At 46.5% G+C, this 288,358-nt stretch overlaps 2 protein-coding genes across 2 annotated transcripts in view; one reads left to right on the forward strand and one right to left on the reverse strand.

Moving 5' to 3' along the window:
• Positions 1 to 7,505: 7,505 nt before the first annotated feature.
• Positions 7,506 to 231,874, forward strand: ZNRF3 (zinc and ring finger 3). Its single transcript, XM_075898926.1, has 9 exons — positions 7,506 to 7,885; positions 139,990 to 140,115; positions 196,502 to 196,576; positions 212,528 to 212,659; positions 214,083 to 214,193; positions 223,197 to 223,364; positions 224,431 to 224,533; positions 226,240 to 227,982; positions 228,848 to 231,874. The coding sequence occupies exons 1-9, from the start codon at positions 7,664 to 7,666 to the stop codon at positions 228,889 to 228,891; spliced, it is 2,724 nt and encodes a 907-aa protein (XP_075755041.1). The 5' UTR covers positions 7,506 to 7,663; the 3' UTR covers positions 228,892 to 231,874.
• A 17,138-nt stretch (positions 231,875 to 249,012) lies between these two features.
• The window catches only part of KREMEN1 (kringle containing transmembrane protein 1), a 39,819-nt gene continuing 473 nt past the window's right edge, over positions 249,013 to 288,358 (reverse strand). Inside the window, exons 2-7 of the mRNA XM_075898927.1 lie at positions 277,768 to 277,889; positions 277,210 to 277,363; positions 261,814 to 262,146; positions 256,771 to 256,929; positions 255,107 to 255,191; positions 249,013 to 250,003 (exon numbers count right to left, since the gene is read on the reverse strand). Coding sequence (XP_075755042.1) covers positions 249,841 to 250,003; positions 255,107 to 255,191; positions 256,771 to 256,929; positions 261,814 to 262,146; positions 277,210 to 277,363; positions 277,768 to 277,889 — 1,016 coding nt within the window. The 3' untranslated portion in view covers positions 249,013 to 249,840. The remainder of the gene's footprint in view (positions 250,004 to 255,106; positions 255,192 to 256,770; positions 256,930 to 261,813; positions 262,147 to 277,209; positions 277,364 to 277,767; positions 277,890 to 288,358) is intronic.

The following is a 288,358-nucleotide window of genomic DNA, read 5'->3' on the forward strand; positions in this document are numbered from 1 at the left end:
GCCAGTCACTTCTCTATCTGCTGTAGTCAGAGCAAGCAGCTCAAGCCAGCTGCTTGCACCAGTCCTTGGGAACCTGGTAATTCACCTCTCTATCCTTAGCTGGTGCCAGCTCTAATCCTGGGGAAGCTGGAGGCAGCAACCTGGCTTTCCTAGGGCAGGACTCAAACCCACAACCCCAGATTCTGGGAGCTAACACCTTATCCATTAGGACACTGGAGGACCCAACCCAGACACACATGCCCCCGTCCCCTGCCTTCTTGTTTCCAGTGTATTCTCATATGTTCTCTGTGACAGACACCTCTTCTTTTATAATAGTATAGATTGATAAAAAATTATAGTCATCTCATTTTTTTAGTTACCTTTAGCTGAGGCTCAAATTCTCCTCCTAGCATTGTCATTGGGTGCTACAGCACAAACGCGACAGGATGTAAACTCCTGGACACCACGTCACCGACAGTGTTTGTTTTAATTAAAAATGTTCTGGCCTGATACACAGGCAATGCTGTGGGTAAACTTCTAAAGCGTGCGGGAGCTTAGCCTATTAAAATCAATGGTAGCTGCTTCTACTTGGTGCTTAAGTGATGCAAACTGAAGTGCTTCTTATCTAACTCAACTGGCTCTCTGTGTTTCCAACCCTCTGAAATGGGAGCAGGTGTGATGAGCCCCATTCTACAGGTTTCGGTCTGGGACACAGAGAATCAGGTAAAAAATATCCACTAACTTTGGATGCCCAACTGGAAACCCTCAGGATTTGTTTAGCTGAGCGCTTGGTATTATATAGCACTTCACAGCAGAGCTTTTGTTGACTTCAGGTGCAGCCGTAACTGCTCAGCACTTCTGAAAATCAAGCCTCAGCATATCAAGTTATGAACCCAGAAAAAGAAGCACACACAAAGAGTTCTTTGCTTTAAGTGCCTCGGCCAGCATCACACAGGAACTTTTTTTTTGGCAGAGCCATGGATCTAATCCAATTATCCAGGCAACATTAAATTACCTTAATCTTGAGACTATCTTTTCTCTTCCTGCAAACCTCTGCTTCATTCATTACTCACCTTCTACCTTAGTCAACAGAAGTACCGGGGATACTACAGTTAACTTTCCTTCACTAAACAGTGTAATTAATCCCTAAAGTGAATCCATCTTGAGCATGGAACAAGCCTGAGGCTCTATGTGTGGGAACCGTATGCATCATGACACTCCACACATGGGGACTAAATTAGGTTTGCACAGGGTCGTTAATCTCTACATTTCCTAACTTTTAAGGATTTTAACTGTGCATGTGCCTATGCATGCACTCATTTTTTCACTGGTTCCCCCATGCTTTCTGTAAAATCTAATTCCATCATTGTCACTTATATGGGTCATTGGTAGGGTTGGAACCTCGAGAGCAGTGATTCCCAACTTGTGGTCTGCTGACCCCTGCTGATCCGCAATGGTACTTCAGGGGGTCAATGGAAAGTTTAAAAATAAGGATCAGGCCCATTATAGTGGGCCTGATCCTTTCTTTTCTTTTTCTTTCTCCTCCAGGGGGGTGTTCCGCTAAATTTTAATAGATTAAAAAGGAGTCCATATGCTCGAAAAGGTTGGGAATCACTGCTGTAGATCCATCCCACAGAACTTTGCCACTTGTGCTAATGGAATAACTGAGGGTATGTCTACACTACCACCCTAGTTCGAACTAGGGTGGTTAATGTAGGCAACTGGAGTTGCAAATGAAGCCCAGGATTTGAATTTCCCGGGCTTCATTTGCATCTCGCCAGGCGCCGCCATTTTTAAATGTCCGCTAGTGCGGATTCTGTGCTGTGCGGCTACACGCGGAAGCCTAGTCTGAACTACCTAGTCCGTGCCGCGAGTAGCCGCGCGGCACGGAGTCTGCACTAGCGGACATTTAAAAATGGCGGCGCCCGGCGAGATGCAAATGAAGCCCGGGAAATTCAAATCCTGGGCTTCATTTGCAACTCCGGTTGCCTACATTAACCACCCTAGTTCAAACTAGGGTGGTAGTGTAGACATACCCTGATACCTGTAGTGGGGTATTCCCCCTGCTCTAATGGGTGCAGGACATATTGCCAAGGGGGTTTCACCAATACTTGCTGAAAGCAGAGGAAATCAGGAATCTTAAATTCTGTTCTAAACTGTGGAGGGAAATGTGCTCTAGGAATAGACCTTGCTGCCTCATCTCCCCAATCCATCTCACCCTGTTTCTTTATTCCTTGCCTTAGCCAGTCCCAGAGTTTCAGATTCCTCATCCCAATCAGTCTCTTTATCCAGTAAAGCCTTATCTTATCTCTGTGGGCTCTTGTCCTAGTCGGTCTGTATTTTTAACTGTTGTGTTGATGACTCTTCACTTAGAATCCAGCTCACTCCAGAGTCAGGTATCTCTGACCATGTATTTAAAGGCATCGTACAAATACCTAATTGCCATAAGCTTGGCTACCACAGTGATGGGCACAGTACAGTGCCCCTAGCTGTGCCAGTGTGAGTAAATCCCATTCAAATCTGTAGTTAAGTAAATGGGTAAGACTTATCACAACAAAGACACTCCTTGAGAGAGTGCCCATGTCAGTTCACTAGGAGTGTGACTCATGTAGTTACTGGAGAATGTTTCTCCTGAGTGGTACCTGTGGGAGGCAGATGAAGAGCTCACTACAGCTGTGTGCCATTTTGTGTCCCTATAAGATGGCAGTGCAGCCGAACCCCTCAGTCCATAACCACAATGGTGGCTAGCGCTTTTCCATCCTGCATTGTGATGGCAAGCTTATTTCCCTCACTCTCTTGTACAGAGTTTGTTTCTCTTTTAGTACTTCTAGTCATTCATTAGATAGTGTAGCATTACGTTTTAGTTGTGTGGGTCCCTTTTGGGTCAAATTTGATTTCACCTGGGGCCTGGCATCATGTCTCACTTGGTGAGGCTCAAGTCCTGCTGGTCTGTGAACCACATGCCGCCTAAGATGTCAGGGGAGTCCCACATCAGTGATGAGCATCACATTTGCAGGTGATGTAAGCCTTGCTCAAGAAGAGACAGAGCAGTGAGATCAGTCTTCTTAGCGAGATGGCAGAACACACTGGCAGATCATCTGAGCAGTTTTCTCACCCCACCATGAATGGTCACTAGGTCCAGATATGGCCAGGCTCATCTTCCAGCTCTAGGGAAATTCCACACGTGGACCTGTTTGGTACTGGGGAGGTTCTGCTCTGTGTCTGCAACAGTTGCTTCCCAGCGACCACGGATGAATTCTGTGCTTTGTGCCTTTCCTCCAGTTCCATTACTGCCCAGTGCTGCTCACGGCCATGCAGCAGTAAGTCTGCTTCATTCTAAGAGCCCCAGAAGCACCCTGACAACATTAATTTTTGAACCAATTAGTGAGGCCTCCTGCCTCTCCCATTAGCTTCAGATAAGATTTCTCAGGCCCATGGCAGTCTACTCAATCCTAACCTACAAAACTTCCACTTAAGTGTGGATACTTCTCAGCTAACACAACAAGAAAGGACTTGCTCAAAAGATGTTCAGGAGATGCTTCTGAACACCAGAAAGCCTTCAGGTAGCTGTATTACCTGGCTTCCTGGAAACATTTTTTGTGTCTGGTCATAGCAAAGTTGTCTTTCTCCAGTGCAGCCATCCATTAATCAGTTTGGAATACTGTTACATCTAAAACAGCAAAGCCTGACCAACAGTTCTACTGAAGTTCACATGGCAACCATTTCAATGGTATTACCCACCGCAGAGTAGTAGATCACGTTTTCTCCCAAACCCATAACTGTCAGATTTCTAAAAGAGTTAGACAGATGATACCCTCTGGTACAAAAATCTGTTTCCCCATGGGATTTAAATCTTATGGTAACACAATTAGCATGGCCTTCATCAAACAAGGGTTGATGGCAAAAAGCCCCCATGGGCCGGATCTAGCCTGCCAAGTGGGTTAATCTGGCCCACGGAGGCCCTGCTGTATCCCCCATCCCCAAGCCAATTAGGGCCTGAGGGAGGGGTGAGAAGCGTGCAAAGTCTCCTCCCATCTTGCCCCCGCCCTGCAAGCAATGCGTGGTGTGCACATGCTCCTGGCAGGGCAGGAGGAAACTTCGCATGGTCTCTCCCACCCCCAAGCCCTGATTGGCTTGGGTGGAGCATGCGAAGTCCCCTCCCAGCCTGAGAGGGGTACGGTGCTTCTGAGCACTGCAGGCTTCTTGCAGGATAGGGGCAGGGTGGGAGGAGATTCCGTGCTCTTCTCTCACCCCCAGGCCAGTCAGGGCTTGGGGGGCAGGGGAGAGCACATGAAGTCTCCTCCAGCTCTGAAAGTGGCTCAGCATTTAAAGTCAGCTGCCAGTTGCAGCTCAGCTGGTGGTTGACTTGCAGGGCAGGGATAGGAAGCAAGAGACTTCACATGCTCCTCCTCCCCAGTTGACCTGGGGGCAGCAGAGGGGAGCATGCAAAGTCTCCTCCCACCGCCAGGGGCCTCAGTATCTAGAGAGACCCACTAGGTGTTCAGAACAGCTGTTGGTTCTCTCTGGGGAGGGGGTGGAGTGGAGCAAAGACTTGCAGCTCCTCCACCCCCAGACCAATCTGAAGCGGCCCCTGGTCAAAAATTATTGCCCACCCTCCCATAGAATCATAGAAGGCTAGAACTGAAAGGACCCTTGAAAGGTCATTGAGTCCAGTCCTGTGTTCTCATGGCAGGACCAAGCACTGTCAGATCATCCCTGAGAGGTGTCTGTCCAGCCTGCTCTTAAATATCTCCAGAGATGAAGATTCCACAACATCCCTAGACAATTTATCCCAGTGTTTAAATGTATTCTAGTGTTTATTTCAGTGTTTGTTCTAGTGTAGGAACTTTTTCCTAATGTCCAACCTAAACCTCCCTTGCTGCAGTTTAAGTCCCTTGCTTCTTGTCCTGTCATCAGTGGCCAAGGAGAACAATTCTTCTCTTTTAGACACTTGAAAACTGCCAGCATCTCCCCTCTCCATCCTCTCTTTTCCAAACTAAACAATCCCCAATTCTTTCAGTCTCTCCTTTAACCACCCGTATAGCACATGTTTTCTAGGCCTTTAATCATTTTTGTTGCCCAGCTTTCCCTGTGTGGGGTTGGTACATCCTGTCACAGAGACTCCCCCTTAAGTGGAGTTGTTGGGAGGGTGCCCATTCATTGTCCTCCCTGGCCCGTGAAAAGAAGCTAGTGTTAACATGGACATTACCTGGCTACTGTCCTGGGTTTGTCCCAAGCAGGTACATTTCCTGGCACAAACGTCAGCAGCATGTCTCTGGGCTCATCCTAGGCTGGTCCAATATGTGTGCCTTCCGTTTGGAGTATTCCAGTATCTCTTGTGGAGTGTAAAGTTTCAAAAGACCTTTTGGGCTGTGTCTGTCAAATATGGGGCAAGGATTGAATCTCAATGGTCAGCTGGCCACCAGCCAGCAGCTGTGATCCTCTCCAAGATAACCAGATACGCCTCTGGGTCATCACTGGGACTCATCTTGGTCAGGGTTATGGGCACCCTCAACAGACTGCTGCTGGCTCCCTTCTCTGCCAGGTGAGGGCCAGGGGCTGGTGCAGACCTCCACAGAACAGCCATTTGCTGGACTAATTGCTTCTGTTGGGCTTGTTGCTCAGTGGCCAACTCCTAGAGCAGCAGCTGCTGTTCCTGCTATTGGGCTGCCTGTAGCTGTTGTTGAGCGACCAACTGTGGGAGCAGCTGTGTCTGTTGTTGCTGCTGTTGAGTGGCCTGTTTCTGCTGGTTCTCAATGAACCATTCAAAGAACTTGCTGGGATCCATTCTCTCTCTCTCTCTTTTTCCTAGTTCCTTCCCTCAGTCTTTCTGTTGCTCACTCTTCCCCTTACGTCAAGGGTTGGATAGTGTTAAAATGCCCACTTTCTCTACCACATGTACTGGGCTGATAGGCTTGTTCCTCTCCCAAGGGGAGCTGCCATGGCCCTGGTCTCTTTGGGACCATGACAAACCTTACGTATCATCAACACAACTGTGGTTATACACTTGCGCCCCTCCCACCAGGGCCATGTGTCAGAGCAGCTGGAGTATATAGTAAACACCCCTCTCAGCAGGGTAATGCTTCCCAATGGCTGGAGTCTCTAGTCAACGCCCCTCTCTCCACTAACAGATGGTGTCTCTAGTCAGCACCCCTCTCCCCAGAGCAGGCGCCCCTCGTCTGCACAGTGTGGCCTAACAGCTGGAGTCTCCAGTCAATGCCCTCTCACTAGGGCAGAGCTGTCTAACAGCCAGAGTCAGTAATCAATGGGTGTTGACCCCTCCCCCAGCTCAGGGATTGAGGAGGTGGTAGGGAGACTGAACCTCTTTCCCAGCTTTTCCCAGTGTAGGGCTGGTACACCCTGTCATAGACTCCTAGATCTCTTTCAGTGGTACTCCTTCCCAGACAGTCGCTTCCCACTCTGTGTGTATGACACAGATTGTTCCTTCCTAAGAGGAGCACTTTGCATTTGTCCTTATTAAACTTCATCCTATTGACCTCAGACCATTTCTCCAGTTTGTCCAGACCATTTAGAATTATGACCCTGTCCTTCAAAGCACTTGCAACCCCTCCCAGCTTTGTATCATCTGCAAACTTAGTAAGTGTATGCTCTAGACCACAAAGTACTCTCCTTTTTCCACCTTACACCATGCTCCTGCCTCCATCTGCCTATAGCATGCTGGTTTCAATAACCATAGTAAGGAAAGTGGGTGACCTAAAAGACTGGGTTTCAAAATTTCCTTTTTACAGTTTTACATGGGCAGTTTCCATGTTGATCAGTTTCAGAGAGGTAGTTGTGTTATTCTGTATCTGCAGAAACAAGGAATCCTGAGGCACATTGCAGACTAACAGATTTATTTGGACATAAGGTTTCATGGGGGAAACCCCCCCACTTTTCACTTATGGTGGCAAACCCCCAGAGTGTTGGCTTGTTTGACTAGGTGTCTTTCCTAGTTCAAGTGGAGACCTCTGCAAAGCACCAGCTGGGTCATGGCTATACACTTTTGCTGCGCATCTTATCATTTCCCATCAGCTCAAGGCTAAAGCCAGTTTTGGATAGGTTGTTCTGCAAGTGTTCAGGCGCACTCCCAGCCTACCTCCATGTGAATCTGCTGGTGAGTCATCCCTACAGGTCATCCCTTAAAGGAAAAATGGTTACCAACCTTCCCAAAAGAAAAACGTGTTGCCCCTGTGTACTGCACAGGCTGCCTCCTTCCCCCCCAGGCGAGGCGGTCGGGAGAGGGCGAGTGCCAGGCTCTGAGGCAGGCAGGCGATGGCTGGGATGCCCCTGCCCCGCAGGCAGTGCTCCGGCCAAGGGTGCTCTGACAAGCAGGCCCCTGCCCACAGCGACAGGACCCAGCCCGCAGGCCCCTTCCTGCGGCGCCCGCCCCAGGCCCCAGGCCGCAGCCTGCGCATGGCGGGGCCGCGGCCCGCAGCCCCTCTCGCCGGCTCGCTGCCCCCGGAGCCCGAGAGCCGGCCCGCGGCGCCGCGGGGCCCCCGCCCGGCCAGGTGCGGCTGAGGCGGGGCGGGCGGGCCGGGGCGGGGCCAGGCCCGGGCCCGTCACGTGGAGCAGATGAAAGGGACGCGGCTTGGCAGCAGGCGCGGAGCCGGAGCGCGGGGCCGGGCTGGGCGCCGCGGGGCAGAGGAGCCTCCCCGCGCCCCGGAGCTGGAGCCGCCGCCGCGCGATGCCCCGTCCCGGTCCCGGAGCCGGGCCGGCCGCGCCGCTGCCGCTGCTGCTGCTGGCGCTGCTGGCGGGGCCGCGCGCGCTGGCGCGGGACACGGCGTTCGTGGAGGTGGTGCTCTTCGAGCCCAGCGCCGCCGGCCACTACAGCACCTTCAGCACCGGCCTGCAGGGCCGCTTCGCGCGCGCCGGCGCCACGCTCAGCGCCGAGGGCGAGATCGTGCAGGTGAGCGCCGCGCGCCGCCGGCCGGGCCCAAGATGGCTCCGCTGGGCCGGGCGAGGCCGGGGGCTCCGCGCCGCCCTGGGCCCGCGTCCCGCACCTGGCGCCCCGCGGCGGCTCGGCCTGGTCGCCGCTGCAGCCCCAGCCCCGCCGGCTGCTCCGGGCCTGGCCCTGGGGCCGCACGTGGGGCGCGGCGGGCGCGGCTGCGGCGCCGTCCTGCGGGCTCAGAGGGCCTGGCGGCGGGGCAGGCTCCCCTCTCACCTGGCGAGGCGCCTGCCCCGGCACGGGAGCGCAGCAGCCTGGGGACTTCTCCCTCTCTGAGGGGAGAGGGCTGCCTTCCAAAGGGAGCTTGGTGTGGAGGCATTGCCAGCGCTCTGCTGGTGCGGGGCTTATTTTGTCTGAGATGTGAAGGAAGGCCGTGGGGCTAACTGACTGCTTATAACTGATGCTGTTCATCTGCCTTTGCAAAGGCATTGGAGAAACTCCAGGAGGTCTCTGGATGTAAACTACATAGTGCCAAGGCTTGGTAGCTCTTTAAACCTGCTTAAGTGGTGTGCACGTCTGGGTCGTGTTGGCGTTCAGTGTTTGTTGGTACCCTGCTCATCCCCTGAGAATTACAGTGCTTTGGGTTCGCTTGGAGCTCTGACGTATGTGCTAGAATCTTGCTGTAAAGAAATCCCATTGACAGTTCCTTTCCTCAGCTTCTGAGTGAACCTGGCTTGTTGTCAATTACTGTAGCTAGGATTTCCCTGCATTCTTGGAATATACAGTGTTTCTACTCTAACAGATTTTGCACTTGCAGTAATGAACACAGTTCTAGGTAGACTGGGAACAACAGTTTGACACAGCACAGTAGTAAAAACCAGCTCTTAGCCAGGTTAGACGAGGTGGTGAAAGTGCCTGTGCCCAGCTTACATGTACGCTACCCCTGGGAAACTGCAATGCTGGGGAACTTCGCAAAACATGCAAAGCTTGCATGAAAACAGATTAATTACTCTTGTGCCTCATGGTAAAATACTACATCTCTGGCTAGGTGGTTTTTGCATGAGTAGAAATGGTTGACCATTCCAGCTTGCAAAACAAAGCATTAAAACTCCAGTATGCTGTGTGAGAGCCCATATGACTCCCCCATCAACTCTTGTAGCAAGTGGAAGAGGGAAGTATTCAAGTGTATTGTGTTTAAGTTTGTTGGAGAAAGCAATCAAGAAGCTGTGGTTCTGGATTTTTTTTGCCCATTTATCGGTTTTTGTGATTTTTTTTTTTCCCCTTATGTGCTGAAAAGTCTCTGCAGAATTATGTAGCTTTTTCTACAGTTTGGCTTTCTGTGGAATGGTCTTGCTTACCCTGGTTGGTTGGGCACTGGTTATATATTAAAAATGTTTGAAAGTTGATTTGAGGCTTATTCCAGGGAGCTGTGGAAGTTGCTGTTTTAAAACTTTTGAAAACAGAATATATATATATTTCTAGCCATTTATGCAATTTCTGATGCTGAAATACTTGATTGATCTACCTTGTTCTTTCTCTGTATTCAGCTTTCTTGGGTCACTCTGTTTGATGTATTCACTAGTCCTTCACTCAATCCTAACTTCTGGTTAGCCATTTAATACAAAATTTAAACATCTCTTAAAACTAGCTTTATTCTTCTGTGCAGGTAGCCAATGTTAGTATAGCAGAAATATTCTATTCCCTATTCTGTATGGAGCTTTTGAAGTACTTATCTAATTCCTTTGCAATTATTAGCAATTATTGACTTAATTTTTCTTTTGGGTAGGCTAAGTAAAGAAAATTAACAAACTTATTAAAATACCATTTAAGTAATCACGAATAGTTCTTATTTCACTTACAGCATCCATGGAATTGGTTTGTTGAGCACGAATTCTGTATACAAATACTAAATTTTCTTTTTGTAGTTTTAGAGAGTGTTCTTGTTCCCTTCTTGGCTTTCTTATGAAAGTTTACCGTGAAACTTTAAATCTTCTAAATGACACAATTTTGTTACAAGAATTGTGAAATCAGATTGCTGATGGAGGAATGAAGCAATTGACTTTACCTTTTAACTTTTTAAAATGATTGTATGGGCCAAAACATATACATTCCTGGAAAAATCAAGTTGTCCCATTTTGATTTACAATACTAAAATTTGTTTTTTTAGCATGAAAATTTGGCATGAGATGAAACTCTGAATATGTGGTGTTGAGAGGCTTTATGAGAGAACTTGAGAGACTGTCTTGCTTTTAAAATATACATGTACAGACATAAATAGATTTTAAAGATTTGAAGTGACATAACAGAAGCAAATATGTTAAGTGAATCTTCCTTGACCTTTTATTATGATATGGACCAGCTGCTTTGCCTTGTACTAAAAAATGCAAAACCAAAAACTTTGTGGGTTTTTTTGGGGGGGAGGAAGGGAAGATTTAATGAAGAAAACTACTTTGCTTTTTTTACTGTGCATAATTTTTTGGTAATGGTTTTATGTGCATGCATACACAGCCATGACTTTACCTTCCAAGCTGTACTGTGTTAGAAATCAAACGAGATTTTAATGTATTCATGTAAATAACTCATACTGGGGTATTTCAGCCACTAGAGGGTGAACTGTATGCCAGATGTCATTCCAAAGCAGGTAAAACTAGCACTATCAAAATCACTTCCTCTGTGTGCTCCGGCACTTAGATATGTAGCTCGTCACTTTTTGCTCTCTGTCTCTTCGGGTGAGTGAGTTGTATGGTGTCTAATCTTGTTTGTATAATTTCTGAAGGGCTTGCATTTTTAACAGATTTCATAGATATATATATTAGAGCTTGGGATCATTAGCTGAAATTCACCAGAGCTTGGAAATGCACATCACTTGGCTGGTTATGTTAAAGATCTGTCTAACTATAGCTAATATTATATCCGTTCATTTAAACAAATGAGAAAATTCTCATTCAAGAGATGACTTTAAAAAAATGTGGAAATGTATATTTTGAATTGAAATATTTAGAAATGGGGGAGGGGTAGCTCAGTGGTTTGAGCCTGCTAAACCCAGGGTTGTGAGTTCAGTCCTTCCAGAGGCCATTTAGGGATATTAATAGTTCCTGTTGCTGGCTTGTCTCGAAAGCATTAGAATTAAACTGTCAGAAATAAAAGCTAAAAGTGCATAATTTCTCTAATATAAGGCTTATCAAATGATTACTTATCAGTTTTCTGTCTAAAGGTGATACAGTTTTTCATGTTACTTGAACTGAGTCTGGCTGGAGGGAGGTATTTCTCAGAGGTGAATTAACACTTCAGTGTGACTAGAGTGAAGAGGGTGGTTTTTTTTGGTAAAGCATGTCCTTTGGGGTTTTTGTACATCTGGTAGCCCTTAAATTGACTAACAGTCTGATCCAGTAGTTATGTATTAGCAACAAATGTTCAGAATATTCAATATGTTTCTTCCCAAAACCACACAGGATGTTTCTCTAGAGTTGGGTAGGGTATGGATGGTAAGAATGGAATATTGTGCAGTCTTTTGTGGGGAGGAAGGACTTGTGCACTTCGAGTGGCCTTCACCTCAGAAGAGGGGATCAGTTTTCGTAAGGGTAGACTGGCTAGATAGGAGGGTGTTAAACTAATAACAAAAGGGGAGCATAAAAAGAAGGAAGGTATGAGCCCTCCATACAACAGAAATGAGAAGGAAAATCAAGGAACCAAAGGATAAGCAGGTAAAAAATGTCTGAGGAACCTTGGTAACCAATAAGGAATTGGAATTCCTTGGTATTACTGAAATCTGGTGGGATGATAACTAGGGCTGTCAAGTGACTTTTTTTTTTTTAAAGCTCCATTAAACACTAGAATACCACTTTTATTTTTGGATATTTTGTACGCTTGAATATATTCAGTTGCAACACAGAACAGTGTATTTTCTCTTGAAAAATAACAAGTGTTTATGCTGTAAAATACAAAAGAGTATTCTTCAGTTGACCTCTTAAAAGTACTATAGTGCAGTCTTTTTATCATAAACTCAATTTACAACTGTAGCAATATATAAAAAAATGTAAAACTTTAGAACCTGCAAGTCCACTCAGTCCTATTTATTGTATCCAGTCAGGCACACAAGTCTGTTTGCAGGAGATAAGAAGCCAGCATCATTATTGACAATGTTAGTTGAAAGTGAGAACACGTGTTTGCATGGCACTGTAGTAGCTGGTGTTACAAGATGTGTACAAGCCAGGTCCCTTCATGCTTCAGTCAACACCACAGAGAACATACGTCCATGCTAATAAGGAGTTTTGATTAATAATGATTCCAAAGACCAATGTATATTCAGTTTCCTAATTTGAGTCAGATGTTTAGCATGTGTGGCGCACAAATACATTGCAGTGCTGGCTACGGAAGTGCCATGTGAATGCCTGCTGTCACTTTCAGGTAACGCTGCAAATATGAAGTGTGTATCCACATTTCCTGAAAATGTAAACTTGCTGTCTGAGTGAGTGGCTGAACAATAAGGAGGATTGCAGGCAGTGAAGTTTTTTATGGGTTTTTCCCAGTGTAGTTATACAACACAAATCTACACTTGTAAGATGCACTTTAATGATAGAGCTTGCATTTTGGTACAGGCAGTCCCTGGGTTATGTACAAGATAGGGACTGTAGGTTTGTTCTTAAGTTGAATTTGTATGTAAGTCGGAACTGGTACATATTGTACCCCAGGTGTCCCCGATTCAGCCGCTGCTGAAACTGACCAGCAGCTGACTACAGGAAGCCCGAGGAAGAGCTGCTTTGCCCTGAGCTTCCTGGAATCAGCCGCTGATCAGTTTCAGCAGCAGCTGACTTGGGGACACCTGGGATAGAGCAGCTGGGGTGCTGCAAGGTTGGTCCCACAGTGCTGCTCCTTGGCGCTACTGGACCAACCCGGCAGCACCCCAGCTGCTCTGCCCCAGGTGTCCCCAAGTCAGCCGCTGCTGAAACTGACCAGCGGCAAGAAAAGCCTGGTCTGCTGGGGGAGGGGGGGTGGCACTAGCTGCGCCCCCTCCCCTCAGCAGACCAGGCTTTTCTTGCTGCGGAGGATGGGGGTTGCGGGACCGCGGCGCATCTCGGCGGTCCCGCCGCCCGCGTCCTCTGCGGCTTTGCAGCAGACCAGGGAGACGCGGAGCGGCTTTTCTCGCTGTGGATGACGCGGGCGGCGGGACCACCGAGACGCGCTGCGGTCCCTCCACCCGCGTCCTCCGCGGCTTTGCTCCACGTCTCCCTGGTCTGCTGGGGCTCCCCTCTTCCCAGCAGACCAGGGAGATGTGGGGAGCAGCTTTTCTCGCCGCGGAGGATGCGGGCGGCGGGACCACTGCGGCGCGTCTCGGTGGTCTGCTGGGGGGGGGGCCGCAGCTAGTTCGGGGTTCCCTCACCCCGTTCTTAAGTAGGGATCCGACATAAGTTGGATCCACGTAACCCGGGGACTGCCTGTACTTGTATGAGGAATTAAAGTGTCATTTTTACAGTGTAAATGTAATCTAAAGTGAGCAGTGTACACTTTGTGTTCTGACTGAAATCAGTGTACTTGTAAATGTAGAAAAACATCCAAAATATGTAATATACTGTTAAATACCAATTGAATTCGGATTAAAACTGCAATTAATCAGACTAATATTTTTGCATTAATCATGTGGATTAACTGATAGCCCTAATTATAACCTATTTAGGAAGAATAAAGTGGGCAAAAGGGGAAAGGTGTAGGGGAGGGAACCCACTCAGTATTTTAGTCATCAATAAATTGGAAGGAAATGATCTTGAATGATAAATGTCCTAACACAAGTGTATGTATAATGGGGTCTTAGTTGGTGTCTTCTACAGAGCACCAAACCAGAGTATTAAACAGGCTGTTAAATGAGTAGGGTGCCAGTCTAGGTGTATGAAAAGAAGCTGTTTGGTAATCTTCGCATTCCTGATCTAGAATTAGTTACCCATTCACTCTTAATGAGAGAGGCTTACTGATTATGGTTAACCACTAGGGGCTGTAGCAACACCCTTCCCATGGTGGGCAGGGGGTTGCTCCAGCCTGCCTAGAGCATTCCCCCTCCTGCTCTGTTTAATTGGTTAACTGGTTAACCAAAGTTCTTAACTAAATGGGATTTTACATCCCTAATCTAAAATATAGATGACTTTCTAACTTGAAATGTGTTGTAACTAAAACTGAGGAATTCTGTACTAGACTTCATCTTGAGAGAGTAACTTCTCACAGAAGTAAAGGAGCATCATATGATTCCATTTATAATGTGCAAACAGAATAAAAAGCAGACCAATGGTGCATCTAGTCAGCCTTTAAAAGGGCCAGTTCAACAAAAGTTGAAAACTACTCTGAGCCAAGTCAGCTGTGCGGAGGAATTGAATCCGAAAAATGTGAATAATTTTGGAGCTGTTTACATTTGATGCCCCAAAAGCCACTGTCCAGGAAGAAGATTCTCTTGGTTAAAAAGTAACCTGATTTTCTATGGGAAGTGAGATATAAAGACAAATGGAAGGGGAAGATGAAAGTAATAAATACAAATCAGAAGTTGTCAATTTCCCCTGGAGTTTTTGTACATTTCCGAGGAATGTGTAACTCTGCATACAGCCCAGAGTCAGTGGGAAGTCCCGCTGACTCTGGGCTGCATGCAGGTGCCTTGTTTAAAATGCACAAGAATCCCCAGCAGGGGCTCTTGTGAATTTCAATACCATGGAGCCTGGAATTAGAAGGGGACTCCCCAGCGGATCCTGGGCTCCCTGCTTCATTTCCCTTTGCTGCTCCCCTGGAGCTCCCCACAGCTGCCCCTTTGAATTGTGCAAATGTGTGGTTCAAAGGGACAGCTGCCACACAGCTGACCCGTGGAAAAAAATTGCAACTCCTGATGAAACTGCTCAGGTCAGTTGCTCTCATGGCCAGGCCGCTGTCAGCCGCATGCATGCTCACGGCCTGCGCTGTTCCGCTCACTGCCCCCAGCGCACTGCATCATATCCTGTACGTGCTAGCAGCCAGCTGCTGAGCACAGGTGGTGGCTTTAGTAGTGGTGGCAGCGGATCCGGGCATAAGGTTGGGGAAGAGGGGGGTAAGGGAATTGGGTTAGAGTGAGGAGATGCCTGGCTCTGGAGAAGGGATGGGGAGGAGGATTGGGGAGGGAGGGTGCACGTGGCGTCCCTGATGTGGCGCAGCGGCTCTGTCTCTGGGACCTGGGCATAAGGTTGGGGGGAGGGGGATGGGATTACAGCAGGGAGGGGAGGTGTCTGGCTCTGGGGAAGGGGAGAGGAGGAGGATTGGGTTGTGCATGGCGTTCCAGCCAGCTCCTGTTCAAAGCTGGCCGCTCAGCACATGCCCCAGCACCTGGAGGGAGACATGCGGCTGTAGTGGCGGCTCCGGGGCCTGAGAATTCGGTTAGAGCAGGGGGATGGGGTTAGAGCGGGGTGTGTACGTGCTTGGCTTTGGGGAAGAGGAAGAGAGGGGGATTGGGTGGGGGGTGTCTGTGCCTGGTTTTGGGGAAGGGGAGAAGAGGAGGATTGAGGTAGAGCATGGGGAGGGGGGAGGAGGAGGCGCAGAGGCTGGCCCTGGGGAAGGGGAGGGGGCCTGGGTTAGAGCAGGCTGCTCTTCCCCTCCCCTAAACAGCTGGCACGCTTCCTGAAATGCTGGGTCTGTCGCACCATCAGAGACTTCCCCCTGCTGCCTGCCTGCGCAGGGGTGGAAGGAGTAGGAATCCTGGTACTGCATGCCAGTTCCAACTTCTCAGGAAGCACGCGGCTGCTGTGGGGAGCAGAGGAAGAGTGCACGCTTCCTGAAAAGTTGGAGCTGGCATGCAGTACCAGGATTCCTACTCACTCACTCTGCAGACAGGCGGGGGGGGGGGGGGGGGAGGAAGTCCCCGGCGGAGTGACAGACTGGGCATTTCAGGAAGCACGTCAGCTGTTTAGGGGAGGGGAAGAGCAGCCCATGCGCTTCCTGGGATCCCCAGTTACTGGCCCCAGGGCCTTCTGGCCAGACCACCCTCCTCCATGAGTACTCTGCCCCAGCACACTGTCTGCTGACCCCACTAGCACAGTTGGGGCCACATTAGTGAGGTTTGAGGGAGGTGGGGAGGTTGGTTTTTTGCATCTCACTTATGTGGCCCCCAACTGACTTTTCTGTGGGTCAGTGACCCCGACTCAAAACAGGTTCCCCGCCCCTCTCAGAAATAAAGACAATGCTGAAACACATTGTGTTTGACATGATATTTTATTTAAAAATGAAGCCTGAGCAACAAGCCCCCAGTTGGGGCCAAGCCCCATCTAACAGCAGCATCATAACACTCCTGCACCCCCCAGACTCCAAACCTGAGCCCATCATACACTGGAACCCCCCCGGCAGACCCCAAATCTAAGCCTATCATACACCAGAACCCCCTGCCCTGAGCCTCTCACATCCCCAAACTCCTGCCCCCCCATCCGCAGCCTTCTGCCACAACACTCCTGCACCATCCACACACTGCAGATCTGTGTCCCGAGTCCCTCATGCTCCCAGCCTCGCTGCCCTGAGCCCCTCACACACCCCAGCCCAAACTCCTGCACCCTCACAGCCACAAACCTGCGGCTTGCACAGCACCCCAACCCTCCACCTGACCCCAACACTCTCCAGCCTGGAGCCCCCTCCCTGAGCCAGACTCCCCTTCTCCATCACCCCCTGCACCCAGATTCCCTCCTAGAGCTTGCACCTCTCACCCTTTCCCAATGTTTTTTTTGTGAGCCACAATAGCAGTGGAGATGGTGTGAAAAGCCAAGGCAAAGTTGTTGAGCACCTCCGCCCCCCCCCCAAAGGCAAGGCTGCAAAGATATGGGGAAAAGTTAACCCCTCCCCCCCAAAAAAGCAGCCGTGCCCTGGGACAGTGTACCAGCACCTATTTCCCCCCAGTGCTGTGGTGGTTTTTTGTTTGTTTTTGGCTCAACAAAACTTTGCCCTAGCTCTTCATGCTGTGTGCACTGCTATTGTGGCTCTTTGTCTGGAATGGGTTGGCCACCGCTGGGATAAGCAAATATTGATCAGATAGTTGACTAGCCTTTAACATCCTTACAAGGTACTCCAGTAGAAATCCATTGCCACCTGAGTTAAGGACACTGAGAAGCAGTTTTAAGTATATTATAATAAAGAATCCTGATTGTGCATTTCGAAGAAACTAATAGAATTATGTATCAGAGGCAGAATTTGTCAAGTAAATATTTCAGTTCTCTTGTTGGGGGAGGGGAATAGATATTGTCATCACATGAATGCACTCATTCCATTCCAATAGTATTGCAGTAGGATGTTAAACAGTAGCTACTAACATTGGACATGCTTAAATCAGGTGGCCCAGATAACTTACATCTAAGAATGTAAAAAGACTTAGCCGAGGAGCCTGCTGGACTGTTAGTGTGTGTGTGTGTGTGTGGGGGGGGGGGGGGAGAGGGGGTTTCAGTAAATTAGAAAAGAAACTTAATGTAGACAAAGACCAGGGATGTGGACTTCAGTCTTCCTGGTTTCTTTTTTGCTCATTTTTGCCCTAGTAACAGAGATTGTGCTTTAGTCACCCTTTAAGTGACAGTAGAAGGGTAGAGCATCCAGGGACATTGACACTGCTGCAATTGATCTTCCTGAAGTTTGATTTAGAGTCTAGTTAAGACTTGCTAAATCAAACCCAGAGGGTGTGCCCATCAGTGGCCAGTTCTTAACTCCTGCAAGGTGTAAAGGGAAACTGGTGGGGTGGTGGGTATCCTCAAATCAAGGTATGTTGACTCCAACTACATAATTAGCATATCCGGAATTGTATATCTTGATTGGATGTTCTCTTAGTATAGACATGTCACAAGAAATAATTGATATTGGAGTATAATAGCATAGAAACAAAATCCAGAGTCTTAAGCAGGCTCAGTAAAAACAACTCAATTGCTTGGGTCTCACTTCTTGGATCATGTAGGGTCAGAGTCCACTTACTTGTCAAGTTGCCTGTCATCTTTCAGGGGAAAAAAGATGAAGGTCATCTATAAATACTGAAGCATAATGGGGGTCGGGCTTGGACTCTTGACAAGCAGGTAGCTGGAATAAAAGCTGCAACTAGAAGAGAAGGGTGCCAGTGATTAGAGGGTATGGGCTTAAGCAAAGTTTGTATCTGTTAGTGGAAAGTTTCATTTCTTGTCTCTTCGTTCATCCATAGTTAGGGATTGGTGTGTGTGTGTGGGGGTGTGTGTGTGTGTGTGTGTGTGTGTGTTTTTTTTGCTTTGTTTTCTCTCTCAAATTGAGAGCCTATGGGCTAATCTGAACGAGGAAATGGAATTATTTATGGTTTAGGCTTATAAATGCTTTGGATTTTTTGGGCAGTTATCTTTTTTTAATGTGAAGACAACTGATTAGTTTCATCTCTTCTGGATGCATTGTCATTAAGGTGGTGATAAGGTACTGCTGTAGTGTCCTATTATGCACGACTCCAGACATCTGCTGAAGTATAGTTCTCTGAAATTGCTTGTGACCCTAAGCTCAGAGAGCAACATATTCATCAGCGGTGATCAGTACTCAGAATTCCTCCCCTCCTCCTGTTTTTGGAATTTGGTTTCTTGGCAATGAATGCAGGAGTTTCATACTACTAATCTTAGTAGAGCTGGGATAGAACCTCTAATAAGCCCTTGTGTGTAAACTCAGGGGATGGAGATGAGCCTGCTTATTTCCCTGTTGAATCCAAAGCCAGAAGTATATCTGGACTAATCTTGCCTTTAAACTTGGTTTTTATGGCTACTTTCTGAGCAGAGCAATCCAGATTCACATCTTTATTCCCTCAGCAGGGGAATGCCATAGTACTAGTGCCTTATGAGTTTCTTGGTACCTGGTGAGCCAAAATTCAAGTGCGGCGTTCCTGACGGTGTCTTCAAAGCAACCAGGAATTGTTCACACCTTGACTCCTCTCCTTTGCTAACCTAACTATGGTGCAGTATTTCCTCTAATTTCAACCTCCTTGTTTCTACCCTGTTCTAGAGGTTTTGTCACTGACTTGCCTGAGGGTATCTGCCCTGGGTTAAGCAAACAATCTTTACATTACTGCACCACTCATGTATGCAATAGCCTAGCATGCACACCTGTAAGTTTCAACCAGGTATTTTCTTATAATTATGTCTTTAGTTAGGGTACATGCTAAGTGCTGAGACATGAATCTGGTTTTAAAAACACCTTGTGAGCTGGCAGGACCTATCAGTGATGTCTGTTTAAGCAGGAGGTTGGGTATGTCAGCATTATATTAATAAAAACTTAAACAACAAATAGACTAACAAATCATGTAGATGGGATCATGAGCTTTGATGGGCACAGCCCACTTCTTCAGATGACCGGAGTGTTAGAAGTCCAAATCCAAGAATATTTATTTATTTATTCTTGGATCTGGACTTCTAACACTCCGGTCATCTGAAGAAGTGGGCTGTGCCCATGAAAGCTCATGATCCCATCTACATGATTTGTTAGTCTTTAAGGTGCTACTAGTCTATTGTTTCTTGTGTTTTTCCTGTTGTAGACTAACTCAGCTACCTCTCTGAAGCATTTGAATTGTATAATTACTTTGCTAGTCCTTCCCCCAGGCTTCTGGGATTCTTACCGAGGGGCAGTGCTGATAACTTGTTCTGGGGCCACGCAGAGGACTATGATGAGAGGTTACCAAAATATATAAGGGCCCAAAATTTCTTCAATTCCAAGACACAAACGAATAGTGAGTACACACTAGTAACTTAAGGATGAAAGTTGCAGGCGTGTTATAACTATCCTACAACTAAGCATTACAAACCAAGGGAATTCAGGTGACTCTGGAGATCCAGAGATCATAAGGTAGGGCAATGTACAGTGAAGGCACCGAGCAATCTAGTTTGTTCTATATACTTGCAGTTATGATGCCCAGGAAGTTGTGGGAGTGCTTCATAGAGTTCAATGGATGTGTGGTGGAACCCACTTAAGAACCCCATATTACCCATGGGTAAATGCTTTTCACAAAGTGATAGCTGAGGTCTCCGTCCTTAGAGAACCTGCACAACACCTTCAGAAGACAAGATTTGGGAGCTTCAATTCATAAGTCTGCTGGACACTCAATCATGGATTTAAGAGACCCAGGATTTATGGTTTATTACAGCAGTCTGTAACCTATTAACACCTTTTGTCGAATTACGGCAGATGTGTTAACTGTGCACTTCACCTTATAAGAGACCATTCATGCTAAACAATCTCTTCCTTCATTTAGCTTTGATACTGAGTAGCTTTCCCGGACCTGAAGGGCCCTGTGTATACTTGAAGTGTCTCTTGCTCAACAGAAGTTGGTCCAATAAAACACATTACCTCATCCGCTTTCTCTCTCTCATCCTGGGACTTACACAGCTACAAACAACTATGATTAAAGCATTTAGCATCAATGTTTTCTGATCTTAATAATAAAAGAGAAAAAGTCAGTTTAAAAGATACCTAACTTCCTTGCCTGGTGTAATGTGCTAACATTACCCTGGTGCAGAGCCCTGGAGAGAGTGTTCTAAATCAGCTCACTGTAGGGAATGTTTTGAACTGTGCATAGATGCACGGCACTGGGAAGAGTGAAAAATCTTTGTGCTGGGCAACTTGAGCTATAGCCTAACCACATAACTAGTCCTTTCTCGTTCACAAGCGAGAAGTAACAAGCATTATTGAAAGCAGAATGTTTGTGCAAAACAATGCAACCAGTGATGTGAAATGAGTTCCTCACACAGTAGCCTGGCAGCATTTGATCTTGTGATCTCAGCCTTTTTACTTGTTCCAGCTTAAATATAGCTAGAAGCTTTATCTGGTGTTGCTTGGGTCCTTAACTCAATTGCGTGTGTGTTTTTTGTTTTTGTTTTTTTTCCTTCCTTTAAATCATTGCTCTGGGGTGGGGATAAAGGGTTCAGTGTGCAGGATGCTGCAGGGAGAGAAGACAAACCCAGCTCTCTGACACTGCAGCAGCTTGGGGCCAGGTGAGAGGCACCTCTCAAGCATGTTCCCCACCTGGGGCAGGTCCAGGTTTGGCTGCCTCTGCATGCCCTTGCCAGAGTGAGGGATGCAGTAAACTGCATTCTCCTTGCTCTCTGATGAAGAGGAACAGCTAGCAGTGTTCCTTTTTAAATCCCTGATGATGCCTGGGAGGTGGGGGCTTAGGCCATGCCCCAGCCAACCCCTTTCACCTGTCCGGTGACTCTCTCTTTTGGAAGCTTTATGAAAAGCAGTCCTATTCCAAGCACATCCCCGTTGTCCTGGCACAACCAAACCCTGACCTTGCTTTAAGTTATGACAAGAGGGAATCATGTACTGAATTTGGTAGTCCTAGCTCTTGAATAAACAGTCAGGTAGACAAACTTGTATAGTGGATACATGACAGACAGCTGCTGTTCTTGAAATATAACCTGCCTTGGCAGTGTTAAGGGTGGAAAAGAGATTGCTAAGTTAGTTCTACCTGCATATAGTTCAGTGTGTGTGCGTGTGTGTGTGTGTCTCTCTCTCTGAATGGAGGCACTTAACATACTTTTGAGGTTACTCATACCAGTTACCTTGAGTATTGTAATGGTGGTATCCCATAGCTTGTATTGGGTCCCTATTCTGCTAGGTCTATGATGGCACAGAAGCTTGGTTCCCTGTCTTGTTACATCTTAGGTTAGATGGTAAACAAGTGCAAGAAACACTGGGTAGGAAGATGAGAAGGAGGAAGAACCTGGTTATGTAGGGCATTTGTGACCCATAGTTGTCAGGGTTTCTGTTTCTCTCTCCTAGTCTCTTGTTTTGATCATGGCTTTGAGAGAACAATAACTATATAAGTGAGTCTTTTTTTTTTTTTTTTAAAGAATAAAAATTGTCAGGGGACTTAAAAGGTAGATGTTGCAACCTGAACCACTTCTACTACCTCTTTTTAAAAAGACTAGATTTGAGTTGGTGTCACTCTTAAAAAAAATTTGAGCATGTTAGTTTGTGTGAAGACCAAGAAATTCCACTTCTGTAGAATCTAAACTTTGATGTAAAGTTTTTAGCTCTTGTGATTTATTGAGAACCTTCAAAATGTGAGCAGCTGTAAAATGTGAGCAGCTGTAGAGGTAGAGCCAGAGACAACACCTGGTATATGGGGCCTGGTGTAAAGCCTAAGGTGGCCTGGACTCAAGCGAGGCTCTGCTACTGTAAAGCAAAGTTAACAAGAGCCAAGCTATGAGCAAAAGTCAGGCATGGGTTTTTTTGTTTGTTTAAAAACAATGCCTATTTGCAATACCAGCTCTGTTTCTGCCAGGTTCTGTGAACTTTCAAATAGGCAGTTAGAGGCTAAAACATAAAACTTCTTCAACTGGTTGCATGTTCTGTTGTCTCACTTGTGCTAAGTCTGGATCCGTATGAGTAGGATGGATTAAATGTAATTACAGCCCTTGTGTTGCCAACAGTTGTGGCCAATAGTGCCCCATAGACAGAATTGGCACATGGCCTCATTGTGCCAAGTACTGGCAGATGTGATTCTGGGACAGGGTGACTACACTAGGCTGAGTAATTTGTGCCTTGAGTGGTCCCAGGTGAAGCATGGAGAAGAGACATGATTTGATGTTGCTTTGCTTGCTGGCAGACACACAGGCAGCTGCACTAAGAGAACCCTCAAGCAGCTGTATAAAACCATTGATTAGACTACATAGTAATTGTCCTTCTGTTTAGACCATTTTGCTGCCTAGCATATATTTTAAAGTGCTCCCTTTTTTATTACAGTTATCTAGACCCTTTGTTCTGAGATTTCAAAGTGAGGCCCGTCTTTTACTCCTGTGTAGACTACTTTGATCTAAACTACTAAAAGTATGTAGTCTGAGTTGTACATCTTGTAGATGAGAAAAGGTGGAGACAGCGATCCCTTGCATGGTTTTGGTTAGATAAGTGTACACTCTTCTGAGAGAACCATATATAGTCTGTATTTAAAGTACAGTGAAAGATGACCAACTGAAAGCCCTGAGTTGAGGAAATATGGAGGTCTAATTGTATGTGTTCTGACCTGGTGTCACATTACCGAATTGGAGGGAAGCAGCCAGATCCCTGCTGCACCCCTAGGTGGGGGTGTTGGCCCTGGAAATTGGCATAAAAGGGAGCCATGTGGGGTATTGAATGGGAGCTTATCGTTTGCTGATCTTATGTACGCTATTTATGTGAGTGTATAATGTCTGTGTGTGTAGGTAGGAATCTGTAATCTGTGTGGAAGCTGAATATTTCTGTGAATGTGGTTAAGCATTGCTATGGACAGGCTGAGTAGTGAAGCCCTGTGGAACAATGGCACTTGATGGCCCAAGGACACACCTAAAGCAGGAGGGCGGAGACCCAAGAGCTGCCAGCAGAGAGAGGCTGAGGACCAGGTGACCGGCTGAGACCAGAAGAGGCCAGGAAGGGGGTATAAAGAGGCCATGTGGTCGATGCCATTTTGTTCTCAGCTCAGCACTTCATCCCAGAGGCAGCATTGCAGGGATCGAAGAGCCCGGAAGACCTGTGAACCCATCCTGATGATAGGATGTGCAACAAGAACTTTTAAACCAGCAGCTGTAACATCTCTGCTAGAGCCTGCATCGAGGACTGGGAGATTCGGTGCATGTAACGTACTGTACTTTAATAACCTTACTCTCAGGCTTTTCTTTCTTGTAATAATAAACCTTTAGATATAGATTCTAAAGGATTGACCCAGCGTGATTTGTGGGTAAGATCCAAAGGGTAAATTGACCAGGGATCTGTGGCTGGTTTCTTGGAACTGAACAGAACTTGTTCGGGGTAGGTGGGATTGGGTGCTAGGACCCCCCACCTGTGTATAGGCCCGGGGCCATCTGAGGCACGGATATTGATGGGGTGTCGGAGGGGTTTTGCTCGGGAGGCTTCAGGCAGGCTGCTGAAGTGCTCTGTGTGACTGGTTTGTGGCCTGTTTGGAGAGGTCACCAGTCTGGGGGCTGTAAGGAGCCCCGGATTCAAGCAATATTTCCTGAGCGGACGCCCTCAGCTGTGCCTGAACACAGCCCGGTCTGTCACACCTGGTATGTATGCATTATTGTCTAATAGTCCTGATTTGACCCTATCAATGCTCACAGATCATTCTATTCTGATTTGCTTAAACAAGTACCCTTCTTTGCAAAGGAGAAAAAAAATAGCTCTAGCTGCTGTCTTATGATGTACGAGAGAGCTTTATTTAAATTTAAAAAAAAAGCATTAAGAAATTCAGGCCCTTTTTAATTTGAAACTCTGGTCTTGTCTGTACTGAAGAATTTGATCTCATTCCTTTTCCTACTGCTCCAATTGCCTGCAACGCATGAGTATAGTAACTGCTCTAGTGTAGACTAAGGCAGAGGTTGGCAACCTACCACAAACGTGCTACAAGTGGCATGCAAGCCAACTTTCATTGGCACATGAGGCAGGAACTCAGTCCTGCCTCTCCTCCCCCGTGCAGCTGAGAGCCTGTGCCAGTCTTCCCTTAAGGTGTGTGGCAACGCACAAAAAATGCTAATCTAAGCCCACTCCCCTCCGCAGCAGCACTTGCTTTCCTCCTGTGCTTGGAAGGCGAGTGTCATGGCTGCTCCTGCTGGCAGGGACGGGGATGGAGATGGCCTGGGGCTGTGTTGGGGGGTGGCTGCTTGGATGGCTGCTGTAGTGGCCAGGGACACATTGAGGGCCAGCTACCATTGGGTCTGGGTCTGAGGCTGTGTTGTGTGGGCTTGCCACCGGCGTTTCAGGCCTAGAATAGGTGGTGGGTGGGAGGATTGCTGCGGGGGGAGAACGAGTGGGGATGGGCCTGTGGTTGCTCTGGCTTGCTGTAGGTTGCTGAACCCTGACTCAGAAGCTTGTGTGCTGCTTAAAGTATCGAACTACAGTCCTGAGATTGAGAACTCAGCAAGGCCAAGGATCACACCACTCAGTAAGATCTGCATCTTTCTTTATTAATGAAGCTGCTGTAAGTAGGGCTGTTTACTTTAAGAAGCATCACTGGCATGCTGTCCTGTAAACAGAAGTGAATAAGTCAATCTTGGCACACCACTTCTGAAAGGTTGGTGACCCCTTTAAGGGCTTGTCTTCACTTACCCAGAGATCATTGCTCCAGACTCTGATCTCCTGGGGTTCAATGACTCTCTCTTTCTCTCTTTTAAAAAGCTGGTCTATTAAGGACCTGCTAAATTGACCGCTGATGGCACCCCCATTGAGCCTGGTACTTCACAGGGTTGTAAAGATTAAGGGACGGCACTGGACCAATCTGTCCCATCGGACATCCTACAGTGGGGATGCTGTGGAAATTCAGCTTTCGGTACATTGACTCCTTCTATGCTGTTCTCCTAACTGGAGCTAAGTATCTTAGGTTGGCTTTCTCAGGTAGTGTAGATCTGTCCGAGGGCTGTGGGGGAGGAGGGATAAGCAATGACAACTAAGTCAGTTTGCATTCAGGTTTTAATATCTGTTATGTTTTTTCTGTTGCCCTGAAGGTTTAACTGACAAACTTTGGTTTTATGGTGCTTCAGGTACAGTACAGCCTTGTATCATTTTGAGGAGCAAAACAATTTGCAGGGTCAAAGAGGCTGGAGGGCTTTTCAGGGAGTGCTAGGGGCCGCATTTCAAATGCAACAGCCATTCTTTGTGTACTACTGTCTTGCCCATGCTGCACAGGTGTGCACATTGCAAGTACACGCCTCCTCCTGTGAACTCATTGCATGTGCTTGGTAAGCAAACTTTGAATGCTTCCGATTTTAGGTGTTTGCTGAATTAGGAGGAATTTTTTTTTCAAAGGCACTAGTACTGATGGCACTCTGGGTCAGATTTCAACATTCAAACTCAAACCTTTTAAATGTGAGCCTGTTCAAAAATGTAACAAATTTGTGTGTGGGAGGGGAAACATTTTTTTCTTTATCCGCAAAAATGAAATGTTTAAGACTTCCCCCCTCAATTTTCCTATAAATTGACCTTTGGGAAAACATTAAGGATGGAAACTCTCAGTTCCAAAATGAAATGTTTAAGAAAAGTAGAGACATGTAGACATGCCAGATTTTTAAGAGTTGTGGGACTTTGCTAGTATTCTGAGAACTGCTATGTTCTTGTTTGTGCGTTAGTTTAGTACCAGAAGAATCTGCAGTGTTCCAGGGGAATTTGCCTTCCGGGCTGTGAATTCCTTTAATGGCACTTTCCTGAAGATGTTTAATAGATTCTCTCCCATTATAGCTTGGGCTTATCTGAATGTATAGTTTAAATGGCTGAAACCTGGGACATCTTATCTAAAACTAAACATTTTACCAGCTTACAGACGGTACTTAAAAAGCCCAAGGCAGCTGTTGCACAGACTAATTTTGCGGACTTGTTCTTCCTGTCTTAGTGTTGCCCATCCCTACTGAAATGTGGGTGTGGACATGGGAATAACAGCCAGCCTCCCTCATGGAGTAACGGCTTCCTTTCCTCTGAACCAGATCTGAGCTTCTCCTTTCTGATCTTTATTTGCCCTATTCCATTGGTGGCTTAGTCCACTTCATCTCCAGCCTTCCATGAGTGTAGCCCTTCAGCTACCCAGTCTCATTCCCACACCTTGTTGCTGTTCTACTTCCCACTTCCTTCAACTCCTTGTTCAGCGGTCTTTGCCTCTCGTTCGCTTCATCCCCATGCATTCCCCAGGCCCCCAAATGAACCCGGTGGTAGCATATATTAAAGGGCATGTCTCCTAGTGGTAGTGTAGCTTCCATCACTTTGATCACTTGGCTTGTGTGCTGTCTTGTTTCCCACACTTGTTTCCTAAGCTCTTTGAGGAAGGAATGGCCTCCCTGTGCTAGTACCCCACCTAGTACCGTGGGGCCCTGACTTCAGTTTTGCACTGTTGTAACCGATTTAACTTTGAAGAAATGTGTCTTCAAACCATCTAGTCCCAGAAATAAGCTGTACAGATCCATAGTTCCTGGTACTGAGTGTGTGTTTTGTCGGTGCTATCCTTCTCAATTTCTTAAGTAATGCTTTTTAAAAATAAGGCGTTTGGTCATGAGGTAAGGAAACCGCATTGCTGTAACGGTTGCAAACAATCTGGTCTTCAAAAGATTACTCCTTGTTGTTAACATTGGTGCATTTTGCAGTTAAATATGAGTTAATGTGGCTATGAAATTTAGCTTTTGCATTACATTACCTGACTCTTGCACTTCAAATATTTGCATATCATACTAGTTCCTGAATTTCTGTCTTCCAGTAGTATTGCGTCAGAGGGGTAGCCAAGATAGTCTGTAACTAGAAAAACTTAAACAACGAATAGTCTTGCAGCATCTTAAAGACTAACAAAGCATGTAGATGGCATCATGAGCTTTTGTGGGCACAACCCAAATCAGGTGTCACTGAAGAATTGGGTTGTGCCCGTGAAAGCTCATGATACCAGCTACGTGTTTTGTTAATCTCTAAGGTGCTACTAGACTATTCATTGCTTTTAAGCATTATTGCAGTCACCTTTAATTGGAGAGTTACTACAAAATACTTATCTTATCATTACTGAATTTCCTCAGGCTCCCCCCTCCCCCATGTTAGTACACTTTTTTTTTTTTTTTTAGGTCGGGGCCACTGACCCACAGAAAAATCAGTCAGATGTGCACACAAGTGAGAGGGGAAAAACTCCTCACTAATGTGGCCCCTGACTGAGGAGGAGAGAAATTCCCCTCGCACACCAGAGCCTTGGGGACGGGGAGCAGCCTTGTAGATTTTGTGCTCCAGCCCTATGGTGAAGCAGGGGCGGGAAGGCTGGAGCACCAACCTGGGCTTTCCAATGTTAGGGGGGCCCCTAAGCCTCAGGGACCAGATCAGGCAAGCCAGGGGCTGCATCCACCCTGCCAGCCTGAGGCTCCCCTCCGCTGTACTCTAACAGATTGCAATAGTTTGCCTAATAGTATTGTTTTAAGTGTCCAATGGGAGACATTCAGCTTCCAGTGGCTGAACTATGAGATCAAAAGTACTTCCTACTGTTACTCTGTTAATGTGATCTGTCCCCTGAATTTCCCCTTGAAATATTTGACCAAACAGCCTCAATAGTGTTGAATATTGAATCCGAGAACATACCCAGAACTTTCCTGAAATATCTGTTCTGTGTGATGATCAGATTAAATCAAACTTATACTAAGGCGAACATAGGAATGGCCATCCTGGGTTAGAGGAGCTATTCTATTTCTTCTGAAGACTGCAACATTTGTGTGGTGTGTGTTCTAGGATCTGGAACAATTCCCATTGAAAATGTTAAGGTGTCCTTGTCAGTTAAAGCTCTGAAGTGCTTTGACAATATCTTGAAAGAGTTAAGCTTTAATTAACTCACTCATCAGGTATTTAATGTACTTTATTAAATCTCAACTGCTTCTTTCTTACAGTGAATAAAATTTCTTGAGGAACTGAGCCTTTGCCTCTCAGATCAGAGGCTCACATGTTGAAGCTGGCAGTGCTAGAGGCTAGTTCCTATGTGTGACAGTATTTTTAATTTAAAAGGACTGTCTTTGATGTTCTCAAATATTTATAGGCAGCTACAATCACTTCAGTGTGCACGTTTTTAACTCAAGTAAAAGTGCCCCCTTAAGCAACTAGCTTTTTCCCCTTTTATCTGTTGTGGATTTGCAGGCTATGAATGTAACAGAAAATGCAAAACAAAAAATACTATGAAGAAACACTGGCTCTCTTCTAGGCCCTGTAGTGTGGTGGGTCATCAAATGAAATGAATAGGCAGCATATTTAAAATCAACAAAAGGGAGCGTTCGGCGCGTAGTCAACCTGTGATGCTCTTTGGCAGAGGATGCTGTGAAGTCCAAGACAAGAACAGGGCTCAAAGTTCACATAAGACAGGACCGTCAATGGCTATTGGCCAGGATGGGCAGGAATGGTTCCCCTAGCCTCTGTCAGAAGCTGGGGATGGGTACCTGGGATGGGTCATTTCGTTACTTGTTCAGTTTATTCCCTCTGGGGCACCTGGCATGGACACTCATCTAAGTGGACCATTGGTCTAATGCAGCTTGGTCATTCTTCTATTAAGAGCATTGTTTTTGCCAGACTGCATCAGACCTGAGTCCAACTAGTTCAGTGCCCTCCCTCTGACAGTGGCCAACAGCAGATGCTTCAGGGGCCAATAGAAGAGCCCTGCAGTCAGCAAACTTGGAGTAGTTTGCTCCCTTTTTAAGTCTCACACTCCTCTTTAGCTACTGCAGACCAGGAGAAGTCCTGAGCATGAGTTTCCAGTAGAGCCGGTTAGAAAAATTCTGACAATTTGTTTTAAATTGTAATTTTCTGATTCTTGAAGATTGGAATGTTCCACAGATGGGGTGGCTCTGTCAGAAGTTCTGTTAGGACCCAGGTTGGACTAGGCCTTCTCGGCAGCTTCCCTTCTGGACTACCTTGGAGTAAGGAACTCCAGAGCTGCTGAGTCTGCAGCACCACACTTGGTGCACTGGCTAAGAGCCCAGGGCTCCAGTCCCCTTTGTGGAACTTCAGCAGTTTGTGTTTTTTTTTTCCTCTTGATTCCGAACAAAATCAAATAGAAATATTGAAACCCTCTGTGAAATGGAATTGCCTCATTAGCACAGCTCTGGTTTCAATACGCCTTCCACACAAAGTTCTTCATTAGCTGCTGTTCAGATAAATGTCTAGCCATGGTTTGAGTGTCATGTTAAATTCTATCTGCACAGCAAGGAAACCTAGAGCTGGCTTGTATAGATGCTCAGGCTGGAAGCTGGCCTCTGGGACCTTTCTACCCTGCAGTATCTTGGAGCCAGGGCTGTAGTCCGAGTGAGCCTGGAAGTTTACACAGCAATGAAACAGCTCCTCAGACTGTGAGCCTGACCTGGCCAGCAGTAGGTGTTTAGTTGCTGTGTAGGCATAGACAGTGACTTCCCATGGTAGTGAGTCCCAGAAATTAATTACATATAATGTGAAAAAGTATTTTCTTGTCAGTTCTGACAGTCTGGTTTTCTTTGGTCTGCAGAGTTGCTGAAGTTCCAATATTCCCTCTGCAGCAAAATTCAAAGAATAAAGCAGAGTGACTTATCACTTAGACTCAGTTCCTCATAGAACCATCTCTCCTAGCCAGCAGAATAGTATTGTCCATGTGAACATCAAATATTTCAGCTTATCTTTTGCACGCCTATCTCTTTTGTACTATAGAGCTGAGGGATTCACTTTCAGTAAAGACTTTTTCTTGCATAATATTAACCTGTCTTTTTCTTTAGCTTGTATTCTTCCCCTGGTGCCTAGTCAAAAAGGGTTGAATAAGTTGATTGCTAAGTAAGGCATATAATGCACTAGTTTGACTTCTCAAAGTTATTAGCCTGCCTTCTCAGCCTTGATCCACCCATGCACAGCATTTTTATGGAGATTCTCCCCCTTCTTCTCCCCCAGCAAATTGTCAAGTGGAAATATCACATGGTGATAATGTTTGAGAGGCGGTTTGCTCACTACTTTAGTATAAACTGGGCCTCAAGGTTTGCCGGTTTTGCTATACAGGCAGTCCCCGACTTCCGCGGATCGACTTCCGCACTTACGAATGGGGCTTTTCTCGCCCCGGAGCGCACAGGCGGCGGGTCGCCACCCGTGTCCTCCGGGGCGAGAAAAGCTTCTCACAGTCTCCCTGGTCTGCTGGGGGATGGGAAGGTGTCCAGCAAAGCCGCTGGACCCCCCCCCCAGCAGACCAGGGACACCCGAGCAAAGCCACCCAGGCGGCGGGAGTCCCGCCGCCTGGGCAGCTTTGTCGTTTGCCCCGGAGCAAAGCCGCCCAGGCAGCGGGACTCCCGCCGCCTGGGCGGCTTTGCTCCTGTCCCCATGGTCTTCTGGGGGGTCCAGCGGCTTTGCTGGACCCCCCCAGCAGACCAGGGGGACAGGAGCAAAGCCTTGGAGCACGCCTGGGCTGTCCCGCTGCGGGCGTGCTCCGCGGCTTTGCTCCCAGTCTCCCTGGTCTGCTGGGGGGGGAGCAGCTAGTGCCCCCCCCCCAGCAGACCAGGCTTTTCTTGTCTACCCCTGGGGTACAGCAGCTGGGGCTGCCGGGTTGGTCCCGCAGTGCAGCTCCGGACCAACCCGGCAGCACCCCAGCTGCTCTGCCCCAGGCATCCTGATTCAGCCGCTGCTGGTCAGTTTCAGCAGCGGCTGAGTCAGGACGCCTGGGGCAGAGCAGCTGGGGTGCTGCTGGGTTGCTCCAGTAGCGCCAAGGAGCCACGCTACTGGAGCACCCCAGCAGCACCCCAGCTGCTCTGCCCCAGGCGTCCCCAAGTCAGCCGCTGCTGAAACTGACCAGCGGCTGACTACAGGAAGCCCGAGGCAGAGTTGCTCTGCCCCAGGCTTCCTGGAATCAGCCGCTGATCAGTTTCAGCAGCGGCTGACTTGGGGACGCCTGGGTTTCTTAAGTTGAATCTGTATGTAAGTCAGAACTGGCATCCAGATTCAGCCGCGGTTGAAACTGATCAGTTTCAGCAGCAGCTGACGCCAATTCCGACTTATATACAGATTCAACTTAAGAACAAACCTACAGTCCCTATCTTGTACGTAACCCGGGGACTGCCTGTACTGGCAAACTCTCCCCAGTGTACAAGTACTACTATTTTATAGAGTTTTGGCAAATAAAAAAACTGTACTGGCAAAAGCACTGTCAAGATGGTAAAGCCAAATCTCTACAATGGGACTTTTGGTATTGAAATTTTACCCCCCCCCCCCCCCCCAAAAAAAAATTCACACCCCTAAATACCCTTACACTGGAAGGCTTCTAAATGTTCTCTGCTTTAGTTTTACATGTACTGACTGGTCAAGCTGAAGCCGTGACACCCTTTTTAGGCTTCAGCCTGGCCAGCTAGCACTGATTAAAGCTGCTGCTTTCTTGTCTGTACTAGAGTTTAAGAACATTAAACTAATGTGCTAATGCCACATCTTTTAATGGAAGGCCTTGTTCTCACTACAAAAGAGTTCTTTACACAAGTCCTCTAACTGCACCTCAGTCCTAGTGAGGATAAGGCACTGTGTTGTGTGGGGAGAGGGGGATGGAGCAGAGGGGAGGAGGGAAATGCACAAGATAGCAGTGGTATGGAATTTGATTTGTATGGAAACTGCAGGTTGCCTTGTCTTCACTCTGATTTTTACCTTGCGATAGCTAACTGAGTTAATGCTGTGTAGCTACACAATACCCTTGACAAGACATGGTTCAATCACCCTTTTCTGTGATGTGGGGAGATGGCAGAGGTCTTACATAGAATCATAGTACACTAGAACTGGAAGGGATCATCAGGGATGGTCTAGACAGTACTGGGTCCTGCCATGAGGGTAAGGTTCTGGACTCGATCTCTCGAGGTGCCTTTCAGTTCTAGTCTTCTGTGATAGAAAGTCTTGTTACTCTTTATGTCTGTAGCTAGTTTGAGCTCGTTTTGTGTCTTTGCCTTTCTGGTCTTGCCCCTGCATACCTGTGATGTTTGCTTATATTAATAGTTTGTAATTTGTCCTAGTTTCCACATTATATGACTCCTTTTTTATTTTTAGATCCTGTGAGACCACCTGGTTGATCCAAGGTGGTCTCTTGCCATACTTTTTATCTTTCCTACACAGTGGAATAGCTTGCTTTTGGGCCTTGTAATAATGTCTCTTTAAAAAAAAACTAAAAAAAAAAAAAACTACCCACTCTCCTCAGTTTTTTTTTTTTTTTTCCTCTGTCTTGTCTCCCAGCTCTCTGGGTTTACCAAATTCTGCCTTCCTGAAATCCATCGTCTCTATTTTTCTGTTCTCCTTTGTACCATTCCTTAGAACTGTGGTCACCAACAGGTCAATTGGGATCAACTGGTTGATCGCAAGGCCTTCACCAGTTGATTGTGAGGTGTACGACCCCCACCCCCGAGAAGCCCCACTATCTACCTCCAGCGAAAAAGGAGGTAGTGCCAGCTTCCGGTGGACGGAAGTCCTGCAGCTTAGCGCCACTTCCGTAGGTTCCAGAAGTGCGCTGGCTGTTCTGCTGGGCACGCTGTGGGAGGGGGCATCTGCCCTAGAGGAGGAGCACAGCAACTTCCCTGCACTGGCACAGGAGGGGTGAGTTGGCCCCGGGGCAGGCGTGCGCGGGGTTTCCCTGTGCCGCAGAGCAGGCATGCATGGGGTTTCCCTGCACCCCGTGGGGAGGGGGACAGGGGCAGGCGTGTGCGGGGGTTTTGGACCCGAGGTAGGCACGCATGCGGGGGGGGGGGGGGAGGGAGTTGGGCCTGGAGGAGGCACATGCTGGCTTCCCTCTTAGGGGGAGGGGGGTAATCCTGGGAGGAGGCAGATGCAGGAGACTCTGCCTCCACTGGCACCCTGTCCTGAGCCACAGAACCCTGCTCCCAGCTGCAGAACCCTGTCCTCTGCCCTCCCAGCACCCTGTTCCCTCTCCCCTGCTCCCAGCTGCAGAACCCTGTCCTCTGCCCTCCCAGCACCCTGTTCCCTCTCCCCTGGCCCCAGCCACAGAACCCTGTCCCCTGCCCCAGCACCCACTAGGGCCCTTCCCCAGTACTATGTCCCCCCTGCTCCTACCAACACACTTGGGGCCACATTAGTGAAGGTTGGGGGGGAGGGGTTGGAGGTTTTTTGCATCTCACGTGTATGGCCCCAACTGATTTTTTTTTTTCTGTGGGTCAGTGACCCTGACTCAAAACAGGTTCCCCGCCCCTCTCAGAAATAAAGACAACGCAGAAACTTTTTGTGTTTGACATAGTATTTTATTTAAAAATGAAACTTGGCCAACAAACCCCAACCTGGGGCCAAGCCCCATCTGCCCACAGCATCGGAACACTCCTGCACTCCCCCTTCCCCAGACTCTACATCTGAGCCTATCATAAACTGGAACCCCCTGCCCTGAGCCCCTCACATACCCCAACCCAAATTCCTGAACCCTCACATGCAGAAGTCTGTGGCTTGCTTAGTACCCTAACCCTACATCTGACCCCAACATTGCCCAGCCTGGCACCTTCTCCCTGAGCCAGCGTCCCCTTATCCACTTCCTCCTGCATCCAGATTTCCTCCCAGAGCTTGCACCTCTCACCCCTTCCCACACCCAAATCCCTCATTCCCACCCCAGAACCTACACATCCTGTCTCAACCCAGCGAGGGTAAGGCTAGACTGCAGGAGTTTTCCAGGATTCCAGAGATATCCCAGAAAAACATTGCTGCATCCAGGGATGCGTTTGTTCTTCCGCTTCTTTTAGTGAAAGAGCAAACATGATCTTTCAGTCACCCCTATATTCCTCTTCCCAGGAGGAATAAGGGGGCTTCCGAAAGAAGGGATTTTTCTGACATTTGGTCCACTCTAGACAGGCCAAATGTTGGAAAAACCTCTTCCTAGAGAAGAATTGGGGGGGGGGGGGAGGGAGAAAGCCGCACTATAAGGATTGGGGATAGCAGATAAGGGTTGGGGATAGCAAGTGATGGAGAGGAAGAGAACAGAAAGGATGGGGGCTTCAAGCCAAGATCTATTGCCCCGCCCCTTCCTTGTTTTGTCATTTAAAAAGTGATCTTGGGTGTAAAAAGGTTGGAGACCACTGCCTTAGAATCATGAACTCTATGATTTCGTGGTCACTTTCTCCCAAGCTGCCTTCCACTGTCAAATGCTCAACCAGTCCCTCCCTATTTGTTAATTTCAAATCTAGAACAGCTTCCCCCACAGTAGTCTTCTCAACTTTCTGAGGTAACAAATTATCTCCAATGCAGCCCAAGAACTTATTGGATAGTCTGTGCCCTGCTGTGTTAGTTTCCCAACACGTCTGGATAGTTGAAGTCACCCATCACCACCAAATCCTGCGCTTTGGATGATTTTGTTAGTTGTTTTAAAAAAAGACTCATCCACCTCTTCTGCCTGGGTAGGTGGCCTGTAGTAGCCCCCTAGCATGACATCACTCTTGTGTGTTTTACCCCTTTTAGCCTAACCCAGAGATTCTCAATACATCTGTCTCCTACATCCATCTCCACCTCGGTCTAAGTGTATTAATTTTTAATGCAACTCAACACCACCTCCTCTTTCCCTGGCCTAACCTTCCTGAGCAAGCTGTCCCCTTCTATACCAATATTCCAATCGTGTGTATTATCTTACCAATATTCCAATCGTGTGTATTATCTTACCAACTCTCTGATACCAACTGTCATAGTTCTGTTTATTTACTAGCACATGAGCATTTAATGCTTGTTGTGCATTCAGTTTTTGTACTTTGCTGTGCAAAACAAGGTCCGTAACTTTAGTTTTTAGCCACAAAACAGAAGATTAAGATGTCTTGTGGTAACACACAAATTCCATTTATTGTACTGGATGTAGCCACGTGTGCTCTTTCAAACATTCTTCTGTGGAGCACACCTTTCAATGTAGTTTGGCAAATACATTCGGTCATTCCTGGCAGTGTTCAGAACTTCTGTATCTCAGCACTGTCTAAGGAAGCTAGGTTTGCAGGCTTCTACCAAATACCATTTCACAATGGTAGTGGCTCTTTGGAGGACCTGTGTAGCAAACCCATTCTGTTTTTTTTTTTTTTTTTTTTTTTTAACATTGAACCAGTGTCTGATCTCTGGTGTTGGGGATTTGGTTCCCCTCTCCTGTGCACATACCCTTGTACTGGCCCAATGAGAGCTAGGGGACATTTAAATAGCCATGTAGCTGGCGGGGCACAAGTCATGACAGTGCAAGCACAGCTTAGCCGTTGCCCCAGTTCCAGGTACATTTGTCTTCCATCCAGCTGAGCTGTGCCTCTGCTGACAGGGCTGGTCAACTGCAGCTATTCTTGTGCTCTAGTTAGCTTGGTGAGAGCACAGGTGGGTCTGTTTGTATGTCAGCAGGTGCATCAGACCCCTAGTTTGTAGTGTAGCCATTGGGTGTGTCTGCTGCAAATGAAGTATGACCTGTAGCATGGGTAAGCAGAGTAGTGTGAGCTTGGGGGCACAGGCTTCAGCCCTGGCTAGCCTCCAGAGACATAGTCAGGCTCTGGCAAGCTTCTACCCGGATGGCAAGTCTGTACCAACACTTCGAAACCCTTTTTGATGCCAAAACCGAGAGAACACTAACATTGTGATGCGACAAATGCCCATTTTTGGTGACAGACTTCCACCTCTGCACAAGGCTTTTGTGTCTCTCTCCCCTAGCTTTGCCGACAGTTACATGTGTACTACTGTAAGTGTGGTGTCGTGTTCACATGTTTCCCCTGGTGCTCAATTATCCGCTCTGGCCAGCGCTTTGAACTCTGCTGCTCTTCAGCCACGTAAATAGATGTGCCCCTCTAACACACAAACCCAGGAACTTTAAAAATCCATTTCCTTGTGTCTGGCTTGTTGTGTAGTGATCCTCCCGGCAACTTCTCAGGGAACCAGCCGTGGGCATCACTCAAAAGGCTCACTTGCTTGGAGCAGTGCAGAATGATTGGCTCTTATCAGTGTGTGGGGTGAAGAATCTGTGCAATCACAGCTGTGAGCGACTAGTAGGAACTGGGATACTTACGGTCACATTTTGAGCCCTGTGTGAGAAGGGGTGAGAGTGAGTCCCTACAATGCAGAGCTAAGCTGAAGGAACTCTGGCAAGCAAACCTGAAGGTAAAGGAGGCAAACAGCCAGTCTGGTGTTGCACCCCCAATGTGCTCTTTTTATAAAGAACTGGACACAATCCTAGGTGGGGACCCTACAGCCACAGCCAAGGAGGGTGTGGATACTTGCCATACTTCATCCCCCTTTCAGTCTGCCAAAGGCATAGTTAACAGCCGTTTTGCAGTGGCTTACCCTATTGTTGAGCCACTCCTTGCTGCTGCCCCCGGGCCCTGTGTAAAGCTTCACAAGCCAGGGCTGTAAAGGGGAAAATGGATCACCTAGGGTCACTATGGACACTTCCACATCCCCCACTGTAATTTTCTGGTCTAGCAAGAAAGTCCCAGCCTGCAGTCTCCTGTGCTGGCCATTGCTACTGAGGAGATGTGCATCATGCACCTTTCCAGACCATCCAGTGTCTGTGAAATGTCCATGGTGATCCTGAAGCACCATGGAGAAGTACCCCTTACAACTGATGTATTCTGAGCCACAGAGGGGTGATGCTACTAGAGATGCAAGAGTATCAGTTAAACTGTAGCATTTATTGGTAACTCTGACCAGCAGTTAAATTCTTCATGGGGCTGCCAGTGGCAGCAGCAGCTCTGAGTTGAGTGCCATGGATGCGGGGAGAGGTGTGTCCCTCCTGCCTTAGCACAGAGGTGCCATGGATGAGGGAGCGGTGCCCGTCCCCTCCCCAGCAGGGAGCTGCCGTGGCAGTTCTGGAGTAGGGATGTTAAAGACTAGTCAACTATCCGATAAGCAAATGCTTCTTGGATAGTCAGTCTAATAGTCGATTTCTGCCCCTCCCCTCGCCCCGCCCCCCTGCTGCCTCCTATCAGATAAGAGGCAACAAAGGGGAGGAAGTGGGAGCACTTGAAAGTGGGAGCCCTGGCTCTGCTGTGCAGCACTGCATGCGTGGAGCCCCTGGGGCCAGCTACCCAACGGGGCTCTTGTATATTTCAAACGAGGAATGCTGGAGTGCCTATCGACTAGTCAATGGCATTTCCATCGACTACTTGACTAGTCAACATCCTTATTCTGGACCAACAGCTCCGTGCTGGAGGCTGTGCTTTGTGCTAGAGCAAAGGCTGTGCTTTTGGCACTAGCCTTAATGAAGCTTGCACAGGACTTATTAGGCAGCTATATGGTCAGGCAGTTTTGACGGGATCTTAGGCCAATCCTGACTCTGCCATGCTTTTTGTATGCCTTGGGTAAGTTGCTCTTTTCTCTGAGCCTCATTTTCTGAAGATCTATAGTACTTCCGAATCTCACGTGTGCAGTGAGGCTAAATTGAGTCATGTGCTTAAAACACTGAGTGTCAAAGGTGTGAACAGAAAACCTAATTATGAGAAGACACTTATCAGCATCAAATCCCTGCCTGCACTAGCTCCAGATCACTGCTGTTAAGGTGGAGCACTAGCAACACCATAGTCTTTGTTTAAACTCCCTGGTAATCTTAAATGTAACTTTCAAACCTCTCTAAAGCCAGCATATGTAATTAGTAGGGATGTAAAAGTTTAATTGGGTGACCAATAGGCTGATGCTTACTGGTGTTGGATTAATAGTTAAACTCAGCTGCCAGGACCCTGCTGGTGACTGGGAGAGGGGGAGGATCCTTCCCTCCCCACCCTTACATCCCTGGTAAAACGTTAACTGTATAACCAATAGCATGTTGATTGGTTACATGGTTAATGTGATGTGTGTTTTTTTTTTTTTTTTTTTTTTTTAATTTTAATCATCCCTACTGGCTAGGTCAATCTGAAAACTGGCATGCCAATTCATGTCCCCAGTATAGTTAAAAATCTGGGTTCCTTTTGGTACATGTATCCCCGTGACCTGTTTTGTCTGATCTTTGTGTAGTGATGGAGGGTGAAGAGGAGGAGAGAGGATGGATCCATGTTACTTCTTAATATAGGCATCCAGTGAGATTGAGTGAACAGCATGAAGATCTGACTCTTAAATGGACCAATTCAGCAGTTACGAATTTGTGTTTGACTCTCAGTGAGCTGTCCAACTGCTGCAAGCTCTTTGCTCACTGTTGCAGGGGAGATATGGTCAGCTACTAGTATGTTAAAATGTAGGGGAAGGTGCACTGAGTTAATCTCTTGTCCTCTCCTGCTGATTGCAGTTACTATACTGGTGCACTCCACAAACCTGATAGTTTTTTGCCCCTAAGCAATTTTAGTAAGTTATCATGTCCTTTATTTCTCAGGTAAGATAGGGAATGGGGTGTGGGTGCAGGATATTCCTTTTATAAAGCTGAGAATAAATGTGCACCTATATTATGGCACACCCAAGCCTCATCTGCTTACGCTGCCCATTTTGCATAATTGTGTCATACTCACGTTTGCTCAAATGGTAGAGCTCTGTGCAGGGCCCCTTACTACCTGCCCATTTGGGCGAAGGAACTATAAGGTGGCACTCTAGCCTCCTTGATTTAGAGTTGAAGCTAATCTGCATAAAGGCAAATTCTGCATGCCCTCTAAAATCTGTCAGATTGGTCCGGAAATTACTACATTGGGCCTGACAAATTCTACAGGGTAACTTGTAGTGGAGCAAGGGATAGAAAGCAATTCTTACTCAATCATGCTGACTATTGAAAGGAGCAGGCTAAATATATATTCATGGCTGTTTACCCAGTGGGATTACACCTGCATATCGGTCTCTGCCCAGCACTTGAGGAACATTAACTTCCATAGCATGTACTAACACACGTAGGGAATGAGGAAGGCAGCTCCTGGAACAAAATGGACTGACCTGTGCCAGGAACTAGTGATCACTAGTTTCTGGCTCAGAGGCTATGTGTTTACTGCAAGTTCTTCTGGAAGAAAATATGCTAATGAGGGACTCATTAGCATAAGTCAGTCTCATTTTGGGCCCAAAAAAGCCCATCCACCTGCTTCTTTTTGCACACAGGGTTTTTGCACAAAGAAATGGCAGAAAAAATGCTAATGAGATTGTGACTTATCCCTCATTAGCATATTTTCTGCTGGAAGAACTCAGTGAAGATGAAGCCTGAGAGAGTCTGTGATTTTATTTTACAGTGGTAGGGGTCGGGGGAAAGGTGCAAGTAATTTTACAAGAGGGGACAGCTGCAAAATGCTTACCTTGTGCCTCTCTTTAATAATAAAAAAAAGTAGGGGTCAGACCTCTGCCTCACAAGGACAAACTCTGCAATACTTGTGGGGTGAAATAAAGTTAGATGTTATGTAGGGAGAAGTGTAGGGGAGGAGCGTTCTCATCTGTAGAAGTTCAGCAGTGATGGGAATGTTGAACTTGAGCTGGGATGCAGGTAATTGTGGCAGTCCTTGTATTTCTGCTGTGCAGGGGAGAAAAGGCTGGGATTAAGAGACGGGTCTGGAGAGTTGAGGGATGATGCTAGGTCTGACATTTGTGTAGGCCCTCCTTGGTGAACTTTAAGAAGCAGCATAGTCTTGTGGCTAAAACAGTAGACTTGAATTCTGCAAGCCCAGGATTCAGTTCTTTGCTCTCTCTTACTTTGTCATCTTGTCCAAGTGCATTAGTTTCTCTGCCTCTGTTTTCCCCTATGTGTTAGAGATGTAAGCAACTAGTTGACTATCGGACAAGCACAGGTTTATCAGATAGCCAAGTAGTGTAGTGACTCAAGTAGTCGCTCTTTTACCCTGCTGCCTCTATCAGAGGAGCTGGTGCTGGGGGAGGTGGCAGGGGTGCAGTAGGGAAATGGCATGAGTGAGCACTGAAGTAGTTCCTGCCTGCGGGGGGCTCTTTTACATTTCAAAGGCTAAAGCACCACAGCGGGAACACGGGGCCAGTGGGGACTGCCTGAGTTCTTGCTGGTCCCATGGTCCTTGTGCCCCCCTCACCCTTGCGGCCTCTGTTTTGCCTCTGGCAGTAGCCCCTGTCCGCTGCAACAGGGACTGCTGGACTCAGTGTGAGCTGGGATCGAGCAGTCCCTGCTCATGCTGGTCTCTGCGCCTCTGCATTTTCAATGTAGTAAGAGCCCGGCAGCTCTTGCTACACTTAAGATGCAAAGCTGTAGTGCAGGTTGCTCCCAGAGATGGCACGAGCCAGGACTGCTCAGTTCCAGCTCAGGCCAGCTCCTGGAGCAACCCCTGCTGTGGCTCTACAGAGTGGTCCTACCGAATAATTGTACAAATTATATTGACTATACCAGTGGTCCCCAACCTTTTGGGGCTGCCGGGGGCAGGGGCCTCGCATGCACTGGGCCAGCCCTGGTCACTAGGCGGGCGCCATGGTGCACTGTGTTGGGGACCGCCGGACCATACGATTAGCCTGATAACCACTTTTTTATATCTTTAATCTATGTGGGAGCATTATTCCATTTTATAAACATGCTATATACATTAAGGACTTGTAAACCGTTAGATCAGTGCTCCCTTGAGAGCTGCAGTTGTGTTTCCAGCATTAGAAGGATGGGTAAACCATAATGAGTCTCAGCTTAAGGAGGGACATAAGGACCACCAGTAAGCTCTATCAGACTACTTTTTTTTCCTCTGTAGAGACCTGTCTTATTTAGGGAGTGCTGAGATTTAAGGTTTTGAGGGGTTTGGTATATATTATAAGAAGCCCATCAGAGGGGGACAAGTTTGGATCTGGGGGCAAGTGTTATATATAGGGACACTTTAAATTTTTTTTTCTAGAATTGTCAATAGTCATACAATCACAGAAATGATAAAGGTATGGTGTACACCTCAAGAGGTCATGAAGTCCAACCCTTTGCTCTGAGGCCAGACCATATAAACTCAGACATTCCCTGGTAGATGTTTGTCCAGCAATAGGAATTCAACAGCCTCCACATTCTACAACTTAACTATTGGTACAGTTAATTTTTTTTCCTAATACCAACTTAAATCTCTCTTCTGGCAGATCAAGCCCGTTATTTCCTTTTCTACCTTCCGTGCACATGGAGAGCAATTGGTTGCTGTTCACTTTGTAACAGTCCTTAATGTATTTGAAGGCTATTATCTTGGTCCCTTCTCCAACTTATTTTCTCAGGACTAAACATGCCCAGGCTTTTTCAGTCTTTTCTCATAGGTCAGATTTTCTAAATATGTTTATTCTCTTTTTGGGGGGCTCTCCAATTTATCGATTTCTTCTGAAGCATGTCCCTCTGAATTAACTACCATACTCCACCTGCGGCCTCTTTGCTGCTGAGTAGAGCAGGACAGTTGCCCCTCACTTCTTGTAAGATATTCACATTAATACATATCACAATATTAGCTTCTTTTTGCAACTGCACCACTGGTTGATTGTTTCAGCCTGTGATTCGTTATAACCCCCAGATCCTCTTCAGCGGCACTGCCATCTAGCTCAGGGGTGGACACTTTTAATGGGGGGCCAACTTCAAGATTGTGGCAAGTGGTTAAGGGCCACATTTCTACCTAGGAGGTTTGGGGTCTGGTTCAGAGGTTGGGTGCAGAAGGGAGCTTGGGGTAGGAGACTAGGGTCCAGGAGGGGGTGTGGAGTCTGGGAGGGAGTTTGGGTGAAGGAGGGGCTTGTGATCTGCAGCAGAAGCTTGGGGTGTAGAGTCCGTGAGGGGGTGTGGATGCAGGAGAGGATTCTGGCCTGAGGGATGGGCTCTAGGAGGGGGTGCAGAGTCTGGGAGGGAGTTGTGATCTGATGAAGGGGATGTAGAGGGTTTGGGTGATGGCCTGGGGCAGGTGGTTGCGGGGTTGGGCAGTTAAGGAATCAATGTTGGCGGTGCCAGAGGCAGGCTCTGGCTGGGAAGTGCTTATCTAGGCAGCTCCCAGTCAGAAGCCCTGCGGGAACATGAAGGCTGCAGTCTCCAGCTGCTCCAAGTGGCTCTGTTCCAGGCAGGGTGAAGAAGGGAGGGAGGAGGCTTTGTTGGCTGCCCCTGCTACTAGCAAAATCTCACCTGCTATTGGTTGGAAACTGGCCAGTGGGAGCAGAGAGATTTTGCTGAGGGCTGGGATAGAGCACAAAGCCTCCCCCCTCGCTCCTAGAACAGAGCAGCCACATTCAAAGCAGCTGCCGCTGTGCATGAGGGTCCCAGTGAGGCAGCCATGGGTTGGATCCAGTGCTTGTCAGGCTGAATCTGGCCCACTAGCGGCAGCTTGCCCACCTTGATCTTAGACAACTATTCCCAATTATGTACATTGTGCACTTCATTTTTTTTGCTAGTGAAATTCAGTAGAGAGCATAGTATTTCATTTTATTGCTCTCAGACCACTTCTCCATTTTTATCAAGGTTGTTTTGAATTCTAATCCTATCTTCCAAAGTTCTTGCAGGTTAGTGCCATCTGAATTTTTTTATAAGCATATTTTCACTCCATTATCCAAGTCATTAATGAAAATACTTAGTGGTGTGTTTAGATCTGCTGCTACTGTGTGATGCATTTTTGCACTGCTAACTACTCTCTGAGAATGCTATTTTAACAAGTTGTGTGCTGATCATATGTTGATTTTAATCTGGACCACATTTCCCAAGGCCATTTATGAAACTGTCATGTGGACAATGTCAAAAGCCTTTCTAAAATCAAGTGATAGAGATGTAGCCGTGTTAGTCTGGTGTAGCTGAAACAAAATACAGGACTATGCAGCACTTTAAAGACTAACAAGATGGTTTACTAGGTGATGAGCTTTCGAGGGCCAGACCCACTTCCTCAGATCAATTTGTGGAAGAAAATTGGCATGACCTTATACCAAAGGGATACAATTAAAAAAAAAAAAAGAACACATAAAATTGACAAATCAGTTTTTAAAACAGAGGGAAGGTGAGGGGGGAAGGTTCATGTCTGTGAGTTAATGATGTTAGGGGTGATAACTGGGGAAGCTATCTTTGTAATGAGTGAAGATTGCTTCAAAAACATGCATATTGGAGAAGCTATATGCATATTTTAAGGTCATTGAGAGAATGGTCAGTCTGGTTAAAATGGCAAGCTCTCATGTTTAAAATGAGAGAAAATTAAGCATTCATGCTTAAATTTTACACTTTACGTATGGGCCTTAACAAATATGCTAATTATCTCACCCATTACAAAGTTAGCTTGCCCAATTATCACCCCTAACATCATTACCTCACAGACATGAACCTTCCCTCTGTTCTAAAATCTAATTTGTCAATTTTGTGTTCACTTTTTTGATTTTTTTTTTCTAAAATCAAGATACAACACATCTACTTCCCTCCATCCACTGGGCCAGTAATCATGTGGAAGAAAATTTGGCTGGTGTGATGTAATTTGATCTTGACAGATCCGTGCGGTCTTACTTTTCATCTTGCCATGTGTATCCTCTGGGTGCTTACAAGCTGTTTCATTTTTTCTAGCAATTTTCAGCAGTTATACAGTTACTTAAGCACATTTTAACATCCCTAGGTGTAACTTATTTTGTGCCCTAGCCTTTCGTATTGTGTCTTTGCTTGCTTGTACCTTTTTTTATACTCTTTCTTGCCAATTTGTCCATGTTTCCACTGCTTGTAGGATTCCTTTATTTTCAGACCAGGACAGCAAACAAAAACCACAAAACCATCAGAAGGAAGAAGCCTGCAAAACAATTAGTTGGGGCTGTTGGATCAAGGTGCTGCTGGAGCACTACAAGAAGACAAGTCATTTATGGAGGAGTTAAATGAACTCTTGGCATCTGTCTTCCATCCTCAGGATGGGGGAGAGATTCTCATCTCTGAATTAGTCTCTTTAGGTGCCAAATCTGTGGTCATGTCCCAGATTGATGTCAGTAGAGGAGGTTTTGGAACGAATCAATAAATTGAAGAGTAGTGAGTCACCAGGACCAGATGCATTCACTCAAGAATTCTAAAGGAAATGAAATGCACTGCAAGTGGCATGTATCTGCTAACTTGGCTCATAATATTGGCCTTTGTATGAGATGCCTGGAGGACAGTTCCTGTAATACTGATCTTTAAAAAGTCTGCAGAGGCAATCCTAGCTGTAACAAGTTGGTAAGCCTAACTCTGGCACCAGGCAAATTGACTGAAACAATAGTACAGAACAGAATTATCACACCTGGAGGAATATGATACGTTGGAAGAATCCACAAGCTCTGTAAAGGGAAATCATGCCTCCTTAATCTACTAGAACTCTTTAAGGAAGTCAGTACAGATGTGGGTGCTGTCAACTCAGTATTCTGTATTGGATATTAAAAAAACCTAGGAAGGTCCCACACCAAAGGCTCTAAAGGAAGCTAACAGTCAGGGACAGGAGGGAATAGGACCTGGTTGAATGTAGGGATGTCAATGTGTAGTCATTGACATTAACTGATAAGCAGCAGTGTGCAGGGTGGGGGGGCAGGTGGGAGATGGGGCAGGTGGGAAGCTGGCTTCCAAGGAAGCTCCTCATGTGTATGGGCTCCTGCTGAGCTACCTGACCTCTGCCTCCCACAGAGGCAGCAGAGGAGGCATGCAGGAGCTATGCTTGTGGGAAGCTGGATTTAAAAAAACTGCTTCTAGCGACCACTGACTCCTGCCATTCTCCCCTCTGTGTAAGTGTGTAACAGCTAAAACTCCCAGCAGTTACATGTGAGTTAACATCCCTAGTTAAAAGACAGAAAACAAAAGGTAGGAACAAATGGTCATTTTTGTAGTGGAGAGAGGTGAACAGCAGGCACCTAGTTGAAATCCTTTGGGGATGCTATGTTGTTCAACATACAGTCATAAATCATCTGGAAAAAGGTGAACAGGGAAGTGGGTGCTAGAGATTATAAGAACAGGCTACTCTATACCCTTCCTCTCCATCCCACCCTCAATCTCCCCCCCCCCCCTTCCCCCTTCCCAGCCTGTCCCTTTTCAGAAATCCCTGTCACGACGATCTGCTCAGGTCAGAGATACATCATCTACTGCGAATTGGCATGGTGGAAGTAGTACCGCAAGAATTCAGAGGGAAAAGGTTCTATTCCTGCTACTTCTTAGTCCCGAAAAAGATGGGTTGGAGGCCAATCTTGGATCTCAGGCAGCTAAACAAATTCCTTCGGAAACAGCGTTTCAAGGTGGTAACCCTCATATCAATAATCCCAGCTCTAGATCACAATGACTGATTTGTTGCTCTCGACCTGCAAGACACTTACTTTCATATTACAATTCACCCTGCACACAGACAATTCCTCAGGTTTGTGGTGGGCAACTAACACTATCAGTACAGGGTCCTTCCATTTGGGCTCTCAGCGGCTCCATGAGTGTTTACAAAGGTGATTTCAGTGGTTGCAGCATACCTCCGACGCAACCGGGTCACCATATTTCCCTACTTCGACAGCTGTCTCATAAAGGGTCAATCACCCTCAAAGGAAGACAGAATGCTGGCCATTACAACATGAACTTACCACTCTCTAGGACTGCTAGTAAAAAAGGACAAATCAACTTTATGCCCCACCCAAGACACAGAGTTCATTGGGGCGAGGCTGGATTCAAGGGCAGCAAGAGCATTCCTTCCCCTGGCCAGATTCCAGGCCATACAATCCCAAATAGATATCTGAAGATGTAATCACAGGATGCAGGTGCTCTTAGCTCTCAAGCTTCTGGGACATGTGGTTGTGAATGCCAGGCTTCACTTTCAGAGGGGTAGCTGTGTTAGTCTGAATCTGCAAAAGCGGCGAGGAGTCCTGTGGCACCTTATAGACTAACTGAAGTGTTGGAGCATAAGCTTTTGTGGGCAAAGACCCACTTTGTCAGATGCATGTGAGGCTTCACTTTTGTGCCCTCCAACATTGGCTAGCGACCGTGCACAATCATACCATCCCCGATGTGCGCATGAGTCATGATGCCAACCAATGTCGTCATTTCTCTTAATTGCTGGACCGTGGACAAACATTTGCTGTCCAGAGTGCCTTTCCAACAGCCGTTACCTGCCACCAAATCACTACTGACTCGTCCCTCCTCTGATGGGGTGCACACATGAGCGGAATCTCGGTGCAAGGCCGATGGACATCCCAAGAGACTTTACTCCATATAAATCTCTTGGAGCTCAGGGCAGACATTTTGTGTGCAGACAGTTGTGTGCAGACATTTTCACGACCACATTCACAAGTCCGTGGTGAAGATTCTCACAGACAGCATCACCACAATGTTCTACATCCGCTGACAAGGGGGAGTTCGATCATGATCCCTATGTGCAGAGGTGGTCCGACTCTGGAATTGGTGCATCACCAATGGCGGCATTCTTGTGGCATCATACTTACCTGGCATAAACAATGTGACATCAGATTCCCTCAGAAGGAATTTTGTGCCGGATCACGAATGGGAGCATCACCATGGACCCCTTCGCTCCCTCTTCTGCGAATGGGGCACACCATCAATAGACCTATTTGCCATATGTAACAACAGAAGGTGCCCTCAATATTGCTCCAGGGCAGGTCTCGGTCGCCACTCCCTGGGAGATACATTCCTCATCAATTGGAACGGCCCACTGATGTATGCCTTCCCACCTATACCACTAATTCCCAGAGTTACAAAAGATCAAGACAGACCGAGCCACAGTGATACTGATCGCTCCCGCATGGGTCAGGCGACACTGGTTCCCACAACTATTACATCTTTCCTGTTACCCGTCCTATCAGCTGCCGCTATTTCCATTACCGACTCAGGACCACGGTCGCCTGCTCCACCCACAACTTCACACGTTGCATCTCACAGCGTGGTACCTAGTTGGCTAAACAACACTGAGGCCCTATGCTCTGAGGGTGTCAAACGTTCTCATACATAGCAGATGAAGTAGCACAAGAACCACGTTCCTAACAAAGTGGTCACGATTTACAGCCTGGTGCTCAGAGTGCCACATGGACCCCATATTGACTCCTATCCATATTATACTTGATTACATAATAGAGCTACAACAGATGGGTCTCACTTTAGCATCACAGAGTACATTTTGCAGCAGTAGTGGCCTTCCACCAACAGATTGAAGGATTTTCAGTATTTGCACATCCTCTCCTGAAGAGGTTCATCAAGGGCTGAACAAATTTGAACCCACCCTTGCACACGCCACCTCCGCTTTGGGAGTTGGACTTGGTTCCGCGAGCCCTCACGGCCCCACCATTCGAACCGTTGGCCACAATACCTTTGCAAGTCCTCACCCAGAAGTTGGTATTCCTACTCGCGATCACCTCCACACTCAGTGAGCTCTCCGTGCTGATGGCTGTACCTCCGTATACTGTCTTCCAAAGAGACTGTCATCCTTAGACACCACCCAGCTTTTATACCTAAGGTCTGTTCAGACTTCCATGTCAACGAACCTGTACTGTTACCTGCTTATTTCCCTAAGCCACATTCCTCACCTAAGGAAGCCACTCTCCACACTTTAGATGTCTGTAGAGCCTTATCCTTTTATATTGACCACATCAAACCCTTTAGAAAGACAGACAGGCTCCTTCTGTCCCTAGCAGAATGTTCTAAAGGTGAACCCATTTCTGCACAGAGGGGGGCTAATTTAATTGTGACATGTATATCACACTGTTACATGGTTCAGGGAATTCCCCTTCCTGTATGTCCTAGAGCACACTCCACTAAGGCCATTGCAGCTTCCACTACCTTTCTCAGAGAGGTTCCCCTTGCAGACATCTGTAGGTCAGCCCATGGGCGTCCTATCGGACATTTGTGGAGCATTACGCTGTACAGCAAAGTTGGCTGTCAGATAAATCCATAACAGCTGCAGTCCTTCCTTAGGATTCGGGACCTCTATCGATTAGCCAATCTCCTCTATGCTTGGGGGAAGGGGATACTGCTGTACAGACACTTCCAGTGGAGCACCCACAGGGACTCTCTAAGAAGAAAGCGAAGTTACTCACCTTGGTGCAGTAACTATTGTTTTTCGAGATGGTCCCCGTGAGTGTTCCATTACGCACCCACCTCCCCGCTTCGGAGTCTGTTTCTGTTTCCTTATATATTACAGGTACTGAGGCGGGTACGAGGAACTGGCTCAGACTGGACCGAGCAGCACGAAAGGGTGCGAAAGCCGCGAGATGCTCCCGTGCTTGCTCAGCTTGACCAGACTACTGCTGCAATAAGTCTCTGTCCTGCGGCACCAGGGCAAGCCCAGCACCTACAGTGGAGCACCCATGGGGACCATCTCGAAGAACGACAGTTACTGCACCTAGGTGAGTAACTTCGCTTGTCACAGATTCTGCTCTCAGGCAGGACTAGGCAAGAGGTTGGAAGGGGATGCTTTCACCATCACCTGGACAGCTCCTCTTCTTTGTGTCTTCCCACCATTTCCACTCATCTCCAGAGTGATCAACAAGATTCAATCCCATTGGGCCATGGTAATCCTGATAGTCCCATCATGCCCGAGACAGCCCTGGTTTCCTTACCTGTCCATAGGGCAACTGATCCCTCTCCCGGCGTTGCTGAATCTCCTCACACAACGCTGCTATACTACACACCACCTCAATATCAAGACCATGATACTTTACAGCTTGGCTCCTCAATGGTTCCTGAATGAAGAACTTACCTGCTCAGACAGGGTCAAACAAGCTCTTCTAACCAGCCATCATCCCTCCACGAGGAACACTTACCAGGACAAGTGGACGTGTTTCCAACATTGGTACACGAGATGCAATCTGCATCCCACCACAGTTCCCATATCTACCTTACTTGACTACCTTATGGACCTCAGCGACGCTGGTCTCTCCCTCAGCACCAGTCTATCTGTCTGCGATCACAGCCTTCCATGACTCAGTAGAGGCTTCTCCCTTTTCACATACCCATTGGTGAAGCATTTTCTCACAGGCCTGTAGAAAATGCGGCCAAACATCCACCCTCCAGTACCACTGTGGGACCTGAACCTGGTCCTCGTTATTCTTACTAGGTCTCCATTTGAGCCACTAGCCACTATATCCTCACAATACCTATCTATGAAGGTTGCATTTATAGTGGCAATAACGTCAGCTAGATGGGTGGGAGAGATCGCAGCCCTCATGGGAGACCCGCCCTTCACTGCATTCACCAGGGATAAAGTCATACTTAGACCCCATCCCAGGTTTCTCCCTAAGGTTATAGCTAACTTTCTTGTAAATAGGCTGGTAAGTAAATGGGCTCATTTCCCTAAACCTCATGCCTCCCTTAAGGAGTCTGTATTACACCCCTTGGATGCGAGGAGGGCAATCACGTTCTACCTTGATAGAATCAGACCGACCAGGAAGTCAGACTCTTTGTTGCATGGTCAGGACCATGCATAGGAACAGCAGTTTCTACTCAGTGCCTATCCAGATGGATTTCAGGCTGCATACGCATTGCCTATGAACTTAAGGGCAGACAGCCACCGCAACCCATTAGGGCGCACTCCACATGAGCGATGGCCACCACAATGGCCTTCCTCAATAATGTGCCTCTGACAGACATTTGTAGAGCAGCCACATAGTCTTCACACCGTACTATTGCGCATCACTATGCCTTACACAGCGGGCTGATACCTTCCACATTTCTAGCAGAGGCGGTTCTTCCCTCTTCCACCTAGAGAGACTCCAATGCCCACCTCCATTAGACGGATACTGCTATGGAGTCACCTGAGTGGAACACCCACAGGGACGCCACTCAAAGAACCACCGTTACTGCACAGGGTGAGTAACTTCTTAATTGACTTGGTGTTGCTTGGGTTCTTACCTCAATTTTTGTGGGGGTGCTTTTGTTTTTGAAAATAAAATGAAAATGTTCAGGCTTCCTGTAAGTCATTGCTCTGAAGTGGGGCTGGAGATGGGGTTTCAGTATGGAGGTTGTCCACCACCAGCAGCAGCAAGTCTGGGGCAGCTCCAGGCTGAATGCCATGGCTCAGGGGGGGAAGCACCCCTTCCTCTGGCTACAGCTAGAGGGGAGGTGCAGCCCTCCCGCCAGCCCAGAATGGAGCTGCTGTGGCAGTTCTATGCTGGAGCTGGCAGGCAGAGGGGGCACTCTGTGTGCCCGCCCTGAGACCTTCCAGCACTCGCTCAGTGATGTCCGTTTTGTGGACTGTACTTGGTGATTCTGTCTCCTTTTTGTCTGGCTTTAAGAGAAGCAATCTCTTTCCTGGCACAGCCAAGTACGTACCTTGCTTTATCTTGTGATAAGAGGAATTTGGTGGTCCTAGCTCTTATATTTAGGAGGCGTTTTTGAACACACAGACAAACTCTCTCAAATATACAGTTTGTGCCACAGGTTGAACCTCCCAGATCCAGGACTTTGGTCCAGCAGCAGCAGGACCATGGATATTGCCAGACCAGAGAAAGTCCTGGGGGCTGGCCAGCCAGAGGTCCTGCAGTAGTTGGGTCAGCGGGCGCTGGAGGGCCCAACCCTGAGGAGCTCCCACTCTAGAATCTGTGGTGACAGCTGGGGGAAGCTCTGGCAGGGGCAGATCTGGCAAAGGCTGGGGGGGAGTCCCCAGGTAGAAACCCTTGGCAAGAGCAGGCAAGCAGCATCCAGGAGTGCCAGTGATGGCCTAGGCTAGAGAGCCTCAGCCTAAAGAGCCCTGGTAGCACGGGGCCAGGAACCCAGGCTCCAAGGACCCTCACAGCCCAGAGATGAACCTAGGAGCAGGTCAGCAACTACCAGAGGACCATTGACCTACTCTTGGTTGGGCAAATGCCCTGATGCAACATGCTCACGTCCTGAGGGAGCTGGACCACGGAGGTCCAACCTGCAGTAGATACCATAATGAGTAAGGAAGAAGTCTGCTCTTGTAAGTCAAGAGGCGTATGATGCTAGGTATAGTGGAAATGCAAAAGACGATTGAGAGGTCGAGGAAATTAGGTGGTGTACCACCATCATTCTTTTTGTGCCTGCATTTTCTTAAAGGCCTGGATGCTCTAGGCAGCCATTTGTGCTTTTTGCTTCTTATTCTTTTGTGATTCTCACAGAGTGAGCTGTTTGCTCAAGATGGTACAGTGTAGGAATGCACTGTTGACTCTCAACAAGTTCTGGGACAGATCCCAAGGCCATGCACCTGGTATGGAAGTGCAGGAGGACTTGGGAAGATCACATAGCTATCTGTGCTGAATGTTTCCCACCTGAGGATTGCTAATTATTTGGCCTGGGAAAATATGCAAAGTATCAACAAGCTAATTACTGGATGTAGGAAAATATGCAATGTATCAGCGATCTTCTTAGGTTCTCAAAACAACAGGGATGATTACTCTAGATCTAACAGTATATAAGTGCTGGGGATATTCCTAACATTGGAACCTTGGCGTAGACCAAAGCCGCAGAAGGTGCTACACATTGGCCACAAGGGTCTGTCCGCTGTCCTTCTTCATGGGATTCCCGGCAGCAGAAGGGACATAGGCATTGCATTTTATTTTGAGGTTTGCTTAGTCTTAAGTATTGTATTTTTTATTCTAAGATTTGCTTCATTGTATTTTACTCTAATATTAAGCTTTGTATTTTACCCTAATATTTGCTTAGTAAAATCTGTAATCCTTCACCCAATTAGTGTGCTTATTCCCTCTGAATCCCTTAAGGGAAGAACCATTGCCCCTTGGGAATACACTAGGTGCCTGGTTTTGTGAAGAAAAATCAGTCCTGCAAAGCACTTTGGCATGTGAATGGCCATATTGGGTCAGACCAAAGGTCTGTCTAGCCCAGAAGAGAAATAGGCACTTGGGGGAAAGAGCCTTATATGCTTAAGTGTTTTCTCCGTCAAGCATAATCCTGTAGTGGGCCGAGGACCTAATAGAGAGAAGTCAGATTTTCATCGTTCTCGAGCATGGTGGGAGCCAACTTTTTTTTCTTTGGGGGACAGTGAAACAGAAATCAGATTTTTAGTTAGTTCTGAACTTATCTGCACATAATCAAGCTCGCTTGCTTGTGATCAGAAGGACTGTCCCTTTTGTACTGAACCACAGCTGCTTTGTCTTGTGTTCACATGGTGGCAGGAAGTACTTCTGTCATGAGCTGGTACAGTTCTGTTCTACTTCATTATGCTCTCCGTCTGGGAAAACTGCCTTCATACAGAAGTCTTGTACAAGAGTGACCTTAAATGGTGTTATTTAGTGAGCTGTCACATGATCTGTGTACGTTTCTTTAATGGTGCTGAGAGAAACATAGCAGGGCTTTGAACTTATGGGGCTCTCAAGCCAATCCTTTTGTGCCTTGGCACGGCTGCTCGCAGAGCCCTTTTGTGTCTGACTCGTAGTGTATATTCTATTGTTATGGCTTTATAGAACATAAAAGATTGGCGCACAATGCGTATCTGTAGGTTTGGTGTAATTTACAGCAAGAGAGGTCATGACCCCTGCATTGGGGTTGCCTGAAGTTTTCTATTAAACGACTCTTGACTCTTTATGGAAATGACTGTTAGGCTTTCATGGTGCACAGAGCCTTCTGAAATGGGACAAGAAGAGGAGGCTCAGCTGTCCTTTTTGAGCTGTGGGACCATTAACCAGCAGACCTAAAAGTCTGCAACCCTATAGGAAGAAACAGAATTCAGTGTAATACTAAAACCATGGTTTACTTGTGTCCGAGGTAGTCCATTCTACAGACATCACAAACTTATGGCCAATTCTTTGAGAGCCTGTTTAGCTAAAAAGCTGAGACTTAGTCTGCTTTAGAGATCTGAGGTCTAGTACCACATGTAACACCACCAATGAGTTAACTCTGTACTTTTCCCAACTTATCAGCAGAAGAGAGTTTAGAACTCATGGTCTCTTGGTCCCCCCCCCCCCCAGTGTATGTTCCCTTAGACCAAAAAGCGATTTTATGTTAAACGGTGGCCAAAGGGAGTCACCCCCCCCCTTTTCTGTTGGGTGAACTCTGTGTGAAACACTGAAGCTGGACACATGGCTGGTGTACACTGCTACAGAATCTTGAGAGCATACCAAGGACAAGCTGTACTATGCATCCACAAATGGGGATTTTCAAGTAGGTGAAATATGAATGGATTTTCATGGGGTCAGTAAAAAAGCATTGCAGTGGAATATTGCCAGTTATTACTATTTTATTGCAGTGTGTGTGTGTGTGTGTGTGTGTGTGTGTGTGTGTGTGAAGCCCTACCTTCTAGAGTCATATTATAGGAGAACCTCATTTAAATAAAAAGTGAAAGTTGTGGTTGAGAGAAACCTTTACAATATGAACTCTAAAGTTTCCAAAACCAAAAGTCAAATAAAAAAACCCAACCAACCTTAGATTTCTAAAATCTGTTTCTGTTATTTGTAAACCAGGCTCAGGCTATTTTGAGGCCTGATCCTTGGTTTTGGGGTTGGCACTACTGATGAAGGTTCACGATTCAAGCTGTGTGTGGTCAAGTGGCAGCTTTTATTTTGCCATATCTCATTTATGTACAAAAGTAGGTAGAAGGCTTTGAAAAACTATAAGAAATGGATAAAAGAGTGCTTGATTTATCATTAATTTTAAGAATGTCAGAACTAAGGTAGTCTGAGCATACAAGTTTGTCCCTTGTGCATATGTTACAAAAATACTAATTTTTTTCTGCTGATATCATTTGGTCTCTGAAACAGGTAACCCTAGTCCTGTTTACAGCACTCTTTCAGGGAGGTTGGAATTACTAATTTATACATTGGCTTTTTTGGCTATTAACTGCTGGGGCTCTTGTACATTTCCAGGGTGGCCCACCCTGTGGCACTTCTGCTTTGAAATGTAACAGCCCAGCGGGCTCTTGCTACATTTCAAAGTGGAAGCGCCCTTATCAGCTAGTCGATGGAAATTCCATCGACTATTCGATTAGTTGACCTAATTTTAACATCACTATTGTGATAATGAGTGTTTGACACTTTAGGAACTCCAGCTCCAACATGTGTGTTCAAAATTCAGTTTCTAGAACATGAAAGACAAACAGTTAGTGGGCACTGGCTAAAATCTTGTTTTGTGATGCACATGGCATTATCTGAGACCTCTTATAGACCAGGGGTCTCCAGCCTTTTTAAGCACAAGATCACTCTTTGAATTTAAGTGCAATCCAAGATCTACCTGAAACCCAAATACTCTTGTCCTGCCTCCTTTGTGCCCCTTCTCTGAGGCCCCGCCTCTGCTCACTCCATCCTCCCTCACTTTCACCAGGCTGGTGCAGGGGATTGGGGTGCAAGCTCTGGTCTTGGATTAAGGAATTGGGAGTGTGGGGGGGGGGGGCTCTGAGTTGAGCTTGGGTCAGGTAGTTGGGGTGCCGGAGGGGTTCTAGGTGCAGGCTCTGGGAGGGTTTTTGATACAGGGGTGATCAGGACTCAGGTAGGGGCTTGGAGATCTGGAGGGGGTTCATGACTGTGGCAGGGTTTCAGGATGTGGGCTCCAGCTGGGTCCTGTTACCTCAGGTGGCTCCTGGGTGGGGGTGCAGTGGGGCTAAGGCAGAGTCACCCCTGCCCTGGCCCTGCACCGCTCCCAAAAGCAGCCAGCAAACTCCATCCCAAGTCCTGTTGTGCCCCCCTCTCTGCTCTGTGGAGATAGGATGCAGAGTAGGAGAGGGGGCACCTTGACGTGGACACCGCTCTTCTCCCTGCCCTGCCCTGCACAGAAAGCAGGAGGCTCCTGAGGAGACAGCTCCAAAGCAAAGGGCAGGAGAGACGCAGCAGAGGGGGAGGGGCAGCTGAAGGGCTGGCTCTTGGTAGCCTCTTGGCCAAACCAGTCAGGATCCCCTGTCAGAGGCTCCAAGATCTACCAGTAGATCCCGATCGACTGGTTGGTGACCACTGCCATAGACATTAAGGCCAGAAGGGGTCATCATGCTCCTCTGGTTTGATGACCTGCACACTGCTGGCCACAGGACCGTGTCCACCCATTGCTGTAATAGATGCCTACACTTGGGCTGAGTGACTGATGTCCTCACATCATGATTGAGAGACTTCAAGTTTCAGAGAATCTACTATTTAAACTACAGATTGTACCTCTCTAGTCCGGCACACTCTGGTCTGGCCACATCCACAGTGCAGAATGATTTTCCTCTTTCTTTCCAGGATCATTCACCCATCTTCAACATGAAACTTAGTGGAATAGAAATTGCTGTTTGTATATCTTTTGAGTCTTCAAGAAGCACCTTTGCCTTGTGACTTAGTGAGTCTAGTTGATTTGTGTTAAGCTAGTCGGTTTTTCACCCTTTTCCTTTATATTTTTTAGATTGTGAGCTTTCTGGAGCAGAGACCTAAATATCAGGAAAGCAGCCATACACTAATAATTATTTGTTTCCATTACTTATGTTGGGAGGTGATTGGTATAATAGATCGGGCAAGGAAAGTGGCTAGAGTGGGAATTTCCTCAAAATAAATAAAAACCTCATTGAACTTCTTCCAACAAGCAGGGGCAAGCCAGGGTTCATACTGCAGCCTGGGGAGAGGGATGCTGAGTCTCAGACTTGCCATGGGATGTGGCCACTGGGTTACTTGGAAACATCTGGCCCACGGGCCATAAAGATCCCATCTCTAGAAGACTTCAAGTTACAGCGAATTCACCATTTACAGTATTTCACACCTGCAAGTGGCCTGTGCATCAGTCTGCAGTGGGAAGCAAAGCTAGAGTAACCTCTTGCTCACATGAAGGTGATCTCCCAGGACCACAGTTACCTCCTTTATCCCAACTTTTAGGCCCTCCATCTGAGAATGTGGATGCTTCATGGGTGACCAACCTAAACGATTTTCTCCAACAGGATGCGAGAAGTTCTGAGTTATAGTACAGCTCCTTCACCTGGGTCTGCTCACCTGGCTAAGTGAAAGAGAGTCACTATTTTGGCTCAGAGCTGCCCCCTCCGCTCCAAGTTGACTGGATTCTTTTATTTCTGAAATAGCAATGGTTAGCACTTACTTCCATCAGAATCCGTTTGGTGGCTGCCTGAAACTTCCACCCTCCTGTGGATTATGGATGTGAAAGGTTAACTGGGAAGAATCACCCTAAATGGATGCTTACTGGTTCTGGTTAATCAGTAATTGGTGGGGGCTGGAGCAGCTCCTTGGCTGCCACATGCAGGGAGCGTCTCAAGTCCTGTAGGGCAGTGTTTCTCAACCTTTATTAAAAAAAAATACCCCTCTTTCAAAAAAGTACCCCCAATACCTATAGTTTCAGACGCACACAGTTTTTTCCTATCATTGTGGCACATTTGTTTAAACAACTGAATTGTAGCCAGGCGGGCAATGAAATTTTTGGATGTAAAAAGTACAAAAAACCAAAGCGCTGTAAAACTTAAAACAAACATTCATTTTTCTCCAAATTTCAGTTGCGTTGATATGCTCATACCACTGGTTGAGAAACACTACTGTAGGGGGCCCACTGTGGATGGGCTGTTCTTGTCTAGGGTAGTCCATATCCATTGCAGGCCTGGGTGACCTGTTGATTGGGACTGCTCTGGCAGGGGCTGGATCCTGCTTAGTTGGTTAACCACTTAAATATTAGGTTGACCTAATGTTTTACTAATTAATTGCTTAACTAGGACTTTACATCTTTTGTGGATAAATGATTCACTTTTCAAACCTTATGCCCATCAGATTTCTGTAGGGGTTGCTCAGACTATCTCCCTAGTGAAGTTAATGTGTTTCCCCTCCTCTCCTTGGAGCTGCTAGTGACATGTTCTGTTACACTAGTCTGTGCATGTGAGTTTCTTGCTTACAATGACGACTTCAGCTGGGAGAGGAGGGGAGTTGTGAACTGTTGGAGCAGTGTCCTTATACAGTTTTTTCAGTTTTTTTTTTCCCATCCTCATCCAAAATACTCATCCTAGGTGGCTTCAGGTTTTCACATTAATCAATTAATTCATTCAAAACTTCCTTTTTCCAAAGCCTCATTCCAGTAAATGGGGGATGTTCGAGTTTTAAGCTTTTTACCTGGATTGAAGTAGACCTGAAAGGCCTGCATCTGAGCTGTTCTTGTATGCCTTTTCAGACAGAGGAAAGGGACACCATGAAGCACTTTTCCTGGATTTATGGCTGAATTGATTTGTGCTACCAATTGGCTGATATTGCAGTTCCAAGTAAAGGGATACTTCACTCAGTTTGGTCATTTGTGGCCTTTCATGCTCCTGTATCTATACGGGACATTTGTAGGGAGGAAACCTGGCCATCGGGCCACACATTCACTTCTCATCACTCTCCTCAGTGTAGCAGTGACGTGATGAGACTTGGATTGGAGGTTCAGCAATGGCTGTTTAAATAGACTCTGAGCTCCCTCCAGCTCAAACTGCTAGTGACCTGCAGTGGAATGGACATGTGCAATTTCTTGATGGAAAAAGGTATCCAATTTCCTGTAGCTTCTCTATGAGATGTTGCACGTGACCCTTCTCTGTTGGATTCTTTGCAGTAAAAAGGACCTAAGGTCAGTGCTGTCCTTCATACCTGCTTGCAGTGGCATGTTGATATTTGGCTGGTGGGGGAAGTCGAGGTGTGTGGTGTGTGTGAGAGCATGAGCAATAAATACCACTGAGTCTGTGCGCCTAAGGAATGAGGGGTAACAAAGTGTCTCAGCACTGCATGTGCATCTGCTATTGAGTGACATGTGTGGACTAGAATGTCGATTCCTAAAAATAAACCATTAAAAAAAAATCCTCCTACTTGTCTATTCTCCTGCCAAACTTACTTTTTTTTTTATGAAATTAAAATGATGTATCTCTCCATATGTGGCTACCATGGATATAAGGTCTTCTTGCAGCTAGAGCCTTCTGGAGTCAAACAGCAATTATGCAATAACAAAGGATGCTGAGATTCAAAATGTTAAAGCTTCAAAACTGTGGAAAAACATCCCTACAAACTACATCCAAAATCAAAATATATAACACAAACATACTTAACTGAAGCTGTCAGCTCCCAAGCAGCATTTTTATTTGTTGGTCAATTTTGATGGTAATTGGTGGAGATAAGTCCTATTAAGGTTTTGTGTTTAGGGGGAAGTTGTGTACCACTTAGCTTTTGAGGTGCTCCCAGCTGAAATAACCAGTGTCAGCTTATCATTGCTGCCATGTTGAGAGGCAAAAGGCTCACTTTGGCCTAGGGGTGGTAATTTGGCTGGGGCTGGGACTGGAGTAGTCTCCCACCTGTGGCTGGTGGTGAAATGGTTAAACAAATTGTGTATCTATAGAGTTAACCACGTTAGTCAATTTTTACATCTCTAGTCTGAGCTCATGGGGCTACTTTTGTGTGTTGTTGAACTGATGCCTTGAGGTCTGTTAGCTGGATAGACCCATCTGCCCTAGTGTTTTGTGGGTACAGGGAGTTAAGTTCTGCATTAATGTTTTTGATGCACATGCTCCTGCCTTGGGGCTAGCCTTGTGAAACTCTTTGGGCTGTGGTGGAGAATGGTCTGTGTTTTGGACCTTAAAGCTTCCCATGCTGGGCCCTCAGTTGAAGGGACCCATGGCATTCACAAAGAAGTAGCCTTGGTTTTGTTAAATGACAGGCTGGCAGTGGAAGTACCTTCAGGGTGTCTTGGGCCTGGCTTTCCAAGGGTAGTTGTTTCGGACAGTTCATGCTAAAGGGCATCAGTTTTCTGAGTATGTTTAGTCCATAGGAAATAGTAGCCACTCCCTGAGAATAGTCTGCTCAGCAGCATTCTCCAGAGTGCCTGGATGGGAAGAAGGAACTGGGCTGCTTGCATCGTGCTGTTGTAGCCCAGCTCTTTCTCCTCCAGATCCGTTTATTTATACATACCTCTCTCTAGTCTTGGCCTGAAACTAAATCGGTGCAAACAGAACGTGCCAGTCTTGCTTACGTCAGACTATGGATGTTAAAATCCCGTGTAACTGGGGCACAAGAATCTTCCCTCCGCCCCCCCTCCCCGAATCAGACCCAGTGGTCTGCCCTAGGAATGTAAATCTTGGGTAGATTGGAATCCCCAACAGAGCAGCAAGGGTGAGGGGGAATGTGCTTAGTTGAGGGACAAAGCTGGCACTGGGTGATACTTTACTTCCATTGCTTCTCCCTCTCCTGCTGGCAGGGACAAGGGTGTTGGCGCCAGAGATCTGTATTTGAAGGCTCTCCGCAGAGGCGCCTTTTGGTGATGGACGGGCATAGCCCCTGGCTGTTGGCACCAGGTGAGAGCTAGTCTGCGGGGAAGGTCCAGCTGCAGTGGTTGCTGTCGCACTCTGGGAAGAACCGAACCATGTGGAAGGTTGGGATGTGCTGATGGTCGAACAACCTGTGTGTCTTGGGGTAGGAAATCAAGCATGGATGTTGAATACTTCACTGTATGACACTAAGCTAGAGGGAGAGGTAGATACACTAGAGGGCAGGGATAGGGTCCGGGGTGACTCAGATAAATTGGAGGATTGGGCCACAAGAAATCTGATTAAGTTCAACAAGGACAAGTGTAGAGTCCTGCACTTGGGAGGGAAGAATCCCAAGCATTGTTACAGGCTGGGGACCAAATGACTAAGTAGCAGTTCTGCAGAAAAGGACCTGGGGATTCCAGTGGATGAGAAGCTGGAGATGAGTCAACAGTGTGCCTTTGTAGCCAAGAAGGCTAATGGCATATTTGGTTGTCTTCAGAGGAGCACTGCCAGCAGATCCAGAGATGTGATTATTCCCCTTTCTTTGGCTCTGGTGAGGCCACATCTGGAGTATTGTGTCCAGTTCTGGGCCCCCAATTACAGGAAGGATGTGGACGCATTGGAGAGGGTCCAGCGGAGGGCAACCAAAATGATGAGGGGGCTGGAGCACATGACCTTTGAGGAGAGGCTGAGGGAGTTGGGTCTGTTTAGTCTACAGAAGAGAAGAGTGAGGGGGGATTTGAGAGCAGCCTTCAACTTCCTGAAGGGAGGTACCAAAGAGGCTGGAGAGAGGCTGTTCTCAGTAGTGACAGATGGCAGAACAAGGAGCAATGGTCTCAAGTTGTGGTGGGAGAGGTCCAGGTTGGATATTAGGAAAAACTATTTCACTAGGAGGGTAGTGAAGCACTGGAATGGGTTACCTAGGGAAGTAGTGGAGTCTCCATCCCTAGAGGTGTTTAATTCTCGGCTTGACAAAGCCCTGGCCGGGTTGATTGAGTTGGGATTGGTCCTGCCTAGAGCAGGGGGCTGGACTTGATGGCTCCTGAGGTCTCTTCCAGCTCTATGATTCTATGACACGAATAGACTGGAATTATTTGAATTGCTTTTTGTGCTGAAGCCAGATCACCTGCCCTTCTGTGTGTGCGTGCGTGTGTGAGCACTGGAGGAGGGGATTTTGTTAGCTGGAGTTTCCACTGAAGTGCTGAATTGCTGGGATCCTTTTGAACTGCCAGCCTGGGAGGATATTTATAGTCTACTCACCGGGTGCATTGCTGGAGGAACTGACAATTTGCCTCTTAGACATTCTGAAGCACCGCCTAAAGTGTCCTTTCTAAGGTGTGTGGGGCTTTTGTTTGTAGTAGAAACTCTCCTCCTGAAAAAGGGGGAGGAGACGGTTTCAAAGGGGTCTCCTGCAGCAGCTAACGTGTTGCAATGAACTTGATTTCTGGTTCCTGTGATCTTCTCTCTGCCATCCCCCTGCAGAAGGGGAGCAGGCTGGTTGTGCAAGAGTTAAGTAATCTTGCTTTGGAAGCAGCTGGCCAGTTTACACTCCTTGCTGGGCTGTCTGAAAATACTTCTCCTTTGAAGTGGTGGGAGGAGCAGCTAAGAGTAAAACCTGGAGCCAGGCTGTGGTGGAGTGGTTTCCAGTCCTCTTGCCTAGCCATCAGCCTGCAGCCTGCACTCAGGCTGTGAGGTGGGAGAAGGGCCCAGCATCTGTTATCACCTCACCTGTTTGGCTCCGGCTGTCTCTTGACTTTGAAAATGATGGCTAATTTCCGGCCTTCTCTTGATTTGGGATAGGCCCCAGTGTTGCCATGTTTAAGTGAATAAGTGCTCAAAAAGATACCTGGATACAGCACAAAGAAACATCCTCTCTGCTTTAAAAATCACTCCTTCTGCAGACCCCACTCTCCTTTCTTTGTGCAGAAGAGTGACACTGAATAAAGTAAAAACTTAAACAACGAAAAGTCCTGCAGCACCTTAGAGACTAACAAAACATGTAGCTGGTGTCATGAGCTTTTGTGGGTACAACCCACTTCTTCAGATGAATGGAGTATTAAAAGTCCAGTTCCAAAATAAATAGGGAGTGTGAGGGGTGGGGTATAAAGTGACCTCAGAAGGGAAGAAGTTTGGATTTCTGAAAATAGCTGGTCTGGTCTTTGAAGAGGAAATGATCCAGCAAATGCCCATCTCTTCATTGCTCCAAGGTTTAGCTGGACTGGGGCTGATGTAGGCATGACCCCTGGGTCACAGGAGGAGGGGGAGGGAAGGTAAATTTAGTACACTGTCCCACTACATTAAATAGGTGCAAGCGGTGGCCTTTTTAGAAGGGATTTCTAGTCTGTTTAAAACTCCAGCTAGGAAGGCTTGCTGCTGGAAGTCAAGTAAGATGAGACTGGGTATCCTGCTGGGGTCTTGAGTAGTACAGGGGAGGAAGGGGAAGCAGAGAGAAAAATCTCCTCTGGGGAAGGCTACAGTATTGTGCTGCCAACCCTGACTTCCTTTGTGAAGATTGAACTGGAACCCGTGATAAAGGGGTCCTGCCTGCTGTGTGAAGCTCAGCATTGGAGTGGTGCGCTTATGTGGAGTGTAAACAGAAAGGCGAGGACTGGCATGTTTCATGAAAGTACCAAGCCTAGCAAAATGGAGTTGGGCTTGTTAGGCATTAATATAGTACAGATTAGTGAAAAAGTGGAGCTCTCTGTCCTTCCTTCCCCCGCCACACTGCATTGTTAGAACACCCCTACGCTACTCCTCTCTGCTACACACCGATAGCTTGGAAAGACTGCTTGTTTGCTAGGGAAACCTAAATACATGAATGCACTGAAAGCCCTAATTGAAACACAACCAGCCTGCCACTTATGATACTTAATGATCATATTGAGTCTTCTCTCTTCATATGTTTATAACCCTTCTGAAAAAGACTTAGAACTCAAAAGTGGATGACGGCATTTCTGTAGACATTTTAAACAATGGTCAAAAGCGTGATGGCAAACCTATTGTAGAATTCTGTAGGTTGATCTAAACATTCTATAGAGCCGTGGTGTCCAACACGCTAGCCACATGTTGGCTATTTGAGTTGAGTGTGGCTAGTTTGCTATAGCAGAACTGGTTGGACACAGCTATGGCATTTCATTGTTAAAGGTACATATTTTTCTATAGAATTTAGTAGGCTTTATTCCTATTTAAATTGTTTTCCCCAAAATGAGTAATTCTTTAAGAATAAGTACAGGTGTGGAGTTATTTCTTTAAATAAATGGAAGGGTGGGAAACAGTGCTAAGGTATTTGTAAAGGGAAAGGTGGCTTTTGTATGTGTGTTGAACCTTTCATAGATGTCTTCAAATGCTAATGGGGGTGGTCGTGGCATATAGAGTAGGCCATATTTAGGGCCATCAACTGTGAGGATAAAATTTTCAGGATCAGTTCTGTCTAGAACAAGTAAGATTTCTCCACAATGAAGGTGGAGAGAAGGGAAGAAAGTGGAATCCCAAGCTGCAAGCCCTTTTCCAGCTGGTAAAATTCATTTTTAGAGCTTCAAAAACATGTTTATAGAACTTGGAGAACTTAAGGAAATTGTATGCATTGGGTCAGCCAACAGTCAGACCAACATCAGGTGGCTTACACAGTAGGGATGCTTATCGGTTAACACTTAACCCTTTTACATCAGCTGATTGGGTTTCTGTTACATTTACACGCTAGACGCTACCTACCAGGAGTGGGGCCAGCAGGGACTGGCCATCCTGCTCCCATGGAGGCTTCTCTGAGGTTTGCAATATAACTTTTATAGTGCAGAGCTTGCTGCATGGGGTGACAGCTGGCTCCCCTAGAGGGGAGGCCAGCAGCACTCTCCAGCTTTGCTATGGGCTCATGTAGTATAAAAATTATACTTGAATAAACATCTTGAATGCATAATTGAAATAGGGATCTAGTGGCAGTGCTGTTTCCTGTCATGAAGAGCAGCTGCACCGCACTAGTTGAAACTTCAGAGTGGCCTTCAAGTGCAGCCTTGTGCATTTTGTTAATTGTCTAGAAGTCACAGACGTGTGGTGATGGAGGCAAGGTCTGAATCTGTTTTCTGGCACTCTTAGGTGCCAGTACCACTGAAGATTCCAGAAGCAGTCTGATAGCGAGCCTCCTTAGCAAATCGTTCACAAGTGTCCTCACTAGTTGGATAAAACTGAGTGCATTAGTGCTACATATATTTTTGAGCCTCCCTCCCCTCTCACTAGCATTTCTTTAGCCTTTCTTGGATTAAGTGCCAACCACCTCACTCTCCAGGGCCTACCCTGGGCATGCATTTGGAGCCAGGGTTTAATCTAATGTATTACAACTCTGTGTCATACTAATTTACACCTCTCAAATAACCCTTAATTCTCTCCTCTTGTATGGTGCCTCACAGCCCTGAAAAGGTTTGTAGGTGGCCATTGGATCTTCCCAGTGGCTGAACTCCAGGTATTTCCTCACTTCAGTATTTTCCACACAACTGGAACCTTCTGCAAGAGAGGCACATACAGTCTTTCTTTCTCTTCCCAGCCTTCTCTTGCATTGTGTCTTGCAAGTGAAATGATCACCAAGAGGTATGTGAAATTCTGTGCTTTCCCTTTGAACATATGTAATTCTGTAGTTCTAAGAGAGACCGCTTCATAACAGACTATTTGGCTCCATTGTAGCATTACTATCCCCCTATTAGAATACTACTTCTTCATCCTACCTCAGTAGATGGATCACTTCATGTTGAAGTAGAGAGAGTAGGCAAGAGAGGTACTAAAAAGGCTCCAAGGATTGGTCTGAAGTACTGAGTTTTGTTGAGGAAACTAATGTTTGACACACACAAGTTGCCAAAGTTGACACACACAAGTTGCCAAAGTCGCCTCAGTGCGTTTACACTTTGCTCCCTCTGACAGACTGCGTCCACTTCTTTAGTGCTCCTGCTGACAGTGGGAGCAGTGCATGGTGGATATGCATTCCACAGTGTTCGGTGACATCCTCTGTCATTGGGGTTGTGGGCCCTCTGAACAAAGTGCGGGACATCATGGGCCTGTGTAAAATATCCCATCCGGCACCACTTTGTCCAGGGGCTCCTGGCATCCTTAGTGTCTTTCCAGCTGCCATTCTCTGCTGTGCAATCCAGCACTTGCAGTGAGGGAACAGGTCCTGCATGTGTCTTGCACTCTGTTAATGGACGAGGGCTGCGTGTGGCACGGATATCCTCTGTCAGTAACTTCAAGAGGAAGAAGATTCAGGGAGCTTGACAGGGCACATGGTATGGCCAGCAGCAAAGTGGCACTACATTGGGCTGTCTCAGAGCAGCTGTACAGGTGCTTCTGGGCGAGGGGAGCCAGTGCTGAATGGTGGGATTGTGCAGGGGTGGGGGAAGGAGCAGTGGCTGCAGAATTTTCGGACGCGTAAAGCGACCTTCCTGGAGCAGTGCTCTGAGCTGGCCCCTGCACTGCAGCTCAAGGACCCCTGGATGAGAGCTGCCCTCAGTGCTTTGCTCCCACTCTTGATGGGCGAGCTAATGCCCTATGGACACAACCTGTGGACAGAGGGAGCAAGTGTGAACATACTTTGACGTGCAGAAGTCGCCAACATTAATTTCCTTGACAAAACTTGGTAGTGTAGAAAAATGCCAAGTGCAGCAATTGATAGGCTGCATGTTTCCTCTTCTTAGATTGTCCATGTAAATGTTACAGCAGAGTGCACAAATGCAGCACGTGTTCATGGGCTTGCACCACCACTTCGTGTCCTTAGCAAAGTTTCCCTTGGGCAGGGATGGGTGCTGCTGCATTGCCTAAAACTGTGCAGGCAAAGCTGATATTATCAGTGTTGGCTTGGGGGTGATGAAATGTAAAGATCAAAGCCTGCAGCAGCAGCTCCACTGGAGAGGTTCTTCAAAGCCCGGGCAAGGCAGGGTTGCTACAGAGAACAAGAAGCCTCTTGCTGATGTAATCGTAGCTTGTGAGACAGGTGTTTGTTTAAATTTAAAAAAAATACAAAGCTGTCCCTTGTTTGTTTTTAGGAAGGGGAAGCGTGTGCCATGGAGAGGAAGATTACCTGAATGTTTGGAGGGGTTCAGCAGTTGTGCTGAGGCCCCATGCTTTGAAATGTTGCAGGCTTGTTAGTTTAGTTTTTTCTTACTTTAGACCACACAGTTGCTGTGGATGGAAGTTATTCCTCTTTTATTTAAATGTTTGAGGGGGTTGAGTTAGACGGAATAGATACTGATGGAAGCAGGAACATCTAGTGGCTCTCCTCCTGCTGTTCTTTCCTACCCTCTGACCCTGGATCCTGGATTTCAAGGGACCATATGGAGCAAGTTCAGGATGCATGAATACAGAGCAGTGGTTTTCAAAGTTGGGTCACAGGTCTGCTTGGGTAAGCTGTCAGCGGGCCTCCGATGGTGTATCTAACGGTCCATAGCTCCAGCGCCTCGCAGCTCCCATCAGCTATGGTTTGCCATAGCCACGGGGAGCTGCAGGAAGCAGCATGGCCCAGGCGGGCCCACGACCCAGCTTTGGAAACCACTGGTATAGGAAAAGGAGAATAGGGTCAGTCCATTTCTTTTGAGGAGCCCCTATCACTAGTCCACACTGTCCAGAGGATGTGGTGGGTTTTTTCGTTAAAGAGCAGTAGAGAAATTGTTTCATACTTAATTTCCCCATAATTATTGAAGGCAGAAGAGTAAATTGGGGAGGAAGGTGACATTTCTGGGAGTTGTAGATGGGTAGGCATTTCAGTTGGCTAAATCAAGCCTCTCTTTGTGCTCTGCAGCTACTGTGTATGAGGGTGGGTGGTGACTGCATCTGAATTATGCTCCAGTTTTTTGGGTTTAATTTTAAAAAAATTTTTTAGCCTTCCCCATTATGAAGAACTTTAAAAAATGTGCCAACAATTCCCCTTTACCATGTACATTGCCCAAGCCAGACAGGAGTTGGTGACCTTTTCAAACCAAAGAGCCAAACTACATCAAAATTCAGAACAAGTGGTCAACAAAGAGTCCTATAAGAATGCCAATTTGCACGACTGAAAATATACAAAACTTCATATTATTAGGAATGGACATGCTGATTAATAATAGCAGAAATAAAGCACTGTATTAGGGTTGTTAAATTTTGATTGATCAAATAGTTGATGGGATTTCCTAGGCTCCATGTGGTGCTTCCACTTGGAAATGTACAAGAGCCCCAGTGGAGAAATAAAGTAGGTGGTGGGACCCTGGGCCTGGATTATCTTATCTAGCTGGGGCTGAGCTGTTGCACTGGCTAGCTCTGTCTGGACAAGGGTCTAGGGCCAGGATCATTGCAGCCAGATCATAGCTTCCCCTCCTACCCTTGCTGCAGCAGGAGGGGGGCTGTCACCTGCCCTTCCTGTGGCCAGATGGGGGGGGGGGGAGGGCCAGACTTCAGGTCCTGCTTCAGGATCAGGGCTGGGGACAGGACACTTCAGCCATATGGGGGCTGGGCCCTAGTTGGGGGCTTATTGGCCAGGCTTCATTTTAAATAAAGTAAAATATATCCAACAGAAAAGGTTTCAAAATTGTGTCTGTCTTTATGGTGGGGTGAGGAACTTTTTTTGGGTGGGGAGGAGGGGGTCACTGACCCACAGAAAAATCAGTTGAGGACCACACAAGTGAGAAGCGCAACAAAAACAAAAAAACCCTCCAACCCTCACTTACGTGGCCCTGAACGGAAATGCCCTGATCCTTTGGTGCTCCAGCCCCAGGAGGACTGAGGTTCAAGGCCTCAGGTCAGATTAACTCTTCTGGGATTCCAGAGTTAGTGGACTTTGGGGGGAACCCCAAAGGCTCTGGGGTAGAGCCAAACATGAGGGGTTGTGTGTGAGACAGGGCTGCCAGTGAGTAGGATAGGGATGGGGATGCCAAATCTGGGCAGGAGGGGGTAAGGTTGTGAGGTCTGGGTGGGAGTTAGGGTTCAGGAGCAGGCTGGAAGGAGGGTGCAGGAGCAAGAAAGGGTGGAGGAGTGGACTGGAGGCAGGATGTCTGCCCAGGAGGGAGGGGACGGGCAGGCTGGGCGCAGGAGTGGGCTGTCTGGACACGAGGGGAAAGGTGGGCCATTTGCTTTCTCATGGCTCCCAGCACCGTAGCTGAGGCACCACCTGCTGCTCTTGTTGACTGGATTTGGGCCAAGTGGATCAGCATGTCTCTGCGCTGCTGTTCTCCCCTCCCTCCCCCCAGTCAAGGGAGTGGGAAGGGAAGTGGCAGTTCTCGCAGCCACTTCTTCCCTGCAAGCTGGCTCCAGTGGGCAGCCTCAGGGCTTTCTCCCCGCACACAGGAAGCCGGCAGTAGTGTTCCAGTCTTGTAGGGAGCCATGAGGCTGGAGCACCAGCGCGGGCTCCCTGCTGCAGGGAGAGCGAGGGGTGGGGGTTGAGCTGGAGCTGCAGAAGAGCCATATTTGGGTTGGGAGCCATAGGTTGCGGACTCCTCCTACACCAAAGGATAAACAAACACAAATCCAGAATGGTGACACACACAATCCTCTAGGGCAGGGCTGCTCAACTTTGGAAGCCCTGGGGGCCACGATGATACTCACAGCACATGTTGAGGGCTGCAATTTTAAGTGTGGTTGCATAGATATGCAAACTTATATGCAGATGACTTTTCACACTGACGAGCATGAATACAAAGCACTTCCCACAATGCCCAGGTGCTCCCGGCACCCCTTCCCTGCGGGCTGGAAACACTGACAACCTGTACCCATAACACCGACAACCTGTACCCATCTGTTCCAGCCATCCTGTCTGCTTGTGTCTTTCAGTGCTCACCTTGCCTGGGAGGTGCCTTGCCGTTTGTGGAGTGTGTTCCCAGTGGAGGCATGTTCAAAGGATCCCACCCACAGGCTGCATGTTAAGCCCCATGTAAACCCAAATTGCCCTGTGGGCCACAAACAAATGGCCACAAACTGTGTGAGTAGCCTTGCTCTAGGGGAGCACTTTAACCTACCTGGACATTGATTACTGAATTTAAAAGTAGCCATTCTCCTGCAATGGAATTTCCAAACCTGATTACAAAGGGAGACAGCTGAACTGGAGTTTATTTGCAATTCAGTACAGTCAATTTAGGATTGAGGATATCAACTGGTTAACACACTACAAATACAGTTTCCCCTCCCTTAATATTTACATCCCCACACAAAATGCTGTGAATGAGACACTTCCACCCTGACTTCATTAGCCTCATTAAAAGTATATGTATATTTGTGCCTCTAGCTTCTACTCCAGCTCATCAGTTTTGCCATAAAGCTTCTGCCCTAAAAAACTGTTAGGCTACATTTAGATTGCAAGCCTCTTTCAAAAAAGAGCGTCTAGACTACAACCAGTACTTTGGAAAAAGCAAGCCACTTTTTTGAAAGAGAGCACCCAGGCAATCTGGATGCTCTCTTTTGAAAAAGCACAGTTTGCATTACATGGCGCCTTTTTTCGAAAGAGCACTTTTGAAAAAAAGCGTTATTCCTCGGAAAATGAGGCTTTCTGCTGTCGAAAAAATGGCCGCATTCTATTTACTTTCAAAAGAACATGGCAGCAGTCTAGACATGGGAACTTTTTTCGAAAAAAACCCTGTAGTCTAGACACATTCTTAGTTTCTAAGGTACCACAGAACCCCACCCCCCCTTTTTAAATGTGAACCAGATAGAACAATAGAGTTGTCTGTCTGAGTCTTCAGACAACCTGAAGCAATTCTGAAGGTTGGTGAGCTGCTCCTATTAACTTACAGTGGGCTGTTAACAACACTAGAGCTTGATGGGGTCCAGAGACTCAGGTAAACCAATTATGCTGTAGCCAATTATGCTATCAAGGATGTCTCTGCACAGAAGCCAGATCTGACCTGGTGTTGCGTATCTCTATCACCATTGGATTGATAATCACAATCAATCAAGACGCAAGGTTTAGGGCCAAACCATGTATTTTAGAATGGTAGAGCACAACAATAAACACATTGAATAACAATCCCACCCTATCCCTAGAAGAAATAGAAGATAGACAGACCCAGAAACAGAAGGGAATACTTTACAATAGGAAGCGGTGATTGATGACTGCAACCTACTACCTCAAAGCTAATTTTAAGCTGTGAGGGAGGAACTCAGGGAGGTTGGAACACTCGGAACGGATGCCTGGAACTGATGGATCCTTGTGGAATGGTTCCGCTGGATTCGGCCCCTGGTAGTCCTTCGACCCTGCGTACCAATCCAATAGATCCGTTAGTATGTGAGCTCTTAAGAGTCCAAATCCAATTGGTATCCGCCAGTAATCCAATGTGTGGAGCGTTCTCTCATACATGGTGGTCACTGCACCAAGGTTTGACCTTGCCAACTCACTTCCAAGTCCATGGGTAGTTAGATAATGGAACGTCACAAGGGAAAGAAACAGATGGACAGGTAGACAGACCAACCTGAGTGAACGAACCCAAGTCCTTCACAGAACAAAGCTTTTACACCCTTCAAGGCAGGAAAACAGGGATAGCAAATGGGTGCAAACATATGGGGCCGTGCACAAAGATTCATGGCTGAGTGAACAGCAAAAGGATTGAGTGCAACGGGTGAGTGCTGTGAGTACTGGATATGGAGAAGGGTGCAAAAGCATCTGTGATAGTGTGCACTGACTGTTTTTGGCGGGAAACCCAGGATTCCTGAGGTAAAATATAAAATGGAACCCTGGTAAATTCCATTTTACATTATACTACTCTGACCAGGGTATCATTGAAGATAACCACTTATAAGTTAACATTTCATTGCTGATCATTTTATTAGATGTATCCAACTAATTGATTTATTTCCACAATCCCAGTCTGGTTTCCAGGGTGTCAGGAACAGCTGTGCTTTTTATCTGGCTGGCAGACCCTTGGGGACTTCTTTTCTCTGTCCTCGGTGACCCCTTTTTGTAGCTGTGTTGTCAGTATAAACAAGCTGTTGCACTTTGAAAATGGGAACTGAAGGACCAGCATAAACTATGTTGTGCAAGGGAAGGAAGGCTACACTGACTGCTACTCGTTTTCATATTGAATTCAATTAAAAAAACTCCCATTGTTGCACTCAGACTAAACTGTCCTCCAATTTCCTGTTTGCTGCTTCAGTAATGTTGCCAAAATAGGAGGCCTTGACCTGGAGTTTGAGGGCTACTTTTCCACAGCACAGAAGGGGGCTTGGGCGGGGTTTTTAAATTGCATGTTCTTTCTGGGAGGCGCTCTCTCTAATTCTTCCACTGACACCGCACCTGCTTTTTTGTTCTTTTGAGTCTCTTTTGCCTTCTTGGTCCCCCCCTCTCCAGTGTTCCCCCTCCACAGTGTATCTTGATTTTGAATACAACTGGAATATGCTGATTAGGTTTTAACTCACTTGACCTGCAGGCACTAAGGAATGTACAGATCTGAGATGGGCCATGTATTGTTTACTGCAACAGACATTTCCCCTCCACCCTCTTCTTCTGTAAATTACTACAAAGTAAACAGGCTGGATTTCTGAAGTGTGATCCCAGGAGAGGGGAAGGGTGGTTATAAGCATTTTTGGGAATTGGCTCCCCTTCCAAATATCTCCTTTTGGAATGTACATCTTGAGTCTTATAGGACCGGGTATCCCAAATAGGGATGTAAAATCCTGCTTGTTTAGTTAACTGTGTATGTGCATGTGCGTGCATGCGGGGGGAGGGAGAGCTACTCTGGAGAGGCCCCTGCACCATGGGCAGGGGCTGCTTCACCCTGGATGCTTCTAGCCCCATGCAAGGCTGCCGGCTCCCAGTGCACACAGGCTGGGAGTGGGCAGCCCAGTGCAGGGCTAGGAGCAGCTGACATAGCAGCCAAGAGAGGAGGGAAGGGCACTGGAGCAGCCTTTTGCCTGCAGTGGGCTGATCCCGGGTAACTGTCAATCATTACCCAGTAAATATCCCCACTCCATTACCAGTATCACCAGTAACTGGTTACCGATTTTACATCCCTAATCCCATACTATCCTAGTGAATGTCTTGTAAACATTCCCACTGTAGGGAGGGGAGAAGTGACGAAGTGTTTGGGGTTTCCTTTGGGCTGGAGGAAAAATGAGTTTTTGAGATGACAAATAGAAACTCTTGTCAGTAGAACATCTGTGGCATTCTCTGTGGTCAACGTGATGCAAAGCAAATACTTTTACTCATTTCCCCATGACTTGTTTCACCTTCTGTTGAGGAGGGAAAACAATGTGTAGGAGTACCATTTCTAGTAGCATAACCTCCCTGGGCAGCCCCAAGTGGGGGAAACAGCAGCTCTCACCCCCCCCTTGCATCTGTGTTAGGGTAGAGACGTTTGTGCTCATGCTTGTCAAAGAGGGAAGAAGCTGCTTGATGGCTTCCCTGTAAGCACTGCCTGCTGTTTGGTAAAGGCTTGTAGGTTTATGACAGAGAGGAGACAGGAACTGAATAAAGGAGTAATTCACCACAGACCATTGGTTTATGTGGCCTGTCTCTTAGGTGTTTTTTCCATCTCCTTCATCAACTTTGAGCCATAAGCTGAGGTGGCCCAGATGAGAGGTCTGTGCTAGGGATGTTAACTAGCGATTAATTTACTATTCCATCGACTACTCAACCAGTTGATAGGCTCTTCCACATTCTGCCTTTGAAATGTACAAGAACTCCAGTGGGGGCTCCTGCCCATTTAAATGCAGAAGCTCCTGTTTGGAGCCTGGTATCAGTGGGAGACTCAGTCCTGCTGGGGGCTCCTGTACATTTCAAAGCTGGCATGCTGCTCAGAGCCTGGGGTCAGTGGGAGAGTCCTCATGGATCCCTGGCTCCGAGCAGTGCTGCCGCTTTGAAGTACTCCTCTCTTTCCCCACCTCTTGCTGCCTCTATTTGATAAGTGGGGGGCGGAGGGGGAGTGACTAATCAACTATCCATCAAGCATTTGCTTATTGGGTAGCCGACTAGTCCTTCACATCCCTAGTCTGTGCTCCTGAGGAAAAGGGGGCAGTGTTAGGCGGTTGTTTGCTGCCTTTCTGCCCTTACCATTCTAATCCAGGCCACTTTGACTTCCAGGATAATTAGAAGCAGTGTCAAGGCTGTTCTTCCATAGCAAAGGCCCTTGCTTGCTGATGCATATATGTGCTAATCACTCCCCTTTTTATTTGAGGAATGCCCCTGTGTTGGTAAGGTGGCTTGGAGATGCCAATTCTAGCTGTAGTACCCCCCACCAATTCCTCTCTCTGGGAGAGCCCACAGCTAGTTGGTCACTTACTGTTCCTTTTCAGCCAGTGTGTGGGACTCAGGATATGACCCCATAACACTTGGTTTTGATGGCTGCTGCTTTGGGTTGAATCGCAGGCCTTTGGTAAACTGTCTGTCACCCCAGATTTTTTTTCCTGTCTTTTCAGTCTTTGGCTTCAACACTGTAGCTCACTAGCTGAAATTACTCTGTGCATTTGTCAATACTGAATTTGATCTGCCAGTATGTTGCTGTAGCCAGACACAAAATCCCCATCTTGTTTTTCCACGAGCCCCATCTTGGTTTCCCCCCCCCCCCCCCCCCAGAGAGCAAGAGAAAGGCAGTCAGCCTTTGATGCCCTGGGAACACAGGTTTGCTGCCTGTCCCTGACTCTACCATAAACAGAAACCAGACAGTAAATGGGCTAGCTGATGACCCGGGGCCTCCCGTCGCCCTGATGGCTAGTACCAGTAATTGACACGCCTGCACTGTCCCAGGAGAGGAATCTTCGCCCATCACATACCAGAGGTGCCCATTGTCTGCATTTTCCCAGGTGTAAATTATGCTTTGCACCCTTCGTGGGAAACTTGGCATTCAAAGCCATTTTTCCTAATTGGCCACTTGAAACCAGGAAGAAGCCTACATGACCCAAGGGGTATAAAAAGAGGTTCAGCAGCCCACCTCATTTGAGCTCCAATCATCTATACCTGCTGGCAGGTATTGATTGTCTCCCGAGGTCTGTGGGACGCCCAACCTCGCCCTACTTCTTCCCGAGGGATTGAGAGAAAGACGCTGGCCACGCCAAGTCTGGAACGCAGGGGTGAGAATATATACCTGCTATGTGTCTATTTTGCATGCATTTAATAAGAGCTCAGAGAACCAAAGGGTTTCATGGTACCTGTAAGTGACTTATTAGTGTAATTTCTGTCCTGTCCTTTGTAGTGTCTGTGTTATCTGTAACACAGTAGTAGCATTTAACAACTAAGTTTACCCTGTAACAATAAAATAGTAACTCTTTAAGCTTTAACCTGACTCCTTCAGTTGCTGTAACAGAACCAAGCACAATTTAAAGGAACTTCAGCCGGTCATAAGGGACTCACTGCCCTGGCCGTCGGCTGACAGAATTGGCGTAGTCGGCAGGATTGTGCTACTGGTTCACATACAGCAACATGAAGCCTGTCATGATAAACATGGATTTTAGTGGTATAGAGAAAGGGTTTGCCCAGGAAGGTTGGGGCAACCCAAAAATTGGATAGAGAAATGTTAGAAGAGGATTGGGGAAATCCTGAGGAGTTGTGGGTGCACTTCTGTAAGTATAGAACTGCCTGCAAGCTAAAGAATGGGACAAAGCCTGAGTCTGTGGAAAGGAGCCACTTTCCATTTAGCAAGAAAAACAGGATCAGGCCCAGACAAGCAGGCAGAAATGGAAAACAGGATCAGGCCCAGGCAAGCAGGCAGAAAAGGAAAACAGGATCAGGCCCAGACAAGCAGGCAGGTAACAGATAAGATTGAAAGCCTTGTGGTAGAACTGAGAAAAAGGCAGTAAGTACTGGAAATCTAAATCCTTAAAGCATACTTACAAGAGTAATATCTGAAACAAGGCCAGTTTTATTTTAGAGATAAGAAAGTGTTTTAAGAAAAGAGAATCAGAGAATTTAAACTCTGCAGAGAATGGAGAGCAAATGCAGTTGTGCAAATGCTAAAATGGTGTAGATAGAAAACTGTGGTTTCTTTACAGTCATTCTGAAGGAAAAATGGGCCCTTTTTCCAAAGGAATATCTGTAAATAATCCAGGCAAATTTGATTCAAATCTGAACATTTGATTAGAGAGACTGCTAAAAGAACTCTAAAGGGAGGGGTTCTATTGGAACTGAACTACCCCATTGAATAAAAAGGGAATGTAACTGTTGTACAGCTATGTAGAAATAGTGTAAGAAAGGTTCAGAGAGAATGTATGTGTATCTGTGTGTAGATATATATATATATATATATAGTGTAAATAATATGAAGTTTTCAAGGTCCAGTAATCTTGTTTGTTTGTAGGTTTAAAACAAATTGGTTTGGTTTACTTTTAGTCCAAGTTGTTTAATGAAAGTACAGGAAAACTGTAAGCATAAAGAAAGAGTTACACTCTATGCAAAGTTTAATGTGGCTAAGTAGTGTTGTAAACAAAGATTGCACATTTTCCTGTAAACTATAGAATGAGTAAAAACTGCAAACAAACTAAAATGCTGTGAAAGCTCCAGGAGCCACACCAGGTTGTGATTTCCTTTGTGGTGCAAATGCCCTAGCTGGCAGCACAAAGAAGCTTTGCAGGTAATAGCTAAGTTTGATTAGCAAACTAGCTGAGATCAGAAAGTTCAAATTGTAACCCTCCAGAAAGAAAGAAAAAGGAGGTATTGGTATTGCTGTTTTAGTCCCAATAGGAGGTTGGGTATACTAGAAAAGGTTTAAATGTAAGCAGTCTTTTAAGAAGGCAGAGAGAAGACTGAGACAATTGGCATTTGTAAAAGATGTTACCCCTTTTAAACAAAATCTTGCAAAGGTTTGGGCATAGCCCTTGGTCTGATCAAGTGTTAATTGCTATCCATACAATTTCAGACCTAGAAGACAAATTGACTAACTTTGTGGATATGTAAACCCTCAACTTCAAAGGAGAGGGAAACAGCTGCAGCTTTTGTATTCTATGGAAAACCTGTAAAGAGGTGTTCTTCAAAATTGTCTGAATATAAGAATACAAATATGAAACTGGAAAAATGTAAAAGCCTCTGCTGCAGAAGTGGAGAGGTAGAAATGCATGTCCCTCAGTACCCAGACAGAGCTAGATTCCCTTAAGGATGGGTGCTGAGAGTTAAAGCAACTCTCAGATTTATTTTTTGTTTTCCTTCCCTCAGGAATATGTTTAAGAAAAGGACCAGGAGGTATAAGGCTTAGTAAACAAGCTCACCCTCCTTACCAAATTAATAGTAGACAAACCTGTCTCATTGGGAAAAGTCATTTAGCATGTGAAAAAAAGGGAAGGCAAAAAGTTTGGAGCCCTATATGGGCATGGTTGAAGGAATAAGGAAAGTAAAGCAGACATTGGAAAGTTACTAGGAATGAGACATTTTCTTTGAAAGAACAAAGCAAGTGATTTGAGGGAATGTGAAGATAAAAGGTGGACTCCATGGGAGTGTGGAAGGGATTAAGCAATGGTAGTAATATGTGAAGGGAAATCTTGTTTTAAAAATGATACCTTGTTTCTTTGCAGCCTCTTCATTAAGCACTGTGCAAATCATGTAGGCAAAGAAACAATCAAATGTAAACATTTTGTCTATGGACACCTTTGTTAAATCTGCAAAGGAAAATTAAGGATTCTACTGAAACTTAATTGGTTAACTGCATAAAGGAATGAGCTATATATATTGTAACTCTATTTTGTGAATTTCAAATTAAATAGTTTTATTTTGTTTTGGATAATGTCCTCTTGCTTAAAATTGCAAATAGACAAGGCACAAATTGGTTAGTGCTTCTGTTGGGCATTCAACTTTTAAGGACATTTAACTTTCTAGAAACCAAATTATTAGTTTAGAAATTCAAGCTTTGAAACTTAACTGTTTTTTTTCAAGGCTCACTTGATAACACTTTTGGCTTCAAAGGAAAGTGGACAGAGAAGGCTGCTGCTGTCTCAGCAGACTTACACTAACTCCTGTGTTATATGGGCTGGAGCCACCCAGTGGATAACTAACTGGGAAATAGAAGGAAAACCTGTTTGGAGATTGGAATATTGGAAATGGATATACCAGTATTCAACCCAAAATGCCTTAAGCATAGGTCATGTGGCAGCTCACCAAAAGAATAACACCCTGACTGCACAGCTAAATAACCTAGCAGATGCAGCAGTACAAATTTTTGCTGTCCAGGTGGATTGGGAACGCCTGTACATTTGGCTACATGAAACCTTGGGACACACAGAGAGCGATAAGCTGGTGCGGCAGGCACATGCCAGGGGGTGGCCTATCACCCACAAACAAGCCAGAAATCTGGTACAAGCTTGCACCCTATGTGCTGAACTCAGAAACATATAACAGAAAGGCAATGATTTGCCAGGCTAAGAGATGGAAAAATGCTATGGGCAACCTGGCAAGTAGAGTATATTGGTCCACCGCCCAGCAGTAAGCAAGGGTGGGAGTATGTTTTAACTGGAGTAAAAATTGTTTCAGGAATTGGTTTTGCTTATTCAACCCCAGTGGCAACAGGGTTGTTTACAGTCATGGGACTAAACCACTTAATAGCCCTGGTCCCAACACCCCAGTTTGGGAACACAAACCCATTTACTGCACTCCTACAAGGGAAAAGGAGTCTGGACCACTGCAGATGCTGGGCTAACACCAATAACCATTACTGAGGCTTGGATTGTATCCAAGACCGGCGAACCTTATGTTTTATCACAGGAAACTGAGGCAATGACCCTGAACAGTGCTCCAGTGGGATGGATCCCTCCCAATGCTGGTGTGGATCCGGGAAACCACCATGAACTTTTGTATATATATATACACCGCTTGCTGTTGTAGCGCTTGCAACCACTGTTGTTAGTTACAGACTATTGAAATGAGACATGGCACTCCAACTCGCCATGGTCTTCTTCCTCATCCCAACTGCTACTGCTGTACCAGAACACCTTACTTGACTCCTCTACTGGACTGGGAATCGAGTTTGTCCCTCTCAGCCCAAATGACTGGTGAAACAAAGTGACATCTTCCGATGGGGACCGGTATGGTTCGATGACAGCGACTACCGCAATCCTCTAAATAACTCTGGGGGGAGGTTAAGGGGGGAGGCAAGGGAAGTGGCAACAAACGGTATGGGATAAGACATGCTGTAACTAAAAATGTAAAGCCTCATGGCTAGATTGTCTAGCCCAACACCTAGGACTATGTATTGTTAGGCATTTTGTGTACACTGCTACCTCCTCTGCACAAATCTGGTATATGGCGTTGGGAAGCGATCCTAATCAATCCCTTGATCCAAATTATCTGATCAGACCCTGCTGATAGGGCGATTTTAGCTTCCTCCAAGGAGGGCAAAGGGTGCTGGCATCACCGCCATCTTGCGTTCTGGGACATAGTGAGGCGTGTCAAGGGGGTGGAATGTAGCCAGACACAAAATCCCCATCTTGTTTTTCCACGAGCCCCATCTTGGTTTCCCCCCCCCCCCCCCCAGAGAGCAAGAGAAAGGCAGTCAGCCTTTGATGCCCTGGGAACACAGGTTTGCTGCCTGTCCCTGACTCTACCATAAACAGAAACCAGACAGTAAATGGGCTAGCTGATGACCCGGGGCCTCCCGTCGCCCTGATGGCTAGTACCAGTAATTGACACGCCTGCACTGTCCCAGGAGAGGAATCTTCGCCCATCACATACCAGAGGTGCCCATTGTCTGCATTTTCCCAGGTGTAAATTATGCTTTGCACCCTTCGTGGGAAACTTGGCATTCAAAGCCATTTTTCCTAATTGGCCACTTGAAACCAGGAAGAAGCCTACATGACCCAAGGGGTATAAAAAGAGGTTCAGCAGCCCACCTCATTTGAGCTCCAATCATCTATACCTGCTGGCAGGTATTGATTGTCTCCCGAGGTCTGTGGGACGCCCAACCTCGCCCTACTTCTTCCCGAGGGATTGAGAGAAAGACGCTGGCCACGCCAAGTCTGGAACGCAGGGGTGAGAATATATACCTGCTAGGTGTCTATTTTGCATGCATTTAATAAGAGCTCAGAGAACCAAAGGGTTTCATGGTACCTGTAAGTGACTTATTAGTGTAATTTCTGTCCTGTCCTTTGTAGTGTCTGTGTTATCTGTAACACAGTAGTAGCATTTAACAACTAAGTTTACCCTGTAACAATAAAATAGTAACTCTTTAAGCTTTAACCTGACTCCTTCAGTTGCTGTAACAGAACCAAGCACAATTTAAAGGAACTTCAGCCGGTCATAAGGGACTCACTGCCCTGGCCGTCGGCTGACAGTTGCCCATTCCCATAGAGCTGCTGGGTCCCTTTGAAAATCCTTCGGCTGCTTCTGACTGTGGTTGGAGGCAGCACATACATGTGCTGTGCATATTTCCTTTGCTTCTGCTCCCACACATTGCACTGCAAAACCACCCCAGCACTGGCACTACTGTTTTCTAGGGAACTCCCCAGCTCTTGATGCGTCTGTGCTGCCTTGCAGCATGCCCTGCTGTCAATCCATATCCTGAACACCTCTGCCAAGGCACCTCATTCTTGGTGCTAGATTTTCCTATTGCATGCTTTCCTGCCAGGGACTGACTTTTAGTTCTAAGTTGAATTTTGCTGAGGATTTTGTATTTGTTTTTCCCTAATAGTGTTGGGGGTTGTGAGCTGCTTCACATCTGGGAAATAGGGTTTTTTTGGCTACTAAGCTGGGGGCATTATAAGGGGGTGTGAGAAGCAAGATTAGTGCTTGTCCTCCTGTAGTTGGGTGTTGAAATAGGATTCCTACATAAGCAGTTCACGTCTTCCCCTTGTGAGCAGTACAGTTATTCTGTGGGTGCACCTTTGGCTGCTTTGCCTTTGGTTGGGAATTGCATCCAGCTCTCTGGCAAGAAGAATGCAACACCATAAAGAAATCATGTATTTGTGGGCTGAAGGGGACAAATGAGGAGCTGGTAGTGTACAAATCTGAGCTGAGCTGTTGGGAGAAGACAATCAGGCATGAGTAAACAGTGTTTGGTACGATCTGTTCTTAGTTAGTCTCTCAGGTGCTATAGGACCATGCGTTGTTTTCTTTTAAATATTAGCAATTGACTTTTCACTGCCATTGTTTGTGAGGGAGTGAAAAGTTCATGATGTCTGGATCCTCCCTATTAGTCAAGTTCCCAATCTCGGTTTATCTTTTGCTTCTCACCGTCTCTTTCTGCAGCCTTTCCCACCATCCCATTTAAAATCTGCCATTCCTCTCTGTTGCTCCTGCAAAATGTTCACAGTGTGATTCTCTCATGTGGACTCCTGAAAATGCCTCGCCTATTCTCTTTTCACACTCTCTAGCACACTGCAGCTAATGTCGTCTTCACTCCTCACGTGTCCGCTCCCTTCAGGGCTTTCTATATGAAGACTTAACTTCTGGGATGTGTTGCAAAGACTCTGCTCCGCCCTGTTTTTGGTACTTTCATCTCCTCCCGTCATGCTTATTGATGGCCATTTCCCTCCTTCTGGGACTTGTGTACTTCTGTCTTCCTTCAAATTCTTCATCAGTGCTTTGCACCTTCAGTGGCCTCCACTCCTGGCATGACTTCTCCTTCTGCCTTGCGCTCCTCTAAGAACATAAGAACGGCCGTAGTGGGTCAGACCAAAGGTCCTTCTAGCCCAGTATCCTGTCTACCGACAGTGGCCAGCACCAGGTGCCCCAGAGAGGGTGGACCGAAGACAGTGATCAAGTGATTTGTCTCCTGCCATCCCTCTCCAGCCTCTGACAAACAGAGGCCAAGGACACCATTTTATCCCCTGGCTAATAGCCTTTTATGGACCTAACCTTCAGGAAATTATCTAGCTTCTCTTTAAACTCTATTATAGTCCTAGCCTTCACAGCCTCCTCTGGCAAGGAGTTCCACAGGTTGACTACACACTGTGTGAAGAAGAACTTTCTTTTATTCGTTTTAAACCTGCTACCCATTAATTTCATTTGGTGTCCTAGTTCTTCTATTATGGGAACTAATAAATAACTTTTCTTTATTGGCCCTCTCCACACAACTCATGATTTTATAGACCTCTATCTTATCCCCCCTCAGTCTCCTCTTTTCTAAACTGAAAAGTCCCAGTCGCTTTAACCTCTCCTCATATGGGACCCGTTCCAAACCCTTAATCATTTTAGTTTCCCTTTTCTGAACCCTTTTCAAGGCCAAAATATCTTTTTTGAGGTGAGGAGACCACATCTGTACACAGTATTCCAGATGTGGGCGTACCATAGTTTTATACAGGGGCAGTAAGATATTCTGGGTCTTATTTTCTATCCCTTTCCTAATAATTCCTAGCATCCTATTTGCCTTTTTGACCGCCGCTGCACGCTGCGTGGAAGTTTTCAGAGAACTGTCCACGATAACTCCCAAGATCCCTTTCCTGATTTGTTGTAGCCAAATTAGCCCCCATCATACTGTATAGTTGGGGTTATTTTTCCCGAAGTGCATTACTTTACACTTATCCACATTAAATTTAATTTGCCATTTTGTTGCCCAATCACTCAGTTTGGTGAGATCTTCTTGGAGTCCCTCACAGTCTGCTTCTGTCTTGACTATCCTAAACAGTTTTGTATCATCTGCAAACTTTACTACCTCACTGCTTACCCCTTTCTCCAGATCACTTATGAATAAGTTGAAAAGGATTGGTCCCAGGACTGACCCTTGGGGGACACCACTAGTTACCCCTCTCCAATCTGAAAATTTACCATTTATTCCTACCCTTTGTTTCCTGTTTTTTAACCAGTTCTCAGTCCAAGAAAGGACCTTCCCTCTTATCCCATGGCCATGTAATTTTCACAAGAACCTTTGGTGAGGGACCTTGTCAAAGGTTTTCTGAAAATCCAAGTATACTATATCTACTGGATCCCCCTTGTCCGCATGTTTGTTAACCACTTCAAAGAACTCTAAGGGTATGTCTACACTACCCTCCTAGTTCGAACTAGGAGGGTAATGTAGGCATACCGCACTTGCAAATGAAGCCCGGGATTTGAATTTCCTGGGCTTCATTTCCATAAGCCGGGCGCCGCCATTTTTATATCCCAGCTCGTTCGAACCCCGTGCCGCGCGGCTACATGCAGCACGGACTAGGTAGTTTGGACTAGGCTTCCTAGTCCGAACTACCGTTACTCCTTATTCCATGAGGAGTAACGGTAGTTTGGACTAGGAAGCCTTGTCCGTGCCGCGTGTAGCTGCGCGGCATGGGGTTCAAACGAGCCAGCATTTAAAAATGGTGGCGCCCGACTTATGCAAATGAAGCCCGGGAAATTCAAATCCCGGGCTTCATTTGCAAGTGCGGTATGCCTACATTACCCTCCTAGTTCGAACTAGGAGGGTAGTGTAGACATACACTAATAGATTAGTAAGACAGGATTTCCCTTTACAGAAACCATGTTGACTTTTGTCCAACAAATTATGTTCTTCTACGTGCTTCACAATTTTATTCTTTACTATTGTTTCGACTAATTTGCCCGGTACTGAAGTTAGACTTACCAGTCTGTAATTGCCAGGATCGCCTCTAGAGCCCTTTTTAAATACTGGTGTCACGTTGGCTACCTTCCAGTCATTAGGTACGGAAGCCGATTAGACTGAAGGGTGGATCTGAACAAGAGGGATGCTACCTTGTAACTGGAGACCAGAATTAGGATTTCCAGATAGTTTCCCAAAAAAATACCGAACATGGCGGGGGAAAAAAATTGGTTGGGGCGTGGGGGGGGGGGGGGGAAGGTGGGAAGGGGGAGAGCAAAGTTGTTGAGCACCATGGCCAGGGAGGCTGGAGTCGCGCAGGGTCCACCCTCCCTGTCTGTGGGGGGGGGTGTGTGGGGAGGTGGCTTGATTCCAGTGAGTGGTTGGGCCATAGAAGATGGGGTAGGGCTAGGGGCTTGCTTCACCCACCATTCATGGCTACGTTTAAAGATTTTAGGAACAATGCACATTTTCTCATTAAGTCAACGGGAGCTGAAAAATGTTTAACTCTTGAGAACACCACAAAGGACTGACCTTTTTCAAAATGGCTTCTGATTTAACATTTGTAACAATGGTAGTGAAGTTGACTGTCAGGTGGACATTTTGAGAAGGGCATCTCTCTTCTCTTGTGGTCACTGAGATTGAATGTTACCGTCCCTCCTTGCAGCCCGGAAGCCACCATCTTATTTAGAATCCTAGGACTGAATGACCTTGAGAAGTCCTCAAATGTTTGTACTTGTGGCAGGACTAAGTATTGTCTGGATCAGAGTTTCCCAATTTTATTAGGTCACGGAACCCTTTTAAACTTGAAATAATTTTGCAGAACCCCTAATAAGTCTTATATGGAGCTGAAAAATTAGACCACAAATAAGGAAGGATGATAATAAACAAAGAGTACACAAGGTCATGAGATGAACATTTTAGTTTAATTGCACATATTTAAAAACATATCACAATATTCATAATTATCATTATTTTTTAATCATAAAATGTGATTGTACTGGATTTTTCTTGAGGAACCTTAATTTTCACTTCGTGGAACTCTAGAGTTCTCCGGAACACCATTTGGGAAACACTGATCTAGATCATCCCTGGCAGATGTCTGTCCAACCTGCTCTTAAATATCTCCAGAGATGGAAGTTCCACAATCTCCCTAAATAATTTATCCCAGTGTTTAACTGCTCTGTCAATTAGGAAGATTTTCCTAATGTCCAACCTAAACCTCCCTTGCTGCAGATTAAGTCCATTGCTTCTTGTCCTGTTCTCAACGATTAAGAACAGTTCTTTCCCCTTTGTCGCGAGAATCACAGGTCCAATGATGCATGCCTAAGGGGGGAAGGACAGAACTAGGTGGACCGTTTTATCAAATAAAAAATATTTATAACAGCGATAAATTTATAGTATTTATTCTGAGTTTTTTAATAAACCATGTTAATAATGAATTTACCCTATTTATTTTATTATATTCTATGATTTCTAGTTAAACATGTCAGAGATATAAGGATGGGAATGTTGAGGGGAATAGTCTCTATTCTAAAAATATCCAGCTACACTAATTAACAGTGATAATTACAAACTCTATGTACAACTACAACACTAAGCTTATACAACAAGAAAAATCAAATCATACATACCAACTTACGCAGCACACAGAACGTTTCAAAGATACTGATTCGGTTGCGAAGGCCTTGGTTATGCCCGAGAGTCAGGGGAGGTGGCTGGTCAGTTGATCAGGCCGGCAGCGCTTTGAAGTATATGGGAAGGCACATGCACAGTGGTATGTGTGTTGTGAAGACCTCTTCGAGTGAACTGTGCGATGGGTATTTATCCCCAAATCTGCACATTGCTTTCTTGTGCTTGCATATTACCATAGATGGCCCAATGGTCACCAAGTGGGGGGTCTGTGTCCCAGGGGTTGGGCCAAAACTGAGCAGGTTTCATGCAACCAGGTAAGCCCCCAAAGTTCTTACGCCAAAGTGACGGGTAGGAGAGTCCTGAGGCTATTTTTCCTCTTTTCACACCTTCCCTTTTTCTAAAGGCAATGGTATGCAGGAAGGGTGTGGCCAGTTTCTCCCAAGGAGTGCTGCAGCCCACTACAGCAAGAGCGGCCTGGCCAAACTTTTTACGGGGTGGGCAGTTTTTTTTCTCATGGACTCATAGACTTTAAGGTCAGAAGGGGCCATTATGATCATCTAGTCTGACCCCCTGCACAATGCAGGCCACAGAATCTCACCCACCCCTCCTAGAATAATCCTCTCACCTATGTCTCAGATATTGAAGCCTTCAAATACTTTGAAGGCCCCAAGATGCAGAGAATCCTCCAGCTGTGATCTGTGCCCCATGCTACAGAGGAAGGCGAAAAACCTCCAGGGCCTCTGCCAATCTACCCTGGAGAAAAATTCCTTCCCGACCCCAAATATGGCGATCAGCTAAACCCTGAGCATGTGGGCAAGACTTACCAGCTAGACACCTAGAAAGTTCTCTATAGTAACTCCTATCATCCCTCCCTTGACCTATTTCCCACTGATAATGAATGGTCAATTAGTTACCAAGATCATGTTATCTCATCAAACCATCTCCTTCATAAACCCATCTAGTTTAATCTTGAAGCCAGATAGATCTTTTGCCCCCACTACTTCCCTTGGAAGGCCGTTCCAGAACCTCCCTCCTCTAATGGTTAGAAACCTTCGTCTAATCTCAAGTCTAAACTTCCTACTAGCTAGCTTATATCCATTTGTTCTTGTGTCCACATTGGTATTAAGCTTAAATAATTCCTCTCTCTCCCTGGTATTTATCCCTCCTAATATATTTAAAGAGTGCAATCATGTCCCTCCTCAGCTTTCATTTGGTTAAGGTAAACAAGCCAAGCTCCTTGAGTCTCCTTTCATAAGACAGGTTTTCCATTCCTCAGATCATCCTAGTGGCCCTTCTTTGTACCTGTTCCAGTTTGAATTCATCCGGGTTGATTTAGTTGGAATTGGTCCTGCGTAGAGCAGGAGGCTGGACTTGATGACCTTCTGAGGTCTCTTCCAGTTCTATGATCCTTCTTAAACATGGGAGACCAGAACTGCACACAGTATTCCAACTGGGATCTCACCAGTGCCTTGTATAATGGCACTAATACCTCCTTATTCCTACTGGAAATACCTCGCCTAATACATCCCAAGACCGTATTAGCCTTTTTTACGGCCATGTCACAATGGCGGCTCATAGTCATCCTATAATCAACCAGGACTCCGAGGTCCTTCTTCTCCCCCGTCACTTCCAACTGATGTGTCCCCAGCTTATAACTAAAATTCTTGTTATTAATCCCTAAATGCATAACCTTACACTTCTCACTATTAAATTTCATCCTGTTGCTATCACTCCAATTTACAAGGTCATCCAGATCTTCCTGTATGATATCCCGATCCTTTTCTGAATTGGCAATACCTCCCAACTTTGTCATCCGCAAATTTTATCAGGACACTTCTACTTTTGGTGCCAAGGTCAGCAATAAAAAGACTAAATAAAATTGGCCCCAAAACTGATCCCTGAGGAACTCTGCTAGTAACCTTCCTCCAACCTGACAGTTCACCTTTCAATATGACCCGCTGTAGTCTCCCCTTTTACCAGTTGCTTATCCACCTCTCAACTTTCATATTAATCCCTATCTTTTCCAATTGAACCAATAATTCCCCATGTGGCACTGTATCAAATGCCTTACTAAAGTCGAGGTAGATTATATCCACTGCATTTCCTTTATCTAAAAAATCTGTTAGTTTCTCAAAAAAGGAGATCAGGTTGGTTTGGCACGATCTACCTTCAGTAAAACCATGTTGTAATTTGTCCAAATTGCCATTAGCGTCAATGTCTCTAACTACTTTCTCCTTCAAAATTTTTTCCAAGTACTTGCATACAACAGATGTCAAACTAACAGGCCTATAGTTACCCAGGTCGCTTTTTTTCCCTTTCTTAAAAATAGGAACTATATTAGCAATTCTCCAGTCAAATGGTACTGCCCCTGAGTTTAGAGATTTATTAAAAAAAATTGCTAATGAACTTGCAATTTCATGTGCCAGTTCCTTTAATATTCTTTGAAGATTATCTGGGCCCCCCGATTTACTCCCATTAAGCTGTTCAAGTTTGGCTTTTACCTCGGATATGGTAATATCTACCTCCACATCCTTAGTCCCATTTGTTATGTTACCATTATCCCTAAGCTCTTCATTAGCCTCATTAAAGACTGATGCAAAGTATTTGTTTAGATATTGGGCCATTCCTAGATTATCCTTAACCTCCACTCCATCCTTAGTAATTAGCGGTCCTACTTCTTCTTTTTTTGTTTTTTTCCTATTTATATGGCTATAAAACCTTTTACTATTGGTTTTAATTCCCTTTGCAAGGTCCAACTGTACCTGACTTTTAGTCTCTCTCACTTTGTCCCTACATGCTCTAACCTCAATAAGATATCTTTCTTTACTGATCCCTCCCATTTTCCACTCCTTATATGCTTTCTGCTTTTTCTTAATCACCTCTCTGAGATGCTTGCTCATCCAGCTTGGTCTAACACACCTGCCTATAATTTTTTTCCCTTTTCTTGGGATACAGGCTTCTGACAGCTTCTGCAACTTTAACTTAAAATAATTCCAGGCCTCCTCCACCTCAAGATCCATAATTTCTTTAGTCCAATCAACTTCCCTAACTAATTTCCTTAATTTATTAAAGTTAGCCCTTTTGAAATCAAAAAGCCTAGTCTCAGATTTAGTTTTGTTTATCCTTCCATTTAATTTCAACTGAATTAACTCATGATCACTCGAGCCAAGGTTGTCCCCTACAACCATTTCATCTGAGGTCCTCGCTACTCACCAAAACCAGATCTAAAATAGCATCCCCCCCCTTGTTGGTTCAGCAACTACTTAATGAAGGAATTCATCAGCTATCACATCTAGGAAAATCTGAGCCCTATTATTATTACTAGCACTTGTTCTCCAATCTATATCTGGAAAGTTGAAATCTCCCATGATTACGCAGTTTCCATGAGTATTTACTTCATTAAAAACATTAAAGAGGTCTCTATCCATATCCAAATTGGATCCTGGTGGCTCTGTAACACACCCCAAGCACTATCCCAAGGGAGGATCAGATAGTTTTCTTTCCCAATGTGATTTTTGCCCAAATAGACTGTCTTCTCCATTCCATCACTTTTTATTTCTTTACAATCTACCTCATCTTTGATATACAATACGACTCCACCACCTTTACCCTTATTTCTGTCTTTCCGAAACAGCACATACTCTTCAATACCTGTACTCCAGTCATGCCTAGTATTCCACCATGTTTTTGTTATTCCTATAATATCTGGTTTCACTTCCTGGACCAGTAGCTCTAGTTACTCCATTTTGTTACCTAGGCTCCTCGCATTGGTGTACAAACATCTTAATTTTTGCTGTTTGGCCTCACTCACATTCTTTACCCAATTTGGCACGGACGTTGTACCTCCAATATGACCTATTAGACTAGTATCCACCCTACCCTTCCTCATGTACATTCTCTTACCCCCAGCTATATCCTTTCTTACTTCGTTTTCCTCCCTCTCAGTGTTAAAATCCGACTTAGAGATTACCTGGTCATCTCCCAGCTGTCTCCCCCAAATTCCTAGTTTAAAGCTCTGTTAATCAGTTGAGCCAGCCTCCATCCTAGAAGTCTATTTCCCTCCCTACTTAAGTGAAGTCCATCCTGAGAGAACAGTCCTCTGTTCGTAATCACGCTCCTCCTTGTAACAACCTTTTATGTACTCTGAAACTGGTATGTCCCCTTTTCATCTTTTCTCTAGATTCATTCTCACTTGGAGCAATGGAAGATGGAGGGGCTATTTTGAACGAAGGTGCTGATAACAGTTGCCAAAAGAGGGACTTTGTGTAGTTTGACTGGAATGTGTAAAAGTGAAAAAACTGTGTCCTTCTTTGTCTTGTGCTGCTTGTCTGGTTTCTGCTTCAGATGTCTCTGTCTCTTCATCTGTGCTTCACTTCACATTTGTCGCTCCATGACCTCTACTTCCTAGTCCAGCCACCACCCCCCTTTCCTGGCTCGTTTCTAGTTCACCAATCCCCTCCTAACTAAAGCCACTACAATCCATATTGTGGGACAAACGCATGAAGTTTGACACCCTCACATGACTCTAAGTGTTGTGCTCCCTCTCCCACCCTGTTTGTCTTGCCTTGTTAGATGGTTAGCTCTTTGGGGCAAAGGCATCTACTGAAAAAGCCAGCTGTGGGTTTTGATTGACTAACAGGTACCAGACCCCACAGCTGGAATTGGGGAGACCTCTAGTAAGCATTTTGGCATGTGTGTAGGTTCTTCCTTTTTTAACTGTCTTTTGTGTAATGCTTTCACTGCAAAAATTTGCTTCCATACAAAGAGCTGTGTGGTAACGTACAACTGTAACCCATGATTCTAATCAGAGCCTCTGGAGGGAAAACCAAGTACAAATGCTGGCCTGTGTAGACAGTCTGGATTGCTGGAAATATCACTGCAGCCTGGAAAACCCCGAGTTAGGGAGGAGTGAGTTGTGGGTCTGTATCCAAGAGATATGCTGTCCAAGGAGCCAAGAAAGGCTAGCCTGGATGGATTAGGGATGTAAGTGACTAAATGACTAGTCCAGGGTGGCCAACCTGTTCCGGATGAAGAGCCACAATAGCAGTAGAGACAGTATGAAGAGCCGGGGTACAGTTGTTGAGCCAAAAAAGAAAAAATCATGCTGGGGGAAATAGGTGGTGGTACATCTGTCTCAGGGCACTCTTTTTTTTTTTTTTTTCTTCTTTTGGGGCTCAACAACTTTGCCCTGGCTCTTCACACTGTCTCCACTGCTATTGTAACTCTCAAAAAAAGCACTGGGAAGGGGTTAGAGGTGCAAGCTCTCGGAGGGAATTTGGGTGCAGGGGGTGATGGAGAGGGGGATGCTGGCTCAGGGAGGGGGCTCCAGGCTGGAGAGTGTTGGGGTCAGGTGGAGGGTTGGAGGTTTGTGGCTGCAGGAGTTTGGGCTGGGGTGTGTGAGGGGCTCAGGGCAGCGAGGCTGGGAGTATGAGGGACACAGGACACAGATCTGCAGTGTGTGGATGGTGCAGGAGTGTTGTGGCAGAAGGCTGGGGACGGGGTGGGGGCAGGAGTTTGGGGATGTGAGAGGCTCAGGACGGGGTTCCAGTGTATGATGGGCTCAGGTTTGGGGTCTGGGGAGTGCAGGAGTGTTATGATGCTGCGGTCAGATGGGGCTTGTTCCCAACCGAATCCTCCCCCCCCCCTTTCTCCAAAACTAGAGCCAGGCGTCCTCCACCCCTGCTCCAACCCCACCCTAACCTAATTCTCCGGTCCCAGAGCCGCTGCTACAGATGTGCATCTTCCTCCAGGTGATGCGCGTGCTCTGAGTGGTTGGCACGCCATGTGCATCCTCCCCCAACTATATGCTTGGGTCCCGGAGCCAGAGCCGTGCCCCCGCCACTACCACCATGGGACTCCATGTGCACCTCCCCTCCCACCTGATTTCTCTCCTCTCCTCTTGTCCAGAGCCAGGCATTTCCCCTCCCCCACTAACCTTATGCCCGGGTCCTGGCACCGCACCTGGAGCTGCTGCCGCTGCGTGCGCTCAGCAGCTGGCTGCTAGCACATGTAGGCTGGGACGGTGCGTGCGACCCAGCCTGCATGTGCAGGAGATGATGCAGTGTGCTGGGGGCCATAAGCGGAATGGCGTGTGCTGTGAGCACGCATGTGGCTCACAGCAGCCCAGCCATGACAGTGGCTGACTTGAGTGGTTCCGGGATCTGTCCCGGTTCTGTCAGGAACCACAATTTTTTTCTTTGCGAACCACATGTGGCTCATGAGCTGTGGGTTGGCCACCCCTGGACTAGTCACTTCTCTCTCCCTCCCCCGCCCTCCTTGTTGTTTCTATCACAGAGGCAGCGGGGGATGGGGGGTGGGGGAGAAAGAGACAGAGATGCTGGGAGTGGGCAGGGGTCAAGCTGCAGTGTTCCAATTTTTAAATGTACAAGAGTCCCTGCTGGGGAGTACATTTCAAGGCGGAAGCACTGCAGGGTGAGACAATTTAAGAGCTTCCTTTCACAGAGTTATGAACTGTTTGCTTTGCCATGTGGAAGGGACAAAGTGAGGTTGGAGAAGCTACATAAAGAAGGCTTTTTGGTTTTTCACCCCAAAAAATAAACGTACATGACACTAGAGATTGGTTTATTCGCTCCAGCGATCAGAGCTTGCAGGATTAGAGTTCTGAGAATAAACTCCCTCTCTACTCAATTCCTGATTTTAGTGCCAACAACCCAAAACTTTCATACATTGAGATTTTTAACATGTTCATTTAAGGCTTTTTACTTTTTGCAGGGTGCACGTGGGTCACATTTTGTCTGCTCTCTTTAAGGCTAGAGGATTACTTTTATTTTTAAATGAAAACTGAAATTCTCATTCACGTAGTCACATCTTTTTCGAGAAGAGGAGGTTAAAAATCCAACCAAATGTTTAGAAAGACACAGTAAAATCATGTGAATTGGCAACAGATTGGTTTTGAAGTTAATGAGGATTTCTAATAAGGTCCCATTTATGTTGCAATTAGTGACACAACATCTTTACATTATATTAGGCAAATCCTGTCATCTGAAGAAGTGGGTTGTGGCCATGAAAGTTTGGGATGCCATCTACATGTTTTGTTAGTCTCTAGGGTGCTACTAGACTGTTTGTTGTTTTTCAAGTTTTTCCTGTTACAGACTAACTCGGCTATTCCTCTGATGCTTATTTATACCTGTTTTTGATTTGATACATACAGAATCATGTAAACCAACTATATGGGTTCTGACCTCTCATCTGCTAATTTTCATAGCAGGCTTACAATGAATAAGGTTACAGAAGCATAACTTTACAGAAATATGTTATTCTGTGCATCAAGGAGCAACCCTTGAGAACCAGTAATCAATCAATTTGAAACAAGCAGTGAGAGTAGATAAGAGTCTGATCTTAGTAGTTGTGTGTCTTGTATTTGGGGTTTTTTTTATAAGGGGGTTGCTGTGTTAGTCTGTTTGAGCAAAAAACAAGTAGGAGTCCTGTGGCACATTAAGAACTAATACGTTTATTTGGGCATAACTCTGTTGGGCTGGAGATGAATATAATGAAGTGGGATCCAGCCCATGGCTGCTTATGCCCCAATTAATATTTTCACTTTTAATCTGCCACCGGACTCCTGGCTGGCTTTTTGTAACCCTCCCCTCCCCCCCCAAAGATGTAAGCTTCTTTCCAGGCGGAGAATGTTTTGAGTTTTGCTCTGGAATTTTCCTAATGTAAATACCTAATAGCCCCCTTCCCCCTTCACCATCCTTCTCTGCCCACTTACCCTGGGATGTGAGTTGTAATTTGAAAATTGCCATTTAAATGCAGGAAAGGGCCATCTTTATGCCTCTCCTAGTTGTGGGAGGGGCACAGTGGGGCACTTTCTGGGTGGTGTATCTAGGTAATGGCTTAGGTATTCACTAGGCAAAAGTTGGTGGAGGGAAATATTTTTAGGCATTTTTCTGTCTTGCCCTCTCCCTGCTGGGCAGCACAAAACCACCAATTTTTATATTCCAGGAGCCATCTGCTCCCCCAATCCCCAGGGAAGCTGTACCTTTGGTTCTTTGGCAGCTGCTGGACTTGGATAGGAACATGCCTAGCCTTTGCACTCACTTCCCTTGGCAGCCAGCCTTTTGAAGATGACCTCTTGCTGTGTGCTTGTTGTCTCTCTGGTGTTGGTTTATAGATGAGAGGTGGGGGTTGGGTGGAGGGTTGATTTTTAGCTAATTTCCTTTGAGATTCCCAGCTCCCCTCCTCCCTGGTTTCACCTCTCTGACTGTAGCTAAAACATCCTTGTGCGGAAATGGGCACATGGAAAATGGTGACAGTGTACGTTTCTTCCTCTGCTTGATGCTTGTGCCATAGGCCTAGGAGTCAGCTCAATTTGCAGTGAACGTGTTGCTGTTCGGCCTGTAGGAACCCATTTAATTTATTCCTCTTTCCTAGGACAGTGCTCTTAGCTGTCAGGGAACCCCTTCCCCATTTAAGACTCTTTCCTCCACCCCGACCTTGGCCTCTCCTGGGCAACACAGCTGCTCTTGATGATTAGCAGAGGTGCTAAGGAGCCCTGCAGAGAGACTCAGTTTGTATAGAAACGAAGGCCTGAAGACCCCACTGAATCTGGTGTGTAACTCAAGACATAATACTTGCCAAAATGAGAAGAGCAGATTTTATAGAAAACCATCCTATCTTGATTTTAAAAATTCAGTGATGACAACTCTACCACAAGCCTTGGTAAATTGCTCTAAGGCTAATTTACTCTGTCACATGTATGCCTTATTTCCTATTTGTAAAGTGTCAGTTTCCAGTGATTGAACTATTAGCCCTCTCTCCGATAGCTTGTAGAGTCCATGATGAAATATTTGTTCCCTGCATGGTTACTTACAGACTGTAATCAAATCACCCCATAACCTTTTTGGTAAATTAAATAGATACTCGAAGAGGTCAGTCACTTGTATGGCTCTTAACCCTTTCATTACTCTTCTTTCAGCCCTCTCCAATTTATAAACTTCCTGCTTGACTCATGGGCACCAGAACTGGACACACTATTCTACTGGTGGTAATCTCAGTATTTGCACAGGCCAAGAAAACCAGTCCACTCATCCTTGAAATTCCCTTATTTATGCATCCCAGGATTGCATTAGCTCTTTTGGCCACCAGTTCCTGTAGAGAGTTTATATTCAGCTGATTATCCCCAACAGCCCTCAAGTCTTTTTCAAAATCCCTGCTTCCCAGACAGTCCCCCATCTTGTAAGTATTCTTTAATCCTGTGTGTGCTAACATGCAGTTGTGTCCAGTTCACCAATTGATCAAGAGTACCCTGAATTCAGTCACCTGTTCTCTTCATAATCTGATAGCTTTCTTTGATAAGATAACGAGCCTTGTGGATAAGGGAGAAGCGGTGGATGTCATATACCTAGACTTTAGTAAGGCATTTGATACGGTCTCACATGATATTCTTATTGATAAACTAGGCAAATATAACTTAGATAGGGCCACGATAAGGTGGGTGCATAATTGGCTGGATAACCATAGTCAGAGAGCTGTTGTTAACGGTTCTAAATCCTGCTGGAAAGGGATAACAAGTGGAGTTCCTCAAGGGTCTGTTTTGGGACCCGTACTGTTCAATATCTTCATCAATGATGTAGATATTGGGATAGAGAGTACGCTTATTAAGTTTGCAGATGATACCAAACTGGGTGGGGTTGCAACTTCTTTGGAGGATAGGGACATAATTCAAAATGACCTTAGCAAGTTAGAGAAATGGTCAGAGGTAAACAGGATGAGGTTTAATAAAGAGAAATGCAAAGTGCTCCACTTAGGAAGGAACAATCAGTTCCATACATACAAGATGGGAAGCGACTGTCTAGGAAGGAGCATGGCGGAAAGGGATCTAGGGGTCATAGTGGACCACAAGTTGAATATGAGTCAACAGTGTGATGCTGTTGCAAAAAAAAGCAAATATGATTCTAGGTTGTATCAACAGGTGTGTTGTAAGCAAAACTCGTGAAGTCATTCTGCCACTCTACTCTGCACTAGTTAGGCCTCAGCTGGAGTACTGTGTCCAGTTCTGGGCGCCACATTTCAAGAAAGATGTGGAGAAATTGGAAAGGGTACAGAGAAGAGCGACAAGAATGATTAAAGGTTTAGAGAACATGACCTATGAAGCCAGGCTTCATGAACTGGGCTTGTTTAGTTTGGAAAAAAGAAGATTAAGGGGGGACATGATAGCGGTTTTCAAATATCTAAAAGGGTGTCACAAGGAGGAAGGAGAAAATTTGTTCCTCTTGGTTTCTGAGGACAGGACAAGGAGTAATGGGCTTAAAGTGCAGCAGGGGAGGTTTAGATTGGACATTAGGAAAAAATTCCTAACTGTCAGGGTGGTCAAATATTGGAATAAATTGCCAAGGGAGGTGGTGGAATTTCCCTCTCTGGAGATATTTAAGAACAGGTTGGATAGACATCTGTCAGGGATGGTGTAGATGGAGCTTGGTCCTGCCTTGAGGGTGGGGGGCTGGACTCGATGACCTCTTGAGGTCCCTTCCAGTCCTATTTTTCTATGATTCTATGATTCATTATTTGCCATTTCCCCAATTTTCACATCTGTAAACTCTCTGTGATGATTGTGTCTTCTTCCAGGTCATTGATAAAAATTTGAAATAGCACAGGACCAAGAACAAGTTCTGGAGAGGCCCCCTTCTCCTCCCAAGCCCCTCATCTGACCATTCTATGTTTACAATTGCATTTTGAGACTTGCTAGCTGGTTTAAAGTTCATTTAATGTGTGCTATGTTAATTTTATACATTTTAGGTTTTTTTAATCAATGTCATGTGATACCAAGTTAGACACCTTGCAGAAATCTACATATATTATGTAGCCTCAGAAGACACTGTTGTTACCTTTATCGACTGAGCTTATAACCCTATTTGTGTAGCCATGGACTCTTTTGATTGAAGCCTGCAGCCCAAACTTTCAAAAATCTGACATATCTCTCAAGAGGCTTCTTTGGAAACCAGGTAGCCATAGGGTTAGACATAAATGTCTGACATGGGTCAGAAACTAGCAGAGACAAGAAAACAGTAAGAATAAATGGCCAATTTTCAACCCTTTCCTGTGATAAGAGGCTGTGTGAAGTTCTGCATTAGGACAAGTGGTGTTTAGCTTGCTTAACAATATTCTGTAAAAGGGAAAGAACAATTAGCTGGCAAAATCTGTAAATTTACAAAATTATTTAGGTGAATAAAGAGTCAAAGTCAGAGGAACTTCAGAGGAATCTAACACACTTAAGTGAATGCACAGCACCATGCAGATTACATTTATTAACAATGCAAGGTAGTGTGCGTTGGCAGGTATGATTTTGGTTCTGTAATAATTGTGCATCTTTATGGACAGCTCAGTGAAAATGTCTCATTAGTTGGCAATGGTCAAAATCCCAAAAGCATGTGAATCTATTGGCTACAACTTCAGTATTTTCCATATTGCTCATTAGATAACTTCCAGAATACACATTTCTGGGAGAAGTGATACTGAATGATATCCTCAGAATGCACAGAGAGATTTCTTCTAGCACCTAGATTTCAGTCTGTTAGCACCTTTTAATAAGCCTGAAGATGGGGCTGTTGAGTGATGTTAAGTTTAGGTCATGTTTGCGCAACATTTTGATGACCTAAATTCTATCAGCACACAGCTGCTGTGGTAATTACACTGCTTTTGTAGGTCTACACTTTGTTAGGAGTGCGCATCCTCCAACTGGAAGTAGCATAGGTAATTATCCCACTGTGCAGTTCACCACTAGTCAGGGCAGGCTGCTTTGGGAAGTCTTTGCAATGCCTGCTGGGGCCTAAGCAAGTCATCCAGGGGCGACTGGGAGTATGGGGTCAATTTTCAATCCTGCATCCCATAATATTCCACACTTTTTATTCTAAATCCACATGTCCCTCCTGACACTGCCACGATCTGTGATAGAAGCATGGCTAGGCATGGCAACTTTATTTGTGCAAAACCAAATACCTTTTTCCTGCCTCTTCTCAGAGGCTCTGCTCCTGTTCACTCCACCCCCTTTCTGCTACTAGCTTTCCTCCACCCTCACTCACTTGCTTATTTTCACCAGGCTGAGGCAGGATATTGGGGTGCAGGAGGGGTCTTTGGGCTGGGGTGGTGGGGCCAAGGGATTTGGAGGGTGGGAGGGGATATGAGCCCTGGGCTGGGGCATGGGCTCCTGCTAGGGTTGCCAGGTGTTGGGTTTTTGCCCGTTTTGTCCGGTAAAACCCCCCCAGAAAATACCGGATATGTAAAATATTTTTCTTGGATGGAAAGCTGGTGGGGACATTCTTCTCCTGCTGTGTCTGGCAGGGGCAAGAGGAGTGGGGAAATTTAAAGGCACAGTGATCTTTTTCTTTTTCTTTTTTTTTTCTTCACCCAACAAGTTTGGACCCCCATTTTTTTTTCCCCTCTCAACCCATTTTTCCCCTACCATGTCTGGTATTTTTTTGAAAGTATCTGGCAACCTTAGCTTCTGCATGGGGCAAGGAATGAAGGGTTCATGGTGTAGGAGGGAGCTCAGGGCTGGGGCAAAGGGGTGGTGTGAGGGTGGGGTTTCCGGATGTAGCCTTCTGATGCCTCTCACCTTGGTCAGTTCCCAGCAAGCAGCAACATCTCCCTTGGCTCCTAGGCAGAGGTGCAACCAAGTGGCTCAGCATGCTGCCTCCCAACTGCAGATGCTATCCCTGCAGCTCTCTTTGGCTGCAGTTCTGGGCAGACCATGCTCGGGGCAGGGGCAGTGCACTGACTCCAAGTGGCCACTCTTCCACCTACAAGGTGAGGGATGTGTCACTACTTCCAGGGAGCTGCAGGAAGCCAGGTATGGCGACTGCCAGCCCTGTGGCAAGTGGATTTTTGGCTGTCTGGTCAGCAGTGCTGACCAGAGCCGCTAGGATGCCTCTTTGACTGAGGGTTCCAGTCAAAAATTAGGGTTATGGCAACCTAAGCATGGAGCTCACAGCTTTTCATTATTGTCATAAGTGGGGCGAACATAGGATGTAGGAACCTCCAGTATCTGCAGAGCTGCCTGAGCGGGGTGTGGGGAACTGGATGATTCTTCGGAGTCTACATTGCCATAAGATGTTAAAAAAACACTCAGGATTATTGGAGCCATTCATGGAATTGTTGGAGATGGTGAAAGCTCTGTTGCATCCCAACCTGGAGTCCCTTCCCCTCACAGCTTGGAACCCCTTGGCACTAGCATGTTTGAACTTGGGTAGAGAGGTTCTCCTTAGCAGCAGAAAACCTTCCATCTGCCCCACTTACCTGACCAAGTAGAAGAGTTTTTTCCATTTGGCCTCTTCAGAAGGGATCCTTCCAATGGCGGCCTCAGTCCCCATCATCCGGAATTATTTGCTTCATCTAAAGCAGCAGGGCATAGCAGTGGCATCAGTAAAGTTCACCTGGCAGCTATCTCAGCTTTCCACCCTGACTCAGCCCATAATGGGATTAGCAAGCAGCCCTCTGTTTTCTCAAAGGTCTGGACAGACCCTGCCCACGTATAAAACAGCCAGTTCCCTTCTGGAATCTTAGTGTTCTCTCCCTTTTGAGCAACTGGCAACATGCTCCCTCCTTTACGTTTTGTGGAAGGGCAGCCAGAAGGGAGTTTAGAATTTAACATCTGAGCCTCTGTTTGGAAGGAGAAGGTGCAGCTCCATCCACACCCAGTATTTCTTCCTACAGTGGTTTTGTTGTTTCATGCAATCAGGACCTTTTTATACAAGGAATGTTCACTCCGCTCCTGGGGCGTTAGACATGTGCTCGTCTTCTATTTCAATGGCACAAAACTGGTTAGGAAATGCATTCAGTTGCTTATTGCTATGACTGATAGGATGAAAGGCCTTCCTGTCTCTTCTCAAAGGATTTCTTCTTGGAGCACGACCTGCATCAGGACCGGCTATGACGTGGCCAAAGTTCCTGCTCCTCTGTTAACTATGCACTCCACAAGAACACAATCTTCGTCTGCTGCATTCCTGGCTCATGATCCCATCCAGGACATCTGCAGAGGCAACTTGGTCATCTGTTCACATGTTTGTATCCCATTATGCTAGAGATGCTACTGTGTTCAGCAGAGCCATGCTCCAGGCTGTAACTCAGTGATTTCCAACCCTCCCCTCCAGGGAAGTGCTTGGGAGTCGCGTCACTTGGAATTGACATGAGCAAGCAAGCACTCAAGAGAAAAAACGGTGACCTACCTCTCCTAACTGTGAAAGATGTATTGCTTATGTCCATTCCAAGACCCACCTGCCTCTCCTTTGTCATCCTGGTAAGAAGGAACTGAGGGAGCGAGGACCTATAGAGACTGCTATAAAGGTGCCATCCCAAAGGGCTCCCCAACCAACCCAGCAGATACGGTTAGGGAGAAAAACTTTGTGATAACTATGCACGCTCGTGCATGCACACACACACACACACACACACACACGGAAAGGATGTGAGCAACACTCATAGAACAACAGCTACAAGAGGCAGGTGACTTTTTTTTAAGCTGTACTGTGACTGGCAATACACTTCTGCTGAAACAGTATGAATGACTTCTTTCACACCTAATTTTCCCTACCCTCTATCAGTGGCCTTATGCCCAAATCCATCTCCAGCTCTTTTCCACCTAGGCTATGTGTACACTGGCACTTTACCGTGCTGTTAACTTTCTGGCGCGGGGCATGAAGGCCCCAGTGCGCTGCAAGTGACAATGCTGTAAAGTGCCAGTGTGAAGCAGGCTGCAGCACTGCCACCCGTGCTCACAGCGCTATTGGCTGCTCCCCTCGTGCAGGTGTCTGTCTTGGAGCTCTCTCCCGGCACTCATGCTGTGATCACGCTTTCAGTGAAAGTGTGGCTGGGTGCTGCACTTGAAACTGTTGTGTAGACAAAGCCACAGCAAGTGCTTCCGCCCCACAAATCCAACCTGGGGCTCTGTCCCTGCGTTGTTCTCTTAGGGGCACTTGCATTTTGTTGCTGTAATTAAAGCACTTTAATTCTTTGAGGTCAAAATTTAGCGTGGATATTGACATCTTTGTGGGGCTGTGTCTTTAATGAAACACTGTGAGGAAATGCAAAGGTTAACGTCTGACGCAGAACTTCACATCCAAGCGAGTCTCTGCCCTCTGCAAGGAATACCTGGGATTGGAGCGTGCCCCATTGGCGTGCACATTGGATCTGTGTAACATGCTCTGCTTCAGTGTGAAGGAGACACAGGGTGGGTGAGATAATATTGCTCAATTAGCCAAGCTCTGTTGGGGAGAGATGAGCTTTCCTGTGACTCGGACCTCTTTGGGTTTAGTAAAGGAATGCTGAGCATCACAGTGAAATGTACAGTGGAGCTGACTGTTCAGTGTAACACACATCCTAAGAGACCATTCAATACGGTGTGGCCTGTTAACACCTCTGCAGTCACAGGACAAAAAAGGGGATTTAGACATTCCAGACTTGTTGTAGTAAAACTTGGATTAATGTCTTACTACCAGAATGTGATTATTAGTGTTTAGCAAAGTTTGCATGAATTGTAGTGGAGGGTCAGTTTGGAGAAGCCTGCTTGTGTCATTTCACTGATAGCAATGCCAAGTGCTCAATGAAAGCTCATCATCTAATAAACTATCTTGTTAGTCTTTAAAGTGCTACATAGTTTTTCCTTCTGTTTTACCAAGATCAGACTAACATGGCTACCTCTCTATTACTATTCAACATGCAAGGCACTACATTTAGCTGTTTGGAATGGAAATCCATCAACCATATGAAAAAACTTGCACAGATCCAGACAGACATCATCTTTCAATCCAAGTGCAGAAAGACGGACATTGTAGCCAAAGGACTGAAAGTGAACAACCCATTACGATCATAATGTACTGATTATAGATAGAAATGTAGCCATGTTAATCTGGTGTAGCTGAAACAAAAAACAGGACTATGTAGCACTTTAAAGACTAACAAGATGGTTTATTATTCTTTAAAGTGCTACATAGTCCTGTATTTTGTTTGTACTGTTATAGTGAGAGACTGTGCCACACACTATCCAAGAAATTAAGGAGCCACTTACTGAGTATCCTATACAAGAAACAGAAGAATGACATTTCTAAGCTTGAAACTCTCATCTCTAGACAAACTTCCACACTGTTTTACACCTTACAGGACTTTTATTCTACCAGACAAGAAATCTACAATACATACTTCTACCCCTTACATAAAAAGAAAAGACAATAAACGTTCTAAACTACTCCACGCCACAGGATACTACAACAGTGTCTACCTCAGCCCACCAGATAATATTGTCAACCTTTCTAGCTACAGACTCAACCCAGCAGAAGAGTCTGTCTTATCCCGAGGTCTTTATTTCTGCCTCACCTCCCCCACGAACTGGATTCAATTTTGTGGTGACTTTGAAGCTTTCTTTCGCCACCTCTGTCTATGGTAATACTTCCAAGTTACCAATGAACATCAATCTGACCAACTAGATCCCCCCCATCAACACCAAGCGAAAAAAAATTCTATGTGGACTCCCCCTGATGGTTGTAACTACAGTCTGGATTTCTATATTCAGTGCTTCCACAACAATGCACAGACTGACATTATGCGCAAACAACAAGTGACATACAATCTCAGCCGCACTGAACTCTATGCTATCCAGAGTCTCAAAAAGAACTGACATTACAATCAAACCAGCTGACAAAGGGGGTGCCGTGGTCATTATGAATGTCAGACTATGAACAGGAGGCAGCTAGACAACTCTCCAACGCCACATTTTACAGACCTCTCTCCTCTTATCCCACTTCAGAATACCAAAAGAAACTACACTGTCTTCTTAAGAAACTTCCTGCCTCTACTAGGGACCAAATTCACACAGAAACGCCTTCTGAACCCCGACCAGGATTATTCTATTTGCTTCCCAAAATCCATTAACCTAGACGCCCCGGACGTCCCATCATTTTCAGGTATTGGCACACTCACTACTGGATTATCCAGCTATGTAGATTCCCTCCTCAAACCCTATGTTACCAATACTCCCAGCTATCTCTGAAATACCACTGACTTCCTGAGAAAATTACAAAACATCGATAACCTCCTTAATAACACCATCCTTGCCACCATGGATGTAGAATTTCTTTACACCAATATTGCACATGAAGATGGATTACAAGTGATTAGAAACACTATCCCAGAGGTTACCACAGCTAATCTGGTAGCAGATCTATGTAACTTTCTCTCTCTCAGTTATTTCCAATTTGGGGACAACTTATTCCTCCAGATCAGCGGCACAACCATGGGTATCTGCATGGCCCCCTAGTATGCTAACATTTTTATGGCTGACTTAGAACGTTTCCCCAAATCCCATCCCCTATTATCCCTCCTTTACTTATGCTACATCGATGACATCTTTATGATCTGGACCCTTAGTCAAGAAACATTGGACGCATTTCACAGAGATCTTAACAACCTACACCCCACCATCAATCTCAGCCTGAACCATTCCACACGAGAGATCCATTTCCTGGATACCGCAATAGAAATCACTGATGGCAAAATCAATACCGCTCTCTACAGAAAACCCACTGACTGCTACACTTATTTTCATGCCTCCAGCTTCCATCCAGGATGCCTCATACTATCCATCATCTATACTCAAGCCCTTAGATTCAACCGCATCTGCTCCAATACCACCTGACAGAGACCAAAAACTTCAAGATCTCCACCAAACATTTGTAAAACTCAGTTACCCACTGGGGGAAATTCAATTTGTTTTTTTTAAGGGCCAGACAAATACCCAGAAACCAGCTACTTCAAGGTAGGCCCAAGAAAACCAACAATAGAACATCACTTGTCATCATTTATAGCCCCCAACTTAAACCCCTCCAACGCATTATCAATAACCTACAACCTATACTGGAACAAGATACTACACTCCGAGAGGCCCTAGGTGACAGACCTATACTCTCCTATAGACAACCACCTAACCTCAGGAAGATATTTACTAACAACCACAGGGCATACCACATCAATACTAACCGTGGAACTTTCCCTTGCAACAAACCCCATTGCCAACTTTGTCCACATATCTACTATGGTGACACCATCACTGGACCTAACCATGTCAGTTATGTGATCAAGGATTCATATTCTTGTTCATCCAGCAATGTGATTTATGCCATCATGTGCCAGCAATGTCCCTCTGCAATGTATATAGGACAGACTGCTCAGTCACTTCGCTAAAGGATTAATGCCCACAAATCCGACATCTTCATAAAGAAAAACCTGTTAGTCTACATTTTAATCTACCTGGGCATTCCCTTGAAGACCTGACAACGTGCGTCTTACTTCAAAGAGACTTTAACACCAGATTACAGAGAGAAACTTCAGAACTTTCATTCATGCTTAAATTCGACATGTTGCGAATGGGCCTTAATAAAGATGCTAATTACCTTACATATTACAAAGACAGCTTCCCCACCTATTGATAGTCCTAGTAACTCCAGATTAGCCACTCATTGACTTACTATAAGGTATTTCCTCCTTCTCTCTCCCTTGTCCCACCTTCTGTTCTAAAATCTGATTTGTTAGTTTATAATGTGTTCACTTTCTTCATTGTATTCCTTTGTTATATATAGTCATGCCAGTCCTCTTTCAGATTATGATCTGAAGAAGTGGGCCTGGACCATGAAAGCTCATCAAGTTGTTAAACTATTTTGTTAGTCTTTAAAGTGCTACATATTTTTTTCCTTTTGTTTTACCAAGATCAGACTAACATGGCTACCTCTCTATTACTACTTAATCCAAGTTAACCTTGGCTGAAATGTAACCTAATGGCCATTAATTTGTAGTTCTAGCCTGTGTAGCCTCCCTGCTGGGTTTCTCTGTTTGCTAGGTGTGTTCAGCTGCCATGCCCTGGTTTCACATAAAATCAGAACTCCAGCCCATGCTGTAATCCTCAGATCTTCCATGTTCTTGGGGAATGAGGAAAGGAAGTGCACTCGTAGATTTCTTGAAGCTTCTGGTTCTGAGATTAATTTTCAGCAGGACTCTGTTGTAAGGTGGAGGTGGTGTCCCTGGCCTTGACTGGTGGGATCATTTGAGAATTCCCTGTTCTGTTCCCTCCCTCTGGGGCACCTGGCATTGGCTACTGTTGGCAGACAGGCCACTGGGTTGGATGGATCGTTGGTCTGAGCCAGCATAGCCATTCTTATTTTGTAAATTCACTGCTAGTTTGAACTACACAATCCCAACTGATGGCCAAGAAAAGCAGACTTATTGGATTCTTCAAGCCCTGTAATGTTACAGGTTCCTAGCAAGATATCCTTGCAAAAAAGCTCTATTGTGGGGCTTTTGTTGTGCTTGCATATGAGAGTGTGCTGTTGCTGCTCACCTGGGTGCGTTCCCTGTCCAAAGAGTGCAGAATGTTGAGGAAAAGCTTCTGGCTTTCACCTTTAGAATATCTGCTCTACTCTAGCTCCTGCTAGCATGGAAAGTTCATCCACTTCATTGGACTTAAGGGACACAGGCAATAATTCTTTAAAATGGCTTTGTTACTCTATTTCATAGAGCGATTTTCTCTGATTTATTTTTTTTCTCCTTTTGAAAAACACTACCTCACCCTTTTCCACATGTTTGTTTGGCCCCCTTAAAGAATGATAATAGAGGCGGTGAGGCATTGTTTTCCTCTACAGAAGCTGTTGACTCTCCCTCAATATATCACAGGGCTGTCAGGGATTAAGAGAAACAATCTAGTCTAGTCCCCTGCGCTCGTGGCAGGACAAAGTAACATCATTTAGAACACTCCAGACAGGTGTTTGTCTAAGTTGCCCTTAATCTCCAGTGTTGGAGATTCCACAGCCTCCCTAGACAATTGATTCCAGTGCTTAACCACTCTGGCAGGAAGTCTTCTAATTTTCAACTGTGGTGGGGCAGTAGAGAGCGCCTCTGAGCTGCATAGAAGGGCTGCTTCCCACTCAGCCAGTCAGGAGTCAGCAGGTCATGTGACGGTCAGTATAAGAAGAGGTGTATGGCATTTCCTTGCTTGAGTTTGTGGAGGGCAGATGGTGCTCCAGGCTGGCTTCTGGACTCCTCTGGGACCAGTCCTGAGGTGAGGGTGAAGGATGTATTGGAGCTGGGGGCAGTGGCCCAGGGGATTAGGTCTGCAACTCCATTATTGAAAGGGACATTGCAGACAGCTGCTAGTTATGGGGTCCCTGGGCTGACACCTGGAGAAAAGGGTGGGCTCAGGTCCCCCACTGAGAGAAGTGGCCCTGACAGCAAGGCACTGTGGGGGGAGGGAACCGAACTATCGTGACCAAGCTGATGAGGTAGGGCAGAAGGGCCCTGATTGGGCAAAAATATTGCCTTCGGGGAAGGAGAGACGAGGCTCTGCTCTGTCCCCCTCTGGGATAGGGACATTGCAGAGGGCTTATTTTAGGAGATGGTGTGTGATTTGGCCAGCAGGGCTGCCTTCTCCCTGCCCCCGTCCCTATGCTTCTGTTGGCCAGCCGGGCACTGAGCTGAAGGGCTCCCTCCTGTCACACTGGGTGTGGAGAGAAGCCCTGCGCCCTTGTAGGAGCCACTCCAGGAGAGGGGGAGGCACATGCATGAGGGAAGCTCTGAGCACAGGAAGGGGAAAGGTGGTGATTGGGTGATCTCTGGTAACTTGTGCAGGCCTCTGACATTGTAGGGATGTGCCTGGGCTGATTTAGTGTTTCAGCAGCTTTGGGGGAACTCTCCTTAGGAGTAGCTGAAGGGTGAGGTTTAGGCCTGGAGACATCAGCAACAATGTGAGACCATCTGTAACTGTATGGCTAGGGGACGCTAACCTGGGAAGGATGGATGATGAGTGGCTTTTCCTCTGTTAGCGGCTTACTGGGCAGGAGATTTCTTGCTTCCCTTTCTGAGGACAAGCCATGATTTGGACCAGATTTTCCTTTGGAATAAGTATCCTTCAGGAAGGGAAGTGTTCATTAATCACAGGAGTATGTTACTGTATTGTACTCATTTGCTGTCGCCTAATCTCCTCTGAACTATGGCATGTTGTTGTAGGCATGACTCAAACCTTTGGAAAAAGCAGTGGGTTTGGGGAAATCGATGGAGAGCTCATAAGTAACTGACTTGCTTGCCAAGAAAAGCCAAAAGGCTGGGCAGCAGGAGCTCTCCACAGTGCACTCCGCACTGAGTAACCAAACTCAGCCTCAGACTACATCCAGCAGTTTGGGGAAAGTGGGAGAGCTTGCATTTCCTCTGTGATGCAAGCTTCCCTTTCAGATAGATAGCTTTGCTCTGGGAAAATCATCCGTTTACTTTCAAACCTTGTCTGGTAAGGCAGCGTGAATTCATGTTAAGGGAGCCAAATCAATGTCAAACACCATCTGGGGAGGGAAGTTATGGTGTGTCTGTCAGGTCCCAGTGCTGATAAAGAATTCAAGTCCTCACAAAAGAGACTGAGTCTCTTCTGATTGCTTTTGAAGACTCATCTTGAGTGTAAATTTTTTGTTTCGCCTTTTAACTATGACGTTTTGGAAACAATTAGATTTAGAATAATTGTTCAAATTATTCTGCTGTCAGGGCGGTGTGCTTCCTTTTCACTCTAGTTCAGTGCATCAGAGTTCCATGGGGATGGCAAAAAAATAGAGTAAATGGGTAAGCAACAGAATTTGCTGTCCTATGCTATGAAATTTAGCTGGGTTAACACCCAGTATGTTTGTGTATATATTCCACTGTATAATCAGAAATGGACCCCTGAATCTCTCCAGAGGTGAGGTAGAATTTGTTTTATATTGCTGTTGCTTATCTCTTCATGCACCCCCTCTTTCATATGCTGCAGGCCTCTGTCCTTCCATGTTAAAAATGGAGTATGATTCCTAAGATCACATCTCAGATCCCTCAACATAACTCTGAGTGGTTGCTGTCTGTGAGAGGCACAGAGTAGAGATGTTTGAGTGCTGCAGGAGAATATTTGGGTTTCTCATTCAAGCTCTATGGGGAGGCCCGAATTGGAATCGTAGAGGGATTACAGTCAGGATTGAGGAGCTTTTTGAACTGTATTGGGAACCTATTGGCAGGCCTGCACAAAGCCTCTCACTTCTTAATGAGCAGATTTACTTGAAACTTGGAAGCTTCACTGTAATTTTTAATTGCTCTCCCTTCTGTGGGAGAGCTGAGAAGATGCTGCTCCCTTTCCCCAATGCACGGACTGTGGCTGTGATGAGAGGTTTTTGTTCATGCTATTTCTCTGGTTTCAGTGGCAAGCTGGATTGTGTGGGGAGAGAAGGGCAGAAGGCTTTTTACTTGTAGAGCAAGGGAGGTGTAGATAATTGCCAAGAGGAGCTTAAAGTGATCTTGTCATAAAAATTGGCACTTAGATCTGGCACCAGGGTTGTCACTGGCAGGGCTATGCCTTCTAGCTGCCTAACACAACCTAAGGGGGTGTATCAGAAGCAGCAGTGTGAGGCGGCAAGCAGCTCCCTGGGAGCAGTGCCATTCAGCTCGTAGGGAGCCAGAAACTGTGTAGCTGCTGAGTGTTTCAGCAGTTACACATTTACCTTCATTTTAACATCCTTACTAGAGGTAGAACCTTAAAGACTAATTCTACAAGGCTGAGCTTGATGGAGAAGATGAGAGGAAAGCACAAACAGGAGTTGGAGAGCTGAGAAGCCTAGTCCAAGGAGTAAGAAAGACAGGAAGATGATTTTGTCTATAGGCTTTTATATAAACTGAGAGGAGGGCGCAGGTTGGGATGTGTGAAAAGCAGAGAAGATAAGACAATATAGCAGAAACTTAAAGTGATGCAGGTTGTGGAAGAGAATTTGAGCATTTGGGGTGGAGAAGAAGGGAGAAATTGCAGGAATGGTGAGGGAATATTGGACCGAAATAAGACAAGGGCCTGAGGCATGGTGAAAGTAATGGTGGGGAAGAGAGGAGATTTGGGAGGAGAGGTCAGAAATTGAGTTGGTTTGAAGTGGAGAAGGGGCATGCCGGAGACAATAAGTGAGAGACTGAGGAGCAGGGTTCCCTGTAAGGTGTGCACTCCTATGTGGGCGCACACCTCATATTTCAGTCCCGCCCACACCGCGGCGGTCACAGCAGCTCCTGGGGCAGGGCTGCATGTTGGGTGGCTACACCACCCCAAGAACAGTTGGGCAGCCATCACACAGCCGGGATAGCAACTGCAGTAGCTAGAGCCTGGGCCTTGATACTAAAACTAGCACCACGGCTTGGTTCACAGGGCAGTCGCCTGCCATGTGGCCCCGCCCAGGGGAGCGGCTGCGGCTGCGGCTGCGGCTGCGGCTGCTGGGGCCAGGACTACAGTACTAAAAATAGCACTGTAGCCCTTGTGCCAGTCCTAGCACATGGAGCTGGCAGCTACCCTCCACACAGCTTAGCCCCGGAACCAGGGAACTAGAGGGGGTTGAGGGAACAGGTGTCAGGAAGACGGAAGGAAGGGGTAGGGGAAGAACTAAGGGGAAAGTGGTGAGGAGAGGCAGGAACTTGTGCTGAGGGGAGGGGGCAGGGCAGGAGAAGAAAGGGGAAGGCAACAAAGGGCAGAGTGGAGGAGAAACAAATGCCAGGGGGCCAAGAGGAGACAATGAGGAAAAGGGCAGGAGGGAACGGAAGGGAAGGTGTCAGTGGGGCTGGGAGGGGGAGGGGGACAGTGGGGGCAAGAGGAAGGAAGAGGACAGGGAAGCAGTGGGTACATGGAGAAGAGGGGTTGAAAGAAGGTGGGCATGAGGAAGGCAGGGGATGGAGCAAGTCATGTGAGGGCTCAGAGGCATGAAGAGAACTGGGGCAGAGAGTGAAGGGTCACCAGGGAGGAAGAGAGCAAGGAGTGCAGGGGTATGGTAAGGTGCAGGTGCCAGGGCATTGTGGGGGTGAAGCAGAAGGGCAGACATCGGGAGGGGAGGGAAAAACACCAGAGGGCAGAAGAGAGAGGCAGGGCAGGTATGTAGAGGCCGGTATTGGGAGAGGGGATGGGGCTAGAGGAGGGGTGGACACAAGGGAAGGGTGGGTGTCGGGGTCAGAGAGGATGGGGAGAGGGGCAGGTCCCCAATGGGCTGAGGGCAGTGAGAAGGGCAGGATCCAGGACAGCAGACGAGGGTGAAGGGTGGGGGCAGAAGGCACCAATGGAGCAGATGGGTTGAGGGGAGGGCAGGAGACATGTCAGCAGAGGGAAAACGGAAAGGTTTATAAGATATTTATGAATAACTTGGGTGCCTCGGGGGCACCCTCCGAACAAGCGCACATGAACTCAGTCTGGTACACAAGACAAAACTCACTCTGCTCATGGATGGAAATCTCAGAGGGAATGCTGCTGGGGAGGACAGGTTGAGGGCTACTCTTGACATTGTAGCCTGTGTTTGTGCTGGAGTTAGATGATGTTGCAGACCACCTGAAGATAGTTTTATCATACTGTTTGCCCTGCTGCTACCACCAGAATTGCTCCACCTATTTGGAATGACAGGTCCTGACTTTTTCTAGTATAGGCCAGGTAGGTATAAATAGCAAAGATTGAGTGGTACAACCTTAGAGGCATGACACTTATTCTGAACATTGTGGAAAATACCTGGAGATGGATTTGCACAGCTTCCCTACACATGATATGCCAGGTACTGCTAAACGGGGCTTTTCATAGCCACTGTCTCTTCTGTTGTGTGGGGCCTCTCCTCTTTCTTTAGACCACCTCCTACTGCCACAATTATGGGCCATTAGTGCAGGAGTAGTGTGGTTGCCACAGCTCCATGACTAGACTCTGCTTTTGAGCTCAAGTCACTAGATCTGCTGCTGCTGTCAGTGAAACAAGGACCCTGATAAATCTGACCACATTAAGGTTTTAAACCTTAGTGTCTCATCCAGGGCCGGATTAAGGGGGTGGGGGGGCTAGCCAGGCAGCTACCCAGGGCGCCAACCTATGGGGGCACCTGATGGCAGCTCTTGGGGGGGGCGGGGGACTATGCATGTGTCGTGTGCCCACTTCCTGGGGCGCAGGAATGGCTTGAGCTGCTCCTGGTCTCATGTTCGTCTTTCTTTTGATGAGGAAAACAACAGAGTGGTCATTTCAACCTCTAGCATCCCTGCTGTGGACCTCCCTGCCAGGCTCCTCTGCCCCCTTCAGGCATTGCAGAACTGCCCTGAAAATCCCACGCGTCCATCTAATCAGTGCTCCCCAGGTGTGATGCTGGAAGAGGAAAGGGGAAATTATGCCTTGCCTGTGGCCAGCCAACCAACCCTAGCATTGCCAGTATACAGGGCTCTGAATCATTCTGGCATATCCGGTCCCCCCTTGAAATGAAGAAAGCCCTGTTAGGTGCTTTTGATCTTTGGAGGGAGAGTCTAAGAATGAAGGAGGAAGCACCTGGCTAGCTCAGAGGTAAGCCCTGCAACAGACATGGGGTCGAGGGGCAAAACACTGGAAAGGATCCAGAGGCCCAAACTCCTAAAGATTCTTAGGGCATCTCTGCTCCTTGGGAGGTGGTGGTGGGGGGCGGGCGGAGCAGGGCTTCTGCACAGCTCTCCTCCTCACACTTGGAATCTGAGATTCTTAGGGGCTCAGGAGCAGATTTGCAAACCCCAGAGACACTCCAGGTCCTGAGAGGCAAAAAGAAGTGGTGTCTTCCCAGGGCAGTAATTCATATTGTTAGTGAGGAGAAGATCAGGGGTTAACCCCCTTCTGCCCCAAGTGTCTGCTGTGCTATTTCTCTTACACAGAGGCTTTTGCAGTGCTCCGTGCCATGGTCTCCACCCCTCCCTACCTTGCAGCACATCTGGGCATGCAGAGAAACCTAATCCCCCTGTGCAGCCCAATGCTGGCTGTGCATGTCTGGGTTTCAGGTAGCAGCCAAGGTGCCTCAGTTTGCTCAGGGAAGGGCTATGAAGTCAGGCAGCCGTGGCTGAGAGATGTGGCTTCCCATCACCAGCCATAACCTATTGCTCTGCAGGGAGTGCCTGAAGCCATGCTATGTGGCATCCTACACAACTCCAGCCTCAAGTTCTCCGGGACCGTTGTCAGGGAGAAGAGTGCCAAATGTACACGGGCTTGAGGCCCAGACCAGAAAAGAAGAGACTTGTTTGAAGCTCCCCATCAGTCAGCACTTTGGCTGCAGCTGTTTCCTGCAGCCTTCGTGCGCAGTGCAGCAGTGTCCATGCGCCATCCCTTGGTACTGAGGAAGGACTCCGGTTAGGGTTGCCAATGGTTTAACCAAAAATACTGAACACCTCCCCCCTCCTCCACCTGCAAAAACAACCAAACCAAACCAAAACCATACCTGGGGAAAAAATTCTGTTGGAGGGAGCAGGGAGGAGACCAAAGTTGTTGAGCAAAAAAACCCTAGTAGCATAGCCCCTTTAAGAAATGCTTTTGAGGCTTTTTGGCCCTAACAGGCTTCCAGCAGCTGTCTATCTGGTCTCCCTGCTCCGGGCCAGACAGCTCCACTGCGGAACCCGGTAAGCACCTGGGATTTTTGCCTTCTAGCCAGGAAAAAAATCAGAAAATACCGGACATTTTAGGTGTGTGGTATTTTCTCAGTTTTTTTTACTGGACAGGAGGCAAAAATACCAGACTGAGGGATGAGGGATTTGGGTGCGGGAAGGGGTGAGAGGTGCAAGCTCTAGGAGGGAATTTGGGTGCAGGGGGTGATGGAGAAGGGGAGTCTGGCTCAGGGAGAGGGCTCCAGGCTGGAGAGTGTTGGGGTCAGGTGGAGTGTTGGGGTGCTGTGCAAGCCGCAGGTTTGTGGCTGTGAGGGTGCAGGAGTTTGGGCTGGGGTATGTGAGGGGCTCAGGGCAGCGAGGCTGGGGGTATGATGGGCTCAGGACACAGATCTGCAGTGTGTGGATGGTGCAGGAGTCTTCTGGCAGAAGGCTGGGGATGGGGGGGCAGGAGTTTGGGGATGTGAGAGGCTCAGGACAGGGGGTTCCAGTGTATGATGGGCTCAGGTTTGGGATCTGGGGGGTGCAGGAGTGTTATGATGCTGCTGTCAGATGGGGCTTGGCCCCCATTGGGGGCTTGTTGGCCAGGCTTCATTTTTAAATACAATACTATGTCAAACACAATGTGTTTCAGCATTGTCTTTATTTATGGGAGGGGCAGGGAATCTGTTTTGAGTCAGGGGGTCACTGACCCACAGAAAAGTCAGTCGGGGCCACACAAGTGAGATACAAAAAAACAACCCCTCCAGCCTCACTGATGTGGCCCCAACTGAGACACCTCCCTCCCCTGGCACCCGAGCCCAATGAGGGGAGGGTAGGTAGGACTGGGGTTCAAGGCCTTAGGCCAAATTAACTCTTCTGTGTTTCCTGGGTAAGTGGAATTTGTGGGCTCCTACACTCTGAGGTGGGGCCAAAAGAGAATTCCAGTGTGCAGGACAGGGGATCCAGTGTGCCAATGAGTAGTATAGGAATTGGGGTGCAAAATCTGGGTGTAAAATAGGGTACAGGAGCAAGCTGGGGTAGGTGTCTGGCCAGGAGGGAGGGGGAAGGAGCAGAATGCTAGTAGGTGTTTGGCCCTAAGACAGAGGCAGGGTGCTGGTGGTCTCTGGGCAGGGTGCAAGATGAGGTCTGGCCATGGGGCAGGGTGCTGGTGGGGCCCTGGGCAGGGTGGAGGCAGGAGTCTGGCCAGGGGTCAGGGTACTGGTGGAGTCTTAGGAAGATGAAGGTGGGAATCTGGCCAGGGGGCAGGGTGTTGGTGGGGCCTGGGGCAGATTACTGATGAGGCCCTGGGCAGAGTACTCATGGTGTCCTGGGCAAGGGGGGCAGGGTACTCTTAGGGGTCTGGGCAGGGGGAGGGGACAGTGACAGCTTGGCTGGTACCTGGGGGTCCCATAGCTGCGCGCCAGGTCTGGGTCTCAGGAAGTATGTGAGCTGCTTTTCCCCCTCCCCAAACAGCTGGCACGTTTCCTGACTTCCTTCCGCCTGCTGCATGCACTGGTGGGGGGAGTGGGTGGGGAGGAGGAGTCCCGGGACTGTGCCAGCTCCAACCGCTCAGGTAGCGTGCACCCTGCTCCTCCGCTCCCCACGGCAGCACGTGCTTCCTGAGACCTAGACCTTCCTCCTCTTATCCCCCTTCCTCCCCCCCCGCATGCTGCAGGTACAGGCACTACATCCATTTTTGCAGGAGGGGGTGCCAGCGCAGGCTCTTTCTTAGGGTGGGGGGGAATGACAGGGCTGGGTCACCTCGTGCACCTCTCCCTGGAATTTCTTCATGCCCCCCCAGGGAACCAGTACCAGTTTGGGAACCATTGTCTTAGAATAACCTGTCTCCGCAAGGGGAGACTGTGTGCGCATGCCAACAGATAGGTCTTGGAAAGATGTGACTGGTGAAGATAGAGGAAGTCAGAAGGGCCATGATGATGTCAACACGCTACCGTAATCCCCAGTGGAGATGAAGTTTGAGTCTCTGAGGCAGATTAGAAAGAGTACAGGGTTTGAATGAAGAGATGGGGCTTGGAGCCAAAGTTAGAGTTTGAGATAGTGGAGAGATGAAGGGGGAGATGGCTTGAAAGAGGTGTTTGGAATGGAGAGTAAGAATTCAGCATAAGTGACAATCCATGTCACAGAGTGATGTTGGGTGTGGGACAGTGAAGGTCAGACTGGAGAAAGAGGTGCATGCATGTGAGTGTCTTTTAAAGGAATTAAAATGGAAGTAGGGTGGGAATGCAGCAATTAAAATTGTTATATAATGAACAGAGAGTTATAGTTGTGAAATTGAGATTTATACTCCATTATGGATTCCAAAATCCACTTAATTAACCAAGTCTCCTTGAGTAAAGGCAGTAAACCAGGTGTGTAAATATATTTGGAGTTTGGAACCAGCCCAGCTTCATAATCCTGAAGAAAGGTTTCTTTGGCTCAAACCCATCCTAGTTAAGAAGGGAGAAGGCGGCTTGTACTCTTCCCCTTTTCCCTCTCCTACAGGAAATCATACAATCACACTCGCATTTCACTAGCACATGCTCTCTTAAAAACTAACTCAGAAATATTTATTCGTATTGAACTGGTCTGTTCTGCATTTAGAAGGAAACAAGATGATGTGTTTATATTTTACAGAGGTACCTGAGTAGCTTTCACTAGGGAAGATAGTAAACAGTAACAAGTAAAGTTTGAGACTTGTGTATCTTCACACCTGGATAACTTGCCCCCAAGAGCAGTGTTCTCTCTAATTTTTTCCACACTTGTGTGGAATGAATTATGTGCGTTGTCATATGGAAGTGATTTGTCACACACCTTCATATTAGTGCACATAACAAATCTTTGTGCTGGGTGTAAGGCCAAAGGGTTTGGAGTGTGGGAGGGGGCTCTGGGCTTGGTCAGAAGATTGGGGTGCAGAGGAGTGAGAGCTAGGGTTGCCAGATGGTTGAAACAAAAATACTGAACCCCCCCCCCCCACATACACAAAAGGGGAAAAAATTTTGTTGAAGGAGGGAAAAAAAGAGGGGAGACCAAAGTTGTTGAGCAAAACAAAAAAGGACTCCAAGTAAGCCAAAAAAAAAAAAATTTTGAAATAAAACAGCATGTCCCCTTTAAGAGTGAGTGCAGGGATAGGAACAGGGGAGCAGTTGAGCATTAAGACCCAGGGGAAAGCATTGCTTCCCCATGTCTTTTGGCTGGCAGCTTTGGGGAACCAGGTAAGCAGGGGGGCTGGGGTGTTGGGAGTCAGGGGAGGGCTTATGGGGGGGGGGGAAGGGGGACGGCCGGGCGCTGAGTGTTTGTAGGGTTGCCAGGTGCCCGACATTTTCGCCTCCTGGCTGGGGAAAAATTCAGAAAATACCGGACAGCTCAGGTGAATAGCAGACACCTGGCAACCCTAGTGAGAGCTCTGGCTAGGGATGCAAGTTCTAGGGTGGGGCCAGCGATGAGGGATTCAGTGCTGGGGAGGGGGTTTGGGTGCAGGATGGGTGAGGGTTTTGGCTGGAGGTGTAAGCTCTCGGGTGGCGCTGGGACTGGAATGCAGAGAGGAGAGAGCTGTGGCTGGGGGTGTGATGGGATGGAGCCAGGGAGGAGGATTTTGGGGCACAGGATTCCCCAGGGCTGTGAGGGGGGAGAGGACTCCCTAAAGCTCTTTCTGGGGTGGGGCCATGGCGGAGGTGGGGCGGGGATAGACTAATCTCTCCTGATGGCAGTCTTGAGCACTTGCACGGTGCTTAATTGGCTGCTGTGCAGCCCTGCAGCTTATGCTAAGAGTAGTAAAGAACTGGTTATGAGGGTCTCTGAACTCTGAATGTAAATCCTACAATATTGGGCAAGTTCCAGAGGACTGAACAAAAGCTAAGTTGTGCCAATTTAAAACTGGGTAAATTGAATGACTTAAGTTAATTATAGGATGGCTAACTTTTGACATTGATCCTTTGCAGAATTACTGAAAGACTAATATGGGATGCACTCTGTAAAGACTTAAGGTCTGGTAGAATGAATAATGCCACTCACTGTAGTTTTATGGAACACTCATTAAAACACTGTCCAGTTTGGATAGTTGGGCAAGATCGCAAGGCTATTTGAGAGAGGTAACTATGCTGAGAAATAAAGACTTGTTTAAGACCAGAGTAAGTAAACATCAATCATTTTTGGAAAAAAATCAATTTGGATTTTTTATTTTGTTTTTTTAATGAACCTGTTTAAAATGAAATCTGAATTTAATACAAAATAAGTCCTGAACTTATAGTTTCTTAAACTTTAATGTATAAAAGAGGGGCTCACAGCATCTTTGATAAATAAGATGCAGCTTATTTATCAAAACTATAGAGTTAGATTACTTTTCTCTATAAAGATGTTTTCCCTGGTTCTAATTTTTGAAGCCATCCTGTTTACATATGGCATTGTCCTAAGTAATTTAGAAGTCAGTCTTATTTTCAAGGGACATATGTGAATAGAACCTTAAACTTCAGTCTTTCTCTTAGGCACATTTGAAAAAGTTTCTAGTCTGGTTTAATTCAGAGTCATTATTCTTACTGTTAAATCATTTAATTTTAAGCGTGAAACATGCTTTGAAATTATTTTGTGTAAAAATAAATAAATAAATAAAAATAATTTATATGATGTTCAAATAAATTCCATTTAGTGTCCTAATGCCATTTAACACATCATGGACAAAAAGTTTAATTATATGGTAAATAAGCAATACGTTCACCTCTTTTTAATACAGTGAAGTAGTGAAGTTAATAAGAATATTAAAATATTAAGCTATATAGAGGCTTAAATTTATATTGTAATGGTGTTCCCTCCTAATGAGCCAAAAAGTCCACCAAATCTTCTTCAGTTGTAAATCAATGTTTGAATGATATCAATCAATAAGAATACACCTTTCTTTAGAAGTTAACAAAGAACAGATGGAAAAGATTAAAAGGGATGATTTACCATAAATCCTTTTATATAGCCTTACTTTAAATTTAAGACACATGATAGAGATCCATGTGACATTGAGGACGTTATCTGAGCCATTATCTATCATCTTTGAAAAGTCATGGAAGATGAGAGAAATTCCTGAAGATTGGAAAAAGGGCAAATATAATGCACATCTGGAAAAAGGGAAATTAGGACAACCCATGTATAAAAGAGGGGTCCAGTCAGCCTAATTTCTGTTCCAGGAAAGATAACGGAGCAAATGATAAAAGAACAAATCATGTCAGACCAACCTGATAGCTTTCTTGGACAGGGTAACAATCCTTGTGGAAAAGGGGAAGTGGTAGATGTGATATATCTCGACTTTAGTAAAGCATTTGAAACAGTCTCACATGATATTATGAAAAAACTAGGGAAATACAATCTAGATGGGTTACAATCTAGCATAACTGGTAGATACAGATCTGGTTGGATAACCATTCTCAGAGTCATTATCGATGGTTCAGCCATGCTTGAAGGGCATGAGTGGGATTCTGCCGAGGTCAGTTTGGTGACTAGTTCTGTTCAATATCTTTATCAGTTATTCAGAGAATGGCTTAGAAAGTATGCTTATAAAGTTTGCAGATTATACTGAATTCTTTCGGTCTTCCCATATAGGTAATTTTTGTGCTGTTCTCTGCACTGTCTTCAATTTCTCCATCTTTCCTGAAACGTAGTGCTCAGAACTGGACACAATACTCCAGTTGGGGCCTAATCAGCGCAGAGTAGAGTGGAAGAATTACTACTTGTATCATGTTCACAACATGCCACTTAATGCATCTCAGAATCTTTTTTTTCATAGAATCATAGAATCATAGGACTGGAAGGGACCTCGAGAGGTCATCGAGTCCAGCCCCCCGCCCTCAAGGCAGGATCAAGCTCCGTCTACACCATCCCTGACAGATGTCTATCTAACCTGTTCTTAAATATCTCCAGAGAGGGAGATTCCACCACCTCCCTTGGCAATTTATTCCAATATTTGACCACCCTGACAGTTAGGAATTTTTTCCTAATGTCCAATCTAAACCTCCCCTGCTGCACTTTAAGCCCATTACTCCTTGTCCTGTCCTCAGAAACCAAGAGGAACAAATTTTCTCCTTCCTCCTTGTGACACCCTTTTAGATATTTGAAAGCCGCTATCATGTCCCCCCTTAATCTTCTTTTTTCCAAACTAAACAAGCCCAGTTCATGAAGCCTGGCTTCATAGGTCATGTTCTCTAAACCTTTAATCATTCTTGTCGCTCTTCTCTGTACCCTTTCCAATTTCTCCACATCTTTCTTGAAATGTGGCGCCCAGAACTGGACACAGTACTCCAGCTGAGGCCTAACTAGTGCAGAGTAGAGCGGCAGAATGACTTCACGAGTTTTGCTTACAACACACCTGTTGATACAACCTAGAATCATATTTGCTTTTTTTGCAACAGCATCACACTGTTGACTCATATTCAACTTGTGGTCCACTATGACCCCTAGATCCCTTTCCGCCATGCTCCTTCCTAGACAGTCGCTTCCCATCTTGTATGTATGGAACTGATTGTTCCTTCCTAAGTGGAGCACTTTGCATTTCTCTTTATTAAACCTCATCCTGTTTACCTCCGACCATTTCTCTAACTTGCTAAGGTCATTCTGAATTATGTCCCTATCCTCCAAAGAAGTCGCAACCCCACCCAGTTTGGTATCATCTGCAAACTTAATAAGCGTACTCTCTATCCCAATATCTACATCATTGATGAAGATATTGAACAGTACGGGTCCCAAAACAGACCCTTGAGGAACTCCACTTGTTATCCCTTTCCAGCAGGATTTAGAACCGTTAACAACCACTCTCTGACTACGGTTATCCAGCCAATTATGCACCCACCTTATTGTGGCCCTATCTAAGTTATATTTGCCTAGTTTATCAATAAGAATATCATGCGAGACCGTATCAAATGCCTTACTAAAGTCTAGGTATATGACATCCACCGCTTCTCCCTTATCCACAAGGCTCGTTATCTTATCAAAGAAAGCTATCAGATTAGTTTGGCATGACTTGTTCTTCACAAACCCATGCTGGCTATTCCCTATCACTTTATTACCTTCCAAGTGTTTGCATATGATTTCCTTAATTACCTGCTCCATTATCTTCCCTGGGACAGACGTTAAACTGACCGGTCTATAGTTTCCTGGGTTGTTCTTATTCCCCTTTTTATAGATGGGCACAATATTTTGCAACAGTGTCTGTGTGCATGTGTTTTTGCAACAGTGCGTGTTTGTGAGCTTGATTTTTCCGCCCATGTATTCCCATCTTTGCTTTGTACTGTTGGGTAGAAATATGCGTAGGTTTTTAGATTTTGTCTCCTGGATGAGATTTACAGTTTTCCCTTCTCATCTTCATCCTTGTTCGTTGTTGGATTTTTATTTTTCATTTGGTTTCATAGTGCACATGTTTTTAATTGGGCACCGGAATGTTTTCATCCGTTGTCCCTCTGTGGGGCGTGTGGACTGTGAGAACGTTACTAGGATTATCTAATTTGTTTGGAATCTCACCAGGCAATTAACCAATGTGATGCAACAAAATCTTGTGAATGTGTAGCCTACAGGTGTAGCTAATGAGTCCTCTACATCTGCTAGCATGGAGGCTGGGGCATCTTTTTTATTCACTTGTTGCTTACAATGGGTTTCACGTTTGGGGGTTTTCAATGTGTGGGATTTTTTTGCTTGTGGATGGCAGATTATTGACATTCATAATTTCTAAGGCCAGAAGGACCATTTTAGCCTGATTTCATGTGTAAGACAGGCCAGAAAATGTCCCCAGAATGATTCCTAGAGCAGAGCTGTTGGAAAAACATCCAATCTTGTTTTAAAAATTGTTTTCATTGGAGAATCTACTGCAACCCCGATACATTTTTCCAGTGATGATGATCTCCCTGCTATAAATGTAGGCATTATTTCTAGTCTGTGTTTGTCTAGCTCCATCTTCTAGCCATTGGATTGTGTCTTTCTCTGCAAAATTGAAGAGCTCATTATTAAATATTTGTTCCCTTTGTAGGTACTTCATCTTTTCTCATTCTAATAGCTCTTCTGTAGACTGAACTCCTTTGCTGGAGGCCCCTGTGGCTTGTATGAGGTTTAGGACATCCCCTGTGCTATTGGACTGCAGTGTGAAGCTTTCATTTACCACTTGTGACACTGATCTAGCAGCACTGCTTGTCAGCAAGGGCTCCTGCCATGTTAGGGAGAAGCTTCCCTTTCTGCCAGCTGCTTAATTCAACCTCAGCCATGCTGTGTCTGACGGAAGTTGTCACATGAGAGTGTCTGCAGAACCATGCTGTTGCCTGTACAGTGAGGATCTAAAATGTGAACATTTGTGCATCGGGAGAGTCGCATTTCTTTGAGAAGCCCCTCTCGGAACACATGCCTGACTCTGAGGCAATTTCCTTGCATCCTTCTAGGAGACCTCTTGCATTAGTGTGTGTGCTCCCAGCAAGTCTGATGACTGTTGTTGCTGGGAGCAGGGCTGTCCCAAGGGAAGCGTGAGGTATGGTGCCTCTTGATAATGTCCCCCAAGCAATGTGGCTCAGAAGCAGCAGGGGTTGTGCCACCCTCTATGGAGTGAACCTGTTGTTTCCCAGGTCCCTGCCTCTTTCACGTATCACATATCTGTTGCTTCATCGTACTGTGTACAGGTGCATAGTGCGTTCTTCTGTGTAGCTAGATCAGGGGTCTTTTTGCACAGTTTTCTTTTTTTTGCCCTTGTATCCACATCTTGCAGATGTGGTTGATAGATCCCTGCTGCAGGCACTCCGTGCTTCAGCTAGTGTTAGGGGAGGAATGATGATGCACGCTATCAGAGACAGCTACAAGGTCTGTGCTATGGAGGAGTGCACCATGCATACCACATGCACAGTCCTGCTTCTCAACATGCCTGTTCTCCATTCATCTCCCCTGTGAGATGTCTATTTTGACTGAGCTGACAGGAGCCAGTGAGAGAACCATGCATGAGGGCTTTCTGGCAGTCTCTTTAGGTAGCATATGTGATGCTGTATGGAATTTGGAGGATACTGTAGGATACAATGCATATCAGTATAGTAGAATGGCAAAGTTATGCCAGATATGTCACATAAGATATCTGCAAAAATGTCACCATCTGCCAAATACAATAATCATAGACCCATGAGAGGCAACATGATAGCAGCTTTCAAGTACCTAAAAAAGTGTCACGAGGAGGTCAGAGAAAAATTGTTCTCCTTGGCCTCTGAGGATAGGACAAGAAGCAATGGGCTTAAACTGCAGCAAGGGAGGTTCAGGTTGGACATCAGGAAAAGCTTCCTTCCTGTCAGGGTGGTTAAACACTGGGATAAATTGCCCAGGGAGGTTGCAGAATCTCCATCCCTGGAGATATTTAAGAGCAGGTTAGACAGACACCTGTCAGGGATGGTCTAGATGGTGCTGGATCCTGCCATGAGGGCAGGGGACTGGACTCAGTGACTCTCGAGGTCCCTTCCAGTCCTAGTGTTCTAGGATTCTATAGCACTGTTTCTCAAACTATGCTTCGCGGAGCCCAGGTCTCCACGAGGCATCTCCAGGGACTCCGCGAGGTTGACAAACTGGAAACATCGATAGGTACAACACATACAATCAGTGGACCACTGGGGCTCTGCATAAATTTTTATGCATGTAAAGGGTTCCGGAGCCCCAAAAGTTTGAGAACTGATGTTCTATAGAGTACTAGAATGGGAAAGGACCTCGAGAGATTGAGTCCAGGCCCCTGCCCTCATGGCAGGACCAAGCACCATCTAGATCAGGGGTGGGCAATGATTTCTGAACGGGGGCCACTTCAAAAAGTTTTGAAGTGGTTGCAGGCCACTCCGGAAGGGGTGGGGCCTTGCACAGAAGAGGCAGAGCCTTGGGCAAAGGGGGCAGAGCCTTCATATAGCATGAGTTGAAAAGGCTTGTGGCTCCCAGGCATCACGTTAGTGGGGCACAAGAGCTGCAAGCCCTTTCAATTCCAGCGATTTAAAAGGGCTCGCTGCTTCCAGGGGCACTAGAGCCTTGTTCCTGCTAAGATTTTTTTTATCCTTGGGCTGGCTGAATTTTCTTTTGGGTGGGCTGAAATTTCTTATGTGCAACACCAGTAGTGAGGTAGTATGTGGATGTGCACCCACCAGTACAAACACAAACCCTAGATATAAATATGTATTTTAAGTAGTCCATAGGTGTGGAAGAAAATATATTAAAACAAGTGATAATTAACAAGGAGCAATGTTTATGATTATTTAATATGAAATCAAATGTAAAGAAAATCATGGCTGAAGAAGTGGACTGTGCCCAGGAAAGCTCATGATACTATTTATAAGTTTTTGTTAGTCTCTAAGGTGCTACAGGACCATTGTTTAAGTTGTTTTAGTTAGACTAACAGCTACCCCTCTCAGAGCTTGCAGTGCATGTATCATTACCCTTTCTAAGGGTACGTCTAGACTACATGCCTCTGTCGCCAGAGGCATGTAGATTAGGCTACCAGACATAGGAAAATCCTCATCCCAGGAGGCTTACCTGGGTGGTCGACAAATACCTTTGATGTCGACACCCGCGCGTCCAGACTATCGCGCTGAGCCGACAAACAGCTGATCAGCTGTTTGTCGGCTCAGCGTGGCAGCCATGTAAATTTAAATGAAGCGGCGATTATTTAAATCGCCACTTCATTTTACTGTGTCGGGTAGCCTAATCTACATGCCTCTGGCGACAGAGGCATGTAGTCTAGACGTACCCTAACAGACAGATGCATGTTTCAAAGAGCTTGCAAGTAAAGTTTCAACCAGAAAACAACATCACTTGCTACTTCTAACTCCTAAGAGCCAGAACTCTACCAGATAGCAAAGATTTGGCTTTAATGCAATACAATTTACCATGTGCTAATTAGTAACACAGGATTGAAAAACAAATCAGTAAGATCAGAATTTTAGATATCTGCAACAGACAAAAAAATTCTCTTAATCTTTTTCTTTCTTATCTTAAGCTATCAACATCTCTTTAAACTTTGCTTAAAATGTCATCATGAAAATGTGGGGCGTGCGCGCGCACACACACACACTCACGTGCGTGTGTAACACAGGGGATCCCAGTCCAGACAATTCCCCAAGGGAGGACTAGGGGAGACACACGAAGCGGGGAGGCTGCAACATTGCTTGCAGTTCACAGGGCATGGCAGGATTTGCAGAAGAAGCAGAGCAGTCGAGCCTATCTGGCAGGCCTGTAACTTACCCAGCTTTTTATACCTGGCTGGTTGCAGGCAATGATGCAAAGTTCCCTCCTCCCCTTCATCAGCATCTTCAGCATGATCTGGGTCACATGATCGCCTTGCGAGTACAGGCCCTTAGAGGGGTGGAGAAGGGAGAAGGGTAGTAGAGGCTGGAGCCAGTACAGCAGGCAGCTGCTGCTGCTCCTGCTCCTCTACCACCAGGAAGTGAGTGTCTCTCCCCTTCACTCCCCAGCCTGAGCTCCCTGCCTGCTGGGGGCTCTGAACCTCTGCACTGCTCAGAAAAGGGCTGGGTGGCCGTGGGATGCACAGCTCACGGGGTCCTAGAGCCCTTTCAACTGCTTCTGTTTAGAGGGCTCATGCCTGTCCTTTATGCAAGCAGCTAAAAGCACTCACCGGGCTCTGGCTCCTAGGGGGTGGAGCCGGGAACAGCTGCTCAGGCCAGGTCCAGCCCTCTGAGAGACTTTGGCTCACCCCTGATCTAGACCATCCCTGACAGGTGTCTGTCCAACCTGCTCTTAAATGTCTCCAGGGATGGAGATTCCACAACCCCCCAGGCAACTTATCCCAGTGTTTAACCACCCTGACAGGCAGGAAGTTTTTCCCACTGTTCAACCTAAACCTCCCTTGCTGCAGTTTAAGCCCATTGCTTCTTGTCCTGTCCTCGGAGGCCAAGGAGAACAATTTTTCTCTGTCCTCCTCATGACATTCTTTTAGGTACTTGAAAGCCACTCTCATGTCCCCTCTCAGTCTTCTCCTTTCCAAACTAAACAAGCCCAGTTCTTTCAGCCTTCTTTCATAGCTCATGTTGTCTAGACAAATTATATGTTTGTATTCCTCAGTGTTTTGGGTTATGGATAGGTGTGTATGTCTGTATTACAGAACTTGTGCTATGCCTCTGGGTGACATGCACAGACAGTCTGTAATGCACTGCCTAGCATGCTTGATGGCCATCAAGACCCTTCAGCTAAATTGGCCCATTGGAAGAAGGGAAGGGTAATGACTTGTGACTCAACAAAGCGTGCAGGGGCACACTTATGGACAAAGCTCTCAGGCTTTCTGTCCATCTGTAGATAGCTTGGTTTGGGACAAAGGAAGTGAAAACCACGTGGCAAAAGGAATAAAATGGAGAAGATGCAGCTGTCTTATGTCATTAGCACAGTTTCTTACCTCTGGAGTAACCTTTCTACAAACAAAAGTCTGAACAAAGGATTGAATGATCTGCCCAAGTTGTGGATTTGTTCCAGTGGGACTTTCAAGTCAGCAAACTCACTGGTACGGCTAGGAATTTGATGGACTTTGAAGTCTTTGTACTGTATATGTAACTGCTTTACCATTCAGCCTCTCTTTTTGTTATTTTTTTCCCCTCTTTATAATAAACTTTTAGTTTTAGACACTAAAGGATTGGCTGGCAGCGTGGTATTTTGGGTAAGATCCAAACGTAAAGCAGCCTGGTAATGTGGGCAGCCCTTTGGAATCAGAAGAACATTTTGTACATGTGAGCAGAATTGTAAAATAACTTCTCATGGCACTGGACCTAGGTACTGACTGGAAACCAGAAAACTGGAAAGCAATAACAGGGGCTCTGTAATTTTGGCTTCTGGATAACCAGTGTGGGAGATCAGAGGCAGTTTGTGAGTGGTTGGGGAATCTGTCTTCACTGTGCTTTGGGGAGGGGTATCACCTGTGCCAAGTCCTGTGGGTGGGAGGGCTGGCCCACAGCTGGCAGAGGGCTGGAGGAATAGGAAGGGGGCCTGGTGTCTGCAGCAGGGACCAGCCCCCACCACTCACTGGCAGTGGTACGGGAAGCGCAGCAATGTGACTTACTCGTGCTGTTCTCCAGTTATGTTTCTCAGGGGTAAGGGGTGGGACCTGATCTCTGGTGGGAAGTGGAGTGGCTGGATATACAACGCAAGCTGGGGCTGCCTTGCTCTGCTTCCTCTGTTGCTGCCAGCCCCCCAACCCTGTTAGTCTCCTGGGCCACCTTGGTTGGGGGAAGTGGTGGGGAGAGGGCAGAAGATGGCTGGGGAGTAGTGAGGCCTGGGACAGATGGGTGTTGTCCTAGGCCTCCCTCAGTCTGGGGTTGGGGTGTCATGTGGCTGGTGGCCCCGGGCCTCCCTTCATCATTCACCTCTGACTGTACCAGCCAGTGTTGAGAGTGTCTCCTCTCCCTTTTGCAGCCTGCCCTAAGCAGAAGCTGGGAATGGATGCCAGGAGAGGGATCACTTGACAGTTCCCTGTTCTGTTCATTCTCTCTGGGGTACCTGGCATTGGCCACTGTGGGCAGACAGGACACTGGGCTAGATGGACCTTTGGTCTGACCCAGTCTGGCCGTTCTTATGTTATGCCTCCTAAGACTATGACTATCCAGGCTACTGCCAAGACGGTCTGGTAGCTCCCACCTCTGTCTCTCTGGTGGCTAAAGATGTACTTTGTTTCTGCCAAGGGGTTTGAGTATCTCAAACCTTTCTCCTTCATGGTGAAGGCAGATGAGAAGGAGACCGAGGCATCAAGCGATGGTTCTAAAGTTCAGGGATACTAAGCTTTTGATTTGTTTGGCCACCTGGTGTACTCCACCATGGGCTTCTGCCCAGGATAGCCAATTAACAGGCTATTTTGAACAGATGTGACTAATTCCTGGAACTCTCCCCAGAAGTTTCAAAGGCTCCTGCCTTGGGACTCTTGTGACTATTTTGAGGTGCTCATCCAGGAGGGCAAGACGATAGCCAGGACCTCCCTGCAGTCATTCTTGGATGTGGCAGACTCAGCAGCCCAGATCTTCTTATTGGGCATCTCTGTGCACTTTAGTGCATGGCTCCAGCCATTGCGTCTTCCCCTGCAGGTCCTGCAGACCATCCAAGGCTTCCTATTTGACAGCATGGGCCTCTGTGGAACAGCCTAAATCCCATGTGCATGGCCTCAAGGAGTCCAGGAATACCATGAAGTCCTTGAGCATGCATACCCTAGCCACTCAGCGAAAGGCTTTCAAGCCCCAACCAGCCATAAGACTTTCCATGCCCAGAGCTTAGCGAGACAGTTCTCGGAGGAAGTCGTCCTGTCCCTAATCTGGACAAACCTGAGGACAGTAAGCAGACCTCTCTAGGAAGGTGTCAGAGGACAGAACTCTGACTGACTGCCATGGATTCTTATCCACCTTCTTTAACCATCTGTTCCCCTTCCTCCAGCTGTGGGCTTGTATTGCTTTGTACTGCTGCACATGGAGGTGGGGTTTTCTATCCCTTTCTGGGCCTGCCTTCCTGCCGTCCCTGCCCGTTCCTCTTCAGGGATCCCTCTTGCAAGCAAACTGTATAGGAGGTGCAAATGCTCCTGGAATTGTGGTCCGTGGAGGAACCTCTTCAAGGATTCAGAGGCAGGGCCTTCTACTCCCACTGTTTCCTTGTTCCCAAAGTAAAAGGGGGGGGGGGCCCTTCAGCCCATTCTGGACCTGAGAGCACTCAGCAGGTTTGTTTCCAACCACAAGTTCCATACAGCCTCCCTCATCCGTCTCCTGGAGCTGGTGGATTGGTGCGTTGCCCTTGGTCTCACACAGCCATTCAGCTGTTGTGTCGGAAGTATCTTTGGTTTACACTGAAGGGTGCCCATTGCCAATTCACGGCTCTCTTTGGGCTGCCTTCGGCGCCTGGTGTCTTCACAACATGTATTGCTTTATCCTGTTGCCAAGGAGTTCAGGTTTACCCAGATTTGGATGATCAGCTCCTCGGGAGTCAATCTGTCCACGCAGCTGCAACTGACCCAAAAGACTCTCATGTGCCTGGAGCCCATGCTCAACACGCAGAATCACAGAACACTAGAGCTGGAGGGGTCCTGGAGAAATCGAGCAGGACCCAGCTCCATGCAAATGGGAAAATCCTTCAGTAGATTATAACTTGCCTTAGGTAACACGTCATTGGAATTTCTCACAAAGCATATTCCGGGTATGTCCTATTAATGTTCATAATCTTATGCATACAGAGTGCAATGACACAGGGAGTGACTGGGAGGGAGGGGGCTTGAAACTGCATTTATGCAGCTTATTTTTGATGCAGTAGCAAGAGGGCACCAGCCGATGGGGCAACATTGTCAAAACAGCATGCTAAGAAAACTCTCTTTACAGCACCACTTTGGAAAGGTGTGGGTGGGACAAGACTGTGTTTGTCAAGGATCGAGAGAAGGATGTTGTAGTGATTGGGGTGAGATCTTGGATGAGAATTTTAGACCTTCTGTAGGGAAAACCAGCAAGATTTAGATCAAGGCTCATATGAGGACCCAAAGAGAAGTCAGAGTCAAAGGTGACAAAAGGGTTGTAGGCCTGAATGACAGGCGGGATGGTGGTGGTGGTAGCAGTGATGGAGAATGGAGGTTGCCCTTTCCTACTTACCAGAGCACAGATTTGTTACAGAGCCTTAGGGAAGGTGTTGCACAAAATGATCAAGCAGGGAAGAAACAGATTACATGAGAGTTTGAAGTGAGCAGGAAGTGTGGAATTTCAAAGGATAAACTTTAGGTGGTGCTACCCTCACCCTGACAGTAAGGTGCAGCAAAGTGTTTTGCTTCTGTGCTTTGATTGCTAAAGACAGACCTAGAGCCTCTAGGAAAATAAAATGGTTGGTTGGTTAAGCACTTTGATTCCAGTGGTTTGTCACCTGCCAGGGATTATTAGCACTGAAGGGTCTTAGTTTGCCAGTCTGTGCCTGTGGCCTCTTGGGAAAGCTTTTAAGTTTGGTTGGTTGAGAGGAAGAAACACTATGCCAAAGGGACATAATGGTATTTAGAACAAAGTGACTTAGAAAATTTTTCCCATGTATGTACTATTCTTCTTCTCAGCCCCACTCCAAGAATCTTTTTCTGGCCTATGAAAAGTAGGTGGAGACAGTTTGGGTGGAGACAGTTTTCTATGGGTTGATAGAGTATACAAGCCTTTAATCTAGTAACAATGTCTTTAAGAGGAGGTCCTGGGCTGTTCATTTGGAAGCTAGTAATACCATGACATCCTACCCTGGCAGACGGGAAAAAGACAAAAGGACGGAAGTTTTCCCTTTTAATCTCCAGGACTTTTTGGAGGAGATAAAGTTACACAGTAAAATGTCCCTCCCTCCTTCCCATTTCACTGTTTGTCTGCTCTGTAACAGTAACCCACTTAAAACTCACGGCTCCTTTGAAGTTAATTTAAACCCTTAACAGAGTATACTGATATTGTAACCTTGGATAAAAGCACCGCCCAGCTGTGGTTTCATTTTTGCCCTTTTAAATGTGTGGAAAGAGCCCCAGTAAATTTCAAGGATTTTATGCTGGATACTTCTTAAAGAGATGTGCTATGGTTTCAAAGCTCGATTGATAGTGTGCACCAGGGGACTGTTTCTCTATTTCTCTAGATGTTTAACATTGTCTGTACTTTCTACTGGCTTAGACGTTCCCATAGATTCTTCTCCACTAACCAGAGAAAGCAGCTATTATAGCCAAGCTTGGTGGATTTGGAGGAGTTTGCAAACCCTGTTTTTATTCATATTGGAAAGACAAAACTTTGTAAGCTGAACCCTTTGGAATTGGTGAGTTTTGAGAATGTTAAGGTAGCTGTTTTTTTTCCGAGGCTTTTTGGCCAGAAGGGGTGTGTTTCCTTTCCCTGCTCCTCCCAGCTCCATTTCCTTGTTTATATAGCTGAACCGAACAACATTCTGTGTGTCAGATGCTGAATTTAAGGCTTGGTTTCTCCTGCAGAAATCAATATCTCACCCCCTTAAAGCAGAGGTTCTCAAACTTTGTGATACCACGACCCCCTTCTAAGTTGCTTGAGACCCCCCCCCCCCGGAGGGTTGGGACCCACAGTTTGAGAAATGTGGCTTTAAAGGGAGTAATTTGGCTTGTTCATCCACATTGCACATGGTGTTCTTTGAGCTGTCCACATCTGACTGTTCAGTGATAAGCTAACAAATAAACAATGATAAAATGCGCAAAATAGGATAGGATTTAGTACATGACTGTCCAATGTTTAGAAGACTGTCTCAAAAATAGAGCGATTCAGTGATGGGCCATTGAAAATAGAGCACTGGGAAAACTACTGTCTTGGAGATTATTATTGTTTAACACTTTATACTGCAGGAGGGACCTCCAATAAGCCACGGCCCTACTGTGTTAGGACACTATAAATGATCATCCCTGCTTCAAAACATTTGTAAATTAAATGACAAGACAGAACACATGGCTGAGATAAACAAGGGGATGAGCAGGAGGGGTGGGGTATCCAAAATAATAGGATGTTACTTTTAGTTAGTAAGACTCTTGTGTGCAATTCTTAGCTTACTGTGCAATTTAACTGTAAACACGACTTGCCACCTGTCCTGTTATCATATTGCAGTTTCTGTGTGCTGGCAGAGATTAACTTTGGCACCCCCAGCCGCAGTGACACTGTGGCAGACTAGCAGTAGCACTCTAGGCCAATGCTCAAGATGTGCCTTCTAGCAACTGTCAGTGTTATCTACTGTAGCGGGCCAGGTGGGTAATGAAACTCGACTGCATCACTAGAGCCGTACTGCGTTATGCCGACCAGGAATGATGCACATTCTCTGCAAGAAGCGAGACCTGTGTGCACCATAACACTGTAACCAGGGTGCACAAGTGAGGTAGTTGCCAGGATGCAAAGCCTGGAGGACAGAAAATGATGGAGGAGAAAACTGTAGGGGGTGCAGATATGCTTGATAAGGGTTCAGGTTTTGTAAGGGTGTGTGACATCGGTCCTTAGAAACTGCTCACTCTCCTCATGTTCTCATCGCTTTCAAGGTGCGGTGCTCTAATGCCTTGTCACTGGGAACACTGTTGGTAGAGTCAAGGCTCTGGTTTCCATGAGATCAGAGTGGCTCTGAGGCCAGGCCCATACCTCTGTGCCAAAGATCAGCGTACTCCTCAGAAGTAATTAGAACATCTCTGGTAGAATCTGAATTACCCATTGTGTGGGGGTGGTACCCTAAACATGTCAGAACAACCACTAGAAAAGTGAACTGCACTCCTTGTGCTTCACCAACCAGCAGCCAAGCACTAATGCCTCCTCACCTCCACAGCAAGATGGCTCCCTACACCTGTAGTGGAAGCCTGTGCAGTGACCCAGGCCTTGGCTAGACTCCCTCCTATGAGGAGAGACAGCGGTAAGCAAAGCCAACCTTCAGCTTACATTTTAAAAGTTATATTTTGCCCACCTGGGTTTTTCCTTTATTAAGTAATATCAAATACTTGTCTAGGAAAATAATAAACTGCAAATTACTGTCACAATGAAAGATGTGTTTGAGTAACCCTGGATCTCGTGATGGGAATCTATTTCTCTTCTCCCTAGCTCCAAAGCCCTGTTATACCAATGCGCCTCTGCTTTTGTGTCCCTTCAGCTTGGGATATTCCTTTGCTTCAACATGTCAGTGACTGCACTTCTTTTCTGGAGGGCCACGCCTGCGCCCATCTGCCCCAACTGTGTTCCCTCTGTCCATGACCCAGTGTCATTAGGGATGTGAAAGTTTAATTGTGTACATTGTCAACAGAGGAGCCTGGGCTTATTGGTTAACTGTCATGATTACACACAGGCTCCTGGTATGCATGAGAAACTGGCTTAAAAGCCAGCTCCAGGCACCCACCAGCTCCTGGGAATCCGCCTCCCCAACCCCACCTGGGATGAGGCATACCTGGGAGGTCGACAAATGCCTTTGATGTCAACCGCGGAGCGTCCAGACTACCGTGCTGAGCCGACAAACAGCTGATCGGCTCAGCGCAGCAGCCATGTAAATTTAAATGAAGCGGCAATTATTTAAATCGCTGCTTCATTTTCATATGCCGGGTAGTCTAATCGACATGCCTCTGTCGCCAGAGGCTTGTAGTCTAGATGTACCCTTAGTGAGCCAATAGACTGCGCTGACTGATGTTTGATTGAGAACCTGTAGTTCTTATTGGCTTTTGTCAGTATTTTGAGTGTAGTGCCCCTCTGAAATCAGGCTACTGTGTATCGGATCCTCTTGCACCACAGCAGCTTTGGGCCAGGTGAGAAGCGCCTCTCCATGGACACAATGTCCAGTGGACATGTCCAGGGAGGGGCACATGTTCCCTGGCTGTGGCTGGTCCAGGTTTATCTGTGCCCCCCAGCCACAGTGAGGAATGCAGCAAACTGTGCACTTTGCTCTGGCTCCCTGGCCGAGGGGAACAGCCAGCAATGTTCCTGGGGCACAGCTAATGTGTTTAGGTGAGGCAAGTACTCGCTACCAACTTCAGTCCTCCCCAACAGAAACACTAACCCAGGAATCGATCCCTGCAACACCCTATTGCCAGCTCTGTCCACACCTCTATCACAGTGACACAGGACCTACCCTCATCTACCACCCCATCAAAGGCTCATTCGCCTGCACATCTATTCATGTGCCAGCAGTGTCCCTCTGCCATGTCTGTCCGACAAACCCGACTATCTCTAAAGAATAAATGGACACAAATCAGACATTAAGAATGGCAACATCCAAAAGCCGGGCTGGGGGGGAGGAGATGATTTTAACCTCTGGGCACAGTTTCAAACTTGCAAGTTGCCATTCTCCGACAGAAAAAACTGACTGCAGAGAAACTGCTGAGCTGTAATTCATATGCAAATTTGATACCCTGAACCAAGGTCTAAATACAGTGTGTAGTCCTGTGGCACCTTCGAGACTAACAAATAGATAGTATCATGAGCTTTCCTGGGACCCTAACCTTAATTATAACCCTAACCCAAGGTCTAAATAAACACATGGAGTGGTTCTTGTAATACAGTAGGTTATTTCCCATTCAGGTAGTCTCACTTTCTCACCACTGTTGGAGATGAGCCACCTCCGCTCTGATTTAATTAGCACGGATGTCACACTCCCATCTCTGTATTCCCTTTTTTTCCTTTTTGTCTTTCTTTTTCTCTTCTGCCCCTGAGGAAGTAAGTTGTAGCTCATGAATGCTTATGCCATGCTACCCTAATCAATGTGTTAGTCTTTAAAGTGCCACTGGACTGTTTGTTGGTTTTGGTGAAACAGACTAACACAGCCACCTCTGATAACTAGTGAAATTGGCAGATGATCCTAAAGAATGGAGGAATAAATAATTATTAGGATTAGGTCGATGCAGAGTGATCTGGATTGTTTGGAAAACTGGGTGCAAGCAAACAGTATGGGTTTCAGTGTTGCAGAAAATAATCAGGGGCAGCCATGTTAGTCTGGAGCCACAAAAACAAGGAGTGCCACAGGACTTCTACTTGTTAATATGGCTGAATGTAAATGTGTGAATCTAGGAACAAGAATGTAGGCTATACTTGCAGGATGGAGGGACTGTATCCTGGAAATCAGTGACTGGCAAACAGGGTTGTCATGGTGGATAGTCAGCTGAATGTGAGCTCCCAATGAGGTGATATGGCTAAAAGGGCTAATACAATTTTGGATGCATAAATGTTAACCTTCAGTAAGACAGACAGAGGGATTATATTCCCTCTGTATTTGACAGTGATGTGACCACTGCTGGAATAGTGTGTCTACTCCTGGTGAAGGATGTTGAAAGATTTCTGAAAAGGTCCAAAAGAGCAATTGAAGTATTAGAAAATCTGCCTTTTATGGTGAGATTCTAAGAGCTCAATCTATTTAACAAAGGATGGTTAGGGGATGACTTGATGAGTCTATAAGTACCTATATGGGGAACAAATATTTAATAAAGTGCTCTTTGAACTATCAAAGAAAAGCATAACATGATCCATTGGCTGAAAATTTTTTACAGGATGGGTAATCATTGGGACAATTTTACCTCTAATCATGATGGGGATTCTTCATCAGACTGTGTTAAATCAAGATGAAATGTTTTTCTGTAAGATCTACTCTAGTTCAAACAGGAATTAAATAAAAAATGTCTTATGGCAGGGGTTCTCAAACTTTGTGATACCGTGACCCCCCCTCTCAGTTGCTCGCGACCTCTTGGAGGAGAGAGGGCGAGGGTTTCGGGATCCACAGTTTGAGAAATGCAGTTGTATGGTGAGAGTCATACAGGAGGCCTGACATGATGATCAGCAGTCCCATGTGTCTATAATCTATTAAGCTAGTTTCTTTGTAGTACAATTAAATATTTTGGCTAATAACATTTAACCTGACACGTCTTTTGTAGGTAACACATCTGAGGACTTGTCCCAGACTGAGGTGTCATTAGAGGAGGTTTTGGAACAAATTGATAAATTTGACAGTAACAAGTCACCGGGACCAGATGGCATCACCCAAGAGTTCTGAAAGAACTCAAATGGGAAATTGTGGCACTATTAACTGTGGTTTGTAACCTATCCTTTAAATCAGCTTCTGTACCCAATGACTGGAGGATAGCTAATGTAACAACAATATTTAAAAAGGGCTCTAGAGGCGATCCTGGTAATTACAGACCGGTAAGTCTAATATCAGTACTGGGCAAATTAGTTGAAACAATAGTAAAGAATAAAATTGTCAGACACATAGAAGAACATAATTTGTTGGGCAAAAGTCAACATAGTTTCTATAAAGGAAAATCATGTCTCACTAATCTATTAAAGTTCTTTGAAGGGGTCAACAAACATATGGTCAAGGAGGATTCAGTAGATATAGTGTACTTGGATTTCCAGAAAGCCTTTCACAAGGTCCCTCACCAAAGGTTCTTGTGTAAATTACATGGCCATGGGATAAGAGGGAAGGTCCTTTCTTGGACTGAGAACTGGTTAAAAAACAGGAAACAAAGGGTAGGAATAAATGGTAAATTTTCAGATTGGAGAGGAGTAACTAGTGGTGTCCCCCAAGGGTCAGTCCTGGGACCAATCCTGTTCAACTTATTCATAAATGATCTGGAGAAAGGGGTAAGCAGTGAGGTAGTAAAGTTTGCAGACAATACTAAACTGCTCAATGTAGTTAAGACCAAAGCAGACGTGAAGAGCTTCAAAAAGATCTCACCGAACTAAGTGATTGAGCAACAAACTGGCAAATGAAATTTAATGTGGATAAATGTAAAGAAATGCACATTGGTAAAAATAACCCCAACTGTACATATAATACGATGGGGGATAATTTAGTAAAAACTAATCAAGAAAGAGATCTTGGAGTCGTTGTGGATAGTTCTCTGAAGACATCCACGCAGTGTGCAGCGGCAGTCAAAAAAGCAAACAGGATATTAAGAAACATTAAAAAAGGGATAGGGAATAAGATGAAGAATATCTTATTACCCCTGTATAAAACTATGGTACGCCCACATCTTGAATAGTATGTACAGATGTGGTTTCCTCATCTCAAAAAAGATATACTGGCATTAGAAAAGGTTCAGAGAAGGGCAACTAAAATGATTAAGGGTTTGGAACGGGTCCCATATGAAGAGAGGTTAAAGCAACTGGGACTTTTCAGTTTAGAAAAGAGGAAAGTGAGGGAGGATATGATAGAGGTTTATAAAATCATGAGTGGTGTGGAGAGGGCCGATAAAGAAAAGTTATTTATTAGTTCCTTAAATAGAAGGAACACCAAATGAAATTAATGGGAAGCAGGTTTAAAACAAATAAAAGGAAGTTCTTTTTCACACAGTACATTGTCAATCTGTGGAACTCCTTGCCAGAGGAGGCTGTGAAGGCTAGGACTATAATAGAGTTTAAAGAAAAGCTAGATAATTTCATGGAGGTTAGGTCCATAAAAGGCTATTAGCCAGGGGATTGAAATGGTGTTCCTGGCCTCTGTCTGTCAGAGGCTGGAGTTGGATGGCACGAGACCAATCACTTGATCATGGTCTTCGGTCCACCCTCTCTGGGGCACCTGGTGCTGGACTGGATGGACCTTTGGTCTGACCCAGTACGGCCGTTCTTATGTTGTTATAGTTCTAGAAGCTCACTGTCAGGGGAGAGCTCGGAGTATGTTGTTGTGCTTCTAGTCAGCTGAGAGATCAGAGGTGGGAAAGGGTTATTTATAGGACATAGAATCATAGACTACTAGGACTGGAAGGGACCTCGAGAGGTCATCGAGTCCAGTCCCCTGCCCTTATGGCAGGACCAAATACTGTCTAGACCATCCCTGATAGACATTCATCTAACCTACTCTTAAATATCTCTACAGATGGGGATTCCACAACCTCCCTGGGCAATTTATTCCAGTGTTTAACTTCCTTGAGGGTTAGGAACTTTTCCTAATGTCCAACCTAAACCTCCCTTGCTGCAGTTTAAGCCCTTTCCTTCTTGTTCTATCCTCAGAGGCCAAGATGGACACGTTTTCTCCCTCCTCCTTATGACACCCTTTTAGATACCTGAAAACTGCTATTATGTTCCCCCTCAATCTTCTTTTTTCTAAACTAAACAAACCCAATTCCTTCAGCCTTCCTTCATCGCTCATGTTCTCTAGACCTTGAATCATTCTTGTTGCTCTTCTCTGGACCCTCTCCAATTTCTCCACATCTTTCTTGAAATGGGTGCCCAGAACTGAACACAATACTCCAACTGAGGCCTGACCAGTGCAGAGTAGAGCGGAAGAATGACTTCTCGTGTCTTGCTCACCACACACCTGTTAATGCAGCCCAGAATCATGTTTGCTTTCTTTGCAACAACATGACTCTGCTGACTCATATTCAGCTTGTGGTCCACTATAACCCCTAGATCCCTTTCTGCCATACTCCTTCCCAGACAGTCACTTCCCATTCTGTATGTATGAAACTGATTGTTCCTTCCTAAGTGGAGCACTTTGTATTTGTCTTTATTAAACCTCATCCTGTTTACCTCAGACCATTTCTCCAATTTGTCCAGGTCATTTTGAATTATTACCCTATCCTCCAGATTAGTCACAACCCCTCCTACCAAGGGGTATCATGAAGTATACAAGAAGGAAAGTTTCTAATCTAAGATTAAACTTCCCTCCTTTACAAATAAATAAAAGTAGAAAAGTGTCATGTCTGCACATATAGGCTGCGTCTAGACTGGCAAGTTTTCCTGCAAAAGCAACTGCTTTTTCGGAAAAACTTGCCAGCTGTCTACACTGGCTGCTTGAATTTGCGCAAGAACACTGACAATCTAATGTAAGATTGTCAGTGTTCTTGCGCAAATACTATGCTGCTCCCTCTCGGGGGAAAAAGCCTTCTTGCGCAAATGCTTTTGCACAAGAGGGCCAGTGTAGAGAGCTAAAAACTGTTTTGCGCAAAAAAGCCCCCATGGAGAAAATGGCGATCGGGGCTTTCTTCTGCAAAACCGCGTCTAGATTGTCATGGACGCTTTTCCGCAAAAAGTGCTTTTGTGCAAAAGCGTCCGTGCCAATCTAGACGCTCTTTTCCGCAAATGCTTTTAATGGAAAAACTTTTCTGTTAAAAGCATTTGTGGAAAATCATGCCAGTATGCCAACCATACTGTTTATGATTTCGGCTATTTCCTGGTGTTGAATGGCTTTTGTAAAAATAGTAAAAACCCTGTGAATATCTTTTTGAGAGTGAGATCTGCCTGCAGCCAGGAAGTTAAAATACTTTAAACATTTGCCTCAGTCAGATTAGGTTTGATGTCAAACTTAAATGGGTCGTTAACCTCATTTACTTTGCTGGGTTGCTATACCTTTGTAGGATAATGGCTGGTAACCGGTGAGGGGTTTTAAATGTGTGTGTGAGCCAGTAGCATGTTGTGATTAAATGCCAGAGCAATGTTTGTACCTTGGGAAGATCTGTACTCATGCTGTTTGTAAGAACACTGTTGGTAGCCAAAAATAAACAAACTAAATGCAACCAGATGAATTATCAAAGATCCAGAAGAGAGACTAAGCCAATGTTGAATTATGAAGCTTTAAAGGAGCAGTACTATGAGCTGATACTAGAAGACAGGTTCAATTGATTATCCATGTAAAACAAATGGCTGTGTAACATTTTGCACATTGGTAGCATGTTCCATCGAGGCTCTCGATGCTTTTCTAGTAACCTTAATCTGTCACTTATAGCTCCTATGGCAGGTATATCAGTACTACTCAAATTCTTCTGGTAAGGAAATTGACACAGATAATGGAAATGATTCGCCCAAGTTAATTCTGTGCCAGAGCCAAGAGCAGAAACCAGATCTCTGCCAATGATTTTGAAGATTTCTATCACCTTAGGAGTTACTATGTGCTGGTCTTGCACTCTATTCTTCTTTGCACTAAAGTGGGAATGCTATTTTAAATCCAAACCATATTGGTGGAGGGATGTTGACTTTGTTGTAATGTAAGGAGCAATTACTCTGGCAGAAATTGACTTCCCGACTTGTGGAAAAGAGCAAAGCAGCTTGATTATGAAATATTTGCAGGCAGATTCTGAAGTGGGCCAGTGAAACACACAGCATGCTGTAGAATGATGGGGTCTTGGCATGTGGGACTATGTGTGAGCTTCTTTGACAGAGCTGTCTAGTGGTCTTATGACTGATTAGCAGTGGGTGCTGCTGTTTGGAGATGGTTTTAATGAATGAAGGGCTGGGTTAAGATTGCTGTAGAGCAGCGATGGGCAACCATGAATATTGGGTGGGTGACATGAATGGCCCTTCACTGCAGTGTGCTACAGCAGCCCATGGGCCACTGGGGTTCCACCTACCACCTTGGAACCCCTGTCTGTCCTCCCCCCATGTACCCTCCTTTCAGCACTGGGGCACTGGAGCCCCTCACTTCCTACTCCCTTTCCCTGCCAGCACATTTGGAGCACCACTGATTGTGCTCTATCCCGGCTCCTCCTCTTTCCTCCCAGAGCTGGAACAGCTGCAGATTCACAGAGGAGTGGGACTTGCCTGCTGCTGTAGTGGTTTCATTGTACAGGTTGGTCGCCTTTCTGTGTATCCCTTTCACAAGAACGCTGATATTCTGTGTTCTACGTAGTGTTCCTTCACGTAGCCACTACTGTCATCTCAGCAAAAGCAATGAGGAGTCCAATGGCATCTTAAAGACTAACCCATTTATTAGAGTGTAAACGTTCATGCTCCGGAGCCCACTTCACCAGTTGCATCGGATGAAGGGAGCTACAGCCCTTGAAAGCTTGTGCCCACATAAAGAGTCTTTAAGATGCCACTGGCCACCATGTTGTTTTTGCTGAAGCAGACTAACAGGGCCACCCTTCTTGTAATAATCCCAGTTGTATGTAGGTATATGAGTGTTCTTCAGAAAAAACAATGCAGACTGACTTGGTCCCACACTTAGAAGTGAGTCTGTTTCAGTGAGAGAGAAGCTCCTGCACTAAATACCCTTCTAGGTTAAGGGAGATGGGCCAGAGCTGGCAGCTCGAGGGCACTGAGTTCAGATGTCACTTCTACCAACTAGTGTTTATATCATTCCCCTTTTGCTACCTCATTATCGACTGTGCCCCCCAGCTGTAGATGGCAGTCAAGGATGAGTTACAATTCCCGTTGTGAAAAATGGCGGTTACACAAGATCATTGTATGCACAGTTAGGAATAGAGGCCAGGTCTCTAACAGGGTAAACGTACAACGGGATTATTGTTCCAGTTTTGGCTGCCCTGTCTCTAGTCACTGAACCACACTTCCCACTCAGGGACAGATTCTAGGATTTCTCATCTCATCTAGCCTCTTGGGAAAGTGTGCACCAACTCCTGCACCTGGGGGCAAGGCCTTGGGAAGGCTAGCAATCACTTCTGATATTGAAGTGGGTAGGGTCTGAGCTAGAGAATAGAAGACCCAGGCTAAAATCCTGCTGCTGCTGTACGTGGTAGATGCTGTGTCTGTATCTCTTTCAGTTTAAAAGAAGATTTGTTCTTACTGTACAGATCATGGCTACCTCTTCAGCACAGAGGCTGCCAGATGCATAATGCACCTCCATAAGGTTCTGTCATGAGCTAAACCCGGTGTGGGACAGGATGCCTGTGCATGTCTGGCCCTAGAGCTCAGGAAACTCGGCATTCTCCCGGGGTGCTGTAGCCAGGGGAGGTCTCAAGGGGCTTGGGCTTCCCCTCACTGGCTGCAGCCTGGTCTCAACACCATGTGACAACACCATGGGATAGCTTGCCTGCTCCATCCTGAGCAAGATGGGAGAACCCTCTCCTCTGCCACTGCCCCTGTAGTGTCCCAGTCTCCTAATCCAGCCTCCGCGCTCCACTCACAGGAGAACAGCGCTTTCCCCTCCCCTACCCCAGTCCTCAGTCCCTCTTTCCATGGGTCACCTGGCCAGCCAATGGAAGGTGAATGTGGTATCTCAACCAGCCAATGGGAGCTGGAAGTCGCTGGCCTCTTCCAGGTTGTGAGGGGAAGGAAAGAACCTGAGAACTCACTGCAGGGCACAGAAGAGATCAGCAAGTCTTTTTGTGCCCACAGCTCTCAGGGAACCTCTCCCTGTGTCTTCCCAGTTCCCCGTGCTTCCCGCTCCTAGGGGACCCGCCTGTGGCTGGCTGCGAGCAGTAACAATGCCAGTCACTTCATGCAGCCAAGTCAGTTTCCCAGTGTGGGTGCAGGAGGGGAAGTACAGTGGTTAGGGAGGAAGAGGGCATAGGGCAGGGGTTTGGGCAAAGGCAGCTCTGTGCAGAGGTCATGGGTGAAGGGAGCACAGTGCAGGGATTAGGGTGCTGCAGGGAAGCGAGAGTTTGTGGAGGTAGGCTGCAGGGATTGGGGAACCTAAGGGGCCAGGGGTTGTAGGAGGCAACATGACCACTGGGCCAGAGGCACAAAAATATGTTTGCCTAGATGCCATTGTCTCTAAGGCTGGGCCTGTGCCAGAGAGAGAGAGTTGTCTGAGGGTGGCCAGACATTGTTTTAGAGCAGGGCTACTCAACATGTGGCCTGCAGCCTGTTTGTCTGTGGCCCATGGTGCTGTTTGGGTTTATGCAGGGCTCAATACACGGCCTCCGGGTGGGACCCTTTGAACATGGCCTCCACTGGGCACACGCGCCACAATGGCCATTCAGTAGAATGGTCTTCTGTTGATAATGTGCTTTCGTCGCTAAATTCTTGCGCTGTCTTTGCTCACTAAAAGTGCTATCATACGGGTGGAAATCGGGTAACTATTGCATTGTGTTAATATCGGCAGAACTGACTTAAATGGGGCCTGCATGTTGTGTAGTCTTGCCTTAATCTTTGTATTCATGCCTGTCAGTGTGAAAGAGGCTATTTGCATATATAATGCATGTATATTCAACCACACTTAAGTTGTGTCTCTCAGCATGTGTGCTGTATCATTGTGGCATTGGAGGCTTCCAAAGTTTAGTAGCCCTGTTTTAGACTGAGGTCTCTTCCCATGTACATACTCTGAGGGGAATTGCATCAGGCCATGCCAATTTACATCTAACTAAAGCAAAGTAAAAAGCACGCTGTCCTAACAGAATCTGGCATGAACAGGGTTGATGATGTAAACCCCTTGGCTGTGTCTACATTGGCCCCTATTCCATAGTAGGGATGCTAATGTAGCACTTTGGAATAGGCAAATCCGCGGGGGATTTAAATATCCCCCGCGGCATTTGCATTTTCATGGCTGCCGCTTTTTTCCGGCTTGTAGATAAGCCGGAGAAAAGCGCCAGTCTGGACGCGATCCTCCGGAAAATAAGCTCTTTTCCGGAGGATCTCTTATTCCTACTTGAAATAAAAACAGCCCAACACACATGATGGATAGTGATGTATGAGGTAATGGGTGGTAACTAGGTAACACTAGAGGGTGGCAATTTCACATGTTGGGAGCGATGTGTAACTTGTTTGTACCTGTGTATACAAATGTACCCCAAGGGCATAAAGACAAATTGCCTATGTCTGACCAAGGGGGCAATGGAATTAAGAATGCATTAGCCCTGATGCATAGGAGGACACAAACAGAAGTGTAAAAATTGGGGACACGCCAGTGTTTGCACCTTTGGTTGATGGAATGTCTGTTTGCCATGGGGGTTCCTTTGAATTCCTGCTGTATGAAAACACTGACTGCTGTATTCATCTTCTGAGCTAAACTCTACTCTTTCTTCTGTGTAATCTTCCTCCCCCCCTCCACCTCCGTCAACTCCCCAGGACACTCCCTCATATGAGTATTAACTGATCTCGGAACATAAGAATGTCCAGACTGGATCAGACCAAAGGTCAGGGATAAGATACTTCGTTCTAGCCCAGTATTCTGTCTGCCAACAGTGGCCAGTGCCAGGTGCTTCAGAGGGAGTGAACAGAACAGGGAATCATTAAATGACCCCTTCCCTGTCACCCATTCCCAGCCTCTGACAAACAGAGGCTAGGGACACCATTCCTGCCTTTCCTGGCTAATAGCTATTAATGGACCTGTTCTCTGTGAATCTATCTAGCTCTTTTTAAAACCCTGTTAGAGTCTTAGTCTTCACAGCTTCCTCTGGCAAAGGTGTTCCGCAGGTTGATTGTGTGAAGAAAAACTTCCTTTTGTTTGTTTTAAACCTGCTACCTAGTAATTTCATTTGGTGACTCCTAGTTCTTTTGTGTTATGGGAAGGAGTAAATATCTTTTCCCTGTTCACTTTCTCCAAACCAGTCATGATTTCATAGACCTCTATTATCGCCCATTTAGTCATCTCTTTGCCAAGCTGAGAAGTCCCAGTCTTATGTATTTCTTTTCATATAGCAGCCGTTCCATACCTCTAACCACCTCTGTTGGGGCTTTGTAACTCCTAGACACACTGTAGTTATGGGATTCAGAAGTTCTCATGTCTTCTGCTGAAAAATCTCCTGTTGGCTAGGAGTCCAAATTCCATGCCCCATTCATCATAAATGCAATGTGCTGTTGTTTTTGCATGTGTGTAGGTTTGAGATGTTGTTATGGTTCTGGATCTCACTTGGGAATCAGAATCTGCCCCTTCTAGAACACATGATTTTTGTACATTATGCTAACAGTTTCATATTGGAGTTGTAGTTAATTTGTCAGTGTGCTTACCTTTTACATACAAAAACTGAGTCTTTTTCTATTGCTTGTACTTGGCAGATGCCAAATTCTCTTTCATATGGAAAAATATGAGGAGCCTAACTCTAGAAACCTTCAAAAGATGCTTTACCTTCTATCAATGATGAAGGGACTGCTCCCTTTATTTATACCAGCGGTTACACCTCTTTTTGAAGTGATGGAACATCAATGAGCATTAGAACTTCTCTCAACTTCTGACATGCCGCTGTCTGAACAGCAAGCAGATATTTCTCTCTTTACTGTGTGTTTCACAGATAAATGTACTGTGCTTTGTATTAAGGCTACCAGTGGAATATTTTGGTACTTGCATATCAGTGTCCACTGTTTTGTTTTGATGTTAATGTTTTGGTGAAGGCATTTACCAGCTTCTCTTCTCTCCCCTTGTTCTGTTTCAGATGCACCCACTGGGACTGTGTAATAGCAATGATGAAGAGGACTTGTATGAGTATGGTTGGGTAGGAGTGGTGAAGCTGGAACAGCCTGAGCTGGAGCCAAAGCCATGCCTCACTGTCCTAGGCAAGGTAAGGGAAGAATGACTAGCAATAATTGGGATAAATGGAGCCCACAACTCTGCTTCTAGAAGGGGACAAATGAGGAAAACTGGGGGAAATGTTTTTTCCAAGAAAATTCTTGTTAAGGTCTCCTGCTGGATATGCTGATTGTATCAAGGGCATCTCCAGTATGGACCATGGTTGGAGGAGAGGAAGGGGCACAGCAGGCCATTTTGTTCATGGAGAAGTTCTGCTGGTAGTGCCCTCATTGCAGTCATGCAGCGGTGCATAGAATGGGATAGAATCAGAGACTCCAAAGCCCGCAGGAACTATTGTGATCACTTGGGATGTGTCTACACTAGGAAATTATGTCAAAATAATAACTCCCGAAGTAACAGTTTTGGAATAGCATGTCCACACTACTGGAAAGCCTCAATATTAGTGCAAAAGGCAGGCTCTGTTATTGTGGACGCGCTACCTTGACTTAGAGCCCCAGGAAGCACTAGGGAGTAATTTGAAATACTGTAGCAGCATTGGAGCATCCACAGACTTCTGTTTTGAAATAATTATTTCAAAATAAGCATTATGCCTTGTGAGGAGCAGGAGTTATTATTTTGAAATAACCAGCCTATTATTTCAAAATAACAGGCTTGGCAGTGTGGGTATCTGCTTGTTGTTTTGAAATAAGGGCTAAGAGTAGACCAGGGCTTATGGATCTGTATAACGCTGATCATAAGAACTTACCAAATTCCAATTCCTGGAGCAGATCTTTTAGAAAAATATCCCATCTTCTTTCAAAAATGGCCAGTTTGGAGAATCCACCACAACCCTTGGTACATTGCTCCAGTTACACTTGCTGTTAAGAATTTATGCCTTATTTCCAGTCTGAATTTGCCTAGCTTCACATTCCAGCTACTAGATCGCATGGAATCTTTCTCTGCTATTCTGACAAGCTTATTAAATATTTGTTCCTCTTGTAGGAGCTTACAGGCCATAATCAAGTCACCCTTTCACCTTCTCTTTGTTAAACTAAATATATTGAACTCTTTTCTGGGAGTTTTGTAGACACATAAGGCATGAAAATTTACCAGATACCTACTAGCTGGGGGTTAATATGAAAGATGTAGGGAAGAGTGAGGGACCTGAAAAGATGTGGGGCAGTGTCCTGGTGAAAAGTCCAACACTCTACTGCTGAGCAGTGCATAGGGTAAAGGAATAGTAATAGAGAGGTAGCCATGTTAGTCTGATCTTGCTAAAACAAAAGGAAAAACTAGGCAGCACTTTAAAGACTAACAAGATGGTTTAATAGGTGATGAGCTTTCCTGTGCCAGACCCAGATCTAATAAACCATCTTGTTAGTCTTTAAAGTGCCACCTAGTTTTTCCTTTTGTTTTAGGGTAAAGGAAGGTGTTCCTGGGCCCTCTTCACGGACTCAGTCTCTTGTACCAGTTTTTGGCAGTGAGCTCCTTTCCCAGCCTCTCCCGGCAGCTGGAAAGTGCCCCTCCCTCCAGCCCAGTGCCAGGGCCTTTGGTTTATCGAAAGAGGATTTCTCCCTGACTTTCACCAGAATGAGGAGTTTATTTGGCTGCTTCTCCACCATCTTGGCTACTAGAAGAACAGGAGAGTATTCTGCTGTTCCATCCATTCCCAGTGAAGGGTGTCTGAGCTTCTATACCTTGCCCCATCCCCTTTTTGTGTATTCTCCTCTCTAGTGTGTAACTCGTGCCTCTGCTTTAGCTCTGGGCTATAACAATTCAGTAGCAGCAGTACTATAGAACTAACTCAATTCTTGGCAGTTTCACTAGATACAGCCCACAGAGATTCTGAATAGGAGCCATAAAAATTGACCAGTTCTGTTAATGTCATGTTGCTACTGAGCAATGCTCTGATACTAGCATTACTCTGAAGGTAAGTTTTTAGATGACTCAAAACTCAGTGTCTGCAGTTCTGTTATTCTGGTTCAATATCCAGTTCTCTTGATCTTCCAGCTAAAGTCCTGCTTGATCACTTATCATTTTAGGTTAGTGTTTTTCAAAGACTCAAGATTAAGGAAGAGATTGTTACAGATGTAGTTGGAAATGACACCTCATTGTGGTTGCTGAGTGCTTTCCATTATATGACCTTGTTTTACAGCATTTGGACTCTAATTCTCCAGTCTGGCTGTTTTCAAGCTTGCTTTTTTTACTTTTTTAAAGCTTTACATTTAGCTGTGTTGTTATGCTTCAGAAAATCACCATTTCTACAGGTTCTGTCTGGGTTTTCTAGAGGTTCGGAGCAAACTTCTCTGGACATTGTGTCTTAAGCATACTACTGGATTGTGGTAGCAGAGTAGGACTTGTGTTGCATTGGTTGTGTCCAGCAGCACTGGGATCATGTGCAAGGCACCAGAAGTAAGAGCAATGAAACTAACCTTTTTGTGCATTCAGGGCTCCCTATGCAGGTGCCCAGAGAGAAAGGAGGAGAAAGGGAAAGCCCCCTGACTCAAATGCAGATTGTTGAGGAGTAAGTTTGGTTGGGGATAAACTGTGAGGGATGGGAGCACAAGGAGCTGAAGAATACTCTTCTCCAGAACTTGAAATGAAAAAGAGGATTTCAGAGCCCTCAACTTCCTTTGTTGTCTAGCAAGTAGCTTTGAAAACTAGTGACAAAATGTGACTTGCATCCTCCTCCGGTGTCAGGGCCTCAAAGATGATAACAGCCTCTTGCTGCTGCAGCTCATTATTGGCTTAAGTGATAGAAGTCCGTACTATGGATTAAAAGTTCCTACTCTGCTGATGAGCCATGTGGAAGTCTGTAGTGCTCCATGTGAAGAGGTTTTGATTTTTATAAATCTTTAGGAAGTTTTGTATAATGAAACTGTGAGATTGAAAAGTCAAGCATTCAGACTTTTTTAAAAAAAATGCCAATATCAAGGTTGCCAATATTACTTCAGTCCTTTGTTTGTATAAATTGTGATTTTTATATGTGATCAAAAACTGTTTTTGGCCATAGCACCCCTCTTTCCCTCTCTGTAGGAGAGCTGGTGCTAGGAATAAATCTGTCTTGTGCAGTGAAGGAAGCTATAGGTAATAGAACCTCCACCTCATGTGTTGAACATTTGAGAGGTGTACAGGGAAGGAGACGGTGTTGTAGAAAGAGGAAAGATGATCTTGTGGTAGAGATAAATGAAATACCCCTCTAGAGCGCCAAATTCTATCCCTGTCTGTGCCACAGAGTTTCTGTGTGATGCTTAGCAAGTTATTTAAACCAAACTTTCCATTTCTGGGGTCTGATTTTTGGATGTGCAGGGCACTTGTAAATACAACTGTGCTTTGGCAGAATAAAGTACAATAAAATACTCTTGCTAGTTTAGTTTTCATTTTTTAATCTGACCTCTAAGCATCTCAGGTTGGGAACCTAAACTAATGGACATTTTAGGCAGTTTGGGCTTTAATATCTTCGTCTCCATTCCTCATCTATATTGGAAATGAAAACACTGTACTTTACAGGAATCTTGTGAAGATAAATTCATTGTGTGTGAAGACACTGGTGTGATGGGCACTACAGAAAAGCCCATCAGGATATTATTAATTCTGTATTCAGTTCAGAGGCTGGCTTGCATGCAGTATATAAGGCTTGAAGCCACATAATGAATAAGGATTTTAAACAAATTGAATGAGTGAACACCATCCAAATTGTACGCTAAATGAAATTGGTGCCCTCTCAGGGGGGGAAAGAGTAGCATATAACTGAACGTGTAATGCATATACATGCAGGGGCTGAATGAAGTTAATTTTATGCATGAAAACCTTAATTCTGGCACTTTCTAAGTGTTGAGGCCTTAACTTCACAACCTCAGTGCTCTCATTTGTGCATTTATGTATGTAATTAAACTATAGAATGACATTGGTTTGCAGCATCAGTCATTTATCCATTCGACATCCTGATCGCCTGTAACATTTTTTACGATTTATAGTGAGTTGTTTCTCATTTTTCTGAGGATCTGATGCTAGAATTGGGCAGATTCAATGACTGAACATACTTAACATTCCTGTGACAGAAATAATATCAGGAGCATTGCTCCAACCTGCTATCCTGGTCTTTCCCCTGTCTAATTGTTTTAGTGTGGGAGATAACCCTATTAAAGCTACCAGTCTTTCAGGGTGTGGAGAAAAGTGTGAATATCCTTCCAAGCTTCCGATACCTTTGATACCAGCTGCGCCAAAGGAACTTGTTCCCTGTGTTTTGTTAAGCCACTTCAGGATCCTCTGCAACCTCATCTCTGACAACCGATGTCACTTTCTCCCAGAGATCTTGCAGGTGGCAGGCACTAAAGATAACTGTCCACCCACCCCCCTGCTATCCGAGCTTGGTTTTCACTGGACCTGAGACACCAAGGAGGAAGCATTAAAAGGCTTTGTATTTTGGCTGTGAAGTCAGTCACAAAGTCATTTCCACAGCAGGTTTTCTGAAATGCAGTGGATCCCTCATAAACCAGGATTGAAAGGACTCCTGCTTTTTTACTGAGTGCTGGAAGATGTCCTCTCTTATTTCTCATTTTACACACACTTCTCACAATACAGTTTCCAATGTAGTTTCAAAGGTTAGATGTGTGCAAAGGGCAGACAGAAACCTGAGAGTTCTGCTGCAAACTCAGGGGTTCTGCATTGCAGGATTTGAAACAAGGCTTTTGCTGACTAATTTGTGTAGCGGTTTTCATGATTTCTACAGTGCTGTACAGGGCATGAAAGGTAGTACAAACCATAATGCAGCAGAGTAAAAGATACAAAGTTCTGATTTAAACCAAACTAAGTCCTGAGTGGCCAGTTTCCTGGAAAGGATAAAAAATTTAGATTCTGTAGGCTTGTGTATGGTACACTATGAATATCTGTAAGTGTCAAGAGACAAATTTTCAACTTTACAGGTGTGTGTATTGGCTGATGTCTGAAAAAAGGAGCAAGGAAAAATCAAATGACCCATGGAATTTGGACAGAATGTAAGCCAAAAAGGGATGAGGCAAGAAGGCCAGAAGGAGATCATTAGTGATTGAGGCCAGAGAAAAGCAAAGCATGGAACAGCATGTGGAAATAGTTACCAGACAGCATCTACATAAATAGTGAGGGAGAATCTGAATGAAGTGATGTTCATAAAGCTCAGCTTAAAGGATTGGTAGTGATCTAGGAGAAGTGAATCTGAACATACTTATGTATGTGCAGAGTAGTTCTGCTGTGTCAGTCCCAGGATATTATTAGAAAGGGAAGTTGGGTGAATACCTTTTTTTATTGAACCGATTTCTGTTGGTGAGAGACAAACTATTGAGCCATGCTGATTGCAATAACTAGACCTGAAGAATAGCTCTGTGTGGCTCAAAAACTTGTCTTTCACCCAAAAAAAGTTGGTTTAATAAAAGATGCTATTTCATCCACCTTGTCTCTAACACTTGTATGTTGGAAGAGGCGATAGATCCTAAAAACATAAACTTCTGGGTTTTTCACTTGTGTTAAATGCTAAAAAGTTCTTGAATGTCTAACTAATGATCTCAGCCAGAGAGCATGAAATTAGAAGACAAACCTCCTCAGGATAAACCAAAAAGAACCTGTCTCTACATCTTCTGCATGCAGAAAGTAATTAAGCTCTTGACAATTAAATCATCAAATGTCTGCAGATATGAAGTGAGGAAAAAGCAGTAGTGTACGAAGAGAGGTTGGTGGAACATTCCATAAGAAGATCAAAAGATGCATGTTAGTTTTTGCCACCGGCTACAGAAAAGAACAATCTTTGAGCAGTTGAAGGGCTCAAGCCAGGAGTGGAAAACTCTGGTGCAGTGTGACTGGCAACCCTTGCATAACTTGTTGGTGGCCAGGATTGGAACTGGTGGGCGATATTGGGCGTGACAGACAATAACCCTTTGGCAGTGCTTCGGCTTGGATGGAATGAGGGTGGGCTCAGTCCAGTTCCCTGTAGAAAGATGAACCCACCACAAACCTATCACTGTAATTGTCGTTAATTGCTTCCTGCTGCAGGTAGTCTTAAACAAGATGCTAACCAAGAGATATGGGAGCTAATTTTTTTTCATCCTTACTGCTAATCCCTCCACATCAGGAATTCAGCATGTTGGCAGATGGTATATGGTGGAAGCTTGAATTGCCACTAGGGGTATAAACATTTGTTTAAATGAGTAATGGCTAAAAATCCTAGCAGTTACATGGTTACCTGCAGTGTGGGCTCTGCAGTTACAGAGCTTAAGTAAGCTTTATACTGCAGAGCCCTCAGCCAAGCCTCTCTGGAAACAGCCGTCAGCCCCTCCCAGCCCTGCTTCTGGAGAGGCAAGATATAACCTAGGGGGGTGGGCAGAAGGGGAAAGGAGCTGGACCAGGCCTGCCATAGACAGGAGCTGCTGTGGTGGGCCCCGCGGGCCTGGAGCACCACTTGCCTGGGGCGGGCGGGGAGCTGCTCCAGCCCCTACTAGTTAACCAGAACTAATAAGCCTGTTAGTCTTATTGATTAACCATTTACGTCTCTAATTGCCACTGCCTGGCCTGTTGTGCTTCTGGGTATAAATAGAGAATTCTGACCTTCAGGGCTTTCAAAACAGTACTTTTCATGAGCACTGAACACATGGGTAGATGTGGGGACACACACTGAGCTCCTGAAAAACAAGTCTGTGTGGGAAAAATGTTTTAAGCATCTAATCAACATAACTGTAGAAAGCCATGTGACCTATACAGTATCAGTCAAGGCTAAGAAAACAAATATATTGCAGCAGGAGGTGACAGGGATGCATTTGACTTCTAGTTGCTTTGTTAAGATTTCTTTTAGCAATTTGGACACCAGGATTCCTGGCAAACAAGAATAGAAAACATGGATCAGCTGTAAATACAGTGCAACCAGTGTCGCCCTAACCTTCCCCCCTCCCAACTGCAAGGTCTAGTTATAAAGAGTAGCAGTAACGTTTGTATTCTCTTGGCAGTTGCTTAAGAAAATGCCCAGTGTGGCAGAGTCCTGGCAGATTGGTACAGGCTGTGGTGGAGAAAGGAAGGCCTGAAGGCACATGTTGGGAAAAGGAGTTCATAGCAGCACAAGGACTTCAAGTGAAACAGATGTTGGAGTTGCCAAAAGTTCCTTTAAAGCAAAGTCTTAGTTCATTTTTCACTTCCTCTGCTACTGCTGTTAGAGAAGCCTAAACATCTCTCACATATGCTCTTGCCCTCCCTATCCCCAAGTGCCAAATAATAGTATTAAGGTGTGACTTAGATACTTTGTATATAGTCCACTGGGAGAGTCTGGCTGAACATCCCCAATAGAGTGTCCGTGGCTGAAATGATAAACTTCATAGAATCATAGAATAATAGGACTGGAAGGGACCTCGAGAGGTCATCGAGTCCAGCCCCCCGCCCTCAAGGCAGGACCAAGCTCCGTCTACACCATCCCTGACAGATGTCTATCCAACCTGTTCTTAAATATCTCCAGAGAGGGAGATTCCACCACCTCCCTTGGCAATTTATTCCAATATTTGACCACCCTGACAGTTAGGAATTTTTTCCTAATGTCCAATCTAAACCTCCCCTGCTGCACTTTAAGCCCATTACTCCTTGTCCTGTCCTCAGAAACCAAGAGGAACACATTTTCTCCTTCCTCCTTGTGACACCCTTTTAGATATTTGAAAACCGCTATCATGTCCCCCCTTAATCTTCTTTTTTCCAAACTAAACAAGCCCAGTTCATGAAGCCTGGCTTCATAGGTCATGTTCTCTTAACCTTTAATCATTCTTGTCGCTCTTCTCTGTACCCTTTCCAATTTCTCCACATCTTTCTTGAAATGTGGCGCCCAGAACTGGACACAGTACTCCAGCTGAGGCCTAACTAGTGCAGAGTAGAGCGGCAGAATGACTTCACGAGTTTTGCTTACAACACACCTGTTGATACAACCTAGAATCATATTTGCTTTTTTTGCAACAGCATCACACTGTTGACTCATATTCAACTTGTGGTCCACTATGACCCCTAGATCCCTTTCCACCATGCTCCTTCCTAGACAGTCGCTTCCCATCTTGTATGTATGGAACTGATTGTTCCTTCCTAAGTGGAGCACTTTGCATTTCTCTTTATTAAACCTCATCCTGTTTACCTCTGACCATTTCTCTAACTTGCTAAGGTCATTTTGAATTATGTCCCTATCCTCCAAAGAAGTTGCAACCCCACCCAGTTTGGTATCATCTGCAAACTTAATAAGCGTACTCTCTATCCCAATATCTACATAATTGATGAAGATATTGAACAGTACGGGTCCCAAAACAGACCCTTGCGGAACTCCACTTGTTATCCCTTTCCAGCAGGATTTAGAACGGTTAACAACAACTCTCTGACTACGGTTATCCAGCCAATTATGCACCCACCTTATCGTGGCCCTATCTAAGTTATATTTGCCTCGTTTATCAATAAGAATATCCTGCGAGACCGTATCAAATGCCTTACTAAAGTCGAGGTATATGACATCCACCGCTTCTCCCTTATCCACAAGGCTCGTTATCCTATCAAAGAAAGCTATCAGATTAGTTTGGCATGACTTGTTCTTCACAAACCCATGCTGGCTATTCCCTATCACTGTATTACCTTCCAAGTGTTTGCATACGATTTCCTTAATTACCTGCTCCATTATCTTCCCTGGGACAGACGTTAAACTGACCGGTCTGTAGTTTCCTGGGTTGTTCTTATTCCCCTTTTTATAGATGGGCACAATATTTGCCCTTTTCCAGTCTTCTGGAATCTCCCGTCTGCCATGATTTTTCAAAGATCATAGTTAAAGGCTCAGATACCTCCTCTATCAGCTCCTTGAGTATCCTGGGATGCATTTCATCAGGACCTGGTGACTTGCTGACATCTAAGTTTCCTAAGTGATTTTTAACTTGTTCTTTGTGTATCCTATCTTCTAAACTTACCCTCTCTCTGCTTGTATTCACTACGTTAGGCACACCTCCAGACTTCTCGGTGAAGACCGAAACAAAGAAGTCATTGAGCATCTCCGCCATTTCCAAGTTCCCTGTTACTGCTTCTCCCTCCTCACTAAGCAGTGGGCCTACCCTGTCCTTGGTCTTCCTCTTGCTTTTAATGTATTTATAAAAGGTCTTCTTGTTTCCCTTTATGCCTGTAGCTAGTTTGATCTCATTTTGTGCCTTTGCCTTTCTAATCTTGCCCCTGCATTCCCGTGTTGCTTGCCTATATTCATCCTTTGTTAGTTGTCCTAGTTTCCATTTTTTATATGACTCCTTTTTTTATTTTGAGATCATGCAAGATCTCCTTGTTAAGCCAAGCTGGTCTTTTGCCATATTTTCTATCTTTCCTACACAGCGGAATTGTTTGCTTTTGGGCCCTTAACAACGTCCCTTTGAAATACTTCCAACTCTCCTCAGTTGTTTTTCCCTTCAGTCTTGCTTCCCATGGGACCTTACCTACAAGTTCTCTGAGCTTATCAAAATCTGCCTTCCTGAAATCCATTACCTCAATTGTGCTGGTCTCCCTTCTACCTTTCCTTAAGATCATGAACTCTATTATTTCGTGATCACTGTCCCCTATACTGTCTTCCACTTTCAAGTTCTCAACTAGTTCCTCCCTATTTGTTAAAACCAAATCCAGAACAGCTTCTCCTCTGGTAGCTTTTTCAACCTTCTGAAACAGAAAGTTGTCTCCAATGCAGTCCAGAAACTTATTGAATAGCCTGTGCCTCGCTGTGTTAGTTTCCCAACATATGTCTGGATAGTTGAAGTCCCCCATCACCACCAAATCTTGGGCTTTGGATAGTTTTGTTAATTGTTTAAAAAAGGCCTCATCCATCTCTTCCACCTGGCTAGGTGGCCTGTAGTAGACTCCTAGCATGATATCACCCTCGTTTTTTACTCCTTTTAGCTTAGCTGTGTAGAGAGTCTCTAGGTTATCTCCTATGTTCATCTCCACTTCAGTCCAAGTGTGTACATTTTTAATATACAAGGCAACCCCTCCTCCCTTTTTTCCCTGTCTGTCCTTCCTGAGCAAGCCGTACCCTTCCATACCAACATTCCAGTCATGCGTCCCATCCCACCAGGTTTCTGTAATACCAATGATATCATAGTTGTATTTATTGGTTAGCAATTCCAGTTCTTCCTGCTTATTACCCATACTTCTTGCATTTGTATATAGGCATCTAAGATACTGATTTGATCTTGCCTCCCTGTTGTGCCCTGACCCTCCTTTCTCCTTGCCATTATAGGCCGTAGTCCCCCCCATTTCCAACCCATCTCCCAGTCCCGCATATTCAGCACTTACCTGTGGGCTTTGCTCACCTGCCCCCGTCAAACCTAGTTTAAAGCCCTCCTCACAAGGTTAGCCAGTCTGTGTCCAAACAAGGCCTTCCCGCTCCTGGAAAGGTGAACCCCATCTCCGCCAAGCAGTCCTTCCTGGAAGAGCACCCCGTGATCAAGGAAGCCGAATCCCTCCTGGTGACACCATCGTTGCAGCCAGGCATTCACCTCCAGGATGCACCTCTCTCTGCCCGGGCCCCTACCTTTGACAGGAAGGATAGAAGAGAATACCACCTGCGCTCCAAACTCCTTCACCCGTACTCCCAAAGCCCTGTAGTCACACTTGATCCACTCAGTGTCACACCTGGCAGTATCATTTGTGCCCACGTGGATGAGTAGCATGGGGTAGTAGTCAGAGTGCCGGATAATCCTCGACAACGCCTCCGTAACATCTTGGATACGGGCCCCTGGCAGACAGCATACCTCTCGAGATGAACTGTCAGGGCGACAGATGGGTGCCTCCGTTCCCCTCAGAAGAGAGTCTCCAACCACCACTACCCTACGTTTCCTCCTCGCAGTGGTGGCAGGAGACTGCTCGACCTTGGTGGTGCAAGGCCTGGTCTCCTCCACTGTGGGTGGTGACTCCTTGTCTCCTGCAGAAAGTAAAGTGTAACGGTTATGTAACAACACAGTGGGAGGGTTAGGAGCAGGGGTGGAACACTGCCTGCTGCCGGAAGTAACCAGCTGCCAGTGCTCACCCTGCACCACCGCCTCCTCCATAAGTGGCTGGTCAACAGTCCCACATCCTAGGACAGTGACCTCCGTGGACTCCACAGGAATACTGTCCAGGAATTCCTCATGGCTTCGAATGCTCCTCAGCCTGGCCACCTCCTCCTGTAGCTCTCCCACCTGCTGCCTGAGAGATTCCACCAGCAGGCACCTTTCACAACGGTTGTCTCCCCCAGCCTGGAGATCACTCAGTGGGAATTGCAAGCCACAACTACAGCAAGACCACACCAGGACCTGGGTAGAGGCATCCATGCTCAGGTTCTCTGTCTGGATACAGGCACAGGTGGAGGAGACAGGAGAAGTACTGGCACAAGCGCTACAGGTCTTCATCACCATCAGTCACTCCCTCTGCTCAACTCCCTCTTCAACTCCCCTGTCTGCAATCCCCTGGTCGCACTGCTCTGGCTTTTTAAAGCCTGCTTGCCTAGGTCAGGCCTGCCCCCTTCTGAGTCACACAGGGGAAGGCTGAGCCTGAGGCTAATCAGAGGCAATCAAGGGAACAATGGCAGGCTCTCAGTCCCAACTGCCACAGAAGCTGAAACTGAAACTGCTAGCACTCCCTGGAATCAGACTCAATTCACACTTCAAACTGTAAAATTCAAACAGTCAGGCACAGGCACACACTCACACCACAGCTTGTACTCTCACCGGGTAGCCTCTTCGGCGGTGGGGTCACTTTGCTCTCCCTCTTCAACTCCCCTGTCTGCAGTCCCCTTTTCTTTGTGAGCATGTTCTTTATCTGGGTTGTATCCATAGAAAGGAGGAAAATAGAAAAGTTCCGTATTTTTCCAGTAGGTCCAGGTATAGTGGAAACAATTTGAGTTAACAAGTCAGGGAAATATTTTGAAATCTCAGCAAAGATATGGAAGTTAAAATCTGTCTACCACATATATATTTTCTACTTGCAGTCCCTCTTTTTGGAAAGACAGTTTTTCATGAGACATGGGCTAGTCTGTGTAAAAATCCAGCATTTAAGGCTGCTGGACTTTAATTCCATAAAGAGCAGTAGTCCACTGGGAGGGATTTTATCTTGTTTATCTTCATTCTGACCAAGGAAACAACATTGTTGCCATTGGAATTTCTGCTCCTTTCCCAGATCACATGGACTTCCTAACTCTGAAGTCAGGTGGGAATCTGCCAATATTTGTCCTTAAATCTTAATTCTATTGGAAGCCATTCTATTAACAGAACTAAGGTTGTTTTAATGTGGAAAGTAGTTTATAAAGAGTTGGATTATTTAATCTGGCAATTTGATGCTGTAAGAAATTGGTAGTGTTGAAAAAAAGAAAAGGACTTGTCTACACAAATTTAACTAGATCGATTTAAAAATAACTTAAATATGTGCAATTTTCTGTATGAATGTTATCATTTAAAACTCTGTAATATTCTTTGTCCGTTTACCTTGCATCTATAATTTACAGGTTGCAAACTGAACCAATATAAACAGCATTTAAACATATGTAAAAATGTCTGTATACAGAACTGCTATAGTATAACTAAATTGGTTTACAATCACACCTTCAGATAGACTGATGCAACTTTTATGTGAACCAGGACTATAGATGACTCAGAAGATCTAGGAAAATCAAGAGCTGCAAAGAAAATACCATTGGGAGTAACAGGGAAAGAGTTTCAGAATGATAGTGTCAGCTGGGTGAAGAACGTTAAGTTATCTCAAATTAGAAGCAAGAGGGAGAGACCTGAAGGTGAATTTCAAGTTAACCTGAAATACAGGAAAGCAGGTCTGGAGATTTATTAAAAATGTAAAAATCTGCTTCACTTTAAGGCTGGATAACACTGGTACCTGCTTTGGTAGGGGCAGAACCGTAGTCTGTTTCTTCAGTGGTTTACACCGGTTCTTTCTCTGTCCATTAAATAGGCCAAGTAGGTATATAGAATTTGAGAGAGATCTTTGCATTACCAGAAATGAGCTTTATATAATATAGTGAAGGACAAGCCAAGCCCAAGAGTGTCATCCTCTTTGCTCCTCCCTAAAAATAGCTCCCATTTGAATCGCAGTGAAACCTGGGTATTGGTGGGCAAGGGATGTGTGGCAGCCTTGATTTAACATCTCCTTTGATCACAGAGCAGCCCCGTGTAAGGTACTGCTGCATACAGGCGAAGCAAAGGCTTGGGCTTCACTGATCTGATGAGCTCCTGAATAGGGCTGCAAGGGGACCAAAGAAAGAAGAAAGCTAGCTTTGAAAATGAAAAGGAAACCCCATGAACCCAATTGGCATTATTGGCTGGATTTGCCTACCAGGGAGCCACTCCATTTCTGCCAGGCTAATTCTGCTTCATTCCACCCCCCCATTCTCCCCCTTTCCTCTTTCAGATGTGGGGGGTGTTTTGGTTTTGTTTTGTTTGAATCATGGCTGTTGCTACTTGGTTCTCAGGCTGGGAACCCACTGAGCCTGTTGCCATGGTCACTGGGAAGCTCATCATGCCATGTGCTTCAAAGGGAACCCTTTCCCCTTCTAGAATTCCTGCCTTCCCAGTGCAGCCCACACAATGAGACTCATTTTCCTTGTTTGACCAGGCCTCTCCCTCACTCTGCAGCAACACAACCTGGACTTTCCCTGGCTTCCAGAGTGACACTGCCTGTCTGTTACAAAGGGAGTGCCTGCCCATGCAGCATGCCTGCAGGCAGGGAGTACACGCCTGTGCTGCATCCAGAGGCGGGAGGGGAGAGAAGGGGTTCTTTCACTGGCACATTTCCAATCCTAACTGGCTGTTGGATTTTAAAGATGTTAAACTGGTGGAACCTAGAATTGTTGGTGCCTGGCCTTTTCCCCAGTGATCCTGGGGGAGGGCCATTCTCAGAATGGCTAGCAAGAGACTGTATTGAAGACTAGCTTTAAACCACCAAACCTGCCCTCTCTTACAAGCCTCAAAGTCCTCAAGAAGGGATTTATTTTCCTGTGCCCCTCCTGAGGCCCACTGAAGAGAGATGTACTTTCTGTGGCTCGCAGGAGGTAAGAAATATCACAGCTTAACTCCCGTTGATTTTAGTATGAGGGAGAAAGCACCCACTTCTGAAGTGGCAACCTTTCCTCAGTCCAGTGTTAGGACTCCTTAATGTTAAGTGTACTTCCATCTCCTCTCCCTCTCCTCCCATGAACCCATTTTTTGCTGTATTTATTGCCCTTGAACTTTAGTCAGAGCATCTCCACATTCAGACTGACCAGAAGAACCCGTGCAGTGTCTTTATGATCGTATTTCATTGCTTTTGGCATGGGTCAGAGTTAAGGTTGAGATTGCCGTCTGAGTGGGAGGCCGTATCTAGTCATAGAGAGCTAAAGAGTGTGAAGCCATGGCTACACTTCTAACACTCTTTGTAACTCAGACATTCTTACCAAGGAATCAACATTTAAACTCCAGATCTATAGGTGCAGCCCTAAAGCCAATGTATGGAGTGGGCTGTTCTAACAGGAGAGGCTTTTAATTCTATTTTAAGAATCAGAGGAGGGAGGGAGAATTAAACAATAATTATAAATCTGGTTTACTGTTCATTATCCAGTCCTTTATATTAGAGCAGGGTGTCTTAAACTTCATTGCACTGTGCACACAAGGAAAATTACTACATGCCTGCAGAAGGAGTGAGTGTAGGGTTGCCAGGTGTCCAGTATCTGTGGCCTTTGTCTGGTTAAAAAAAAAAATAGAAAATATCGGACATGTAAAATGTCCGGTATTTTCTGTTTGTCTCGGACAGAAGGCTGCTTGGGACACTCCTCCTTTGCCGCATAGGGCAGGGGGGAGCAAGGAGTGTATAGCGCTGGGATTTAAAGGCCCAGTGAGCCTTATTTTGTGCATTTTTTTTTTTCTTCTCAACAACTTTGGTTCCCCGGTTCCTCATCCCCCCCCCCCCCCCCCATCAAGTTTAGTTTCACCCCCGCCCAACCAATTTTTCCCCCACCATGTTTGGTATTTTTTGTATAAGTATCTGGCAACCTTAGGTGAGTGTGATCGGTACAATCACGGAAGTCCCTTGGGATTGTTCATGCTGCCTTGCTCTTCAGGGCTCCCCACCATCCTGTCCTGTAGGGCCAGATCATCAGGGCTCCATTCAAAGGCAGAGCCATGGAGCCACTGAGCCACTTCAGCTCTGGGAGGATGGAGTTCTATGGGCTCAGCACCCAAGAAACCAAACCTCAAAATATATCAAAACCCTAAACAAATCAGTCTCTTTTTTTTGTGTGTAAAAGTTGTACACATGGAAAGCTCATGAGTATGTTCTCTGCCTTTACCGATGAAAGTAGGGTTGCCAGGTGTCCGGTTTTGAACCTGACAGTCCAGTATTTGAGCTTTCTGCTCGGGAAACAAATTGAGAAAATAGAAATGTCGGGTATTTTCTAGCTAAGATGTAATGTAGATTGTGAGGTAATGTCAAGGGTGTCCAGTATTTTTTGCTGAAACCATCTGGCAACCGTAGATGAAAGAGAGATGCACACAGGGGTTGCTCCCTGCAGATAACTGTTATTTACACTGGGCCTGATAGTAAATAAGTGTTTTTATTAAGTACAAAAAAGTAGGATTTACGTAGTTGCAAGTGAAAACAGACAGATTAGAGTAAGTTACTAAACTAAAGTGAATAGAAAATGCATAGCTAGTTCTAATCCACTAGGAAACTTGTTACATGCAAGTTCTTATCCTAAAAAGCTGTTCTTATTTCAGGTATAAGCTTCAAGTCAGAGCTTGTTTCTTACTCTGACTTGGGTCTCCAGCCCTTCAGAGTCCTTTTTAGTCTCTGAGGGTGTGCCATGCAGTTTCAAAAACCAGCTGAAGACCAAGGGCTGATAGCATCCCATTACTTAAATAGACTTTCCCCCAGGGCACCAAGCTTCGCATGCCCCCTCCTTTCCATGAAAAACAGGTTCCAGGTTAAAAATGGATTCCAGTAAGTGGTAAGGTCACATGTCTCTCCCGATCATTTGCTGTTTGGGCTCACAGGACAGACAGACTGTTTGCAGGCATTCAGTTGATCACTGAGTCATTAATTTTCTGGGGCACGAGTAATGGCTCTCATTAGCGTATTTAAAACTATAAACAGACTCACACTTTGTATTTCTAACTTCACATACAAAAGTGATTCATGCACAAAAAATGGATATACACATTCATCAGATTGTAGCATTAATATCAGTAGGTTACATGTGGTATCTAAGCATCTTTGAATGATGCATATTCCTATTCACAAGCCAATTTGTGTAAAGTGTGTGGGGGGGGGGGAGGGGAGGATCACAACTTCATTGCACCGTACACACAACAGAAATTACTACATGCCTGCAGGAAGGGGGACCGAAGACTGAGCCTTGCTGCCATGGGCAGAGGGGCATTGGGAAGCCTGTAATCTGAGTCTTGCCACCCAGGGCTAAAGCTGTCAGTCTTCAGCTCCAACCCTGGGCTTTGGCTTTGGCCTAGGCCCAGTCAGTTGAAAGCCAACTCTGGCAACCACATTAAAATGGCATTCTGAGCCACTTTGGGGTCCCACCCACGGTATGAGAACCGCTCTATTAGTTATGTCCCAGAATGTTATGTGACCCTAAGATGAACTGCTTTCCTTTGTGAGAGTGGCTGCTTTTCTTGTTTAGTGCTAGGTTTTATTCAGAGTCTGTGCCCAAATGGTACCTATGGAAATTATAGCCATAAATCTTGGTGGGCAGAGCTGGAGCCGGAGCTTTTCAAATTCTTTACCAAGCCCTTGGTAAAGATAAATTTAAGGCCAGAAGTGCAGTTGCAAGACCGTATTTAATATCAGAATTTCAAAGTGTGCCCTGGCAAGCTGCAGCAAATAAGAGGGTGAAGCTCTGTCCCGAAGAGCTTGTTCTACAATTCTACTGAACGCACCTGTTCATAAAAGAAGAGTCTATGAAACTATTGTCTACAAACTGCCTCTCAACAAACCAGCTCCTGGAAACTCAGCTGAGATGTTGATGCTCTATTAGTTCTGCTGGCAGAAGTTTCTGGAACATCTGAGATGGGCTCATGCCACAGAGAAGACAGTTTCAGGACTTCTCCATCTCAGATTTTATTACCAGTTCATTTGCAAGGAAGGAGGCTTATATTTTGCAGGAATCATACATAGTAGGGGCCCTTTCAAGGGTGGCAGTGTGGTGCCGGGGGACTGTAGTGTTACAGTTCTCTTGCCATGTACTGGTTACGACTTGTACAGGTCTTTGAAGGCAGCTGTACAAGTTGTTTCTCTCCTACTGGCTAATTTGTGGCTTATAAGAGAATGCAACCTAATTTGCAGCAAGAAAATTAGACTATCAAAGACACCAGTGAGTTAAATGCCTAACACCTCATTGACGTTGAAAGCTAGGCTTGGGACACAGCCCACTCAGCCTCATTAGCACCAGTCCTACAACTGACAGGGGTTTGTTTTTTCCTCACCTTCTTTTTCTGTTATAAATTCTGGGTTCTTGCCACTTTCCATTCCGTGTTCCATCTCCTCTGATGAAGTAGGTTGTTCCCATGAAAGCTCATCTCTCCCTATATCTAAAACCTGTTTTCCTTGTGGGATGACAGGGATGTCCTCTGCGACCTCCCTGCTCCAGAACTTGTCAGGGACTGCAAAGCCTCCGGGCAGCCCAGCCTGTGCAGATTCCATCTCCTGAAAGGCTGTGGCCAGAGCTGAGTGGGCAGGACCCTTGGGAGCTGGAATCTGCCCTGGCCGGGCTGCCAGGCAGCTTTGCACATCACTGAACAGTGCCTGGGACGGGAGCAATCCCATTCAGCCTGCCGTGTTGCTGCCATTGCTCCCAGGGGAGACCTCAGGGCAGCTGGACCTGGGGATGTTGGGGCCCGTCCTGAGCCAGAGGTGCCGTGCAGGAGCAGGCCCACAGGGGAAGTAGCCCAGGGCCAGGTGGCTGAGGGGAGACACTGGCTGCTCCCTGCTTGGAGGAAGGAACCACTGCCATGTCCCCTTCTGACAGCTGCCTTTGGTGCACGACCTTGTGTGTGGGGTGAGCTGAGCTTTGGCTCTCTGCCCAGGGATGGGAGCCACAAGGGGCTTTCAGCCTCCCCATGAGGGGAGTTACTTGCACGAGGAGGAACAGTTAATTTGGGGGAAGGGTTTTGAATTGGTCTACCGCGTCTCATGCGGCGAGTTAATTCAGGCTACCGGCATTTTAAAATGGCAACCAGCCGAGAATATGCTAATCAAGCGTGGGATATTGCACTTCATTAGCAGCTTCAGTATGCTTCATTTGCCTCCCTAGTCTGAACTAGGGGGCAAGTGTAGAAATACTCTTATAGACTAACACAGCTCCCCTTCTGAGACTAGCTCATTGTAAATGAGATTTTAGCAAATTAATCTTCATCATGTCCCGGAGATGGGAAGGGGGTGAGCAGGTGTTATGGGATAGACGTATGTTGAAGCAGAGAGGGAAGATGGTTTGCCTATAGACAGCTGGTGAGTCCTCAGCAAAGGCATGGCGAGAACTGTGTGCCTACTGCTTTCTCGCTCCCTGCTCAAGCCTCAAGACCACATAACCTGACAGCTGCAAGCCTCTGGCAGATTCAGGGGTGGCTTGAACAGGGAGCAGGGAGTGACTTGGCAAACAATGGATTCAGATAGGCATTCCTAGAAACATCATGGAAAGTGTGTGGAAACAGGAATGGTGATGAGTTGTCATTGGAGGGCTGCAGAGCATGTGTGGAAACTGTCTGAGAGGTAGAGTCAGCTGACATTGTGCAGGACTGCAAAGGTGAGAATGCGTCTTTTTCCTCCTGAGCTTCTCTCTGGGTTGCAACTATTTCCTGTCTCAATTTTAGTGGTCTCCTTAAGGCACAGCAAGTAGAAGGGTGTGAGAAGGGGAAGGACAATGTTCTGTTGACAGGGGAGGAAGTTAATGGTGGGTTGCAATCCAGGAGCGTGTCAAGAGACGAGGATGTAAGATGAGGAGTTTGATCTCAGCCGCATTAAGTGCCATACAGAAAGAAATATGGAGAGGCTGACATGGGGCTGGACAGCGAGGCTATGGAGAAGTAGATATTGGCCTTGTCAGAGTAAAGATGCCAACCTGATATAAGTGGTGTGAGGAGAATTGGAGCCTACAGAAGAACAGTGAGTATGAGAAGTCAGAGTTACTAGGCCTTCACTATTACACTGGCATCTTCAGATTTTGGTCATGTTTTTTATGACATGGAAAGAGCAGCAGCATGCAAAGAAAGACGTATCTTATGCTTCTCCCTTTGGCCTCTCTGCATTTGCTAACAGTGAGTCAGCTTTGCATAAATGTTCCTTTTGGGAATGAATGTTCCTTCGTAGTCCCCACAAGTGTGAAGCTAAATAAACTACTGTTATTTTCCGACACTTGTTGCTGGCTCTTTGTTCAGACAGAACTTCCACTGAAGTCACAGGAAGTTCTGGCTGAGTTAAAAGGACTTCAGGATTTGGCCTGTTTTTCGTTTGGGTAAGGTTTTTAGATCTCTATAATTGTACATGGTTTGTGAATCATTTGCAAGTGCATGAGCGGAGCTTCATGCCACAAAGAGCTTTCAGACCAAATCACGACATGTGAGAGCCTTCCAGCTGCTGCTCTTTCAGTTATAGGAAAGAATAGATTTGGAGGTGACAAGTAGTGGGGCAAAAAATGAGATTGCAGGAAGTCCAGGAAAGCTAGCAACCAGAGTGAGAAAAAGGAGCTGTGAGATGGAGGGAGCAGATGTAGAGGCAGAAAATGGGATTGTTCAGGGCATGGTAGAGGAGAGTAAAGAGCATGGATTTAATATTCTAAAACTGAAAAGGGGGTGGTAGAAGTGCCATGGAGTTTTGAATAGAATAGCAGGGCACTAAAGAGAAAGGGGCTTCAGGATTCAGTCAGACTTAGCTATAGGATGGTCACTCTAGCTAAGGGGTGCGTTTATGAGTGATGAGCTCTGGGCCTCTTTACACAGCTACTGCATGAGTTGTGCTAAGTCCCCAGCACTAGATTCATAGTGAAACAATCAAAGTAAAAAATGTGTACACAGTTCTGATGCATCAGACAGCATCTGGGTATGGGTACGCAGGTTTTCTTGTGAACAGGGTTGTATCTGGAAGTTTGATTCCCAACAAATCTTTAAAAGCACCCCAGAGGTTTCCTAGCTTCCCAGTCTGATTAGCTTGAAGAGGGTAGCAAAAAGCTTTCAGAGCAATGGTTTTACTTCTCAGGCATCCAAAAGACTGAGACAGTTCGTTATCTTTTTTTCTTACTGCTTTTGGGGAGGGATGTGTTGGTTCCTCAGCTCTCCAAAAGACAGGCTCTCAAGCCCATGAACAGTGTTGAAATTCGCAAAAAGTCGTTTGGGCTGACTCTAAGGGTGTAATGAGCCAACCTGGCTGTTTATGGGTTGTGGTTAACCTCTTGCAAGTTAGGATTTCCTATCACCAGCAATGGACTGCAACCGCCAGCACCACAGTGTTAATGGTGAGGTAGGGGCTGATTGAATGGCTTGACTCCAGCCAGCAGTCTTCGCTGGCAGAGAATCAAGTGGCTAAGGGGAAAACACTTCTGTCTACTAGAGAAATAACACAAACTCCAAACCTATAATTCCCAAGTTTAAAAAAAGAAATAGAGACAGAAAGTGGGGTGAATATCAAACCAAACGAAGCTTTTATCTCTGTGTTCAGAATAGAAAACTGCTCCTCAGCAAAACCCGCTGCAAAACCCAGGCCAGTTAAAACAATATACAGGCAGCTTGCCTCCAAGTAACCAGAAATTGTTGGCTCAGAGGAGCCTGCTCTGAGAAGCCAACCTGCTGGGAGACGTTACCCAAGCCGTGGCCTGAATGTAATTCTTCCTGCTGTGGAATGGCTCTTTGGCAAATGAAGACCCTAATTAGAGCAGGAAAGGTTTCTATTTTGTTTGTCTTTAATTCTTACCCTGAGGCCTTTGCAATGCAGCCATGTCTCTGCTTGTGTGGAAATAAGTTTCCAGTTTCCCTTTGTAACAAGAACCCTTTTTCTGGGAAAAAAGCAACAAACGAACAACATAGGCACACCACATTTTGGGTCCCTGACACTGGCCTAATCCAAAACCATTTTGTTGAGAAAAGGTGATCATGTCATCTTTCATTAGCCACTAATGCCAAGCTGCTGGTGAAATCAGAGTTCCTCCTGGAGCTAGTGTGGACATGCATCCTTATCCTTAGCATAGCCACAGAAATGACCACTCAGGCAGGCGTCTCCGGTAAATGGTATGGGAGGGAGAGAAAGCATAAAACAGACATCAAGTGGGAGTCTGAATTCAGGCACTGCTGGTGTACCCCAGACAGGGCCGGATTAAGACCTTTAGAGGCCCTAAGCACTGAAAAGATTATGGTGCCCCCCATATGTAATTCAAAATGAAAACAATACTGTACCGTAAACTCTCTTCTTTTTTTTTTTTGGTGCCCCTGCTTTGCTGATGCCCTAAGCATGTGCTTAGTCTGCCTATTGGGTAATCCAGCCCTGAGCCCCTGGACACCATCACTTTCTTTTCCTATGAGGAAGGGCATCTCATCTCAGATATGTATTCTCATCCTTCTAGATTGCACCGCTGCATTCAGTGCTGTCAACGATGAGATACTGCTCTCCCACCTGAGAGGTGGCAGAGTGCCAAGCGAATGCACTAAAGTAGATTAATCCAAAGATTAATCATGGAGAAGTTGCACAGAATCGGTGAGATGTCATCAGTTCGAGTGCCAGCAATATGCAGGTGACGCACAGTTCTGTCTAGCCTTCCCCTGATAAGACCATACCAATCCATGCAGGTGTGTCTGTGCTTGAATGAAGAGCATCTGATTGAACCTAAACCCTAGTAATATGGAAGCTGTGGTGGTAATCTGAGGAGTTTGAAGTTGGGAATGAGCTTCCTTGTGTTCATGGTCCACATCCAGAATTGGTTAGATCAGTCTGTAGTTCCCTGTGCTCCTCCTTTGTGCCCAGCTCTTTCATGTTCCTGGTTGCTGCTTGTGCTGCTTCCCTCCTAGACAGAGACTCCTTTCCGTCCTGTGAGATGTTGACCCGGCCTCAGTTGAATGTGATTGGTTACTGTGTAGTTAGTGCTAGTCATCCTGGTTATGAAGCCATCCATCTGCTCATGGGATACTTGAGCTAGGTCAGAATGCAGCAGCATGGTTTTGCTGCCACTTGGGCTATAGTAAATGAATCAGACCTGTCTTCTACTATGCATACCATAGAATATTGAGCCTGGCTCAAGCTTTCCCTTTTCTATTGATGGCACTACGTTTTCTAGACCATAATATCAGCAAGTCACCAGGGCCTGATGAAATGCATCCCAGGATACTCAAGGAGCTGATAGAGGAGGTATCTGAGCCTTTAGCTATGATCTTTGAAAAATCATGGCAGACGGGAGATTCCAGAAGACTGGAAAAGGGCAAATATTGTGCCCATCTATAAAAAGGGGAATAAGAACAACCCAGGAAACTACAGACCAGTCAGTTTAACGTCTGTCCCAGGGAAGATAATGGAGCAGGTAATTAAGGAAATCATATGCAAACACTTGGAAGGTAATAAAGTGATAGGGAATAGCCAGCATGGGTTTGTGAAGAACAAGTCATGCCAAACTAATCTGATAGCTTTCTTTGATAAGATAACGAGCCTTGTGGATAAGGGAGAAGCGGTGGATGTCATATACCTAGACTTTAGTAAGGCATTTGATACGGTCTCGCATGATATTCTTATTGATAAACGAGGCAAATATAACTTAGATAGGGCCACGATAAGGTGGGTGCATAATTGGCTGGATAACTGTAGTCAGAGAGTTGTTGTTAACGGTTCTAAATCCTGCTGGAAAGGGATAACAAGTGGAGTTCCTCAAGGGTCAGTTTTGGGACCTGTACTGTTCAATATCTTCATCAATGATGTAGATACTGGGATAGAGCGTACACTTATTAAGTTACCAAACTGGGTGGGGTTGCAACTTCTTTGGAGGATAGGGACATAATTCAAAATGACCGTAGCAAGTTAGAGAAATGGTCAGAGGTAAACAGGATGAGGTTTAATAAAGAGAAATGCAAAGTGCTCCACTTAGGAAGGAACAATCAGTTCCATACATACAAGATGGGAAGCGACTGTCTAGGAAGGAGCATGGCGGAAAGGGATCTAGGGGTCATAGTGGACCACAAGTTGAATATAAGTGAACAGTGTGATGCTGTTGCAAAAAAAGCAAATATGATTCTAGGTTGTATCAACAGGTGTGTTGTAAGCAAAACTCGTGAAGTCATTCTGCCGCTCTACTCTGCACTAGTTAGGCCTCAGCTGGAGTACTGTGTCCAGTTCTGGGCGCCACATTTCAAGAAAGATGTGGAGAAATTGGAAAGGGTACAGAGAAGAGCGACAAGAATGATTAAAGGTTTAGAGAACATGACCTATGAAGCCAGGCTTCATGAACTGGGCTTGTTTAGTTTGGAAAAAAGAAGATTAAGGGGGGACATGATAGCGGTTTTCAAATATCTAAAAGGGTGTCACAAGGAGAAAGGCGAAAATGTGTTCCTCTTGGTTACTGAGGACAGGACAAGGAGTAATGGGCTTAAAGTGCAGCAGGGGAGGTTTAGATTGGACATTAGGAAAAAATTCCTAACTGTCAGGGTGGTCAAATATTGGAATAAATTGCCAAGGGAGGTGGTGGAATTTCCCTCTCTGGAGATATTTAAGAACAGGTTGGATAGACATCTGTCAGGGATGGTGTAGACGGAGCTTGGTCCTGCCTTGAGGGCGGGGGGCTGGACTCGATGACCTCTCGAGGTCCCTTCCAGTCCTATTATTCTATGATTCTATGATATCAAAAGAACTCCTAGAACTCTGTGGTGGTGTGCCAGGGTTCACATGTGCTTCTTGGAGAGTACCCACCACAAGGGTAAAGTTAGTCTGTGCAGGAAACAATTTTCTAAGGGGGCTGGTCTCTGTCTGTCGTGTAAACTCTGTCTCGGGAGTTAAGGACTGTAATAAACCTCATCACCTTTCAGTCCCAGGAGAAAGCAGACTTCTCTCTCTTGCTTTTCTCTAATATAAACACAGATCATCCCGTGTAATGTTTTGTAGGGTTTTTTAATATATGCTGTGCACATTCCCACGTGCCATGACACGACAGATATTAATTACATAGCTGAAGGTATTTGTATTTCAAAACTGGACTGCAATGTTGCTTTTAATTCAGTGTCCATATAGAAAGGTGATATGCATTTGTCACAGAATCAGAGAAATGTAGGGCTGGAATGGACCTCAGGAAGCCATGCAATCTAGCTGCCCGTGCTGAGCCAGAATCATGTATACCGACATCCTTAATCTGTTCTGAAAACCCTCCAGTGCCACGATCTAGCCACAGCAGATAAGCATGATCCAGATGATGCATTTGTACTTGGCTCTCAATCTCTGGAACAAGGGTTACTTGTGGCTTTTAAGCAAGCTGTGTGGTCCTGTGATAAGAGGGAAACTCTACTCTTGGATCTTTAAAGGAAACAAAGGGTAGGAATTAAGGATGTAAGCGAATACTCAAATAATCGATAAACCTAAGTTTATCAGTTAATCTAGTCAACTACTCACTTCGTCTCCCACCCTTGCTGCTTCTGATACAGAGGCAGCAGTGTGTGTGTGGGGGGGGGGGAGAGGGGGGGCGGGAGGGAGCAGAAGCTGATGTTGTTAGGAGCCAACTTAAAAGCTAGTTTCCCCCCCAACACCATTTCTGTGGTGCCCCCTTCTTCCCCTGTGCTGCTTCTGCTATCAGAGGCAAAAGCATGGGGAGGGGGCAGGGAAGGCTGCCATGTAGCAGCCTCTCCCTGCAGCAGGCCTACGCTTGCTGCGGGCAGAGGCTGCTCTGGCCGGGCATGTAGCCCGGCTTGCACCAGATCCAGGACCTACCCCTGGTGCAGCTGTTCAGTTTAAATGTACTAAAAGATGGGTGGGCAGGTGGCCTGTCTCTTAGTACATTTCAACTGCAGAGCCACAGATGGGACTAGCTCCCGGACCTGACACGAGCCAGGACTGAGCTGAGCTGCCTTCCCTTATTGACTGTTGAGTAGTCAATAAAAATTCTGTCAAGTACTTGATTAGCCAATTAACCATATCTTAACATCCCTAGTAGGAATAAATTGTAAGTTTATTGTTTACAGAGGAGTAAACAACTGAGTCTGGAGCACATATTTCTATGTATTTGGAGATGGCAAAGTCAAAGAAATACATCCTGTGCTTAGAGTGAAAGGTGGTGAGGTTTGTGATCCTTAGATCCTTGGCGGGTTCATACCACAGCCTTCAACTTGCCCCTCATAAATGTGTATCCTACACATCTGAACTTTACCCTTTTTATGGACTGAGCAGTGTCTGGGATGGAGCAGTGTCATTTTTACCATGGACTTCATCCGGAATCTTTAGGAGGGGTCTTTTAAATTTCCCAGGACTGGGCCCTGGAGGCCATGAAGATATTGGACTAGATTGTAAACTAACTTGAAATACAGTGTAAGGAGCTTTGTTTGCTTACAGGAGTTCACATTGCTGAGTAAGTGCACTGGAGCGTTCTATACTAGTTGAAATTCCTGAGGGCTGAAGGCTCTAGGCCAAGTTATTCACGTTGCTGTAGTCGAGATGATATGAATAGTTGAGGCCATGTCATTGTCTGCCAGGCTAGGATACGGTCTCCTAGATGGCCAGAGTTGATAGGAAGCATGTATAGATTCTGTTGCATGAGCAGAATTTCATGATTACTCCTAAGCTATGGACTAAATTGACTAATTGTTGTGAACCTTCAACCAAAGGAGACAGCAGCATGACAGCAACCTCTTCGGAATGCTTTCCTGTGCCCAGCAACATCACATCTGACTTGCTCGGGTTCAGCTTCAGCCAGCTATTCCCCATCCATGAGTCGATCTGATCCAAGAACTGGACTGCCCTGGTGGTAGTTGTGTGGTAGAAAGGTTGGTAGAACTGAGCTTCCCTGCATATTGCTTACGTTTATATTGTTTGACCAGTTTGCCTAGTGGCTCTATGTAAATGTTGACAAGCACCAGAAACAGAATTGGTGGTTATGGAGCCCCACAAGAGAAAGGTTTAGTAATAGCGGTGCTGTGTCTTGGTACCACTCATTGCATGAGTCTATCCGGGAAGGACCCACATCATTTTGGCACTGTGTTTCTTAAGCTTTTTAAGATAGAGGAACACCAAACAATATATTTTTTTATGAGGAACATCAAGGATTTTTTGTTTGGGGGGAGAGGGGAAGCCCGGGGAACAGATACAAAATGTTGCCTGCCCCTTTTAGGGCAACCAATTTGAACTCTGTTGTTCTCCTCAGAACACAGTTTAAGAAGCACTGTTTTAGCCCATTCCCTAGAACCATTGTCTTCCCTCTTAGTAAGGCAAGACAGCTGTATTTCATGGTCAGCAGTGTTGGTGGTGCCTAGAGATCCAGGAGGATGAGAATCTTAGAATACTAGAACTGGAAGGGACCTCGAGAGGTTATCAAGTCCAGTCCCCTGCCCTCCTGGCAGGACACAACACCATCTAGACCATCCCTGATAGATATTTATCTAACCTTCTCTTAAATATCTCCAGTGATGGAGATTCCACAACCTCCCTGGGCAATTTATTCCAGTGTTTAACCACCCTGACAGTCAGGAAGTTTTTCCTAGTGTCCAACCTAAACCTCCCTTGCTGCAGTTTAAGCCCATTGCTGCTTGTTCTATCCTCAGAGGCTCAGGAAAACAATTTTTCTCCCTCCTCCTTGTGATACCCTTTTAGATACGTGAAAACCACTATCATGTCCCCTCTCGGTCTTCTCTTTTCCAAACTAAACAAGCCCAATTCTTTGTCTTCCTTCATAGGTCATCTTCCCATGACTTAAATCATTCTTGTTGCTCTTCTCTGGACCATCTCCAATTTCTCCAAATCTTTCTTGAAATGAGGTGCCCAGAACTGGACACAATACTCCAATTGAAGCCTAATCAGCTTTGAGTAAAGCGGAAGAATGACTTCTCGTGTCTTGCTCACAACAGTCCTGTTAATGCATCCCAGAATCATGTTTGCTTTTTTGGCAACAGTGTCACATTGGTGACTCATATTTAGCTTGTGATCCACTCTGACTCCTAGATCCCTTTCTGCAGGACTCCTTCCTAGACAGTTGCTTCCTGTTCTGTACGTGTGAAACTGATTGTTCCTTCCTAAGTGGAGCACTTTGCATTTGTCCTTATTAAACTTCATCCTGTTCACCTCAGACCATTTCTCCAATTTGTCCAGATCATTTTTGATTATGACTCTATCCTCATAGAATCATAGAGTTGGAAAAGACCTGAGAAAGTCATCAAATCCAGCCCCCTGCTCTAGGTAGGATCAATCCCAACTAAATCAACCCGGCCAGGGTTTTGTCAAGCTGAGACTTAAACACCTCTAGGGATGGAGACTCCACTACTTTCCTTGGTAACCCATTCCAGTGCTTCACCACCCTTCTAGTGAAATAGTTTTTCCTAATATCCAACCTGGACCTCTCCCACCACAACTTGAGACCATTGCTCCTTGTTCTGCCATATGTCACCACTGAGACCAGCCTTTCTCCATCCTCTTTGGAACCTTCCTTCAGGAAGTTGAAGGCTGCTATCAAATCCCCCCTCACTCTTCTCTTCTGCAGACTAAACAGACCCAACTCCCTCAGCCTCTCCTCGTAGGTCATGTGCTCCAGCCCCCTCATCATTTTGGTTGCCCTCCGCTGGACCCTCTTCAGTGCGTCCACATCCTTTTTGTAGTGGGGGACCGAGAACTGCACACACTACTCCAGATGTGGCCTCACCAGAGCCGAATAAAGGGGAATAATGACATCTCTGGATCTGCTGGCAATGCTCCTCTTAATGCACCCTAATATGCCATTAGCCTTCTTGGCTACAAGGGCACACTGTTGACTCATCTCCAGCTTCTCATCCACTGTAACCCCCACGTCCTTTTCTGCAGAACTACTACGTAAGTGGTTGGTCCCCAGCTTGTAACTATGCTTGGGATTCTTCCGTCCCAAGTGCAGGACTCTGCACTTGTCCTTGTTGAACCTCATCAGATTTCTTGTGCCCAATCCTCCAATTTGTCTAAGTCACTCTGGACCCTATCTCTGCCCTCAAGCGTATCTACCTCTCCCCCTATCTTAGTGTCATCTGCAAACTTGTGCAATGCATCCCCTCATCCAGGTCATTAATAAAGATATTGAACAAAACCGGTCCTAGAACCGAACCTTGGGGCACTCCGCTAGAAACCAACCGCCATCCTGACATCGAACCATTGATCACTACCCGCTGGGCCCGGCCTTCTAGCCATCTTTCTATCCATCTATCCAATCCATATTCCCTTAACTTGCTAGCAAGAATATTATGGGAGACAGTATCAAAAGCTGTGCTAAAGTCACATCCATTGACTTTCCCATGTCCTCGGAGCCAGTTATCTCCTCATGGAAGCTAATCAGATTGGTCAGGCATGACTTGCCCTTTGTGAATCTATGCTGACTATTCCTAATCACTCTCCTTTCTTCCAAGTGCCTCAAAATGGATTCCTTAAGGATCTCTTCCATGATTTTTCCAGGAACCGAGGTAAGACTGACCGGCCTATAGTTCCCAGGATCGTCGTCCTTTCCTTTTTTGAGGATGGGCACTAGATTTGCCTTTTTCCAATCATCCGGGATCTCTCCCGATCTCCATGACTTTTCAAAGATAATGGCCAAAGGCTCCTCAATGACATTTGCCAACTCCCTCAGTACTCTTGGATGCATTAAGTCCGGACCCATGGATTTGTGTTCGTTTAGCTTTTCTAAATAGTTCTTAACCTGTTCTTTACCCACCAAGGGCTGCCCATCTTCATCCCATCTTGTGTCACTTAGTGCATTAGTTCGGGAGCCAACCTTGTCCGTGAATACAGAGGCAACGAAAGCATTGAGTACTTCAGCTTTCCCCATATCATCTGTCACTAGGTTACCTCCTTCATCCAGTAGGGGTCGCACACCCTCTCTGATCACCTTCTTAACAACATGCCTGTAGAAACTTTTCTTGTTATCCTTCACATCCTTTGCCAGTCCAAGTTTCCACTTTTTGTAAGCTTCCTTTTTGTCCTTAAGTTCACCAAGGATTTCCCCTGTAAGCCAATCCGGTCTCCTACCATGTTTGCCTCTTTTGCTATACATTGGGAGGCATCTTCAATTAGGCTTCTTTAAAATACTGCCAGCTGTCCTGGACTCCTTTCCCCTTCATGTTAGCATCCCAGGGGATTCTGCCCATCAGATCTCGGAGGGAGTCAAAATCTGCTTTTCTGAAGTCCAGGGTGTGTATTTTACTACTCTCTTTCCTTCCTTTGGTCAGGATCCTGAAATCTACCATCTCATGATCACTGCTTCCCAGGTTGGCACCCACCTCCACTTCCCCTATTAGTTCCTCCCTGTTTGTGAGCAGAAGGTCAAGCTGCGCACGGCCACTGGTCGGATCCTTCAGCACTTGTACCAAGAAGTTATCCCCAACATTCTCCAAAAACTTCCTGGATTGCCTGTGTACTGCCATACTGATTTCCCAACAGATGTCAGGGTGATTAAAGTCCCCCACAAGACCAGGGCCTGCGATCTGGAAGCTTCTCTCAGTTGTCCAAAGAAAGCCTCATCTACCTCATCCACCTGATTTGGTGACCTGTAGCAGACACCAACTACAACATCACTGCTGTTGTTTGCACCTCTAAACTTAATCCATAGACTCTCAACAGGTTTTTCTCCCTCTATATTCTGGAGTTCAGAGCAATCGTAGTGCTCTCTTACATATAGTGCAACTCCTCCTCCTTTTCTCCCCTGCCTGTTGTTCCTGAACAGTCTATACCCTTCCATGACAGCGCTCCAGTCATGCGAGTCATCCCACCAAGTCTCTGTTATCCCAATTAAATCATATTTCTTGGACTGGGCCAGGACCTCCAGTTCTTCCTGTTTGTTGCCCAGGCTTCTCACATTAGTGTACAAACACCTCATAACCAGTTGATCACCCTATCTTCTCCATTCGAATCAGGGGTCCTCCTTTCTTGCTCGTTCCTATTTGCATTTCTTCCCAGTATCCAACTTTCCCACTCCCCTAAGGATTTTGGTCACCGTCCCACAAAGAACCAAGTTTAAAGCCCTCCTCACTAGGGCTGCCCTGCAAGCCTGCCCATGAAGATTCTCCTTCCTCTCTTGGTTAGGTGGATCCCATCTCTTCCTAACAATCCTTGTGCCCGGAACAGAGTCCTATGGTGGAAGAAACCAAAGCCCTCTCTGCGACACCACCTGCACAACCACGCATTGACGTCCTCAATTCGACGATCCCTGCCCAGTCCTTTCCTTTCAACAAGGAGGATGGATGAGAACACCGCTTGCGCTCCGAAATCTTGGATCATTCTTCCCAGCGCTACATAATCCTTAGTGACCCGCTCAAGGTCATTGTTGGCCGTATCGTTAGTTCCTACATGGAGAAGCAGGAAAGGGTAGTGATCCGAAGGTTTGATCAGTTTGGTAAGCCTCTCAGTCACATCCTGAATTCGAGCTCCCGGTAAGCAGCACACCTCTCGAGATTCCAGGTCCGGACGGCAGAGGGATGGCTCATTCCCTCTTACAAGGGAGTCCCCGACCACCACCACATCCATCCCTAGAACTACGCATCCCATGCCTTCCAGTAGATGCTGTTCCCTTGCGGTTTCTTCCTTGTGAGATCTCTTCCAAAGCATTCACCACTGCAGAGGCTGAGGAGATAGCCTGAAAGCGATTACTTACCTCAATAGCATTGGGGGATTCCCGTGCTGGCCTTTTCCCCCTTCTAAAGTTATATGCTGCCAGTTCTCTTCCTGGTCCCATACTGCCCTCTCCGGCTCTTGAACCTGCCGTGCTTGCAAGATTAAATGCTGCCTTCTATCGAGGAAGTCTTCATCCTCTCTCATCGAGCGTAGGGTCAGGCCTCCAGTCCTCTTTTTTTTTTTTTTCCAAAATGGCGACCAGCGTGCACTTTGTGCAGATGAAATCTGTTGTTTCTTCCAGGAGGAAGACAAACATGGCACATGTTGTGCAGGTAACAACAGCAGACCTATCACCATCCATCCCTGCTGTCCTGGAGAAAGGATTTAAAAGAAAGGCAAGAGAACCTTGTGCCCTTCCCTCTCCCCTTCCAAACTCCTTCTCTAAACTCCCTGTTAGCACTCACCTGTTCACAAGCTCCGTGGTTGCTTGCTCTCTGCTTTATAAAGCCCTGGAGTGCCTGAAAGTCCCTCCCCCTACCAAGGCTCAGCCAATCAGCAGAGGCTTCTAGAATTCAAATTTTAATTAGAAGCCAACAGTTTCCACCTGGCACTTACAGCACACACTCCATGAAGGGGAGGGGAGAAGGGAAAGGGGAAGTGAAGAGGGGGAAAAAAAAAGCCTCACTCACAAATACAGGGGGAAAAAGAAACAAACAAACCAAAAAAACCCACATACCAGCCCTCACTCACAAACACAAGCTCAGCACACAGCAAGAAAGCCACAATAACAACACACACTTCCCTCAAGAGTCCTGTATCTGCTTCTCCTTTACCTGGAGATTCCCTCTGTAAACTCCCTGTTAGCACTCACCTCCAAAGCACTTGCAACCCCTCCCAGCTTGGTATCATCTTTAAAGGCTCCAGGGCCGGGAGGGGGGGGGGGGCAGAAGAGTTTCCCTGGTGGTGCCCAGAGTGGCCACCAGGGCAAGCTGGGAAGTGCTAGTCTCCCACTAGTTCAAATTAAGGGGCTACACAGCTCTTAATTCGAACAACTTAATTCGAACTAGGCGTTAGTCCTCGTAGAATGTAGTTTACTGAGTTCGAATCAAGCGCTCCACTAGTTCCAATTAAATTCAAACTAGCAGTTTGTATGTGTAGCGCCTATGAAAGTTAATTCAAACTAACGGCTGTTAGTTCGAATTAACTTTGTAGTGTAGACATACCCATATGAGTCTTGGCCATCATCATACTACCTTCCAAATGCCCAAATTCCCTCCTTATTGCCCATACATTGCCTTATGTTTCTGATGTCATGCACTAGCTAAATGGAAAGGGGTAGAAACTCATGCACTGATGGTGGATCACAAAGGCTGATATGGACAAGATGCAAAACTTAACGAATTCCTCAAAGCCTGCATTGAGGGCAATATCACGTCTCAAGAAAACCTTCCAATCAGCTTCCATTGAACCTACCAAAATCATAAATCACCACTGAGTATGAACTGCTCAAAGGACTATTATCCTATTTTGTACGTGCACTTGGGAAGTTTTCTCCAACAGGATGGACACACCTTATGGGCATTCACCAACCAAAAGCCCACTTGCATTCAAAGATCTCATTCATGTATACATTAGAGATGTTACATTTAGATGAATCAGCTAATGAAATAGTCAACAACTCGATTAGTTTATAAGGGCGCCTCTGCCTTTGAAGTATAGCACTTCAAAGGCAAAAGTGCTGCAGGGAGCATGGGGCCAGCACCCTCTTTTACTCCTCCTTGCTGCCTTTTTCTGATAGAGGCAACAAAGGGGTGTGTGTGACTAGTTAACTAGTGTGTCAATTATCCAATAAGCATTTGCTTATCGGAGAGTCGACTAGTTGTTCACATCTTTATTACATATCAAACAGTTCTAGACACTCAAAGATAGTTGGTCCAAGACTTGTGAATTTGACATACTCTATTCCTGGCCTGTGAAAGAGTCATGAGCAACTGGTGCCATTCTTGACTGAAACAGCCAGCACCTCATTCAGAGAGAGAATTCTCCCTACCTCCATCAAAACACACAAGCAACCCACCCTGGCTATACCCGTTCAAGCCATCTAATGCCCTACTTGCTAAGCATACTCAAAAGATGCAAACAAAGGCCAACTACAAGCTCATTTAACTGAAGACAACATTCTAAGCCCAACAAAACACAAATTCATCCCTCAGCATGGAACCACACCATGTCACTGATTGATGTCCTGCTCTCAGGACAGAAAGCAGAGATCCGTTCTCAGGAACCCAGGAAACTACAGACCAATCAGTTTAACCTCTGTGCCAGAAAAGATAATGGAGCAAGTAATTAAGGAATCTATCTGTAAACACCTGGAACATAATAAGGTGATAGGTAACAGCCAGCATGGATGTGTAAAGAACAAATCATGTCAAACCAATATGATAGCTTTCTTTGATAGGATAATAAATCCTTGGATAAGGGAGAAGCAGTGGATGTGGCATACCTAGACTTTAGTAAGGCGTTTGATACGGTTTCACATGATATTCTTATCAGTAAACTAGGCAAATACAACTTAGATGGGGCTACTATAAGGTGTATGCATAACTGGCTGGATAACTGGTCTCAGAGAGTAGTTATTAACGGTTCACAATCCTGCTGGAAAGGTATAACAAGTAGGGTTCTGCAGGGGTTGGTTTTGGGACCGGTTCTGTTCAATATCTTCATCAACGATTTAGATCTTGGCATAGAAAGTACACTTATTAAGTTTGCAGATTAAGTTTGCGGAAATCGTGGACTTCATCCAGGTTTGGGGGGAGCCTCCAACGTCCACGACCTCCACACTAGGCACAGGAAAGTGTCTGTCTAGGGCAGGATAGCTGCCAGCCTGGCCACCAAAGGCCACATGCAAACCCAGGAGCAGGTTTGCATGAAAATCAAGGTGGTCCAGTGAGACCCCTGACCCTGAACCCTGAGCTTAGAACATAAGAACGGCCATACAGGGTCAGATCAAAGGTCCATCTAGCCCAGTAGCCTGTCTGCCAACAGCGGCCAACAACAGCTACCCCGAAGGTCATGGACCGAAGACAATGACCAAGCCATTTGTGGGACACCATTCCTACCCCCTGGCTAACAGCACTCCATGGACCCAACCTCCATGACTTGATCTAACTTCTCTTTAAACTCTGTTATAGTCCTAGCCTTCACAGCTTCCTGTGGCAAGGAGTTCCACAGGTTGACTATTTGCTTTGTGAAGAAGAACTTTCTGTTATTAGTTTGAAGCCTGCTACCCATTCATTTCATTTGGTGTCCTCTAGTCCTTCTGTTATGGGAACTAATGAAGAACTTTTCTTTATGCACCATCTCCACACAGCTCATGATTTTATATACCTCTATCATATACCCCCTCAGTCTCCTCTTTTCTAAACTGAAAAGTCCCAGTCACTTTAGCCTCTCTTCATATGGGACCTGTTTGAAACCCCTAATCATTTTAGTTGCCCTTTTCTGAACCCTTTCCAAGGTGTCTCTTTTGAGGTGAGGAGACCACATCTGTACACAGTACTGAAGATGTGGGCGTATCATAGTTTGATACTTCCCCTCCTCCTTCTTCCCCTGGCTTCCCCCTTCCAGCTCCCTCCTCCCAGGTTTCCCCCTCCCCTCTCCCACCCTGTCTCTTCCCCTCTTCTACCTCCTTTTCCCAGTCTCCCCAGAGGTTAATCCCCACCCCCCCATGCCCAGTTTTGTTAAATAAAGAGAATTTCTATTTTTGAACACGTGTCCTTTATTTTTTACATCAGGAAGGGGGGCTAGGGAGGGGTAAGTGGAGGGGGGTGAGGGAGGAATGGGGCACGAGCCCCCGATGGGGAGGACTGGGGTGGCTCTGCGGGTTCCTCAAGGTGGAAGCTCTCCTGCAGGGCCTCCTGGATCCTGACAGCCCCCTGATTGGACCCCCCCCCTCCCTGGATGGCAGCCTGCAGCAAGTACAGCCAGGCTGATGGCCGAGTGCTGTGATGTGCCGATTGCAGGCACTCAGGGCACACCAAGACAGGACTGCTTTGCTGTCCCTCATCGAGGTAGACAAGCAAGCGGGGAACCCTGAGAACTGTCTGTCCGCAGTGGGGGTCGGGTCCCTTTAAGCACAGCCCTCGGCTAGCCTAAGGCAGCAGCTCCACACTCTTAAGTCCTAACCTGATGTCCTGTTCCGGCCAGCCTTAACTTCGGTTCAGGGTCCACTCACTGTGGACATGCTAGTTCGAATTAGCAAAATGCTAATTCGAATTAGTTTTTAGGTCGAGATGCACTAGTTCGAAATAGCTTAGTTCGAATTAACTAATTCGAATTAAGTTAGTTCGAATTAGTGCTGTAGTGTAGACATACCCATATATCATGACGTGATTTGCCAGGTTCTTGATTTATTCAGTGCATGGAGTGCTGTTGACCTCTACCATGTTTCAGAATTTATTGGGAATCCCAAAGTCTTCATGGTTGAATCAAGATCATTGGTCTGCCTTGGTGTCTGGAATGTGGAAGTCTCACAACTGACCGTGTTGTGATGTCATTGATATTGACTTGTAGACCAAAGGTCAGGTCCAGAGTATGACCATGAGTCTGTTGCACAACTTTCCGTTAAAAAAAGATGTAGAGAAACTAGCCACACTCAAAATACATGGAGACAGTAGGGCTGCAGCTTAATATGATAGTGCCCTAAACAAAGGGGCTGTGTCTACACTGGCATGAATTTCCGGAACTGCTTAAAACTGTCTACATTGGCAGGCTGCTTTTCCGGTAAAGCCCTTTTTCCAGGAAAGCGTCTTTGGCCAATGTAGACGCGCTTTTCTGGAAAAGAGCCCCGATCGCCATTTTCGCGATCGGGGCTTTTTTCCGGAAAAGACTACTGGGCTGTCTACACTGGCCCTTTTCTGGAACAGTGTTCCGGAATAAGGACTTATGCCCGAGCAGGAGCAGAATAGTTTTTCCGGAATAGCTGCTGATTTTGTACAGTAGAGTGTCGTTGCTTTTCCGGAAATTCAAGGGCCAGTGTAGGCAGCTCGCAGCTTATTCCGGAAAAGCGGCTGTGTGTAGACACAGCCAGGGGATCTAATGCCCTCCGCAGCTATAGAAAATACTTACCCCCCCCAAAAGGCTGCAGGGGACCACTGGCTTCATCATATTGCCCTGTACTTCTGACACAGGTAGGAGGGCCTAAGATCTTCCTCTGTTTGCAGTTCAGATACTTTGGGGACAGGTGCTATAGAAGACTCAGATTAGGTAATTCAGAAACCCTTCCTCACACCCATACATTTACTGCCCACATATTTTCTTTCTTCCTTTCTGCACACTCCCTTTACTTGTGCTGGTTCCAGTTTGCCATTCATAATTTATTCTGAACGCAAATACCTTCAATTTCAAGATAAGAATGGAATAGATTCCTTCAGACTGATTACTGCTGTATATCAGAACAGGTGATTTTAGAACTATAGCTCTTTTGTAGGAATTTGATTATTGCTTCTAAAGAATGAAGCCACACATCCCACAAAAACTCCTGTGAGAGATAAGCCACAATGGGCCTCAGCATATTCAGAACTAAACAAATATAAAACTGTTTCTTCACTTTTACTTTACTTTGTCATGTTTTTCTTTCTTACCCTCAAATAAACCAAGTAAGTTATTTAACCTATTGTCTCAAAAGCAAGAGAGGCTTTGGGTATTTAGGAGAAACTTACAAAATTAAGTCTCAAAGGTGTAGTTGTGTTAGTCTGTAATTTTAAGAACAGTGAATAGTCCTGTGGCACCTTAGAGACATGGAAGAAGTGGGTTTTGCTCATGATACTCTACATTTTTTTTTAAGTTTAAGATGCTACAGGACTACTCTTACTTCATTTTGTAGGCAATGTTGATATATATCAGGGGTGGGGGCCCCAGAAAAATCCACTGACGCACAGAAAAATCAGTTGGGGGCTGCACAAAGTGAAAAGCAAACCAAACAGACCACAAACCCCTCACTGACATAGCCAGCAACCGAGGAGAAAGATGCTCCCCACATTCCTCTCACACACCAGAGCCTGGGGGGCCCAGCATAGTATATTTTGTATGCTCCAGCCCTGCGGTGGGGCAGCAGGGGGGCTGGAGAGCGGTTGCAGTTTCCTCAGTGCTGGAGGGAGAGGGAGCTGAGCCTTGGGGGCTGCATCCAACCCTGGGCCTGAGGTCTCCTGCCCCACCCCTTACCCCCCAATATGTACCATAGTAAACTGGATTACATACCTAGATGGAGTAACAAAGAAACATCATTTTAGACTGTGTGTTAAGTGCCTGTGTTGCAAGGTTGTTTTGGGGGGATTATGAATCTGACAAATGGTCCATGACTTCATATTTTAACTCTGCTTTTCCCCAGTCCTGGCTATCACCACCACATATCTGATATCAATAATATGTATCAAAAAGATGAATCTTTAGTGCTCAGGCTAAGAGTGTTCAGGTCAGGAAGTTAATTTGTAACTTCAGACATAGGCAGTTTAGATACCATCCCTTTTATTCCCCACTTTCAGATAAAGAACTTACCTAATGCCCAGCTTTCTGATCCTGCTGGAGAATGGTGGGACAGAGATATCTCAACCACACGGTGGCTGATTTCAGCTGAGGATTAGTGTGTCTGACTCTATTGTCCAAATGTCTCACATTCTTTTACCATTGGTAGTTTTGAGAGACCAAGAAAAGTTCAGGGTTCTGCACTCCAGTGAAGTAGTATAGCTCAGTGTTTCTCAACCAGTCGTATGAGTACCCTTAGGGTTACCCGAGAGAAGTCTGGGGGGTACGTCAACACAACTGAAATGTGGAGAAAAGTGAATATCTGTTGTAAGTTTTACAATGCTTTATTTTTTTTGTGAGTGCTTTTTATACCCCAAAATTTCATCACCCGCATGGCTACGATTAAGTTGTTTAAACAAATGTGTTGCAATGGTAGAAAAAAAATGTGTGTCTGAAAACTGTAGGTACTGGGGGGACTTGTAATTTTTTTTTTTAAAGAGGAACTTCATAAAAAAAGGTTGAGAAACACTTGTATAGCTGAGCTAGCATTGTGGGCTTCAGTAAAGAGTTTCAGCTCAGGTAAGCAGTACACTGCAGGTTATACTGGAGTGTCTTAACCCAGGCATGTCAAACTCAAAGCCTACTGAGGGCCATACAAACGAAAACTGATAGCTTTCAGGGCCACAGGGCCATTCCCAATTTATCAAGCAAAAAAAAGAGGTCAGAAAGGTCAGAGAGGTCAGACTTTGTCAGCAAGTCATACTTATTTATTAGATTATGTTTTAGCGAAGGACTGTTTATAGCACAAAAAGCTAACAATGAAAAAAAAACTTTTAAAAATACTGTAACATTCTCACACTAAAAACCCCACTCCACTATGTATTTTAAATTTAACACTACTGCCCTATTATGTCTTGTGAGTTTTTTAAACTTAAACTGAACTGAGAAGTAAATTAGCACAATTGTTTCACTCCAGCTTGTTGATCTCTGGTATGGTTTCCTCTTTTTTTTTTTTTTTAAGAGGATTATGGGGGTTTCTTTAGTTCTAAAAATTCAGGTCTGTCCCAAACTGTCCTATACAAATAAGGGAGAGACTCATATCTCAGAATAATTGCTTCAGCCTGGCAAACAATAATATTTGAATTTTCTTTAAAGAAACACAGTCTCTATAGTTAAGTCTATAGAGCAGAAAATGAAATAAAGATACGTAAAATGTAAGATAGATATCAGGTTTGCAAAGTGGGAATTGATGAGCAAACAGTCAAAACATTACAAAAAATATTTGTTTCTAAGAAGCAGGAAGTCTATGAGAGACATCATTGTCTGCTAGATTAGCAGAGAGTAAACAGAAAATTAAAGGAGAATAAAGACATTGCAAAGAAGCTAAGTAATTTCCTTTCCACAGAAACTGTTCCTCAACTTCTGTGGATATATTTAAGATGAGGTGCTAGAACAAAGTGATAAATCTAAGAGCAACAGGTGCAGATGAAATGATTCATATGTGTGGTAGAAATTTCAGAATGAACTAGGTGAGCTACTAATGAAGTTAAGCAATCTCATCAAAATAAATTCTTTCCTAGAGGACTGGAGAGTGGCAAATATTGTTTCTGTTTTAAAAGCACTAGGAATGGATCTTGGAATTACAAAAAAGAGCATGGTCTTGAATACCAGGACCAATGGTTGAAACCCTATTTTAAGAAACAGAATTATTAACACTTTGAAAAAAGTGAAAAGGAAGTAATTAACATAGCTGCTGCAAAGACAGACCCAGTTTTTCTGTCGTTTTGACCAGCTTCACATACACAAAAAAGAACATTTGCTCAATGTGTAATAGATGTTAAAAGAGGGAGAGTGAAATCCATAAGGAAAGGATTTCACTGAATTCATAAGGAAAGGAAATAACACTGAGAGTATTGTAATGTCAATACAAAGATTAATGGGTCACCCTCACCTGGGTTCACTGAATATATTTTTACATTTACTTAAATGACAACAAATTTAAAATTGATGAAAGGAAACTTTTTTTACCCAATTCATCTGTGGAACTCACTGCCATTAAATAGCAGTAAAGTCAAAAGTTTGTAAGATTTTTTTTAAAGGATAAAGGTTTATTGATAATGAGAACATCTACATTACCGTAGGTAGGAGAAACAACAGATTAAAACCCACTCATGTTTCAGGTCATAAGCCAGCCACAAAATGATGGGAGTGAAGAAACAACATTCCCTATCCGGGGCTAACTGTTCACTGTCATTTCTTGTGGACATATGTGAACATGCTCCCACCCCATCCTGTGACACATCTTGTATTGGCCACTTTTGTAGCTAGAATACTGGACTAGACTAGAGGGTCCCATTGGCTGATTTGGCAATGCTTACATTCTAAGGAAATCATGATAAATATTAACACAGTACAGTTAGGTACTTAAAACTCAGGACATATGAAAATTAAACTGGGAATCACAAATCAGACCCTTGCGTGTGTCTATATTACAGTACTCTTGATTCTATTCCATTCAGAAGAAAAAAACTGTATGCTATCATATTATTTGAGAAACGGTATGTGGCATCATACAAATAACACTTAATTGTATGTTTGTACAAGGTGAAGAGCTAAAGAGCTGTGGTCCAATGCCTCTCCCCCCCCCTTCCCCAGAGCCATTCATTGCCAGCCCTCCCAACCAAATGCTGTGAGCATGTGCTAGGGGGAAGGGGTCCATGGGCAGAGTGGCTGTCTGGCTGTGAGCATGTGCAGGGGGCTGTGCACAGAGATGCTCAGTTGGGGGCTATGCACAGAGCTGGCCAGCCGGCCTTGAGTAGTTGCTGCGGTGTCCTGTGCAGAGCGGCTGGCCGGTGTGACCTGCACTTGGCCACGTGATCTGAGTGGCCAGTGGGCTGCACTTCATTCTTTCTCAAAATGTGCTGGCAGGCTGCAAAAAATTTAGATGGGGCCGCATGGCCCTCCAGACTCCAGTTTGACATGCCTATCTCAGCCTCTGGTCAACGCACCACCTTGTAAATCCAATGGGCTTGGGAGGGGGTTTCTTCTCTTCCTATGCCTATTAGAAAAGCTTTTCCTGTGGGACGAGAGAGTGACATCATCACTTCACTCTGGCACCCCACAGTGCCTCCCCCCCTTGCCCAGTGCTGGCTGCCAGGCTGCACCATGCCTCCCTCCTCCCCTGTGCTTGGCAGCTGGCAGGAGAATGCAGGGCATGAGAGGCCTTGGAGTGTGCCCTCTCCCTTCAGCGGCCGGGGGCAGAGTGGGGCCTGACATGGCCTCAGACAGGAGGGTGGGGTTAAGAATAGACCGTTGCAGGGCGTGGGGGAGAGAGCCCAAGCTGGCATGACCGAGGTGGGGGGGTGGGGACTGGGCTGGCGCAGCAGGAGGTGGCGTTGCAGGGGGAGGGAGAAGGGTTCTGGTGTAGTGCACCCGCAGTCCAGCCCTTGCTGATGATGGGGTGGGGGGAGACCATGGGGCCTGGTGAGGCCTCAGAGTGGCCCCCGCCCTGCCCCCCTCCGGAGGCCAGGAGGAGAGAGACTGGGTGCTGTGGCCCTGGTGGCTGGGGAGAGAGCTGGGCCTGCCTACTTCCACAGAAGGGGGTTGGTGAGTGTAGCAAGCAGGGGGCACTGCCCCCTAGTGTTCAATAAACAAATCTTTGTGCTGTTCCTCCCTAATAGTAGCATCCGCTAACTCGGTGCTCTCCAACCTTTTTACACCCAGGATCACTTTTTAAATGTTAGAACAAGCCAAGATCTACTGCCCCACCCTTTCCTTGAAGTCCCGCCCTCTCTCGTCTCCTCCTTTCCATCACTTGCTATCCTCTGCTGCTTTTTTCCCCCAATTCTTCTGTAGGAAGAGGTTTTTCCAACATTTGGCCTGTCTAGACTGGCCAAACCCCTTCTTTCGGAAGCCTCCTTATTCCTCCTGGGAAGAGGAATATAGGGGTGACTGAAAGTTCATGTTTGCTCTTTCACTAAAAGAAGCGGAAGAACAAACGCATCCCTGGATGCAGAAATGTTTTTCTGGGATATCTCTGGAATCCTGGAAAACTCCTGCAGTCTAGCCTTACCCTCGCTGTGTTGAGACAGGATGCGTAGGTTCTGGGGTGGGAATGAGGGATTTGGGTGTGGGAAGGGGTGAGAGGTGCAAGCTCTGGGAGGAAATCTGGATGCAGGAGGAAGTGGATAAGGGGACGCTGGCTCAGGGAGAAGGTGCCAGGCTGGGCAGTGTTGGGGTCAGATGTAGGGTTGGGGTACTAAGCAAGCCACAGACTTCTGCATGTGAGGGTTCAGGAATTTGGGTTGGGGTATGTGAGGGGCTCAGGGCAGGGGGTTCCAGTTTATGATAGGCTCAGATGTAGAGTCTGGGGAAGGGGGAGTGCAGGAGTGTTCCGATGCTGTGGGCAGATGGGGCTTGGCCCCAGGTTGGGGTTTGTTGGCCAGGCTTCGTTTTTAAATACAATACTATGTCAAACACAAAAAGTTTCTGCGTTGTCTTTATTTCTGAGAGGGGCGGGGAACCTGTTTTGAGTCAGGGGTCACTGACCCACAGAAAAGTCAGTCGGGGCCACACAAGTGAGATGCAAAAAAAATCTCCTCCAACCTCCCCCGGCCCCCAAGCTTCACTAAAGTGGCCCCAACTGTGTTGGTGGGAGTAGGGGACATAGTACTGGGGACGAGTGCTACGGCAGGGGACAGAGTTCTGCGGCTGGGGATGGAAGATCGGACAGAGGAGAGGGAACAGGGTGCTGGGAGGGCAAGGGACAGGGTGTCAGTGGGGACACGTTTCTGGGCTGGGGAGAGGGAACAGTGGAGGCAGAGAGTCCCCTGCACCTGCTTCCTCCCAGGATTCTCCCCGCGTGTGTTTCACCTTCTCCTCTTCCCCCCGGGAAGCTGGTGCGTGCCTCCTGTGGCGCAGCCAAACCTCCGTGGGTGCCTGCCCCGGGGCCAACCCCCTCCTCCCCCACGGTGCAGCGAAACTCCCGTGGGCGCAGGGACACCCCGTGCTCGACTCACCCCTCCTGCGGTGCAGGGAAGCCACTGCACTCCTCCTCTGGGGCCTACGCCCCCTCCCGCAGTGCACCCGGCATGCCACAGAGCTGTGGGAGGGGAGCAGCCAGCGCACTTCTGGAACACCTGGAAGTGGTGCGAAGCTGCAGGCAGGACTTCTGTCCACCCTACAGGAAGCCAGCACTATGCTGGAGGTAGGTAGTGGGGTTTCTCGGGGGGTGGGACAGAAATGGAGATTGGGGGGGGCCCGAACGCCTCATGATCAACTGGTCGAGGCTTCGCAATCGACCTGTCGATCGCGATCAACCAGTTGGTGACCACGGCACTAACTTGATGTATTGTGGATAGTGAAAGAGTTATAGGGACAATAGGTTCTTTCAACAGGTAGGGTCTCAGAATGCCTTTTAAAGATTTTGCTTTGCTTTAAACCTAAAACAGTACAAAGCAATCCAGTAATGCCTCCTTACACCAATTAGCAGGTGTTGCTGGGCTGCTTCTGTTTTTTCCAAATAGAAGTTGCCTATTACATGAGCCAACCATCATGTTAGTAGAAAGATACTGGTAACCTAAGCACCTTTCAGTTAAGTGTTGTGCAGAGGCTCAGGGCTGCCGCAGGGAGAGATCTATCCCCAACTTCATGAGTCCTTTTAGATCAGTTTTGAGTCTCAGCCAAGAACAGAGGCCCTCTCTCTTCTGGGTCATATAGCATCATAGAATCATAGAATAATAGGACTGGAAGGGACCTCAAGAGGTCATCGAGTCCAGCCCCCCGCCCTCAAGGCAGGACCAAGCTCCGTCTACACCATCCCTGACAGATGTCTATCTAACCTGTTCTTAAATATCTCCACAGAGGGAGATTCCACCACCTCCCTTGGCAATTTATTCCAATATTTGACCACCCTGAAATTTATTCCAATATTTGACCACCATCTTGTGCTTGTGACACCACATCAGGGTGCATTTCATCCACCTCTTAGGTGGCTGAAGTCAATCTCAGCCAAGCAGACACGGCAAGATTGAGAAGTAGTTGTTCCCAAGAAATGCCATGTCATTCCTTCTCTGGTTGGCCAGGTGTCTGCCAGGGTGTGGTGTGCATGTCTCCAATTCCCGCAGATATTCTTGTGACAGATCCAAATGAAAGTGGAGGCACTTCTGGCTCATTGCTGATGGCTCTGAAGCATAGGTGCTGGCTCCAAAGGTGCTTTGGGGCTGGAGCACTCATGGGGAAAAATTAGCAGCTCCTTAGCACCCACAGGCAGTCAAATGCCCCTCCTTCTGCGAATCAGCTGTTTGTGGCATTTAGAGGCTCTGAGAGTGCGGGGGAGCAGTAAGGACACAGCACGCTCAATGGAAGGTGCGGAAAGAGGTGGGGCATGGGCAAGGGTTTAGAGGAAAGGGTGGAATTGGGGACAGGGACTGGGACAGAGGTAGGAGGGTTGAGCACCTCCCAGCTAGAGCAATAGTCAGTACCTATAGTCTGAAGTCCTTGTGGCAGGATTTGAACTCAGAGCCATTCTTCTAGCTTGCAGGTCCTCTCAACCACAGCTCTTGCCCACAAGCACTGCCTCTCCAGCGCCCATTGGCTGGGAACTGGCTGGGGGGAGTGCAGAGCTGGTGCCTCATTGTGGGGACAGCAAACAGAGCCCTGAAGCCCCGCCTAGGCGTGTGTTCTGCTACTGGCAGCTTCTTCACCGGCCTGGCACAGAACTGCCCCAGTCACTGTAGCTTCATGCTGCGGCCAGCAGGGAGGGGTACCTCAACGCCGGTTGTTACAGCTTCAGGGCTTGGGGAGAGGCTGCCCTGAGCCCTGCATGGGACTGAGTTGGAAGCAGCCTGGTTCTGTGGCCTGACAGCGTAGAGGGAGCTTAGTTCACTTCCAAACCAGCCACTTAAAGGGGACAGTTCAATATTGATTTCTTGAAACAAAGTGTGGCTTCCTCCCTTTGCCCTCTTTTGCCCCAAGCGATAAACAATTTGAATAGGTCACTGAATGTGCAGGAAGGACGGCTTCTCCAAGCATCTGGGATATGATGGGAAGTTTGAGATGCTTCAGAAAGTCAGGGGGGCAAGCTGTTCCCATTATATTCCTTCTTTTAGTTGTTCCTTTTGCACTCTCATCCAGCACCCACCTAGAAAAAAAACTTGCCATATTAATGTTAAACTGTGGGGAATTAAGGTCATGACTCAAAAAATTCAGAAAAGTTAGGGTTCTGCCTCAACATTGACCCTGAATGTTACATGTATCAATTACGTGGTATAAAAAGCAGCCCATTAAGGCTTGCACTGATCCCAGTGTAACAGTGTGCTTCCTTCTCTAGCTTTGTCGTCTGTTAACCTACTTCTCCCATTGGCCCCCTCTGTCCTCCTAATACAGGCAGTCCCTGACTTACGCGGATCCGACTTATGTCGGATCCGCACTTACGAACGGGGCTTTCTTGCCCCGGAGCTCACAGGCAGTGGTCAGCCACCTCGAGCTCTGGGGCAAGAAAAGCTGCTCCTGGTGCCCCTGGTCTGCTGGGGACCGTCTCCAGCAGACCAGGGGCACCGGGAGCAAACCTGCAGCAGCGGCGGGTTCCCGCACTTCTGAGGCTTTCCCAGAGCAAAGCCTCAGTTTCAGCAACCCTTCTTCCTTCTCTGCTCTGCTACCTGTTGAGTCAGATAGTTATTCAGCCTTGGTCTAAAACTAAAGAGCTTCCCAGCCCCTCCTGCTCCTTGAAGGTTTATCTCAGCTGTTCCAGGCTTGTGTTCTTCTCAGCGGGTTCCCCTGCCGGTTCTTCCCTATTATTGAGTCCAAGCTGAATGACACCTCTGCCACACGACCCACCTAGGAGTATACCTGCCCTCGTTCCCTACCTGGAGACTGAATCGCCTACGCTTCCTTTTCCTTAAAGGGCAGATTAACTTGGGGCAGTGAGCCTCCTTACAGCATCTCTCATGCTCAGTTACAGTGGAAAACTGGAATAGAAAATTAGACCGCTGTGTATAGTGGATTGCTTAGTTAATTTGTTTACAAGCTGCCAGTGTGGTCTTCCCAACACAAAGAAATAAATAGATTTGTCCCAGGAGGTCCTACAGTTTTAATCAATGGAGTCTGTTCAGATATGCTGGTGTAAATCTAGAGTAGTTCCATTAAAACCAAAAGAGCTCCTTTGGATTTTACACCAGTGTAGTTGAAAACAGAGTCTGACCCTAAATTATAGCAATCATCTGAAGAATGTATGGTTGACCTAGAGCAATGCTACTCAAGTCTGCAGCTTGCAAGTCACAAAGTGGCTCTTTAATGTGTCTCCTGTGTCTCTTTCCAGCAAGCACTCTGATTTAATTATTAATCAGTCAGAATGCTTTTACTGTGTTTAGTTCAAGTTGATAATTTAATTGGTTAAGTTATTAACTTATTTGCTGAGGGAATTAAAATATATAAAGTACTATAGTGAATGAAACAATGAATTCACGTGACCATAGCTCTTTTGGGTAATGGAGATGACTAATTTGGCTCCTGAACAACGGAGGTCTGAGTATCACTGATCTACAAGACAGTTTTATTTGGAGTATATTTTGGCTTTGTTGGTTGATACACACCTGTAGTTTTCCGTGTCTGGGTTTCATAAAAGATGCCTTTTTAGCATTGAGAGTTTGACATTTCTTACTCTTAATTTTCCATTGTTGCCAGCTGTACTGAGTTTTTTATATAGAATCATAGAATAATAGGACTGGAAGGGACCTCGAGAGGCCAGCCCCTCGCCCTCAAGGCAGGACCAAGCTCCGTCTACACCATCCCTGACAGATGTCTATCTAACCTGTTCTTAAATATCTCCAGAGAGGGAGATTCCACCACCTCCCTTGGCAATTTATTCCAATATTTGACCACCCTGACAGTTAGGAATTTTTTCCTAATGTCCAATCTAAACCTCCCCTGCTGCACTTGAAGCCCATTACTCCTTGTCCTGTCCTCAGTAACCAAGAGGAACAAATTTTCTCCTTCCTCCTTGTGACACCCTTTTAGATATTTGAAAACCGCTATCATGTCCCCCCTTAATCTTCTTTTTTCCAAACTAAAGAAGCCCAGTTCATGAAGCCTGGCTTCATAGGTCATGTTCTCTAAACCTTTAATCATTCTTGTCGCTCTTCTCTGTACCCTTTCCAATTTCTCCACATCTTTCTTGAAATGTGGCGCCCAGAACTGGACACAGTACTCCAGCTGAGGCCTAACTAGTGCAGAGTAGAGCAGCAGAATGACTTCACGAGTTTTGCTTACAACACACCTGTTGATACAACCTAGAATCATATTTGCTTTTTTTGCAACAGCATCACACTGTTGACTCATATTCAACTTGTGGTCCACTATGACCCCTAGATCCCTTTCCGCCATGCTCCTTCCTAGACAGTCGCTTCCCATCTTGTATGTATGGAACTGATTGTTCCTTCCTAAGTGGAGCACTTTGCATTTCTCTTTATTAAACCTCATCCTGTTTACCTCTGACCATTTCTCTAACTTGCTAAGATCATTTTGAATTATGTCCCTATCCTCCAAGGAAGTTGCAACCCCACCCAGTTTGGTAACTTAATAAGCATACTCTCTATCCCAATATCTACATCATTGATGAAGATATTGAACAGTACGGGTCCCAAAACAGACCCTTGAGGAACTCCACTTGTTATCCCTTTCCAGCAGGATTTAGCACCGTTAACAACAACTCTCTGACTACGGTTATCCAGCCAATTATGCACCCACCTTATCGTGGCCCTATCTAAGTTATATTTGCCTCGTTTATCAATAAGAATATCATGCGAGACCGTATCAAATGCCTTACTAAAGTCTAGGTATATGACATCCACCGCTTCTCCCTTATCCACAAGGCTCGTTATCCTATCAAAGAAAGCTATCAGATTAGTTTGGCATGACTTGTTCTTCACAAACCCATGCTGGCTATTCCCTATCACTTTATTACCTTCCAGGTATTTGCATTTGATTTCCTTAATTACCTGCTCCATTATCTTCCCTGGGACAGACGTTAAACTGACTGGTCTGTAGTTTCCTGGGTTGTTCTTATTCCCCTTTTTATAGATGGGCACAATATTTGCCCTTTTCCAGTCTTCTGGAATCTCCCCTGTCTGCCATGATTTTTCAAAAATCATAGCTAAAGGCTCAGATAGCTCCTCTATCAGCTCCTTGAGTATCCTGGGATGCATTTCATCAGGAGCTGGTGACTTGCTGACATCTAACTTTCCTAAGTGATTTTTAACTTGTTCTTTGTGTATCCTATCTTCTAAACTTACCCTCTCTCTGCTTGTATTCACTATATAGTGCCATTAATGAACAAGACACTGGATTTTTACATTTAATTTTCTTTTTCTCCTTTTTCAGGGGAAAAATAAGGCTAAAGCATGAAACACAATTGGCAGGCACATGCTAAACTGAAGTGTCTTTCTTTATTTGAGGCCTCTTTAATAACTGAGCAACTGACAGCCTTAAACAAAGGCAAAAATAAACAGAAGAATCTACTATACAGATGTGAAAATGCCACTTTACGTATTTCTGATCTAGAAAGTACTAAACTAGTTATTTTGTTTACATTGTTCATTCACAAGGAATACAAATATTTCCTCAGAAAAGGGGAAAGCATGGGGGGATCTTACATGCTGTCTCCATGAAAAGTAGCTGCCCTGATTTTGCTCATAATTTTTTCTGAAAGTTCTTTGGAGGCTGGAATGAAGCACAGAAAAAAAATTCAGTCCAAATGGAATTTGTTGATTCTGTTTATAAGCAGCTGAGAAAGGAAGGGTTAGTATGCAAGTTGCAGAGTGACTTATGTCACTAGCTGCTGGCAGAGGCTTCAGGACATTGTTATAGAGTCATCATTAAGCCTTTGTGGATAATGCCATCTGCATTTCCCTGGCCATTTTTGCTAATTGACAAGAAAGGGGGTTTGTCCCTTCCTTAGCTGGAGGTTTGCCCTGCCTGAATCACTCTGTGATAACATAGTTTTGTGAATGGCCACAAATCTGCACCCTGTCTTATCTACTCTAAAGTTTCCCAAACACCATGCTTTTTCCTGCCAAGCTGTACAGATTGTAGGCCACAGTCAGTTCTTGTTGGTCAAGGCCCAAATGCCTTGATCAAGTAAATACTAGTAAAAAACCAATAATAACTAAATAAAAAGTCAGGGTTGATTCAATGGCACCTGGAGATATGGATTTGCCTATGGACTGCCTTTTGACTACCCCTGGTGCCAGCTATTTCTGCATGACAGGTGAAGTCACCTGTGACTATCAGAAATGCTCTCTGTTGCCATTGTCCTAGTCACTGTGCGAACGTGTGATTAGGGCTGTCAAGCGATTAAAAAATGTAATTGCGTGTGCCTCCCCTTTGAGACGCCAGGGCAGCATTTCTTCGGGGCAGCACTGCATGGAGCCTGGTATCAGTTGGAGTCCCCAGCTGACCCTGGGCTCAGTGCAGCGCTGCCCCTTTGAAGCACCACAGCGGCACTTCAAAGGGGCAGCGCTAAGTGGAGTCAGGGATCAGCTGGGCACTCAAGCTGATCCCAGGCTCCTAATGCGCTGCCCCTTTGAAACATGCTGATGGCATTTCAACGGGGCAGCACAGCATTAACGCCTGTGATTAATGCGTTAAAAAACTAACTCATTAATCCAGCCCTGCGTTAATCACAGGCTTTAACACACATCAATTGTCAGCCCCACGTGTGATCAATATATAATTATAAATGGGACTCTGCTGAAACCAACTGGGCAGAAAGTGTCTGTAGTAATTGGTATCTCTGAAAATCAGACCTAACGGCTTTTCCTCTATATCAGGGTTCCAACTTTCTCTGCCTTGCTGGTGCTGTGTTAATACAGTTAATCATGAGATGTCAGTAAGAGGGGAAAATTTGGGACCCGTGAATCCAATACAGGTGGAAGGAACCTCTCTAGTCTGGCACCGTTGGGACCTGACTGGTGCTGGACCACAGGAAGTTAACATTGTCCAGCAGCATCACCAACATTCCCACTGCTTGCTGTGCTGTTAGAGGACATTTAGGGGTAAATTAGAGCTAAATAACAGCACAGAACACTGAGAGCCAGGACTAGGGGCTGTAATCAAACTTTATGGGACCATGGGAAACTTGGCCAAGTGGATAGCCAGCTAACTAAAGTCATGCCAGACCACAGATGTTGGTGGACTAAAGAGTGCCATTCTAGAGAGGTTCAACCTGTACAGTTAACTTATATAGTATAGGACAAGCACAAAGACAGCTGTGTAAATGGTCCCTAAGCTTCTGGACCCCATCCTGAAGTGTAATTCTGTCCTACTCAAGAAAAATGGTGCATAGAATAGGGATGTTAAATAGTATGTATTCAGATAAAATGTGTATGCTGAAAATGTTATAGTGAGATGTAGAAGAATTGTACAGATTCCTGGTTAGATGCACAATATGCTGAATGTAGACGTTTCCTAGGCTCTGTTTAAAGGCTCATTCCTGCCAGGAGCAGAGAGTAGGCAGCATCTCAGGTGCTTAGGACTTACTTCTGAAAGGAGCAATGATTCCATATAATAGCCAACTACTCAGATGTTATACACAGAGCTATGGTATTGCTATAGACCACCACCCAATGCACAAAGCATTATGTAGAACAACTTTTGAAAAAGGTAAAGTCTAGAATGGTGTCAGAAATCACACTTCTTACAGCAAATGTGTGCAATAACTGGATCTTCCAGTCGTCTGTGGTATCCATTTTTCATACTCCACGTATAGACAGAGGAACATGGGAGGCTGCCTGCTCTACAAGGCAGAGTTAAGGTATTTGTTTGAGAACTGCAACAATCATTGTGTTTCAGAGAGCTCTGCATTTGGGAGGAGGAAAGAGAGGCTTGTTTCCTTGCTTCTTTTTAACTCTCATGCTCTTGAAAAGTAACTGAAACACTAATGTGTGCCTGCAACTTCACTTCGCCAACATCGTTTGTCTGGCTCAGGGTATTACAGCCTCTGTGCAACAGCCTCCCAGCTCCTGCCTGTCGAGCTTGTCCCTTTACATTTTGGCTGCTGCATTTTTTTAGAGCATCAGCATTAGCTGGTGTATTTTTTTAATGTTGAAAGACATTTTACAAAGTAGTATCCTCTGAAGAGAGGCTTAAATTCATGTTCAGTAAGCAGGAAGGCTCTCACTGTGCAGCAGATAGGAAACTTGCAAAGGGGTTAATGACTTTTAACTGCCCACCGAGATGTTTCTGTGGAGGGGCAGAGAGGCCTGTGTGAAAGCCAGGAGGCTTTATACCACAACTTTATACAGCTCTCTCTTGTTGTGGGGTGGGAGACATGCAGCTGCCTGCTTCTCCCTCTCCTGCAGTACGGGTGCAAAGGGTTCCCTTGATGAGTTACCCTCACACAGTAAAGGGGAAAGAGCTGAAAATCAGACGAAGAAAATGCCTGTGTTCAGGCCCCAGCCTGCTCGCACTCGCTCGCTTCTCAATAAAGTGCTGTGGTTTTAAAACGAGGTGGGGGGAGTACCAGAAGGGGAGAGGCAGCAGTGTGTGTGGGGGGGGGAAGGAGCGGAGGAGAGAGACAGACTGCATTCTGCTGTGTGTTTGTGGCTCTGACTCTTTGATCTCTTGCCAGGCAAACCTGGAAGGTCAGGCCGAGCTGCAACTAAATTCTGGAAGGTGGAACTGAGTGGAATGCTGGACTGGGGGATCCGTGGTGTGTGTCTGTGTAAAGCACTCCGCCCCCGTCCCAGTCTGTTCTAGCAGCCACTCCTATTGCCACAGCTGAAGCTTTCTGAGCTTGCAGTCGCGCTGCCTGTATATTTACTCTGAGGAGGCCCCCTTTATAATTTGCTTCTTGTAGTTGTATTGAGCTGGAAACTCGGAGCCTTGATTTTTCATGTCTGTGGAGATGGGATGAGCCAGACTCTATAATAGCTTAGTTCGGACGTTGGGCCTTGCCTCAGAATCAGAATCTAAACCCAGTCTTTGAAGTGACTGGTGTGCTGCCCATCACTTTCCAGTCTGTAGCTGGGGGGAAGAGAGGGAGGAGAGAAAGAGGTCATTTCCTTTGGAATGAAAAGATTCAGTTTGAAAACAGGGCACTTTTTGAAACAAGACACCCAACCCCCACTCACTAGACTGATGGAGGGTTATTTGTGTCATGCTTTTGACTCATAACTCTGGGAACAGTAGCTGACCAGTATGCTTGTCAGCCTTGTGCCTGTGTGGGCAGTTTTATGGAAATGGGAATAACAAGGGTGGAGAGAGGGAAAAAGTGACAAGTGCGAATTAAAATTAAACTGATTATTCTGCCTTTGCTTGGAGCCTCCCAGAATCCTGCTCTTTCCTGCTATAATTGGCTGAAGACAGGCAAGTTTACTGCAGAAAGGGGGAGTGCCATTTATTTAATCTCAGTTGCCATGACAGGCTTGTCTACAACTAGATCTCTCTGGTAAACCATCCTACATGTTGTGTTTTACTGGGCCTGCTCTCATCTTCTGTAGGCACAGTGTAAATGCTGTGTTAAATCCATCACATCTGTGCTATGCACAAGGCACATAAAATGTGTTAATATTTTCTCACCGCAGCTGAGGCCTGCTGCTCCTTATGCCCCTGATGCCATTATTAAAGCTGGGAATTACAGCTGGTATCATCATATGTTCCTGGGATCCACTTTCCGTAATGAGCAAAGCTCATTGAAATTGATGCAGAGAAGTTGGAGGTGTGGGTGACTCCCGGCAGCCGTTCTTGTCTTGTTCTTCGCAAAGTGGCCAGACAATGGTAACGTTGTTCAGCAGCTTGTCAATAGCTACAGCTTTGTGAACTACAGCAGCATTTCTCAAGCTCCACCTGTGGCAATACAACAGTTACTCTGGAGCTATACCACCCTGTAGACACCCCCCCCCCCCAGCCTCATGCCAGCCAGGCAAGAAAAAATACTAGGTGGGCACTGGGGAGAGTGGAGCTGATCACTTGCCAATGGAGCAGGAGCCTGCACTTGCAGTGGGGCTCTGATGCTGCAACATGCTCTGGAAATACGCCACAAGGTACATGGCGCCCCTACAGACCCAATACAAGGAGCTGGAACTGTTGTGGGTTTTGTCACCTTCAGCATACAGTCTGGGTATAAATGTTGTGAGCTGATGGGCCTTTTGTTGCTGAGCATGTATCAAGGGAGAACAAGTCAAGATGCAGTTACCCAAAATTGTACCCTAATGAGCCTTAGGATCCCATGATTATAAATTGGTCAATTGTGCAGAATACTCCCTTTAACAAAATTGCTATGGAGAAGAACCTATGAATACGTGCTTGGCCAGTCTGGGACCCCAAGAAATGTAATTCAAATTGGCTAAATAGGTGAATTTTAAGTGGATTAGTTGAACTGTATTTAGCCTCTGTGTGGATGCTTTCTTTCAGAGTCAAAACGGCCTTTAACGTCGGGCTACAAGGCAGTGAAAAGTAACCACACTTCGTTTTGGTAAATTATTGGGCTGCCTACTATAAACATCAAATGATCTGGTAGTACTTTATAGACTAACAAAACATATAGGTGATATCATGAGGTTTCATGGGCACAGCCCACTTCTTCAGATGACCGGAGTTTTGAGTTTAGGATGTGCAGACCCAAAATAAATAGGAGAGAAGCGGGGAGAAGGAGACAGGGAGCTAGGACATGCATCTGACGAAGTGGGTCTTTGCCCATGAAAGCTTATGCTCCAACACTTCAGTTAGTCTATAACAGTGGTCCCCAACCATTTGAAGTTGCCGGGCGCCAGGGGGTGTAGCCGTTCGCCTGCCGGGCGCCCCCCCATAGCTGCGTGCCTGGGGCGGGGCCTCCCCCTGTGCCACGCGCCCAGGGCCCCCTCTAAGGGCTGCACGCCTGGGGCCGGCGCCCCCCCCAAACGCCGCGCCCCTGGGCCAGTACACCCCCCAAGCGCCACGCGCCCAGGGCCAGCGCGTCCCACCCCAAGTGCCGTGTGCCTGGGGCCGACGCCTCCTCCGAGGGCTGTGCGCCTGGGGCTGGCGCCCCCTCCAAGCACCGTGCACCCGGGGCTGGCGCTCCCCCCATGCACCATGCGCCACGTGCCCAGAGCACGGGCAGCCAATCCGTGGTGCTCCTGGGGCCGGCGCTCACTGTACACCATGCACCCAGGGCCAGCTCCGGCACCATGTATGCGCCATGTGCCCGGGGCCAGGCCAGCCCCAAGCACTTGGCGAGCATACACAAATGCCCCCGCGGGCACCGTGTTGGGGACCACTGGTCTATAAGGTGCCACAGGACTCCTCGCCGCTTTTTCAGGGAGCTAGAAGGAATTAGTAAGTATCTGAAGATTGGGTAGTTAAAACAAAGCAGAGAAGAATCAAAGTCAATTGATAGTATCCTTCCTGACATAGGAATCCACACCTTCGTCGACTGCTAAGTTGATAGTGTCCCAACCATCCTTCACCACGATTGAGTCCATTAGCATGTGAATTGAATTTGCGGATGAACTCTAATTCCAATGCTTCTCTGTATACAGGCAGTCCCCGAGTTACGCGGATCCGACTTACATCGGATCCGCAGTTTCTAACGGGGCCGTCTCCCTGGTCTCCAGCAGACCAGGGAGAAAAAGCAAAGCAGCGGAGCACGTGGGCAGCGGACAGCCCAGACGCGTCTGGGCTGTCCGCTGCCTGCGTGCTCCTTGGCTTTGCTCTGCTTTGCTCCCCCTCTCCCTGGTCTGCAGACCAGGGAGAGGGGGAGCAAAGCAGAGCAAAGCCGCAGAGCCCGAGGGCAGCAGGACAGCCACGGCTTTGCTCCGGACACCTGTGGTACAGCAGCTGGGGCGCTGCCAGTTGGTCCTGTGGCGCCGCTCTGGGCGCTACTGGACCAACCCGGCAGCACCCCAGCTGCTCTGCCCCAGGCGTCCCCAAGTCAGCCGCTGCTGAAACTGACCAGTGGCTGACTACAGGAAGCCCCTGCCCTGGGCTTCCTGGAATCAGCCACTGATCAGTTTCAGCAGCAGCTGACTTGGGGATGCCTGGGGTTCTTAAGTTGAATCTGTATGTAAGTCAGAACTGGTGTCCAGATTCAGCCGCTGTTGAAACTGATCAGTTTCAGCAGCGGCTGACACCAGTTCCGACTTACATACAGATTCAACTTAAGAACAAACCTACAGTCCCTATCTTGTACGTAACCCGGGGACTGCCTGTATCTGTCTAGTAGAATTGGTTTGTGACAAGACAGCCACTTGAAGATCTTTTAAACAGTGATTAGGAAGATTCATGTGTTCCCCAATAGGTGTCTGTATGTTTCCTTTATGTATATCTGATTTGTGTCCCCCTCCCTCCTTCTCCCCTATTTATTTTGGGTCTGCACATCCTAAACTCAAAACTCCGGTCATCTGAAGAAGTGGGCTGTGCCCACGAATGCTCATGATCCCATCTACATGTTTTGTTAGTCTATAAAGTGCTACCAGACCATATGTTGTTTTTTCTGTACAGACTAACTCGAATACCCCTTGAAGCTACTATAAAAATGCTTGATCATGTGTCTGTGCAAATGAACCAAACCCAGGCATGATTTAGAAGTACAATAACCTTGAGAGATCAAAACCCTTCACGTGCAGCCCCTGCACACTGAGAAATAACTGCTCTCTAGCAGGCCCCAAAGTCTCCATGCCTGAAACACTTGAGTGAGTACTGGGCATCTGTGAGAGATCTCTTCTGGGTGAGTTGCCACTTCATTGACACATCTCCACTGCCGAGAAGAGCGTTACTATATCAGATTCCTTTTAGTTATTCATTCCCAACAGTTATTAGTGATTAGCCAGGTGTATGGACTTCAAAGGAGATAAATATTTGCTGGGCTGTGGCAGTGGCTCTTTCTGGAAGCTGGTTTCCCCCAGCTGCTGTCTGATGTGCTTTATTAGGTTCGAAATGAAAACAAAATAAAGAGGAAATGGAGCAGAGAAAATGACCAGCTAATTCTTTACACTTAAAGCCAATTTTTTTCTCGTTCTAAAACCTCAGTTATACTCCATAAAAGGCTTGTTACTGTCTGCTTATTTCCTATTGGATTTCAGCACATGATCCATTGGTCACTCTATGATTTATTTCTGTCACACTGATTATTATTGTTTTTGCTGGAGAAAGCAGGGGAAAACCTAGTCCTGCATGGATGGCTGAATTGTAGATGTAGTGTGCTCTTTGTTAGGATTCAGTGAGGTCTGTTTGCTGCTTACTGGAAATTACAGGAGAGCATTTTGGCAGAGGTTACAGAGACACTTATAGAAGCTGCAGTGAAAGGTGCCTGCAGCTCCCATTTATTTTAATGCACACCATGTCCCTGACTAGCTAATGGTTACTCCAGTTCTGCATTTTGCTCTCTTGGTATGAACCTCTCACAAATCAAATGAAATCACTCTTCCCTGAGTGGAGACTTGCATGCGGTAAGACTGACGTCTAGTGGGCAGACATAGCAACATCCTTTCAAAACATCTTGAGTCTCGTTGGACACAATTTTCATGACTGCAGATTGAGAAAGAGGGAATGGATGTAGGAAGACTTGACACAGTGGCCTTTGTAATGGCTATGAGTCTCCTTATACACCCGCCATAGGTGAATCTTTTTTCCACTTCCTAGCTACAGAAAAGATTTTCTTCTGGATGCCCATAGTGCTTCCTCCCTCCTGTATGGTCCATGGAAGGGGCATCTCTCCAGGTGACTGAATTCTTTCAGCTCCAAGAAATATTTTAAAACAGGGTAAAAGTTTAACTTTCATCTGAGACCATTAACTTGCTCAAAAATAGCAGGAGTGGGGCTGGAAGGGTGTGGATGCCCTGGTGCAGTTGGCTCCACCCTGAGCTAGAGATTGTTGCCCTGCGTTTGCAGTTGTCTTCCGAGTTGATTATATGGAAATAAAAACCATTTAAACTCTGTTCGCTTCCTGCTTGGCATGTGAGGATAGGAGAGAGCAGGCTGCTGCTGGCTTCTTGAAGCCCTGCGCAGGAATGTCCCCTGCTCCCTGGCACATATTAAAAAGCAAATAGAGGGCCCCTGTGCTGCTCAGAGCCCTGTGCATGCTTATTCTGCCTGTGCCTAGCAAGGCACTTGTTGCTGGGGGTGAAAGGAGATAGGGAGCAAGGGGCATGTTTCCCATTTGGGAGGTGTTAACGGGCATTATCTTTTTCTCATTGCAGGCAAAGCGGGCAGTGCAGCGAGGTGCCACAGCTGTCATCTTTGATGTGTCCGAAAACCCAGATGCCATTGACCAGGTACAAAGCTGGGAGTTCAGGCTTATCCCAATCTCGGTGGGCTTTACCCTCACTGTTATGGCTCTGTGAATCGGGAGCTGGTTTTTACTCTTGTGATACAGCTGTCCTGGGATGGACACACCTGCTCTTCTCTCTGGGGCTGTGGTGTTTGGTTGGGTTTTCCTTCCCCCTCTTTACGCACTAACTCCATGGAGGGTGATATGGAATTTTTGATCCTTTTTTATCAGTGGCATTTCTATTTATGCTTTTTCCTGTGGAGGGAGGGCTGCTCCAGGAAAGGGAAGGTGAGTGTGTACTCTGCTTTGCCAAGCATACACACGCACCAAGTACCACCTCAGCTTTTCCATTCCTTATGTTATCCAGGGTACCCTCTTTACCCCGCTGCCCCATCTCCAAGCGGAGAGCATTTGTGTTCAGGGTGGAGGAGATGCTTCAGAGGATGCCACTGCAGTTCAGGTTGCAAAACATTTTCTGCTTTTGCACTGCTGTTCTCTCTCCCTCCTCTTACTGGAACATTCATTCCAAGGTGTTGCCTCTTGCTGGAGTGCTTTGTTTTGTGTGTGTCACTTGTATACACTTCGGGAGGGTCGGGTTGTGTTTTTATGGGAAGTTTTGAGCAAAATCCCTTCAGCCAGTTCTGAGTAAAGGGAGCTGGAAAATACTTTTACAATCATGGAAAAGAATTCTAACTATGCTTTTCTGAAAAGGGCTACAGCAAAAGTAGCCCTTTTATGAAAGTTAATTTTGGGCTGTGTATAGTCCTCATGGATGAAAGCCTGCATAGTTAGGTTTGAAAGAACCAGCTACAAACGTGTTTGGAAACTGAGTACACACCAGCTACGTCTAGACTGGCATGATTTTCCAGAAATGCTTTTCTGCAAAAGCACTTTTTGCGGAAAAGCGTCCATGGCCAATCTAGATGCGCTTTTGCACAAAAAAGCCCCGATCACCGTTTTCGCGATCGGGGCTTTTTTTGCGAAAAACAAATGTCAGCTGTCTATACTGGACCTTTTGTGCAAAAGTTTTGTGCAAAAGGGACTTTTGCCCGAATGGGAGCAGCATAGTATTTCCACACGAAGCACTGATTTCTTACAGTAGGAAGTCAGTGCTTTTGCGGAAATTCAAGCGGCCAGTGTAGACAGCTGGCAAGTTTTTCCGGAAAAGCGGCTGATTTTCCGGAAAAACTGGCCAGTCTAGACACAGCCACTATGTATAGTAGAGACTGCAAGTGGAGGTGTAAAATATTAAAACTGATCACCTGTGTATAACTGGGGCCCTGATTCTGCATCGTTTACTCACATAAGTCGTTCATGCATTTTCACACATAGAAGGAATCTTCTAATGATGAAACTGGCTACAGAAGCAAGTGAAACTCTGAGTGTTGGTGTCTAATCTTCTCTCCTTCTAGAAACCTTCCAGCTGCCTCCTCATAGGCCCACTCTGCTGTTTCTGTGCCAGACACAGCTTCTCACACTAGCTCAGCTTGGGTCTTGAGGAGTTAGCCCCTCACTCATTGGTTGTGTTGACAGCTCTCCTTTCTCTGCACTCCTGGTCTTCTCATTCTTCCCCGTGCTTAGTCCGTTCCTGCTCGTGCCAGCAGGGATAGTGCTGTGGCCAGGATGCAGACATGATAGCACTAAATCAGCAGGCAGTGGCCCTGTGGGAGTTCACTGCTGACCAGGGAGGGTGCTTCAGAGGTGGATGCACAGACTGAAGTCAGGGCTCCACTGCACAGGAGTAGACTGGTTCTCGGAGAAAGTGACACAATGTCCTGTACAGAGATGAACAGAGCTACGGCCTGTGGGACAAGTGGTCAGAATCAGCTCACAGGGAATCTGCCCTGTGCTTGCAAGGCTGCCACATATGCCCCTCACCTGACTCAACACTACGACCCTTGACACCATGACCCCCTGGGCCTCAGAACTGTTCCTTTCCAGGATATTACTCCACCTAAAGATAGTAGCTTCCCTAATGGAAATCCACGTGTGGTCATGTGACAGTCCCTGGTCCGTGCTTCACAGATTTCACGGGGTGAGTGTGCGCTCCCCTTGCTCTCCAGCCCATTCTCAGAGCAGCGTCCAACAGCTCCAGATGCTGTCAACACCAGAGCTCTTGCAGAGCGGACAGCTCAGGACATCTGGTCCATACCAATGCCACACCCACCAGTAGTTGTGGGACTGCTCCACAAGAGGAAGCTGGCCATGGCATCACCCCGGTCTCCACAGAGGCACCATTCCCTCTCTATTGGAACAGCGAAGGTCCAACCCAGGGGTGGGCAAAAGCCGCTCGTGCGTCCTGACTTCCTGGCAATTCACTAGCAGTGCCAGAGCTGCGAGCCCTTTCAACTGCTTCTATTTAAAGTGCTCACTCCTGCCAGGCAGCTGGGTTGCCTGGCTGCCATCCGGCAGGCCAACCCCTTTAAATAGAAGCAGTTGAAAGACTCTAGCATCCCCAGCTCCCAGGCAGTGAGCTAGCAGTGAGGCTGGGAGCAGTGAGCTCTTAAATAGCAGGATTTGAAATGGCTCGCAGCTCCTGCCTCCAGCTAATGTGAATCATAGAATCCTAGAGCTGGAAGAGATCTCAGGAGGCCATCAAGTCCAGCCCCCTGCTCTAGGCAGGACCAAACTCAATGAAATCAACCCGGCCAGGGCTTTGTCAAGCCAAGAATTAAACACCATCTCATGATCACTGCTTCCCTGGTTGTCACCCACCTCCACTTCCCCTATTAGTTCCTCCCTGTTTGTGAGCAGAAGGTCAAGCTGCGCACGGCCACTGGTCGGATCCTTCAGCACTTGTGTCAAGAAGTTATCCCCAACATTCTCCAAAAACTTCCTGGATTGCCTGTGTACTGCCGTATTGGTTTCCCAACAGATGTCAGGGTGATTCAAGTCCCCCACGAGAACCAGGGCCTGCGATCTGGCAGCTTCTCTCAGTTGTCTGATGCCACTGCCACTCATCTACCTCATCCACCTGATCTGGTGGTCCATAGCAGACACCAACCACAACATCACCTCTGTTGTTTCCATCTCTAAACTTAACCCATAGATTCTCTCAACAGGCTTTTCTCCCTCTAAATACTGGAGCTCCGAGCAATCCTACTGCTCTCTTACATACAATGCAACTCCTCCTCCCTTTCTCCCCCGCCTGTTCTTCCTGAACAGTCTGTACCCTTCCATGACAGCGCTCCAGTCACGTGAGTCATCCCACCAAGTCTCCATTTGTCCAGTCAAATCATTGTTCTTAACTGGGCCAGGGCTTCTAATTCTTCCTGTTTGTTTCCCAGGCTTCTTGCATTGATGTACAAACACTTTAGATAACCAGTTAATCGCCCTGCCTTCTCCATCCGAATCAGGGGGTCCTCCTTTGTTTTCTATTCCTTTCTGTTCCTGCTATTTAAAGGCCCCACCCCTTCTGCCCAAGGCTCTGCCCCTTCCAGGGTAGCCTGCAACTACTTCAAAATATTTTGAAGTGGCCTCCATTCAAAAATTATTGCCTACACCTTGGCTAATCTCTTTGCAATGAGCACCACAGAGCTCACAGCATGGCCCCTGCAGCCCAGCCCAGCCCAGTCCAGTCCCTGCTGGGGCCCAAGGCCACTGAGTTCAGCAAGAAAAACTCCCCAGGACTTCAGCACAGATCTTCTGAGGCAGGTGCCTTCAGTCTGGACGGTGCACTTGGGGCCGGTGTTGCCTGGCCCAAGTGCCGCTCAAAGGACAGGTTCCTGGCGTGGCACCACTCACCATGCGGACATCACTGCCCAGCTCGCAATCCCCACGGTGCATTTGTGAGGAGCTTGGAGGCTGGTGGTCCGGCTCGACTTCGTGACACTATGTTGGCGAATTGCAGCCACTCCCAAGCCTGTTAGGACACCAGAGGACCATTCCAGCTGCTTCTCGTCCTGGTTGTTGGTGTCAGTGACCAGCACTTGGTGCTGCATTAACGCCAGGCTTCATTGCTAGTCCCCAGCACGGCCCCTTCAGCTGGGCCTCGGACCAAGCCTGGGTACCCCAGTGTGACCTTCTCATCTGGCACTTCTGATATAGCAGATGAGACCCCAGTTTACACAGTGGCCACAGGCCTGGCTGCCTCAGTGATACACCTTGAACCTGTGCCTCAGTCATACACCTCTGTACCATCCCAAGTACCACGCTTGGTATACTGAGGGCACCATTGGCCCCTACACCTCTGCTAACGCCTCCCAGAACCCAAGGTTTCCCACAAGAGGACACAGGCTCCGACCTCCACCAGCCTCCAGATGAAGCCATTGTGGGGCTTTCCACTGGAGTTCCCACCCCCAATGATGTGCAGGCCCACAAGGAACTACGCAAGCGGGAGTACTCAAGTTGGCTACCAACTTGAACCTCCAAGTGGAGGAACTTGAGGAGCTGAAAGATACTCCCTTCGGGATGTTGGACAAGTTTGTCCTGGCCAGAGGGACCTTACCTCTCCACGTAGGGGTGACCAGGATCACTGTGGCTGTGTGGCAAACATCCTGCTCCATTCTTCCCTCTCCAAAAGGGCAGAAAGAAAGTACTTCATCCCAGCAAAGGGGCATGAGTGCCTGTACTCCCCAGCCTTGAATGTCCTGGTGGTGGAAGCTGCTAACCACTGAGAAAGACAAGGCCAGCTTGGGCCTTGAAGATCTGCATGCATGTGGCTCTTCTCCACCTGTGCCACGGCTTGGGCTGTTGATAATGGTAGAAAAGTCACAGTTAATGCTGATTCAATGCATAGAGTTTGTGGGAGACATGTTAAATCCATCTCTGGCAAGAGCCTTGCTCCCTCTGGGCAGGTTTTGTGACCTCATGACTTGCTTGGGCACTTGGGCCAACCACTACAACTGGGGTATTTCTTCAGCTACTTGGGCGCATGTCTGCTTACATGGTTAAGTACACAGACTCCGTGTATGTCTCCACCAGCAATGGCTGGCATCAGGCTATCCCACCTCCGACACCCTCTGGACAGAGTGGTGATGGCACCAGCCCCCATCCTCAACTCTCACCTGGTGGACTGACCACAGCAACATTCTATCAGGAGAATCATTCCAAGTGCCTTCCCATTCACACTGGTCTCGGAATGCATCAGACCTTGACTGGGGCATTCATCTCAGCTGTCTCCGGGCCCAGGATATGTGCAGGAATGTGAGTTCTTCCTCCCTCACCTGGCAGGCAGGATGATCCAAGTCTCCCCAGATAACACAATCACAATGTTCTATGTCAGTCGCTAAGGGGGACCCCTGGTCGGGCTGCTCTGCCAAGAGGTGGTTCCCCTCTAGGATTTCTTCATCCAGCAGGGAAATTCATCTGGGGGCTCACCACCTCTCGGGTATGGGAAACCTCTAATCTGATCAGTTGGGCAGGGAGCTCTTCTTGTACCGTGAGTGGACTCTCCTTCTGCCAATCATTGCTGTGCTCATCCCGAAGCGAGACATTCCCGGGTGAATCTCTTTGCTGCCGTGCACAACACGAAGTGTTGCAGCTTCTGCTCCAGATACTGTGTGAACAAAATGTCCCTGGGAGTTGCCTTCCACATCCTGGGAAAGGTCAATCAGACCAGAACCAAGATCATTCTCATCACACCAGCGTGGCCCCGCTGAGCCTAGTGATTTGCCCCCAGTGACTCCTGCCGCTCCGCCTAGACCTGCTCTCTCAAGACCATGGCCGCTTCCACCTTTGTCTGCACCCACCATTGCTTCATCTCTCAGAGTGGCTTGTATGTGGTCCAGCAGCTCCTGCTGGGGAGCCGTAAGCCGTTGACCAGGCAGGCTTATGGTGCCAAGTGGCTGAGGTTTTCTAAATGAGCTTGACAGAGGGATCTCACCCCTACAGAGGCTCCTGTCCAAATCATCCTTGATAATCTTCCTTGAAGGAGGAAGGCTTGGCGCTGTCACCCCTGGGAGTGCACTTGGCAGCAATCTCAACTTTCTACCTGCTGATCCAAGGTCACTCCATATTTTCCCTCTACATGATGCTAAGATTTCTTAGAGGCCGTAAGTGGTTCTTGCCACATGCGTGGCCCCTCGTCCTGCAATGGGACCTTCATTCGGTCCCACATAAGCTTATTGGGCTGCTCTTCAAACTAATGGCTACATGTTCCCTTCTGCACCAGTCCTGGAAGATGGTCTTCCTCATCATGGCTGTTATGTCATCTAGAGGGGTCTCCCAAGTTGTGGGCCTGCACTTTGGAGCCCTCATATGTGATCTATAAAGACAAGGTGCAGCTATGTATTATAGTGTGGTGTGGGGGGAGGTAATCAACAGGAGTGAGATAAATCTGGCTGTGCCAATAAAGTGGTCTCAGAGCTCCTTAGTGAAAGAAGGTACAGGACATCCCTGGTGTAAGCCACCCCAATATACATTTGTTCTGCACTAAAGTCGTTAATGCTTGTAGGAACCTATGTGTTGTAGGTCCTGCCATGCCCCACTCTTAAGTGGTGCAAAAACAAAAAATTGCACAAATGGAAGTCAGCTGCAAGCAAAAAAAAATCCCTGCTTTAAGTTGTTTCACCTAGGGTTGCCAGATGGTTGAAACAAAAATACCGAACACTCCCTCCCCACACACAAAAACACCTGGAAAAAATTGTGTTGAAGAGAAAAAGAAGGGGGGGAGACCAAGTTGTTAAGGGGGGAAAAAAGGACTCCAAGCCCCCCACCCCCAAAATTATAATAAAACAGCATTAAAAGCATGTCCCCTTTAAGAGTGAGTGCAGGGATAGGAACAGGGGAGTGGCTGAGCATTAAGACCCAGGGGAGGCAGTGCTTCCCCTAGTCTTTTGGCTGGCAGCCATTTTGTGCTGGCAGCCTTGGGGAACCAGGTAAGCATGGGGCTGGGGTTGGGGGGCTGAGGGTGTTGGGGGCCAGGGAGGGGTTCGGCCGGGTGCTGAGTGTTTGAAGGGTTGCCAGGTGCCCGGCATTTTCACCTCCTGGCTGGGGAAAAAATCAGAAACTAGTGGACTGTCTGGGTGAATTCCAAACACGTGGCAACCCTAGTTTTGCTATGAGTCCGTTTTATGGAGTGTATCTTGGACTTACTGCAAGGATGGGCTGTGTTTACAATTGATTTACACTGACCAGTGGTGCGGCCATGGCCCACCCAACCTGTCATCCAGGCCTTACCCAATCCCAGCTCTGCTCCTGCTGGGGAGCAGGGTCGGGACAGTGGGGGCTTGCCCTGCTCCACCTGGCCAGCGCTCTCACCAGGGAGCAGGACTGGGACATGGAACTTGCAAGCCTCAACCCACACTCACTAACTGGAGGGCCAGAGCAGGGCAAGCTCCCGCACCTCCACCTTGCTCCGTCAGCTGGAGTGCTGGGCAGCCTGACCCCCGCTCTCCTCCACTAGAGCTGGGCAAGTCCCACTCCACTCATTGGCTGGAGTGCCAGGGGGGGAGGCATTTTCTTCATCCCTCCATTTTTCCAAGGCCCCTCCTGACCATGCCCCCTCTTCTCTGTCCCCTCCTGACCATGCCAGTCGTCCTTTACTTATCTCAGGCTTCTTTGCTGTCAGTTTAGACTGTTTAAACTTATTGCATATATGTCATCCTGTAACACATAGGTTCCCAAACTGGGGGGCGCGCCCCCCGGGGGTCATGAAGAAATTCCAGGGGGGAGGCACAAGGTGACCCAGCCCCCCCTTTAATTCCCCCCCCCCCCCCCCGCCCAGAAAGAGCCCGGTCCATCCAGTAAAAAAAATTCAGAAAATACCATGTGAAATGTCCAGTATTTTCTGTTTTCCTGGCTTGGGCATCTGCCAGAACACACGTGGCTCAGGCTGGCTGGGGGGGGGATGGAGCATCCTGGGCAGACTTAAAAATGGCTGCCTTAAAATGGCATTGCCTGCTCTGCTCTTATGAGGGCACTTTTGTTGACACAAAAAAACGAAAAACAAAAAAACAACTTTTCCCCTGGAGTACCTGCATCTTTTTTTACACTGGCCCTGGGAATTAAAGGGGCCATGGCTGTTTTTCAGCCCCAGTCAGTTCCTCCCCGCCCTTTCAGCAAGTTTTACTGCAATTTTTTTTTTTGCAGGGGTGGGGAGGGAGGGGTCTCAAAAATTAAAAAGGGGGCATGATGCCGAAAAATTTGGGAACCACTGCTATAACAGGAATCCTGTTCTGTGGATTTTTACCCACTCTGCTACATAATATATGCACATAGGTTGCTACTGTTCAGTACTGTAGAGGCATCTCAAGTAGGTCTGTGTCATAATCAGAGGACTCTTACTAGAGGAAGCAGTTTACATTCCAAAATTCTGAGTTTCAGCTCTTCTTGAGGCTGTGTTTGCTCTCCAAGTTAGTCTCTATGGGTATGTCTACACTACAGCACTAATTCAAACTAACTTAGTTCGAATTAAGTTAATTCAAACTAACCTAATTCGAATTAGCGCAGCTCGACTTAAAAACTAGTTCGAATTAGCGTTTTGCTAATTCGAACTAGCATGTCCACACTGAGTGGATCCTGAACTGAGGTTAAGGATGGCCGGAAGCAGTGCCGGCAGGGCATCAGAATAGGACTTAGAGCGTGGAGCTGCTGTCTCAGGCTAGCTGAGGGCCATGCTTAAAGGGTCCCGACCCCCACCCCGGACAGACAGTTTTCAGGGGTTCCCCGCTTGCAAAGCAGTCTTGGCTTGGAGAGCCCTGAGTGCCCACACTGGGCACATCACAGCACTCGGCCATCAGCCCGGCTGCACTTGCCGCAGGCTGCCATCCGGGGGGGGGGGGTCAATCGGGGGACTGCAGGAGAGCTTCCACCCCAAGGAGCCCGCAGAGCCACTCCAGTCCTCCCCATCGGGGGCTCGTAGCCCAGTCCTCCCTCACCTCCTTCCACTTACCCCTCCCTAGCCCCCCTTCTGATGTACAAAATAAAGGACAAGTGTGTTCAAAAATAGAAACTCTCTTTATTGAACAAAACTCGGGGACACTGGGAAAAAGGAGGTGGGAGAGGGGAAGAGAGAGGGTGGGAGAGGGGAGGGCAACTAAAATGATCAGGGGTTGGGAACAGGTCCCAAATGAAGAGAGAATAAAGAGACTGGGACTTTTCAGCTTAGAAAAGAGGAGACTGAGGGGGGATATGATAGAGGTCTATAAAAGCATGAGTGGTGTGGAGAGGGTAAAGAAAAGAAAAGTTCTTCATTAGTTCCCATAATAGAATGACTAGAGGACACCAAATGAAATGAATGGGTAGCAGGCTTCAAACTAACAGACAGTTCTTCTTCACAAAGCAAATAGTCAACCTGTGGAACTCCTTGCTGCAGGACGCTGTGAAGGCTAGAACTAGAACAGAGTTTAAAGGAAAGTGAGATCAAGTCATGGAGGTTGGGTCCATGCAGTGCTATTAGCCACGGGGTAGAAATGGTGTCCCTGGCCTCTGTTTGTGGAAGGCTGGAGATGGATGGCACGAGACAAATGGCTTGGTCATTGTGTCAGTCCATCCCCTCCAGGGTCCCTAGGGTTGGCCGCTATCGGCAGACAGGCTACTGGGCTAGATGGACCTTTGGTCTGACCCAGGACGGCCATTCTAAGCTCAGGGCTCAGGGTCGGGGGTCTCACTGGACCACCCTGATTTTCATAGAATCATAGAATCATAGAATAATAGGACTGGAAGGGACCTCAAGAGGTCATCGAGTCCAGCCCCCCGCCCTCAAGGCAGGATCAAGCTCCGTCTACACCATCCCTGACAGATGTCTATCTAACCTGTTCTTAAATATCTCCAGAGAGGGAGATTCCACCACCTCCCTTGGCAATTTATTCCAATATTTGACCACCCTGACAGTTAGGAATTTTTTCCTAATGTCCAATCTAAACCTCCCCTGCTGCACTTTAAGCCCATTACTCCTTGTCCTGTCCTCAGAAACCAAGAGGAACAAATTTTCGCCTTCCTCCTTGTGACACCCTTTTAGATATTTGAAAACCGCTATCATGTCCCCCCTTAATCTTCTTTTTTCCAAACTAAAGAAGCCCAGTTCATGAAGCCTGGCTTCATAGGTCATGTTCTCTAAACCTTTAATCATTCTTGTCGCTCTTCTCTGTACCCTTTCCAATTTCTCCACATCTTTCTTGAAATGTGGCGCCCAGAACTGGACACAGTACTCCAGCTGAGGCCTAACTAGTGCAGAGTAGAGCAGCAGAATGACTTCACGAGTTTTGCTTACAACACACCTGTTGATACAACCTAGAATCATATTTGCTTTTTTTGCAACAGCATCAAACTGTTGGCTCATATTCAACTTGTGGTCCACTATGACCCCTAGATCCCTTTCCGCCATGCTCCTTCCTAGACAGTCGCTTCCCATCTTGTATGTATGGAACTGATTGTTCCTTCCTAAGTGGAGCACTTTGCATTTCTCTTTATTAAACCTCATCCTGTTTACCTCTGACCATTTCTCTAACTTGCTAAGGTCATTTTGAATTATGACCCTATCCTCCAAAAAAGTTGCAACCCCACCCAGTTTGGTATCATCTGCAAACTTAATAAGCATACTCTCTATCCCAATATCTACATCATTGATGAAGATATTGAACAGTACGGGTCCCAAAACAGACCCTTGAGGAACTCCACTTGTTATCCCTTTCCAGCAGGATTTAGCACCGTTAACAACAACTCTCTGACTACGGTTATCCAGCCAATTATGCACCCACCTTATCGTGGCCCTGTCTAAGTTATATTTGCCTCGTTTATCAATAAGAATATCATGCGAGACCGTATCAAATGCCTTACTAAAGTCTAGGTATATGACATCCACCGCTTCTCCCTTATCCACAAGGCTCGTTATCCTATCAAAGAAAGCTATCAGATTAGTTTGGCATGACTTGTTCTTCACAAACCCATGCTGGCTATTCCCTATCACTTTATTACCTTCCAGGTGTTTGCATATGATTTCCTTAATTACCTGCTCCATTATCTTCCCTGGGACAGACGTTAAACTGACCGGTCTGTAGTTTCCTGGGTTGTTCTTATTCCCCTTTTTATAGATGGGCACAATATTTGCCCTTTTCCAGTCTTCTGGAATCTCCCCTGTCTGCCATGATTTTTCAAAGATCATAGCTAAAGGCTCAGATACCTCCTCTATCAGCTCCTTGAGTATCCTGGGATGCATTTTATCAGGACCTGGTGACTTGCTGACATCTAACTTTCCTAAGTGATTTTTAACTTGTTCTTTGTGTATCCTATCTTCTAAACTTACCCTCTCTCTGCTTGTATTCACTACGTTAGGCACACCTCCAGACTTCTCGGTGAAGACCGAAACAAAGAAGTCATTGAGCATCTCCGCCATTTCCAAGTTCCCTGTTACTGCTTCTCCCTCCTCACTAAGCAGTGGGCCTACCCTGTCCTTGGTCTTCCTCTTGTTTTAATGTATTTATAAAAGGTCTTCTTGTTTCCCTTTATGCCTGTAGCTAGTTTGATCTCATTTTGTGCCTTTGCCTTTCTAATCTTGCCCCTGCATTCCCGTGTTGCTTGCCTATATTCATCCTTTGTTAGTTGTCCTAGTTTCCATTTTTTATATGACTCCTTTTTTATTTTGAGATCATGCAAGATCTCCTTGTTAAGCCAAGCTGGTCTTTTGCCATATTTTCTATCTTTCCTACACAGCGGAATTGTTTGCTTTTGGGCCCTTAACAACGTCCCTTTGAAATACTTCCAACTCTCCTCAGTTGTTTTTCCCTTCAGTCTTGCTTCCCATGGGACCTTACCTACAAGTTCTCTGAGCTTATCAAAATCTGCCTTCCTGAAATCCATAACCTCAATTGTGCTGGTCTCCCTTCTACCTTTCCTTAAGATCATGAACTCTATTATTTCGTGATCACTGTCCCCTATACTGTCTTCCACTTTCAAGTTCTCAACTAGTTCCTCCCTATTTGTTAAAACCAAATCCAGAACAGCTTCTCCTCTGGTAGCTTTTTCAACCTTCTGAAACAGAAAGTTGTCTCCAATGCAGGCCAGAAACTTATTGGATAGCCTGTGCCTCGCTGTGTCATGCACACCTGCTCCTGGGTGGCCAGGCTGGCAGCTGTCCTGCCCTAGACAGCCACTTTCCTGTGCCTAGTGTGGAGGTCGTGGATGAGGTCCACGATGTCCGCACTAGACCAGGCGGGCACCCACCTCTTGCGGACCCGGGCAGGCTCCCGGGAGCCGCCAGCCTGGTCCCATGAAGAGGCGGAGGGATGAGTGGCAGCGGGTGGCTGGCTCGAGCCGTGCCAGGTGCAGGGTCTGCTGGCTGGGTGCTGGCAGGCTTGCACCTGGCATGGGCACCGTAGCCAGACCATGCCCCTTTAAGGGCTCCGGGGGTGGGAAGGGGGCAGAAGAGTTTCCCTGGTAGTGCCCAGAGTGGCCACCAGGGCAAGCTGGGGAGGGCTAGCCTGCCACTAGTTCGAATTAAGTGGCTACACAGCCCTTAATTCGAACTAGTTAATTCGAACTAGGCGTTAGTCCTCGTGGAATGAGGTTTACCTAGTTCGAATTAAGCGCTCCGCTAGTTCCAATTAAATTCAAACTAGCGGTTTGCATGTGTAGCACCTATCAAAGTTAATTCGAAGTAATGTCTGTTAGTTCGAATTAACTTCGTAGTGTAGATATACCCTCAATTAGAAGATTCCTCCCATATACAAAACATTTATGATAAATTCAAATTGTCTAATTGAATTGACTACGTATGTGCATAATTCTTTGCAGATTAGGCCTCATTTTAGTTCAAATGAGCATTAGAAGCCAAATAACTCTGTAACAGTGAGTTTACAAGTCAAAGGGCTTACATGCTGGGAACTTTATTCTGTTGAAAGAAATGTGTGCAGCATGGATGATCTACAAACTCAAAAGCCCTCAACTGCTGTGGAAAGACTGGGAAGCTTAAATACCTAAATTGTCAGTATAATATTAAAACTAAACAGTTAAAACAGTAACAAAAATAGAAAATGTACCCTGCAACCAAGTTAATTTTTTGTAGCACTCATAGTATTTTTATTCTTCTTCTTTAGCTTGAAGTTTAATGTATATCTGTGCTAAAATATGCACAATTAAAGCATATACTGTATATATTGCAAGTATGTTAAAATTGTTAATATCTCAACTTTTATTTTTCCTCTGTGAATTTTAATTGAAAAATTGATTAAGTTTTAACTAGGTCTGTCAAGCAGTTAAAAATTGTGATTAATCACACAATTAATAGCACAATTAATCATGCTGTAAAACAATAGAATACCATTTATTTAAATATTTTGGATGATTTTTCTACATTTTCAATTATATTTAAAACAAGCTCACTTTATATTTGTATTACAAATACCTGCACTTCAAAAAAAAATTAGCAATTTTTGGTTCTCCCTATTAAAAGTACCATAGTGCAATCTTTGTAATGAAATGTAGAATTTTGTACATAAGAAAACTGTATTGAAAACAAAATAATGTAAAACTTTAGAGGCTGTAATTCCACACAGGCCTACTTCTTGTTCAGCCAGTTGCTCAGAGAAACAAGTTTGGTTACATTTACAGTAGATAGTGCTGCCTACTTCTTGTTTATAATGTCACTTCAAGTGAGAACAGGCATTTGCACAGCACTGTTGTAGCTGGTATTGCAAGATGTGCTAAAGATTCATATGTTCCTTTAGGTTTCAGCTACTATACCAAAGGATATATGCATCCTTGCTGATGATGGATTCTGTTTGATAATGATCCAGAGCAATGTGGACCAATGGATGTTCATTTTCATAATCTGAATCAATGCCATCTATTGAAGGTTGACTTTTTTTTTTTTTTATGTTTTCCTCATCAGAGCATTCCTCTTTTAAGACTTCTGAAAGAATGCTCCATGCCTTGTCCCTCTCAGATTTTGGAAGGCATTTAAATTCTTAAGCCTTGGGTTGAGTGCTTGACTGTCTTTAGAAATCTCAGACTGGTACTTTCTTTGCATTTTGTAAAATCTGCAGTGAAAGTGTTCTTTAAACAAACTAGGGGGCTGCACCCCTTGCTCGCTATGCTCACCAACCCCCCTCTCTCTGGGGGTAGGTGTCTGGCCAGAGAGAGGGAGCAGGAGCAGGCTGGGTTCGGGGTCTCAGTGGAAGGAATGAGTGAGGAGACGAGGGGTGCAGGAACTTAGCAGGGTGGTGTGTGAGGGGGCTGGGAGTGCAGGGTCTCAGGTTGGGGGCTATAAGTGAGCGGGCAGGGAGTGCAGGGTCTCAGCCAAGGAAGTATGTGAGTGAACTGGGGGGCGTGGGGTCCTGGCTGAGGGCGTATGTGATGGAGCTGTGGATGTGGGGAGGGATTATGGCTTCTGCCCCCCCCCCCTCCCGGAGCACTAAGAAGGGGGAGGGTGTGCAGCTCCTGGCTCCTATCAGCCCTCTGGAGGAGGGAGGGTACACAGCTCCTGCTCCCCCACCCCCAAGAGGGGGAAGGGCGCATGGTTCTCGGCTGCTCCTGGCTCCCACCGCTCCCCTGGGAGAGGGGACGACACATAGCTCCTGGCTCCTCACCACTCCTAAAGGGGGGAGGGTGCCTAGCTGCAGGAGGGTATGCAGCTCTCGGGGGAGAGGACTGTAGCTCTCAACCCCTCCCTGGAGCGCTGGGGAGGGCGCACAGCTCCCGGCCCCCCTGGGAAGGGGTAAGGTGCAAGGCTCCCAGCCGCCCTGCAAGGAGGGAGGTCTTGCAGTTCCAGCCCTCCTGGAAAGAGGGATGCTGCATGTCTCCCATCCCACTGGAGAATCTGGATGGGAGGGAGTAAGGAGACAGGGTGATTGAGGGCAGAGAGGGTGGTGAGATGCAGATGACGCGATGACATCAATTTGTTGTCCTGCAGGAAAAAACTAATGTGTATATATAGAGACACAACGTATGCTGGGCCATCATCTAGGACTGCAATGACATTAACTAAATAGTAGAATGTGGGTAACACTGAGCAAGAGATATACAATTCTCCCCTAGCAAGTTGAGTCACAGATTTAATTAATGCATTTTTAACATGCATAATCAGCATAGCAGCATGTCCTCTGGAATGCTGGCCAAAGTACGAAGGGGTATACAAAAGTTTAGCTTATCTGGCATGAAAATACCTTGCAGTGCTGACTACACAAGTGCCATGTAAACGCCCATTCTCACTTTCAGGTGACATTGCGAATAAGAAGCAGGCAGCTTCTTTCCTGTAAATTGTAACCAAACTTGTTTGTCTTTGCAATTAGCGAAACAAGAAGTAGGACTGAGTGGACTTGCAGGCTTGGCAGTTGTATATTGTTTTGGTTTTGAATGCACTTAAGTAACAAAAAAATCTGAGTTTGTATGTTGCACTTTCACAGTAGAGATTGTACTGCATGCATGTATGAGGTGAATTGAAAATACACTTTGTCTTATTTATTATTTTTCAGTGCAAACATTTTTTATAAAAAATAACTAGGGGCTGCACTGTCTGCCCACTATGCTCACCTACTTCCCTCCCAGGCCACTTTTGCTTCACTGAGAGAGCCTCTTGACGCTGATAATGTGATGAAGTAATTCTGTCGCCCTTCAGGAACATTCTGTCATCTGACAGGAAAAACTTTTTTATATATATATAAATATCTAGTGATCAGTGCATAATTTGTATTCTGTGGTGTAATTGAAATGAATATATTTGGAAAAGTAGGGAAAACATCCTAAAATATTTAATAGATTTCAATTAGTATTGTTTAACATTGCAATTAAAACTGCAGTTAATTCAATTAATTTTTAATAGTGATACATTTTTGAGTCAGTTGTATGTATTAGCTGCCATTGATTGACAGCCCTAATTTTAACTCAGGCTTTGAAGGTAATTTCATGTTTGTGCAGTGTTTTGAAATTCTCAGGTAAAAGGCTGTGCTAGAAAAGGACAAATGGCAGCAATTGTGGTGCTGTCTTCATTCACCCGTGGTCTCCTCCCCATCCTCTTGAAAAGAGAGCTGCTGGCCTGAAGTCCATCTACTTAGTGGAATTTTACTGTGTTCTCTTCTAGCTGAACCAGGGCTCAGAAGACCCACTGAAGAGGCCAGTGGTGTATGTGAAGGGGGCTGATGCAGTCAAATTGATGAACATAGTTAACAAGCAGAAAGTGGCCCGAGCAAGGATTCAGCACCGGCCCCCTCGGGTGAGACTCAATGTGCAGTGGGAACTGTGCTACTGTTGTTTCATGCAGCGCGTGTTAATACGATTTGTTGATAACATGTGCAGTGACACTTTCCATGTGTGCTGATTGGAGAACAGTTAGGCTATGTCTAAACTACATGGCTCCGTCGAAGGAGCCATGTAGATTTGTTTGTTTGGCAGGATTGTATGCCTCGGAGGATGAGGTTTACTGGGGAGGTCAATAAAGGGCTTTCATGTTGGCATGGGAGCGTCCAGACTAGTGCACTGAGCCGACAAACAGCTGATCAGCTGTTTGTCGGCTCAGCACGGCAGCCATTTAAATTTAAATGATGTCGCGATTATTTAAATCGCAGCTTCATTTCCCTTTGCCAATCAGCCTAATCTACATGGCTCCATTGATGGAGCCAGGTAGTTTAGACACACTTACTCACAAAGTGTCATTGACTTCCATGGGATTTCTCAAGTCACCTGTGTTCCAGTGCTAAGTTAGAGGTTCTCAGTCTGGCCTTATATCACATAGGGACTTTTTGTTTTTGTTATCATAATGGCCCTTTAATAAAGACACAAAACATTTAAATGAAATAAGTTAATTGTTGCACTCTGAAGGGCTGAACTTCCAGGAAGACACTCTGTCTGAGGTTAGCAAACATTTCTAGATAGCATTTTTCATGCATGGATTAACAAAGAAATCTGAGATTTTAGTCCCCTTCCAGTCTAGAATGAATATTCCCAAATAATCTTGAACACTTCCTAGATATAGTTTATATGAGAAAAGCAAACATAAAAATCAGAGTAGATCAGATTTCTTCATTTTTTTCTGGATTCTGAAAGCATCAACTCTGTTAGGAAGCATGACTCATTTGAGCAATCAGTTGTTTGCCAAGGACTTGACCATGTTGATTTTACTTGCTTCTGAAAGAGAATTGTACCAAAAACCCACTGGAGCTGTTGGTAATTGTGATTCACTCTGGTGAAACCTGTTGTTTGTAGAACCAGCACTGAGTTCTGAGCTACTGTAAACCTTAGACACTAAATCTGTGTCCCACCACACACTTAGGTTCCTGTGGCAAATGTGACTTCCTTCCAGTTTGTATTTGATTGTTTGTCATATTCCTAAATATAAAGAGAACCCCTGAATATTCACCATTAAGTACATGGAATTTTATAAAATAGTGTTAATTGACCTCATTCAAAGGTATTGACCTAAGAGTCTGGCTCATGCAGTCAGGGTTCCTGAGCAGCTGTGCCCCATGGCACAGTGACCTTTTCTATAATGGAATTCAGGCCCTAGGGGCATTGATGTCAACTGTAATTATCAAGAAATAAGAGAAGGGGGGAATGGATTTGAAGGGCATTTGAAGGGATTTGAATGTGATCTGCCTGGGGAGGCAAGTTAAACTTACTCTGTCTTCTTCATGTCTAAGCAACCCACAGAGTACTTTGACATGGGGATTTTCCTAGCCTTTTTTGTGGTCGTCTCGCTCGTTTGCCTCATTCTTCTCGTCAAGATCAAACTGAAGCAGCGACGTAGTCAGGTAAGAGCTATCTGAGCTCAGGATCAGTAATGGTACTTTCCTGGTGGTCTGACCCCTACATCTGTCCTCTAGAGAGTTGGGTCAGTGCAGTTGAAGAGGAAGAATGTGTCACTGTCTGGAAAAATAGCCATTGCGAGAGGGGTTTTATCCAGAGACGCACAGTACTGTACAAAGGTGTGGAACTTCTCAGAGACCTGCTGTACTCTGCAGTGCTTGGTCTGTGTGTTGGGACTGCTATAGAAACTGTGGTTACTCCAATTGGGGGAGGCAGCAAAACAGAGTGGAGTGATGTTCATGGCTTCTAACAAAGGAAAAGTGGCTTCATATCGGCTTCCAAGCTTGCTGGGTGTATAGTGCAGATGGAACCTCAAACGTCCAGGACTCTCTGGTCCCTGGTAGCTGGGAGCAGGAGCTAATTGGAAGCCCCAGCCAGGGCTGAAGTTCAAGCTCTGTGGTAGCAGGCTGGGGATCGGGGCCAGAAGTAGGGAGAGGCAATGGGCTCAGAAGCCGATGGCAGGGGGACCTCCCCAGCCATGTTTCCTCTGAGATTTCCATCCAAGAGCGCAGTGAGTTTTGTCTTGTGTACCAGATTGAGTTTGGGTGTGCTTGTTCGGATGGGTGCTGCTGTGGCACCCAAATTATAAACCTTTCCATTATCCCTTTGCTGCCATGTCTCCCACCCTCCCCTTGCCCCATCTGTCCCCTGGTGCCTGCTCCCCCCCACCCACCCACACACGCCCTCTGTCATGCTGTCCTAGCTCCTGCCCTTCTCACTTCCCTCAGCCCTCCTGAGACCTGCCCCCTTCCCATCCTCTCTGACCCCTGCACCCACCCTTCCCTCTTGTGTCCACCCCTCCTCTAGCCCCCCCCATCTTTGCTTCTGACACCGGTCTCTACCTACCTGCCCTGCCTCTCTCCTCTGTCCTCTGGTGCCTGTCCCTCCCCTCCCCATATCTGCCCTTCTGCTTCACCCCCACAATCCCCCTTCCCCTTTCCTCACTGCCCCTGCCCCACTTCCCCTCTTTCTCCCTGGTGCTCCTCCACTCTCTTCATGCCCCTCTCCTCATACCCCTCTCCTCATACCCCTCATGTGACTTGCTCCATCCCCTGCCATCCTCATGCCCACCCCTCTTTTCAATACCTCTTCTCCATGCACCCACTGCTCCCCTCTCCTCTTCCTCCCTCTTGCCCCCATTGCCCCTCTCCTTTCCCAGTATCACCCTCTCCTCACCCTTCTCCCCTGCTGTCCTCCCTTGTCCCCACGTTCCCTCCCCTCTCCCCTGCTGCCCTTTTTCCTCATTGTCTATTCTTGGCCCTATGGCATTTGTGTCTCTTCCACCCTGCCCTGGGTGCCTTCCTCTTCCTTCTCCTGCCCTGCCCCCCTCCCCTCAGCACATGTTCCTGCCTCTCCTCACCATCTTCTGCTTAGTTCTCCCCCTACCCCTTCCTTTCTCCCTTCTGCCTTCCTGACACCTGTCCCCTCAACCCCCTCTAGCTCCCTGGTTCCGGGGCTGAGCTGCGTAGAGGGTGGCTGCCAGCAGCCCTGGCACCAGGGCTGCAGTGCTATTTTTAGTACCCTGGCCCCGGCCCAGGAGCAGCTGCCCCATGACCCAGCTTGAGTCCTAGGACAGCCGCCCACCACGCAGCTGAGCTACTGAACCAGGGAGCTAGAAGGGTTGAGGGGTGCAGGTATGCTGGGACACAAGCCTGGCTGCAGTGCTATTTGTAGTACTGCAGTCTCAGCCCCAGCAGCTGTGACCCAACTGCTTCTTGGGACGGGGCTGCATGGTGGGCAAGTGCCTCATGTGCTGGGACTGGAGCCGGGGCCACAGCTGCATGGTGGCTTCCCAACTGCTCATGTGCAGATCTGCTGAGCGGGACTGAAATACTTGGTGCACACCTGCACAGGCACAGACCTTACATAGAACCCTACTCCTGGATGTGTCAAATTCCCACCTTCAGAGCTAGTCAGGTCCTGAGGGTGCCAGCCTAGGGAGGTCCATCCTGCATGTGCATTCTCAGGATTTCCAGCAGCAACTGAAGGAGAAAAGAGGCAACTTTCTTTTAATGTGGATTTCCCTTGATTCCTAGAGGGAAAAGATTTCAAGGAAAGAAGTCTGGCTAGGAATCGTCCCTGGAACAGGGAGGCTTGAAGGATCTAAGCAGTGTGATGGGAAGGCTGAGTAGGGGAACAGAATCAGATGCCAAAATTCAGTGCAACTTTTCATCATAGGCAAGTCACTTTCTCGAGGGGAAACCCTTCATAGAATCCTAGAATCATAGAGCTGGAAGAGACCTCAGGAGCCATCAAGTCCAGCCCCCTGCTCTAGGCAGGACCAATTCCAACTAAATCAACCCAGCCAGGGCTTTGTCAAGCCGAGACTGAAACACCTCTAGGGATGGAGACTCCACTACTTCCCTAGGTAACCCATTCCAGTGCTTCACCACCCTCCTAGTGAAATAGTTTTTCCTAATATCCAACCTGGACCTCTCCCACCACAACTTGAGACCATTGCTCCTTGTTCTGCCATCTGTCACTACTGAGAACAGCCTCTCTCCAGCCTCTTTGGAACCTCCCTTCAGGAAGTTGAAGGCTGCTATCAAATCCCCCCTCACTCTTCGTTTCGGCAGACTAAACAGACCCAAGTCCCTCAGCCTCTCCTCATAAGTCATATGCTCCAGCCCCCTCATCATTTTGGTTGCCCTCCGCTGGATCCTCTCCAATGCGTCCACAACCTTTTTGTAGTGGGGGGCCCAGAACTGGACACAATACTCCAGATGCGGCCTCACCAAAGCCGAATAAAGGGGAATGATGACATCTCTGGATCTGCTGGCAATGCTCCTCTTAATGCAACCTAATATGCCATTAGCCTTCTTGGCTACCAGGGCACACTGTTGACTCATATCTAGCTTCTCATCCACTGTAACCCCCAGGTCCTTTTCTGCAGAACTACCACTTAACCGGTTGGTCCCCAGCTTGTAACAATGCTTGGGATTCTTCCGTCCCAAGTGCAGGACTCTATACTTGTCCTTGTTGAACCTTATCAGATTTCTTGTGGCCCAATCCTCCAATTTGTCTAAGTCATTCTGTACCCTATCTCTGCCCTTAAGGTATCTACCTCTCCCCCCAGCTTAGAGTCATCCGCAAACTTGCTGAGGGTGCAATCCATCCCCTCATCCAGATCATTAATAAAGATATTGAACAAAACCAGTCCTAGAACCGAACCTTGGGGCACTCCGCTAGAAATCGACTGCCATCCTGACATCGAGCCGTTGATCACTACCCGCTGGGCCCGGCCTTCTAGCCATCTTTTTAGCCATCTTACCGTCCATTTATCCAATCCACAATCCCTTAACTTGCTGGCAAGAATATTGTGGGAGACCGTATCAAAAACCTTGCTAAAGTCAAGGTATATCACATCCACTGACTTCCCCATGTCCACCGAGCCAGTTACCTCATCATAGAAGCTAATCAGATTGGTCAGGCACAACTTGCCCTTTGTGAATCCATGCTGACTATTCCTGATCACTTCCCCTCTTCCAAGTGCCTCAATATGGATTCCTTAAGGATCCCTTCCATGATTTTTCCAGGAACCGAGGTAAGACTGACCGGCCTATAGTTCCCTGGATCATCCTTCTTCCCTTTTTTGAAGATGGGCACTACATTTGCCTTTTTCCAGTCATGCGGGATTTCTCCCAATCTCCACAACTTTTCAAAGATAATGGCCAAAGGCTCCACAATGACATTTGCCAACTCCCTCAGTACCCTCGGATGCACTAAGTCCGGACCCATGGATTTATGTACGTTTAGCTTTTCTAAATAGTTCCTAACCTGTTCTTTACCCACCACAGGTTGTCCATCTTCATCCCATCTTGCGTCACTTGGCGCAGAAGTCCAGGAGCCGACCTTGTCCTTGAATACAGAGGCAAAGAAAGCATTGAGTACTTCAGCTTTCCCCACATCCTCTGTCACTAGGTTACCTCCTTCATCCATTAGGGGCCGCACACCCTCTCTGATCACCTTCTTCTTGTTAACATGCCTGTAGAAACCTGTCTTGTTATCCTTCACATCCTTAGCCAGTCGCAATTCCATTTGCGCTTTCGCCTTCCTGATAACCCCCCGGCATTCTCGAGCTATACCTTTAAACTCCTCCTTGGTCATTTGTCCAAGTTTCCACTCTTTGTAAGCTTCCTTTTTGTGCTTAAGTTCACCAAGGATTTCCCCTGTAAGCCAATCCAGTCTCCTACCATGTTTGCCTCTCTTGCTACGCGTCGGGATGGTTTCTTTTTGTGCCTTCAATAAGGCTTCTTTAAAATACTGCCAGCTGTCCTGGACTCCTTTCCCCTTCATGTTAACATCCCAGGAGATTCTGCCCATCAGATCTCGGAGGGAGTCAAAATCTGCTTTTCTGAAGTCCAAGGTGTGTATTTTACTACTCTCTTTCCTTCCTTTGGTCAGGATCCTGAAATCTACCATCTCATGATCACTGCTTCCCAGGTTGTCACCCACCTCCACTTCCCCTATTAGTTCCTCCCTGTTTGTGAGCAGAAGGTCAAGCTGTTCATGGCCCCTGGTCGGATCCTTCAGCACTTGTGTCAAGAAGTTATCCCCAACATTCTCCAAAAACTTCCTGGATTGCCTGTGTACTGCCGTATTGGTTTCCCAGCAGATGTCAGGGTGATTAAAGTCCCCCACGAGAACCAGGGCCTGCGATCTAGAAGCTTCGCTCAGTTGTCCAAAGAAGGCCTCATCCACCTGATTCGGTTGCCTGAAGCAAACACCAACCACAACATCACTGCTGTTGTTTGCTCCTTTAAACTTAACCCATAGACTCTCAACAGGTTTTTCTCCCTCTTTATACTGGAGTTCAGAGCAATCGTAGTGCTCTCTTACATATAGCGCAACTCCTCCTCCTTTTCTCCCCTGCCTGTTCTTCCTGAACAGTCTGTACCCTTCCATGACAGCGCTCCAGTCATGCGAGTCATCCCACCAAGTCTCTGTTATCCCAATTAAATCATATTTCTTGGACTGGGCCAGGGCCTCCAGTTCTTCCTGTTTGTTGCCCAGGCTTCTCGCATTAGTGTACAAACACTTCAGGTAACCAGTTGATCATCCTATCTTCTCCATTCGAATCAGGGGTTCTCCTTTCTTGCCCCTTCCTCTTTGCATTTCTTCCCGGTATCTGACTTTCCCACTCCCCTCAGGGTTTTGGTCACCGTCCCCCAACGAACCTAGTTTAAAGCCCTCCTCACTAGGTTTGCAAGCCTGCCCGCGAAGATGCTCCTTCCTCTCTTCGTTAGGTGGATCCCATCTCTTCCTAACAATCCTTGCGCCCGGAACAAAGTCCCATGGTGGAAGAAACCAAAGCCCTCTCTGCAACACCACCTGCGCAACCACGCATTGACGTCCTCAATTCGACGATCCCTGTCCAGTCCTTTCCCTTCAACAGGGAGGATGGACGAGAATACCACTTGCGCTCCGAATTCTTGGATCCTTCTTCCTTCCCTTCTGCGGTTGGTCCTAGGCTCGTCTTTTCCCTGGTGGCAGCCTCCTGGGCATGTGGGGGGTTGGGGAGAACCTGGTCCTGCCCACTTACACTGGGTTCTGCGCAGGGCCCCAGGTAATGGTCACTAGCGGGGCTCCTGCCCTTGTCTCCATAGAATAGCAGCCCTTCCCTGCGCCACTTCCCCAACCAGTCCCACAGCACCATCTCCTGACCCACAAGATGAGAACTTCTCCCGGTTGTAGCCTTCAGTTCCCTTCCACTCTGCACTTGCCTCCTCTCCAGCCCATCCCTCCTCTCCTTCCCCTTCTTGACCTATGAGAAATCTTTATAGTGAGCCAACAGGCCCAGGTGTCCCATTAGCCTGCTGCTGCCGCAGGGCTCTGAATAAGTCCTTGGTGCCTAGTGGCTGGGCAACAGTCTCTGGCAGCCTATGGAGGGAACCTGCTCAGGGTGCAAGTATGGCTTGGTCCGGCACTGACTGTATCAGAAGACTTATTAGCAAAGTAAATAATACATTTACTTGTAAACCCTCTTCAGACCCAGACTAGACAATATGCTAACCCTAATTGTAGCTAGGTACACTTTTATCCTTCATTTTTTAAAAGTTAGGTTTAATTTCTTCTTTCAGTGCAAATTCCAGCACAGTCTTAACTGAGGAGCTACTGTGTTACCTCTGAAACCTCATATACTGTGAAAAATTCAGGTTTTGTTAGCTAGTTCAATACATTAGTATCAACTGTAATTATGAGAACTGTATGCTCCCCTTTTGCAGGAGCCAAAGCTGCAAAACAATCAAATCAAAGAACCAAATATCAGAAAGAACTAAACCTACCATGGAGGGAGACCAGAAGGGAATTGGAGATGGTGACAGTGAAAAGATAAGAAGTTGAACCCAATACACTATTCCAGGGCTACTCAACTTTGGAAGTTCCAGGGGCCACAGTGATACTCAGACAACATACCAAGGGCTGCATCTTAATCGTGGTTGCACATACATGCAAATATATATGCAAATATATGCAAATAGTTTCTTTAACAAAGACAGGCATGAATACAAAGATTAAGGCAAGACTATACACACACAGGCCCCATTTAAGTCAATTCTGCCGATATTAATAAAATGCAATATTTACCTGATTTCCACCCATATGACAGCACTTGTAATGAACAATGGCAGTTCAGGAATTTAACTACGAAAATGCATATCAACAGAAGACCATTATAGTGATGACTTTTTTGTTTTGGCTCCTGCAAACAAATGGGCCACGGCCCGTGGGCCACGTGTTGAATAGCCCTGCACTATATGATAAACAGCAGAAGTCTACATATGGGATGTGTGAGCTGAACCTATGAAAAGCATTCATGACTCTTACAGGCTTCAATATGTGTGTGTACGATAGCGGGAGATGTTCAAAATATGCATAAGTGCCTGGAAACCATTTAAGAGTTTTGCTGAGATGAAGTGCACACATCTACAATACTCTCCACTCTCCCCCCCCCCCCCCAAGAGAGACACACACAGAACCCACAAGTATGGGCCACCAGAGCTGGAACTGTAGCCATGGAGAGGCTGCCCCAGCAGGGACAGCCTCACCACACCTTGGTTCCACCTGGAGCACACGGTGGGGAGGCAGCTGCACACTGCATGGCTTGGCAAGCTGAACCATGTGTGGTTCCACCATACTTGGAACTGAGCCAGCTCCAGCCAGAGCACAATGGGGGCAGGGAAGCCACCGGCTGTGTGGTCCCGGCAGAGCCCACCTCCTCCACTCACTTTCCAGGCTGCAGGTTCAGCAGGAAACCGAGCAGTGAGCGCTGCTGCATGGCTCTGCAAATGAGAGTTGTGCCCACTAATTCCTGTACCAAGGCTGGCCCAGGGCAGATCCTTTAGAAGGGTATTTAACCTTGGTTCACTAATGCACCACATCCCTTACATTGTTCTAGCAGTTAGTGCCCCGATAGTTAAGTTCAGGCTGGAGATAAGGTATACATTTGCTTTACAGTAGCTTCAACTTCCAGCCACTGGATCCTGTTGTGACTTTGTGTGCTAGATTAAAAAGCTCTTTACTACCTAAAATTTTCTCCTCGTGGAAGTGCTTATAAACCACAGTAGTATTACCTTTTGTTTTTCTGGGTCAACCAGACAAATCTTCTTACTATCTTACCGTCTGAGGCAGGTTTTCCAGACCTCAGATCATTCTTGAAGCTCTTTCCTGACAGCTTTCCAATTTTTCAACATCGTTTTTCAAGAGTGGATCCTGGGCACTGTTTTCAATAATGGTTTCACTAATGCCCTATAATGAGGGCATATCTCCTTCCTGCTCTGAGTCCTCATTCTTCTTAGCCTCTGCATCCATCACACAGGGTCTCAGTTCAGTTGGTTATCCATTTTGATCCCAACTCCTCCTCAGTTCGTTGCTTTCCAGAATACACTTTTCTGTCCCGTACATGTAACCTACATTATGTCTTCCTAGATGCATGAACTTGTATCTTCTGAATTATAGCACATGTACTTTGAATTGAGCCCAACTTATCAAGGAATAGACACTGTGGGGTCTAAGTGGCCTGTGTCTGTCTGTGACTCTTAAGAGATGATCTGTAACATCATACCTCATTTCTGTTTCTATGGTATTTGGTTCCCCCTCTCCCCCCCCCCCCCAAAAAAAAACACAGAACAAAAATATGTCTTGAGCACTTGCGTTTTCTAATTGACAATTTTACTATTTCTAGCCACAGATAAATTCCTTCTTACTGTCTCTAACCCTTCTACCCAAAAATTTTTCCTTGGCACTTTTGACTTCCTTTATCAAATTCTATATTATAGTTACTGCTATCAGCTTCCTCATTTGCTAAATATGTATTTTTATTTTGTATTGTTGCTTTTACTCTTTCTCTTAGTTAGAATGGCTTTTTTAATTGAAGAAGATTTCTTCAGTGATTATAAAACTGTAGGTGTTTTGGGGATTTAGCAAAATACTGTATTCTGAAACAATTGCCAATTGTCATTTACATTTTTCTATTTATAAGTTTCTTCCCAATCAATTTATCTTTTCTCTTTTTTTTCTTTTCCAGTTTGGAAAACTAGTTCTCTTTAAGTGGTACATGTGTATGAAGGTTTTGCTTGGTTGTGTCATTTGTGGTTAGTTGTTTTTTTTACTGGCTAGACCTGTGTTCTGTCTGCACAGAAAATGTTTGGCCCAGTTAAGTTTATCCGCCCCTACTACATCTTGAAGCCACCTTGAATATTTTAAATAGAAAAGCGGGGTAAAAATATTTAAATAAATAAAATAAATAAATCAATGTTGTAGCACATGTCATTTCCAGGGTGTCTCCCACATAGGGAGAAGGCTAAATGGGATCTGCTTAGCTTAGGAGACTTGACAACCATCTTAGCCAGAGGGGATATGGTTTAGATGTTAATTATTAGGAACATTATTTCTCTGCTATTCCAATTGCCTCAGACCCTCAAGCAGCTACACTGTGGTTTCTACTGCAGAATTCCATGAACAGGCTTGCGGTGCAGGCCTTGGAAAAGATGGAAACCAGGAAGTTCAAGTTGAAAAATAAGGGTCACCGTGAAGGAAGCTGTGGAGCTCTGGACACACTCAGCAGCAGTTCAACCTCTGACTGTGCCATTTGCCTGGAGAAGTACATGGATGGGGAGGTAAAAGGAAACAGTTTGACTAATCTATCTGGCCAGTTTTGGCACAGTTGTCACCAGATGACTTTGGGAACTTCCTGTATTTACTCTGGTTCTATTTGGCTATGTCGTCATAATCTCACATTCTTATTTCATCCTTGGAACCTCGTACCCAAATCAGAAGCATTTTAAGGAGTGAAATAACTGGATACTTAGCCTAAAATGTTGTCTTGCACTTCATCCCAAAAAAAGGGGTTATGCAAAAGTCAGATGAATCAGGCTAAACTAGACCTACATTTAGATGGATTATCCCTTTGCTTTTATTTATATATGTATAATTAGCAAATATGTGCTACATGTGTATGTACAATCCAGTAAATACGTTTTGACCCCTACCACTTTATGTGAGGAAGGTTCACTGAATCATTTCTCACCTTATGGTGAAAATACTCTGGAAGAAACTTAAAGCTGCAGAAAGTGACATCTGATCCCTCAGCCTCCATCTGTGTTAGTGCCACAGTGACTTTGCTATGACTTTGATCAGAAGAAGTAAGGAAGGGAATAAATCCAAGTACAGCCCAAGGGAAAGAGGCTGTCTAAAATCTTAGGGAAGATGCTGAATATAAAAGGGAGATGATCCCCTTTTTAAGAAAAGTCTCCTCTGAAATAGAAATATACTCTGTCACACATCAAACAATAAAATACCTGGAGCAGGGATTCTGTGTTGCAACTGCACAAAAGTCAAGAATGCCCTGACTGTGGCCATTGGGAACACTGCCAGGCAAAGTACAAAACTGGCTAGAACTCTTGGGTCCTGCTGGAGCCTCAAAGGCAGGCTAGAGGCTTCTGAGAGAGGAGCTGCTTGAGACGACAGGATGTGACGGGGAAATGAGCCCAGTGTGGTTGCAGAGCATGGAGACACTAGCCCTGTATCTTTAGCTATGTGTGAACAGAGGCTTTTCCTCTGCTCTTCCAGCAAGGGGCTAGGAACTGACCTGATCTGTAGCTGAGCCAGAAGAATTAGGTTTGGGCTACAAGGTCTCATGCCTTCTAGGGAGAGTCTGTCAGCTTCCTTCTTTCTCTCCAACAGGAGCTGCGGGTGATTCCCTGCACTCATCGATTCCACAAGAAATGTGTGGATCCCTGGCTGCTGCAGCATCATACCTGCCCCCACTGCCGCCATAACATTATCGGTAAGTTGTGCCCCTGGAATGCACACACTCCTCTGTCCCCCCTCCCCCATAGGGCTGTTCCTAGATTTCTCTGCTGTCTGGATGGAGGGAAATGGTGTGTGTTTCTATATAGTCCTAGGGAAACCCCTTTGAGTGTCAGTTTGTATAGTAACACCATCCTGGGACTGCTTGCAAGGGTGACAGCAGGTAATAGAGGTTAGAGATGTCAACATCTGGACAACTGCACAATTAACCAATAAGCCTGGGCCAATTGGTTAATCTTGTTGACTACACACATCCCCACTCCCGCTTGTTGCTGCTGCTGCGTTAGAGGCAGTGAGGATAGGAGGCGGGAGCTTGTCCTTCCCACCTCACTCCTGCACTGCTGCCTCTGATAGAGAGTAAGCAGTGCAGAGGGTGAGGGGGTCGTGAGGTGCAAATACATGCAGGAAGCCGTCTTTCAAGCCATCTGCCTGTGCACATCGACTCATGCAAGCTGCTTCCCCCCCCACACACACACACTTGCTGCCTCCTATGAGATGAGGGGGGACAGGCAGTACCTGGTGCTGGGGGAGCTGGGTTAAAAGCCAGTTATCCCAGTACCAGTCCTGCAGCACTACCTGCTTCGTGCCCTCCTCCACTGCACGCTGCTGCCCTTATCAGGGGTGGGTGGGGCAAGGGAGGGAAGCCACCTCTGTTCGTAGGGAGAGACAGAGCTCCTTGCAGACAGAGGCTGCTCTGGCATCCCATGGAGCAGCCTCTGTCTTCAGCAAGCCTGGGCCCACAGAGGCTGGTCCCTGGCACCAGTCCCTGTCTGCGGGGCGCTTGCACTTCCTGTGGACAGGGGCTGCTGCCACTCCACAATGCTGCCTCTGATAGAGAGGCAGCAGTGTGGGGTCGCAGGTGGTTCCCCAGGAATGGGGCTGGAAGCACACTGGCCCCCAGGAGACTATTGAATAGTTGTGTAACACAGTTACACAACTATTCAGTTGCATGCTGTCTAACATCCCTAATAGACAGGGGTCGCCAAACTGCGGCGAGCCCTGCTTGCCAGCCGTGCTGTCCAGCGATCTGCACGTGTGCAGATCGCCCGAACCCGGCTTTTCTGGGTTGCAATCTACTCGCCTGTGGCAAGTAGATTGCATTATTTGTCGACCCTGCTAATAGAGGTCAGTTAAGGAAGTTTCTTGAAGTGACCCAATGTCCTAAACCAGCCAGAAGACATTCCATCCATAGCACGTGTCCTGGGCATGTGCCCACCAGAGGGCAGCATCTATCAGCCTGTGTAGAAGAGAAGCACAAATAAATTTCACCCACATTCATGGTGCTTTTATGGGTCAATATCAAGAAAAGCAAATGAATTAGAAGCAGCTGGTGTGTGGGAAGGAACTGTGAAATTTCTAGCTTCCTCTGTGCAACAGCAGGGAATGTGGCTTCTTCACTGATTTACAGCATTTGACATTTTAAGTAATTTGTTAGAAAAATGGGGAAGTGGAGCAGAGATCATGTTCCTAAGCCAGAGGGCTGGGAATGCTGAGCAGGAAGCATCTCTGCTTAGGCTAAAGTCACTGCACTTTCCCCCTTGACCAATAGATTCAGGGGTTATGAAGAACTTCTGGGCAGGTGTGTGGAGGTGTGTCACGTCTCTGCTGCAGACTGCAGCTGACTGAAACCCTCAGCAGAGTGGCTGCACCTCCAGGACATGGTTTTCTTTTCTCTCCATCCAGAACAAAAGAAGGGAAACCCAGGCCCAGTATGTTTGGAATCCACCAACCCAGTGCACAGCCCGCAGCAGAGGGTGATTCTGCCAGTTCATTATCCTGGCCGAGTGCACAGGACCAACCAGATAACTGCGTATCCCACCCAGACTAGCATGGACCCCCATGGAAATCCCATCACGGTGCTGACAGTGGACCGGCATGGTGAGCAGAGCCTGTACCCGGTGCAGTCCCCTGCTTACATACAAAGCTACCAGCCTGTTCACTTGGATCATGCCTTGAACACTCATCGCTGTGGCCTGGAGCACAGAGCATGCTCTCCAGCTCAGGCCTTCCGAAGGGCCAAATTCAATGGACGACACTTCTCCAAAGCAGCTTGTTTTTCTCAGTATGAGACCATGTACCAGCATTACTACTTCCAAGGCCTTAGCTACCCAGAGCAAGATGGACAGCCTCCGGCTGGCATCGCCTCCAAGGGTCCTTCCCGTGCCTTCCAGCCTGCTGGCGGCCTGCTCTTCCCTCCTGTGGTGCATGTTGTGCCCTCCTCCCACGCCGAGAGTGGCAGCACCTCCAGCTTCGGCTGCTATCATGGTCACCGCTCTGTGTGCAGTGGTTACTTGGCTGACTGCCCAGGCAGTGACAGTAGCAGCAGCAGTTCTGGGCAGTGCCACTGCTCCTCCAGTGATTCCATGGTTGACTGTACAGAGGTCAGCAACCAGGGGGTCTATGGGAGCTGCTCCACCTTCCGTAGTTCTCTCAGCAGTGACTATGACCCTTATATTTACCGCAGCAAGAGCCCCTGCTGTGGGGGTGATGCTGGTGGCACAAGCCCAAGGGCGATTCTGCTCCTGGAGGGCCCCCAGCAGGACGAGCCTCTGGCACATGGGCATGCCCTGGTGGGTGCTGACTGTCGGCCTGTGCCAGCTTCTTCCTCAGGGGATCAACTTTCTACCTGCAGCATGGAGATGAACTACAGCAGCAGCTCCTCCCTGGATCACAGGGATTCAAATGGCACTACCTCAGAGAGAGGCCTTGAGGGGACTCCCAGGGCTGCCTTGGATGTTAAAAGGAACTGGAAAGGTCCAGAAGCTGCAGGGCCTCTGATGGAGCAAGCATGTGCTTGCTGCTTTGAGCTCCAGCATGCTGCTCTGGAGCCCAGGAGTGGGACAACAGACTGTGGCGCTCTCTTCTTGGGCTCCCCGCTTTGGGGCGGGTGTGGCCCGAGCACAGAGCAGCAGCTGGGTAGCTCCCCAGGCCTGTACAGTGTTAGCTCAGACCGCTTGCATAGGACAGATGGGGTGAAATATGAGGGCTTGCCCTGCTGCTTCTATGAAGAGAAGCAGGTTGCTTGTGGTGGTGTGGGGAGCAGTGGAGGTGATGGCTGCTACTCAGAGGACTATGCCGTCAGTGTACAGTACGCACTTCCTGAGGAGGCCTTGCCAAGCTGCTATCATGGGGTGCATGACACGGGTCAGCGCATCCCCATCATTCCTGAGGACAGAGACTGCACACTAGTTCTGCCGCCAGAGCGCCAAGGGACCCCTGGTGGCTGTAGCTCCTGGGACAGGGCGCTGGACATGGATGCTCATCTACCCTGCCAAGGCCTGGAAGAGCTACAGGGGGAGCGGGAGGCCTGCTGCCGAGCAGTGTCCTTCCTACACCAGAGCTGCTCTCGGAAGGAAGGCACAAGGATGCTCTTTCACAGCCCTGCCCCGCGCTCCCAGGTGGCAGCAGCAACCGCAAGGGCTGCAGGTAAGAGTCAGTCTTGTCTTTTCTCATCTCAGAGCATGTGCCAGCTGCATGCATGTTCCCAGAGATGGGCTGCACACAACCCTTACAGCTCATGCCATGCAGAGTGGGGGCTGCTCCAGGTTGTCATCTACCTTTTTACAAAAACTGCCTACATTAGCCTCTCCTCAGAGAAGGGCCCCCTTTGCTCCTTCCATGGGTGGGGGTGTTAATGGGCCATCTAGCCATGTTCAGGGTGGCTTAGACACCGGGGGTGAAAACACAAGTGGCTGCTGGTACCTAATATACACTACGGATCCCACCACGTCCATGTCTTTAGAAGCTATGGGAGACTCAGGAAACTAGCCAGAGCAGAAAAGTCTGAAGTGCCATGTGTAGGGTAGGTGAGGAGACTGGTGCCGCCAAGGAGGATGAAAAGGAATGCTGGAAAGTCTGGCATAGCCTTGGAGGAGAAGCATGGAAGGGGAGGGAGATGCAGGCCTCTGCGATGCCTCAGAAACAAGGTTCCCTCTAAGTTTTTCCATCCTTGGGCAGAATAAATTTTGTTATGTGCACTGAGGAATATGCAGATGTGCACCACCACTAGAAACACACGCTGTCTGCTGTGTGCAGCTGTGGGCACTGTGCTAGTCAGCAAGGCAGCACCTGAATCTCTGCTGGGTGGCTGCCCAAGTGCTCAGCTTGCATGGAATGCTGCTCAGCAGTGAGTCTGGGCTGGTCACAGAGCAATTAGTGGCAGAGGGAGAATCATCACTTGGGCTTCTCCTTCTCCTTTACTTGCAGCAAGCGTGGGGGGAGACTCCTCCCCAGGCCTCTTTCTTGGATGTGCCTGAATTAGGTCTAAACATTGTTTTTTTTATCCCTTCAGGGTCTGGATCTTACCCGCTGGAAAGCAGCCAAATGGGCAACTAGATCTCACAAGACTGGGGAGCTTTTCATGAAGACTTCAAATTTTGCTGAACTTTCTTTCAGACTTTAGTAGCTTTGACAAACACACAAAAGTGGTAATGTAGAGAAGCCCCTACATCCATTCAGTCCAGCTGAATGGATCTTCCCCTCCATTCTTTGCCAGCTTCATGCCTCCTTCAGTCCATAAGGAGCAGCTCTGAGCTCTAGGGCAGGGATGGCCAACCCATTAAAGGCAAACAGCCACAATAGTTGGGAAAATCCCAGCTGCGTTTGGTTGGGGGGCAGGGGGAAAAGGACACTGCCCCTTTAAACAAAATTCTGGGTGACTTTTTGCCACATCAGACTCACATCGGCCGGCGCCATTTTCTCGGCATCATTTTGCTTCACCGTGCCAGACAGTGAGCCCAGGGAACTGGGGATCAGGCAGCCAGTTTTTAGGGGTGCAGAGGTGACTTTGCAAGCCACAGTTTAAGGGGGGAAGAGCCATGGGTTGGCCAGCCCTGCTCTAGGGCCACTTCTGTACTAGTGACAATACGATTCTTTAAATGTCTATTTTTTAAAAACCATGTTGCCAGTTCTTGCTGGCAGGTAACACTGCTGCATTACACAAGCCACAGAACATAGAGATGCCGATCTCTCCTGAAGCGAGAGAAAGCCTTTGAGCTCTGGGCTATACCTGCCTTAGAAAACAAGTCAGCACCCTGAGTCAGAATTAGTCGAAGTGGATACAAATGTGGAAGCAGCCCTTGCATGCTGCCCTGTCCTTCTGTTTGGCAAAGCTCAGTAGGAAGCAGGCTTCGGATTCTTGACTGGATAGGTGGAAGGTTGGGACACAGATGCAGGTTTGCCCATTTCTCACACTTCTAGAGATCTGCAGACAAGGCCTGCTTTCCTGCTGGTGTGTCCATGGGAGCCCATGTGGAATTCTAGGACATCTTGTACCTTCTGGCCTGAGGAGCAATAGGGAATAAGTGATATAGAAAGGCTGAGGGGAGGATAGCAGCTTCCCACAGGAACTTCCAGCCTTCCTACTGCAGTTCCTCAGGGGTTTGCAAGCCCAGGTGAGAGGCAGCACCACAGCAAGAGAAACGAGCACCTGCAGTGACATGTTGCTTGCATAGTGTCTTGTTTTGGTCAGTTGGGGAAATGCTTGCATGGGGGTAACTGGGTTGATTCCTTGGAGACGCATGTGGGTAATTGGCTTAGGGCTTTCCATCAACCAGCACACCATACATGTGTGGGGGATAGTGCCTGGAGCAAACTTGCTTTAGCCCTTGTCTCTATCAGAAAAGAGACTTTGACATAGCTGCCATAGACCACACCAGCTTACAAGTGTCTTGGACCCATCCAGTCTTGGCTTTCTTCATGCCTTGAGTCCAAAGAGCACAGTGGGGGAGTTTTGTTCCCATGAGAAAATGTATATCAGTTCTTTCCTGTGGAACTGTGGCTTCTAAATAAAGAGCCATAGCTGTCGTGCCATGACCCAAGGACACGGAATGCATCTTCCTGTCTGTTGGTGTCCTCACACAGTGTGGATGCTCTTAAAGGGACCCACAATGTAGGTCTTGTACAGTCTGGTTAGAAATGTTTTCATTGCATGGAAAATAAAAATGTGAAGTTTATTTTTACTGAACTATTGCCCTCTGTGGGACCAGAATTAGACTAATCATGAGAGCCAGGAAAAAGATTCTAATCAGTCTTGCTGGATGTCCTAGATGAATGAAAAAAGAACCAGAGCTTAAATAATTAAAAATAATTTGGAATTTTGCATTTCGCTTCCAATACTCTATGGGGTCCCAAAGAACACTAGAAAGGATAAATATGTGTAAGGGAACCCCCCGCCCCCCCCCCCCGTGGTCTCTAAATGAGTGACCTTCAGTGTAGCTTTTCAAAGACTGGGTGAATCTTCACAGGAGCTGTGCTATAAAATGAAAAACCATTACTACACATACGTGTATGTACAAAGATGCAGAAACCAAGCAATAGCTTCTCTGAGTACCAGTGGCTTATGGCGTGTTTGTGGAAATGAAGATATGAGTTTTTATCAAATTTTCCACTTTGAATTCACTCACCTTCCTCCTCCCCTTTCCTCCCCTCCCCCCAAGAAATGCACTAGAAGAGGTGTGGTCAGGATATGGTAGATGCACATCTTGGGTGTCCTGAGAAGCACCACATCTTGGCCATTGATACTTCGCACATTGTAAGTAGCAGACTGAGGTACAGTGCAAAGTGGATGATGAATGTCTTGGTTTATGTATTCCCATTCACATGGTCTCTCTCAAAAGACCTGGAAATGCCAACCAGTTATGACATGTCCTCTTGCAAGCCATTTTGTAGAGACATGTTCTCAGCCACTCCCATTTTTTATCTTGTTACGGCCTGCATTTGCTCATTTTTCCTGCTGAAAGCCCACAGGGGCAAATGTGTCTGCAATTACACACAGGCTGCTTAGCTGTGATACTGTTTTAAAACAAAAATGCCTTTCTATTGCTTATATCAAATGTTGTTCATGTGTTGGGCTCAGGAGGCACTATTTAAAATGTTTAATTAAAATTTATTCTGTAGCACTTAAAATGGTTTTGTATAAACTTTACTGTAAAGATTTGTAATAATATAGTCAAAGGGCTCTTTCTCCATTACCATTTTTTACTGTTTTAAAGGCTAGGAAACAATTTGTGTATATTCTGTATATGTATAGCAGCACATTTCATTTATGGAAAAATGTTCTCAGAATATTTATTTACTAATATATTTATCTTAAGCCATGTCTTATGTTGAGAGTGTGTGACCTTATTGGAATAATCATTGAAAATCACTAACATGAGGCCATGTAAATACATGATAATTGCACACAAAGATTTTACAATATTTGCCGACCAAAAATGATTTAAAGCACGTCATAGTTCTCTACAGTTTTGTAACAAAGTGTACAAAAGTCTGTTTAAAAAAACAAAACAAAAAGCAAAATACAGTTTTATCAAGTATGTTTTGAAAGTTGTTCTGGTGTTTTGTCAAGCTAGTTCAGCATTGTACCTCTAAAGACAATCCTAGAGCCTGCAAGTGAAATACTTTAAAATAAACTAAGTTTGCACAGGCCTTTTTTGAAAAGTTCTACTTGACCCATATGGAGATTGGTTTGGAGTATTACTCCTAGAAGCATGTTTCTCAGTAGAAGGGAGTGTAAATGCCTCTTTCCAAACTCTCTATCCTCCACAAAACGCTCCTAACAAAAATGCTTTTTTAGACTCACTTTTCATATGAGTAGCCCGAACCCTAACCCAATTATAACACCTATGAATTATTGTAAGTGAATAACAACTATTTTAATTGGATCACTGGGATGTGGATATGACTAGGTAAAATAAAAGCAGTCTTTTCAACTTTCCTCCATCTAACCCTCAATCACTGTTTGGTGCACCTATTCATGTGCCTTGGTTGGCATTAGATTTATAAATAAGCCCTTTGAAGCAAGAACAGTCACTCTACCTTTACTCTCAGTGCCTGGCATATTTTTGTGTATGCTACAGTAGATAGTTTTAGCTCTGGCACATACAGTTATAAAGCCAGCTTATAATAGAACAGTACAGGCAGTCCCCGGGTTACATGGATCCAACTTACATCGGATCCCTACTTACAAATGGGGTGAGGCAACCCCGCACTAGCTGCTTTTCCCCCCAGCAGACCAGGGAGACGCGAAGCTAGGCCCCCCCCCCCCCCCCCCAGCAGACCAGGGAGACGTGGAGTGGCTTTTCTCAGCAGACACCTCAGCTTGAGAATAAAGGACTGAGGGAAGTGAGGTGTGGGAGAATAAAACTGAGCTCTGGAGAAATGTTTGGCTAGAGTTTCCCCTACAATATGTACCAGTTCCGACTTACATACAAATTCAACTTAAGAACAAACCTACAGTCCCTATCTTGTACGTAACCCGGGGACTGCCTGTATACTGAAAACTGCAGTAATTCCAAAACTAAAAATAAAAGCTGAAGTGAGTGTTCTGCATCTGAGTTGGAAGCCAGTTTCTGCTGTTGTAGCTCTGTTCCCATTAACCATGCTGTCACTGACCTATTGGCCTAGCTCTTCAAAAAATGAGGCAAAGCATTTGGTCAAATATTGAGCCATGCCTCAATTTTCATAATCTCCACCATGCCCCCAGTACTTTGTGGTCTGATTACTTTTTTTTCTTTTTATTTATATGGCTAAAGAACCTTGTTCTGTTGGTTTTAATTTCTTTTGCAAAAAAGAACTGCTCTGAGCTCTACCTGGAAGTTCTCACTTTATCCCTGTGCTTTCTGACCTCAAAAGTTAGTAACTTTTCTTGCAGAACCATTAATCATTTGCTCTCTGATTTTTCATAACGACCTGCTCCTGATGCTTATTCAGCTTGTTCGATCTGCAGTGCTTACTTATGAGAGTCCTCTATCCCCCTTTGCTTGGGATGCAGGCTCAAGATAAGTTTCAAAGGGGTAGCCTTACATGGTGACAAGTTTGAGGGGTAGCCTTAGGTCCAGCCCACAAAAGCTTGTGCCCAAATAAATGTGTTAGTCTTTAAGGTGCCACAGGACTCCTGGTTGTTTAGGCTCTAGATAATTTCTGGAACGTGGGTTTAAAGAAGTTCCAAATCTCTTCCACATTCAGATTCTTGAGGTCTTTAGGCCAGTCCACTTCCTTAACTAATTCCTGAAAATTATTAGAATTTTCCCTTTTGAACAAAAGGACCCTAGTTGCAGACTTATTTTTGTTTAGTTGATTTAGCTGTAGTTAGGTTAAATTGAATTAACTCAAGATCACAGGAATCAAGGTTGTCCTCTATAACAAGTTCATTGAAGATGTTCTTACTGCTTACTAATACTAAATCTCAAATGACACGGGCACTTGTTGCTTGCTCTTTGGTAAGGAAATCTGCCAACTATCATAGACTCACAGAGCTGGAAGAGACCTCAGGAGTCAAGTCCAGCACCCTGCCCAAGGCAGAACCAATCCCAACTCAATCATTCCAGCCAGGGCTTTGTCAAGCCGAGACTTAAAAACCTCTAGGGATGGAGATTCCATCACCTCCCTAGGGAACCCATCCCAGTGCTTCACCACCCTCCTAGTGAAATAGTTTTTCCTAATATCCAACCTGGACCTCTCCCACCACAACTTGAGACCATTGCTCCTTGTTCTGCCATCTGTCACTACTGAGAACAGCCTCTCTCCATCCTCTTTGGAACCTCCCTTCCGGAAGTTGAAGGCTGCTATCAAATCCCCCCTCACTCTTCTCTTCTGCAGACTAAACAAGCCCAAATCCCTCAACCTTTCCTTGTAGGTCATGTGTTCCAGCTCCCTCATCAATTTGGTTGTCCTCCTCTGGATCCTCTCCAATGTGTCCACACCCTTTCTGTAGTGGGGGGCCCAGAACTGGACACAATACTCCACATGGGAGGAATGATCACTTCCCTAGATTTGCTGGCAATGCTCCTCCTAATGCACCCCAATATGCCATCGGCCTTCTTGGCTACAAGGGTGCCCTGTTGACTCATCTCCAGCTTCTCATCCACTGGAATCCCCAGCTCTTTTTCTGTCAAACTGCTACTTAGCCAGTCAGTCCCCAGCCTGTAACAATGCTTGGGATTCTTCCGTCCCAAAGGCAGGACTCTGCACTTGTCCTTGTTGGACCTCATCAGATTTCTTTTGGCCCAATCCTCTAATTTGTCTTGGTTAGTCTGGACCCTGTCGCCGCCCTCCAAAGTACCTACCTCTCCTTCTAGCATAGTGTCATGTGCAAACTTGCCAAAGGTGCTATCCATCCCCTCATCCACGTCATTATCAAAGATGTTGAACAATAAGGCCCCTCAACCTATCCTTGGGACACTTCTCTTGATACCAACCAGACATCGAGCCGTTGGTTGCTACCTGTTGGGCCTGACAATCTAGCCGGCTTTCTATCCACCTTACAGTCCATTTATCCAATCCATACTTCCTTAACTTGCTGGCAAGAATATTGTGGGAGACGGTATCAAAAGTTTTGCTAAAGTCAAGGTATATCACATCCACTGACTTTCCCATGTCTACCAAGCCAGTTACCTCGTCATAGAAGCTAATCAGATTGGTCAGGCATGACTTGCCCTTTGTGAATCCATGTTGACTTTTCCTGATCTCTTTCCTCTCTTCCATGTGCTTCAAAATGAATTCCTTGAGGATCCCCTCTAGGAATTTTCTGGGGACTGCACATTCAGCGTGCTGGCCAACCACTATTATTAGCAGTTGTACGCTAATCTGTAGCTGGGAAATTAGTTTCCCATAAGCACACAGTAGCATTAATTTAATTATAAATATTAATGATGTTTCTTGCTGTATCCATACTAGATCCTGGATATGATATAGACTTCCTGCCTCTTTTTAATCCAGTCCTTTTCAAACATTTGTACTGGTGATCTCGACTACACAGCAAGCCTCAGGGTATGACACCTCTTATGAATTGATAACACTTAAAATATTTAACACTATTATCAATTCTGGAGGTGAAGCATGTTTTGGGGTGGAAGCAAGTAACTTGCTACCCCTTTCACGTAACCAATCTTGGGACTCTCAAAGGTTTGCAACCCATAATTTATGAACCCCTCATTTAATTCAGTCCATCACTTATGATTTCTTTTCAGCAAAACAGGAATTACCATACAGTGCTTACTGGTGGGGGAATTCGGCACCGCTGCAAGGGCATATAGTTCATGCCCCAGATGGATTTCTTTGCTTCCCTGGGGGAGAAGAAAAGACTTTCTGAAGAGAAGCAAAGGGAAGCCTCAAAAGCAGTCGTGTGCCCCTCTGCAGTGGAGGTGTGGCATTTCAGCAGCCCAGAACCACTGCAGGCCGGAAGGGTAGGGGCACAGGGCTGGGGTGCTCCTGTACAGCACTAGGAGTAAATGCTAGTCCAGGCTCAGCTGGAGGCAAGGAAGGATGAATCACCTAGGGTCACACCCACCTCCCTTGGCTCCAGGAAGCACCACACACCTGCCCCACTTCCTACCCCGATCACTCCTCGGCCACAGGAGGTAAGGTAAGGGGTCACTGTATGGTAAGCAGCTCTCCTGTCTGCCATGACCCTCTCCACCAAGACCCCTGCATCCAGACCCCCCACACAGATCAACCCCCCTGCAGATGGACTCTCACCCTCTCTGAACCTTTCTTCACTCAACCCCCCCAGATCCCACAAAGCCCCCAGCACTTGGCCTCCGCCAGGACCCATACACCCGATCTGAGCCCCATTCCCTGACACTCACTCTCCACTGAGTTGCAACTGCCTACACCTGGCCTCCCCTATAGTGTCCCATCGTTCCTGCAGCCAGAACACTCCCAATAAACCACTGTGCATCCAGATCCCCCACACACCTAGACTTTCCCTAGTGTTACCAGCTCTCAAACCCTATCACCCCACCCTCAATCCCCCCCACAATGAGCCCCTCCACACTTGCATCCTGCTAAGCTGAGCCTGCCTGCTCACACATGATGTGGCAGCGCAGCATCCTGGAGTGTGTCCATCTCTGGCACTAGGCCATGGTTCCCTGCAGCCTCACTGCCAAGTCCATGGCCCAGGTGAAGCAAAAGAGGGGCTGCAGGGTGATTTCCCACCTCTGTGCAGCCAGTGGCCTATGCTCCCCAGCACTGTACTGGAGTCTCTGCATTTATTTATTGACAAAAAATTGCAGAATTTTTAAATAATATGCACAGAATTTTTATTTTTTGGGTGCAGAATTCCCTCAGGAGCAAATTCTGCTTTACCACCTTTACCTTTATTTGTGTCTGTCTTGCACATCATACAAATGTCACCACCTGGACTCTCGTTATAGCCATCATGTTTCTCCCTCTAATACCAAGTTCCACCTCCCGCACCAGGAACCTTAGTTCCTTCCCTTTGTTACACAGGCTCCTTGCATGAAGGACCTCTGTGTTGTTTCTCTGTGATGCCCCCCAGATTCCTTGCTCTGTTGACATTTACTGCCTCTAGTACCTATCTGCCTGGTGGTGGAGTTGGTACAAGCACAGTCTTTCCCCTCCCTGTCCATTCTCCTGCCCTCCATTGCTGCTTTCTCTTGCTGTATCCTCTTTTCCTTCGTTTTCCTGCTGATAAATCAGGCAGGGTGATTACATGCGCATCTCCCAGGCATTCCACCTGCCCCACAAAGTTCTAGGGTCAAGCTCTTTTAGCCAATGGTGCCAGCCTCCATTCCAGAAGTCAATTACCCTCCCTACTCAGGTGAAATGCATCCTATGTGAACAGACCGCTGTCCAGGAATGTCTCTGTGGCCAAACATCCCAGTGCACTCCTGACAGTATTCTTGCTGGACCATGTCTTGCCTTTACCCTCCTCCGCCTCCTTGAGGGGTGGGTGGACTCCTCTGGGAGGCCACTTCTTTAAACATCTTCCCTGGTCTGGGGTAGTCTTTGCTGTGTCCAGTCCAGCAAGAGCCAAGCAGCACCCACAGGCAGGGCAAATGGCCTGCTTGCCACATCCATCATGTGCACAGCTTTTTCTCCGCTGCAGCACATCCATCTCTTCTCCAGACCCACTACAGGGCCAGGCCTGCTCTGAGGAGGGAGGCTCCAGCTTTGTAGAGCTTCCTCTCGCTGGTGCTGGGTCCACTCTCAGGTCTTCACCCTTTTATTCATTGTGACTTCAGAGTCCACTAGCCTTACTGGCAATCTTCTGTGCATCCACCTATATGCCCCGGGTCTCTGAACCCTGGTTGTACCCATTGGCTCTTCCCCGGTTTTGTTGGGTATCTCTGTCACTCATCTCTGCCTCCTTTCCTTCCGGCTCCTGTAACTGCCGGCCTTTGCCTCTTGTCTCTCTGCAGTTTGGTAGCCCTAGGCCTCCACGTGTCTCTAACCAGACTCCCCATGGGACACTCCCCTCCCAGTTGTGGCTAACTCGGGCGTGAGAGAACCTACGGCCTGCAGGCCAGATCTGGCCCATTTCATCGAGCCCATAGCAAGTCTCTGCACCACTGGCCAAAAGCCTGGAGCCTGAGCGCCCCCTCCATAGCCCTGGAACTGTGGTTGCCAGCTGGCCTGCTTATCCCTGGGGCTCCTAGGTGGTGCATGATCAGTGAAGTGCCATGTGTTGTTGCTGCCCCCAGTGCCGCTCTGCCACTCCCTTTGGCAGGGCCAGTGGGTGCTGTGGAGGCAGTGTGCACTGCACAGAGCTGCCCAGATGCTCCACCTCAGAGTTGGGCATGGAGGCAGGACAGGAAGGGAACCTGCCTTAGTCCCATTGTGCTGTTGCTTGAAGTAAGTCCTGCATCCACGCCCCAGAGCCCATGCTCCCAGCCAGAGCCCACACCTCAACCGTCCAGCCTCCTCCTGCACTCCAGAGTCCTTGGTCCCAGCCTGGAGCTGCCTCCTGCATCTTAGCCTCTCCCCCTCAGCCCAGAGCCCAATCCTGCACCCGGAACCCATAATTTCTGGCCACCATTCTGGAGCCTAGGGGAAGCCTATGGCCTCTGCACCTCCTCTCCCCATGAAGCTGTGTGTCGCTCCTGACTGATATTTTTCTGTGGGTCCACAGCACCAATAGAAAAAAGGCTCCCCAGCTGGCTAGTCAGTGAGACCGCATAAGAACGGCCGTACTGGGTCAGACCAAAGGTCCATCTATCCCAGTATACTGTCTACCGACATTGGCCAGCACCAGGTGCCCCAGAGAGGGTGGACCGAAGACAATGATCAAGCGATTTGTCTCCTGCCATCCATCTCCAGCCTCTGACAAACAGAGGCCAAGGACACCATTTTATCCCCTGGCTAATAGCCTTTTATGGACCTAACCTCCATGAAATTATCTAGCTTCTCTTTAAACTCTGTTCTAGTCCTAGCCTTCATCGCCTCCTCTGGCAAGGAGTTCCACAGGTTGACTACACGCTGTGTGAAGAAGAACTTTCACTTATTTGTTTTAAACCTTACTTTTGTACCAGAGAATGAGTCCCACCAGCCTCTTGGTATCCAGTGAGACCAGTCTCAGCAGCTGTCCTTGTATCGAGCTATGGCCTGGATTTGCATACCAAAGTCATCCTCCATTTGTGGGGGAGGGGGCACTAGGTTGCAGTAGCCATTGTTTCTGTAAATGTTACATACAAGCTGTCTGAGCACCAGAGCCATGTGTAAATCCCCAACTAGTGCCAGCCCACCTAGCCTACTATTTCCAGCGCTCTGACCCCACCACATGCAGCTCCTACCCTAAACTTCATCCAGCCCTCCCCAAGTCAAGCACCTGCAACACTCACCCAGCAATCCCAGACACTCACCAGCACCTTCTTACCTGCCCCAACACCAACGGACACCAAGATTTGTGCAGTTTCTTGTTCCATTACACCATTGCTTACAACAAAATAACATTGGCTGCAGTGGCAATACAATTCATATTACAATAAATGTCTTAGAAGAGTAGCCATGTTAGTCTGTAACTTTAAAAATGAGCGTGCAATCTATGCTAATTTAAATTAAAATCTTTCTTTTCTTATGCTGTGAAGAATATTTCTTTTTCTCCAAAATAAAAGCATCTTTTCCTGCTATGCAATCCTAGAACCATAGAACACTAGAACTGGAAGGTCATTGAGAGGCCATGTCCCCTGTTACCATGGCAGGACCAAGCACTGTCTAGATCATCCCTGACAGGTGTCTGTGCAACCTGTTCTTCAATATCTCCACTGATAGAAACTCCACAACCCCTATAGGCAATTTATTCCAGTGTTTAACCACCCTGACAGGAAGTTTGTCAAACTTAATGTCAAACCTAAACCTCCCTTGCTGCCGTTTAAGCTCATTGCTTCTTGTCCAATCATCAGAGGCCTAGGAGAACAATTTGTCTGCCTCCTCCTTGTGACACCATTTTAGATACCTGAAAACCACTATCATGTCCCCTCTCGGTCTTCTCTTTTCCAAACTAAACAAGCCCAATTCTTTCAGCCTTCCTTCATCGCTCATGTTCTCTAGACCTTTAATCATTCTTGCTGCTCTTCTCTGGACCTTCTCCAATTTCTCCACATCTTTCTTGAAATGTGGTACCCAGAACTGGACACAAGACTCCAACTGAGGTCTAATCAGTGCAGAGTAGAGTGGAAGAATGACTTCTGGTGTCTTGCTCACAGTGTTCCTGTTCATGCAGCCCAGAATCATGTTTGCTTTTTTTTGCCACAGTGTCACACTGTTGACTCATATTTAGCTTGTGATCCACTCTGACCCCTAGATCCCTTTCTTCAGTGCTCCTTCCTAGACAGTCGCTTCCCATTCTGTATGTATGAAACTGATTGTTCCTTCCTAAGTGGAGCAGTTTGCATGTGTTCTTATTAAACTTCATGCTATTGACCTAAGACCATTTCTCCAGTTTGTCCCGATCATTTAGAATTATGACCCTGTCCTCCAAGCACTTGCAGCCCCTCCCAGCTTGGTATCATCTGCAAACTTAATAAACGTCTATTCTATGCCAATATCTAAATTGTTGATGAAGATGTTGGGGATGTTCGAGCCTGTTGCCTTATTTTTTAAAAACAGATACTCTAAAAATATGACTGTGGATAACATGTTACACATTCTTATCTATATATATATATGAGAGAGTTTGTCTGCGTATGTGTCTGTCCTTGGCTACGTCTAAACTACATCCCTCTGTCGGCAGAGGGATGTAAATTAGACATATCGAAAGTGCAAATGAAGCTGGGATTTAAATATCCTGTGCTTCATTTGTATAATGGTAGCCGTTGCTTTTTTTTTGAAACAGGACTTTTTGAAAAAATACCCAGCAGGTTAGACAGGGCATTTTCGACAGAAATGTCCCATTTTGAAAGATCCTATACTCCTTTCAAAACAGGGCATTTCTGTCAAAAATGCCCTGTCTAAACTGCAGACCAGGGAGACTCTGAGCAAAGTGGCGGAGGACCTGGGCCGGACCTGCGGCGCTGATCTGGAAGCGCCGCGGGTCCGGCCCTGGTCCTCCGCCGCTTTGCTCCCCGTCTCCCTGGTCTGCTGGCTCCCCAGCAGACCAGGGAGATGGGGAGCAACTTTTCTCTCCCCGGAGGAGGTGGGCGGCGGGACCAGGCGTCCCGCCGCTCCAGTCCTCCGGGGCGAGAAAATCCCCGTTCGTAACTGTGGATCCGACATAAGTCGGATCCGCGTAACTCGGGGACTGCCTGTATACCCAAAATTAAAAAACACAGTAAGAGACCCAAAGAAGTGCCACCGTGGCTTCTCAACAAGTAAAAGAAGCAGTAATAGATAAAAAGGCATCTTTTAAAAAGTGGAAATCAAACCCTAGTTAGGAAAATAGAAAAGACCATAAACTTTGCCAAATTAAGTGTAAAAATATAATAAGAAAAGCCAAAAAGGAGTCTGAAGAACATCTAGCCAAAAACTCAAAAAGTAATAACAAAATGTTTTAAGTCCATCAGAAGAAGGAAGCCTGCTAAACAACCAGTGGGGCCTTTGGATGATTGAGATGGTAAAAGAGCACTCGAAGATGATGATGCGGAGAAGCTAAATGAATTCTTTGCTTCAGTCTTCACAGCTGAGGATATTGGGGAGATTCCCAAACCTGAGCCATTCTTTTTAGGTGACGACTTCTGAGGAATTTTCTTAGTTTGAGGTGTCATTAGAGGAGGTTTTGGAACAAATTGATAAACTGAACAGAAACAAATCACTGGGACCAGATGGCATTCAGCCAAATTGCAGAATTATTAACTGTTGTTTGTAACCTATCCTTTAAATCAGCTTCTATACCCTATGACTAGAAGATAGCTAACATGACGCCAATATTTAAAAAGGGCTCTAGAGGCGATCCTGGCAATTACAGACCAGTAAATCTAACATCAGTACCAGGCAAATTAGTTGAAACTATAGTAAAGAATAAAATTGTCAGATGCACAGATGAACATCATTTGTTGTGGAAAAGTCACCATGGTTTCTGTAAAGGGAAATCATGCCTCATCAATCTACTATGGTTCTTTGAGGGGGTCAACAAACATGTGGTCAAGGGGGATCCAGTAGATATAGTGTACTTAAATTCCAGAAAACCTTTGACAAGTCCCTCACCAAAGGCTCTGAAGCAAAGTAAGTTGTCATGGGGTAAGAGGGAAGATCCTTTCATGGAAGATCCTGGTTAAAAGACAGGAAACAAATGGTAGGAATAAATGGTAAATTTTCCAAATGGAGAGAAGTAACTAGTAAGGTCCCCCAAGGGTCTGTCCTGGGACCAATCCTATTCAACTTATTTATAAATGATCTGGAGAAAGGGGTAAACAGCGAGGTAGCAAAATTAGCAGATGATACCAAACTGCTCAAGATAGGAATCTACCTATCTCCTAGAGCTGGAAGGGACCTTGAGAGGTCATCAATTCCAGTCCTCTGCCTTCACAGCAGGACCAAGTACCACCCTGACAGATTTGCCCCAGATGGCCCTCTCAAGGATTGAACTCACAACAGTGGGTTTAGCAGGCCAATGCTCAAACCTCTGAGCTATTCCTCTCCCTAAGCAGGGGAATGTTTTCCAGGGTGACCATACTATAGAACTTGAAGTATTCTCTCCAAGTCACACCTTCCCTGAGTACAGGAATTCCCCTGCCTTCTGCACCAAAGGATTCCCTTGCTCCAGTGGTGAACTCACCAATTCTGGGGGTCTTGTATCTTATGTGCGCTCGCCATGGGGCAGCCAGTCAGTGCTGGTGTGTACAGTGATCAGGACAGTGCTGTGCCTAGTGCTAGCAATGGACCCTTTGAAATGTGTTCCTCTTTTGCCTTTTCCGAGTTGACCTTGGCATGGCAGTCTGCACTGACATCTCCTGCAGAGAGGCTCCACAGGACAAGGAAATGGCCTGGAAGAACCAGAGAAAAGTGTTTGAGGGATGTCCTGAGTCAGGATGCTGATCAGAAAAAATTGCAGGAGTGAGAGAAGGAGGGAGTGGAATGAGAACATGGAGCAGCTCCTAAGCACTGTGGAGCACCAAGCAGACACACTCCAGGCACTGCTAGCATGTCAGATGGAGCAGCTGCATGACCAGCCCTCTGTGCAGCCTGTGACTCAAAATTGTTTTCCATACCCCCCATCACTCCCAACACAATTTGGACAGCACCCTGTCCCTGAGTGGCACCCACCACACTCCACACCTGTCCCCTTAGTCTCTAGCCATGCAGACTCCTACAGGCACCCGATGCACTCAGTGTCCATCCCATGCAGTGTAGTGCTGATGAACTGCAGCCCCCTTTGCACAGCATATCAGACAGCAGAGCTGAATATGAAACCTGGACACACCTTAATCTGTAAAGCTCTTGGGGCCTGCCTCTCCTCCTGCCTTCTCCCCACCATGTCTGCATGAGCCCTGGGTCCCTTCCATCCCACAGGCTCCTCAGTTTTCACCTGAGCCCCGTGCTCTGCCCTGCTGCTATGCCTGTACACCCTCCCATCTACAGCCTCCTGCGGGAAGGGAAAATTGCACTCTCATTTTCTGTCCCCGCTTCATGGTGTTCCCTAACTGATTTCTCAACAGCAGTGTCTTTATTGCTTGTGTTGCATCATGGTGGGGGCGGGGGAGGGTCAGGGTTTACTGGCAAGCACACTTAATGCAGGGGTCACCTCATTAAGAGCAACATACATTACTCATACTGCTGTCTGGCCATTCACAAAGCTGGTTTTCAGAGCCTCTCTGAATTCCAGTGCCCCTCAATGTGCTCTCCTTATTGCCCTGAGCTATCTACACTGGCCAGTCTTGTGCAAGAACATATGCAAATGAGGTGTGGCGATGAATATCGCCATGCCTCATTTGCATACTTAATGAGCCACCATTTTGTGCAAGGGGTTTTTGTGCAAGAAGGAGCAGTGTTACTATAGATCTTTCAGAAAATAAAGCCTTTTCCGAAAGATCCCTTATTCCTCTTAAAATCAGGAATAAGGGACCTTTTGGAAAAGACTTTATTTTCTGAAAGATCCCATCTAGACTAGCGCTTTTCTCTGGCAAAGCCCCGAGCCAGAAAAAAACGGCAGCCATGTTTATACAAATGAAGCGGGGGATATTTAAATCCCCCGCTGCATTTGCAATTCCGACTTGTCTCATCTGCATCCCTTTTCCAGAAAAGGGGTGCAGTGTAGACACAGCCAAGGTGTTTGCAATGCTTTCCATAATACTTTGCTGTTGAATGGGGTCCATGCTTTCACCACTGTCAAGGCTGATTCCCCACTCTGGCATGATGAATGCAGAAGTGGAGACCCACAAAAGCAACCCCAAAACCTGATCTCTACAGGCTTTGGTATAAAACTTCCCCCCAAAAAACCTAGTTTTGGGGGATAAAAATCCACTGCCACCATCAAGTGCTTTTGAACCCACAGACAGGGTGGACACTTGAAACCAACCCCCGGGCACCCAAGCTCTTTTCTCCAAAGAGCTTGAAAATAAAAGAGAAAATACAAACTCCAGTCTGTGGCTGCTGTGCCCTAGTCAGAGGCATGTAGATCCCACAGACAGATTTTCCAGGACACAGAACTGAACCAATACCAGGTTAATAAAAAAGAAAGAACTTTTACTATCTTAACCATATTGCTGTTACAAGCATAATGACTAGATGGAAAAACTCACCAATTAATAAACTCATGGGGACTCCCATGGGCCAAAACTCACTTATAACAGAGAGGAAATCCCATTTATAACCGCACAGACATCAGATCCAAAGTCCCACACAAAAAACAATCAAACCTGATGGATTTATCTAGACTTTATCCTACTTGCACATTATGAAGACTCTTTTTCTTGGAGAGAGACATGTCTTCTGCCTCCCTCAGTATCTAGAGCAAACTGGCTCAATGGCAAAGGAGGGGAAACCCCAAAATTCCTTTGTTTCAGTTTGAAATCCCTACCTGCATTTCTATTGGCTGACTGCTACCTGGCTAGGTACAGTTAACGCCTTAGTCCCCAGGCTGCTGGCCATCCCTCATGCCCATAACAATCACTATGGCATCTAAACAGATAACCAGGGGGAAAAGGGCATGAAAATATTGTTTGAAGTTGCTTTCAAGCAGGGGAGGAGGGGGCATGAGTGCATTATGGAATGCTGACAACATGTACCCAGAACCAATACTGCATTGTTTTGGTCCTACCGAGCACTAGAAGGCTATCCCAGAATGTTAAGGGGGATCAGGAACTGTGGGATAACAACCCACAGTGCATTGCTGTCAAAGTCAATGGTAGCCACCCCACTAGGGATGTGCTACATCAAACTCATGCACACAGAAGAGACATGCACCTTCAACTTTACAAAATCGGGTGCTAGCAAATGGACCATAATAAATTCAACCTTCTTGTAGTGTAGACAAGGCCCGTGATGATTACCTTCAGGCCACAAAGTCTGCCAGGATAACTGAAGTGACTGCTTATGGGCTATGCTAACATCCAGTACAGAAGAGCCAGGGCTGGGACTTCAGATTTAAATGCATCCCATTTTTCTAGCTTTGGGCAGTTCTCTAGCTCAATTCTCCCACAGGCCCAGTCCCTGGAGATCTGAACAGTAGCTTCATTAAATGAAAAATAAATTGCCCATTTGCTCAGAAGCTGAGTGGAACAATTGATCTTTTCCCCCATCCCTCACATACAATCCTGAGAGCACCAGATTGCCTGGGACTTCAGCTACTGCATTTCTGTCTATCCTGCTTGCTTGTGACATTTTCCTTTTATGCAACCAGGAACACATATTCTATTCTTCTAGCACAGGGTTTCTCAACTTTTTTCAGTCCCCGTAACCCCTTGGCTTTTAGTAAACCTTCCCATATCCCCTATTCAATATGAAAGGAAATAAATTCTAGACTCTAGAATCCACAACTTTTTTCACTAACACTACTACTTTTGGAATATTTCAATTAGGATAATCTAGTTATTTACCAAATATTCTCCGTGCCCCCTTGACAAGTTTCTCGTACCCCCTGGGGTATGTGTACCCCAGGTTGGGAACCCGTGGTCTAGTGGGACATTCAGCTAATGAAGCCACTAAAGAACAGCTTCTGTAACACACAGTTCCACAGAAGAGCCTCATTATCAGGAAGACACAGTCTGGTTTTGTTCTGGATGGTGCTTGGTCTTTGTTTGGATGGAAGCATAATTTCCAGCAGTTCTAGTGAGAAATCCAGTTTACCTTTGCAGAGAGAGAGAGCAATGTGAGTCTGTTTCAGCAAAAGCAATGAGGAGTCCGGGGGCATCTTAAAGACTAACACAGTTATTTAGGCATAAGCTTTCATGTGCTGGAGCCCACCTCATCAGATATATTATGTTTCCTCTTTGTAACTCTCCTGAAGACTAGTCTTGGATCTGTCTTTGTCATTCACCTGGCTCTGAGGTTACAGAATGGATTCTACCAAAGTGTCATACAGCCGGGGTGAAGGGGGAGCATGTGTTAATACTGGCCCACAGGCTCCTGGAACAAGACACTTTCTCCAGCACTACAGAGTATGAAGACAGCTGCACTGCTATAATCCCCTCTCCTGGATCAAAAAGACTGGAGTGAGAGCACTCTTGGCCTTCATATTGTTGGCAAAAACATTCAAAACTACCTTTAACAGAACACAGCAGCTGACACTTGCCTTGGCCTCAGTTTTACTTCGTGTGGGTAGATTTCCCGAAGCTGGCATTTGTCATCAGCGTTTCTTTCTTCCTCATTCTGCTGTGTAACTGGAGCTTTTCTTTGCTTTCATTACTCACATTTTTACATTGTCACCTCTTAATGGAGACAAAACCCAGCTGTCCTCTCCCATTCTTGTGTAGCCCTGCAGTCTGGAATACCCATTGTGGTAAGGATTGGCTGCCACTATTCCCAGCCTGACCTCCAGATTGCTGGGAAGTATGCATTGCACTTGAAATACGATGTTGACAAGGTCACAATATAAGCAGGTGCAAAGGCTGGAAGCATCAAGTTCAAGAAGTGGAGCCTGCTAACCAGACACAGGACCAGGAATGTGGGGGAGACTCGCTGCTTTTTTCAGCTGCTGTCACTGCACCCACTTCATTGGGAAATGGCGGACGAGTTTCTGGTGCATTTAGAATGATTCAAACAAGAAACAAAAATGTTCTGGGTAAACCACAGCTGCCCCACCCATTGCACATGGCCCAGAGGCCACAGATGCACATGTCCATTCAGGCTTCTTGAGAACAGCTGATTTGTCTGTCTTTATGCAATACACCTGTACTTGCTCACCTCTCTGTCAGTCATACATGCACATTCCCTCACCCCAAACTCTGCCTGGCAGCATCTTGTGCTCATACATCTCTCACCAATACTATGGGGGTATGCCCCCCATAGTACCTTGGGATTCAGGTTCCAGATGTATCCAAACATTCCAGTTATTACAGCACTCTCCTACATTCACAGCGCTCTCGCTCTCTCTCTGTGTGTGTGTGTGAACATATCAAACGTGCTTATGCTGCATTCACTATTTCTGTGTTTCTTCTGTGTTAGGTTTTTGGCAATTGTCTCCCCTATAGGAGAGGCTGACATTGTTCGTGACATCTGAAAACAACGAGTAGTCCTGTGGCACCTTAGACACTAACCAAAATACATAGAATCATGAGTTTTGGTAGGTACAACCCACTTCATTGGATGAGCTGGAGTGGAAATAACAGAATCCAGAGTATCTATAACAGCAAAAGCAGTTACCTGTCGATTATAGGACCCATGGTAATGAAGCTAATTGAGTCAGGCTGGATGGGTCTCCGTCATAGCTTTGATGTATAAATGTGACTATCAAAGGCAGGGGAAACTGCCTTTGTAGTGTATTAACCTGTTAATAGCTTTATTTAAGCCCAGAGTAATAGTCTCAAATTTGCAGATGGCGTCCAATTCTGCAGTCTCTCTGTAACTGGCTGATGAAATTCCTTTGTAGAAGGATAGCTACTTTTCAATCCATGACTGAGTGAGCAGGCAGGTTAATATCCCCCGACAGGTCTGTGTGTTACCATTCCTGATGTCTGATTGTGCCCATTTATCCTTTGTCACAGAAATGTCCAGCCTGGCCAATGTACATGGCAGAGGGGCATTGCTGGCACTCGAAGGCATGTATGACATCTGAGACATACTTGCATACTCTGCTGCCCCCCACTGGTGGATTTGGGCAGTGTGATTGGCTGTGCTTATCCCTGTCTGTCATGCCATGCTCTGCAGTCATTTATCAACTGTTACAGATCTACTTAGTCAGCCCCACCTTCTGCCCCTGTCAGTGATACCTTTACCTTTTGTTGTAGGGAATCAGCCTCGCTGGCAGAAGCAAACTGGATTCAGTTTGACTGAAAGGTTATAGCTTTGTCACAACCAGACTTGATACAAGGTACAGGCAGTCCCCGGGTTACGTACAAGATAGGGACTGTAGGTTTGTTCTTAAGTTGAATCTGTATGTAAGTCGGAACTGGCATCCAGATTCAGCCGCTGCTGAATCTGGACGCCAGTTCCGACTTACATACAGATTCAACTTAAGAACCCCAGGCTTCCCCAAGTCAGCTGCTGCTGAAACTGATGAGCACTGATTCCAGGAAGCCCAGGGCAGAGCAACTCTGTCTCGGGCTTCCTGTAGTCAGCGCTGGTCAGTTTCAGCAGCGGCTGACTTGGGGACGCCTGGGGCAGAGCAGCTGGGGTGCTGCCGGGTTGGTCCAGTAGTGCCCAGAGCAGGTGCTGCAGGACCAATCCACAGCGCCCCAGCTGCTCTGCTCCAGGGTCCAAAACAAAAGCCTGGTCTGCTGGGGGGGGGCACACTATCTGCGCCCCCCCCCCAGCAGACCAGGGACACGGGGAAGCAGAGCAGCAGCGGGGTGCCGCGCCTCTGAGGCTTTGCTCTGGCAAAGTCTCAGAGGCGCGGGACTCCCCCCCCCATGGCTGCGGCTTCAGTCCCAGTGCCTGTGGTCTGCTGGGGACCGTCCCCAGCAGACCACAGGCACCGGGACTCAAGCGGCAGCAGCGGGCGGGTTCCCGCGCTTCTGAGGCTTTGCTTTGGCAAAGCCTCAGAAGCGCGGGAACCCACCCGGTGCCCCTGGTCTGCTGGAGATGGTCTCCAGCAGACCAGGGGCACCGGAGCAGCTTACGAACGGGGCTTTCTCGCCCTGGAGCTCGCAGGTAGCAATCTGCTACCTCGACCTCCAGGACGAGAAAGCTCCGTTCGTAAGTGCGGATCCGACGTAAGTCGGATCCGCGTAAGTCGGGGACTGCCTGTATAACAATGGCATACATTGGTCACTACAAATCTGGTGCTACTATATGTGACCTCTTAGAAAACAATTCATGGGCATGCTGGCTCTGACACACAAACTTCAAACTCTAAACATCCCACATTGCCAGTCAACTAATGAGCACCACCTATTTAACTTACATTTGCAGCTCAGGCTTTATTGAGCATTTTCCTGCAAATTTGACTTTGTAGTCTTAGTTTGTTCTCTGTATTTGTACTTTGGAAAAGAGGCCATCCAAAAATAGCACACTGACTATTCCACAGATACTTTCTCAAAGTCTATGACTCCCTCACCTTCATACATTGCCAGCTAGACATGTGTACAGCAGAGACAGCTCAGCACCAGTTGCTGCAGCAGCTGAAAAGATGGTGCCATTTATATTTGTGCTTAACTTTGATCTTAAAATGACCTAACCTATTACAACAGTCAAAGCAGACCCAACACCCTTATTTCCACAGGGTTCCCAAATTCATCTTGTTTTGTGAGTCTGTGGGACATGTACCGGTTTAGAGATTTTGCTTCTATTTTAAGTGTGGTGGCTTAAGGCCATACTTAGAAGGATGAGGCAGCTGACAAGCTCCAGATACTTCAAAATGGTTGTAGCAGCTGGCTTTCCCATGTCTGGTGTGCATTTTAGGAACTCAGAAAAGGTCAGTCCTGATCCATTGGTAAATAAGGAGAAAACAGAGGGAAAGGATTATGCCCAAAATTGCAGGAGAATATTGTGTTTCATGCAGAGACTGGCACTTTAGTTTCCCACAAGAAGGTTGCAATCATCTTGTTGGCTCTTAAGTTTTTTCTTGAAGATGGAGATGGAGGTGGAAGGCTTGTAAAATATACTCCAAATCTCTCCTGCAGTAATTGCTTGGTGAGAATCCGTTATCTCAGAGAAAGAAGGTGCCCGATGAGATCTAAGAAACAATTATTTGACAGTTATGATCTGAACAACATGCTAAATTGTTTGGCAAACTGCTATTGTTAAAACGACAAGGAGTACTGTTGCACCTATAATAAAGATATTATAGACTTGATATTTATTGTTACTCTTCTATGATTTGTCTTGGCTCCAAATGAGACTTGGGCAGCATTATGCTAGGCACTATGCACCACATAGTAAGAAAACATCCTTGTCCCACACAGTTTATGATCTAAATAAACTAGACAGAACAGGATGAGAGAAGACATAGAAGGTACTTGATAAGGTCACAGCAAGTCAGTGACAGAACAGCAAAAAGAGCCCACGTTTCCCGAGTCCCAAGCCAATGGCTTATCTGCTGGACTGTGCTGCATTATTGTTATTTCTACCTACATATGTATAATATTTCAAACTGTGGAGGCTTCTTTAATCTAAATGACAAAAGCATAAAAATGTCCAGTGGTTGAAATCTGAGCCTATAAAAATTAAAACTAGAACTAAGGTGCAAGAAAGAATTACCAATCATATTAGATTAACCAAATATGTGGTAAAACCTCGCTCACTTGAAGACTTCAGACCAAGACCAGATGTCTTTCTAAAAGGTACATATGTTAATTAAGCCATTAATTATATGGCTTGATGCAGAAATTAATGGGCAAAATTCTATGGCCTGTGTTCTTCAGGTCAGATTAGATCATTATAATAGTTTCTTTTGAGCATAAAAAAATCTTGGCATCAATGCTGAATGTTGAATAGAGGTCAAAATAATAGCCATATTCTCAATCTAGTGCACTAACTCTTTTCATAACCCTGTTGCTAGTGAGAACACAAAGAGCAATCCAGTTGGAAGATTTCAGTGACTTTGAAAAAGACTTAAGGATGGCTAATCAGCTAAACATGATGTTAATACAGCTGGACACAGATTATCCAACAAATTCTTGAAATGCATTGGACACAACTTTTTATTACAGAAGGTAGAGAAAGAGAATGGCAGAGAGGCTATTATGCATTCTGACAAACAGAGAAACTAGCTGAGAATCTGAAGGTGGAAGGCAACTTGGGTGAAGGTGACTGAGAGATGACAGAGGTCAGAAAAAAAGCAGTGGATTTCAAAAAGGCAAATTTGACCCATCTCAGGTAACTGGTAAGTAGACATGGGAAGCAAGTCTAAGGGAATTAAATTGTTCATGAGAGCTAGCAGTTTTTTAAAGGGACATTATTAAAGACACAAGAACAAACTATTCCAATATGTAGGAAAGATAAAAAGACTGGTCAGAGACCACCTAACTCAGCCAAGAGATCTTCAATAACCTGATACATTCCTCTTTACATGACTCTTACTTTTGAGTAAGTCAAATTACACAGAATGTACAAATTACACATATGTAACTATGTCTAGATAGATGTAAAACAACTCCAGCATGTAAGGATAAAATTAGCAAGACCAAGCCACAAAATGAGATTAAATGTGGCAGGGATAAAAATGGTAACAAAGCATTTTACAAATATGTGGGAAGCAGTGACATGATCAGCTGCCTAGGAGCAGCAGCAGCATAAGTTTCCCTTGGGATGGGGAAGGCAGACCAAGGGCTGGGTAGGCCCATTACCCAATGAGGAGGGAATGACAATAACAGAGAGTTGAAATATTAAATGCTTTTTTTCATATTTTCATCCAAAATGTTTGCAGGGCTCTGATGACAAATGTAGAGAACAACCATGTAAATGGGGTAGGATCGGGGGCTAAACCAGAAAAGAACAAACTGCCTTCACATCAGCAGGGCCTGATGAAATGTACCCTAGAGTGCTTAAGGAACTGACTGAAGAGCTCTTTGAGCCATCAGTAACTATTTCTGAGAACTCCTGGAGGATGGGAGAGATAGCAGAGGGCTGGAAAAGGGACAAATACAGAATCTGTAAAAAAGGGAATAAGGGCAACCCAAAGAATTATAAACCTGTCAGCTTAACTTTAGTACTAGAAAGATGCTGGAGCAAATAATCAAGGAATCAATTTGAAAACCTCTAGAACAGGGGTGAGGAACTAGATGCTGACTGTGGCTTGCCTGGATCCTGCTCATGAGGCCTGGAGCTTTCCCCTTCCCCGGCAGCATGGTGCCCTCCTCCGTAGCTGGACCACCAGTACTAGCTCTCTCCACTGCAGGGAGGGGGGAGCCATGGCCCAGATCCAGGCAAGTTGTGGTCAGCATCCAGTCCATGGGCTCTTCCTGGCAGGGGGCAGGAAGCGGCTCTGACCTAGGAATGGTGGCGCAGGGAAGCTCTGTCCCCTGTGCTGCCTGCAGGCTTCACCCCTAACCCCATAGCTCCAATTGGCCAGGAATCCCAACCAATGGGAGCAGCGGGGGCAGTGCCTGCCAACACATAATGTCATAGAGCTACCTGCACCCTCCCAGGAGATGTGCCTGGAAGACGCCCCTTAGTGGTCCCTGCCAGCCTTACAATTGATGGCTCGGAATATGCATTTATTAAGACGTTAAACTCCACAGTGTTCCTATACAGCTGTTCCAATGGTGAATTACTCTCGCTGTTATTGTCTGCTATCAGAAATCTCTTCCCTGTGGAGGAACCTGTAGACTGAAATCCTTAACCTTCTCTGGCAATTAGGTAAAAAGATTCAGGGTCTTAAATCTCTTGATATAACACTGATTTTTAAGACTTTGGAGGTTTTATGGAGGTGAGGTCCATAAAAGGCTATTAGCCAGGGGATAAAATGGTGTCCTTGGCCTCTGTCTGTCAGAGGCTGGAGAGGGATGGCAGGAGACAAATCGCTTGATCATTGTCTTCGGTCCACCCCTCTGGGGCACCTGGTGCTGGCCACTGTCGGCAGACAGGATACTGGGCTAGATGGACCTTTGGTCTGGATTGTAAAAAATTGAAATGGGTACAGAAGAGAGAAAGAATATAGACCAGCTGATTCATTGCTGACAGAATGGGCTGCTCTTTAACATTACATTAATACTTTGTGCATGAAATAGTAAAGTAATCAGCCTTCCCCCCATTGAGGCAGAAAAATCTTTGTTTGATTTGCTTTCCTCTGTAATTTTAGTTTCATAGAATCATAGAATAATAGGACTGGAAGGAACCTCGAGAGGTCATCAAGTCCAGCCCCCCACCCTCAAGGCAGGACCAAGCTCCGTCTACACCATCCCTGACAGATGTCTATCTAACCTGTTCTTAAATATCTCCAGAGAGGGAGATTCCACCACCTCCCTTGGCAATTTATTCCAATATTTGACCACCCTGACAGTTTGGAATTTTTTCCTAATGTCCAATCTAAACCTCCCCTGCTGCACTTTAAGCCCATTACTCCTTGTCCTGTCCTCAGAAACCAAGAGGAACAAATTTTCTCCTTCCTCCTTGTGACACCCTTTTAGATATTTGAAAACCACTATCATGTCCCCCCTTAATCTTCTTTTTTCCAAACTAAACAAGCCCAGTTCATGAAGCCTGGCTTCATAGGTCATGTTCTCTAAACCTTTAATCATTCTTGTCGCTCTTCTCTGTACCTTTTCCCATTTCTCCACATCTTTCTTGAAATGTGGCGCCCAGAACTCAACACAGTACTCCAGCTGAGGCCTAACTAGTGCAGAGTAGAGCGGCAGAATGACTTCACGAGTTTTGCTTACAACACACCTGTTGATACAACCTAGAATCATATTTGCTTTTTTTGCAACAGCATCACACTGTTGACTCATATTCAACTTGTGGTCCACTATGACCCCTAGATCCCTTTCCGCCATGCTCCTTCCTAGACAGTCGCTTCCCATCTTGTATGTATGGAACTGATTGTTCCTTCCTAAGTGGAGCACTTTGCATTTCTCTTTATTAAACCTCATCCTGTTTACCTCTGACCATTTCTCTAACTTGCTAAGGTCATTTTGAATTATGTCCCTATCCTCCAAAGAAGTTGCAACCCCACCCAGTTTGGTATCATCTGCAAACTTAATAAGCGTACTCTCTATCCCAATATCTACATCATTGATGAAGATATTGAACAGTACGGGTCCCAAAACAGACCCTTGCGGAACTCCACTTGTTATCCCTTTCCAGCAGGATTTAGCACCGTTAACAACAACTCTCTGACTACGGTTATCCAGCCAATTATGCACCCACCTTATCGTGGCCCTATCTAAGTTATATTTGCCTAGTTTATCAATAAGAATATCATGCGAGACCGTATCAAATGCCTTACTAAAATCTAGGTATATGACATCCACCGCTTCTCCCTTATCCACAAGGCTCGTTATCCTAGCAAAGAAAGCTATCAGATTAGTTTGGCATGACTTGTTCTTCACAAACCCATGCTGGCTATTCCCTATCACTGTATTACCTTCCAAGTGTTTGCATATGATTTCCTTAATTACCTGCTCCATTATCTTCCCTGGGACAGACGTTAAACTGACCGGTCTGTAGTTTCCTGGGTTGTTCTTATTCCCCTTTTTATAGATGGGCACAATATTTGCCCTTTTCCAGTCTTCTGGAATCTCCCCTGTCTGCCATGATTTTTCAAAAATCATAGTTAAAGGCTCAGATACCTCCTCTATCAGCTCCTTGAGTATCCTGGGATGCATTTCATCAGGACCTGGTGACTTGCTGACATCTAACTTTCCTAAGTGATTTTTAACTTGTTCTTTGTGTATCCTATCTTCTAAACTTACCCTCTCTCTGCTTGTATTCACTACGTTAGGCACACCTCCAGACTTCTCGGTGAAGACCGAAACAAAGAAGTCATTGAGCATCTCTGCCATTTCCAAGTTTCCTGTTACTGCTTCTCCCTCCTCACTAAGTTTATATGAGACTCTCTCACCCCGGCAACATGAATGGCAGTAAGATAAAACCATAAGGGATCCTCAAATTGCAAGTGCCATTCTACAAAGAATGGAAAGTTAGGTCTGAGCTTTATTCAGCAAGTGAATGAGGAGCCACTGAGAACAACAACCTACCCATGTTACTGAACATGCCAACTCACACAGTGAAAGACAGTGAGAGTGGCTCCCTACGGGACACACATAGTCCTGTGCCTGGGCCTGAGTCAGTCTGTCCAAGGTTATGGTACATCTGAGAAACTTAATTTTCTACTTACTTTTTTATGACATTCAAAAGTATCCGTGCCAATATGGCGGTGACAGTTAGGATAAGGAGAGCTGTGAGGCCATAAATTGTCCAATCTGTGGAAAAAGAAAAAGGCATATCTCTTTCTAGCTCATTAATTTGCTTATAGTTCTAAAATAATGTATGTGCTTTCTTTTTAAAACACTTAGGTTATGTCTACACCACCACCCTAGTTCGAACTAGGGTGGTTAATGTAGGCAACCGGAGTTTCAAATGAAGCCCGGGATTTAAACATCCCGGGCTTCATTTGCATCTTGCCGGGCGCCGCCATTTTTAAAGCCCTGGTAGTTCGGACTCCGTGCCCGCGGCTACACTACCTCGTGGAGTACCGGTAGTTCGGATTAGAGAGTCTAATCCGAACTACCTACTCCGTGCCGCGTGTAGCCGCAGGCACGGAGTCCGAACTACCGGGGCTTTAAAAATGGTGGCGCCCGGCCAGATGCAAATGAAGCCCGGGATGTTTAAATCCCGGGCTTCATTTGAAACTCCGGTTGCCTACATTAACCACCCTAGTTCGAACTAGGGTGGTAGTGTAGACATACCCTTACTCCTGGCCACTCAAGTGAAAGCTTTATGTCAAGCAATGTTTAAATTAGAACAATTAAAGCTGAAAGAGATCTTTCACATTCCTATTTGGCCACTGCAAGATTGTTCACTACAAAGTTTCCAGCTTCCACACATATAGGCTACGTCTGCACTTTAAGTTCTTCTGGCAGAAAATAGGCTAATGAGGGACTAATTATCATAAGTCACAATCTCATTAGCATATTTTCTGATATTTCTTTTTGCACAAGGGGTTTTTGTGCAAGAAGAAGAAGCAGTGTGGACATTTTCTTGTGCAAAAACCCTGTTCACACTTCTTTTTGCGCAAAAACTCCCTGCACAAAAAGAAACAGCAGAAAACGATTTCCTTAAAGGCATTTTAAAGCTGTGCAATTGTCTGGCTTTGAAAAGGATGGATGCACTTTCCCAGGGAATTTTAAGAATAAACCACAAAATGCTTATGGGCATGCAAGGAGATTGGGTGGCCTCACACCAGTATTTGGCCTATTTTCTTCCCATTGTAGATTCTGCTTGGTGTTTGCTAAGTGTTGTATTGTCCTGCTCTGTGTCCTGGCATTCCTTTAGCCTGTAGATGTTTGGTCAATGCATCAGATCATTAGCATCAGATCATTCTTTCAATCCCTTTGCCATTCCAGCAGCACAAAAGAGACTAGAGAGGCCTTGAATGGCAGCAGCTGAAAATTCTCCTATTACAAAAGAGGTAAACTAGTACCTCACCAGGGCCTCCTGCCCTTTCCTACACACTTTGGCTTGAGCATGTCTTGGCAGGGGCACTATGCTCTGGCAATCTGGGCTGGTAGAGCAGCCCCAATGGTGTGTCGTGTATTTGAAAATGCAAGTTAAAAATCTCTGAGATCCTCAGCAGTTTCAAGCATCGGGAGCACAGAGGTAGAATAAAACCACTAAATTCCCCACTGTCTTGCCCCTTGTGCATTCAGCACTGCTTGGTATCACGTTTACTTGTCCAATAAATGTACGTCACTAGTGCATCACACAGAGAACGACAAGACAAAACCATTTCATAAGCCTTATGTCAATGCATCTTTCCTGCTCCTTCCCTTCAGCTATTACCAGGCATGGTGTTCCGGGGATGACTTGGGCTGGTGGTGATGACATAAAGTATCTTTGAAGACTGGGCTGCATTGATATGGATATTTGCTTGTTCAGTTATCACCTCAGTAAATTTCTGATTCACTGCGGTAATGTCCTGGTGTAGTTTGTCTTTGAGAGCTGAAAACACAAAAGGTTATACAAACAAGATCTTTATTTATTTATTTGGGCATGGATTTTGACTATGCATTTTGTTACAGTAGGATTGTGATTCTGTCTGGGTTATATTAGTAGAACCCCGCACAGTTACAAATGTTTACAGATACTGGGCTGCAGATACCCACAGATAGACATCAGGATCCACAAATCCTCAGGGCTCGACTCCCAAGAGCCCCTGAGGCCAAGAGAGAAGAGTGTTGTCCCATCACGCCTGCAAGCTAGCACCTCACATCAGCAGCTCGTCTTGGCAGCACAGCTGCACCACTCCACTATGACCTCCAGCCATGGCATCTACTGTCTGCGGGTGTACAGCCTTGCTGCTGGAGGACCTGAAGGTGGTGCAGCCACACTGCTGACATGGGGCACTGGCTTCCGGGCACCACTGGGTCACACTCCTCTCCCTTGGTCACAGTGGCTCTCAGGAGTCGAACCTTGCGGAGCTGCAGTTCCCAATATCTATCTATGGGTATCTGCATCCCAGGCAGACATTTGTAACCAGGCAGGACTCTTCTGGAAACTTAGACATTCATTTAACAGCTGATGCGGGAGAAGTTGTATCGGTCACTAGGCTACAAACAGCATGGATTTTCTGACTGTTGTTCATCAAAATTCCATTGGACCTATTCAAGGATCAAAATGTTTTCCTTCTCAAGCCTTAGGGTATGTCTACACTAGCCCCCTAGTTCAAACTAGGGAGGCTAATGTAGGCATTCAAAATTGCAAATGAAGCCTGGGATTTAAATATCCCGGGCTTTATTTGCATGTTCCTATCCGGTCGTCATTTTGAAATTCCACTAGCCCAAAGTAACTTTCCGCAGCTACACGTGGCAGTGAAATGGTAATTTGAACTACATCCTTAGTTCAAATTAACTGTTACACCTCATCCCTGGAATGGTGACTGGATGGGAAGATGCAAATGAAACCCAGGATATTTAAATTCCAGGCTTGATTTGCAATTTCGAATGCCTACATTAGCCTCCCTAGTTCGAACTAGGGGGCTAGTGTAGACATACCCTTAGATAGTAAGGAGAGACATGTAGAAAGTGGAATGAGACAGATTCTGATCCAATTCCTATACTCTGCTTTGAAGACATATACGCACCATAAAAGGGCTGGAACAGCTCTGTGGCCACTTTCTCTAGAACAGGATTATGTGAAGCTGGCCTGGCATAGGTGGCCTTGCCAGTCCCCTTTGCAGCATCAACTATAGGGAGCTAGCCAAAATAGGAGAGGGAGTAGCCATAGCATGCAGTGAGATGCCTAATAGCAGTTGTAGAGGCCAGAACAGCTCCCAGCATAGACAAACTCTCCATCTGTGCCTCTCAACTACAAGTCTAGCCTTGTAATTCCAGAAGAAATTTCTCCAGTAATCACATTGAAACTCAGGAACTTGCAACAAACCAAACTCTCCAGGTGCCACCTTAACTTCTTAGCTTGTTTGAAAGAAAAAGGCCATGGCCCAGAAAAAGACTGGCTAGAGCGAAAGACTCATAGAATGATACTCTCTCTCATTTGCCCCCTATGATCATAGAATCATAGAATACTAGGACTGGAAGGGACCTTGAGAGGTCATCGAGTCCAGTCGCCTGCCCTCATGGCAGGATCAAATACTGTCTAGACCATCCCTGATAGACATTTATCTAACCTGCTCTTAAATATCTCCACAGGGGTCTTTGCCCACGAAAGCTTATGCTCCTACACTTCAGTTAGTCTATAAGGTGCCACAGGACTCCTCGTCGCTTTTGCAGATTCAGACTAACACGGCTACCCCTCCGATACTCCACAGATGGAGATTCCACAACCTCCCTGGGCAATTTATTCCAGTGTTTGACCACCCTGACAGTTAGAAACTTTTTCCTAATGTCCAACCTAAACCTCCCTTGCTGCAGTTTAAGCTCATTGCTTCTTGTTCTACCCCCAGAGGCCAAGATGAACAAGTTTTCTCCCTTCTCCTTATGACACCCTTTTAGATATCTGAAAACTGCTATCATGTCCCTCCTCTATCTTCTCTTTTTCACACTAAACAAACCTAATTCCTTCAGCTTTCCCTCATAGCTCATGTTCTCTAGACCTTTAATCATTCTTGTTGCTCTTCTCTGGACCCTCTCCAATTTCTCCTCATCTTTCTTGCAATGCGGTGCCCAGAACTGGACACAATACTCCTACTGAGGCCTAACCAGCGCAGAGTAGAGCGGAAGAATGACTTCTCGTGTCTTGCTCACAACACACCTGTTAATGCAGCCCAGAATCATGTTTGCTTTCTTTTCAACAGCATCACACTGCTGACTCATATTCAACTTGTCGTCACTATAACCCCTAGATCCCTTTCTGCCATACTCCTTCCTAGACAGTTGCTTCCCATTCTGTATGTGTGGAACTGATTGTTCCTTCCTAAGTGGAGCACTTTGCATTTATCTTTATTAAACTTCATCCTGTTTACCTCAGACCATTTCTCCAATTTGTCCAGATCATTTTGAATGATGACCCTATCCTCCAGAGCAGTCACAACTCCTCCCAGTTTGGTATCATCTGCAAACTTAATAAGCGTACTTTCTATGCCAATATCTAAATAGTTGATGAAGATATTGAAGAGAGCCAGTCCCAGAACAGACCCCTGCAGAACCCTGCTTTTTATACCTTTCCAGCAGGTTTGTGAACCATTAATAACTACTCTCTGAGGGTATGTCTTCACTAGCCCTCTAGTTCAAACTAGGGAGGCTAATGTAGGCATTGGAAGTTGCAAATGAAGCCTGGGATTTAAATATCCCAGGCTTTATTTGCATCTTCCCATCTGGGCACCATTTTTACATCCCTTTAGTCCGAACAAAGTCCTTAGTTTGAGTTAACGTTTGACTGCTGTGTGTAGCCGCGGGCAGTTAGTTCGGACTAAGAGGATTTAAAAATGGTGCCCGGACAGGAAGATGCAAATAAAGCCCGGGATATTTAAATCCCGGGCTTCATTTGCAACTTTGAATGCCTACATTAGCCTTCCTAGTTTGAATCAGTACAGTTATCTAGCCAGTAATGCACTCACCTTATAGTAGTCCCATCTAAGTTGTATTTGCCTCGTTTATCAATAAGAATATCATGCGAGACCGTATCAAACGCCTTACTAAAGTCTAGGTATATGACATCCACCGCTTCTCCCTTCTCCACAAGACTCGTTATCCTATTGAAGAAAACTATCAGATTGGTTTGACATGATTTGTTCTTTACAAATCCATGCTGGCTGTTCCCTATCACCTTGGCACCTTCCAAGTATTTGCAGATGATTTACTTAATTACTTGCTCCATTATCTTCCCTGGCACTGAAGTTAAACTGACTGGTCTGTAGTTTCCTTTTTTATAAATGGGCACTATATTTGCCCTTTTCCAGTCTTCTGGAATCTCTCCTGTCTCCCATGATTTTCCAAAGATGATAGCTAGAGGCTCAGATACCTCCTCTATCAGCTCCTTGAGTATGATGCTGAATATGGGATTCTCCTACCAAAGTATACACTGAGGCCATGATAGCAGTGCGGGGGGAGGGGGGGTGCCAGAAAAAGGAATGAGACCTTGCTTATCTTGAAGGAACAGAGAAAAGCAGCTGCATGGTGTCCCAGAGGGATAATATGCATTGGTTTGCCAATAGGACAACTGAACGGCTTCTCCAGATCTCAGGAGATGATGCTGAGGAATGGGATTGCAGTTAAACAGCCAACATCTTTTGTTTAGCGCATATTTTCTTTTTTACAACCTAATTGCTATTAAAAATCAAGTTTGCTTATTGAAATGTCAAGTGGTGGCTGTAGAGTTAATCATGGCACAAAGAGTTGAAGCATTCTATCATTTCATTGCAACCTGATAAAATTAGTATAAGTGGCCATCTGGTTACAGGCAGTCATTGAGGAGAAGGTGAGGTCTCTGTCTTGCAAGACATACAGTTAGAAACCCTGAGGATAAAAAGAAGAACAATGGCTAAATCCACACTCCTTCCTTCCAGAGGCACTGGAACAATGTGTGTAGTGGAGGTGCTGAGAGACACTGTACCAAACTAAACCCTGTAGATGTTGGAAACCACTTTGAGTCAGGGGCTGTGGAACCACCTATAGCAACCCTCATTCCAGCACCTAAGCCTTTTCTTTTACCTTTTCTTATATCAGTTGAGCTTTCCTGGCATGAGAAAAAGTGTGTGTTGTAACAGGCAAGATGAAAAGGAGCTGAGCAAAATGACTTGACTGTAACTGGTACACTCATCAAATGCCAGGACACTTTCTGGCTGAGTAGAACAGACAAGAAGTTGGAAAGAGCTAAGTTAAAACAGAAGGTGTAGCTGGACTACTGGCACCATTTCAACTTTAGTCTTCCTTCCATCCTCACCATATCAGATGTGGTCAGGGAAGAGAGGGGAATGGGCTTTTGGGAACTGTTAACCCATATTTAGTGGAGACAGGGTTGAAGAGCAGGCTACTAAATCAAAACAGAAGTTTGGGTGGGAGGCCTTACTCCTAGCACAATGAATGGAGAACCCTCCGATGTGAATTAAAATATTGTTTTCTCTGTGTCCACAGGCAAGTCTCTATGGGCACATCTTCACTCACTGTGCCAGAGATCGATGTTCTGGCATTTGATTTAGTAGGTCTAGGATAGAGCTGCAAATTGAACTCTGTGGGCAGATCTGGCCAGCATCTGTACTCCTCAGAGTTGTGAGGAGTAAGGAAAGCCGATAGAAGTGTATTCTATATTACCTGGAATTGTGTTCCTTAAGATGACCTTCCAGGGCTAGTGTAGACCTGGCCTATGTGGTCTAAACACCTTAGAAAAATGGCCCATGAAGAGCTATACATGAAGCAGTTAGCCTCTTACCTCTGTACACGACAGCAAATCCCTGTGCCTGATTGAACTGATCTGAGAAAAAATACAAAATGACAAAATCCAAAGAGACATTAAAGGAGATGGGAGGCCGGCTCCTGCCATCAAAACGAGCCAGCACCTGGTAGGTATAGCCATCCAGCACCTCCACCATGTCAGTGGAGTCTTTGATGTCAAAGAGAGTGAAGTCAAACTGGATCTGAGATGCTCCGGGAATTTGTATGGTCCAGTAGCAGACCCTGCCTGTGGCATAGGTGTCAGGGAAATCTGGGGAATAGATCACAGATGTTGAGGAAGTATAGTTCCCTCCACAGGATCCAATGAGGGCTGTGGGAGAAAGGAGAAAAAGCAAGTGAAAAATAAATGTGTATAATCTGTACTTCCATAGCATGTTTCATCTAAGACTAAATCTCACGGCTCAATTGTGGCTTTAAGCAACAGACTTGCACAGGGGCAGGAGAAGCTGAGAACCCTAGGGGGTTCTGTATCTTAGACCAGTGCAAGATGACTGTCTGGGTACCTGGAAGCATGGCTGTGGTGCTACCCTCTTCCAGGTTGCATTCTGCATGTCTTTCACAGGAAGGCAACTCTACTGAGATGGTGCAGAGCAAGGAACGGAGGGGATCAACCTCACACATTTATTTCAGGAACCCTAGTGTCAGTCTAGGCTATAGTTGTGTCTGTCTCTGGTATTGTAGCCAGTAGTTTGTACTCTCACATCACTTCACATCAAGGACAATCTGGTCAAAATGAGCTAACCACTTCACCAACTCTCACCCTACCCTTGTGAGGTCCAAACATATAACACTGTGTCTTGCTTATGAGCTACCTCTCCCTGTAATTAAAGCATTCTTAGCAGCACTTTGCATATAATTGTTTGTGTCATTAGTAACTAAGTTGCACACATGGATAAGAGCAGTGATTTGACTAAGAATAACTCTGTATCACAGGATTGTGTGGTCTAGGGAATAGGGTGTTCACTTATGGAAGGCTCTGTGGTGGGTTCTAGTGAGCTTCTCTCCCCCCTCCTGTTGCCCCCAAAGGAAAAGTGGGATAAAAGGGCACCCTGAACCTAGGGCAGGTCCTGGTATGGCCTAGCCAACAGGGTGTTTGCCTGGGGAGAACAGAATGGTGGGTTTTAATCCTTTGCTCTTCCCTGCCCCAACTCTGGCAGCAGAGGTTGACTTATTTGTGACACTGAAAAGTTTTCAACGTTTTGTGTGCAGAAATGCCTGAAACTAGTTTATGATCTTTTCTTCGGTGATGTTCTGGTGTGTACTGCTATTGTTTATGTAAACTAACATAGCCTGCTGGTATGTGATTTTGCACAGAAAGGGTCCATGGACATTAAGTATATTGACTGATTTACAGAGACTTCAATGATGTGTATTGCTTACATCAGTGCTCAAACATTATCTTTCTGGCTTTGATTTATATTATTTCACATTCTCTTTCTGGGGCTGGAGCTGGACTATCACTAGCTCAGCCACTGTGTACCAACTTGAAGATCAAATATTGTCAGATTTTAAATAAGGGCTTAACCCGTTAGACCAGGGGTGGCCAACCAGTTAGATATGAAGAGCCAAAAGCACTGTGGATAGTAGTGCAAAGAGCCATACATCCCTCCCCCAGAGCTAGGCACCCCCAGTCTCCCCCGACTCTAACCCAATGCTCTCCCCCTCCCCCAGACCCAGGCACCCCCCAGGTCCCTCTCATTCTAACCCAATGTCTGGGTCTCACTGGAGCTTCCACTGCCACAGCCACGCACTTCTCCCTCTAGGAACTGGGGCGTATGAACAAAGTGGGCATGCGGCTCCGAACGAGCCGTAACACCGAGAGCCACATTTCTGTGAGCAAAGAGCTGCATGCAGCTCAAGAGCCACAGGTTGGCCACCCCTGCATTAGACCATGGAGTGGAGGGAGACATTAAAATACCTTTATGCTGAAAGTAGAAATGACAAGCATTCCTGCTGCTGAGCACAAACTAGGGTTGCTAACTTTGGCTGGGTGAATTCCTGGAGATTTCATCACATGACATAATCTTTAATGACAGATTAATCTTGAGTTCCTGGAGATGCCAGGAGAATCTGGGGGGTTGGCAACATTAGCCACAAGACCATTAAGTTTGTAGCACATCTGAGAAATCAGACCTCTCAGACCAAGTCTACACTGTCCAAGAAAATTGATGCAAGATACATAACTCAGGTCATATGAATTGTGTAGCTGGAATTGCCTTGCACTGATTTTCTGGGGTGTCCCCCACAGTGGGAGATCGATGAGAGAAATGCTTCCATCAACTTCCTTTACTCCTTGTGATGGTGAGGAGTACGGATGCCAATGGGGGTGCCCTCTGCATTAGAGTTAGTGAGTCTTTGGGTGGCTTAGATCACAGAAGTCCCGTGTGGGTTTTCGCTAATCAAGCCAATGACACCTGCCTTCCCGCCCTCAGACTTTCCACCACCTTGTTCTGCTGGGTCAAAAGCTCTGGTCTCCTTCAGTCAAGGCACAGAGATGAGGTTACCTCCCCCCTGCAGAGGAACACAGACATCAATCAGTTCAGCTCCAGGAAGACAGTTATAAGGGCTCAGTATCCAGGAAGACAGCCCCCAAAAGACCAAATCCCCAAATAAATCTGTCTTACCTATGTAAGAGTTCTACACAGAGAAAACTCATACAGATGTCTGCTCCTCCTTAGTCAATGAAAGAGAGATATACATAGTGGTTGCTCCCCCAGGTAATGATTATTTACATTGGGCTTAATAGTAAACAAAAGGGTTTTTATTAAGTACAAATAGTCAGATTTAAGTGATTGCAGTGATAACAGACAGCTCAAAGTAAGCTACTAAGCCAAAATAAACAAAACACATCAGCTAATCGTAACTCACTAAGAAACTTGTTTCATGCAGTTTCTTACCTTAAATAGTTGTATTCTAAATGTCTTTTTCACAAGCTAAGCAGCCTCCTAGCTTGGGCCCAATCCTTCCCCCATTCACTCTTAGGGTATGTTTACACTAGCTCGTTAATTCGAGCTAGGTAGGCAAATGAGGCAACCGGAGTTGCAAATGAAGCCCGGGATTTAAATATCCTGGGCTTTATTTGCATGTTCCTGTCCGGTCGCCATTTTGAAATTTCACTAGCCCGAACTCACTGCCGCGTGCCTACACGTGGCAGTGAAACATTAATTCGAACTAAATCCTTAGTTCAAATTAACTGTTACTCCTCATTCTACGAGCTAGTGTAGACATACCCTTAGATACTTCCAGCAGGTCTTTTAGGTAGTAAGTGGAGTTTGCCTGTTGTCTGATAACTGTCCTAGGCTACGTCTAGACTGGCCCCTTCTCCGGAAGAGGCATGCAAAGCAGGCAAGTCAGAATAGGGAAATCCGCAGGGGATTTAAATATCCCCCGCGGGATTTAAATAAACATGGCCGCCGCTTTTTTTCCAGCTTGGGGAAAAGCCGGAAAAGAGTGTCTAGACTGGCGCGATCCTCCGGAATAAAGCCCTTTTCTGGAGGATCTCTTATTCCTACTTGCAAGTAATAAGAGATCCTCCAGAAAAGGGCTTTATTCCGGAGGATCGCGCCAGTCTAGATGCTCTTTTCCGGCTTTTCCCCAAGCTGGAAAAAAAGCGGCGGCCATGTTTATTTAAATCCCGCGGGGGATATTTAAATCCCCTGCGGATTTCCCTATTCTGACTTGCCTGCTTTGCATGCCTCTTCCGGAGAAAGGGCCAGTCTAGATGTAGCCCTATTGTTTAGTTCCCCCTTATCTGTCTTTTGCCCAAGGTGGGAACTCTTTGTGCTCAATTCAAACTTTTCTCACTTACGCTACGTCTAGACTGCAGGTTCTTTCAGAATAAGCTTTTCAGGCACCCCCCATAGCTTGGCGCCCGGGCAGTTGCCCGGCTGTCCCTCCCCTTAATCTGGCCCTGATTATATGCAGTGAAATCTGGTGGAATATGCATTGCCTGTAACCTGGAGTGATTTCTATCATGAAGACCACGTAGCTCAATGAAAGAAATAATCTGTAAAACGTAAAGGGGCCCCTCCTCCCCCATAGCTATTAGCTGGCTACAGTGAAGAGTGAGGGTAATGTTTTATCCAAAGTTTCTTCCTATCTGTGTCTGGGAGGGTGTGTCTACACTACAAAGTTAATTCAAACTAACAGACGTTAGTTCAAATTAACTTTCATAGGTGCTACACTAGCGCTCCGCTAGTTCGAACTTAATTCCACGAGGACTAACGCCTAGTTCGAATTAACTAGTTCGAATTAAGGGCTGTGTAGCCACTTAATTCGAACTAGTGGGAGGCTAGCCCTCCCCAGCTTGCCCTGGTGGCCACTCTGGCCAACACCAGGGAAACTCTTCTGCCTCCCTCCCGGCCCCGGACCCCTTAAAGGGGCACGGGCTGGCTATGGTGCCCGTGCCAGGTGCAAGCCTGCCAGCACCCAGCCAGCAGACCCTGCACCTGGCACGGCTCAAGCCAGCCACCTGCTGTCACCCAGCCCTCCGCCTCTTCCTGGGACCAGGCTGGCAGCTCCCGGGAGCCTGCCCGGGTCCGCAAGAGGCGGGCTCCCACCTGGTCTAGTGCAGAGATCGTGGACCTTGTCCACGACCTCCGCACTAGGCACAGGAAAGTGGCCGTCTAGGGCAGGATAGCTGCCAGCCTGGCCACCCAGGAGCAGGTGTGCATGAAAATCAGGGTGGTCCAGTGAGACCCCCGACCCTGAGCCTTGAGCTTACAATGGCCGTACTGGGTCAGACCAAAGGTCCATCTATCCCAGTAGCCTGTCTGCCGATAGTGGCCAACACTAGGGACCCTGGAGGGGATGGACCGAAGACAGTGACCAAGCCATTTGTCTCGTGCCATCCATCTCCAGCCTTCCACAAACAGAGGCCAGGGACACCATTTCTACCCCGTGGCTAAAACCACTCCATGGACCCACCCTCCATGACTTGATCTCACTTCTCTTTAAACTCTGTTCTAGTTCTAGCCTTCACAGCCTCCTGCAGCAAGGAGTTCCACAGGTTGACTATTTGCTTTGTGAAGAAGAACTGTCTGTTAGTTTGAAGCCTGCTACCCATTCATTTCATTTGGTGTCCTCTAGTCCTTCCATTTTGGGAACTAATGAAGAACTTTTCTTTATCCACCCTCTCCACACCACTCATGCTTTTATAGACCTCTATCATATCCCCCTCCGTCTCCTCTTTTCTAAGCTGAAAAGTCCCAGTCTCTTTAGCCTCTCTTCATATGGGACCTGTTCCAAACCCCTGATATTGTAGTTGCCCTCCCCTCTCCCACCCTCTCTCTTCCCCTTTCCCACCTCCTTTTCCCAGTGTCCCCCAGTTTTGTTCAATAAAGAGAGATTCTATTTTTGAACACAAGTGTCCTTTATTTTGTACATCAGGAAGGGGGGCTAGGGAGGGGTAAGTGGAAGGAGGTGAGGGAGGAATGGGGTACGAGCCCCCGATGGGGAGGACTGGGCTGTCTCTGTGGGCTCCTCGGGGTGGAAGCTCTCCTGAAGCCCCTTGATTGACCTGCCCTCCGGATGGCAGCCTGCGGCAAGTGCAGCCAGTCTGATGGCCGAGTGCTGTGATGTGCCCAGTGTGGGCACTCAGGGCACTCCAAGCCAGGACTGCTTTGCAAGTGGGGCACCCCTGAGAGCTGTCTGTCCGGGGTGGGGGGTTGGGTCCCTTTAAGCACAGCCCTCAGCTAGCCTGAGACAGCAGCTCCACGCTCTAAGTCCTATTCTGATGCCCTGCCGGCACTGCTTCTGGCCAGCCTTAACCTCAGTTCAGGGTCCACTCAGTGTGGACATGCTAGTTCGAATTAGCAAAACGCTAATTCGAACTAGTTTTTAAGTCTAGATGCACTAATTCGAATTAGCTTAGTTCGAATTAACTAATTCGAACTAAGTTAGCTCGAATTAGTGCTGTAGTGTAGACATACCCGGAGAGTTTTCTTTAGCTGTTCCTTTAAAGGTGATGTAAAGGCAAAACCAGACAACCTGAGTTCCTACTTCCTTCTACCAATAGTAGCCTCTGACATTATATTTGGCATTAGTAATTACTGGTGCTAGCTGGTGCTTTCTCACATGAACCACTGTCTTAGTACTCAGTGCAAGACCTCACAAGAGGAAAACCTCTCAACAGCTTCCTCAGGTCTTCAGTCTTTCTAGAGCTATAGATGGCACAGCACAGTCTGGCTCTTCTTAGGCTCCCCAGGACTCCTCTCCCCATAAAACGTTCTTAGTCCTCAAATATTTCAGTCCGACAAACCAAATTATCAATAGGCAAAGTTTCTGCAACCCCTCAGGGAGCAGCTTATACAGACTAACCACAGACCAGCTATAGCTCCACGCAAAATGAACAAGACTTTACCTCTGCAATTTCCTTTCCTCCTGAGCAGCCATAAACCACCTTCAATTGCCCTTTTTTGTCTCAACAAACTCGAATATTTAAGTGTTTTTACTATAACCTGAGAGCTGAGCTATTCCTCCATCCTGACTGGCTAATAGGAGTACAGCTCCACTGACCCAATGAGAATGAGGATCCTAAATAAACCAAGGAGAGAGCCTCTTTTCTTTCCTTCGCTCTGTTCACCTCGACTGCCAACACAAACAGCTGAAGTGGCCGGTGCCTGATCTTTCAGAAGGCATGAACGGAACAAGGCACTTGCCTGGTGATCTGTCACTTGTCCTATAGTCCTAGCATCTGGCATTCCGAGTTTAGGGACCTCTAGAACATGGGGCTGGATCCTTGATAATCTTGTCTGATAAATTCACTGGCTCCGTTTAAAAACCATTCCTCCCCACCCTACCAAACATCTGTTGAAACCCTTCATAAATCGATGTATTTGTTCATTCATTCCTGTTCCTCTTTCAGTTTAGAGACAAGGCAGGGAAATTTAACATTCGTCAAGAGAAAACAAATCAAATACTGGTCCAGTCTGAGCGCAGAACTGCGAGTGTGTGCAAAGCTTTGGTGTTGTTTCCCACCTACCTTTTTCCCCCTTCCCCTTGCTCCCAAGCAAGCAATGGGTCATTCCCTAGGAGCAAGGCTAGAGAAAGAAACACCCTCCGGCTCCGATGAAGGTGACTGGCTGGTGTGGAATAACGGGAGGCCTCGAGTGGCTCTTGGGATTTCGGTGTTTCAGACATACACTTTTCAAGGAGAGCCAGAGAGGCTGAGACATGAGGGCCGGGGAGTTGAGTCGGTTGTGTCCGGGTCCAGGCTACGTTAGCAGCCTGCAGCAGTTCTGGCTTCCAGGGGGTGGCGGGAAGGGACGAGAGCGGCTCCGCTCGAAGCGCCTGGCAGTGGAGAGGCAACTGGCTTCTAAAGAAGAAGGGCAGGGTGGTGCTGGCAGCCAGAGAAGCTGCACCCCCTCTGAGCTGCGATGAATGCAGCTCAACCGGGCGCTGCTGCTCCCACATCTGCAACCCCAGGCATCCAAATGAAAAAGAGAAAAAAGAAGCCGCTCAGAAGACAGTGGTTGGCTTCTGCCCAGCTCCTTCTGTGAAGCATGGACTTCTCCAGGAACCGCAAGGGCTTCTCCTTGGCGGCCATCAAGAAGGAGCAGGCGCAACTGGGGTCACTGTCCAGAGGAACAAAAGCCGCATCAAAGCGCTCAAGGACACGTCAAAGCGGGGCCTATTGAAGCGTGAGGCCCAGGGCAGCCACCCCGCTCGCCCTGCCCTATATCCGCTGCTGCTCCCTTCTCCCTTTCCCTGTAAACCAAAATCTCTGTATCTAATATATAAAGGAGAATGTTTGTATGTTTGTGCTCTAATAACTTGGACACTGTAAGAGCTACCACAACCACACTTTGCACGGGATAACCTTTCCTCCAGGAGAAGTTTTTAAGGTGCTTTGGACCTGATCAGGGTCCCACTCTGCCCCCCATGGCACCTGCCACCCTGGGCATGAGCTGGGGCATCCCTCCCGTGTGTAGCCTCCCCTCCACCCGGGGTCACTCCACAACTGCCACCCCCCCTCTGGAAACCAAAACCAAAGCGGGCCAGCCTTTCTGCTCAGCTCACTGGGCTTATTGGAGTAGAAGGAATCCATGTGCCTGCTGCAGCGCAGGGCGGAGGGGCCGGGTTAAACCCTCAATGTGTTACACTGCTGTGAAGCCAGCCGGCTGCTGTTCATACTGTGAGTGGGGCTCTTCTGGGTCTGATTCCAGCCATCGGGGTTAGATGTGAGCTCTGAGCTTTTGCTTGCCAAGGCAGGGCAGATGCATCCCTGAGCCAACCTTGCAAAGAGAAGTCCCCTTGCTACTGGCCGCATGGCTGTGTACTGTTCTCCTGGGGGCTGGCTGCTTGGTCCTGGGGGGAGGTGTGGGCCAGGAGCCATCAGCCCCCAGGGTCTGTGGCTCTGGGGGTCCCCTGGCTCAGGGTCTCCTCCTTTCCTAAATTTTCTAAATTTTGTTCCTCCAGTTTCCCGAGCAACACCAGTTAACTCCAGCTAGTTTTTTTTATAACAAAAGAAACTAGGGAAGAAGGGGACTGGGAACCTGGATAAGGGGAGGGAGGAGGTGGGGCTCAGACCTGGGACTGGGAATAGTGCGTGGTGCGGCTGGAAGTTCTGCCTTGGGGCTGGGAACCTTGGTTACCTTGGGGGTGGGGAGAGGCAGGGACAACGGGGGGCTGGCACAGAGTCAGGCATGGCACAGAGAGGAGGAGCTGGCATAGATGTGGCAGGGAAAGGAGAAGGGACAGGAGCCAGGTACGCCATCATCTCCCATATGGTGGCACTCATGTTGTGATCCTGCTGCACCAGCTCAGTCCACATTTGGGTCTGCCATTATGAATCATCCAGGACTTTCTGGGCCAGGGTTTGCTGCATGTCCTGGAGGACGGCCATGTGCTCCCTCATAAGATCTTCCTGGACCTTCCAGCATTGCGGCTCCCTTGGGGTCATGTGGCTGGATCGCCTGCTGGTAGTTGCTCCTCAGCGACAGCTGGTCCAGCTGTGGAGAATAAAGAGGGAGAGGCGGTCAGCCATCCATGCAGACACTGTCCCTGAAGCCTTGCCCTCCTCTGTGAGCTGTGAGCTACAATCCTGGGGCCAGAGGACGGTGATGTCCTGGGTGCAAGGCCATGTGTGGCCTGGACAGCGGGCCCTGCCTCACAGGGGCCCAGAGGTGCCATGGGGACCATGTTTCCCACACACCGCCATCCCACAGACAAGTAGGCAAGGGACTTGTCCAGCATGGGATCCCACGGGTAGGAGAGGGGCCTGGAGAAGCCTGGCCTTCCATGGGGACCACACACACACTTGCGCCTGGCTGCACTGTCCCTGGGAGCAGGTAGTGCCTCGTGCATGCAGGCGTGCCCGTGTGTGGCACTCCTCAGTCTGTGCATGGGCGGCCACGTGCCCTTGTCCCCAGCCTGCTTCCAGCGGTGACTGGTGGTGGCATGGCATCCCTCTCCAGGGGTCAGACGTGTGTGTGGCCTCCTCAGAGCCTTGGGGACTGCATGCCGCAGACTGGTGCTGCATGCGCTTCCACGTGCACGGACTGCAGTGCAAAGGCCAGGTCAACAAGGCCGAGTGATATCACCCCAGCCCCTCAGCACTCGCTTCCCCCTCCCTGTGTGTGTGTGAAAAATTAAGAGCACTCACCTGATGATAAACACCCAGGTCCTGAGGCACCAGCTCCAGGGTTAGGGTGACAGTGCTGGCTGTCTCCTCCCCCTCCTCCTCCAGGTTGGCATCCTCCTCCTTTGGGACCCCTGCCCAGGCAACAATGGGCATCTCCAGCCCTGAGTCAACAACAAGGGGGGAGGGAGGGAAGGCGCTGCCCCCCCCCACCAGAATGCGGTGGAGCTCATTGAAATAGGAGTAAGAAATAAGAAATATCTCATTTCGAAATAACGCATCTACACACAAAATGCATTTCGAAATGGTGCGTCCACACTGAGGAGACTCTGAATCGCATTTAAGGCCAGCTGGAGCCAGTCCCAGCAGAGCTCCAGGTCAGGAGTTACTTTGTGTGGCTGCTGCCTGAGGCTAGCTGAGGCCTGTGCTTAAAGGGACCCATCCTGGGCAGCCAGTTCTCAGCTTACCCTGCTTGCTTGCCTACCTCGCCGAGGGACAGCAAAGCATTATGTCTCTGAGTGCTCTGGTTGCCCTCCCTCGGGACACCACAGCACTCTGCAACATGGAGCCAGAGCTGCCCCTGGGCACTCTGGTGCTTCTCTTGGACATGTATCTGTGAGCCTGGCTGCACTTTCTGCAGGCTGCCATCCGGGAGGTCCATAGGGGGGCGGGGGCTGTCAGTATCCAGGAGGCCCTGCAGCACAGCTTCACCCTGAGGAGCACTAAAAGCCTCCCTGGTCTGCCCCATTGGGGGCTTGTACCTCATTCCTCCCTCACGTCCTTCCACTTACCACCGAACCCCACCCCCCTTCCTGATGTCAAATAAAATACACGTATTTTCATGAACACAAACTCTTTATTTAACAAAACTGGAGGGAAAGGGAATAAAACTCTGGTGAGACTGGGGAAAGGCAGCAGGAGAGGGGAAGAGAGAGGGTGAGAGAGGGGAGGGGGAAACCTGGGAGGTGGGAGCTGGAAGGGGAAGCCAGGTGAAGAAGGGGGAGGGGAAGCTCAGGGCTCAGGGTTGGGGGGTCTCGCCAGACCAACTTGATTTTCATGCAAACCTGCTCCTGGGTTTGCATGTGGCCTTTGGTGGCCAGGCTGGCAGCTATCCTGCCATAGATCATGGATGTTGGGGGCATCCCCCAAACCTGAATAAGTTCCATGATCTCCACCCTGGACCAGGAAGGCGCCCACCTTCTCTGGGCCCTGGCAGGCTCCTGGGAGCTGGCAGACTGCTCCTGGGGAGCGGTGGAGGGTTGGCTGCCAGTGGCTTGCTGGCTCATGATTTGGGGCCACTGGGTCAGGGCAGTGACTGCTGGCTCTGGGCTGGCAGGCTTGGAGCTGGCACAGGCACTGTGGCCAGAGTCTACCCCTTTAAGGGCTCTAGGGAGAGGAGGAGGAAGACAAGAGTGTTCTTGGTTGAGGCTGGAGTGGCCACCAGGGCACCCTGGGAAGGCTGGAAGCCCCCTATTTCGATATAAGTGTCTACACAGCACTTGCTTCAAAATAGCAATTTCGAATTTGGCGTTATTCCTTGTGGAGTGAGGTTTACCAAATTTGAAATAAGCGCTCTGCTATTTCGAATTTATTTTGAAATAGCGGTTTGACTGTGTAGATACTAGGAAAGTTATTTCGAAATAACTTTGCTGTGTAGCTATACCCTTTCTGTAGTACTCCTTCCTAGACAGTCGCTTCCCGTTCTCTAAGTATAAGATGGATTATTCCTTCTAAGTGGAGCACTTTGCATTTGTCCTTGTTTAACTTCATCCTGTTCACCTCAGACAATTTCTCCAGTTTGTCCACAGCATTTTGAATTATGACCCTACTAGCTGGACTTACCCAGTGTTGCCCAAGAAATCGGAGGAACAAAATTTAGAAAAACAGAAGCTGGTCCTGACAGCCTCCAGCCATACCGCAGCTGCCAGGGCCTGACATCTGGCCATTATGACAGACCCCCCATGCGTTTCTACTGCTGTATCAAGCAAAATCTCTGACTCAGAAAAGAGGCATTGCAATGTTGAGAATCAGAGCTATTTGACTTGGCAAACTGAGATACAGAAGTCACAATAGAAACTATGTCTCTGTTTTCTTCCCATGTCATGAGGCTTGGAGCCATTAAAAGGCCAGCGGAAGGGAGATCCCCCAAATCACCATGGCTTGTTTCCCCACCATTGCTGGAAGCATACGGAGGCCCCTCTTCAATAGTGCCATGTTTTGCTTCCTATCAGATGGTATTTTTGCTAATTATTCTTGTAGAAGCTAATGGTGTTTTGGTAGGGAAGTAGGGGATAGGTAGGCATGCTGGGTCTGCAAATTCTCATCCAAGAGCTGAGTAGAGGGATGCCTCAATCAATGGGGCTGGCCCTCCTGAGTCTGAGAGCTTTCAAGGTGACACCTCAAACTCTTCTCCCATCTTTGTTGATGAAACTATGAGTCGATTACCTGAGCTTGCTGGCACCTCTATAGTCCCTCCTCCAGTACCCTTGGCCAGCTGCTCCTCCCATGCACTGCATCTCTCCCCCCCTCCCCTCCAGGATCATCCAGTATCAAACCAGGACCAGTGCCCAGATTTGAGGGATCCCTCCCCCACCACCTTGGATTAATTTCTCACCCACCCAGCATCATCCAGTGATGCCCCTTGGACCAGTGCCCCTCAAGGGAGACCCACCTCTCCATGGACTTCATTTCTCACTCCCTGCAGGATTGTCCAGCCCCAATTCCTTCATCCTCCTACAATCCTGCCTTCCCCCCACTCACCCCCAATGGTCCAGCCCCACCCCCTACAATCCTGACCTCCCCCAACTTGTCCCCACAGTCCAGCCCCACCCTCCCATCCTGCCCTACCCCTCACTCACCCCCAAAGGTCGAGCCCCCCGAACCAGCCCCCCCCCATTCATTCCCTCCCCCTGCTCTCACCTCTAGGTCCCCAATGCGCTTCCTTCCAGACACTTTTTCAAAGTGGCAGCTGAGTGGTAACACCAGCTTCACCCCCTCTGCCTAGAGTGAGCCCCCACAGCAACCCGCCCACTCATTGGTCGGCTGCTGGTCCCTGATCCAATCGCAGTATTGAAGAGGGACTTCCAGCAATGGAGGGGAAGCCACTTCTCCCCACACTGCCAAGCTCCATGGAGCCCCGGGGAGAGGCATCGGTGTCACATCTCTTCCCTCCCACAGTCCCTTAAAACCTTCTCCTGGAGGAAGGGTTACCCCATGCAAAGTGTGGTTGCGGTAGCTCTTATAGGGTCCAAGTTATCAGCGCAGAAACATACAAACATTCTCCTTTATATAGTAGATTAGGAATGCTTATTGGATAGTCAACAAGCTTGTTGACTAGTAACTCCCCCTCCCCTTTGCTGCCTCTCTCAGAAAGGGCTCTGTGTGGCACTGCCACTTTGAAATGCCTCAAGGAGCCTGACTCTGGGCTCCCACAGCGGCATTTCAAAGTGACAGCACCACACAGAGCCTGGAGTCAACAGGGGAATCCCCAGCTGACCCCAGACTGTATGTGGTGCTTTTGCCTTTAAAGCGTAGCAACAGCCCTAGGGCTGTTTCTACACTTCAAAGGCAGAAATGCCCTATTGACTAGTTGAACAGTCAATGCGAAATGCATCAACTATTTGATTAGTCAATTGCCTACAATTTAACATCCCTAGACCTTGCACCTTGGTATCATCTGCAAACTTTATAAGTGTACTCTCTATGCCAATATCTTAATCATTGATGAAAACATTGAACAGAATCTGTCCCAGAACTGATCCCTGTTATGCCACTTGTTATGCCCTTCCAGTCTACCAGTTATACACCTACCTTATAGTAGCTCCATCCAGGTTGCAATTCCATTGTTTGTTTATGTGACAGTCATCAAATGCTTTACTAGAGTATAGGTATACCACATCTACCACTTCCCCTTTCCCACAAGGGTTGTCACCCTATCCAAGAAAGTTAGTGGGCCTGCTTGACATGATTTGGCTGTTACCTATCACCTTTCTATCTTCTAGATGTTTCCAAATTGATTCCTTAATTATTTGCACCATTATCTTTTCTGTAACAGAAGTTAAACTGACTGGTCTGTAATTCTCTGGTTTTTTTCTTATTTCCCATTTTATAGCTGGGCACTGGATTTGCCCTTTTCCTGTCTCCCATTGTCCATAATTTTTTCAAAGACGATAGCTAATGGTTCCAATGTCTCCTCAGCCAGCTCTATGATTATGCTTGGAGGCATCTCATCAGGCCACATTACCTTTAAGACATCTAACTTATATAAGTAATTTTCATCAGTTATCCCTTTCCCCCATTTTTGCCTATTTAAGCCCTAACCTCATTTTCATTGGCATTCACTATTTTAGGCATCCAATCACCACCAACTGTCTTGATAAAAATGGACACAAAGACGTTAGTAAGTGTTTCTGTCATTTCCACATTTTTGGTTTTCCTTCTTCATTGAGTAGCAACCTTACTCTGCTCTTGGTCTTACTTCTGCTTCTAATACATTTGTAGAATGTTTTATTATTACCCTTAGGTCATTAGCTATTTTGATTTGCTCCTACATACCTGTGTTATTTACTTATATTAATCATTTGTAATTTGACCTCGTTTCCACGTTTTATAGGACTCTTTTTTGATTTGTAGAACATTCACAATCTCCTAGTTAAGTTATGATGGTCTCTTGCCAGACTCCTTGTCTTTCCTGTGCAGAGGAATAATTTTCTCTTGTGCCCTTAATAATATCACTTTGAAAAACTGTCAGCGCTCTATTCCCTTAAACATGCTTCCCTTGGGATCTTACCTACCAGTTCTTTTGCTCTTCTCCCTCCTGCCATTCCTTAGAATTATGAACTTTACCATTTCATACTAATTTTTGCCATGGGTGGTGGGTGAACCTAGGGCAAGGGGAGGCAAGCTTCCAGCTCCACCCTTTCTACCTGAGGGCCCAAACCCCACAAGAGCCAAGCCCCTCCACCTTAGGGAAACAAGTTTCTAGTCTCCCCCCCCCTCAATTCCCCTGCCACTGCAGGGTCTCCAGACTCCCATGTGAGCCTCATCCATGGAGCACCAAGAGGACAGGCAGCATGGAGCCCCAGCTATCATGATCCTAGAGTACAGGGAAAGTATCCCTGCCCTGGAGCCCAGGTAGGGCACAATATCCACCGTCCCCAGCGTCAGTGCAGCTGAAGCTCGGGGAGAGCCCAGGAAGCACACTGTAGCAGGGGGTGGAGTGTGCGTGTGCTCATGCTTAGCAGTTTGGGAAGGCAATGCCTTCCTCTGTCTCATAAACCTGCCACCCATGACTTTCATCCAAGTTGACTTCCACCTTCAAATTTTCAACCAGTTCCTCTCTGTTTGTCAAACTTGCCCTGCCCCAAACAGGAATTGTGGTAGGTCACAAGGTTATTGTAGGGAGCTATGGTACTGCTATCTTTATTCCTACCATGCTGCCTTCAGAGCTGGACCCTTGGTAGTGAGTGGTGGCCACTTAAGAGCCATTTGTGGAAAAGGGCATTCCAGTGCCTGGAGCATGAAGCAGTTGTCTGAGCAAGTCATTTTTATTGGAAGACCTAAGCAAGCCCATTCAGAGAACTGGGATGAAGAGGAATTCATTTAACTCTGAATGTAGGTTCTCATTTTTCTGAGCTGGCCAGGGTCTCAGATGCCCTAGAATTGGGCCCTACTGCATGTCTTCCATTGTTTTGTGTTCAGTGCTGCCCATATTCTTTGATGACTCTTTGCCCTCCATTGCCAAGCATTTCAAGTCTCTCCTTTCAGAGATGCTCAGCCCATTTCAGTACTTACTGTCAAAGAGGATGACCCTGCCATCTCCACCACAGGGTTGGGTATGGTCCCCAAAGCAAACATTGTTACATTCTGTGCTGGCGGCCTCCCCGAATTGCCAATAGTCAGGGTTATTCCCACAGAAACAGGCATAGCCTGACTCCATGCCTGCAAACTAAGAGAACAAAAAGACTTCAGGCAGGAAGCCCTGACATTTGAGGAATATAAGTAGCAAGATACCAGGGCATAAAGGGCACAGCAAAGAGTGTGCCATTTGAAGGAGAATGATTAGGAGTGGGTCAGGAGAAACCTGACAAGTTGTTCTGCAGATGTCTGGGATGTGGGGGGTACCATTAGGGCTGGAGAGAAAGCCGTGTGTGTGTGTGTGCGTGTATGTGTGTGTGTGGTTACACATACAAAACCATTCACATGCCTGCAGGCACCTCATCCTGGCACATGAAGTATTCCGTTTTTGGCTTATGCCCAATCAGGAGGGAGGTTGGACTCCCCAGAGTAGGAGGATGAGGATTCCTGGGGCATTAAAAACCCCTCTCTGTAAATGGAGAGCCGAGCAATTACCTTGAACTGCTGATTACGGCAGAAGCGGATGCAGGTTTGAATAGTAAGTTTGTTGGAGGTCTTGCTGAGGCCAGTCAGAGGGGGATCTCCATAGTCCTTGTAACAGCCAAGATACCCAGGCACTGGAATGAATGATGGGAGAACAAAGAGTCTAGCCAGGTGCCCATGCGTATACTGAGACACAGGCTTCCCTGTGTCACCCGGAGGGCTATCTGCAGCCTTTCACAGAGATCTCATATTAGTGAGCTCCTGCTGCATGACACTGGCCTTTAGAAAACATGACTGCAGCAGAGGATGAGACGATAACAAATGAGTAGGCTCCATTCCTGAATACATACACACAATGGGTTAGAACCATGTTCTGCTAGGAACCACACAAGTAGATAAGATAGAGAATTTCATTACACAGCATTCTTGCTGTCAGCAGTAATAAACAGGATGTTTCCACTACGTTTGAATGGGATCAGGGTACATTTGGGTTTGGGATGGTATATGTTGTAATGAGGCCTTGCTACGAAATATGGTTAATATTAAAACCATTTTCCTGGAGATGACCATACAACAATAATCTGCCAAAGTGGAGGCCCCAAAGCCATTGATTCAATGCTATCTTTCAAGGCACTGCCTTGCCAGGTAATCATAGATGGTTACTGGGCATAGAAGGAATTCAAATTGATTCCATGTTATAATGCCTGGGGGAAGGGGTCAGAGGACAGAGTCACCTAGTCCACAATTTGTCATCAAAGACTATAACCTTTACTAGCACTGCTAGTAGTTGAGTGGCGTGTGCTAGAGGGACGTTACATTTCCCATAGGTTGTGTGCGTGACTCATTGGCAATGGGCTGTAGCTGCATTTGGTGGCAGCAGGATGTCTATCACGGGGGAAGATCTAAGCCAATATTTTCATACAACATCAGCAGAGATGCCATTCTCATCTGCAGTGCTGTGTAGCGAATATCAAATTGGAGTCAGCTTAGCACTCTAGTCTGCTCTTCACCCAGGCAGGCCCAGGACTAGATGAGCGCCATGTTCTGCCTGAGGTCTAGTTGGACTCAGGATTGAGGTATGCTGCATATGGCAGAAACCCCATGCCTAGCTGGTGCTTTAGTAGTTAGAGCCTAACTCATGAGCACAAAACTCACCCTAGAAATTGGGGTTAGGAACCACCTTAGTGTGGGGTGGACAAGAGACAAGCCCTGGGACTCTGTTTACCTCTTAATTCCCTGGCATCCATTCAGGATGAGCAACATTTGCTAAAAGAGTTTGTGCTGGTGTCCAGGAGAGAGGAAACTCCCTGCACTTGGGATTCCCCATGCAGGATACTTTTGCAGAGTAGTCTGAAAGAAGTTTAGAGAATGGAACAGTAGTTGTGACTCCCTCCCTGTCTGTCACTGTGGGACACCACACCCCCTTGCTGCCACACCTCCTGGGTCACTGTGGGTCAGGCTCAGGGACACCTCCCCCCCGCAACCTTAGGGAGCCCACACAGGCACTCCAGCCCCCCTGCTACCTTATAGCAAGGCTGGAGCACAAAAAATCTACTAGCCTGGGCACCCCTTGGCTCTGGTGTGTGAGGGAATGTGAAGAGTGTCTTTCTCCTTCTCAGTCACGGGCCACATCAGCAAGGATTTGGAGTTTTCATTTGTTTTGCTTCTCACTTGTGTGTGGCTCCTGACTGATTTTTCTATGGGTCAGCAGCCCCCCTGCCACTGCTGTAGGGGCTCTGGCCTCCAGTCCAGCAGTGCCACAGACAATCTCTGTTGGGAGAGTCTATTTCCTAATTCAGATGGGTGGCAGAACAATGCAACCCTCCTACCAACTGGGTGGGGAGACAGCCATCCTGGAAGGCAGGTGACAGGGCTCAGGGGATACAGGCCGCCCTACCCAGCTGCATCCCAGCCCAGGGCCCTAGCAGTGCTGAAGTGGTCCACGTCCACTGCTGGGTCAGAGGAGAAATCAGACTGCCTTGTGCAAGCTGTCCTACACTGGCACACAGCTGACCACTATTTGTCTTCCCTGCACTCCCTCCTCCCTGCCTCAGTGGTGCACCTGGGCTCTGGGGTTGTTGTCAGCTTTACTTGGGCAGATGTCAAATGGCAGCTCCACACACTTCCTCAGGGCCTGGCAGCTCCAGCACTCGCCCCCCTCCCTTGTCTGGGGCACCGAAGCAGACCCCGACAGGCTCAGGCTCCAGAGACTTCTTGCTCCTTCATCAGCTTTTCCCCAACTCAGCTAGAAAGAGGGCCTTTTACAGCATCATTTCCTGGTTTTGTCTTGCCCCTCCACTTCTGGTGGGGTGGCTGTAGATATCCTGCTTCTGCCTGCCTGGGGGAGGTTGTGTCTCCTGTCCCATCTCTCTGGGTGGGAGACCACACCCCCTTGCAATATGACCCCTCAAATCTGGCTTCCACTTTCTGGGGCTTGTATGGTCCCCTCCCCGACTTGTGAGAGACCATCCATATTCACATTCTTCCTATTTGCCTGATGCTGTACAGGAAAAGCATAATGGCTTCAGGTCACGTACCGCCACATTAGTCTCACATGTGAGTCTTTCATAGGCAGGAGCAACTTGAGAGGGGCATGGGGGGTGACCTCAGTGAAGAAGACCCATCAGGAGGTTATATCACAGGGCCTCCACAAGCCATTTGATTGCTAGGGCTTCCTTCTGAATTGTCGATTTGTCGTGCTCCCACGGGAAGAGGATTGGCTGTTCTCTCAGTCGAGGGCTGAGAGAACAGCCCTGAGGCCTATGGCTGAGGTGTGGGTCTGGCCTATGAACTGAAGAGCGAAAGAGGGGCTATAAAGCACCAGTGCCTTCTAGAGATGATTTTTACCACTGAAATGGCTTGGCACACTCAAGGCACCAGTGGCTGAGCTGGGGCTTATTTCAAGTTAGGGGCTCCGTCAAGGGGCAGCAGTTGAGAGAGAGTTATCCCCTTCCTCAACGCCCTGTCTTTCTCTGCGTCACTTACAAACCGGGTCACTGCGGGAGAATTAATGCCATTCACAACATATTCGTGAAGATGCTTCTTTCAGAGACACACTCGATATCTGTTGTAGCAAGTGCAAGTACGGTAGAAATGTCTTGTAGTCAGCCAGATGGCTTTAGTAGATTATGTTTATGAGAGATCCCAGGTATAAACCCAGGCTCATCATTCACTGTTGGGGTGCTCCCTGTTCTTGTTTCATCTGAACCACATTTCGATGCACACCAGAGTGTCTACTATTATTAATTATTTGTGCTACATTAGGACCCACAATTTGCAGGATGCTTTCTGACCCCAGTCACAGCCCTGGAGTGTACAAATCAGAAGGTAGTAGTGGTCTAGTTTGGGGGTGATAAACAGCAATATATCATCTGAAACTTCATATTGCCTTGACACCAATGGTCAGATGTCTTTAGTCAAGTATGAAGCTAGTGCACCTGCACATTTTAAAATTATTTTCCTTTCTCCTAGCAGCACCACTCGTTTCCCCATGCTCAGTTCCTCCCTTTGCTCTTCCACCATCCATGCTTTTATTTCCATCACTTGAAGACCGAGAGTTGTATAATCACCATCTGTGAATCAGAGTCATGTGAAGGCAAGCAAAGTGCACCTACAGTAGGGCCCTGTAACTGGCATCAATGCTTCAGTCAGCAGCTCCTTATTAGCCACCTGGACACCTACAATAGTCTGGCTGATTCTGAAAAAGTCTGCATGTAATGAAGTGGGCCTGGCTAAGTACCACTCTGTTCCAGTCCCTGCCTGCATAAAGTAATGAAAGGGTAGTAGCAGTCAAACAGATGCCAACAGCATTTAATTTCTGCCCCTCACGTCAGATTTAATGTCAGGGCTTAGTAAAAGATTGGCCCTGGGCTCTGATTGATGACTGCACTGATGGCCTTGATCTGGGGCTACACCTCCATGTTCACACCTTTAATACCTCAGCAGCCTCCAGCACTGTCCATTGTGAAGTGCTGCTCCCACCACAGAGGGAATATCAAGAGTGGATGCATCACTATCCTCTCTCTGACAGTTCACACAGAACTGAGATGAACCATCGCCAGTAGGGCCCATTACTCATTTGGGAGCGGAGTCCAAATATCTGTCAATATCTTGTGTATACTCACTCTCATTTCAAAAGGCCCAGTGCTCTGGCCTGCCACAATAGCAATGGTGATGGCCTGGAGCCCTGGGACCTTTTCAATCATGAGGTCCAGGGGATCATAGTGGATCAGAAGCTAAGTATGAGTCAACAGTGTGACACTGTTGCAAAAAAAGCCAACACCATTCTCAAATGTATGAGGAGGAATATTGTAAGAAAGACACGAGAAGTCATTCTTCTGCTCTACTCTGTGCTGGTTACGCCTCAACAAGAGTATTGCGCCCAGTTCTGGGCACCGCATTTAAGGAAAGATGAGGACAAATTGCAGAAGGTCCAGAGAAGAGCAAAAAAACAAAAAAGGTCTATAGAAGATGACCTATGATGGAAGACTGAAATAATTGGGCTTGTTTAGTTTGGAAAGGAGAAGACAGAGGGGACATGAGAGCAGCTTTCAAGTATCTAAAAGGGTGTTACAAGGAGGAGGGGAAAAAATTGTTCTCCTTGGCCACTGATGATAGAAGCAATGGGCTTAAATTGCAGCAAGGGAGGTTTAGGTTGGACTGTTTCTGAAAAAATCATGTTAATCTGTATGTCTGATAATTCTGTTCTTTATTAGAGTCTCAAACAGTTTGCATGGTACTGAAGTCAGACTGACTGGCCTGCAATTGCCAGGATCACCTCTAGAGCCCTTTTTCAAAATTGTCATTACATGAGCAACCCTTCAGTTATGGGGAACAGAAGCTGATTTAAGTGGTAGGTTACAAACCACAGTTAGTAGTCCTGCAATTTCACATTTGAGTCCCACTAGAACTCCTGTGAGAATGCATTCTGCTCTTAGATACTTATTCTTTAATTTATCAGTTTGCTTCACCTTAGGCAGTTTCTCAGATTTGTCACCTACGAAGAAAGGCTCAGGGTTGGGAATCTCCTTCACATCCTCTGCAGTGAAGGCCAATGCAAATAATTCATTTAGTTTCTCCATCATGGTCTTTTCTTCTCTGTATACTGCCTCACATCTTATAATTGTGACCTATAACTCAGGGGTGGCAGGTATAATGGGCAAGGGGAGGCACTGCTTTCCCAAACCACCAGCCTTGGTCTGACTATTCTCCATGCACAGAATGCCTGCTGTAGGCACACTGTGGATGGAGTGTTGCTGCCCACGAGCACACATCTTCCCTGTGCTCTGGGGCCAGGGAGGCTGGGGTCATGTGCCCTCCTCCCTCCCTGTCATGCTGGGAGGACAGCTTGGCTCTGGTGGGGATGGGGCTTGGGTAGAAGGGGGCAGCCCTACTTTCACCCACTGCCCAGGCCTATACTCTTTGTTGCAGTGTTTAAATACATGCTATTCGGATGAGGCCATTTTACCAAGTGATCTATAAATGTCAATGCAACTGATTTGTTCTGTCATTCATTCATCATTCCACCAATTTCTGTGTCAGTGTATGACAGACACTGAGGAATTACATTTCCAGCTATGAAATTAAACAGCACTGAGAAACCTGCCATGCTGTCTGCATGCTTCCTTCAACAACTCCATACATTTGGGCCGTGTCCAGACTCAGGGGTTTTTTCGGGAAAAGTAGCCTTTTCCCGAAAAAACTTCCCCTGCGTCCAGACTCAAGCTGCGTTCTTTCGAAATTATTTCGAAAGAACGCGGCTTTTCTTTCGATGGTGGTAAACCTCAATTTACGAGGAAGAACGCCTTCTTTCGAAAGTTCCTCTTTCGAAAGAAGGCGTTCTTCAATGTAAATAGGCCATCTTCGAAAGAGAGCATCCAGACTCGCTGGGTGCTTTCTTTCGAAAAAGCGGATTTCTCTTTCGAAAGATCCGCCTGCAGTCTAGACGCAATCTTTCGAAAGAGGCTCTATTATTTTCAAAAAGACATCAATTCTCAGTTTGTCCAAAAGCAAACTATACCACTGCATAGGAAAGATAGAAAGTATGGCAAAAGGCTACCTTGGCTTAACCAAGAGACCTTGCATGATCTAAAAATAGAAAAAGGAGTCATATAAAAAGTGGAAACTAGGCCAAATTACAAAGGATGAATTCAAGCAAACAACACAGGAATGCAGGAGCAAGAGCAGAAAGGCAAAGGCACAGAATGAGCTCAGACTAGCTAGAGACATAACAGGTAACAAGAAGACTTTCTATAAATATATTAGACACAAGAGGAAGGCCAAGGACAGGGTTGGCCCATTGCTCAGTGAGGAGGGGGAAACAGTAACAGGAAACTTGGAAATGGCAGAGGTGCTTAATGACTTCTTTGTTTTGGTTTTCATCAAGAAGTATGATGATGAAGGAATGCCTAACATAGTGAATGCTAGTGGAAATGGAGTAGGGTTAGAAGATAAAACAAAAAAAGAACAAGTTAAACATCACTTAGAAAAGTTAGATGTCTTCAAGTCACCAGGGCCCGATGAAATGCATCCTAGAGTACTCAAGGAGCTGATAGAGGAGGTATCTGAGCCTTTAGCTATCATCTATGAAAAGTCATGGAAGTCGGAAGAAATTCCAGAAGACGGAAAAAGGGCAAATCTAGTGCCCATCTATAAAAAAGGAAATAAGAACAATCCAGGAAACTATAGACCAGTCAGTTTAACTTTCTGTGCCAGGAAAGATAATGGAGAAAGTAATTAAGGAATTCATCTGCAAACACCTGGAAGATAATAAGGTGATAGGTAACAGCCAGCCTGGAAGTGTAAAAAAAAATCATGCCAACCCAATCTGATAGCTTTCTTTGATAGGATAAAGAGTCTGGTGGGTAAGGGAAAAGCGGTGGATGTGGTATACCTAGACTTCAGTAAGGCATTTGATATGGCTTCACATGACCGACCTATCAATAAACTAGGGAAATACAACCTAGATGGGGCTCCTATAAGGTGGATACATAACTAGCTAGATAACCATTCTCAGTTCACAGTAATGCTGGAAAGGCATAAAAAGTGGGGTTCCACAGGGATCTGTTTTGGGACCAGTTCTGTTCAATATCTTCATCAACGATTTAGACGATATCATAGAGAGGACGCTTATTACATTTGCAGATGATCCCAAGCCGGGAGGGGTTGCACGTGCTTTGGACAATAGGGTCATAATTCAAAATGATTTGGACAAATTGGAGAAATGGTCTAAGGTAAATAGAATGAAGTTTAATAAGGACAAATGCAAAGTGCTCCACTTATGAAGGAACAATCCATTTCACACATATAGAATGGGAAGCGACTGTCTATGAAGGAGACCTGCAGAAAGGGATCTAGGAGTCAGAGTGGACCACAACCTAGATATGAGTCAACAGTGTGATGCTGTTGCAAAAAAAGCAAACATGATTCTGGGATTCATTAACAGGTATGTTGTGAGTAAGACACGAGAAGTCATTCTTCTGCTCTACTCTGTGCTGATTGAGCTTCAATTGGAGTATCGTGTGCAGTTCTGGGCACCACATTTCAGGAAAGATATAGAGAAATTGAAGACGGTCCAGAGAAGAGCAACAAGGATGATAAAAGATCTAGAGAACATGAGCTATGAGGCAAGTCTGAAGGAACTGGGCTTGGTTAGTTTGAAAAAGAGGAGTGTGAGAGGGAACACAATTGCAGTTTTCAAGTATCTAAAAAGGTGTTAGGAAGTTTTTCCTAATGTCCAGCCTAAACCTCCCTTGCTGCAGTTTAAGCCCCTTGCTTCTTGTTCTATCCTCAGAGGACAAAGAGAATGATTCCTCTCCCCTCCTTCCTTAAGTGTCAGGGTGGTTAAATGCAGGAATAAATTGCCTAGGGAGGTTGTGGAATCTCCATCTCTGGAGATATTTAAGAGCAGGCTGGACAGACCTCTATTAGGGATTATCTAGATGGTGCTTGGTCCTGCCATGAGGGCAGGGGACTGGACTGGATGATCTCTTGAGGTCCCTTCCAGTTCTAATGTTCTATGATTCTGTGATCTGTTGTAATTTGGTCTCCCTCTGAAATTTCATAGTCATCTGATTACCAAGGAGAAAGAAACTCAATCACGCTACTGCTGCTTCGAAGCATAACATCTGATATATTTAGAGGCAGTTACTATTTTCAGTTAAAACAAAAAACAGGACTATGCAGCACTGTAAAGACTAACAAGATGGTTTATTAGATGATGAGCTTTGGTGGGCCAGACCCACTTCCTCAGATCAAATAGTGGAAGAAAATTGTCACAACCATATATACCAAAGGATACAATAAAAAAAATGAACACATATGAAAAGGACAAATCAAATTTCAGAACAGAAGGGAAATGGGGGGGGGGAGGTAAATGTCTGTGAGCTAATGGTATTAGAGGTGATAATTGGGGAAGCTATCTTTGTAATGGGTAAGATAATTAGAGTCTTTATTCAGCTACACCAGACTAACACGGCTACATTTCTATCACTATTTTCAGTTAGTTCTTCTCCACATCTTGAGCTGCTCTTCCTTGAGCATTCACACACTTGATGCTGAAATTTTGTTTTTCACAATTTCAAGCCTCTTAGAAATTTCTCATATTGCAAAGGTTGGAGATAGAGAGAGACCAGGCACACTCTGGAACCATCACTACTGCCATTTTTTACTAGGAGCATTTATTCTATATGACATACTTATGAATGCACCATCTCAACACATACTTCTCCATGGCACATGGTACTAACCATTACTATTGTTGGGCTTGAAATATGGTGCAATTGCTTTCCACGAAAACTGTAAGAACAGATTGGAATTAGTTAGCGCAATCTGTAAAAGAGAATGATGCTACACAAGTCCCTCCACACAATTACTATAGCTTGGTGTTTCCTGTCTTATACCTGTCCTAAGCTGTGTTGAGTCACACTACCAGAAATTCTTTGACTCATCAAGCAACATCCATGCTTGAATACATCTATGCAGATGGCTGCTTGCAACACTGGCTCATTAATTTTTGAAAAACCGAACAATCAATTTCCAGCCTAATTTCTCTATCCCTCCACCAAGCTACACAAGTCCTGAGGGTGTATTATTCAAATCTAGCTACAGTCTGCCTGAAGCTTATCTTCAGGCTTGCTAGAACCAGAAAGAGAGGAGAAGAAACAAGCTCTTCTGACTTTAATAACTGCATAAACTATCAGGTTTGCATTAAGACTTGGAGGGACTTGCAATATATGGTTTGTGCTAAATTGATGTAACTCCCTTTCCTAGGATCTGGTTTCAAGGCAATGCTTGAAGCAGCTACTACTGCTCAAAAGGCCATTTTGTAAATGTAAATCTGGGATTATCTGTTCAAATAAAAATGTCCACATTTAAATCCTCTGCTCCCCATCACTTAGAAAATGACTGGGGCTAATACTGAAAGGATCTCTGTGTGTGGAACAAATGGGCAGAAAATTTGCTTTCCAACTTATTTTTTATTAGATCCAAATCCAAATAATTTGCTAGCATCTGTGTACTTAAAAGAAACCAGATGTCCCATTTTAAATCCAGAAAGTGCCCTGAAATTCAGAGTTGCTTTGAGCTGGAAGAGCTTCTGTTATCTTGGACAGGTGGCAAGCAAAATCCATTATAAATCATGCATTGTGGCTCTAAATTATAAAATAAGACCAAAACTTTCATTCCTTTTTAAATCCTACATAAAAATGCCCCTGTGCTTTACGGCAATTTTAAAAATTAAGTTGTCTAACTTGCATATACAATCCTCTTGTTTACATACCTATAAGAGAGAGTGGTGAGCAAGATCCAAAACATATTATACTCATGTACTTCAAACTGGAAGTTTTTCTAAGAGTACAGCTACACTGTGGGGTGTGGGGGTGGGTTTTGGAAGAGGTATGCAAATAGCGCTTTCATTTGCATACCTTCTTCTGTTTTTTTTCTGGAAGAGGCTTTTCTGCCATTTGATCCCATCTACATGGGGCCAAATGTTGGAACCCCCCCTCTTTTGAAAGCCCCTTTATTCCTTGTAAAATGAGGTTTTACAGGGACTTTTGAAAGAGGGATTTTTTCCTAACATTTGGCCCCGTGTAGATGGGACCAAATAGGGTTGCCAGATACTTTCACACAAAATACCGAGTATGGAGGGAAAAGTATTAGGTGAGAAAAAAAAAGGAGGGGGGCAAAGTTGCTGAGGAAAAGGAAACCCAACAACTGCTTGCAAAAAAAAAAAAAAGTCACTGCACCTTTAAATCTCCCTGCTCCTTCCTCTCCTGCCAGACACTGCAGGGGAAGAATGTCCCATGCGCCTTTTTATCCAAGAAAAACTGAAAATATCTTCTGTTGTTTTTTTTTACTGGACAGAGGCCACAAATACCAGACTGTCCAGGCCAATACCGGACACCTGGCAACCCTAAGGCCAAATGATGGAAAAACCTCTTCCAGAAAAAGCAGCTTGCTTTTTCAAAAAAAGTGGTTGCAGTCTAGATGCTCTCTTTTGAAAGAGGCTTTTAGTCTAGACGTAGCCTCAGGTATGAAAAATTTTGGTCTGTGTTGATAGGCACTATAGAAAAACTAAGATAATACAATACATTCAGGAATGTGA

This window comes from Pelodiscus sinensis, chromosome 15, assembly GCF_049634645.1.
Source record: "Pelodiscus sinensis isolate JC-2024 chromosome 15, ASM4963464v1, whole genome shotgun sequence".
NCBI lineage: Eukaryota > Metazoa > Chordata > Testudines > Trionychidae > Pelodiscus > Pelodiscus sinensis.

Excerpts from the sequence above, each read along its gene's own strand:
- ZNRF3 (XM_075898926.1), top strand. The coding sequence starts at position 7,664 with ATGCCCCGTCCCGGTCCCGGAGCCGGGCCGGCCGCGCCGCTGCCGCTG. Across the intron at positions 212,660-214,082 it reads TTCAGCACCGGCCCCCTCGG|CAACCCACAGAGTACTTTGA; the intron begins GTGAGACTCAAT and ends TTCATGTCTAAG. Across the intron at positions 214,194-223,196 it reads TGAAGCAGCGACGTAGTCAG|AATTCCATGAACAGGCTTGC; the intron begins GTAAGAGCTATC and ends TTTCTACTGCAG.